Genomic DNA, 234,313 nt, shown 5'->3' on the forward strand with positions numbered 1-234,313 from the left:
GTCAAACTATGACGATATACGATCGTCAGGCATCCCAACAGGATCACTCATGCCAAGTTTGGTGCAGCTCGGTCAAAACATGTGGAATCTAGAGGCAAACATATGGCAACGGCGATACAGGTCACTTCGCCATGCCGCCACGCCCACCTGCTCTGTCAAAGCCGGTCGGGGTTGGAGTCCACAGCACACCAACATGTCTTCTGTCTCTGGACACAGTTTCATGTTGATTAGGTCAAAGGGGTAAGATAGCGACCGTTCACAGTAAAACATGACACTTCCTGTTTTCAGGGGGCGTGGCCTAAGTAATGTCATCATTTGACCATTGGGTATTGTAGTACACCCGATGATCAATCACTGAAAGTTTGGCGACTCGGTGAGTTTCTGTATAGGAGATACAAATGTTTATTTTTTCCTGGTGAGTAGGTGAACTTTGACCCCTGGTAACGCCCCTTCAGCATAAAGAACTTTTCTAGCAGAACCTTAGCAACTGTAGTAGCTCTTTGGTTGCTGGTGGGTATGGCCTGAGCATACCGAGTAAAATGGTCGGTAATAATGAGAACATTGGCCACCCCACGAGAATCTGGCTTGATTGACAGGAAGTCTATACAGACCAAGTCTAAGGGGCTTCGACTTGTGATCTGGTGTAGGGGACTCGTTTTGCGAGGCAAGGTCTTGTGAGCCACACATACCCCAAAGGTCTTGATATAATGCTCAATGTCGTTTGCCATTTTTGGCCAATAGAACCGATCCAGCACCAACTCGGTTGTTTTTTCAATACCGAGGTGCCCAAAGTCATCATGCAACTGCTTTAATACTTGAAGCCGATGTTTTGGTGGAAGCACCAACTGGAACACTTCCTTCCCTGTAGGCCTTAAACTTCTCCTATACATCAGTCCATTCTTTATCTGCAACCTTTCCTTTTCTCGCTGTAGCAGAATGGCCTCCTGATGGTCAGTCTGGAAGCTACAGGGCCAGTTTCTTCGTCTGAGTCTTGTTCATTTTGTAGTTCTGTCATACTGAACTGTTGCACTGGATTCTCACCAAGAGAGATGGGGTACACATACAGATCTGGAATGGCAAATGGAGATACACCCAGCTGATCCACACACCGCATGTTTGCAGAGAGCCTAGCAACACTTACAGTTTTTCATAGGGCTTTCACTCCAGATGGGGGTCTCCACCCCTCCTCTTCAGCGTTTGCATTTCTGGAGAGCAGGTCCGCATCAATATTCTCCCTGCCTGGCCTGTACTGTATGCCAAAACCACAGGTGGACAGTGCAGCCAACCATCTATGACAGGCATGTCCAAAGTCCGGCCCGAGGGCCAATCACGGCCCGCGGTCAGATTTCATACGGCCCGCAGCTTCGGTCTTATAATGTATTATTTATGGCCCGCCTCCACTGTCAAACAGAATAAATAAATCATAAAACTTGAAACTGTAATCCCTCCTTTCACCAAATGGTGGCAGCACCACTTTAATACTATCAGTCTCTGCCTCCGTGCAGCGAACCGCTCTCCGTTCATTTCTGCCATGGCCACTGCAAAGAAAAGTTTACAGTGAGGGCCGCCGCTTTCAAGAGAGATGGGAATTATAACACTTATTCACTGAAAATCAAGGCAATTGTGCTTGTCTAATTTGTGAGACGGTTGCCTTGTTTAAGGATTTCAACGTAAAGAGACACTACCAGACTAAACATGCTAACACATACAACAAGCTAACAGGAAGTGACAGTGCTGAAAAAGTGAAGCAGCTCCAAGCTGCACTGGCATCACAACAGCGATTCTTCACGCGGGCCTGTGAGTCAAAAGAAAATACCACCAAAGCAAGCTACGAAGTTAATGTTAATAGCTAAACATGGCAAACCTTTTACTGAAGATACATTTATCAAAGACTGTGTTATGAAAATGGTGGAGAACATTTTGCCCTGAGAAGAAGCAAGAATTTGCGAATGTTTGCCTGGCACGTAACAGTGTGGCACTGAGAGCTGAGGACATGAAACTGAGTGTTTTGAACGGCAACGTCTGTCACTATCAGCAGTGAAGAGCGAATCGAACATTTATGGCACTTAATTTTATTAAACTCTTGAGTAAGATTTGGTTATTACTGTTGATGTTATGAACCTGTAGATGTGACAAACTATTACTTTCTGAAAGATATTGTAAATGACAAGAGCAAAATTCACTTGTTTTAAGATTTAATAATAACAGGCAACTTTCCATTACTTATAACTCCTGTTTAAAATGTTCTTGAGGCAAAGATATTTTTAAACTCATGTAAATTTAAGGTATTTCATACAGTTTGTTCAATGTTATCTGACTCTCCAGATATGAATGAAAGGCAGAATTTGGGTTTTTAGAGTTATTCTCATCTGCCTGAGTGGCTTATATTTGGTTATTTTGTCATTTGAAAAATAAAGATAATTGTGACAATGAAAATTGTTTTATAACGGTGTGTATTTGCATGAAACTTTTGTAGTTAAAAAATGTCCGAACAAACTATTGGCCCCCGGGCATCTTCACTTTATCAAATCTGGCCCTCTTTGCAAAAAGTTTGGACACCCCTGATCTATGACCTGTAGCACTAAGTTTGGCCATAGTAAGGACATAGGTCAATGGGTTGTTGTCGGTTCTCATGGTGAACTTGGCTCCGTACAAGTAATCATGAAACTTATCGACAACAGCCCACTTGAGGGCAAGAAACTCGAGTCGGTCCAAGACTTTGAGGAGACGTTCCTCGTGTTCTTCTAGTGTCCGGCCAAACACTATTAGGTCATCCAGGTATACTAAACATTGCAGGAGGTTCATGTCTCTGACAGCCTTTTCCATTAACCGTTGAAAGGTAGCCGGGGCTCCTGTAATGCCTTGGGGCATACGCTCAAACTGGAAGAACAGTAGGGGGCAGATAAAAGCTGTTTTCTCCTTGTCTTGGTCAGTCATACCAATCTGGTAATAGCCATTTCGAAGATCCAATACAGAAAGCCAGCGGCTTCCAGTCATGCAATCCAAGGCTTCATCAATCCTAGGAACTGAGTATTGATCAGGGATTGTTCGTGCATTCAGGGTGCGGTAATCAATACACATCCTGATGGAGCCATTTTTTTTCTTGCAATCACAATGGGTGAAGCATAAGGACTACGTGACTCCTTTATTATTCCAGCTGCCAGCAGTCTTTGCAGATGGCTTCGCACGTCATCGATATCCGCAAGATGTCTTGATCTTTCTCGAAAAGGTGGTGAGTCACTAAGGCAGATGGTATGTTCGACTCCTCTGGCCAGTCCAACATCCCATTCCTCAAGGGAAAACACTCCTGCTTTCTCTGATAACTTACGAGCAATGTATATCGTCTGTTTCTGCACATCTCAGATCTAGTTGAATAAAAGAATGTAAGGCACAGCGCAAATTATTTCTCCTCTGAAAACCAGGTTTCCGCAATCATCTCAACAAAACCACAAACATCAAGCTGATCTTACTCGAAAACACACTTATGCACCCCACACAAAGGAATACCTAAAAAAATTCTTCTAGCCCAACAAAGAAAATAGTCCAGTTGTGAATATATATTTTTAGGAGTTTTCAGCTTTTGTTCCTTTTTCCTTGTAGTTTGTGAGCTTCTGTCATGTGAGGCTGAGTCACCTGGGAGCCTTGAACTTCAGTGGACAGAGGGAGACAAACAGAGGCCATGATCAACACGATCTTTATTAAAAAGTATAAAGTCTCTAGTGTGCTGGTAGCATCATGCTGCAAGGCTCTTTGCACCAACACCTCTTGCAAGGCAAGAGGTGTTGGTGCATTGCACAAAGTGAGTCGAACGATTAAGATAGAGGATTGGTTTTAAAAGTGGTTTTATGGTCTCTCAAATTAATAGGTAGGTGGTTAAAACGTGAGCGCAGTTGGATGTTCCAGACTCTCAAAGCTCCAAGCCAAACTGGTTTCGCATAGATAAAGTCAGCTAACGCTAAGCTCGGAGCTAAAGCATACTGAAAATCAATGGACCAACCTTCAAGGCGCAGTGTAACGTAAAACAGACTTTTTTGTTTCCCTTTCCATCATGTTATGTTATCCTTTCATCAAAAACATACCTGTAATCCTTTAGTCACCATGGCAACCAGTCAGCTGAGCAAAATGTCTGGGTGGGCCTAGCGCCGTCTTGGAGGCGCAGCTCCTCCTTTCTAATCTTCCGCTTCACAGAGCAGCCCTCCCCCGTGACTCCCCAACTCAGTTCCTTCAGACTAGCCAGCAGCCATTAGCATATCGTATAATGCTGAACTCATTATGTGAGCTACTTCTCAGTAAAAATGTTGTTGATATTAATAGAGGAGCCATGTTGTGATGACTTCCTGAAGGTGGAGTTTCAGGATGAACAGGAGTCTTTAAAGAGACAGGAGCCCATTTAACAAGGCGTTAAATTGCAAAGTCAGGTTTCTTTTAAGTGATATTTACGGTGGCCGACAGGTGCAAATGCGCAGCAAAAGAGAAACATGCAAACAAAACAAAAAACACGCGCACAAATTAAATGCGGCAAGCAAAAAGCGAATAAAATGCAGCAAACAAAAAGTGAGACGCAAACAAAAAAGAAGACACCCCCGAATGAAATGCAGCAAACAAAAAGAGAGACGCAAACAAAAAAGAAGACACCCCCGAATGAAATGCAGCAAACAAAAAGTGTTGAAAACGGAAGTGCTCCAGACCACTAGGGGGAGTCAAAGAAAATAGTATTCATTTCTATGGGACCAGATGCAAGATTCAGAGAGATACCTTTACTTTCTTTCAATTTTTTTTCTCTGAATCTTGCATCTGGTCCCATAGAAATGAATACTATTTTCTTTGACTCCCCCTAGTGGTCTGGAGCACTTCCGTTTTCAACACTTTTTGTTTGCTGCATTTCATTCGGGGGTGTCTTCTTTTTTGTTTGCGTCTCACTTTTTGTTTGCTGCATTTTATTCGCTTTTTGCTTGCCGCATTTAATTTGTGCGCGTGTTTTTTTTTTTGTTTGCATGTTTCTCTTTTGCTGCGCATTTGCACCTGTCGGCCACCGTAGATATTTGATATATACAGCATTTTTAGAACAACTGAAGGTCACATATTACTTGACTACACTATAAAATAATACTATCTGGCTGCAAAACACGTCATACTTCCCCTTTAAAAGCAGTTTAAGATACGAACCAATTTAAATGAGCTGTTTCGCTTTTAGCAAGAAAAGTGATCAAATAACTGCTGAAATGACTTTGGTGGTTTCAGGTTGTTTTTTTATGTTTTTTAAAGTGTGATGCAAATACAAACAGAAAAGGATGTAGCGCACAGACAGTCAGGAAGTAGTCTGTTTATTTCACATTTTTTAAATGAACATTTTCTAAGAATATTGGTAGATTTCTGCAGCACTAATAAAATCTGTCTTTAAGGCAACAACCAGGGCAAAAACAAACGACCCAAGAAATTTGTCAAAACAGAGAAGACAAATAACCCTCAGGGATCGCATCAAGTAAGAAAATTGGGAACAAATCTTACATAATCATAAAAACTTTTAGATCAGAACACTTTTTGACCAGAGGAAAAAATCAAAAACCTAAGATGACATTAAAATTCATCTCTGGTTTGAAAACGAGGCTGGTCTTCTGGTCTGAAGTCTTTGTTGGGGCTTCCGTCCGCGTTGAGAAGACGTGCTGCGGTGTAACCCACGATGGGATACTTGGCTTTGTACGTTCCTTCAAACACGCTGTCCAAAGCCTGGAGCTGCTCCTCCGTGAGTCCTGCCTGTACACGGAGAGATAAAAAAACAAACACATTTTTACAGCGCTTTGCAAAGCTATTCATACTAGCTGAACGTTTTTGTTGTTTTGTTTTTACATTTGATCACATTTCAACCTCAAACTTCATCGAATTTCATTTGCATTTTTGTGAAAGACCAATAAAACGTGTCGCTTATCTGTGAAAGGAAGTGGAATGAATATCAATATTGTTATAAAGAAAAAATATCTGAAAAGTGTGGTGTGCATGTCTACTCATGCTATTTACTCTGATACCCACGTCATCCTGAACATCAACCACACAGTGAAGCATGGTGGTGGCAGCATGATGCTGTGACGACGCCTTTCTACCAGCGGTGCAACAACGCATCAATCGATATCGATCAATGATTAACGATCCAATTACACAGATGCAAAATGTAAATACTGATCCATATCGTCAAGTTTAAGATGGATTTGTTTTGAAATGTTCAAACGTTTATTTCAATGCCTGATGCCTCAAAGAGCTTCGAAAGAAAATGGCCAAATAATATATTAGTTGGTCTTTGTAATGATCTTGATGCAGATGGTTCTGTTAGATTAGCAAATCATATGGTATCATATTGGTCACAGACTTGTGAACTGAAACCCAAAAGGTTTGACCCAAGTCACACAAAAGGCAATTCTATCAAAAACCCATTTTGAAGACATTCATAAACAAATTTCTGACGTGTTCTTCCTCTCATTATTGTGGCATTTAGCAAATAGAAATAACTGTAGCAATTCTAACTGGCCTAAAACAGGAGAGGTTTGGCCCGATGTAACGTCAGGTGTGTGTCTTTTGACCAGGTGTACAAAAGCTTCTGGTTTCCGCTGCATGTCGGCTCCACGGAGCGCCGACCTTCACCGCTTCACCGAGTAACGTCTGATCGCTGTTGACGAGGACAAACGCGAGGGTCGTCTTTGCTCCAGAGAAATCTGAATGAATACGATGAGTCACAGAATGATGATGCTGTTCTGGTGACAACAGCAGGAAAGTTTGGTTGTATGGACTTTGTGAAGCCAAAGCGATGAACAATACCAACTGTCTTCTTGACAATAAAGCTGACGTCATTTATTTCTGCGGAGCAAAGCTGAGATCGCTGCGATTTAAGCAAATCTGAGAGTTTTCATTTAAATCGTGGCAAAGAAGGACTTACCTAAAAAAAGAAAAAACACTTTCTTTGAAATTATTTCCCCTGAGATTTCTTCTGTTTTTGCTTCTTCATTTTTTTTTTTTTTTGTCACGCATTACTTCAGTTTTCAGATGATATTTCCATTCATTTAGTGGGAAAAATTATTCAAACATACAAAACACAGTGTGAAAATACAATAACTCTGCTTGGCTTGCATAAAATTACCTGTGATTAATCACCTTTGAGTAAATTACATTAGCCACACTCAGAAAAATTACTGCCTGACTTATAGAATAGAAAAATTCTTTCATTGCCGTGACACATTTAACAACAACAACAACAAAAAAGATGCCTGATATTCTGAGGATTAATAAGACACAACAGGTAGAAAATTGGCATACTTGAGAAAAAAACCTCACACTGATGGCTAAGCATGGCAGTGGTAGTGTGATGGTGAGGGGCTGCTTTGCTTCTTTGGAAACTGGACCACTTGATGTAAATGATGGAACCATGAATTCTGTCATCAAAATGAAGGTTTTTCTGTGTCCTAGTCAAAGCATGCACTTATAGTCAAATATGGTAAAATTATGCCTAAAACCTTTAAGTGTAGCTGAAATAAAACCATCTTTGAATCGCGAAGAGAAACGAGAATGTAATCAATGAAATTACTATTTGAAGACTGCTTACATTTTACTAAAGTTTTTTTTGTCGTCTGATATAAAAAAATGCTTGGGGTCGATATGATCACGTGAAAGCAGAGTTCGGGATGGTGTGTGTAATGAGTTTTAGTCTGGTTACGCTTTGGTGGTCATTACTCTTGAAAAATGAAAAGCCCCATTGTGAAAAACAAACTGTTTCAAACCCATATTATGGAGTGGTGCGTTCATGTGAACTGAAAGTGGATGAAAATGCAGATTTGTTTTCGAAACAAAAGAAGGCTTGGATATCCTTCTGTGTGTGGACGCATATCAACCTGAAAACGGTTTGGAGACTTAAGACGGTGGCACCTCCGGTCCTTCTGCGTTACTCACAGTGTCTGATGTCAGGTCTGCTGGGTTCAGGGACATCTTGGCCACGGCTCGGGTGGAGTCCTTCCCAACTAGAGCGTTATATGAAGCATCTTTACCATAAAACTCTGCAACGAGCCAAACAAACGACACGTTATTGACAGTAAATATTGTAATGTGGGCTGACAGAAAACTGGTCTGGGCTCAACTATTTAGAAGGTTTTGACGTTTCTTTTTCTTTCAGCTTGCTCCATTTAAAAAAAAAAAAAAAAACCTTTTCCTTTGGAGACATCAAACACAACACCTTTTATTGCCATGTAAATGGGCTGGCCTTCCTGAAACAGACAGGTGAACACAAAGGACAGCAAGTCCTTCCTTATCACGATTGAACAGAGCGCTCATAAACACATATTGAGAAACCGAGGAGTTATTACGGTAGGAGTTTACCTCACTGCCGTCGTATCTCTGGAGCTCCTCCTCAGTAAAAAGTCGCACAGGTTTTGTGGCTGGTTTGTAATTTAACTTAACCTCTTCGGCTAAACTCACAGAAAGAAGCACGAACAGGACCCAAACCTGCGTCGTTGCCATGGCAGGGACGTTGTTTGGAGACACCTCGTGCGGAAACTCATCCAGCAGCTTCCCCTTCGTCACACTTTTGGTGTTGCGTTTGTGAACTGTCGGAAATGTGACAATTCATGTCAGAAAAGGTTTGTATTCAATCAACTACATAATGTGAGTTCTTATTTTTTTTACCCCCCCAGGGGGTCTTTTTTGTGGGCTCTAGTGTCCCTTATGTGATAGTGGGCTGACAGGAAACGGGGAAAGATGTCGGCAAATGTCGTCGGGTCCGGGAGTCGAACCCGCGACGGGCGCGTCGAGGACTCAAGGCCTCCAAGCATGGGTCGCGCTACGCCCTACGCCACCACCGAACGCCCTATTTTATTTTTTTGATTCTTTTAAAACTAAACGTATGGATTCCTCTGATTGAATGTCGATGTTTATTGTAAACGTAAACGTTTATGTTGCCAGGTCCCTCTTGAAAAAGAGATTTAAGATCTCAACGAGGCTTTTAAGGGTTATTATTATTGTTGTTGTTGTTGCTGTAGTTATGTTTTATATTTTTACACTTACACAGTTATTTGACTGTAAAACTAGTAAACTTAAGGTGTTTAAATGTGTCGCATAAATAATAAATTTGACATTGACTTACATTTACCTCGTTTCTCTTTGGATATCATTTTACATTTTAGAGGTTGATATTTGTGGAAGACTGACGACAAATAAATAAATAAATGAGGAAATAAATCTGTAAATAAAAATGACCGAGTAAGGATTTATACCTTGTTGCAGCAAGATAACTTTACTTTTTTTTTCACAGCAATAAATATATCTACCATGGACCTGCTGGGGACGCAATAGGGCTGATCCCCGGTGGATGACCTGCTCCATAGCCCTTCCCAGGGCCTTGGAGCAGAGGAGGGACACAGGGAGCCAGTTCTTGATGTCCTGCAGGTTCCCCTTTTTTGGCAGCAGGGCAATAACTGCCCTGCGACAGGACAAGAGGAGTGAACCAGTGTGCAGACTCTCATTGTTCCTTCTGTCATTCTGCCCACCTACCTCCACCTCTCCCTATTCCCTCCCTAATCTCCACACACTAAATGCTCCTCATTACCCTTCACCTTCTCCTGCTCTCCCTACACAACGTCTCTCTCTCCCTCTACACTTTCACCCTCACCACCACACACACTACCGTGCACCTATCCTTTCCCTCACACACACTCATCCCACTGTCCACCACTGACACCTCAACAATACCGTCTGCAGCGGGTTCCTCCGCAGCCACCGCGGGTTCCACCAGGTGGGGCCCCCGCCTGCTCAGCAGCAGCGGGCTGTCCCTGTCAGGACACATTTTTATGATGTGGCCCTCCTGACCGCAACCAAAGCACCTCATATTAGAGGACGTGGCAAACAGAACATAATCAAAATCATCAACCCTCACGTGAAACCGCAAATCGAGCTCCTCATCTCTACGATTTAGAATCATAAACATTTGTCTCCTACGAGACACAACGTGTTTCAGCAAAGGTGAATTGCACCCCGTCGGAACCTTTTTAAGTGGTGACACCACCTTACCGTGCCTTGACAGTTCTTTAATCAAAAAAATAAATAAAATAAAAATCATCGCTGATGAACGGTGGCATGTTTGACAAAGTTACTTTAGTTGTCGGTAGTGATAGCGGCGACACCTGCAAAAACAAATCCCCCACGGAAACGCCCACCTCCACCAACTGTTGAGCCTGCTCCACTATATACAAACAACACCACCGCTCCATTCATCCGTGCTGCCGACCTTATATTCCCGTGCCCAATCACCTCACCCACAGCCAAACAAACGTCCTCCACGCTGCACGGAGCACCAGCACCCACCTTGATGCCGTTCTTCCGTGTCAGCGTGGAGGAAGACCCACCACCAGCCACCACGGAGTCCTGAGACGCCCGCCTGACGGCCACACCCTAACCCAAAAAACCCCTTAAAAAGTGACAAAAACTAACACAAAATCACAATTAAACAAGTAACACAAACACCCAGTGAAAAACTATGGAAGCCCGTTTCCGCCACTCTGTTAAAAAAAATAAAAATAAATTATCTCAAAATAATGAGATACTATCTCATTATTTTGAGATAGTATCTCATTATTTTGTACTATTATAATGAGATACTATCTCGTTATAATGAGGTATTATCTCATTATATTGAGATACTATCTTATTATAATGAGATATTACCTCATTATAATGAGATAGTATCTCATTATTTTGTATTATAATGAGATAATTTTTTTACAGAGTGGCGGAAACGGGCTTCCATAAAAAACAGTAAGAAAAAACAAAGATAGAAAAGATACAAACACTCACACTCTCTCACTCTTCTTCTGCACACACCCTCCTCTCACACGAAGAAGAAGAAGAAGAACTTTGAACATTCCCGTGAGGATGTGAACACAGCGATAGGTTCCACCAGACTTAGGATAGGATGGAGGAAACAAGAAAAGCACGTCAAGGAAACAGCAACCTTTAAAGTGTACCGCAGCCTGGTTATCACGGGATGGGCCGCTGTTATCATCACCAAGGCCGGTTGACGTGGGGCTGGATTCAGCTCTGGAAGCGTGGGGCTGGGTGAGTGGGGCTGGGTGAGTGGGGCTGGGTGAGTGGGGGGTCTGGGTTGGAGTGGACACCGGTGAACTGGAGCGCGCGCGCGCCAGGGTTGGGAAGTTGTACTTCCTTAAACATGCCTGCGTTACTTAAAGACAGACCTGTGAACAATTAGAAACAGCTTCCAGGACTTTACGTCAGCTCCAGTTAGAGGGGAGGAAGAGCGGAGGAATGCCCGGGACGGGAAGCAGGAGTTCCTACCAACAGGTAACGTTATAACGTCCTTTTATTTGCCTTTCACGTTTGTCCAAATACTCCACAAACAACTCTCGTCGAGTCATGTGACTGAGCTGCCGACGACTGGAGCTGAAAGCGGCGTGCAGCTTCATAAGTCATGTAGTACCACGCTACAGAGCGAACAGGTCGTTGTTTAGCTGTTGCCATTTTGGACGGATTTTGTTCAAACTCAAAGGGCAAAAACATTCGGCGCCGTGATGAATTTTACAGTTATAATGTTTTCTGCTGTAGTTTTAGCTTTAGCTTCATTAACGGTGTGAGAATAAGTAAAGCTGCTGTAACAGCGTAACAAACTGGCGGAGTTTATATATAGTGTTGCTTCAGTTCAATAAAATTCAAACTTTAATGACAGTCTTTACGTCCCTAACACGAATAACGAAAACCCCCCAACAACATATAAACCAAAGCAAACAATTTAAAATATTTCTAAAATATAAAACCACAATGTAAATACATTCCAGAACTACTTTAAAAAGAAATCAAGTACTTATTTAGTTGTGGCAAAACTAATACTGGTAAAATAATACTGCATTAAAGTAACAGTAAAAAAAAGAAAAAAAGCTCATCCATCGGTACATTTTTGACATTGTGAAACATGCTGGGTCAAAACAGTCCAACTGAATGAACAAATCCAACCCTGAGTTGACTAAACATCGCCCCAGCTTGTTTGGTTAAATGTTTAGCCTAAAAAAAAAGGTTTTAGGAATCGGTTGAAAATAATAAATCAAAAATGAACACTGATTAGCCCATGCATGTTTTTGTGCTGTGGCAGACCTAATCATTCATCTCTGTTTACCTCTGCTGATTTCATCAGATAACAAGTCCGGTCTGGTATCTGCAGCAATATAAAGCTGCAGATACAATTAGGATTTAGTCTTAAACTTGCTGAAGATGTTTCACCCAGAGACGGGCCTTCAGAGTTATTCGTATAAACTGTTTAGTGACTCGGCATATTTAAAGCTGCGCCAAGATCAGAGCGCTTTCCCGTTTCTTGTAAATAAACAGTTCAACGATGAAGACGACGACGACGACAAAATCAGCGGTCCTTTGTCTCAAGACTCTTTCGACGATGCTGACGAGGAGACGGTGCCCGAGGAGTCCAACGGCAACGTCGGACAAGGCAAGCGGCTGTTTCTTGGTTTAATCTGTTTCCGTTAGGAAAGTAGACACACTTATAGCATCATGGAGTATATTCCTTCTGAAGCAGGTCGTCTCAAAGCGTCGCTTCGTGCTCTTTCTTATTCTACTTCAGAGAATGACATGGGAGGGAACAGTCCACCGCGGAGATTCAGCAAAACCTGCGTGAAGAACGTCTTCACCGTGCTGCTCATCTTCATCTACCTGGTGCTGACCGCCGTGGCGATTTTCCTGGCCTACCAGACCATCTCCGACTTTCTGGACAAACTCAGTCAGCCTGTCATGTCGGTCAGCTACAAGGAAGTGGACTCCTTCTCTCCTCCTGGTTTGTATGAGAACAGCACAAACAAAAAATATTAGGAGAGCCGTGGTAGTTTTGGAGCACTGGGACAAATTGGTGATAGAATCAGTGGTGCTGCCAAGGGAGGATCACAGGGGGCCATGGCCCGTTTGAAAAATGTTGGGCCACCCCATTCGTCCTTCCAGAAAATCATGTTCATGTCACTGAAAGGCATACAGAGACATCCTCTTCAATGGAGACATACATGCAAAGTCCAAGAGATAAATAAATGCAAAATAAATTAATTGATTAAAATTTTTACTGGCCGATTTCAGTGGAGCAGAACATGGATGGAGCTGAGTACGATGTGATCCTTGAAGAAAGCTGAAAAAAACCCATCCAAATGCTAAACACTAACGCCAGATATACAAAGGAATGGTTTAGGTCACACAATGTAGTGGCCCACTCAAAGTTCAGGTCAGATTAAGACTGATTAAGAGTCTGTGACAAGATTTGGTAGCAGCTCTTCACAGATTGATTGGCAAACTGTCTGAGCTTGAGCTATTTTGTGACGACGACAATGAATAAAACACTCTCCAGATGTGTGGAGACACTCAACCAATAACACTTACGGTTGTAACTGTATAGGCTTATCCTTAATTATACTCAGCTTCGTGTTGATTTATCACCTAAAATGCTTATAAAATACTCTGAGAATTGTGTTTGTGATATGACAACAGAAACAACCATTATCCAGGCTGATAATTATGTCTCCACCTGTGGAGAAAGCGTTTTTCCTTTGGGTAAATCTTGTCGAGGTAAAATGAACAGTTTGTGAGACGTGTTTACATAGTAGAGACGGAGAGTATTTGGCACTTCAAGGCTTTACTTCACACCTACTTTTTAGCACCACCGGCAATCAAGTCGGTGTAAATGATAACGAGCAAGGGAAGGTGTTAAACATGGATATAACACATTTTTATTGCATCGCGTCACTTTACATACCATCAGCGCTGAAACGCACAACGCCAGACAACTGCAGCGTCTGAAAAAAAGAAATAAATAAGACGAATTCAAACAGAAAGTAAAAGATCAAATGAAATTAAGTAAGTCCGCTCTAAAGCTGCTGCAGTATGTGTCCTATCCGAGTGTCTGAACTGTAAAAAATTCAAAGCATTTTTTAAATTTTTTTTCTGTCTCTGAGCAGGTATCGCTCTGTTTCCTGACGATGCTCAGCTGCTGAGCTGCAAACATCACTACCATGACAACATCCCACCTCTAGTGGACCCTGGTACGCCTCAGGAAAGGGACTGTGAGATCACTGAGGTGACTTACTTTGGGCCGTTCACAGAGCACAAACAGGTATGGTGTGAACGCAATGATTCTGTGGAACGTATGTGACCCGAAAATTTATTCATACCCCTTGAAACTTTTAACATGAATTTTCAAATCTTCGATGACGATGCAATACTTTTTTTGAGGGACTGTCAAATAAAATCCCCCCAAAATACTTTGAAGTTTGTGGCTTTAATAGGAAAAAATGTGGGAAAACATTTAAAGGGGCAGAATTAGATTTACATCATGTTATAATGTTGTTCCCTCATCAAAAACATACCTGGAGTGTTGCTTTGATTCTTTCATGCATGTTTGAGAAATCCCTTAGTCTCCATTCAGCTGTTCAAAACGCCTAGGTGGACCTAGCCCCGCCTTCAAGGAGCTGCAGTTTTCACCCTTCTGAGTTTCCACCTCCCCCACTCAGCTCCTCCAAACTAGTCAGCACCAATTAGCAGATGCCTGGTGGAAATTCATATCTACTGAACTCAGAGAGGTGCTGGTAAAAACATTGTTGCAGGGTTAAAAGAGGAGCCATGTTGTGATGACTTCCTGAAGGCGGAGTTCCAGAAAGAACAGCAGCTTCTTAAAGAGACAGAGGCCCTGTTTCAAGGCGTTAAATTCACATTTCTTTTAAGTCATATTTGAAATATGCAGCATTTTTATAAAAACTGAAGGTAGCAAAATGACTTGACTGTGCTATGAAAACACATAATTCTGTCCCTTTAAGTGGTTTGAATTCTTTTTATGTGAACCGCAGCCGCTGATTTACAGCCATACGTCCTCTCTCCTGCTGTGTCACAGAAACGGGCCGTGGTGGTCCGTGGCCCGTCGGACGTGAAAAACAAAGAGCTGATCTTCGTGCAGTTCAGCCAGAATGAAACCCGGGAGGACTTCAGTGCCATTTCATACATGCTCTTTGCGAAGTTCAGTGACTTGATTGAAAGGTAAGCACGAATCCTAAAGTATTGATCCTGCTTTGTTTGCCGTGGGAGATAATCAAGTGTTTGCCGATGGTGGCTCGTTTTCAGGCCATCTGTTCATTGTATTGCAATACAATGTTGAACTTGAAGCAATCAGCTTTTTCTTCAATCGGTTAGCTTAAGCTTTTGTATGTTAGGTAGAAAAATGTCAATGTCTTTGACACAAGATCCGACTGCGTTAATTCTTGCACATTTTATCACCACAAAGTAAACCTTTGGCTGAACAGTGCGTCTCACAAACTGTCCCTTATCACTGCATTGACGTCGAAATGTTTGTACCTCTGTAAAAGAACAGGCACAGATAATAAAATGTCAGCTGGATATTGCAGGGAAGTGATCGTGTTAGGTAAAAATTGACTTAAAAGTTAGTTAAACCTTTAGGTTGTTGGGAGTACATCTTTATCTTCTGAAACGTGTGATCAAAGAGCTGCACAGCCTCTAAAAGTATTCATACCCTTTGAATCTCCTCACATTATGTCACACTAGCTAACACACAAAAACCGAAAGGCTAAGGAAGGACTAAGAAGCAGCCAAGAGGATAGTGGTAACTTTTTAACAAAAACGAATACGCAAAAAGCTTCGTATCTTTAATTATTCAAAGAATTTATAACATTTGTAGTGTCTTCTGTTTTGTGATATGTTCAATAAAGTCTTTTCTTAAAGCAATAAAAGAGAAAGGACTTTGGAAATGAGGCGCCAATCCTCACCGTAAAGTTGTTCACGATAACATCCAGGGAACCATCCAGCCTGTCGCCTGGCTAGAGTAGATCCACTAAAGGTCTTCCTCGAGAATTTCAGCTATTTTTGCCACAAATATTTGTCACCTTACGCGTAGTTTTTATCCTGAAAGTCTTCCACCGAAAGGAAGTTCTTCAAAGTTCAGACAACGAAACACAGTAAAGTTTGTAGTTGCAATGAAACGTGAAAATGCTTAAATACTTTCTCAAGGCGTCTGAAGCTGAACAAGTCTGAATCCGGCAGCTCATGTCACCTCTCTTTCCTGGCACCTCAAGTGCGAACAAGTCAGCGTTCATGAGTGACTGCGAGCGGAATTACTCCATGTGGACCTTCTCTGGAGGATTCAGAACCTGGGTCAAAATGTCTCTCGTGAAAACGTCCGGCAGACGCAGCGAAGCGGTGGAGTTTCGGCAAGAGGTACTCCCAGCTCACACACAAGAAGACGTCTTTGTCGGAGGCTGCGTTTTCATGATTTTTGTTCGTTCTTCTTCTAGTCGGGAGTGGTGAAATTCAACGACAAGAGGCCCGAATCAGAACAGACGGTTCAGCTCTTCTTTGTTGTCTTTGAGTGGCGAGATCCTTACATTCAGGAAATCAGGCTGGTAAGTTTTCCCAGAGATATTATCACCCTCGCCAGAATAGCCCACACACGTGAGTCTGATGGTGTTCAAGTCAGCCGTGCTTCTTTCTGTGCAGATCGTGACTGCGAATCCCTGGAGCTCCATCGGCATCCTCTGTGTCGTCTTCATGGCTCTCTTCAAGGCTGCAAATTTTGCTAAGCTCACCATAAAGTGGATTATTAAGATGCGCAAGAGGCACCTGAAGCATAAAGCAAGGGAGCTAAACCCGATAAACTAAAACGCAACGCAGGAAAACTCTGCTCGCACGTGCTGGCATGAAGAGAAACGTTCAAATGAATGATTTTTTTATCACACATGCTGCTTTTTTTTTTTAACAATTATTTACATATATTTTTGATAATTGGAGAATAATTTACACTAAGGATTGGAATGTAAAGTTTGTACACACAGAGCTAGCTACGTTTTAGCATTTTAGATTCACCAATTCTCCTTGGCTGTATTTCCTTTATAAAAGTGAAATATTTTGTTGCATTTCTAAACATTCCTGGGAACACAACTTTGCACATACTCAGAAATGTTGCTGAGAAATGAGATTCTTTAAACGTTTTTTTGTATATTTTTTTTTCAGTGAAACTGAGAAACAGTTTTGGACACTAGATAATTCGAGAAGGGAGTAGTGTAGTGATTCTCTTCTATGTTCTTTGTTTTGCAAATAAAATGTCTGAAACATTTCCTAGATAATCTCAAAAGGGATTATCAAAAAATGAACTTAGTGTTTGTTTCTATTTTTTATTTTTAAATGTTCTATTTTCATTCAATTTTTGTTTTCTTTTTCCACTTTTTGTGTTGATGGAAAAAACATCAATGTGGTCATTGTTAGAATTTACTTAAATTATGAATTTGTTAGTTTTTAGCATTCATATAGTTCCATTTTTCTGAAAATAAATTGGATTTCATGCCCAAAATATTGTCTCCAAATGTGATTTAACACTGATATATCAATGTTTATTTAAATACGTAAAAAAAAAAAAAAACATTTAAAAAGCTGTTTTATACGCAAACGTAGATGGCAGCTAAACAAAAATGCAGATAAAATAAATCGAATTGAAGTGATATAAAGTAAGTGCTGACCTACTAGCTTGTTTTGAAGTCGTAATTTTTGATGGTGTTCGTTGCTCCTACACAGACTGTGCTCTTGAACGCGTCACATGATGTGGTTCAAAGGAGGATGTTGTTGTTAGCTTCTGCAGGAAACACACTATTGCACACCTTTGGAGCTTATAAAGGTAAACGACAGCCATATTTCATTACTTACTGCGGTTATAAAAAGTTCGTGTAGCTGCGCTCTTGTTACGATAATATAACAAGGTATCAAGGTGGAGCAGTGGTGAAACTGGTGGGGCTCGTTAAACAAGTTGTTTCCAGCTTGCTAGCTTTAGCTTTAGCTCAGAAGGGAACTTTTTTTTTTTAAAAAAACTTACTGCTCTGCTGAGTATTAATCCCTTTACATGTTGCAGGCAGATACACAATTTATAATTAGCTACACCTGGAGCCGTGGAGTGTATTTTAGAAATTTCCCGGCTCCTTTTCACATTCTTAGAAGCTAAGCTAAGTAGCTTTGCTAGCTAGTTCATACCCTCTGCGACCCTCTACCCAAATCAGTCCATTTCCTTTGGAAACAAAGGTAATAACAGTCTGATAAATGTTTTACTTAAGCACTGGTTACATTTCCTAAATGAATACATAAAATGTTGTAAAGCTAATGTGATATAACTGTGTGCAACTAACTGGTAGTTAGCTATCTCCTCTCTGTTAGCTGCTTGTTTGTGTGCTGTGGTGATATTTAGGGTATATTAATTAAATTGTAATACGCAGTTTAAGTGTTGACTTCTTAGAGTTTTGCTTTTGTAGGATATTGCTAAATGCAAAAAAGTAGAGCGACAATTTAATTCAATCATATTGTATTCTCCTTGAAGCCAAAGTGCATAAATTGATTATGGTGGGTCGTTGTTGCAGTTTTGAAACGGTTGCTTTTTAAAACGTTGGTAAACTATAAAATATAACCGGTGTTTGGCTTTTTAAAAAAAAATGTTTTATTTATTAAAAGTTGTCGAAACATTTTTAGCTATCACTAAGCTTTTCTTTTTTTAGAAATGTATTATTTATTTTGTATAGGTACTTAATTATGAGTTTCAGTTATTACAATTATTTGTTTTTAATTGAAAGGTGAGATGCGACAAAGTTAAATAGAGTTATATCTTCTCAAATTGACAGATTTCAAATGTTACACTAAACTGTCACAGTGAAACTCATTAAAGTTTAGGCTTTTGTTTTGAAAGCCCATGTTTGGTGTCACCTTTATCTCCGGGCCGGTTTTAAATCCTCGCCCCGTTTGGAAGCGGCAGACGAGTCCAGACGTGACCCTCTTTGCCATCTGGCAACAAAGTTGTTCTATCAGCACCCTGGAATGAAACCGGGCCTCGGGCTGAACTCTGCTTCTATTTGGATTGTGGCGGTGATGTTGAGGCATTAAATAGACCGGTGTTGTCTTACCTCACCCATTTGAAGAATCTGAGGCTTCAGCTTGCAGAAAAAAACATCAGATTCTGTGGAGCAACTCTGTAAAAGAACACGGTTCGAAGTTAATATGGTCACTTTGCTTTATATGATATATGTTGTTAATTAGCAGTGCACTGATCGATTTATTGGTCCAGATTTCCTCCATTTTGGGAGATCAGCAATCCACTGGTACGTACATGTAAAACTGATCTTATGTGCCTCCACAAAGGTTCATCTTCAGTCGTATTGATTATTGCAACAGCGTCTTCACAGGTCTGTCCAACAAATCAATCAAACAGCTGCAGCTGATCCAGAATGCTGCTGCTCGCGTTCTCACTAAAACCAGGAAGATAGAGAACATAACACCAGTTTTAAAGTCCCTCCACTGGCTCCCTGTAGCTCAAAGAATAGACTTTAAAATACTGTTGTTAGTTTATAAATCACTGAACGGCTTAGCACCACTATACATTAAAGATCTGCTTTTATTGTATCAACCTTCCAGACCTCTCAGGTCTTCTGGTTCTGGTTCTGCTCTGCATCCCCAGAACCAGAACCAAACGAGGAGAAGCAGCTTTCAGCATCTATGCACCACAAATTTGGAACAAACTTCCAGAAAACTGTAAAACAGCTGAAACACTGACTTTTAAATCTCAGCTAAAAACCCACCTGTTTAGAATTGTATTTGAAATGTAATCAATTACAAATTTAATGATGGAACTTGACTTAATGTCGTGTTTTGATTGTTGATTCTATGTTGCTTTGTGATTCTGTGTTTGTAATGATGTAAAGCACTTTGAAATGCCTTGCTGCTGAAATGGGCTATACAAATAAAATTTGATTGATTGATTGATTGAAAGGTCTAAAAATCAGCCGTGGTCCTGCCAGAGAGCAATGGAAAAATGTGACAAAAGGCTAAAAAAACTTTTTTTTTTTTGGTTTGTTTTAATTAATCTCATAGTTTGGCTCTAAACTTTTCTTTCATATTTAAGTTTGTATTGTTTCACGGGGATTGTTCAGTCCTATAAAATAAAATTGGAACATTGGAAGTGTTTGGTCACCTTTTAATAGAGATGCGAGTCTTTCAGTGCTTAGCGATTCGATTCTGAAACGATTTTTCTATTTAAACCATCTAGGGATTATGTTTTTATGTTATGTGAGTGACGAGAGGAAAAGACTGTAAACAAATGGAACATTTATTTAAAACGACTCTACAAGGTTCCCCACTGTATCAAATTACATATATTTTTATTTAAATAAAAACAAAGTTTGCACATAAAATTCTGTAACTTAAACTACCAGCACAGGGTTAGGGTGGCTGCCTGTTTCTTATTAAATGAAAATATTTAATAATGAGTGTTTAATATTTAAAATATATTAATAAAATTAAGAATTATTCAAAATATAATTTTACAAAAAAAAACAAAAAGCAGACTGAAACAGATTTTTGAGCGTTTTAAATTGACTCTGAATTCCGAGGACAAGAAATTGCGATTTTTTAAATTTTATTTCTTCACCTCTACTTTATAACACTAAGCAGTGTCAGTCATAAAAAAAAAAAATCTTCCAGTCAATATTGTCTTTTTAAAGGTCTGTGATCGGCCAGAAAACTGCAATCAGTTCACCTCTTTTATTCAAGCTTCTCAAATTTGAATCGGTTTCTCCCTTTGGACAGTGATGGGCTGAAATCCACCTGCATTCAAGATGACGAGACACAGACAGTGCATCCTGTGTGAAACCGTCTGCGCTTCCAAGCAGGTAATTACCAACGACGTGTGATTTACTGCATGACCGTGTCAGTGCTACGACCCTTCCGTGACCTTTTATAAGTTAGAAAACACGCAATATATGAGTGTCTCCTCGTGTACAGATTACGGAAAGCCTTTTTTCTGTAAAACAAACAAAAAAAAGAGACATTTTTATGCAGTCCTGCGCTCTTTTTTTTGTATTCTCTCAATAAATTCATATAAAATTAAAGTTAACGCCTTTACTAAAAAAATGTTTAAATCTTATGAGAACAACTTGAGATTTCTAAATCAACGGCGTCTCATTGTTTCATGTGCAGGAGATGGATGAGCACATGAGGAGCATGCTTCACCACCGGGAGCTGGAGAAGCTTAAGGGCCGGTGAGCTCACTTCCTGTCGAAACTGTGATAAAGTTTAAGTTCAGTCTTAAGGAGTCGTTGAAAGCTGTTTGCACGTGTGCTCATGAGCACATGTCGGTAGGCGCTGGCAGCTGTTTGAGCCGCGGCGCGTATATTTAGACACAATCTGTCCGGAACAACAGGCGTGACCGCCAGAAGTCAAGGGCCATCTTGTGACTAGATGACCGAAAGAATGTGGCCTGCTGCTGAGATTTAGTGTCGATATTAAGCTTTCAAAGAGTTGTGTGTTCAGGTGTAGCTTTTAGGCTGCTGAGGGCCCCGTCCCCAAAACTCACACTTCCACGCTCGTGTCCTTCAAATGCGAGTTCCTGCTGAAGGTTTTCGAGTGTGTCCCAATTCTCCTTGATCCACACTGCGGCTGAGTCCTGCGAAGTGTATTAAGCAAGATTCATGGCTGAATGTGACATTTTGAATTAAAAGGCGGAAATATGGCAGTGTTCACCGAGCAAGCTGTGTGCGTTGTGGAAGAATCAGTTTTCAAGTGTAAAGTACTAAAATTCTTGTTTCTACTGTACGTGTGTATGTATGACTGAACTTGCTCTGTATTCAACAAATCACAGCAAAGCAGCCAAATATCTCCTACAATGACTTTGGAACGCAGACACACCTATTTTGTACATTTAAAATCGATTGCTTGTTGTAGTTTTGTTTGTAGTACAAATGCCAAAAGAGAAATGTAAATGTGCCGCCATTTTGGATGTTACATCCATGACATAACCTGTACTGTATCTCCAATTTTGCGTTTGTATCTTGGATACTTGAACCCCGATGTGTACTTTGACTGAGTACACACTTCTTAGAGGAACGTAGGGAGAAGTGCAAGTGTCGGGGCAAGGCCGTTGTCACGCTTTTGATAGTTCGCTTTGTGAGCTGAGCAAGCGGTGTGGCGTTTATGCTTTATGTGTACATCGGTGTCGTATCCTCCGGAAATGATACCTTAAGGAGGGTCCGTGTAAATGCCACCTTGCAAATGGTCCAGTTTGAGTGAAAGGTGATGTGCGCTATCAGTGCTGAATCAAGCCAGGTTTATAGATTTTGTGGTGCATTTCTATCCTAAAGAACAGGATATAGAACGTCAGATATTTCACAACGAGATGTTAACATACATGAAAAAGTCTTACATAACCTTATATTAAAGCAGAAAGTACGGCAGCCACTGTAAGAAAGGCGTACAGTATGCAGTTGTGCCACATGAACTGATCAGTACAATATTGCGAGGGAACGCAAAAGAAAAAAAAAATCCTCCGTGTCCCCTGTGGGGCTCCGTATGTTAGGGCCATTGTAGATGCAGACAAAAGGGCGACAATGTTCAACTTTTGAAACTCAGAAATTTACCATTTCTGAGTTTTTTCTTGCAAATCCAAAGTCACAAATATCCAAGTTTTTTTTAAGAACATTTCCAAAATTAATCTCAAAATCTAAAGATTTTTTCTGGTGAAAAATTACTCTTTTTTTTTTTTTCATCTACAATGACATTAATATGCCGTCACAGAATAAAGATATACATTAATAGTTATTGTTGAAATGTGTCGGTGTGTTTTGATAACATTGTCCTGACCTGACACACTTACAATCAACTTGCTGAAATGTGGCAATCGTGAGCCGAAGCAGAAATATTGTGTCAGAAATGCGTAACTCTATCTCCGTGCTGCACGAGACGCCTCAAAGTGGTAGCGCCCCATGACACAGATCTGCAGAAGAAATTGAGAACGAGCCAGGAAAGCAACTGACCCCGTAGCATTACAGGATGGCATCCCTGGGAGAGGCTTAAAACGGAGGCTGTGAGCAGCTGCACTCGGCTTCGATTTCACAGGCTCCGCATGGCGATTGACGGTCGGGATCTCCAGGCCCTAACACATGCCGTCATCCGGGAGGGGCTCTGGGCTCTGGCATTCGGAGCGCAGAGAGAGGTCAAATAGAGACGGTGCCTTCCTTAAAGCACCAGAGCGCAGCGGACACCATCATGAAGGCGCACTGAGCTGAGGGCGCCGGCCTCTCTTCCACCCACGCGTCCCAGCGCTGTGCCGCGTGGCCGGACCCGAACATCTTAGACTAGCGCGCTGCCTCGGTCCGGCCCGGCTGCTCCGCCACCTACGGCCTGCTGAGAATAGGGGAACACTAAGATCAGGATGATTAAGACTCTACCTATAGAAAATTCTAAGTTAGCTACCTCCTGATCTGCGAGAGACGAATCGGATAATTTATATGAAGGATTGTCGAGTAATCTCCTCTCCTGAGTTTATTAAGACTTCAAAGTTAGAGAAAGTAGAGCCAGGGTGTGCAGCTGCGGGCTCTTCAGGTGGAAATAGCAATCTGTAACCAGACCGGATCAGAGCCATGCCTGCGGGAACGATCGAAGCCCCACTGTCGCCTTCCCTCCCCAGGGACTGTGGACACGAGTGCAGAGTGTGTAAGGTGAAGGTGGTGAGCCTGACCGATTACGCCGGCCACATCTCCAGCGCCACGCACAAACAAAACGTGGAGGCGGCGGACAAACAGCGGGCCGGAAACGACCACGACGAGGAATACTTCGACCAGACGCTGGTGGACTTGATCGAAAAGAGAAAAGAACAGATCAGGTGAGCCGACTGTCCAATCTACTGTAAAATTAGACTCATTGCTTAAAATAAATGTTAGCTAATATGTTATACGTGTGCCAGCGAAACAGCATTATTTAAGGGAAAAATCAATCTAGATTGCTTAGTTTAGGTGAAAACACCACAGACACAATGACTTCTGAACACAAACTTTGTTTCTCAAGTTTTGCGACATAACTAAGATGTAAACAGACGCGAGTCAACAAGCTGTAGTTTGTCAACATATGCCATGTATAGTCATATTCTGCTGTGCGGTGCCTCCAGGCCTGTTTTAGCCACAGCTTCACACTGAGCCGTGGCCGGAGTCATATGTCAGGCCTGCAGGCTAAAAAAGAAAAGGCACGACCGCAAATACAGAGTTCAAACCGATCCAGGCTCGAACCTAATGCCTTCTGGACATATTAACACACACCACATTTTCAGTCTTTTGATGGTCTGGGAAAATAAATGTAATTTTGATGGTAAAAAGCTTCCCCACAACCTAAAGTTTAGATAAAAGTTGGTTCAGACCGCTGCTCCAGTGCTATTTTTACACACGTTGTCCTGATCTCTGTCTTGCATGAAGAATTTGAGAAATGTTTAACTGGAGCTATTAGGAGAATGCAAAATGTAGCTGATATGACCAATAATAAGAAGAATAAAAATAATAAATTCAACAGCTCTGTGCCTCGCAAAAGTATTCATGTCATTGAACTGCTTGTGTAGCGGGTTTACTGAGCAAAATAAAAAAATGTTTAGATTTTCGTGTTTCCAACGGGCTGGTCACCGTTCACAGTTCAAACCAAGCTGAAGATTTGTCCATTTCTTCATTTTTTTATTTTTTAGAAAAGAGAAGGAGGCTGCAGCTGCTAGGCTGGCGAAAGAAGAAGAAGAACGGAAGAGGAAGGAAGAGTTTCAGCAGAGGCTAAACCAACTTAAGGAACGTTACCGCCTGGAGCGTATGTGGCAGGCTCCTCCGCAGGGCTTCGGTGGACCCGGTCACCACAGGTCTTGGCACAGGAGCAGCTATTATGATGACAGCAGAGAGGAGGCGAGACACTGGCATCAAAACCAACAGTGGAGGAGTGCCACGTGGCACGCTCAGGAACCCCCCCGTTTACAGAAATGGGCAACTGTAGAGTTTTCCAATAATAATTCATATCCTGTGAATAGCAACAGGACATGGGGCAATGGCGGTCAGCAAAGTCGACTGCCTTGGCTCAGCAATGGAGGCAGCAGTAATGGGCTCTATGGTCACAACAACATCGCCAGGTATGCCCCAAATGCTAGGCCACACAGTTTCATGGGGTGTAATCCTGTATGTACCAATGCAGCAAATTTTTTAGGCCAGACTTTTACCCACTTTGAAGGTAAAGGAAATGTCAGAAATGCTCAGCGGGATGCCAGGCTTCAACATGGAGAGGCATCACTGGCCGATTCAGACTACCACAGTAAAAACTCTAAAACACTCGGCAGCAATCCAAAGCTAGACAAAAGCTGTCGCTGGTCACCGTACCCCGTTGCGTCCGGATCACACGTAGAGACCCACCAAAATACGTCAGAGAAGCACCAAATGGCTTCGAAGCCTCAGAGACAGCCCCAATGTGAGCGCGCACCTGTGGACTCAAGTCTGCAAAACGTGGAAAAGGACGGGAGTCATCCGATAAAACCCACAACCCAAACCCAGCATGTCGGTGACGGAAGCTGTAGCGGCACTAAAGGTAACGGTTCTCAGAGAGATGGCGACCAAAACGGTGCGTCTGGGTTTTCTGGTGAGAAGGGAAATAAACCACCACTGCAAGTAGATCAGAAAAGTTCCTCAGTTTCTGGGGCTAAAGGTGCCGCTCAACACAGCAAGGCCTCCAGTCAATCAAAACCAGGTGGGAAGCAAAGTGGGACCAAGGTGCCTGATGGGAACCTCACATCGAGGCAGGAGAAGTGCTCCCCGGAGTCTTTTCGCTCAGTCAGGCAGATTGGTTTTGAAAGAAAAGGCTCTTTGGAGAGAACACACCACCTTGGGGAGCAACAGAACCAGGGGGAACCTTTAAAAGAGAGACGTGCGAGTGAAAGTTCTGGTAAAGCGACATCGCCCACTGCGTTCAGGCAAGAAAAAGCTCAGTCGGCTTCTGCAGAAGACGGCACGTTTGTCCAGTCTCTTCACGTGAGCACCTCTACCACAGAAGGAGTAGAGTCTGCTTCTGCAGCCAAAAGGGACGAGGAGAACAGGAACAGAGCGGAGACGCAAAGCCCCACGGCGGTACAGGCTGAGGCCATGCAGGTTTCCGAGGCCGGGCAGAGCTCGGAGAGCGACGCCGGCAGAACCGGTGAGGTGCACGCCGCCTCGGGGTCGGACGCAACCGCTTTGTCCAAACTCGACCTCCCCCCTGTCCTAAAGAGGGACCTCACCAAGCACATGAACTCCAAGAGCAAAGCAGCCGGTCACGAGCCAAACCTGAACATCGCCAGGCGCGTGAGAACCCTAAGCGAGTCAAAGCGAAGCGACACGGAAAAGGATTCTAGCCTCAAGCCGACCGTGAGGCAACTCATCAACTCGGCGAGCGCCCGCCGCTCTGTGAACTGGGAGCAGGTTTATCAGGAGGTCCGAAAGAAGCAGGACAAGGGGAAAGGCATGCCAAGGTGAACGTCGCTTCTCAGAATTTAAGTTTTCGGGTTTTTGTTTTTTTTTGTTAATTTAAATTAACATGTTTAGTTTGTGCTTCAATAGGTTTGGGATTGAGATGGTGCCATATGAGCAGGAGTCCCAAAGCCAGGAGGAGGACGGCCTACCCCTCATTGAGGGTTTCCAGTGGGAGTCGTTGATGGAAATCACTTCCGAGAGCAAATCTCGCAAACGCTCCTTGTCAGAAAGCAGTCTCGCACCTGCGGCGCCTCATTCGTCAGTGTTCGGATCCTCGAAATCAGAGGAGACGGTGGAGAAGGAGGAGTCCGGGTCTACACTTCCTTCTGCTTCAGAAACGCAGGAGCGTCAGCCGGAAGAGGAAGTGAAGAACCAGAAGGACAATCTACACTGCACAACGGCGAAGGTTCTCCAGCGAGTTGATTTGACGCTGGGGGACAGCAGCTCCGGGGCGGAGCAGTACGATGGGACAGGGAAGCGGCGGCGTGCGGCCGGGGTGGGTTTGTGAAGCAGCTTCTCATCCTAAATGTTGCATTTTCCCACCTCCAAACACAACACGTCTCACTTTTTGTCCCCCCCCCTCGTCTCATTCAGGGCTCTACCCAAACAGGATTGTCTTGTTTGGAGCACGACAGTAAAAGAAGAAAAGTCAAATCAAAACGAGGTTTGTCTTCCATCTTCGATCATCAAACTCTTTCGCGCACACACTGAAGTGTGACCGACACCGAGGTGTTTGTCTGTGTTTGGTGCAGAGCGCTTGCAGATCGACCAGCTGCTTGCAGTGTCTCTGCGGGAGGAGGAACTGAGTCAGTCCTTGCAGAATGTGGACACCAACCTAATCCAGGCCCGCGCGGCGCTGGAGGCGGCCTTCGTGGAGGTGCAGCGACTCATGGTGGTTAAACAGCAGGTAATGCCCCGTTGCGCAAGTAACATTCAGTTCTTCTGTTTGTATCATGGTAGTTTTATTATATTTGTTTCAACTTTTTAAGTTATTTAGTGTATTAGTAATGCGTAGTTATGAGTTTGTATATCCCTAACTTGGCCATGTGTTTGTCTTCCCCTTCAGATTACTGTGGAGATGAGCTCACTGAGAAACAAACGGATAGATTTGCTTAAAGGCATGCAAGGTAAAAAAATATGCAATTAAAATTAAATAAAATTAATTAAAACGTTATTATAATTACACCATTGAAAATTAGAATTATTTGTTTATAGTATTTTGAAAGTGAACTGAACAGGCATCACAGGCTGTGGTGCCTTGCAAAAGTATTCATATAACTTTAACTTTTTTTGTTTTGCTGTGTTACATTGTTTGTAAAGTCCAGTACAGAAGTGATTTAATTAGTAAATTAATAATTACAAAAAAAAAGTTTGTCTCTGTGTAAAGGCCCTCAGAGGTTTATGAGAACAGTTGTGAACAAGCAGAATTAATAAGTCCAACAAACACAGCAGACAGTTTACAGGTGAAGCTGTGTTTTAAAGCTTCAGTAGATAACTTTCATGAAAAAAAGTGTTTTTTTTACATATTTGTTAAAACTGCCACAATATCCTGACAGTGTAATATGAGACAAATAAAATGAAAAAAATCGAGCTCATCTCTGTGGTCCCACTGCCATCAGCATAAATACACAGATCAATCAGAAACAACCAATCAGAGCCAAGAGGAGGGTCTTAGTGCTGTCAATCATCCTTATGTAAATGCGCCGCTCACAACTTCCCTTTTTCTCTCTCAACTCAGACATCTTCACTGCATGTAACTCAAGATGGTGACCCACTGCTTAACATATCCTTGCTAGCTAGCTATTTTGCCTCTGTCATGAGTGAGTGCAAATTTATTGCCAGTGTGCTGGACGACGTTTGAACATTTCTGTGGAAACGTAGGCCTTAAATTTCTGTCATAACAATCCTAAAAAGCCTTAAATTTGAGTTGGTGAAACCTGGGCTACTTGCTCAAGGCGCCTCATGTGTAGGAAACAATGGATTGCGTTTTCCGTTTTGTCTCTTTAGGTACTATTGAGGAGGCGCCTGAGGCCAACCCGAAAGAAAAACATTTGGATTCTTTTGGAGCGGAGCCGCTTGAATCGTCCTCCTGCATCAAATATCCCCCAGTTCCTTCCACCGTCGTTTCCAGTCCGAATCGTGCCGCAGAGTGCGCCTCCCCTCCTTCCTCCAGCCTTCCTTTGGATGTCGTCATCAAGGAGGAGCCCCAGTCTCCGGTCTGCGTCACCTCCGAACCGGACCCTGATCACAACGTAACCAACTGCGCTCACAGCACCACCCCGGACAACACAAACCCGTTGGGTAAGACCAGTTAGCGATCAGAGGCTAGATGGTTATTTTAATGAAATCTAATCTGTTTACATGTGGAACTCTGCAGGTGCTGCCTGCGGCTCGGGGTTATCTCTTGACAGAAACCTTGAACCTCCAGACAGAAAAGGGAAGTTACCAGCACCGATCGAAAAATCTCAAAGGCCTTCGGAGGCTCCATGGAAAACCTCGGCGAAGCTCCCCGATGGCGCCGACGTCCAGCCGGCGCAACCCGCGGCGGCGTTTAACCTACCGGCCTCTCCGTCTGAGCTGAGGAGCGGAAAGCGCGTGAGGAAGCTGAAGAAGAGGAAGGTGTTGAACAAGGCTCAGGGAGCGGAGCAGCTCCAGAGTAGCGACACAGAGATGGACGAAGAGGCGTCCAGGCCCCGGTGGCTGCGGCAGCGCAGGAGGCCGAGCGGGGGCTCCCAGGTCAGCACCTCCAGCCTGCCGACGGACGAGGGGAGCAGGGAAACGCTCGGCGCGCCGTGTTTGGCCGTAAAAACCGAAAACGCGGAGTGGAATTTTCCCGCAGAGAACTTTGAGGTCGCCGCGGCGGATCAGCAGCCTCAGAAGGATACGTTCGTCCAAGCTCCGCCCCCTCCACCTCTGCTCCCAGACCAATGTAAATCTGAGCCACGCAGCCTGGCGTGCAACGAGGTTTCCTCCACCAGTGACATCGATCTGTGCAAATCCTCTGAGAGGTGGGTCATACTGGAAAACATCCATTTATTTACACTTTTCCAGAGTTTTCTACTAAATTATTTCAAAGGCTGAACATCTACGACTCATAAAGCAGCAGCAAAGTTAGTACAGTTGGTTTAAGATTGCAGAGTCAGATTTTGTCATGTTGGTAATCGAACAGTTAATCAATTAATCAACTTTATTTATACCATTAGGTAGATGTGGCTACATTGAAGCGAGTCAGGATATTTGATATAAACACATAAATATAAAAATAGGATTAAAAATGGACCAGTGCTCAATACTTGAAAATATTAAAAAAAAACAATAAAATCTAAAAAAAAAACCAACAACACAATATTAAATTTAGTGTTGTAATTACGTCAAGATTAAGATTAAAAAACAATATTGAAGCCTATGCTATATCAAATTTTGGAAATTTATGTCAACAGGAACAAGGCTGATTTTATGCCATTTAGTTTCACATTTGAATTTGAGCTGTATCTGTCTGTAAAGATGTAACGTAAATAAAAATATGAAATGTCTGGAGGCAGACAGCAAGCATCCTTGCTCCTAATAGTTTTTCATAGAGATGAATTTCTCATCATTACCAAGCTACGATCAGTTGCTGATCAGCTCAGAATCATTTCTGCTCATCTCAAGAAAACCACAAAAATATTCATTGTAGGAACAGTCGTTCTCATATGCATGCAGTTTATATTTTCTTCTTTTGTACAAATATCAACTTTAGTTTTTTTTAATTTGATTAGAAAAGTAAAAAAAAAAAAAGTTTAGCAAAAGAAATACTTGTAGAAATGACAAGAAATACTTGGAAATTGAAAATACATTTTTAAAAATGACGTTTTCAAAGTATATCTTGGAGACCAGGGGATTTTTTTCCTCTCTGCCTCAGCAGTGAGTCTGATGCGAGAACCTTTTGTCTCCACAGTGATTTGCCTTTTCCCATCACGTTGCCCAGGACCTCATCAGGTACGTCGTCATACATTTTGAGACATTTATTTGTTGGAAATAATTCATAATTCAGCGTCATTTTCAGTTACTGTGTGAGAAACTGAGTTAGGTTGCAGCTTGTCCAACTGTTTACGCGTCGATTGTTTTGCTCAAAAGCTCTGGGTCACTTTGTTCCTTCACCAGTTCATAATTGTTACCAATGTGTCTCTTACTGCTTCTGTATTGTACCTGCAAAGGAATCAACACCTTAAATAAGTCTTTGCATTTAAATACTTGTATGATTTATGGTTATTAATGGTTATTTTATTAAAATGCTCAAATCTCAACAATTATTTGATTTATTTGAACACAATTTAAAAGAAAATGTTATTACACCCTGTTGACATTTCTTTTGTTCTCCTCTTGAGATATTAAATGAGGGGACGTCGGTGTTGTGTCACCTCTTTTCTTTACGTCAGTCTTTGAGCACATCATAGTACAGAAGGCCCATCAATCCAAAATATTGATAATGCCAATATCGGATCAATGCTAAAGTAGCAAGAGATGCTGGTGCTGTATCGAATCGCCACCAAAATAGGAAGTATAACATACGTACCTCTACATCATGGAAAATAAAAACCAATTAAATAATTATAAAATAAATTAATTAAATAAATGATTAAGTTTTAAATAAAATTTAAAACAATACCCCCAGTGATACAAACTTATAAACAACCATTAAAAAAGTCGACGACTCAATTTTTTTTAACATAAAAAGTTTGTCGTGAAGCAACCAAAACTGCAAAGGTATGAAAAGGCAAAGAGGTGAAATAAGATCCTCCCCCCCCCCCCCCCCCCCCCCCAGCCTGTGTCACGTATGTATTTTTGTATCATATTTGTATTTTTAGACGCATTCTCTGACCACGGGGAGGACGAGGTCCCCACTGAAGGAACGTTCTCCGGCCACAAGGAGGCGGTGAATGCCCTCCAGGTCCACAACGGGCTGCTGTACACTTGCTCCGGAGACCGAACCATCCAGGCCTTCGACCTGGTGGTGGGTGACCGTTCACTCATACACTTCCCATCATCTCTTTCTGGAGTCCCAGGAGTTGAATGGAGTTCTATTGTTGCAGAGCCATAAATGCGTAGGTGTGTTTGAGGGTCACAGCTCCAAAGTGACCTGCCTGCTGGTGTCCGCGGCTCCATCCCTGCACCGTCGCCTCTACTCCGGTTCCAGTGACCAGACCATCCGCTGCTACAGTCTCAAGGTCAAATCTGCTCTCATCTGACTTTCTCGTTTGGAGCCGCACTTAGAGGCTGATGTTTCCCTGATGCTCAATGTTTTCTACAGACGCGAGAATTCGAGCAACAGTTCGCTTTGTCCGACCGAGTCCTCTGCCTTCACAGCCGGTGGAAGACTTTATACGCCGGTCTGGCAAACGGTACCGTGGTGACCTTTAACCTTAAGGTGAGGAAGACAAAGTGTCACATGTATTTAACTCCTTGAATCTCTCTATTGGTTCTGATCTGCTTCCATCTAATGCTGATATTTCAGATTTTTTTTGGGGGGGGGAAGAAAATTAAAGTCACCACTTCACAGTTATGTAAAGCTGCAACTAACAATTATTTTAGTAATCAATTACTCTCAATTATTTTGATGATTAATTAAAAAGTTGGTACATTCTACAGATTTTTCATTTAACCACTTTCACCATTTTTGTACAACACTAGAAATACATTTTAAAAATGCAATCAAACAATTCAATTCCTTATTAATTAAGAAAATAAACATGGTATTGCCTAAAATGTAATAGCAGCATTCCTTTAGTAAATCCGAACCGGGTGAAGCTAAAACTTTGCCTTTGAGGAGTTTTTGCCAAAACATATTTACAGACAAAGGTGTTTTTATCTTAAATGCAAAACTTATATATCTTTTTCCATGGTTTTGGTTAAATTGTAACCAAATATAATATCTTTTTCTTCAGCAAATAGCCTTTCCTGAGTCTGTATAATCAAGAAATCTACGATTAATCAATTACTTAGCGTTACTTCCTATAATTGATTAATCACAATTAATCCAACTAATTACAATCGATTAATACAGTACTTACTGATTAGTCATAATTAATTTGATTAATCACAATTAATACAATGAATCGTTCCAGCCCTACAATTACGCACCACCTTTTTTTGCCCGGTCAAACAAAAGACATTCAAGTTTTCCCTCTGACCACTTGATTGCATTTTCATCCCGCCGAAGCTCGTCTGTGTGTGAAATTGATCGAGGCGCCTCTCGGCCAGCTCGAGTTGACCGGGTTCACGTCTCGCTGCTCACTGTTTAGACAAACAAGCAGATGGACGTGTTCGAGTGCCACGGGCCGCGCGCCGTGAGCTGTCTGGCCTCGTCGCAGGAGGGGGCCCGGAGGATCCTGCTGGTCGGCTCCTACGACAACACGATCAGCGTGAGAGCGGCCCACAACGGGCTGCTGCTGCGCACGCTGAAGGGCCACACCAAGAGCGTTCTCTGCATGAAGGTGGGTTCAGGGCCGCAACGGGGAGAAACGCGCCACAAGAGAGGAAAAAGCAAAACAAAAAACACAAGTATGCTGCTCAGCTAAACGTTTTAACAGCCTTCTCCATCTTCTCTCCCCTTTCAGGTGGTGAATGATCTGGTGATTAGTGGATCCAGTGATCACTCTGTGTATGGTCACAACATCCATGTGAGTTCATGTCATGGTTCTTATGTCATTTAAGATCTTTTTTGGGGAGGAACAGACGGAAAGATTATCAGCTAGTTTAAATATTTGATTTTTATTCTCTATGTAAAAAAAAAAAAAAAAAGACAGGGGAGCTTCTGCGCTCATTTAAGGGTCATAGCCATGCTGTTACCGTGGTGACCGTTCTTGGGAAAGTGATGGTCACGGCCTGCCTGGACAAAGTGGTCAGAGTTTACGACCTGCAGGTGTGTACGCCCTAAAAACCACGCTAAAACATTGCTCTGATGAACTGAAGGAATTGCCTCTACTTCAAATCTACATTCAGCTGACAGGAAACGCCGATTGTCTCCACAGACTCAGGACCAGCTGCAGGTCTATGGTGGATACAGTGACATGGTGTTGTGCATGGCCATCCATAAGAACATGGTGAGAAAACAAACATTCCTTATTTGGAACGAAAGTATCTCATTTTAATCTGGGATATCTTTGCAAATGTATTCATACCACTTGGAATTCTTCAAATTTGGTCTCATGTCCTCTAAGAGTTCAATGTTTGTTTTAGGGATTTCATGTGCCAGAGGAACAGAAATGACTGCATGACTTTTAAATGGAAGGGATTTATGATTTCCAAAACTGTTTTCAAATCACCATCTCAAAATGGTGGCATGCAGTTGAAGCGTTTTGAAAAATATGTGAGGAAATGAAAGTGATTTTGTGAAATATTGAGTCCAACCATATTTTTGATGGATTGCTATAGATAGACAGACAGATATATATTCATCTGTAGATAGATGTATAGATAAGATAGACTTGTTTAGCAGGCCTCAATGTTAAAAACACATACATTTTTTATAAAGACACATTAAGTACTAATAAAACCCACATTAGACTATAGTGCATGTAAACTGGGATCAGTAGTGTGCCATTCAGCGTTTTTCTGTGTTTTGTGTTTTATCTGACCATATATATGACTTTTATTGTGTATTATAGAATGAAATTCCAATGCTCTGAAGTGGCCTAATAATTATTAGCTTCGTTCATCATAGACAGACACTTATTTATTTGACTTGCAGATTATATAGCAGGGGAGCAAATGTTGGTTTATCATGTTAAATCCCATTGAAATGCATTGGAGTCACTGCTGTTTTATATATGTATCTTGATCTCTGTGTTTGTTTCAGATCTACACAGGATGCTATGACGGCAGCACGAAGGCCGTGAAGCTGAACCTGACGCAGAACCACCGTTGCTGGGTAAGATACGGCGACACCTTTTAGAAGCGTCACTAAGATGTGTACATTTCACTTTCCTCTCTGAGCTTATTGATCATCCTGTGAGTAGTTGGATGTTATAATCGGTTGGTGTACAGTCAATGACTGCTGTGTTGACAGTGGCACGGCTGCCCGCTGGTGTTCGGGATGATGAAGCATCTCCAGCAGCACCTGATCAACAACCACACCAGCGGCAACTTCCAGACCTTTAAGTGCCGCTGGAAAAACTGTGAAGAGTTCTTCAGTGCACGCAACAGCTCCAAGCAGGTAGAGAAACCATCAGCAGGTTTCTGATACTTTTTTAGTTCTTGCTAGAATTGCATTTAAAATGAGCATTCCCCTCAAACAGGAAAAACATTTGACTGAAGTGAATAAAGGGCTATTTCTCGGTTCTTCTTTTAACATTTGCACAAATTTAAGTCAGATACAAGCTCTAACAAAAATCTGGACGGTAATATTTTTGAATAAATGCAGATTTAAATCTTCAGCGACATCTTCATTTTATCATCATTTATCATTTTATGATTGATCTAGAACCATCTTAGCAACAACAGAGTCGAGACGGTAACATCCTTGCCTGGTCCGTAACAGGTTTCATTGTTTCTAGGCTAAACTGGAGAAAACTATTGCCTTACCTGTAAGGCTGAAACTAACAATTATTTTAGTAATAAATAATTAAATTCCTTTTTAAAAAGAAATATATTAATTTCATAGCCTAAAATGGAAGCATGTCTCTAGTGGATTTGAACCGGGAGAAAGCTAAAGCTAGGCCCTTGAGGAGTTTTGGCTAGAACATATTTACATACAAAGGTGATTTTATTGTAAATGTGTATATATCTTTTTGGCTTAATTATGGCTCTGAATATTGTTTTGAGTCCGTTTACTCAAAACATTTCAAAACTCGATTCATCATGATTTCTTTCTTCGACATTGATTGACGCCTTGTGATTCAACGAAATTAGCTTCGAGTGACCATCTTAGCTTTTCATCACGTTTTTCTTCTCGCAGATGGTGACGCTGCACATGCAGAAACATGCTGAGGAAGAGGCTGCAGCGGAGCCGTAAGGGGCCGGTGGTGGGAGCGTATTTTCACTATTAGCCCCCCTCTCCCTCTCTTCCCGTCTCATCTTAACCCCTCCCTCATTTAGCCTCCCATATTGGGCGGGGTATTTGTTCTCGGGACCTTCTACACCTAACCGCGCTCCCTCGGAGCCCGACGAGCGTTTGACGACTCCATCCTTTATGTCCGGCGTTGGAATCCAGCCCGAGGTTCCGCCGCGAAAAGGAAGGGCGGGTTGTGTTGTTTTTAAAATACATTCTCAGAAACACTCCTTCCTGTCCTTTTGTACGACTGTCACTGACCAAAGCGAGAGAAAGAAACATGTAACTTTTTTATTATTGTTATTGATGAAGAAACTCCAGCGATGTCCAGGTCGGTGGGATCTGTTGCACTTTTTTTTTTTCCTTCTTTTTTTTTTTGCAACTTTAACAAAAAAATCTAGAATTATCACTCAGATTCACTGTAATGCGGCATGGTTTGAGATGTTTTTACAAGTGTGCAGCTGTTATGTGTTACATCGAGCGACGTGACGTTACATTTTTTTTCTTTATATTAAGTTGCCATAAGCTCAGATTTACGACAGGACTGAGTGCGTTGTTACTGTGTAATCCCCTCGGGCCGTATCTAAGAGTGTGGTTGGAGTTGATCAAGAAGTTTTTGTTTGCTACAGTGACTTTTTTTTATTTATTATTATTTGTCTCTCACCCAGATGTCCAACGATCGTCTGATTTGAGAACCGAGACACGAATGCGGTGGCGTTTCCTACTACACGTTTTAATCTGCGTGGAGTCACTCCTCGTTTTTTCTTTTGAAGGAATGTGTTAAATCACACTGTTACGTGAACCTTGTTTATCAAGAGTGAAGTGAGGTTGTGTTTTTTTTGTGTTTTTTATTTTTATTTTGGTTTTGAATCGCAGCATTGAGCAGAAGGCACTGGAGCTTTATTTTCCACACCGGTGGTAGTTTTCTCATGGAGTGTGGATCTGAAGGGTGTTAAGAGGAGGTGTTGGACGGAAGAACAAAGAATAAAGTTTCATCTCACATGCCGATAGCCAAGTGACCGATAGCATAAATCAGCATTTTTAAAAGCAGTTTCCACCCATTTTTACCAGCACGATGTTCTATTTATATAAGTGTTCAGTTCACCTCTTACCTGGCATTCCTGAGTTTCTTCAAGTATTTTCATTTGGTATCAAGGTTTTGAAGAACTTTTCTTTTTTTTCAAAGAAGTGCAATCTAAGATGTTAATAATAAAAAATGTGTGCAACATAAAAAAAGGTCTGTTTTCATTTAAAGATATTTTCAAATCAGACATGGTGGAAAGCAGTCAAACCAACAACTACATATTTATTTATTGGGTTAAAATGATTAAAAATGTAGTACACTCAATTGACCAAAGCCTTTATAAGTAGGGGGGGGGATGAATCACAAAAAGCTGCAGTTCAACCCTTTTGCCATAATGTTTCAAATCCATATTTCTGATTTTTAATCGAGCTCAAAAACTGAAAGACAGTTGGCGGGAGCGAAGTCCTGCTGAGGTGGATCGGAGGAGGCCTGAGTTTCTCTGACACGGAGAGAGCTGTATGCAACGTGGATCATAAAAATGTTTTACTGACAAAACTAAGTGATTAAAAAGCACTTGATTAAAATTGAATATGAGAAATATTAATCCCAGGTCAGAGGGATGAATGGTATAAGAAGAAAACATGATGCATGAGAAGGGCTCTGTGAGGTATTGTGACAGTAAAAAGAGGTTGGTTGTGTTGGCTGCCTGAGAAAAAGAACAGTACAACAGGTGATGATGTCCAAAAAAAAGAAAATGTAACTAAAAAGAGTCCGATGTGATGGTGGCAGGACGAGGGCAGAGGAAACAGAACGGTGGAGGTGAAGACGTCCTTTGGAGCTTCTGGAGGTTGATGTGGATGAAAGCCAACGGCGGTCGGGCATGATGAATACTGAGGTAACGGCTGGCAGGTCTGGTCCTCATGTGGAGTGGAGTTCACCTGGGAGAAGGTGGGCCTGTCTAGGCGTACATGGTCAACTGGAGCCACTTCAGACGGAGGGGGAAAAAAAACATTTATTTTTTGTTTGTTTGTAGAATTTAAAAAAAAAATCTTTCATGGTTCAATTTGCAGTGCTGGAATACTTTTTCTATTTTTTTTCTTACCTAAGTATATATGCACTACAGATAGAGAAGAATGTCAGTTTAAGTTAATTAAAAATGTGAAAATATAAAATGATTTCTGTGTTAGAGATGCTGGTAAACGGACCCGGGTGTTGCACAACATCTTGAACGACAGTTTGTATGTATTGTCAAAATGATATGAACACTCCCACTAAAAATATCTTGTGTTTAGTCACCAGCAAGATTCTGGCATTGCTGGATATTTTTGACCGATGTCCTGGTTGCTGTTAAAGGTTCAGCCTGTGGAATGATATTTTTGTGGTCAAGAATGGGACAAATTTAGCTAGATAACACAGGCAACTGACGTAAAGAAACACTTTCTTTTTCTTTTACAAATTTTAGAATGAAAAAAATTAGGCGAGCACTTTGTTCTTCTTTCATTCTAGATTTGTAGTAAGAAGGAACACAACGTACAGGGATTTTTACTCCATGGTAAAAATGGAGTAAGCTAGTAAGTAACTAGCTTACTAAGCTAGTTACGCTTAGCTTAGTAACTTAGCTTAACTAAGCTAAGCTAGGTTACGCTTAGCTTAGTTAGCTAAGCGTAACTAGCCCCGTTGAGCTAAAGCTAGCTAAGCTAAGCTAAATACAGCAAGCGTTTTCAAAGAGTGACCTATATTCCGTTTATGGGCTATTTCTAGTTTATATTTTAATGTACAATTATATGATTTATACCGTACAGAGCCCGTCTGGTGTCATAGGAGAAAATAAAATCATGGTAGCGACTTAATATCTCATACTTTTCCCCACCTGTCGTGTCACCAGATGCGCTCTGTAGTTTTAGGTATGACAACTTCGTTTTTTAAAAAAAATATTGAATGTTTTTGGTGAGCAGGTAAAAAAAACAATATATATTCTCATTTTTTAATATAATTTTTTAAGCCAACTCGTGTTTTTAATATTGTAATTTTGACCCAGGAGGCATAACCATTGGCATAGTCTGTTCATTTTCAACATGGTGGAGCTCTGAGTGGTTCTCCAAACTTATAATGTTAGCCACCTTCGTCCACTCCAAACCATTTGCTGCTTGAACATCCAACTATCTCCAAGCTTAAACTAGCTTGTTGCTGTTTTGATAGAAAGTTGTAGAATTTGAAGATTGTCCTCCATTATTCCACTTTGGCAGTGAAACGCTCATAATAGTATTGTATTGTGTTCTGAGATTTGAACATCTCCAGCTAAATCAATCAGTTGAAAGCTTAATGATGGCAAGAAAAAGTTTGCAGTTTCTCTGCAACCTGCTCGTGTATGTATATATTTGAGGCTGGATGCTGGAACAATTGAAATCCATTAAGACAAACCTAAATGTCTCTCATGATGAAGACGATTTGTGCATGTTGGGGGCAGATAAATGTGTTAGGAGCTGTGTTATTACATTTGTCTCATGCTTAATGTGGGTGTTATGCTATAGTGTGTATGCAGGCGTGATGATGGCTTCGTACCTCCAGGACGCTGAGTCTGATGGTTCCATCTCCATCCTGGTCAAATGCTTGGAAGGCCCCTGAGAAGGAAAACATTCAACTGTAAGTGCTGTTAAACATTTGTTAAAGCTGCAGTATATAACTTTTTATAAGCAACATATTTTTTCACATATTTGTGAAAACTGTCACTTTGTTGTGACTGTGTGACATCAGACAAATAATAGGTGAAAAGAAGAAAAAAAATCAAGCTTCTCCGTCTCCCTCCTGTGGTCCTACTGCCATCTGCAGGAACAACCAATCAGAGCCTGACTTACTGAACATGGCTTCGAGCCGAACCAGGCAGCTGATGAAGCTGTCGAAGTCGATGTTCATGTTCTCGTTCGCGTAGCGCATAGTGATGATGTCATACAGCTGGTTGTTGAGACGGAAGCCTGGACAGGACATAAGACACATGGCTGTACAGTGACAAGAACATTTAGAGGATGAGTTCAGGCTGCAGGTGAAGAAGAATCTCACAATCAGTTTTTAAAAAATTTTTTATTCATAACAAAAATGTGACGCGACAATAACAACGGAGCACTTTAAGAGTCAAATTATGCAGTTTTCCGTCACCTCTGGCTTCTGCCCGAGTCATAAAATATTAGACATCATGCTCATGTTGTCACTATAAAATGAGATCCATTGGCCCGTGTTGAATAACTGAAACCTGTTTACCGTTTTTTTTTTTTTACATAATTTTCCACAAATATCAACACCCTACAGAAGACAATGTACTGTATAAATTTTCTGTTAGCAAGTGTGTTATTACTGTCTTCATAAAATAACAGCCTATTTCATTTTTTGCCAAAAGATAATTTAGATAAAAAAAAAAAAATCTCCTTTGACAAAAAAAATGACTTAAGCCGTTGTTTAGGAAGGTGACGTTAGGTTGGTTTTTGTTTTCCTTTAAATACTTAAGAAAATAAATACATTTCTTAAAGTGGATGTCCAACAAAAATGAGAATTTGCCTTTTTCAAAAGACAACTCTAGGTCTTGTTTAAATATTCCAGTTTATTTTTCCCCCCTTCTAGTTGGACCATCACATGAAATTCTACTAAAAGATTGAAGCAATGTGGACACAATATGAAAAGGTTGTGCCTCTCTTAACTTCGGCAAACTAAACTTGATTTTTTTTCCCGGTGCATCGTTCGCAACGACCCAAATTACTTCCTGTCTGTTCTTACCTGCATCGTTGACGGCGTTCCTCATCTCGTAGCTGTTGATGCTGCCGGTTTGATCGGCGTTATAATGTTTGAAGATTCCCTGGAAAACAGGAAGAACAGATGAATTTGTCGCATGAACCACTGAAAATCACCCCAACCCAACTGGTTGTAATGAAAAATACTAGCTAAAAAATGAATGTTTCTAGACGCCAACACTACAAAACACTGCTATTGCATTTGATTCAGCTATTTATTAGAACTGCATAGGAACGTTTCCCACCTGCCACTGCTTGATCTTATTCCACAGATGTATAAACTCCTGCAGGTTGAGTCTACCTGTCCCGTCCATCTTGAATGGACACGGTTAAGACCAAACTCCACACCATTGCGCGCTTTTAATTTGAAATGCAAGTCTTTCCTCTTTTCATTTTACCCTGTTGACTATCCATGAATGACGAACATCATGTGAGGTATTTAATAGGGAAGGTGGTGGAACATTTTCTCAAAATAGGGTGACAGCGGTTCAGCAGGTATAGTAGTCTCCTTGCAGTCGGAAGGTTGTGGGTTCGATTTCAGCTTCCCTTTATCCCATGCCAATGGGCAAGGCACTAAACCCCAAGTTCCCTTCCAGTCTGTTCTTCCCACAATGGTATTTTATCAGTTTTCCTTAATAGGGTTGAAACAATTAATCGTGATTAATTGATAATGGAAATACTCGCCAACTAGTAATCAATTAATCGTTAACTGGAGTAGACAGACTTAAAAAAAAGGCCATTTGTTGAAAGAAAAAGTGGTAATTAAACCAAAACTGTGCAAAAACATATACGCTTTGAATTTAAGATAATAATTTAAAAAAACTCAAGTAGTTTTAGCTTCACCAGGCTCAACTTTTGTAAAGAAGAAAAGAAACAAACTTCTATTTAGCACCTTTTACTATCCAGTTATCTGTTGGTTAATCCAAAAATGAATCAACACTGTGGTGACATTAAGTCAAGCAGAAAGGCCTGAGCTTTTCACATGTTGATCTTAGAAGTATTATTTTAGCTGGAGATGCATCCTTTGCTACAAATGGTCAAGGGTTCACTAAGGGAATGCTACATTATTGTATTTTAGGCAATAAAACATTTATTTTCTTATTTAATAAAGGAATTAAATTGTTTGGATTTGTAGTGCATTTCTAATATCACATAAAAAATTGCTTAAATGGTTAAATAAAATAATCTGCAGAATGTGACCATTTTTACCCAATTACTCGATTAATTGTCAGAACAATCGATAGAGTAATCTATCAGTATATTCAGTATTACTGAAATAATTGGTAGTTGCAGCCCTGTGTTGATTGTATCAAACAACTCCTCCAGGCTAAGTAGAGCTTTTGGTTAAATCCAGACGTTGCCCAAGCGCCGTGAGCGTCCATCACCGACCCGACCCGACCAAAGGGTCTCGGCAGGTTGCGTCTCCTGTTCACAACACAGCCTGCCTGATGCGCTCGATACAAAGGATACGTCCATCAGAGCAATCATGCTCCTGCAGCTTTCCAGGCTGAAGCCCTCCGTGTTCAGGTCCTTATCTGGAGGAACAACAAGATGGGGGGGTAAAGAAATGTTTGAAAAGACGCCACATTTCTCGCAAAAGTAGAGCTACTTCTTGAACTTTGTCACTATAACGACGACCACAAACTTCAGTGTTACCTATTGGAAAATCGCAACTATTTTAGGAGTAAACCTAAGCCTGTGTGACATGGCATTGCATCTAGATTTTAATGTAACTATAGACGGGACTCATTTATAAAGACGTTCCCTTCCTTTAAGGGTTTCATTAAAATGGTGCATGTTTACTGTAAAAAAACAATTTTACTGAAAAAAAACAACGTGGCAAAACATTACATACCCGTGTTTAGATGAAAGCAAAATTCATGTGTTAGCATGGCCTAGTCAAAGTCCAGACCTAAATCTGATACTCAAAAAACTGCTGTTGGCAGAAAAACCCCATGAAATCCGAGCTAGCTCGAGCTGTTCTGCTAAACAAGAACGAATAAATATTTCCGAGAGCTGCAAAATACGAGGCGACGAACACAAAAGCACGCCACACTTTTCAGATTTTGATTTTCTAAAAGAAACGCACAAACGTAGATTCTTTTGCATTCTTCTTTCAAATAGTCCCTACTTTCTGATGAGGCATCACGTGAAATTCCAATAGCACACAGAGTTTTGCAGTTGTGATGTGTCAAACATGTTGGACTTACGCGTGGTGATCACCCTGTTGAGAACGTTTCTCAGTTCATTAGCTGTGATCTCCATGTCCTGAGAGGGAGAGAACGAGCGCAGGACTGATGCACAAATACACTTTCGCCGCCAACATAGCTGATCCTAATAACAAATCATGCGAGTTTCTGCTTCCCGTTTCTGCGAGTCTGCACTCACGTCGCCGGCTATCTCCTGAAAAATAGTCCGGAACTGCTGGTCCTCCTCGCTCTCTTCCCCCGCCGAGGCCGGAGCCGGCTGCCGGGGTAAAACGAGGTGCAATAAGAAAAAAAAACAACAACAAAAAAACATGTTGTCGTTCCAACCCAAAACGGTGCGAAGCGAACTCGGACTTACCACAGGACGGTCCGCTTCGATCCTGTTCTCTATCTCCCTGGGTGAAAACGGACAAACAGCAGGTCACCACATCTCACCTAGACCTGAAGCTACATGTTGGTACCTGGTGCTTCCTACAGCCAGCAGCTGTAGCTCACCCTGTAGCATCCTCTCATCATTTTAAGCCTTTAATGATTCATTTGAACAGTTCTTTTTCCAAGATGGAATGATTACACAACTTACAACTTCTTCAGTGAGTTTTAAAAACTCAAATTGGGAAAACATGTTTGATTTTTTTTTTTTGTGTGTGTGTGGACACAAAATCCTACAAAGTATTTTTGGTCTAGTTTCTTGTGCAAATATCTTAGTACACTTAAAATAAAATAAAAGTAGCTTTTCAGTGAGATATAGAGAGCTTGTTTTAAGTCAATCATTTCTTAACATTGGCAGATTATTTATTGTTTAGTTGTAACATTGGAAAAAATGTCTTGTTACAGTGGCTTGCAAAAGTATTCATACCCCATGAATGTTTCCATACATATTGACTCTATTCAGTCATTAGCCGTCAGACAACTTCTGAAGGCAATTGGTCCCACTTCTCGGTTTTTTATTTGCAAAAAATGTTTTGAATCATGTATAATTTTCTTTCTGCTTCACAATTGTATTCTACTTAAACATTAATATTCAAGGGAACATACTTATGTCTCTGGTTGCAATGTGACAAAATATGGGAAGGTTCAAGGGGTGTGAATACTTTTGCAAGCCTCTGAATAAGTGAAGAGAGGAACTAGTACTTTTTCATCAATATTCAGGAATTATTGACTTAAAACAGGCTCCTTTATGTTGCTGAAAAGCTACTTGTAAGTTAGTTTTGTCTTGACCAAAAATTCTTTGTAAAATGTTGTGTTTTTGCAGTGTTACCCTAATCTAAGGGTCAAAATTAACAAATACTTGGACAAACTTCGTCCATCAAATGCCAATCGATGCCATGCTTAACAGTTTTGCACTTTTCTTTTTTAGCTTTAACAAACTCAGGTGCTTCTAAACATACTTCTGAGCATTGTGCCCAAATAGCTACATGTTTGGCCTCATCTTCAGAATGAAACTATCATCTGTCAGTACAGGTTCATGAGTTCTATCCTATTTCTTTATATGAGTATGAAAGTTTGGGTCTGGTGCTTAAAATTTTGACACACAATGTGTTTGACCACAAAACTGCATCCAAATTGGATTTGGAAATTTTCTGAAGTTCTAGCTTCGTTCCTGGTTTAAAAATAAAGAAAAAAGATTTTGAGCTCTACCAATTTAGCCAAACTTTGGCCAGAATGATGCCAGAAGTTTCTGGTTTGGTGACACTAAATCAGATTTTGGGGTGTAGAATTAGGCCTGTCGCGATAAACAATAAATCAATTAATTGCACGATAAATTAAAACTATCGACGCCATTTTAATTATCGGCATTATCGTCTCTTCTGGCCTTTTTCTCTTTCTATTGATGACACTGAATGAAAAAAGACTCAACTCCGGTGCTCTCCACTAACATCTCCCTTCCTCATTTTCTTAGTGTAAAGCCCAGCGCACACGACACGATCTTAGAGCTGTCGGCCGATTGTCGGCCCATTTTCAAAACCTGACAGACCACACATGAGCCGACAGAAATCCTAGGTATAACGGTTCGATCGGGTTAGATCGTGCCATGTGGTGTCCAACAATGGGCACAAAATAATGGCTACAAGTCCAGTTAACTAATTTTAAAACCAGACATTAATCAATGCTTTACTACAATCTACCTGCAATGTATGTGGCTAGTGTCAGCGTAAAGTCCTGACTGAATGAAAATCATTAGAACCCATTTACGTCACGTTAACGAAGAACAGCTGAAAAGTTACCGGGTTTATCAACTGCGGTAGCAATTTCACTCCAACTCCTCCCTTTGTCATTTCTATATTCTTTGCATGTTAAATAAACATTAACGTTGTTTCCGCGTATCATCTCCAATGTCCGCTGGATTTCAAGTTGCGCCTCAGCTGTTTGGGATTCCACTCTGTAATTTCCCCTCAGAAAGCATGGAGGAGAATCCACGCTGCGTTAAGCTCCCAGTCGGGGAAAACCCCTTATTTAGATGGGAGCGTCCACGACGATCTACCGTAACACAACACACACTACAGGATGATCGGTTATAAAATCGCAAGCGACAATCTTAGAATGGCCAACGATCTAAGATTGTAATAAGGGGAAAATCGGAGCAGAAAATCGTGTAGTGTGAACTATTGCATCAGGTGTGAAGATAGAGAAGATGTGCCCATCTTCTCTATTTAAATCTAATTATTACTGAAGGGCAACATAATATACAGACTTCATAATCTGCACTCTTTTGGTTAAATGCAATATTTATTTCCACTTTATCTTTATGTTGTTTAGTTTTTATTCAAGTACATTTTTTGTTAATGGAGACTGAGAATCCATTTTGTTGTTGTTTTTGGTTTTGTTTATTTTGTTTATCAGTTACAGTGTTAAATATTCTTTTGAAAATAAAGTGCATCTATCTTTGACAGGAAATCGCATGCATTATTACATCATTTCCATTAAATCAGTGTAAAAAGGTCTTCAAACAATATTATTGTTTATCGCAATAATTTTTGAGACAATTAGTCGCGCAGCAAAATTTGTTATCGTGACAGGCCTATGTAGAATTATTTTTGAGTCTGAATGTTTGATTTGATCATGTACGGATTATAGAAAATCCGCGGTAAAGTCAAACTTGTTCACCTGTTTCTTGCTTCTAAAAACTAAAAAGAGTTGGAATGAGACGTTCCAAATTAACGTGTCAACTTTTGACCAGAGATTTACACCAGTATTACTGATAGGAACTGTGCACATCTATCCCTCCTGTTTGCCGCTTCGTCCTCCGGTGGTTCACGCCAGCGGCTCGATCTTCCAGCACGAAGTCGTTTGAACGTTTACCGGATCACGCCCATATCGGAAGCCGCTTGTCCTAAAAAAGATTCCATAACAGCTTCGAACTCGGGCCGATTTCTTCCAGTTCTACAAATCAAACTGCCGTTAAAATCGTTTGCTCTTGGGGCTTTTTTTTTTTTTTTTCTTTCCCACCCAGACATGTGGTCACAACCCAACAACACAAAGCAGCAGCAGCAGCCAGAAATCAAAACCGAGTGACATGCAGTAAGTAGGGCTGGGTACTGCTGGAAATGCTTAATTTATTTTCAAAACCTCTCTGATGAAGGTTGGCTTAGGATTTAACTTAACAAAGATTTACAGAATGTAAATAATTCACTATAAACATGGCTACTTTACCAGAGATGCACCAATCAGTCAGCCAAAGACAGGAATCTGCCCTGATTTCTTTCTAGTTCCTAAATGCATCAAACCGAACAGCTGCAGTCATTTTCTCACTTTAAACTAACAGCACATAATTTGATTCCCAATTTTAATATGTTCTCTAATGTATTATTTTCTAATATATTAAAAAAAAGGCCTGTAGCAACATTTCAGGAAGACTTTGGGGAAAAAATCCTGAAGTCTGACACATTTTTAGTTCTGACACCTCCAGCAATATCCAGTCCTCTTCTGAAACATGTAAAGAAACATCAGAAATAACAAAAAGTATATGGCCTTTACCACAAAAAAAAAAGTATTTGCCCTCCGTTTGTCCTTTACCACGACAGCATGTGATGGCCATTGTAGACAGAAAAAAAAACTTAATTCATTTCCCCAAAATACTCTGAAATATTGAGACTAAATTTTGAGATTGATCTCAGAAATTTTGCAACAAAAAAAAAAAAATCTTAATTTAAAAATAACAAAGTTAACATTTTCAACTTTTGACACTCCGAGGCATCTGAAATTCCTGAGGATGATCGCAAACTTTCAGAGCTTCTTTTTAGTCACAAATCTTTGACTTTTGGAGTTCACAAATTTCCATGGTTTTTCCTAGGGTTTTTTTTGTTTGTTTTGTTGGAAATGTATTCCTCTTTTTTTTCTATCTACAGTAACCCTAACTCACCGTCATACTTTACAGACCTGTCTTTTGACTACATCACAACCCCTGGGTCGCTCACTCACTCTGAGGTGTTCCTCTTTTCAGAGAAGACTCTCAGGATGAACTCCCCCTCCTGGTGCGGCTCGTACGTGGAAGGCACGATGACGTACTCGCCGGGGCTCAGGCGGAAGCGCTGCGTCACCTCCCGCAGGTTGATGTAGGACCTGGAGCGGGCCTTGGAGGAGTTGACCAAGAAGAAGTCCTTCTGCATGTGCTGCTTGTTTCCATGCATCTGCAAAGATGAGCCGCAGCGACAGGTAAAAGCACGGATACTGAACAAAGATCAGGTTTAGACAATAATCCCTTTGATAATCGATAAAAACGAATGCAGGATACAATTGACGAATGTTTTGTTGACACCTTCCTCACCTCCTTTGGCACCTGTGGAGCGATACAAGCAGCAGTGGAAACAAATAGAACATTTATTATTTCCAACAATCAAATTCCATCTGTTCATATTCAAACAAAAGTAGGCTAGCGTAAAATCCGTCACCTCGTAAATGGCGAATCCGATGGTGAAGAGGTTGGCCCCCATCTTTCGCTCTTTTCGTCTGTTCTTCTGCATCAGGGACACCACGAAGGTGCAGACCACCTCGTTGTCGTCCGGGTCGTCGTCCTCCTCCAGCAGGCGGAGGCGGTACTGAGGGTTGGTCCAGAAGGTGTCTGCAGAACATGTGGAACGATCAAATGTTCTCACATTTACATGAAATAAACCTTCATGTTTGACCTTTTATGATATTGCACTGATTTGCAAAAGCCATTCAGTTAAGCTCTTTATGTTTTTTTGTGTTATTGTTTTTGTTTTAATCAACTGGACAGACATTTTTGATTAATAAAAAGCTTTATTGGACCTGGATAGTTTCTGCAGCCTCCGGCGGAGCAGCCTCTCACCCAGCGGCCCTCGTTCACAGAAACCGTCCACTTGTGGATCTTGTCGTCCTCGAGGGCGTCGGGTGTCATGTTACAGATCTCAATCTTAGTGTAATTCTTCTTGAAGTCCTCAAATGACATCCTGAAGGACACCAGAAAGTGCAATAGTCACCATAGTCCTACGTTACCAATTCCCCAAATATTTTGTAATTTTGCCCGACAAGATTGCCTGTAATAAATCTCACACCAGCCAGCCGGTGGTCCCATGTAACTCACAAGGTGCCCTTGTATTTTCCCACTTGAGTACCTGCCCCCAAAAATGTCTGCGCACACCAATGCACCGATGCTTCTAAATAAAAGAAGCATTGGTAGGCGTGACCCTTCACTAGTCCCGTCACTGTCAAAAGATCTGTGCACCAGTAGAAAAATTCAAGTTTTGGAGAATCAAATCTGACAGAAATACAGTAGGATCATCTGCATATGGCTGTGGACAACAGATAACTGATTGGCAAAGTTATCTTAGCGACGAAGACTGGGTGCTAAAATTGAACTGAAAGGTGTTATCAACCAAGAATTAGTTTTTAGTCTTCAGCAGTTCATTTATTGGACATTTAAACATTTTTAAATCAATCTAAAAATCTTAACGGCAGTCGCGTGTTCAATAACCCGACACTCACCAGAACTCTCCATCCTCTGCGCTTTGGTGCTGCAGTTTGTCTTTGTCAGCCTTAGAGAGATTCGCCCACTCTTTGGAGCTGTTGGAAATAACAAACAAGAAGATGTAAGTTCCTTAACAAGCAACATATACCTGAGACAGAGGATAAAACCTTTAAGGAAAGTGTTAAACAAGCAAAAGAAATCCCTCACTTGTCACTCCAGGGGCCGTTCCATTCCACCTGACCCCATGGGTTCCTGAGACGCACCAGACGAACTTTGTTGTCCTTGTGCTGAGAGGGTTTGCACTGTTGTGATGCAGAGAAATGGAAATAGTGAATCACATGCTGTGGAACCAAACACGTTAACGTGCTCCAGTTGAGCCGCCGGTTTTACCTCGTCCACCGCTGTCACGGAGTAGGCGTGACCCTTCACTAGTCCCGTCACTGTGCGGGTCTCAAAGCGAGCAGGAACCAGAGACTAAAGCCAAACATTGAGCAAAGAACAAGAAGAAACCAAGAACAGAGGAAGAGAAAATATGAGAAAACATATAAGCAACACACAGACTACACTTCTAACTAACAAAAACTCCTGGATCATACTCCATAAAAGTCTTATCTTATGTAGTCAAAGTAAGATAACCAATCTCTCACATCAATGGAGCAGCCCATGAGTGAGCCTCTCTCCAGGGCTTTCTTCATGATCTTATAAAGCTCTTTTGGAGCATCCTTCATCTCGTAAAACTCGGTGACGCCTCCCGTGAAATCCTCCATGGCTTCCGTGGTGTTCCCGCCTTTCAGGGCCTCGTAAGAGCCGTGAAGCCTAGACAAAGCAACAGGCGACAGAGATTCTTATGTCACTTTTTCTCCTTTCAGTTTAATTGTGTTTATTTAAAAAGGAGCAACGTACATTGATCAATAAATAAGGCTAAATGCAAAAAAAGCTAGTTGCCTTTTGGGCGATTGACTTGGTGCTACACATGTAGGACTGGGTATCAAGAACTTTCAAGTTCCGGCTGAACACCCCTCTAATTAGGCCTTTAAGCAATAACATCAGATGCCATACGGACATAAAGGTCATTGTCTCCTTTAGTCACAAACTCTTACACGCTTCACCTTGCTAACAACATCTCCTCAGTGCTACCCAGACTGAGTTGGAACGCTGGACCAAACAACTTAATTTTGTGTAGCGAAGCATCTAGAAATCAGAATATTTTTTCGGTTTCTAGGGTTGTTGCTTGCTCCCCAACGTTAGTTCCCCTCAGAGACAAGTTTTCGCATTCTTCCTTTCTCTGTAGGAGTGAACTTTGATAATTCTAATGCTTATTCAGACTTTGAGCTCATTCCTGAATATCCAGGCAAGTATCTGAACTCCAAAACAAAATTGTGTGACTAGGGCTTGATAATTGCTCACTTTTACGTTGAGTACGCCAATCGGAGCAGCTTGCGGCATTGCGTTAGGCCACTGCCTTACTAAGTTTCATCTGGTATGTAAATTGCATTTCCAAATAGTTTTACGTTTCTAGGGTTGTTGCAAATAATTTTACGTCTTATTCAATGATAGCCACAGTTCCTATTGGCTTACTAAAACTGAAGCATTTTCAGCAATGGTCTGCCTCACTTCACTAGTTTGTTCTGAAGAACCAAGATGTACAATAACCACAACTTGGACATCACTTCTCCTTCCATGTGTCCAGCTTACTGAGACAAGGTTCACCAATCAGGAGGTTGTCTAAGCAAGTTGGCTTCCACAGACTCTTCCTTAGTGGGCCAGACAGCCAGTAGGGTGGGAAGATCGTAAGAAGAGTTTGTAAGGAAGTGCACCCCTAACTCCTGGAGATACTAGCAACCCTATTACGCCTGAAACCTTTGTGTTAGAGAAGAGTAAGATCTGACAAAAGCTGACCACACCACAAAGATCCCCGCTCAGGTTTTCTAAAACAAAATAACATTCCAAATGTCTTTTTTGAGCAATTTAGCCATTAGCAACATTTGGTAAGCCAGCATGTAGCCTTTGCTGTAAGATCTGTAAATCTGCCTGTAACTTCTTCTGCACTTTATCCAAGAGTTTAAAGTAACAATTAATGGTGAGACACGATTAAAAAACATTGATCTAGTTAATTAGAAGCTTTCACAGCCCCGACAATCCCGTCTTTATCCATTGAACCTTTCCAGGGCTGTTCCAATACCTTTGACATAAGAGGCAACATACAAATATGTCCATAGACTAAGTTAATAAAGGTTCATAATCTTACAGGTATTACATCAGCATAGTTTCTATTAATAAAAAAAAAATTCCTGACACACTGCATGATAACTACTAGATGTAACCACTTCATAAACAAAACACAACCAAACTCACATCCGTAGAAACAAAAGAAATCAGTAAATGGAGACTATATGCAATAATGAAAAGTGCTCAACGCAGTACAGCAGCTGAAAGCACCTCATAATGCCTCTGCTCTTTTATACTAAGGTATTACGACTTACTTTGCGTAGGCCTTCTCCAGCAGGGCACTCCAGAACTCGTTTCTCTCGGCGGACTTAGTGAAGACCAGCTGGTTGTTGAAAGTCGGGACGCGGTCGTCAATGACGACGTCGACCCAGTCACCGTAACGCCAGAACTGAAATATAGAGAATCCAAAAACATGAGCTAGATGACAATGTCTAGATATGCATGGTGATCCCTTCGTTCCTGGTTCTTCTTTTGTTCATTATTGGACTTTGTGATCACGGTACCTTACTAAAGTACTTGTAGCTCCCACGCATTTGTATTTTGTTACATTACAAACTATAAAGTTAATTATATTTCATTTGGATTGACAGACCAAGACAAAGAAAAAAGAAACGCGATTTTCAAGCGTCTGAAAAGTGTGGCATGCATCAGAGTCAAAACCTTGTAGAACCACGTCTTGTTGCGATTACAGCTTTTAGCCTTTCTGTCCCGGCTTTGCACATATAATAACTTAAATTCTTTTTCTCAATAAAATAGTTCAAGATGAGTCAAAATAGATGGAGAACATCCACAAGCATAGATTTCCACATCTTGCAGGAGATTCTGATCTGAATTGAGATCTGGAGACTTTGACTGGACCACTGAACACACAGAACAGTGTATGCTTGGGACTGTTGTCCTGCTGGAAAGCTGGGCACCATATAATTTTTTTCTTACCACTTTTTTAAAATTCCTGGTCTGTGGCTTTTTTAAGTGTTAAATTTTCTCTAACAAACTTTTCATAGAGCAACTAGGTTTTGACTAAAATGGAATTATACACACTTATAAATAGACTTCTGAATGCAGCTGTTATACCAGAGTTTATTGAATGGGATCAAAGTAAAACAGGCTAAATGCAAGACAAATATTTCAGATATTGATCATAGAAAAACAATCTAAACAATGTATTACTGTCTGTCCGATTCAGAATCTTTCACCACTTGCTGCTGGTCTATCATGGAAAAACCCAGGAAGATGCAAGATATTTATGGCTCAAAAGTAATGAAAGAACATTTAGTATTTATAACAAAATACTAAACGTTCTGTCAGAATAGACATTCAACGTAACATCTGAAATTTTAAATTTTTTTCTTTAGATGTACTTAGTGGCTAGAAAAGTAGATGATCGCACCTGGAAGTGAAAGATGCCGGCATAATTCTCAGAGAAGCTTTGCTCCTGGGGAACAACTCGGTAGAGGAGTTTCTCATTCAGGGTGAGACAAGCAATAGCGGCTAACAACCAGCAGTCACCTAAACAGAGAAAACAAGCGTTGAACAAAGCCCGAAGGTAAAGAACGTTCCAACGTGAGCGCTTCTGAGCCACAACTTCTACCTATGCCAATATTTAGCCCAGGATATATTGATAAGTTTTGTCCTGCAGGAGGGAAGGTTTTCTGCTAAGTGCTGATCGTTGTGTTTTTGTAACTGTCGCACGAGAACAATGTGCATTTTTTTCTTTTACAACAGGGAATGATTAACTGTGTCTGCCAAGACTTTTGTTCCCTTTGGTCCCCTTTATTTGTTGTGTGAACGGACCAACAATGGGAAGTGCTGCCGGTTTGGATTCCCTTGCAAAAGAGTAAGCACAAAACGGGGAGGCTGCTGCAGGCAGAGAGGCCGTACGTAGGGGATACCTGGGATATGAAATAACCGACTTTTTTTGTTGTTGTTACTTCTGAGAATACAGATTGTTGTTGGAAACCGTTGCAGAAATCGTCGCTCGTTTTTATTGAATTTTGTTTCAGCCAAACAAACGGTAACCGTCATAAAAACCTTCCTTCCAGCCGAAACTAGTCGTTAATCATCTATAGAGGCGAAGAGCTGCTGCCCGAGCAAGAGCAGTTGGTGTCAGATTGGCTTTTACTAATGCTTATAAACAAATAAAATAATTGAAATTTTCACATGGCTAGCATCAATTAAAGTTCACTCTGGTTTTGTTTCAGGAGAATTTTGAAATTATTTCTGTGATTCCAAATTTCTGTCCCATTTTCAAACCTAGAAAGCTTTAACGGATAAAATCAAACTTTTTTTGTTGCACGTTTAGCCTCCATGTTATCTGCTTTAAGTCTTGCTCTCGCTCGCTATCGCCCAGCCTGAATAAAATGCAAACATGTCTAAAAAAAACTTTCTTTTTAAATAGCTCCTTATCATTTCTGTGCTTTCTATGCCATCTAAAAAAAATAGAATGTTTAATTTTTCAACCAGCGAGGCAACGTCAAATGTCAATAAGGCAAAAACAATAAAATCAGATTCCCGGCCTTTCAGTTCAACTCTAAAGAATTAAATAAATTCATCTTTTGAAAATATAGGGAGAAGCACAAGATTTTAAGACTGAGTGGTGATCCGCTGATGTTCCAAATGTGTTTTTAAAAATCTAACAAGACAGAGTTTACCAAGATCTCCCTGACAGATGTCTGTCCTACTCGCTCCTCCGACAATGAACTCAGGGTTTTCACTGATTTCCTGCGAAAACAAAACACAAAAGAAAGTTAACCTCAGGTTAAAAATGGACTATAACAGACGGTTTAATATGAAAGACATTCAAAAAACAGGTATAAAGCCTCTTCCTGGATAGCTTCACTTGTTTCTTCTCAGGTTGGACAAAATCCCAACATCATCTTGTAAGTTTGCTGATTGTTTTTTCTTTGTGTATTTAAAAAAAAAAAAAAAATTTTTAATCATGTCCTACCTCCCAAATGAGGTCCACCCCATCTTATTTTCAACTTTGTGAGATTGCCCTTCCGCCTGCCAACCCGACCTACCTTAGGCCTCTTCCAGACGATGTTCTTGACCTTGTTGGACTTGTGTCCGAGCTCCTTGAAGCCCAGAGACTCCACTGTGGCGGGGAAAGCTTCATCCTCAAACAGAGTCTTCCTCTGCAGGTAGTCCTGTCTCAGGGTGTTGTAGTCCTGGCCGTTGAACCGGATGGGCTTGTTCAGGGACCCTTCCCCGTCTCTCCTTTCTCGTTCCCGGATCAACCGGTCGCAGAAAAAGCCAGACGGCGTGTATGGCATCTCCACTCGGCAGACCTTCAATTTTTTTGTGAGGGGGGAGGAAAAAAAACTGGCCCTGGTCACCTGTCCGAAAGTCTTACAAGCCAAAAAGACCCTGGCATAAATCCAAACGGCTGCTCTCCGATTGGTTGTTGCTCTGCGTGACGTTTCCCCCCTACCCCCTTCGTCACACACGGCGTGAAAGAAACGTTCACCTTTGGGCGGCCATTCACCTGGACGCACAAACGCCACAAACTCACGGACCACACCAACGGCTGTTTTGTTGCGTTCCCATTGGCCGACGCTCCCCCTGCCATCATTGTTGGGTGACACAAAGGCCAGAGGGCATGGAAAGAGCGGCTGGTGGATGCCCTGCCTCAGCAGAAGGCATTCAAGCCCTTTAAACCTCTTCTCAATGGAGCTCAGCGTTGAGCAGCCTCAGCACAACCAGAGCAGGCTGACGCTGTGACGGGGAGCAACACCCGTGTTATATTCTCTTCAAAGTTTCGTCACTATACCAGATAACACATGTTGACCATAACGGAAATGTTGGTAAAGTCGTCATAGTAATAACACAAAGCAGATTGATTCATAGGAATATCATTGTTTTATTTTGCGTTCCGACTAGGAAGGAAGTCTGCGACTTGAAGATTGGATTGAAATACAAATGAGATATATTTTACTAAAACGATCACTGGCACTCTGACATTAAGGAGTCATTCATCAATACGAGTTAAAGTGTGGCTGAAGCTTATTGTCCGACATCTCCTCAGTTTGTCAGAATAAGCGTACGCTACCGTACAATTTTCTTTTAATTCTCTTGAAATGGTTCCCTTTTTTGTATGGAAGACATCTAGGGCCACTGAAAAAATTAAGAATTCTGACTTTTTATCTCAGAAGATTAAAGTCAGAAATGTGTGGAAAAAAGTTAGAATTCTGACATTAAAGCCAGAATTATCAGAAAAAACATCTTAATTATGAGCTTAATGTCTTAATTCTTATTCTTTTAACTCATAAAATGGAAAGAAATGGATATAAGGAACAAAGTGACATTGCAATATGAAAAAAGAAAAAAACAATTTTCAACAGATGATGCCTTAAATTTTGCTGCTTTCCTGCCATCTTGTTAACAATTAACCTGGACTGATCTTACCTCTTTTTGTGAATCCTACAAGTATGGTTTTTTAAAATTTTTATTAGAAAGTTATTCTAATTGTAAGAGCTGGAAAATATCAGAAAATCTTGCTAGTAAATATTGCGATGTTCAATATTAGCTGCCATGTTTGCCTATTTCCTTCTTTCCTCTCTTTCTCACCCGTCACTTTCATCACTCTGCAACTGATTCTCAATAAGCTCTATCAGGACTTTGACTGAACCATGATTCAAAACTATATATCATTAATCTTTCTCTTCGCATTATGTGCTACTTTGTGTTCATATTTCACAAAACCTCCTTTACATTTTAGTCAAGTTTGAAATTTTAAACATGAAAACTAGTTAGGATGAGGATTTTTGCAGGAGAGAGTAGATTTAGCTTCTGGACTTCAAAAATAACATTTGATTAAAAATAATCAGCAGTTTAAGGAAAAAACTTTGATAAAAAAATTACTTCACTATCTGAACATGAAAAGAGTTAAAATGATTACAGTAATGTAAAGTCGCTCACACCTCGTTGATATTTGTCTGGAGCTCCATTAGCGACAAAACTGTTCATCAGTCCAAGTCACATTCATTAAGTCAAATATTGCCCCATTCAACCGACCAAATTAGCAACCCTCGTATTCCTGACTATTCCCATTACGGGAATACGCAATCAGTGCCAAAGGAAAAGCAGTCAGGGATTTCTCCAGGATCAGTTGATCTGTATGTCCCAGTCCATCGTCACTCTGACGTTCAGGTTGTTCAGTTTGAGCTTGCAGCAGGCTTCCAGGAACTCAAAGGAAGCAGAGACGGATTTAGCACCTGGTGAGAAAATCGGAACAAGGCTTGCTTAGCTTTGAATTAAAGCAACTTTTAAGGCAAGAAGCTTACAAAACTGACTTAACAATAGCTGTGTTTCCATTGACCATATGACTGCACTAATTGGAATTACGAAAATGAATTTGGTTAATGGAAATGCTGCAATTTAAAAAAAAAGTTCCCCTCTTTCACTAAAATGTTTTTGAGCTGTGATGAGGTGTTTTTAAAAAAAACTGTATCGAAATTGGTGTTTTTTTGCAAAACTGGCCTGGAAGCATTTTTTTTAGCATCACACGAGTCGCGTGATCGACAACCAGATGTTACTACTGGTGGAAACCACAAAGAAGACGACAGGAAGTGGTAGGAGGATGATGGCGCGGCATGTTCTTTAATCACTTATCGCGTGAACAAACTGATCCACGTGTGAGTTTCATTGCATTTCTTATTTAATTGAAACACCACAATTGCGAAATGCGTGTTGTTTAGTGGAATATTGACAAAGTTTTGGCCACATTTGTAATAAAAACACAGTTAATGGCAGGAATGGGAAGGATCAGAGGCCCCACTGGTGGTGTAAGGCCACTGCAGATACACAAAGTCAGCAAGTTATTTATTTATTTACTTTTACTTCAACGTGACTCCAGTTGGTCTGCCTGGGAGGCATCGATCAAAAATATAGGACTCTTGATCACTGATTTAGAGAGCTGATCAATTTTGCAAGAATGTAACAAGTAGAGAGTTTCAAAATTCAAATTGTTTCCAGCCTCAGAAAAAGATCAAATGTTTTTGGTCTAATTTCTAGTGCAAATATTTGAGTACCCTTGAATAAGAAAAAACTAGTTGATATTTCCTTAATATTGATACTTGTTACTTAATAAGTTACTTGTAAGTTAGTATACTTGAAATAAGACAAAACTAAGAAATTTGCACTAGAAACTAACCCAGAAATACTTGGTAAGATTCTGTGTTTTTGCTCTGTCTCTGCTGCAGAAGAGTTGCACAGGAAGCAGCCGAAACAGCCGTCATTAAATTTAACGATGTTCAAAACAAAGGAACCTTATTTTGTTTTGACATCGTTATTTAATTGATCTGTGTGTCCCAGATCCCAGCTGGTTTCATCATGCATTATGATCGGACGTGCTGTAAAACTAAAAGCTCTTCCCTCGGTACGAGTTAAATGTGCTCATTTCGGGGACGTCCTCACCTGGGACGTGGACATTCGCCGTGGTCGGCTTGCTCTTCACTCCCATGATGGAAACAGACTGAACGACGGTGTCACAGTCAAACCTCCCCTCTTCACTGGCCGAACTGGGAGGAGCAACCACAACAGCAAACGTCAAACCAGTCCGCGTTGAGTCAGCAGCAGAAGTTCTTCCCGACCTCAACTTGAGAATTTTCACGCTTTCAGGAGCGTGGCTCACCGGCAGAGCAGACGGCCTGACGCCATGCTGAACCGCCGCAGGGAGAAGGCCTTTTTGTCCCGGTACTGGAAGGAGTGGCCGTCGTCGAGGTACAATTCTCCGTCTGCACTGGCCTGAACATTTAGGAGTAATACAGGTAGAAATGTTCCATGTTGAAGCACAAGAATACTAACAAACTCTCGTAAGATTTAAACACATCTTGTCTGTTTATGGAGGACACTTCTGAAATATAACAAATTGGACACCAAATCGTATTGATCAAAAAGTTTGGCTTTGTTCTGAAAAACACACAGATCAGAAGAGCCACACTCTAACTACACGCACTAAAGCTAATTCAATTCAATTCAGAAATACTTTATTGATCCCAAAGGGAAATTAAATGTTTATATGTTATAATGTTTACATTTTCAAAGGGTTATTGTAGATGGTGCTGTATGCTACATGTAGTGATGAATGCTAAATGTACAGTATTTCCATTTAGGTGCAGAAAAGTGAGAAAATATCCGCAGTTTTAATTTGCGGATATTCATTTGTGGGGTCTCTCAAAATTTTGTTGCTTTTTCACACCGATGTTTCAAAATTTGTCTGATAGTTTTAAAACAAATTCTGACATTCAAGAGCAAGAACTTTAACCATGTAGAGTTTCACTATCCATATCTTCTAGAGGTCTCTTGAGACAAATATGTGGATATTTACTATAGTAAATTTGATATCATAGAGTAGCATTAAAATTTTGGTGTACAGTAAATATGAATATTTACTGTATGTTTACTAATATTTAATGTTTTTGGGAATAGCTGTTTTAAATCTGTTTGGTCTAAGCTGCTATTGTTACATCAGGTTTGAGTTCCAGGTGCTACCTGGGAGTTTAGGGCCACAGTGACATCTAGAGGCAGCTTCTGGTAGTCGGCCGTACACGTGCCGCTTCCCGTTGACCTGCAGACCACCGAGCCGCCCCGCTGAAACACTGGAACCTGTCAAAAGTAAACTTAGCTGTAAACACATTTAATTGGAGCAAGGTTTGATCTTTTGGGGCTCCTAGTACATTCTGTTTCCTGAATTCGACAACAGTGAGAAAACGGTGTATGCCATGTAAACCACAGCAAACGCTTACAGTGTCCAAGTTGACAGGAAGACTCAAACTCTTTCCTCCTTTGTACGTCTTTGCAGAGCTGATGTCGTACCAAATCTACGACAGAAAGAAATCTTTAGTGTCCCATATTCATAAGCGGTTACAGTTATAAACGCCTTTACCTCGTCGTAGCCAGGAAGTAAGACTTTGACTGTCTGAGCGCCTGGTTCCGTCACAGGACAGGCGAGCAGGGCTCCCCCTAAGTGAGACAAAAACAACTAACTTCAGACAAACAAATGTGTAATAAATCAATATGGAGAAGTGAATCGAAGAAGTGTTCATCACCAATCATGTACTGGTTGTCCTCGGTGAACGTGCTCTCCTCTCTTGGGAACTCCACCCAAAGAGGTCTGTAAGAGAATGAATGTTTTAAGTTTTTGTGCAGCACGAATAATAAATCTAATCCTGGTAAAAGTCACCCAAAGAGCCATATTTGCACTCAATTCAGATAAACAATACTTGTTTAGAGACAGAAATTTGACAAAAGACAACTTATAATTGCTGATAAATAGCTACTATGGGAAATTTGTTGTCATTTTTAAAGAACAGTTTTTTAAAAAAAAAATTTTTACTTCCTGGGGGGTGTTTAAATTAATGGAAAACACGTAAAAATTGTAATGACAGAATGAATACTTAATATTTGTGCAAAAAGAAAAAATACAAAAGCACAACTTTTTGAACTGAATGGCAAAAATAAATTTAATGGGACGTGCTGTGGTGGCGCAGGTTCGATTCCCGGACCTGGCGACATTTACCGCATGCCTTCCCCCTTTTCCTGTCAGCCTACTTTCATATAAGGGACACTAGAGCCCACAAAAGACCCCCTGGAGGGGAGAAAAAATAAATTTAAAAAGTGGAGATTCAATGCAGTTACTCCTTGAAAAAACTAAAACCATCTTGTATACTCGACATATTGTATTAGAGTCACTTCTGGCTCTTGAGCTGCAGGTTGCAGACCGCAGACAGAACATAGCACGTTTTTAGCTGTAGTTCTGTAGGTGAACAGCAGAGGGCAGCATCACTAACCTGACTGGAGGCAGACCAGCGGTGTGAGCGAAGTGGAAGAGAGTATACCAGAACGGCAACAAGCAGTACCTGGAAGCAGAGGAGTAACCAAGTAATTCCTCTTTTAATACATTTTTCACTAATTTCAGATTATGTTTTGCCAAATCCTTTGAAGGATATTAAAAATAGCATTTAAGTTTAAAAAAATGTCCAAAAAAAGACTTGCAAATTGTGGAATTTTAAGCATTAAATACATCTCAAAAAAATGCTCAGACGATTTTTTAATTAATTTTTTTATTGTACATACCGTTGTTGGATGGCGGTGCGTATCGCCGCGGTGACCTCTTCCCCAAAAAGCCAAGGCTCCCGCCGCTTTGTGTCGTTTGCGGAGTGGCCGCGGAAGAATGGCTGCAGAGCTCCGGCCTGGTACCAGCGCACCAACAACTCTGGATCTGGATCCTTAACAAACCCACCGACATCAGCTGGAACGCACAAAAAAAAATAAATAAATCAAGAAACTCTAATCATTAATTAGAGTGAAATTATTAAATGATTCTTGCAATGTTAAGTGTATTTATCAACTGACTTCTACTTAAAAACTGATTTTACATAAATCTAATCTACTCTTAATTCATTAACTGAACCTGGCTTAGTATAGCAAACATTTTTAAAGAAAAAGTGAGCCAATTCTTGTTCTTATTGCTGAGAATAGGTTGAATATTTAGTTATTTTCATCCAGGACCAAAAGAATTTTACAACTGTATGCCTTTCTCTTTTTAGGTTTTAGCTCTACAATTATTTAACTTACCTTTCCTGCAAAAAAAAACTGACGTCTTTATTTGTTTAATTAAACTTATTCTAGGCTTTGTTTATTGTTGAGCAGCAAAGAAAAACCATTATATTTGTCTTGTGGTTTTAGTGCGTTTAAAAATGATAGTTTTTCAATCCGGATAACACGGACAGTTTTTTGGGGGATTTAAAACATCATTAATTAAAATTTATAGTGACATTGATAAATCAAAATTTTTATCACGCTAAGAAATTTATCGCTATAAATAATAAGTGATGCAATAAATCTCCACCCACAAAAGAAATGCAACTGATGCGCAAAGTAATGAGATTTCTTTGAAGTAACAGAGCGGCTGCAAAAATGCGCGCTCAGATTTGTCGAAAACTCTTTTTTTTTTTTTTTTACATTAACGTCCACAATTTAAGCAGTAAAACCAAGACTTACCTCCACAAAATGCAATGCCTGTCAGGCTCAGGGTCAAAACCATTGGCAGTGAAATCTTCAGATACTCCCAGGTGGCTACGTTGTCTCCCGTCCATATTGCGCCTGCATCCGACATGAAAGCAAAACAGTCTGGTTCTGGGATCATGCAATTAATTCAGACCCAAACTCTAAAAAAGTGATCCAGTTTGAGTCCCTCACCCAGCCTCTGTGACCCAGCAAAGAAGGAGCGTGTGAGAACAAACGGCCTCTCCGAGCCTCCTGAGCGGGACATCAGACCGTCCGCCGTGGCCATGTGCTGCAAGAGCGCGCGATGACACGATTTAGCTTAAATAGTGAATGGGAATTTAGCTTAGGAGAGAAGACCTGCGGACCTGGTAGAAGCCGTACAGGTTGTGCAGCTCCCGATGCTCCCAGCCTCCGTGGTGCACCGCGTCCTTCGGCATCGTCTGCTCTGGCCCGTTGAAGACGGACGGCTCGTTCATGTCGTTCCACACAAACAGCGACGCCGTCGATCCCTTCATAACACGTACAGGATGTGATCGAGTCAGTGAACATTATTTTTTTTGTTTTTGCTTCTTTCTTGTAATGCTTTGCCTGTTGATAGCATTAAATCTTCTCCAATAATATTTTACATTTTCGGTTGGTGCGTTTCGCTTTCTCACTGCACTGTGACAAACGCTTCAAACCGATTCACCATCTCGCCTGTGGTGGTGTTGCGCCAAGAACCGCTGAAAGAAACGGCACGAAAACTTCCGAAGAAGATCAGCGCAACTTTCCTCTTCACAAAATGTAAACGACAATGGAGTAGCTTCAGATTTTAGCGGTTGTAGGATTTCTCTTTTGCTCTGGTGAAACACCAGCCATTTCTCCCTGTAGTGCGCATTTATTTGGACTCTACTGACCCAGAATGCCCTGCGCTGTAGTCCACTTCCTGCTTTTGGAGCGGTCTCTGGTCCGCTTGCATTCGAACCGCGCCAGAGTTCACTTCAACCAAACCAAGACCAGGGTCTTTAGGCAGACCAGAGTTCGCTTTTTTTTTGGTCCGCATCAGAGTTTGATTGCGTGTTCACACCTCCAAAAACGAACTGGACTTTCTAGACAAACGAACCAGAGTTTGATTAAAGCGGATTAAACATGGCTGGTGTGAATGCACCTCAAGGTTTTGAACCCATTTCTGTGTGGAATTGCCTTGATATTTGAATCAACATGCTGAGAAACCCAATCATGCATTTTGAAATAAAAATCTATATATTTTTTATTTTCTGGCTTGTAAAGAACTCAGGATGCTGTGAACTCCAACAACGTTCTTAGGGAATTTTCTAAAAATCAGAAGCCCATAGCATCACCGATCCTCCTCTATGCAGTCATATTCAATAAATACACGTCCGGGTTTGTTTAGTTTGTCAGATTACAAGTACCTTTGAAAAAAACAATCTTTAAGCAGGTATTAAACACACCCACCATTAAAGGGCCAGTCTTATGTATTTCTCCTGATCATGAGCCAAACTTTCTCTCTTGATCATCACCTTGTATTTATCGAAGCTGTGGCACCTGGAGTACCACGCTCGGGTTTCAGGACAACTGAAGTCAAGATACGATGACTCGCCTGTGAGAAAGGTGAAGACAATCTGCAGTTAGAAGAAAAAGCACTGAAAAAGTCCTTTCTTCAAAGTGTTCAGAGGTTGGTGCAGTTTCTGGTCAGGCATCACCTGGCCAGCATGTGCCCCGAAAGATCTGCCCCTCTCTGTCCTTAACAAAATGCCCTCCATCTCTGGCCTCACGGTAGAGCGGCCAATCAGGGTCGACCTTAATATGCGGATCACTTATCACAACCATCTGAAATTAAAACACACAAAAAAGGTTCAAAACAACAAAAAAATTCAGTAAATTGTGTGAATTTTTGCAACCGACCTTCCGCTTCTTCTTCTCCAGATGCTGCTGCAGAGCCGCCGGTTTGGGAAACAGAGCGGGGTCCCAGGTGAAATAGCGCTTCCCGTCCGTGTGCTCGATGTCCAGCCAGATGACGTCGTACGGGATCTCGTGGCGATCGAACCCGGCGTCCACGGCCTTCACGTCGGCCTCGTCGTTGTAGTTCCAGCGGCACTGGTGGTAACCGAGGGAAAACAGCGGCGGCATGGCTTGGTATCCTAAATGGCAAGATAACAAAAAGTGTTTTTTTTTTTTTTTTTTTTATAGAAGCTCAAGTGGTTCCAATAAATTTGCAACCACTTGCGCACCTGTGAGCTCAGCGTACTGCCTGAAGAGCTGCTGCGGCGCGGGCCCGAGCAGAATCGTGCAGTCAATCACCCCGCTCTCCGAGAGCCAGTGGACGTCGGTCTGGGCGTCGGTCTGAGGCCGCAGCCGCCTCCTCTTCACCGGAGGTGTTTCGCCGTCCTGCGAGACGGAGAGTTTGGCGCCGGAAATCATTTTGCACATCAAAATGTTGCTGTGGATTGCGAAAAGTTTAATAAAACCAGTCACCGCCTTTTTGTTTTGGGGAAAATGTTCAACTTTTAACCAGATGGCATTCAGAAAGATTGGTATACTTAACTAAAATGAGCAAAATGAAATAAATAAAAAACAGTAATTAATTAGGAAACATTATAACTGGAACTATAATGTGCACTAGTAAAACTAACAAAGACTTATTGAAATTACAGACATATATACGTAAAAAAAAAAAAAAAAACATAATTATGGGCTACTTTGTCTCATATATAAAATTTTATTACATTTGGGCACAGGTGGATAGATTTGCCAAAAAAATGTACTTAAGAGTAGAACTACTAGAGAACTACTACTACTAGAACTACTTCAACGTACTTTCAGGTAAAAACTAGCCATCCACGAACTTGCTCAAGCAAGAGCAAAAACGTATTTGGTACAAAGGCTACTCAAGAACAGAGTAACTAATCAAAACTTCAGGCATTCAATATTTAAAAATTACATCATCAGATGGACCAAAATGTATGTGGAAATTTTAGTATTTTAAAGACCAAAATGAAAATAACTTGCAAAAAAAAAAAATTCAGGCAAAAAACATTTTTCCATATAAAACGTGTGAAACTTTACCAGAAACAGTAGGTGTGTGTCCCTCTGGTGAGCGACACACACCTACAAATTTATTCTTTATCCAGTGAAGTTACTCTCAGTGGGTTGAGAATCCAGACGTTTTACTCAAGTAAGAGTAGCAATATTTAATAATAAAATGACTCAAGTAAAAAGTGCATCATAGGAAAGATACTCCTAAAAGTAATCTGTTTTTCCAAAAAGTTACTCATGGAAATGTAACTAGTTACTACCAAACTCTGCGTGTGGGGCAATAACATGACAAAATGTGTATAGTAGTACAAAGCAGGGTAAGTGTGTAATTACTCTTGAACGTGAAAGCTGTATAATATTGCTTCTCCTTTTTTTTTTTTAACCAGTTATTTGTTATTTCTTACATTGTGTGTGAATTGTGACACAGTTATTTTTTTGTTTTTAAGCATATGCACTGACTGACGGCACTTCTTAAATTTCGTTGTTCTCGTGACAATGACAATAAAGATTTATCTTATCTTATCTATCTTGAAAAATAAGCAATTATAGAAAAAAAAAAGCATTCTCATCTCACTGAAAAAAAGCTTACCCGAGGGTCAGAAGGGGAGTACTGGATGTTTATAAATGTGTCCGACGCGTTCAGCCAGAACACGCCAACGGTCCTGTCTGGTTTGTGAGCCACTATCAGTGGCACGGATCCGTACAAACCGAGCCGGCAGTACAAGTCGGCGGCGAACACGTCCAGGTTGTATAACCGGTAAGGTTCGCCATCGCTGCGGGAGGAAAACGTTGCTGATGTTACAGTTGAAGTGACGACCACTGACGATGTGAAACGTGATCACCTGGTGTCTCTGAGCCGCAGCCTGTCTGCGTGCTGCGGCAGACCGTAGACGTGCTGGAACCCGTGAAGGCAGAAGTCGGCGCCGAGGCTGCTGGGACCTGGAGGAAATAAAAATAAAAATACAGCGCTTCAATAACTAAATCAACGTTCAGGATTTGTCGTCGTAATAAAGATGAAACCCCAAAAGCAAGCAGTTGGTTACCAAAGGGCTACAAGCTCAAGAATCAAGTCAATGACTTGAAGTTTTTTCACATTTGTTGAGTTTTAGCCTCAAACGTTTATTTACTTTGAGGGGATTTTATATGATAGATCAACACAAAGTAGAACGTAACTTTGAAGGAGAAGTGAAATCTTACATGGTCTTAGTTTTTTAAAATAAAAATCCCCCCCAAAGTTGGGAGTGCATTTGTATTCCCTTTACTTTAGGTCAGCTATGCTAGCTTGACTTTGACAACCTTGACATGTAGATGTGCTGTGGAATTTGGTGCATATCGGTTCAGTTAAAAACAATAAAGGCGACACTCACTCCAACTCTCTGACAGATCGTCAGTGGAGTTTAAATTAGCTAATTTGGTAGATTAGTACAATAGTGATTAATTATTAATAATCACATTAATAACCACAAAATAAACATCAATCCTGAAAACATAAAACTGTAGCTGAGTGAATGTTCTGTTTTTTGCGCGGGAAACGTTTGCGTGTTTTTTGGTGTTGAATCCTGATGCACTAGTAACATTGTTGTCGATCAGTTGCTATAGCAACGGGTTCGCATGTTGCGCAGAGGAGAACAACGTACAGCTGTAACTGCAGTACCCTGCTATGTTTCGGTCACTAGCACAATAAATGTTTGTGGTTGCAGCGCAACAACCGTGAAAAGATTGAAGGCTTAGTCAAAGTTTCGGAATACAAATAGAGAAGAAAACAAAAAAGATAGAATGAAATAAAACCCAAAGCAGGTGCAAACCGTTTGCTTTGATGTCCTCAAAGTTCCTAAAAGTTTCCCTCCACAGTGAATTCTTGTCGTCTTCAAGCTGAAACAGAAGCAGAAAGCAACCAAGAGGCCAAATGAAGTTTTTCATAAAGAGCAGCCTAAATTTGCAGTTTGAGTTTTCTTATTTCCTCACCTTACTACATAGTGATGAAGCCAGGTAAAAAAAACAAAAACAAACACAAAAGATACATTTTATGTTATTATTGGACCACCAACTTTGTTGGAATGAAAAGATTGTCTTACAACTTCACCTGGGTTTATTCTGCAAGCTTTCAAACCACAGTTTGTCCTTGGAGTTGAAGGTGACGATCACTTCCTGATCACACAGAACCTCCAGCCGGAAAGGGAAGTGCCACATTCGGACCTGGTGTCGCCCCGAAGACCAGGAGAGGGTGACGGAGTCCTTAGTCTTGCTCTCCACTCTCAACCTGCAAAAAAAAGAAAAAGGTGAGTTTCCAGTGATGCAGAAATGCTGAACATAATGGGAACAAGGAGTTATTGGAAGTTCAGTAGCTCTTACTGTTCACTAGGAGGTTCCCCAGTCAACACATCTGGAACTCTGTAACGGGTTTTAATGGGCCGGATCTCGTCTATTACGATCCGTACGGTGTCGCTTTTGCAAGGTGTCAAAGAAAGAAGCAGTCTGGTCTGTGGATAAAAAATTTTAAAAAGTGCATGAAGAAAATTGTTTATTTGGATTGTATGGTAAGGATCTTCTGATAAAGACCAAAGAGGCAGAGAGAAATTATATTAAAGAGCTACAACTGTATAAAAGTCATAAAAAATATATACATCTACATGACATCACGAAGAATGAGTGAAATTTCAAGAATTTCCACCAAGAAATTTATAAAATTTCTTCCAAGAATTTCCTTCCTTCTTGAATTTCTTTAACAGAAACACAGAAATTCAAGACCAGATGAGAAACGGATGAAAGCCGGTGACAACCTGCTTTGAAAAATTCAAATATCTTCGGCATAGAGAGTCATTTTGTGCTCTCTGTCTGTTCAGCCTTGACGCCTGATGTGAAATGATGCAAACGAAAAACATCTCAAAGTCTTTTCATGCAATTGTAGAAGTTTTAAACATTAATATTTTCACAAGCTTGTGGTTATTTTTAAAGCAACCTTTAGTCTCAGTTAGGAAGTGCCATAAATTTTTATGAAGTACAAAAATAACTTTTCCTTATCAGACAAACATTGGCTTCCCTCAGCCAGAGGATTATGTTTTCTAACGAATGATTAAACATAAACAGCACAGTACATGTACAACATTGAAAATATCCTGGTACAATTGTCAACAACCACTTGACCGTTGATGCTAATGCGGACGCAGTCTGTGCTAGGGCTCATCGGCTTTTGTATTTTCAATCGAAAACGTAAAAGTTTTAATGTTGACACCCTTTTTATGAAAACGTTTTATCCCTCAGGTTTATCACTGGACTAATCCTGGCTCTGTTTTGTAAATTGAGTAAATTACTCCCAATATAAAGTATATGTAATGTGGAAAAAAAACAAAAAACATGGCTATGTTTTTCCCTGTTGAGTTTCAGTAAACCAACCTTTGTGCCGTCTTCCAAAAGCTCAAGACGTGCGCCCTTCTCCGCGAGGACAAGGGAATCCAAAAGAAGTCGGTATTCCAGGTTTGGACCCTGGATCTGTCGCCTCAAAAGCAGAGAGATATTTATAAGGGCATGGATCTTTCTCAATCAAAAAAAAATCACATAAAAAATGTTCTATTACATTACAGTGTCATTTAACATACCTGTAAAAAGCAGCATTCTCACTATTTTTGAATTTCTCCTTCCCCTCATCATTAGGGACAACACTGAAACCCAGTTATAAAATAAAAGATTACACTCATTATTCAGCTATTTAAAAAAAAAAGGTGAATAAAAAAAGTTTAAAAAACCTACAATCTAGTGAATTAGTAGAGCCATATACTTTTCATCTGATAGAAAGGCATTAAATGTGCAAGTCTAAACTTTCTCCATTCAGTTTTATTCATCAACATATACCAAAGGTCAAGTTGCAGGACAGACATAACATGAAGCAACATGCAAATACCTAATAATAGGTTCGCTCTTTGCCGCCATTTCAACCAAACTCAGACAGAAACAGTTTCCTGTCGTCCTTTCTCCTTCAGCGAAACACAATGACTGGTTTTTTGTTGAGTTAAGGTGTTCCTCCTATTGACAGCTGAAGGCTGAGCGTGTAGAAGAAGGAAGTGAGTGCGTCAAATCCGCAACAAAAATCAAACGTACGTGAGGATTTTCAAAATAAAACGAAATCCTAGGTCGTATCAGTGGATGCGTGGCGACTCCGCCATATTGTGAGTGGTAAGCTTGGCAGTAAAAACACATAATAATAATAATAACGCAAGGAATTTTTTTTTATTTAGTAAGAAAAAATATATAGATTTAATACAAATATAAGTACATAAATTGACACCGGAAACTATTCTACGTCTATTAAATTTCATTAACTCTTAAGTTCCGCTATTTTGTAAAGAAAAAAAAAATTATTCGAGGGTTACGTGTTTCAAATTCGCATTAATGTCTCTTAATATCTTTTCTTTTCTGTTTTTAATCATCACTTAAACACATAATTATATATTAACTAACATACATACTCCAGAGAATAATATTTCCATACTTGTTCCAAAAATGTTTTGGTTTGAATATCTCTTGTTTGTTATTATTGAAATCAAACCAGCTCGCTACAAAAGGCGCAGATGATCCACCATAGGACCAACATCGAATCGTTTAATGACCTCTGTCTCCCTCTTGTGGCGGTTCCGTAAGTTACAGGGAAAAATCGGCCAGCCGGACCTGGAGGCGGATGCGAGTCCACCTTACCTGCAGTGCATTCCTGCAAGATGCTAGATGTCCAGTTTCGTCGCTTGTGTTTGGTGGCCTTAGCGCTCGGTTTCCACCTCGGAAGGGCGGCGGAGGTCTCAGTATGGAGCGTAAACATCAACTCGGTCAGTGTTTTACCGTCGGTGTGAGCGTTTCTGCGGAGGAAGCCCGGGCTCCTGCTAAATGTTCACCAGCTGGCAGCTAAGGAAGCTAACTAGCCACTAGCAAAGCTCTCCTCCGGATGAGAGGTCCAGCTGCTGCCAGCCAGGCTAATGATGACTGCTGATGTTCTTGTCATTCTTTAAATACCCGGCGTTTTCCTGCGACAGAATCCAAAATGTCTAACAAACTAAAGGCAGGCTTTCTCCTGGACTGTTATGGCAGCTTTTAATGAAAAATGTATTTTTTTAAAGATGTACGCCTGCCAGCAATAATAACTGCTGTTAAGGTATTCTTAAATTCAGGGATGCTAAACGTTGTGCTATAGGCGAAATCAATAGATGTAGAGATAAACTTGAATTCCAAGAACTTGATTGCGTATCTGATCTGTTCATTCATCTTTTCTCATTCACCAAGAAATTGATCCAGTTATCCATAATGTCAGGGATGGGCTACATGGACTAAAATCTTGTCATGATATTTAGTTGTGTTTATGTAAATAATAATAATAAAGGTCCCAAAGGAGAATTTAAGAACCATCAAATCTACTTCATCCCAACTCCAGTTCCGTTACGTGTGGCAGCTGCATCTCTTAAAAAAAATACAATAATTGTACTAATTAGTAATTTCAAATATTTGTTTTTTAATATTTGTTGCGCTGTCATGGAAACGACAGTGGAAAAAGTAACTCCAACAGCAAAAGCAACAATCCCGACCCTTGTGTCAGTTTTGGGAATTTGCAAGTATTACATATAATTTAGCGTTATCACAAAAAAAATATTTTTTATGAAGATAATCTATTTTCACTATGACAAAAAAAAGAAGGAAGGAAGGCTTATTTCCTTCCTTCCTTGCACCAGTCCATGCACCCTCTGTTCCTTAATTAATTTCATCCTCCTTTTCTCCTTTCCTTCCTTTGTTCCTTTCATCCTTCCTCACATCTTTCTTTCTTGATTCCTCTCCTTATTTCTTCTTTCTTTCCGTCGATCCACAAATGAACAGTTTGCATCAATAAGCATCTGGAAAGTTGTGTCTGTACATTTGTAAATAATCCTGTGTACAAAAACCTTGACTTTCACAATTGACATTAGAAAATGATGCATTTATGGTGGGAATCCATAATCGGCAAAACCGGACGCTGCCGGGCGGTTCGGCGCCGGACTGTCTCTTGCTTCCTGGTAGAGGTCTGAGGACCAGAAAAGACGAGTTGCTGCGTCAGATAAAGTCTCATCAGTCGCTGTCTGCGTTGTGCTTTCAGACACAGGACGCTGTGTTTCGGAAGACGCTGTACGCCAACACCACCATCTTCATGAGGTGTAAGTACTCGCGCTTTACTCTTGCATCATGGCCACTTTTCTTTGCGCCTGGGCATTTTTCCACTGAGAAAAACAGCGCGCTCAGGGTCGTTGTGTAACCTCACCCCACCCTGCTTCCCTCTTGATAACATAATCTGTGAAAGTTGTTATAAAACTGTGATCTTTTGCTCCCTATTGTGTCTGATAATCCTGTTTGCTCTCCTCTGTGCAGTTCTGAATGACGTGGGGTCATGTGAAAAATATCTGGCCTTTAACATCAGCTGGTACCTGCGCTCGTCCGTGTGCTATAATGAGGTCTTCAACACGCCAGTGAGCTGTGCTTCTGTTTGTTGGTGTTTGGTCTTTCTACTCGGCGTAGCGGCTAGACTTCGTAGCCATCACTCCTCCCAACAAACCCAGTAACTGTTTTGATGTCATTTGCAGCTTTTCTTGGTTCAAATATTCCTGCAGTTATTTTTTTATTATGCTTTCGATGCACAAACCAGCACAAATAGGTCACGATCATTTTTGCTGGACGCAGTTATTGCAATAAACGACAACATTGTCATTTTGAGACCATTTCCAAGTAATATATTGATAATGGCGTAATGATGCAGGTTCGCCCTCTCACACTGGAAGTGGCCGATATTTTCAATATGCAAAATAGAGATGCACGGTATAATGGTACTAGCATCGCTATCGAATTACGTTAGTCATTTTTTAACATGTTGGGATCGGTCTGATGAATAAAACGGGGCCGATATGAACGACCGATATTTATTTTCATCTTGCTGAAAATAAATATCAGTTTTATTGTTTCTGCTCGCTCTGGTGATGAAACAGGAGAGATATTAACAGCAATGCTAATATCGGATATCGATGTCAGTCCGAATTGTTACATCGGTGCATCGCTAATCCAAAATAAAACACGACAGCCAAACACAATCAATTAAACTGATATAAGAAGCGCACAACTAAAACCGTAAAGGAAATGGATTATGATGTCTGCGTAAACGAGATTTCCCTTCAAAGAATATTGAACATCAGAATGGAAATTATTGAGCTCATTTCAGTTTGACATGCGATTAATAGGCAAATGTGCAAATATATGGATCTGAGCATGTTTTCTGAAAGTGTCAGCCTGTTTAGGAAATCATAACCGCAGACGAAATCCAGTTGTGTTTTTGTTTTTGTTTGTTTTTTGGAGGACAACAAGGCAATGAACATGTTCGGCATGGACCACATGTTGAAAGACGGCTGGAGCGGCTTCTACAGTCAAGGCTACATGTACTTTGAGAACTGCTCCTACCTCTTCACCCCGAAGGTAAAAGATGACAAAACCTATTCGCTTTCAGTAACGCCTACAGTACCTGAACACGTTTGAAAACATTTTTTTGCTTTTGCAGGTTTATTTCCCAGACTTCAACCCTTATCAGCCACTGTCCAGTCCGAAGGTGGGTGATTGATTTCATCGACCACGCCGTCTGAAAGCTCCGACGTCGTTTAACACGGCTGCTCGGGTTCGTTGGTATGCTTTGTTCACTGTAACTTTGTCTTTCAGAGTGACCCATCAAATCAGACCTTTACTTGGCCTGACAAACCGGTGAGGAATACTTCTATTACATTTAGCTAAATTGCACAAAGTAACTTTGTTTAACCATATTTTCAAATTTACTGATACTTATTGATCCTCTTGTGGCATAAATAGTTGAGAAAATAAAAATAAGGTCAAATTTTTTTCTTTAACATCACTAGTTGAAATTTATCGAGACAACAATACATCACATTTCTTATCATAATAATAATAATAATACATTTTTCACAATAAATGATAAATGACAAGCGATACGATAAATGCCCAACCAAATATCAAACCAAAATTTAGTAGTTGAAAACTTGGGGATGCACAATATATTGGCATCGATGTCTGTATTGGTCGATGTTAGTCTTTTTTTTCTTATGTCTTTATTGGTCTAATCAGTAGCACTGGGCCGATGTTAACAACCGATGTTTATTTCCATTTTGTTGCCGTTTGTGTTTCAGTAAAGGGACAATGATAGTGACGCAGCACAGGATAATAGGAAGCAATGTAGGCTGTCATCACCTTTATATGGTGCAGAATGTGTAGGGAAATGTATATATTGGTGAATATAAAAATACTACCGGTATTTTTATACCGATTTAGTAGCAGCACAATATCGGATATCGATATCGGCATCGACCCAAATGTTCAAAGTGGTGCATCCGTTAATAAGCTGAACTTTTTTTTTTTTTTTTTCCAAAATTAAAATCTTGCCCTTGTGTTTCAAAATTCTCAAATCTGGATGTGACTGGAAAGTTCTTTGCTCGTTTTCACTGAAGAGGCTAAGTGATGTTTTCCAGGAAATCAGCGCGGTGGCCAAAGCTTGGGTGGACGGCCCCTACCTGTTCATAGTGAAGGTGCAGCCTGCGGTCCGCGGCTTGGAGATAGAAGACATCTTAGCAGAGCAGCTCAACTTTGCTTTCACAAGTGAGGGTCAAACTATTTGTTTAGAAAATTCAGCTTTCGAATATCACCAGTGACAGATTTCCTTTTAACTCCTCAGTGAAAGTGGAGATGAAAGGACCACATGACTACTCGTCCCCAGCAGACTGGCCTCTGATGATCGTACGCATCTTTGTTTCCTGAAGGATAACTGACCTTTTCTTTCTTTATTAGCGCTGCACCTCATTCGGTTGCTGTTTGAATCGCCTCAAAGTGAAGCTGCGTGTGTTTCTCTCCCAGTTCTTCATGGTGATGTGCATCGTGTACGTTCTGTTCGGGGCGCTCTGGCTCTTCTGGTGCGCCTGTTACTGGAGGGATCTGCTGCGGATCCAGTTCTGGATCGGCGCCGTCATCATCCTCGGCATGCTGGAGAAAGCCGTCTTCTACTCCGAATACCAGAGCATCCGTTACAAAGGAGACTACGGTCGGACATGTTTGCTCGGGTTCTGGCCGTATTTGTTTTTCCGAGTCCGTCTCGTTGCATTTTGGTTTCTGTTTTCACAGTCCTGGGAGCTGTGATTTTTGCCGAGCTGCTCTCCGCGCTCAAAAGATCCCTGGCTCGAATCCTGGTGCTCATAGTCAGTCTTGGTTACGGCATAGTCAGGTGTGTCAGCTGCTGTGAAAGATAAAAATCGAGGAGTCCGGCGCTTGAACTGCGGCTTAATAATCCCTGTTTCTCCCTGCGGTGCAGACCGCGGCTCGGTACCACGGTGCACCGACTGGTGGCCGTCGGACTCCTCTACCTCCTCTTCTCCTCTGTGGACGGAGTTCTCAGAGTGACAGGCGTAAGTAACAACCTTTCTATACGAGACATTTTTAAACAAGCAGGTCATCGTGACAGTACTCATAATCCCCAGAACCTTTCCAAAATGTGCCACTTTACAACCACAGAGTGCGAAAAATGAAATGTACATATACATTTTTAAGTTATATACTCCTAAATATAACTTAGTGTAATCAACTACCTTCAGAACTCACCTAATTAATAGTCAATATTTATTTTATTCTCAGTAAAAATCCAGGTATGAAGACATTAGTGACCAAAGAAGCAAGCTAAGCCTCTGCTTGATGTTAAACGTGTCGACCAATCACATCTAATCACTACAACCTGTTCAGAAAAGCCAGCATAGAAAGTAACATAAACTCTTTTACAGTGGTGGGACTTGATAATAAAAAACAATTAATTGTGGAGTGTATAGTCAGTTAGTCAAAAACTATATATTGACAAAATGAGCAACATTTCAAAGTCTTTTTTAAAATTTTTTAAATGTATTTATTTATTAAATAAGTAGAAATATGAGCACAACAACAAAGATATTGATTCTTTTCAATCTGTTAATTAGGTTATTCCACCATCAGATTGGGGCCAAGAGTTGTTAGACCCATTCAGCTTTCATTCATTCATGAAACGTCTTTGAAAAAAAAAAATCCTTCTTTAAAGAAGTGGAGTGTGACGCCAGCATTAGAGTTGACAATGCGGCTTGTTTAGCATTCAGATGCTACTTTTTCTACTGAATAGATTCGCTGATACACTAACCTTTTTTTTTTTTTGTTTAGCACAACCTGAACACAACAACAGTCTTTTTCAGTTCCCATCAAATCGTTATTTTGAGGCAATAGTTAACCCTCAGTTTGCTAAGAGAAGCAGCTTTGTCGTCCGTCGATGTTGTTTGCAGATGTTGTTTGTGCGTCAGATTTAAAGTGCTGTACCAGAACTGCGTAAGTGCAAAGGTTCTGGCCCGAAAAATGGATTAAAAAATTTTAACGAGTAAAAATCTGTGATATTTTAACTCAAAACTAATGAGCTCAATTCCCAGTCCTACTCTTTTATGAAGAAAACTTTACATTTAAAACCACAAGTATAAGATCCAATCCCCCTCCATTATATGTGCATAAAGGACCATAAATAAAGCCTGAATACAATCAACAGTACATGTTAAAAAATGTAAACATTTTCTAATGTTTAAATTTCAATGTTAAAGAAACATTTAAAAGTAACTTAGTCTCATGTTGAGTAACTTATCAAGGTCTCCGCCTCTAGGTGGCAGAGTAACCTGTTCAATACGACAAAACCGCAGTGAGGAAGTATAATGAGGATCTTTAAAGTTCACCTCGACTGGACAGTCTGGATCATTTCTGACAGATAAAAAGTGGCCGTTTTTGGCTAATTTTGACATTTTTACATTTGTTTTTTTTAAATTAGAATGCCCTGTTCCTTTTAATTAAAGAAAAAACGAGAATATTAATGATAAATCTTGTTCTTCTGAGGATGGAAGAAATGAATACCAATATAAATGCAAACCCCCTTTAAAATTTTTATTTGTGAAACTTTCCTTCTAATTTTTAACTTATGCACTACTTTGTCACACAAAATCCTTTTGAAATACATTAAGAGTTGTGGAGGGAATGTTTGAAAATGTAAAAAGTTATGAATACATGAATACTTTTGCTATGACTAATCTGTAAGCTAAAGTATTTAGCACTTTTCTCCTGTTCAGACAAGCGCTCCGTTGATCTGGTTGATCATCTTTACTGTCATCTCGTTCCTCCAGGGTTTCTATGGAACCGTCGCCCTGGTGGCTAATCTCAGCCTCTCCCTCATCGACTCGTGTGTCATGTGGTGGATATCCTTTTTTATTTTTGTTTGTTTCACTTAAGTGGGCTTGCTCGAGTCCAATCAGGGGCTCCCAGCGGTATTTCGTACCCTGTATAAGTATTGTCTTTTCATGTGTACTCAAAAGGTTCTCCTTAATCAGCATCTACATTTTCATCAGCTTGTCACAAACCACTCGCCTCCTGAAGCTCCGCAGAAATGTGGTCAAGCTGTCTTTGTATCAGCACTTTACCAACACGCTCGTCTTCTTTGTTGTCGGTGAGTTGAAGCCGGTCTGGAACAAGGGAACTAAACCCAAAAGCTAGCTTTGTACTCGAGTTCACAGAACACATCCATGAGTTAATAGCAAAATGATCCATCCTTAGCTCCTGTTTATGTATCTGGATGAGTGAAATTGGTGAAATTTAGCTGATGGTGTAACATTTTGTATTTATATATTTTTTTATTTAGTGAAAGAGATATCTCACAATCCAGTGGCTTAACATATGACAATGACTCATCAGCAAGATTCACCATCACAATAAAATCCCTCCCTTCCACATCTGGGCTGTCTGTTTATGACCCAAAGCACAAATGATAATTAGCTTTCTACAGTGATAAGATGATTATTTTATTTTATTTTTTTACTGCCAATAATTCTTTTAAGAGTTACGCCAAGCATCTTTCACAAACTCCAGGAAGTTCCTGCTTCTGACATACAAACAGGAATTGTAGGGAAAGCAGTTGTCATAAAAAGTCGTGTTTCTCTACACGTCCTTAAAAAGTACGAAAACAGGCCTTTTTTTTTTTTTTTAACATTTCCCAGTTCTGGATAAGTATTTAAAAAAGAAAACAGAATTTAGAAAAATAATAGATTTTTCTAGACTTTTTGCTGTCTTGCTAACAAGCTACCTGGCTAGCTACTTAGCTTGCTGTAAATCCCTCTAACTATCTTTCTTGCTATCTACATATATAGCTTGACATCAAGCTAGCTAGCTTTCTAGCTTGCTAGCTAAATCAATACAGTTAGAGCCAGACTGATAGATCTAACTCCATATAGATAACTTTATTTAGATAGCTAGGTCGGAGTAAATATAGATAGACTGATCTTGAGCTATATATCTGGACACCTAGATCTAGATTGATAGATCTAGACAGATAGTTTTAGATAGATCCATTGTTGTTCTGACTGCTGTTACTCTGTAGGCAGGCTGCCATTACGCTGGCGCTGTAGATATGTGGTTATTTAAGGCACAGCAGAGGGAAGTAATGAGGTAGAGGTGGAAATGTAGGTTGGTCAGGCTCAGACAGTCCCATAATTCAGTTAGAAAACCTAAACAGCAGCTCAGAAATGCTGTTGAAGGGTTTTAACCTCACCAGCCATTTTGAACTTTTTAATCCTGTAATTCTAATTCAAGCCATATTTCATCCATCATAATCAAACTCTATATGAGTGCAAACCCTTCAGCATAATGAGCTCTGATGTGAGCTGGTCTTTAGGTTTCTGCAGCACTCTGGTAAAACAGCAACAGGTCAGACCAGATCATGCCTCTGCCATTATGTCCATCACCGTCTTTTACAGCAGTGCAGCTGTCATGGAGTGGATGGTAATAAAAAGAAAGCTACACAGGCTAAAACTGTGAATAATGGAAGAAATGAAAAGCTCATGTTTCAAATTGTGTCCACAGTTTCCATCATATTCATCATCTGGACCACCAAGGTGTTCAGGCTGGTCGACTGTCAGCGGGTCTGTTTCTGTTTCTGTTTTCTTCTGACTCGGATAAATTCTGTGTAGTTTGCGGAGAGGAGAACGTGAACCCACTTTCCTTTGCGTTCTGTGTCGACTCTCTCCCTCGTAGGGCTGGCGGGACTTGTGGGTAGACGATGCGTTCTGGCGCCTCCTGTTTTCCACTATGCTGCTGGTCATCATGGTGCTGCTGCGGCCCTCTGTTAACAGCCAGAGGTTAGAGAGACTGGGGCAAAACGAAAGTTAATTGTAATTACTGAGCTGACAACTGAATTTAGCCTGGGTTGTGTTTTTACCCCCAGGTTCTCTCATTCCCCTCTTATTGACGAAGATGACGAAGAAGATGAAGCCAAGGAGCCGATGATGAACGAAGCTTTTGGTAAGAAGTACTTGTGTTTTTATCAGGATGATAAAAACAGCCAGTGTTAAAGAAAACCGCAGAAGGATGGTGTCGCTGTGAAAGTACTCCCCCGCCCCGACTTGAACATTTTTATCACTAATTTAAACACCTGCTCTACTGATGGGTTGCCATTTTTGAAAATGAATCGAACACACTGAATTCTGCAGCACATCTACATGTTCAGATTGTCAAAGTCATGCTAGCATATATGACCTACTTCACTCTTGCTATTTTATGAAATTCAAACTTTTCACTGACCTGTGAAATGTGATGCCCTTTGACCTTATTTTGTAGTTGTCATAGTGTCAGCAGCAAAGCACTGCGTCCCTTTTTCTTTTATATACATATACTGTATATCACGTGTACATTTCAGATTTAGCGCGTCGTGATGACAACTTGACGGCTAAAACCAATGGTCGTCATCATCGGCGAGGCCTTGAGCATGTGATGTCACGTTGCAACGTGTCTATAGCATTAACATACATCCGGTGTTGTAGTTATAATGTAAAGTAAATCATTTCTGTCTGAGTGTGACCTCAGCTTTTCTTATTTTTACATCCAGTAGGAATGAAGATGAGGGGCTCGAAACCTGACGCTAACGGCTCCCAGAAACTTCTGAATAAAGAGGTAGACTCTGTTCTTCTGATACTTTTATGTCTTCAGTCGTGTTCTTCAAGCGTTAGTTTGTTTCAAATGTTGGATTTTTTTTTTTTTGTCAGGATGAGGACCTGAAATGGGTAGAAGAGAACATTCCTACCTCCGTTGCTGATGTGTAAGTCATTTTAGTCGCCTCAAAATATTTAATATTTTCATTTTGGCATGAATCCCACAGATAGTGCATGGCCATTCAAACAGTTGCGAAATATTGCTAGGACGCTTAACTAGCAATATGCTAACACTCTCGTCTTCTTTCCCCTTCATTCAGAGCTCTCCCTGTTATGCTGGATGAGGAAGAGGTAAAGTCTTCTTCTTTCCCCCCTCGTGCCAATCCCATGATTCTAGTCACAGTTTGCACTATTTATAGACCTCCACTATTTAAAGACCTTTAATTTGCCCTTTATCTCGCAGTCACGCTGACGCTTGCGCATAAATCTCTGTGCTTTTCTTCTAGGAAATCCTGAAAACTAAGATGGAGCGATCTAAAATGGAGTAGAGGGGAAGGCAGGAAGAAAAAGAAGCAGCAATGAATGAGATTATAGAAATTTCATCACCAAAAAGAACATGGAAGAAAATTTTCTTTGATTGATTTATTTATTTTTTTCTTTTTACACAAGTTGTGTTAAGCTGTGTTAAGTGTAAATAGTGTGTTAGAACAAGGAGGCGATGTATAGCAGAACATTTCTGTTTGTTTCACCTCAGTGTCTTCACTGTCGGGTAAGCTCAAGCACATAATTTCCACGTTAAATAAGATTCTGAAACCTATACCCGTGATATTTGAATTGGTACCGTGTGTAACTGAGGTGGATATGACTGTTGATAAAATCCTCTGGGAGTAGTTCCATCCAACGACTTCTTACTAACAGAGTTGGGTCGACCAGAACATGCTGACGTATGAAAATGTCATACAGTGCTGAAAACAGGAGGGTATTGTTGTTGAAGTCTAACACTTAAACAGAACGTGCCGACCCTTATTTGAAATCGTTTTCAGAATGTGTTTCATAATTGATCACATGATAATGGGGAAAATATTAGATTGGTATATCAAAGAAAACGGTGCGTAACTAAAAAAAGACAAAACAGGTTTTTAAAAAAAAATTTGTACGTGGAAAAATATGGCATGTGGTTGCTTTCAACCCCACTGAGTCAGTGCCGTGTGACTTTAGCTGCAGCTAAAGCTACAGGTCTTTTCTGGTGCGTCTTTTACAGGTAAATAACAAAACTATCACTCCGTCAGGTGGGTTGGACAGCCCAAACGTTCAAGTCCTCTGCATTGATTTAAACCCGTGGCGTTCAAACTTTATGTCCTGAGGGCCAAAACCGGCAAATGTAAGCTACAGGAGGGCCACAAAATCCATTAACTTAAAATGATTTCCTTTGCTGCTGCTGTTTTTAGTTTTACTTGCTCAACAATGATATTTTATTTTTTCAAATCTGTATATGTTTAAAGATCCGAAACATGAAAAGGGGCTCCAAACGATTGCGTTATTAAAAGAAAAACTAACATTTTCCAAATTTCTTGGGTCATCAATTGCTTTTACCACTCTTGACTTGTAGTGAGGGGCCGAAGAAAATCGTTATCAAGGGCAGCAAATGGCCCCCGGCCCACACATTGGACAACCCTGATTTAAAAACATTTTGCAAAGAGCTCAAAAGTTCAGTTTTGGTCTCATCTGACCAGATCACCTCGTTCCACGTGTTTCCTCTCTTCCATGCACAGACCTACGGCAAACTGCAAGCAGAAGCTCTTATGACTTCCTTTCAACGCTGGCTTTCTTCTTGCCTTAAAGGTCACTCTTGCAGAGTTCATGACTAATTGTCACCCTGCCGACACATTCTGCCTGCTGTTCTCTAGGTCGCCATCGTTCTGTTTGCTCACTTATGTGTTTTAATCCCTGAGGCCTCCACAGAACAACTGGAATTATATTGAGATTAATTACATTTACTGCATAGGTGATTTCGGATGACGGTCGGATTTTATTTAGGGATGTACGAGTAAAGGGGGCAGACTACAAATGCATGCCATACTTTCGGAAATCTATCATCTGTCATCTATGTTGGAGGGGTACAGACACTTTGTCCAGGCAGTGTATTTAAACAGTGTATGTTTTCTCAGATTATTTTTATCCAGATTAGCTCAAGGAGCTGCAATTTATTATTATTATTATTATTACTATTATTATTTTTATTTTTATTTTTTTTTTTTTTTTACATTTCCTTTATTACTCACATGTGTAAAGTTATGTACGGATATATTTTATGGAAGGCCAAATTCTGTTGCTGTTGACATTAAACAAGTGTTGCGTTCAATATGGCAGCCAGTAAATCTCACCCCTCATATGGATGTGGTGTGGGCCTACGTTTATGACACACAAGATTTGCAGCGTGTATATTAGAGGCTAATTTCACTAATTGGATAAATGCTGAATTTAGCACCTCACTCCAATTCAGGCATTAATTTAAAAAAATAAATCAGAAAATGAGTGAATAGTTAGCTGCTGTTAGAATCGTTTAAGGCTTTTCCTGTCACACTGCAAATATAGTTTTATCTCTTCCTCAATTTATGAAAATATGTGTAGATATGCTGGAATCCTTGCTTTCTGGTTTTATAAAGATTTAAGTCTTGTTAAGAATATTTTAGTTGTTTGGAAATATTTGACAGTCTTTAAGGACTTGAATCTGTTGTGAAGCTTTTTTGCATATGTTCTGCAGAGAAACTTTGTATTAAACAACTATGAAAATATGATTTAGTTTTTTTGTTTATTTTTTGCACTTCATGAACGGTAAAGTAATATCTGTATTTCCGGACTTTATTTACTATAGTCTAAGATGTACATCCATTATTAAATATATCCACAGACGTGTCCGTTTGGTTGTCTCTCCATCCATTAATTTATTTGTCCATCCATTAATTGGTCCGTTTTTCACGCATGCGTACTGACGTCTTCTATACTATTATAATCTTGTCATAATTGTCCAGTTGTTTGTTCAATCAACCAAATATCTTTTTAATCTATTAATCTTTTTCCTTTTTTTTTGTAGAATCCAGATATTTAAGCCTGGAAACGTCTTGAGAGCCCTGAGTCCACATGCGCCATTTCGATGATTTTGTTTTCTAATTGCAGGGTTAATTAAGGTCAAAATATGTTTTCTTTATTGTTTTTTTTACAGTGTATAAAGAAGACAAGATTTTTCATTCCTACAAGTATCAGATTTAAAATGTCAATAACTGAATGTAATGCAGAACCTTCTGGATAACTTTCCTGCTGTTTGTGGTTTAGGAGGAAATAAAAGCCGCTGCACCTTTAATTCGCTCCGCGTGAGTTCAGTCACGTGCCTGTCAAACGCTCGCGCAGCTGTCAACAGTGAGGAAGCAGCGAGAAGCAACAGAGGAAGTAAAAACTAAAGCTGCTACTCGCAGTGTTTTTGCGTCTACTATTGAGTGTATGCTGTCACCTACGGCTACGTTGGGACTTATAGAAAGATGGCGGCCTCGACTCGCTTTTCAGTAGACCGCCAGTGAAAGAAAACAATGTTTACCACTAGCTGTTGCTTGCTAACTTCTAAGCTAGCTCGCTAACAGTCAGCTGTTGTTATGGTGTGGTTGGGGCGATAGCTGGCTGTTACCCCAAGTGTTCAGTTGTCATATTTGTCCAGAATACCAGGATTTACCAGACTGCAATTTCTACGGTCACTCTGGACGCATGGAACTGGTCGGCCGGCGTTTAATGGCGACTTAAAAAGCTGCATCACCCTGACAGACTCGTCAGCTGTTGTTTGGCAGTTTATCCAGCAGAAACATTGTGTAATAGAATCAGCGAAACTGCTTCAAGATGCATGACGCGTATGAGCCAGTGCCTATTTTACAGAAGCTTCCTCTTCAGATCGACTGTCTTGCGGCTTGGGGTGAGTCTCTTCCAGAGGGTTATTGTCCCTCTGTGTGTTTGCTGTCCTGCTGTCCCGAGTGTCTCAGCTAACATCTCTAAGGCTGGGATGGATGGCACAGTGTGGATACAAAATCTGGGAAAGGAGTCAGAAATATAAATAACCTCTAATAACATTCTTTATAATTAAAAAAGATGTATATTATGCCATATACTTTTTTGTTGTTGATATAAAGCAAAAGTTGGAAAAGTTCCAAAAAAACAGTTTTAAACTACTACAGCAGCTACATAACAAATGTAAATATATAAAAATAATAATAATTTTCACTCAAAAAGAAAAGGGGGGAAATGAATTTTCCCTGTGTGCCTGCATACTCGACTTTGGATAAGAAGATTGTTCCAGAATAATATGTGACCCTGCAATTGTAAAACTCTTTCTCTGTCCTTGCTAATAAAAGACGAAACACAAAACATTTTTGGCGCAAAATAAAAATCAAAAAGTTGGCGCTGATTTTAAACGCTGTTGTAAAGTTGGTTCCCTATTAAACTGTTATGCTTAATATTGTTGTTTTGCATTATGATATACGTTTTATTTGAAGATATTTTCACCAACAGTTTAACTTTGTTTTAGTCCTGTTTCCGTCACACAGATCAACTTACGGTTGCACTCAAAATGTCTTGCAAGCCGCTTCCAATTTCATTCTGCTCTAAACCCTGCAACTGTTGCATGAAAAAAAAGCAAAACAGGTCATGTTTTTTGCTCTATAACTAAAAAAAAACACATAAAAAAAAAAAAACATGGATCCACGTTTTGTAGACTGACTTTCTGTATTAAAAGGGTAACTCATTATATTTCAAACTTCATCCCTGTGTTTGTCCCTGCAGAGGATTGGCTGCTTGTTGGAACAAAACCAGGACATCTTCTCCTGTACAGAATCAAGAAGGATGCAGGTAAAACAGACTGAGTGTTGGAGGTTTACTTCTGATATACATTTTTCAAAGTGTTGGTGGAAAATTTGCGTAATTTGTTTTCTCCTCAGCCACCAACCGGTTTGAGGTGACTTTGGAAAAGTCTAATAAGAACTTCTCCAAGAAAATTCAACAGGTAGGATAAAACTGGGAACAATACCAGAACCAGTCAGTTGTTTTGTTTGTTTTTTTGTTTGTGAGGAAGCATTAGACGTCTTCCTGCTTGGGTGTATTATTCTAAATAAATCTTTTTTTGAAATAACCTCTGGTTTGTTGAGTTCAGTTTAACAAGCATTTTAACATAATTATTGTGTTTCTTCTCTTTCTTCAGCTATACGTCGTCTCTCAGTATAAAATTCTCGTCAGTCTTTTGGGTAAGTTTTAGCGTCCTATTTATCTACTATTTATTCATCATAAATGTGTAGTTCATCCGTTTTCTTGTTTAATTGCTTATTGGCTTAAAAATAGTCTCTAAATACTTGAGATTAAAACCGGTGTTCCAGACCTAACTTTTCTTTATTTAGCTTCACTGCCACAACTTTAAGGTGCAACAATATGTTTTTACAGTTTCTTTACCACCAACAACATTACATATCTAATGGTAATATTGTTAATTTCCAACACAAACATGAAAATTATTATTAAAGGTTGGGGGTACCAGTGCAACCAAAAAAAAAAAGTTTTTCTTTTTGCATTTTTCTTTGGACATGCAACAACACTGTTTGCACTTTTTAAGTCAAGACAAGTCGATTAAGTTGTTCTCCTTCGTGTCTTCTAGAGAACAACATCCACGTCCATGACCTCCTGACCTTTCAGCAGATCACTGTGGTGTCTAAAGCCAAAGGAGCCACGCTGTTTGCATGTGACCTGCAGGTCAGTTAAAGTCTCTCTGGCTTCAACTCTTAACTGCAAATTTTAGCTCTGTCTGTCGCTTTTTAATACCACTACTATTATCAACTAATGATAATAATGAATAAAAATCCTTTGGCCTCAAAAATCATTTTTATAGTCTAAATATAACTTGATTACAGGATAAAAATCTCTTAGGTTGAAGCCTGTCTGCAAAATATTTTTCTCTATATTTGAATATTTGGGGTGACAATATAAGATATTTGACCTTCTTCCTGAGTTTCCTCTTGAGTATTTCTTATTAGCCATGTAGCTAATCAAATTCATGACTTGAGGATCTAAACTCTTGTCCAAGTCTTGTGCAGCTTAGTTCTTGTTATTATCCAAGTACTTCACATTTTGTCTTCTTTCAAGAAGTTGGTTTACTGTAACACATTATGTAGCTGGTCGGAGATAAAATGTTGTCAAAAGCAGCTGCATACCAGAAACTTTGCTTCTAAACTTCTTTTTTTTTTGTGCTTGTGCCACTAAAAACACAACTTCTCTGTGTTTTGTTGGGATTTTATGTGTTTTTGTTTCTTTGTTTTTTTTTTTAGAGAACATTACTAAACAAACAGCATCATGATCATCAATTAACGCACATCGGCCAAAGACGAAGTTATGCAAAAGCTCAAAGCAGCGTTTGGTTATAAAACATTATAACTACCGTAGTTTTGAACATTTTTCAGGAGTGCTGTCAGAAATTAGAGTGTAGAAACTATTGCACACCTGAACACACCACCTCCATAGTCAACATGGTGGTGGCAGCGCCATGCTGTAGAGGCAGGGACATGAAAGCAAACCAGAGCTGAATGGAGGTAAATACAGAGAAATGCTAAATAAAATCCATTTGGAGGCTCTAAAATATTCGAGACTGGAAAGGAGGTTCACTTACGGCAGCTAACTCTAAACTCAGATGCGAGAATGTAACTGTGACTTGAAATCCTAATAACATGCAGTGCATTGTGTCAATCAGTTTGAAGTCTGAGTGCTTTTTCAATGAATACAAATGATTTTTTATTTGTTGGTTGTTTTAATTTTTGCTTCAATTTGAAGTTTTTCTTAAGGATTATTAGTTCATGGATGTCGGTGGTCAAAATGTTCTCGGTTGTGTGTAGAAAAGGAAGTTTGAACACAGTAAACCGCGAATCTTTTGTGCCAAGTGGGAATCTGAAAGCAGAACCATTAGTGAGACACAAAATATGTGAGGGAGAAAAAAAAAAGCCATGTAACATTTATAACACATTTCATAATTTGCTGAAATGAACTAATCCGCTGTACTCCATCCAAAAAATTTAACTGTTTATATAAAGTGACCATCATTTTTGACTTTTCTAGTGTCAAATTAAACATTATGTACTGTATATTTTTTTTTAATCTTCAGCAAACGAGCTCCGGAGAGGAAAGCCTCAGAATGTGTGTGGCGGTGAAAAGGAAACTCCAGCTGTATTACTGGAAAGATAGAGAGTTCCATGAGCTGCAGGTAAATTAAATTACATCAAAACCACGTGAGTCGCCAGTGTGTGTGTAAGTTTAAATTTTCCACACAGCCCGTTTCGACTTCACTGCATTCTGCGTTCTCTGTGTTTTTGTTTCCATTTGTCAGGGCGACTTGGGTGTGCCAGATGTTCCTAAGTCCATGGCTTGGTGTGAAAACTCCATCTGTGTTGGCTTCAAACGGGACTATTACCTCATTCGGGTATGTTTTGGTGAAAAGCACCTCCGCAATTTGTCTTGTAAGTGAAAGTAGTTCTCAGGAGAGTTGAAGACTCTAGAAAACACTTTAATCTAAGCCAAGACATATGAAAAACCACAGCACTTCACCGAATATGTTTGTATTTGAGGTGTTTAGCAACGGATAAGCTGATATATGTCTTTCTTTCTCATCATATTTTTTGGGTTTTATGGTAATTTTTGTAAGATCTCTCATAGGTTATGTTTATATTTGAATGAAATCAGTTGCTTGTTTGTCTAATCACACATTTGGACTCTGTTTGCTGCGAACCAGCTGGATGGCCGCGGCTCCATCAAGGAGCTCTTCCCCACTGGGAAACAGTTGGAGCCTCTAGTTGCCCCGCTGGCTGATGGGAAGGTGGCTGTTGGGCAGGACGACCTCACCGTGGTGCTTAACGAAGAGGGAGTTTGCACCCAGAAGTGCGCCCTGAACTGGACCGATATCCCTATCGCCATGGGTAAGGAGTTATTCCCCAGCATTGACATATGTTTGACTTTAATCAGAAGAGACAGCAAAAGGCGAAGTGAGGCACAAGCGACAACCACACAGATCTCTGAGAAGAGATCTGTGTGGGTTAAATAAGAAATGAAAACTACAAAAAAAGCTATACATACAGTAAATGGACTGCAACTACCAAACAGCAGCTACTAAATAAATAGTGGGTGAATACAAATGTATACCTCACTTTTCAGGTTTTGATTTGCAAAAATATTTGAAAGCCATGCAGAGGCCTGTCACAATAACAAGTTTTGCTGGACAATAAATTGTCCCAGAGGTTATTGCGATAAACGATAATATTGTTGTTTTTGAGGCCAGTTTCACGTAACATGAAGGTAATGACATCATAATGCAAGAACACATCCTCAAACGTCAACAAGCTCTAAATTCGTACCAAGATTTTACGCTGAAACATGAAGGCATTTTAAATATCCCAAGTAATTAAACAAAAATAACAGAAATAACAAATATAATGAATTATGAAGTCGGTGTAAACACAATTGTTCTTTGAAACAAGGATTAGTTGAAATCACACTACATGTAGTTAGAACTGCTAGCTAAAGAAGGTGTCCTAAAGAAGTGATTTACAAATGGAAATGTTTTTCAAGAGCAGTATTTGTGTTTGTGGGACCATAATTGCTGTGGCACAGAGTTGCAGTCACACTTCCCTAAAAAAGAAGCAATAGACAGTTCTACCACTTTTATTGTTATCTCAATATTAACACAAAATATCGTGACAAAACTTTAAGTCCATTTTGCCCAGACTTAAATTCCTGCTGTTAAACTTTATTCAGCTCATAATAATGATTTTAAAAATCCCTGCATTTTTAATAATACTTAATGCTTTTTCAGCAATTTTCTACAAGGTAACTTTATTTTTTAGCTCATCCAATGGCAGGTTTGATGAGTTGTTCTTTATAGTCAAGTAATACTTAAACCCAAGTCAAGTATTTGCTCAAGTTTTACCGTTTTCTCTCTCTGCTGTAATCCAGCTGTCTTTTATCTGTCACAACCATTTTTTGACTTTCATGTGTCGGAAAATGAAGCGTTTACATCATGACTAGTTCACCAACGGTCCATGATGAGCTCTGTAGTTGTTTAAGAAGTTGTGCGTTTCTGTTCTCACCGGAATACAGAAGGGAAAATCAACAAGAGGAAATGAAGCCTCCAAGCACTGGTTTTATGCAGCTTTCAATTTCCTCATCCTCATCCTGCGAACAGAGTGGAGCTGGAAGGCAGAGGCGGACGTGAGCGGCACCGTTTCAGATCTGTTTAAACGGACCGTCCTCAACCGCTCGACTATCCAGGGTCTATAAAGAACAACCTGGAGTTTTTTTTGTTGTTGTTTTTTTTCCTCCCAGGGTGAATTATGTGCCACATATCTACAAAAACTGTTGCCTATTAGCTGGATTTGCAGCAGATGAAATAACCTTAGTGATTATGAATTTCTATAAAGATTTTTCTTTTGTTTTTGTTGTTCCAACTAGAGATGCGCTGATCCGTTTCAGGGCAATAAAATCGAGAACAAACAGTTTCTACCCAGAAGCTGTTGTTGCTCTGAACACAGCAAATCCATCTGAAACCTGATCTTTGTTTATTTTATTTAGTCTTAACATCCCTGCTGTTCTGTGTTTCTTTGAGAGTTTTTAGTTTTTTTAATTTCGTTGTGACATTAAAAGAAATTCTAGTTCTGATTCTGATATTGTCTACTCAGTTCAATTCAACGCTTTGTGTTTTTAGCGACGTCATGATTTATATATTTTACGTTATATTTTGAGTTCTTGTTTGCACGTTCTGACCATTTCAAAAGTTTGTTGCAGTTCATTTTTACATGTTTGACCAACGTAGTCAAGCTATTGTTTTTGTCAGCTTATTATTTATTTTACACTAGTTGCTATACTCCTAACTGCACTGACTGAACAAATAAAAGTTGTGTTGTAAAGCTATTAAGTTTGCTTTATAATTTAGTAGACCTAGTAAATTTAGGTTTGGGTTTAAAAAAACAAACATTTTGAGTCAGTCCAGGACTGTTTTTCTGTATCGGATCGGTATCGGCCGACACGTAACCTTAGACATCGGTATCGGAAGTGAAGAAAGTGGATCGGTGTGTCCTTAGTTCCTGGCCCATTAAATTCAGTTTCATTTAGTTCTGGTCACAAACTTTCTCATAATACCCCTGTCTTTCCTTTTAAGCTGGAAAAAAAAACGGTTTAACGCAAACAAATAAATATAAAAAACGTTTTCTTTTTTATCTCCGCAGAGCACCAGCCTCCCTACATCATTGCGGTCCTCCCTCGGTACGTGGAGATACGGACCTTAGAGCCACGGCTGCTGGTGCAGAATGTGGAGCTGCAGAGGCCGCGCTTCATCACCTCAGCAGGGTGAGACGGACTTCACAGCCATAAACGAAGATGAGAAAAAAAAAGTGGAAAACCCCCCCGATGTTGTCTACTTTGACATAGAAGACTGACCTTTTTGTAACAATCTCTTTTCAAGTAAAGCGTCTGACTTTTATTTGTGTTTCTCCGCTATGGAAGATAAATTTGTTTTGCTAGCTTCTCATAATAGCTTTAAAATCGACCGCATTTTAAGCATTTCAATTTGGAGGCTGCAATTATTAGAAACAAAAAGGACTGAGTCGGTTTGTTTTGGGGGGTTTTTTCTCCCTCTTCACCAATTTGTTGCCCCATTCCAGACATATGTGTTACCATTTCATCCCGTGCTACTCCCGTTTTGTACCTGCATGTTAAATTTATTTGTATATCACCGTTCAAATGCAGAGTAATATCAAGATTTATACAGAAAAAAGAACAAGAAGGCACTAAAACAAAAAGGAACAATGCATCAAAAAGTCAAGAAAAGCATAAACAAATAAGACGTAATGACATGAAAGAAAGAAACATTCCAAGTATTTAAGTAAACTTTGGCCCTTCCAGGTAAACAGTCATGTTTTTCAGTCCTGATTAAAAGGAATCAAAAGTTTCTGCACATCTCAGGTTTTGAGGCGCTCGCTTCCAGAGATGAGCGCTGCAGAAACGACATGTTGCCTCATATTTACTTCTCATGCTGGTAACACTGAGCAGGCAGATCTCCGATGAGCTGAGGCTGCTTCTGCACATGGTTCCTACCCGATTACCACCTATGAAATGCACATAAACCCAAAACTATTCAGCAATCCAGCCCTATTCAGATACAGTGCAGTTTGATTGTACAGTTTCTAAAAAAAAAAAAAAAAATTTGTTGATATTGTATCTTTCTGAGTTTTTATTTATTCTGTCCCTCGACCACACCGAAAATTTTTATAATTGACTTCTGCATGTAGGATTTGTCTATTGGAGTCGTCTAATTTAATTCCCCCTCCGAGTATAAATGGGACACAACTTTAAATTCTTCAGGGTACATAATGTCCTGTAGGGTGTATACAATTTTTTTTCTTTCATGGTCAGTTAGAAATACAATCGAGAGCTCAAAGTACATAAATGAAGGATTATATATTAAAAAAACAAACAAACTGCAAAGGTAGGTGGTGGGGAAAAGGACATGCAGCCCCAAAAACTAACAAAATAAAACGGTCAAAAGTAGATTTTGATAACTATTGGTCTGCAATGTGTTTCTTCTTTATATAATGTGAGAACAGTTTCATTTTGAGGGCTTTTCTCATCTTCGCTGCTGATGTTCTGTGCTTGTATCTAAAATGCTTTCTCTTCCCTCGCAGGCCGAACATCGTGTACGTCGCCAGCAACCACTTCGTCTGGCGCCTGGTGCCGGTGTCGATAGCCAGCCAGATCCAGCAGCTTCTCCAGGACAAGCAGTTCGAGCTCGCTCTTCAGCTGGCGGTAAGCACGAGCTGCAGAGCTCGCGTTTTATTCCCCCGAGAATTCAGCCTACCTGTGGCTTAAATGCAATATAAAATTAGACTAGAAATCCAATTTTGATGAGGTGCAGCTATAAAAAAACGTTTCCTAAAGTAGTCTTCTTGCATGCCAGTGCTCTTTACGCAACAAAATAACTAAAACTTTAGGGTGGATCACATTTCCCTTTTATATTGTTATTTTTTTTCTTTTTCAGAAAATGAAGGACGATTCAGATGGCGAAAAGAAGCAGCAGATACATCACATCCAGAATCTTTACGCCTTCAACCTGTTTTGCCAGAAGAAGTTCGATGACTCCATGCAGGTGTTTGCTAAACTTGGTACAGGTACGACTTCTCTGGCACGAACGGGACACACACGGGTCAAATCTACGCAAAATACTGCAGCTGTACTCATGTTCTGTCCAATTTTATTTACGCAACAACCTCAGCCGACCAAATGGCACAATCATTACAACAGCATAGATATTTAAATGATAAAATAGGAAATAAAAATAAGTTTGACAAAAATAATATAAAAAAAAAACGATAATAAAATTGTCAGTAAAATATCCACAAATAATAGAAACTAAGACATACTTAGTTTCAGTTGTGGCAATTTCCCCAAAACTCGAATCAATAAGGACTCGGTCTTTTCCTTTTATTTTTTATTTATTTTAGGTCGTGGTTTTTTTTCTGTCACAAATTGGCCTTGAAAATGAACAAACAGACTGGAAATTTTAAAGGATTGTTTTTGGTTTTGCTGGATCAATTCTCGGTGCATATTTATAATTATTTCGTCACTGTTTCATATTTCCTATTGAAACAGAATTTTATGAGCTCATATGTAAGCGTCACATCTCTGTAAAAATGTAACTAAAAAATTAAAAACGCTCTAAATGGCTGATGAAACATGATTCTTGCCGCCTTCTTTTTTTCCCATTGCGTTAATGTGCTGTAAATTTTTTAGAATACTTATTAAAATCTTGTCATTTTACATATTTGTTCTGTGGCCGGCAGATCCCACGCATGTGATCGGACTTTACCCGGACCTGCTCCCATCAGACTACCGCAAACAGCTGCATTACCCCAACCCTCTGCCCAGCTTGTCTGGGGCCGAACTGGAGAAAGCTCATCTGGCTCTTATTGATTACCTCACCCAGGTGTGTGTTTATGACAAAAGGCGTTAAATAAAATACTCTGCCTGTGTGAAAATGCTTAGATATTGGGATAACATAAATTGTGGTAAATTAAAAAAAAACCCTCTTTCGTTTGTTTGGTTCTCACAGAAACGCAGCCATCTTGTCAAACAGCTGAATGACACGGGCCCGTCCACAACGTCTCCGCTCATGGAGGGAACGCCGACTATTAAGAGCCGCAAAAAACTCCTGCAGATCATCGACACCACGTTGCTCAAATGTTATCTGCACGTAAGACCAAAGTGACATTTGTTAATTATTCGCTCACATCTGGTTTATTTATTACACAGGGTTTTGAAAAACTCTTCGCACCCTTTAGAATTATTTCACGTTTTGTCACATTATGACCACAAACTTCAGCGTCTGGTTTGTGCATTTATATTAACAAATAAAAGTATAAAAAGTGTTGCGTACATTTGCACTCGGCGCCTTTGAGTCGCAAATTAATAGAACAATCATCAATCACTGTTGATTTTATCATTTTTTTTGGAGATGTCCTGATCAGCTTTATATCCACTGATAGAGATTTGTTTCTATTCTTTGTAAAATATCATAAAGTCAGTCAGATCAAATGGAGGTACTGTTTTCAAGATTGGCTACAGATTCTGTATTGGGCTTAGGTCTGGACTTTGACTGGGTCATTAATCTTTAACTCTGGCTGCATGTTAAAGGTCGCTTTGCTGATAGAAGATGCACGTCCACTCCAGTCTCGCGTTTGCAGCCCCCTCAAAACAAATGTACCCCCACACCATGATGCTGCCAACACCATGTTTCACTACGGTTATGTGTTCAGTGTGATGTGCAGTGTCAATTTCTTATTCACGTGTCACTTAAAAGCAGATGCAGCTTCTAATTTTATTATTACTAAGTAACGCTGATTTCAGTTTCCACTGATAATCTGCCTGAAAACTACTTATTGAAGTCTTGACATACAGATAAGAAAACCTTATGTACAACAAAACACAACCTCACTTTTAGATGCGCTAAAATTGGAAGATACATCCTGAAGATGACAACAAAACAACTTTTTTGTGTTTTGATTGTTTAACTGTTACATATCTGATGAGGCAGAGGTCGTGCTGGGGTTCTGTACTGGGAGTGATGGACTCAAGTTTTTAAACGTTGTTTTTTGTTCGTCTGTTCCTTGCAGACCAATGTGGCCCTCGTCTCTCCCCTCCTTCGACTGGAGAACAACCACTGCCACATCGAGGAGAGCGAGTACGTTCTGAAGAAGTCTCAGAAGTACAGCGAGCTCATCATTCTCTACGAAAAGAAGGGCTTGCACCAAAAAGGTAAGCAGCTCTCGATGGAAACACCTTAACAGGTCGGATTGTCACAAAAATTCGACTTTTTACATTTTGCACGTCACTGTTAAATAAAGTATTCCTTTATTTTATTTTTATCTCTGTTTAAGATGTTTTGCTGATGCTAGGAGGTCACCTAAAATATTATACGTTGAATGATAGGATACATGTAGCGTATGTCTCTGCAAAATTAAAAGATACAAATTTCTTTCTTGTGGCCATTTGACTTCTTATAACTTCTTTCAGCAATGGGTTTCTGCTCACCACTACTTCGCCTAGTCCACGTCTAATAGTTTCCCAGAGAACAGATTCTCCCACGCAAACTTATATCTTTTTTACACAAGATTGTGATTGACAGCGCTAAGCCCCGCCTCCTTGCCCTGATTGGTTGTTTCTAGTTGGCACTGGGAGAAGTCAGATCATCTCAATGTTTTCACAGATTAACTGAATCATACCGTATTGTCACGACATGGTGACAGTTTCAACAAACGCATAAAAAACACTTTCTATAGAAAATTACATAATGCAGCTTTAACAAGTCTATCCCAGAACAGTCTGGTTCTGGTTGAGAGCGAACATGTATTTGTCAGAAAAAATACTGAAATGCTTGACAGATTGCCATCACTGCAAAAACACAAAATTTGACCAAGTATTTTTGGTCTAGTTTCTAGAGAAAATATGTTAATACACTTGAAATGACACTAAACTAGCTTAAAAGTAAATTTTCAGCAAGATGAAAAAGTTGTTGAAAAAGTTCCAGCTCCATTGGCAGATTATTTAACTTGTAACAAGAGGTTTTCCTATGTTGTAAGTGGAAAAATCCACCAATAGAACAAGTGGGGTTTTTTTTGGTCAATATTAAAGAATTATTTACTTAAAATAAGCTCTTACTTCTTGCTAAAAAGTTACTTATGAGTTAGTTTTGTCTCATTCTAAGTATACTAAGATATTTGCACAATAAACTAGGCCAAAATTACTTTGTAAAATATTTTGTTTTTGCAGTAATAAAATATTTTAACAGCAACCAAATGACTGTCTAGAAAGAACAAAGATGGGACAATGAATACGGCTCTATTGTTTTCTTTTGGCTGGTTAAAGTCCAGCTCTTTGATAAGTGTGCAGATCGAAATCACCATTTATGATTTACGCATTTAAAACATCGACTTTTTACAGTCCTCATTTGCTTTGTCATTGTCTAATTACGGAAATAAAATGTTTTATTCGAATGTGAAAGTTACTATGAGTCAGCTGAAATATAGCTGTTGTCACAGTCTGAGTTGTTTGTGTTGTTTATTTGCCGCAGGCCTCGGCTTGACAGTAGAAAGCAGAGCAAGTGATCCGCTTCATCATCTGCTTTTTTTCTTTGAAACTCGGGTTTTAAATTAGCGGTTTAAATGTCAGCCCTGCTCCATATTTGTCAGCTGTCGTCTCATTTCGCTCCAGCTCCGATCATTTCTTCGAATATCTTCGGTCAGAGTTGCACAATGCGGCCATTATAAGCCCAGTTGGTCCATTACGGAGAACATCGCCGGGCACTGGTTGACTGCTCGTAACAAAGCCGAATCCTTCGGGGTTTGGGAGTCAGCTCTGTGAGGCTACGCAGTCAGAGGAGCTTTCCTCCATAAATCACAGCGGTTTGCTCTTTGTGGTCTCGGCCCATTCTGGACGCCGCGGGCGCAGCTGGTCCTAGTAGGCCTGCCCTGATTTATGCCTGTGATGTCACGCTTCTCAAGTTTACCTCTGAATTAAAAGCAGCTGTTTGTAGCCACCAGCTAATGCTGTGGATGTGCTGGGTTATGTCATGTGGCGTGCGACAAACACGACCTCCTGCTCTGCCGTATAAACCGCTAATCACGCGTTCCCTCCCGCTGTGTCGTCACCCGCCGCCATGTTGTTGTTCTCACTTTGTTTGCTCTGTTTCAGCCTTGCAGGTCCTGCTGGACCAGTCCACCAAGGCCAACTCTCCTCTGAAAGGTCATGAGCGAACCGTCCAGTACCTCCAACGACTGGGTGAGACTCAGCCGAGTTGACTGATTTAAAGGATTTGTGCCTCTTGAACTTTTCCAAGTGTTTTTTCCATGTTGCTCCCGCAATCTTGGATGCATTTTATTGGGATTTTATGTGATGAACATGAAGTATGGCAATGTCAAGAAGTGGAAGAAAAATAACATTTATATCCAGATATTTTAGCCTGTTTTTCTTTGAACAGCTAAACCTCAGTCTGACGGAGGGTGGACATGAATTTTCAAGTGGATTTAAGTTTTGTGAAAATGAATTTCTTCCACACCACCTTGTTTTTCCATTTTGTTTTTAGGCAGCATGCAGGTCAAAAAGTTTCATTTTGGTCCGCATGTTGATTGTGTGATTCTTACGATTTTCCTTTTTTTAAAACAGTGGTTGTTTCTTGCCACACTTTTCATAAAAGCCAGGTTTGTGTGGTGAAACTAATTGTTTCTATTAGCTGATTCTTACTAATTAGGTGACTTCAGAGCACAATCAGTTGCTCCGCTCATTTATTTAGGGCTGTGAGAGTAAAAGGGGCACAAAGTACATTTGGGATCAGATGAAATCTCAATAAATGCTTTACTTGCAGTTGTAACGAGACAAAATGTTCAAAATATTTTTGCAAGGCATGTGGGTTTTTTTTTAATGTTTGCACTGAATAGATTTTAGTTTTTAGTTCAGCAATATTCGTATTGCTGGACATAATACTCATATAAATATCTGAATATTACTGGACATATTATCTAATATGATTCACTTATTGTTGGTGTTTTTGTTATTGCTGTTAGTTTTGTTTTGGTTTTATTGGTGAGATTTGAAGACAGAAATATTGTTAATCTACCGTAATTAAAATTAAATGCACTAAAATCAAGCACATGTTATAACGCATGTATTTAATTAATATTAAATACATACAATATTGGTGGAGTAACTATTAAATACAGGTTTATTTGTTGTTTGTGTGTAATAAAAGTAAGATTATGTAGGCGAACAAAGAGCAGGAATATTGATACATTTAACTTCCTTGAATGTGTAAAGCAAATTTTTGACCTTATGCTTTGTGCAGTAAGTATTTTTGTATAAATTTAAAAAAATAAAATGAACAAAAATCAACTGTTTGTAATTCCCCACCTTGTGAACTTTTCTCACTCACAGGATCAGAGAATCTGGGGATAATCTTGGAGTTTTCTCCCTGGGTGCTTAAAATCTGTCCTGAGGATGGCCTGAAGGTGAGCAAACATATTTTAAAGGTAATTGCATAAAAATGTTTATTTATTCTCCACTTTGTGTCCCAGCTACAGTAGCAAATAGGAAATTCAAGTTACGGAAATATCTTGTTTTGTTTTTTTATATTGGCTTGTTTTGAAAATGTCTCCTCCTCTTTAGATCTTCACTGAGGATCTGCCTGAGGTGGAGACTTTGCCCAGAGACAAAGTGCTGCAGTTCCTGAAGGAAGGCTTCGTGGAGCTGGCCGTCCCGTATTTGGAGCACATCATTTATGTGTGGGACGAGAAGGGCCCCGAGTTTCACAACGTGCTTATTCAGCTGTATCTGAGCAGGGTTCAAGGCCTGATGAAGCAGTACCTCAACTCGCTGCCAGAAGGTTTGTTGAGCAGAAGCTCCCGGCACTGAAAGGTTTTCCTTTTTTTTGAGGGGGGGGACAGAAGTGGGTATGTTTTTGCAATCCGAGGAATTTTACTTTTAACCAAAGATGGTGTCATTCTTTCTAATGGTAGGATGACACAAACCGACATTCAAAGTTGAGTTACTTGTCCTGTCATCTAAGCATTGTTAAATGGAAAGACCGTGTATTTAGAGAGCGAGTATCCATCGTCTCACGATCAGTGCTAATGAGATTGTTTTCGTTTTGCGTAGGGGTTTCTGCCGTTCCTGCCGGCCAGGAGCAAGGTGAACTGGGAGAGTTCAGGAACAAGCTGCTGTCTTTTCTGGATATTTCCACCAGCTATGAACCTGCCAGACTCATCAGCGACTTCCCATTTGATGGTAGGAAATGTTCCTGACGCTCTGCTGCTTCTGCAAATGTGTTAATAACTTTGTAAAGATGTTTAAAGAACCTGGAAAACCTTATTGATTTCAGTTGCTTAATCTCTGAGCGAAGAGAATCCACCAGATTTCTATTTGAGATGTCCTTAACAGTTAACTTGAGTCATTTTCATTTATTCTACGTATTGATGCTTTGTTTCCAGGGATGGAAACCACAGGAAAAAACTTTGAGTTTATCTTTTTTCTGTTTAACATTTCCCTTGGTGACGAACCCCACCAGTACAATCGTCTATTTGTGCTTCATATACCACCAAAAATAAATAAATAATCTGCGTCGGCCAAAATCAGAATTGGCATGTTAGACTTTTTAAAGATCGTGAATCGGCCAGAAAACTGCAGTCGGTTCACCTGTAGCTTAACAATTGATCTTTGGAGATCTTAAACATATCCACACAATCGACAGAACATTCCAAAGTGGAAAAAAAACAAACTTGAAAATGATTCTTATGCATCTTGTATGTGCTGTCTTTGTTTAGATCTTATCATTTATATGAATATCTCATCTGTTTCTCTCCATCTTTTAATCAAATATCTATTGTATCTTTCACTCTCCCTCTCGCTATCGTATATATTTCCTTACCAAGCAAGAGGGAGTCATAATGCCATAAGAGACGGCATTACACATATAAACACATAAGTTATATTTATAAACGAGAATATAAATTACATATTTAACAGCAGTAAAGTATCAAGTGTTTCCCATTGTTTCTGCTCGATGTAACTTAGAAAAATGTGGCACTCCAGCCCAGCGGTTTTCGGCTGCCTCGCTGACCTTGTTCTCCTTGTTTTGCATCTCTAAGGGCTGCTGGAGGAACGGGCTCTGCTCCTGGGTCGCATGGGAAAACACGAGCAGGCGCTTTTCATATACGTTCATGTTCTGAGCGACACCCGCATGGCCGAAGAGTGAGTACCTGTGCAAACGCCTCGCCTCAAATAACAGCAGCCTTCTGAGCGCTCACTGGAATTAAGATGAGCAAATATTGTCTGATTCTGAATCACTTTGTTGCCAAAAGTCATATTTTAAAGGGAATTTCTTTCTGTAAATTATAAGAGCAGATGACTCATTTGAACTGTTATGACTATATAAAACTCTACGAGCGTTTTTTTGTGGCTTTGAGTCCTTGATTATGATTTTCTCTTCTTTTATCATATAGATACTGCCACCGGCATTATAACAGTTCAGTGGAAGGAAATAAAGATGTAAGTACTTTTGTTTTTTCTCCTGTTTTTATCACATTCTGCAATAAAAGCCATCATCACAGCAGAGAAACTACAGCACATCTTTCTAACCAGGAGAAATCTAGTAAATAAACTAAAGCTCACAAATAATTATATTTATAACTTGGCTGTTGGCGTTCAGTTCAATTGTTAGGAAAGTTGGAGGAGAGATGGTGAGTCAGGGAGTGAAGGAAATTAGAGAGGAGGAAGACAGCGGTGAGGTGTGCTGTGGGAGTCGCAGATGGGTTTGAAGTACATCAGGGATCTGCTCTGAGACCCTTCCACTTTCAGAGGTTGAGAAATCAGGCAGGTTGTAATGTTTGCAGATGACGTTGCACTACGTGGTGTGTAGAGGAGAACTTGGGGAGCATCATTTTTCTTTTCTTTTTTCAGAGATAAAAAGAAAAACATCTTAATTACAGGCAAAAAATGGATGAGTTTCTCTACAGGCTGGGGGGAAAAAAAGGAAACTTGTGTTTATAAATGGTGTTTCAGTAAAGTAGAGCTTAAATACTTTATATTACAGTGATAAACATTTTCTTCAGTCACTTTTTTGGTGTTTTCTTTTTTTTGTCCCACTAATTACTGAATATAAATATAGATGCAGAAATTAATTCTCAGGGTAACTTCTGATGAAGTTTTAACCTGCTGATGTTGATTTTAGCTGACTTTTTAAAATATCTTATCATTAAAATAAAACTTCACATTTTTTCTGGTTTTCCTGGTTGTTATGTATTTATTACATGGAGCAGAAATAACATCACTCAGCATGTTTTAGAGAAAGTAGTCTCTAAAACCTAACAAAACCAGTCCAATATTTTCAGATGAAGCATCCTCTGACAGACACAGGCTGAAAATCATAAAGCAGAGCAACTCTGCCTTCCTGTTATCTTCTAAAAGTCCTCTCACTTTCTCTATCTCGTCTGCTGCTTGAATGATCTAAAAGTAAAACCTCAGTGTCTGCCTCCGTAGCTCGTTCATTCTGATTGAATTTAGCTAAAACAAGATAGAGCTTGAATGTAGGGAAGATTGAAGTGCTGTGACTCTGCCTCGCAGGTTTATCTGTCTCTGCTGCGGATGTACCTGTCCCCCCCTGACGCCCACTGCCTGGGGCCCATTAAGATGGAGCTCACTGAGCCTCAGGCCAACCTGCAGGCGGCCCTGCATGTCCTGGAGCTGCACCACAGCAAGCTCAACACCACCAAGGTAATCACTTCTTGTACACTTTGCACTTTTAAAGTTTGCACTTCAGTTCGGAACTTTTGCCATGAATAAAAGATGGAGGCTTGAGTAACAAACTTGAGTTGCAGCCTTGTTGTTTTTTTTTCTCTCATTCTTCAGAAAAAGGTGTACCTGCAGCAACAATGCTAATTTATTCAGAATTTTCCAGAATACTTTATATTACAGTGATAAGCATTTTCTTCAGTCTTTTAAGTAATATGTCTTTTAAATCATTAAGAAGTCATGACCCCGTGGATTCAGAAACAACTTGGGCACTGCAAAAACACCACATTTTATCAAGTTTTTTTGCTGTAGTTGTAAACATCTTGGTACACTTGAAATTAGACAAACTAGCTTACTAGCTAACTTTTCAGTAAGCTAGCTTCTTTTAAAGTCAATAAATTCCTTAATGTTGATGAAAAACAAGCTGCAGATTATTTCACTTAACAAAAATGTTTCCCATGTTTTATTTGAAATAATCTGCCAGTGGAACTTGTAGTTTTTCATCGATATTAAGGAATTATTCACTTAAAACAAGCTAGCTTGCTGAAAAGTTAGCTAGTAATTAGTTTTGTCTCATTTCAAGTGTATTAAGATATTTGCACTAGAAACTCGACCAAAAATACTTGGTGAGATTTGCAGTGCGTCTCTTTTTCTATGTCACGTTTTGAATCGTTGACCTGTTTTTTTTTTTTTAAACCCATATTTTTGTGGCCGCCGTTTCTCCAGGCTATGAATCTGCTCCCAGCAAACACTCAGATCCAGGAGATAAAGGTCTTCCTGGAGAGCGTCCTGGAGGAGAAGGCCCAAATGAAACGCTGCAACCAGGTGTTGAAGAGTCTGCTGCAGGCCGAGTTCCTCAGGGTGAGATCTGGGAAATGTCTTTATGGTAGATCCGATTGATAGTGCGATGCCTAAGTGGAGAGATTTTGTTCAGGCATATTCCTGGGGGCCTTTTTAGAACATAATCTGATACACTGTTAAAGAAAATCCTAAAGGGATTGGACATTTACACAATACTTGAAAACTTTCTGGTGTAGATCATTCAGGGGATTCTTCATGATGCTGAAACATCGGTGTTGCTCAGTATGATCTCATCTGATGGATGGATGTTCTTTTCTCTTTTTTTTTTTTTGTCTGTCTTGCTGATGTCTAGTTCGGGGAAAAGATGTTGAAGCTGATTTTGTGTCTGTTCTCAGGTGCAGGAAGAACGAATCTTCCACCAGCAGGTTAAATGCGTCATAACAGAAGAAAAAACCTGCAGAGTCTGTAAGAAGAAGATAGGAAACAGGTAACATGATCTCATATAAGAGATGACTCAAAATGTGAAACGAATAGGGGAAAATAATTACTATGTTTTATGAGTTGTACTTTTTCAAATTTACTGTTTTCTAATTTGATGAAATGGGATAGAGTGCCTTGCATGAGCCTTGAAACATTACAACACATTTCAAACTCAAGGCCCGGGGGCCAAACCCGGCCCTCCAACGCTTTTCATGTGACCCTCTTGACTCTAGCGGGACACATGAATTGGGACCCATTCTTAAATATTATTTCATTAGGCAGTTTTTCACTAAATTGAGTTTTGTGGTTGTAATATTAGAAAATGTGGGAAAGGTCGAGGGCTCCGATTTCCCTCCAGGATGTTGCGACGTATTTTTTTGTTGATGTTGCGGCCTAAAATTTACTGATCTTGTGGCAACTTTTTGGAATGGACGATGGTGTGGGAGTGTCAGATGAAAGAAGGGTTGTCTTATTCCATGTATCATTAAAAAACAGCGACAGTTTCATCAATCGATGAAATTCCTCCCGGATTCCCCAGAAAATGCGTTAAAAGCGGCCATGTTGGAGGACGTTGGTCAGATTTGCGGAAAAATTGCAATGACCAGTGAAAATTTAAAGTCTGTAGAAAAATTGCGAAGGATGAGTGAATTTGAATTAAATGTGACCTATTGTGCTTCCTTGAACTAGTCTATACGAAACATGCTCATTACATTTCTTTTTTTTTTTTGCACAAAATAATTCTTAGTGAGATTTTAATCTGCTCCTTTTAGAATGAGCTGTTTTAAGGCCTGTTTACACTCACTCGTGAAAATTGGAAGTAGAAAACAATGAGTTGTGCATAATACGTTCCCTTTAATAGTTCTAATAGTCGCAACTTCCTGCAGGAACTGACTTTAACTAAGCACAGCAGTATTCCTTTCAGGTTGCATTCATAGTTTTTGCAGTTTTGGTGACGCTTCGTAGTACGTCACGTGGAATGGAAGGATAATAATAAATCCTCTGGTTGTCTTTCAGTGCGTTTGCCAGGTATCCCAACGGCGTGGTGGTTCACTATTTCTGCTGCAGAGATCGCAGCGTGTGTCCCACTGAGCAGTAAAATCCTCTTCTCACACTGACAAATAAAACCCCCCCACCCTCCACCTCCCTGCTGCGGCCTTCGCCGCTCGGCCATGTTGGAATTAGAAACATATTTGAAGGACTGCGGCGTTGGTTTATTATGCCCTTCTGCTGCCACAGAGCAGAACAGGAGCAGTGCTGAAGTTGTTCCCCTCTCAGCATACATGAAGAAACAGGAAAACGTCGGGAGACGCTCAACGGGAACGCAGAGAGGAAGAAGGAAAGAAAGAAAGAAAGGAAGATCAAGACAATCCAGAAGCAGGTGCCGCTGTAACCACATAAAGGATTTGCTGCCTTACAGGCACAGCGCCCTGGAAGATTATTGACAGCTGGGATTGCAGAAGTAAGCGTGTCATCTCTGATTACTACAGTTTATTATTTATGTTTTGTTTTTGTTTTGCTTTCACGTTCCCTCCACTACTGTAACTCATCGCAGGCCTCAAACACGCCTCGATATGCCATACTGAGTGCTGCAGTACTGTTAAATGCCTTCTGTGACTCTGAAGATTGTACAATGAAATGAGATGTCACTCATAACGTTTTGTTGTGACTATAACAGACTATAGTGTTTTCTATTGAATAGTGTCCATTTAATATTATTCATAGGTCAATCCTCAGTTCTTACCCAACTACATCCACTGTTATTTTTAAACATTTGTCTTTTTTTGTGGCTTACAGGTGCATTAATCAAAATCCAAATGTTTATTCGGTAACGCTTTATTTGAAGGGGTGTGCATAAGACCAACATTACACTGTCATACACATGATGTAACAGCTTTCATGAACATGAAGGAGTCTTTATGAATATTTATGACTGTTGTCATAAAGTGCCGTTCGGTAAATAATGAAACTTTTAATGCAAACTTGCATTAAAAGTACTTTAAAAGTGTCAACTTGGTATTTATTTGGTAAATAATTACATTTTTATACAAAATTGGATTAAAACTTACATTAAAAGTCAATTGAAAGTGTAAAATTTGCATTAAAAGTCTCATTATTTACCAAATGACGCTTCATGACAACAGTCATAAACATTCATGAAGACTGCTTCATGTTCATGACAGCTGTTATATCGTGTTTATTACAGTGTTATATCAGTCTTAAGACTGACATGACATAATACTTCAAATAAAGCGTTACCGTTTATTCCTGCTTCTGCAATCTGAACAGTAGCCGTCTTTTTATCATTAATTGTGATCTGTTACAGTGAATGCAACATATTTAGGTCTGGACTGTTTCTATAAAACAAAAAAAAACAAAAAAAGACTCTTCTTCACTAACACCAGTGGTTATTAATCGGTTTTCAAACTGTAGCAGTATTCACTCCAAACTTCTTTTGTTATCAGAAGCCTTCAATTGGAAGCTGGACGCTTGTGTCGACTCTTAATGAACGACCTGCACTTTAGTTCTTTTTGATTCTGTTTTTGCAATACTGGAATTATACTAAACTTTTAAGAGGAATGGTGGATGTCTGCGTTTTGAAGGCGACGTTGTTCTGGGACGTGTCTGTTTACTGTTTGTTCAGTGAGCAGAACAGTTTTGTTTACTAAAAAATAAAAAGCATGCAAATGGATGTTTTGCTGGGTCTTTGTTCAAAGGCTGTTTTTCCCTTTAGGGGAGTGTGCATGAAATATGTTTTGTTGGCATGAAAATCAATACTTTCAACTTCTGGTGATGCATTTGAATTGTTTTATTTGTCGGGTCGGTATCAAGCTGCAACATACAACTTCAATTACATTTAAAAATAGGAGCGGAGTGCTTAAATTTCAATTTATGCTCATTTTTCTCAAACCGCACAAATTGAAAAGGTGACCTTTCACTTTTCCTGGCATAATTCTGACAGAATATTTGACATTTCTTCATTTAAATTCACTGTTCCCATGGCGATAACACCCACTTTTAAACCTAGTCCATCAACTTTCGTTCTTTTTATCCAATCCAGACCAAATTTGGACGTTTGTTTGGGTTCCTCAGCTGGTTATGATAATCATCTTTTTTTATTTGCACGTTGCGCCACTTTGACGGTGGAAACCGAGACTGCTCATCGTTCCGACAAGATAATGGTCTCGTGTATAAAAATGTGGATAAAACATAGAAATATTAAGCTTCTATAATGAGTCGGACATCAACCCTATTAAAAAATGTGGCCGGTGCTGAGAAGTCGGGTCTGCGAACCGACCAACACAAATGAGCTTTTTTTTAATAAGTAGTGAAATATTCACAGAATTGAGCCAGAAGCCTGTCGACAGCTACATTACTGTGACTGCATGTTTATATTTGAGCTTTTTGCCCATCATTTTGAACAACTCAAAAAAAAAAAACACAAAATGGTTCAAATTCATCGTAAGCATAAATTAAAAATATAATCATCTGGAGGATGAGTGTGTGTCCACTTCTGGTTGGCATTATAAAAAAGAAAAAAGATTTCTAGTTATTTCTATGCACTGAGGTTATGGCCTATTGTGCTTTTAATAAAATCACCAAGGCAACAAATTGCTCATGTAGCACAACTTTAGCAAATTCTGCTATAATAAATATAATAACATGTTAGGCTTAAGCACAAAGAAACAATTCCTTAATTTATTGGAGATTCCTGATTGATTTTTTGGACTCTGAGCACCAGGCCTTTTCGCCTGTGCTTTTGTTCTGCTCTCGACAAATTCAGTGGGTGTGAATCCTTTCGCAGTCCCCTCTACTTTATTTCATCCTTCCTTATGCCCCCACGACAAGAGGAGAGCCATTTCTGCCTCGTCTTTTCTTCCTTCCTGGGAATTTCTTCACCGTCCTCGGGGCTCTTGCGTCCCACAAACTAACTCTCTTCCACTCGGGCGAGACGGCAGAAGCAACAAAATCACAACAGTCCGACTGCTCGGCAACGCAGCGCAACCGAACGAGACGCCCCCGACGCTTTCTCCGTCTGGGTCTCTCCGGAGGACCCTAATGACTCTTTCATCTGGGGAGGGAGGCACGGTGAAGCCTGGGAACAGCCAGAGCGAGCGCCGCGTGCTTGGCTGTTTTATCTGGAGCTAAAGCGGAGTTGCAGCATTATTGCGAGAGGGTCTCGGGAGACTTTCAAAAATAAAAGCAATGTCCGCTGGACTGGAAGAAACACTGAATAATTCACCTCTCCTCCAGGTTTGTGGAGTTCTCACACCGTCTTTGTTTTTTTTTGTTTTTTTTTACCGCGCTGAGATGCTGTCATGTCTTGGAAGAGTGGGCCGATGTAGAAATGGAAAAGATCTTCCAACTGGAAGCTGCCCAACCAATGGGAGTTTGCCCACATTAAGCCTGGCAACTTCTGCTCTATGGTCTGCACCAGAATGAAAAGGAAAACCCCTGGTCACGATGGGGTGTCTGTCTGATAGATCCAGATAGATAGATTGAGCCACTAAGATAGAACTAGACAGACAGATCCAGATTGAAAGATACATGGGTCTAGTTCTGTACAGATGGCTTGTTCTGGATAGCTAATTTTATTTTGGTCTAGATTGATAGATCTAGACAGATAGTTTTAGATAGATCCATTGTTCTGACTGCTGTTACTCTGTAGGCAGGCTGCCATTACGCTGGCGCTGTAGATATGTGGTTATTTAAGGCACAGCAGAGGGAAGTAATGAGGTAGAGGTGGAAATGTAGGTTGGTCAGGCTCAGACAGTCCCATAATTCAGTTAGAAAACCTAAACAGCAGCTCAGAAATGCTGTTGAAGGGTTTTAACCTCACCAGCCATTTTGAACTCTTTAATCCTGTAATTCTAATTCAAGCCATATTTCATCCATCATAATCAAACTCTATATGAGTGCAAAAATGAGCTCTGATGTGAGCTGGTCTTTAGGTTTCTGCAGCACTCTGGTAAAACAGCAACAGATCAAACCAGATCATAATAAACAGAAAGCTACACAGGGTAAAAATTGAAGGCCTTTGGGTCACAAATCTATTACAGCCCTTAAAACATTCATGTTTCATGCAGACACTAGTAAGGGCCATTAAACGGTAAATGGGCTGAACCGGTTAGCTCCCCTCTCTTCCTGCCGACCTCCCAAGACATGCTGCAGCAAAGCGCCGTGATGTACAGTTGTTGGCAGATGTCTGTGTCTAAATCCCTGAGGTATAATTAGAGGAAGATTTGAAGCATCCAAATATTTGAATACTATTTATCCTCCTGGGAAACATCTGTATGTGATCTGCCTTTTCCCATTTGTGCTGTAGACGCCGTCATCTAACAAGTTCCTTACCAGATCCAGCCCAAGGCGTTGGTGAACCATCCCTACAGGCTGCCGAGAGTCCCCACACTAACTACGACACCTGTTTGTCTGTACACTTATGAATTACGAGCTACAACGGAGATGTTCGGTTCAAAGCATATTTGTTAGCTTGGCTTGGTTATTGCTGTACAAAATTTATTTTTATGAAATCTGACTGACCTGGAGTGTTGGGGTCATTTTAGATCAAGGAAAATAAATGATGCAGCCATAGAGGAGTAAATTTCTGTCAAAAATGCAGAGACCTTTAGATTCATTTCACAGCTTTACAAGAAAAAACTTGGATGTTCTCTGATGTCGAAAAGTAGCGAATTCTCAAGAGAACAAAAAAATGCTTTTCTATGATTAAAGGCAAACATTTTTTTATTTTAAAACTAGGATATTTCAGATATTTTAAAGTCTAAGATTTGTAAAAACACCCAAAAGTGATCAGGAACAAAAATAGCTGTTTTCGAAGATTATAAAGACAAACATTTTTGGCGAGAAACTGCAGAAGTCCTCTGAGATAGAGGAGGTACATTTAGGAGGTGGAGATCTGGATATTTTCTCACAAATCTTGAATTCTTGGGCATCAGAAAAATTCCACATTTTTCTTGTAAATATGTGAAAATGGTGTCAATTTTTATGCTGCGGAAATGTGCTCTTCTCTGACCACATTTATTCTTGCCTCGTCTACCACAGCCTTAACACTTCGATGTAAAAAAAAACAAAACAAAAACAAACGCACACGGCACTTTTCAATTCTTGATTTGGAGAACATTTTTAAAACCGTTTTCCTTCCCGGCTCACAATTACGCTCAATTTTATGCTCCTCTATTTAAAATCCCAACAAAATACAGTGATGTTCGTGGTTGTAGAAACATGAAGACAGAAAAGATAAGAATGAAAACGGTAAGAATTAAACATTGTACAGAAAGATAGCATAATAATAAGAAAGATTAAAATTGTTACGGAGATTAAAAAAAAAAAACAACCTAACAAAATGTATTAATTCAAAATCCTTTCGTGTTTCATATTTGCCTCACATGTTCCTGTGTGAGCCTGCGATGCGTCCTCTCTTATCTCTGTGCTTCCTGTTGCAGCGAGGCGTGTTGTTGCTCCAGGTTGCCCCAGTTGGCTCATCTCCAGCAGGATGCGATGGCCTTTCTGTCAGCAGTTATCTTGTGCAACAAAGCAACAGTCTGCCACACACACCTTGTGTACTTTCCGCCTGACTGGAGCTCCGTATCCTGGAGCTCCACCCATCTGCTCGGAATCACTTCAGGGAAACAGGAGGTGATGGATTGCATTATGATCACCATGTGGGAAATCGCTGTGTGACAGAATGATGGAGGAAAAATAAAAATATTTGAGCATGACTGGGCTGATGGCTAATTAATGGGTATATTTCATCAGGAATCATGCGAGCGATCAATGAAATCAGTGCTTATTGTGAGGAGTAAGGAAAATAATGAGTGGTGGGACTAGATTTAAAAAAAAATGTCATCCAGTTTAATTTTTATTAAACTATATATCAACAAAAGAGCAACATTTTCAATTCAAAACTATTAAATAAAAAGACGTATATAAGCTCAACAAATATTTGTATTGTTTTAAGTCTGTTATGTATGTTATTCAGTCATCAGATCGGTGCAGAGTGTTACTACACCCCGTCTGCTTTCAGCGTTTCAGGAACGGCTGGCGCCAACGCCGGACACGTTTGTGCTGCTGCTACATGTTTAGCATTGAGATGCTATTTTAAACCCGATAGCGTCGCTGTTAGGCGAACTCCTTTCAGCGTAACTTGAACACAACAATAGTCTTGTCCAGCGTCCCATGAGATAACGTTTTGAAGCACAAGTTATAACCCCCCCAGCGGGCCTGAACAGAAGCGGCTTTTTGTCGTCCGTCGCTTGTGCGTCAGATTTAGCGACGTACCGGAAACACCCATATATGTTCCGGCCAGAACTATTCTCCTAAAACAAAAATAATACGGTAATATTATCAGAATCATATTCAATAAATTAGAACATATCCTCTTAGACATTATTTTAGCATTTAGGCAATAGAAATATAATCTTAACTGACCTAAAACAGGAAACCTTTATTATTATTATTATTGGATTCAAGAGTAAAAATAATCATATTTCCCCTTCCAGCTGGGATCCAGGCGTTGCTTGATAAGAACGTGCTTACTGTTTGTTGTTGTTGACTCTTGAGCATCTTGTTTTTGTTAGCAGGGCTGATGTGAGTCAAGCTCTGCCTCATCACCTTCACACTGGGCCCAGAGGTTCTGATGAATTCCTCACAGTCAGTATCTTGCACAGCAGACTCTTACAACATGTACTAGACTAAACTTGCACACATCAAAAGCTGAGGATTATCGGCTCCTGCAAGATGTAGGATAAACTTTCCCCGATCATCACTCTGGTATTCCACCGAGTCCCGCGACGGTGAGTGTGTGTGCGACTGGAAGTGTGTCTGGGATCTCTGTAGGTGTCTTTGCTTCATGGTCTAACCATCGCGATGAGATTTGAAATGTCGGGTGTTGTTCTTCCCCGAACAACCGGATCCGTACGAAGCTTTAGGAAGTAAAATCTGCAGGTGTAAATTTGAAAGTGTGCCACGTTTTTCACACTTTGTAGAATCACCATTCGCTGCTCCAAGTCTTTGGAGATGTGATTCTACCAACTTTTGACATCTACAGAACAAAAGATTACTTTCTACATGCGTCGTCCTCACTGTACATTTGATTTGCTTTCATTTTGTCTGCGCCTTCTTGTCCAGGAAACGCACAGAGTTCATGAAAAATGGTGAACAGCTTCAGATTTCTGCTACATTTTACAAACAAAATCCAGTTATTTCTTCTTTCTGCACGATCTAGCAGTTGCTGTGCAACACTTTTCCCTTCAACCCACTTAAAGACAGAGGTCGGGGGGGTTATGGTCAAAACAGAAGGCCTCTGTCTTGTGATGATCTCTGCTCGAGTGTACGCAGCAAAGTGCTCACACACCCACCTACACACAGATATCTGCAAACCATTTAAACATCCCTGTGTGCAGACTGGATGCTCTTTTTGGGTGTTTCTGGGCAAAGATTCTCTACTAGAGGTTTGCACTGTTTTGTGTTGGTGTAGAAGGAATACCGTATATATGTAATAGATAGATAGATATTTATTACATGTTCACAAGTTGCACAACTGTTGTTAGAGCTAGCTAACAACTGAAATATGTCTATCAGAGGACCTGCTTTCATGTTGTCAGCACACAGTGAGCACTAAGGTAGAGGAAGTAAACAAAAAATCTCAGAATCTCAATGTTAGCAAAGCATATCCTCTTAGCATCACTGCGTGTCCATAGCAACCATCAGCTGCTATCTACTGTACACTCCCAACCATTTGGTTTTGGATGTGATGTGAGCCAAAACAATAAAAATCCTGTTCTGTTCTACCATCACAAACGTAACCATGCGGAGTTTACTACACTTATGGCTGTTACTCTAAATCTGTGTGATCTGGTCAGATGAGATCAAGATTAAACTTTTCAGCTTCAGGTGGGATTGGTGTGAAAATTCACCTCATGCATTGTTAAAAGATTGGGATCATGTAAAATCAACCTTTTGAGCTTTACATCATGTTGTAACGTTATTCCCTCACCAAAAACATACCTGGAGTGTTGCTTTGATTCTTTCATGCACGTTTGAGAAATCCTTGAATCTCTCTTAGCAACCATTGAGCTGTGGAAAACGCCTGGGTGGACCTAGCTCCGCCTTCAAGGACGAAGCTCCTCCTCTGAGCTGCAGTTTATAAGCTTCCGAGCTTCCATTCGCCCCACTCTCAGCTCCTTCAGGCTCTCCAGCAGCAATTAGCAAACGCCTGGTGGAAACGGCACGTCATTGTATAAACGTTGACTTTAGTCCAATCCCTGTTTCTTTGCAGCTGAAACCAGGAACGTCGAGGTTTGTCTCCCTCCACGTTGACAGAAATCTCTGGAAACTCCCCCACCGAAGCATCCTCACACCTCCCCACACACACTCGTCCTGTCATCCCCTCGGCCAGTAAGGAAGCCTCCGTGGCCAGGTCCGGAGGAGAGAAATGAGGCTGCACCGCACAGCGTCCAGAGTTCCCAACAAAGCTGCCAGCGCTGGACGCCTCACTGCAACTGCTGTGCGCTTTTCCTCTTCGCCTTGTCGGCGCGTGTTGAGACTTTCTCCTGCTTTGGGGTGTCACTGTCTTCCCCAAAGACCACAGCGGAGCTGCGAGAGGCGCAGGCCTGTCCATACGGATGAAGACGAATGTCTGCCAGCCTTGGGGCCAGATGTGGCTCTGACCCCCTCACGCTTCTTCCTCTTTGTACGCGCACACAAGATGGATTCGGGGCAGATCTCGTCAGCTGACGGTCTCTCTGTGACAGGACCGAGAATAGATGTTCTCATCGTCGGCGCAGTGGGATTCACCTCCGAGCTACGGAGATAAAAGGTGCCTGAAGCCTGCTAGACTTTTTTTTTTAAATGTTTTTTTTTTTTTATTTACAAAGGTTATTTTCATGCCTATGATTAAATGAACAATGACAAGAACATGCTCGTGAGGAACAGAGGGCAGCGCACTGCGAACCGGTTCCCACCCCTTGAGCCTTTCTCTATTTGTCACGCTGCAGAATAAAATGTCAAAGTATTTCATTGGGATTTAATTGGAGAAGCAACCAATTAAATCCCAATGATGTTGGGATTTAATGCAACTCCTCCAGAGTTGTGTTGCAACTCTGGAGGAGCTGCAACACCAAATCCAGTCAGATTTCTACTTACAATCGTGAATTTTCTTTTCCCATCTGCTATATATTGATGCACTACTTTTGAAAAAAATGAACGTTGTTCTTTTATTCTATGAAATACTGACAACATGTCTCCGACATTCCAAACAAAAATGTAGTATTTATTTGCAGAAAGTGAGAAATGGTCAAAATAAAGAAACGGATGCAGAGCTTTCAGACCTCAAATAATGCAAAGAAAACAAGTTCATATTCATTTAGAAACCACAATACTGATGTTTTAACTCGGGAAGAGTTCAGGAATCCATATTTGATGGAAAAACCAGGAGGTTTTCAATGGTGCAGTGGCCTCTTCACTTTTTCCAGAGCTGTATACACTTTTATTTTTGTCTTGATTGAAGATGAATAGTTTACCTTTCTATGCCCTTATGGAAGTCCAGGGCGGTGGCCAACATATTTTAGGAATGGGCCACGGCCCCCTCCGGCCCTCCTCTTGGGGTCGCCACTGATTTGTGATTGTAAAGACATAAAACATGGCTTGTTGAAATATATCACCACCTAGAAAAACAGATTAAAATAAACATTAAGTCATTTTTGAACAGGACACAGCTGGGGATTTCATTTCTTTCTTTTTTTTTTTTTTTACAGTCAATGATTTCATTTTACTCCACGTTTCTTTCCCCCTGCTGCCTCTGGATCATGTTTCTTCTTCTTTGCGCCTGTGACGATGAGAACTTGGCCCTCCTGACCCGTGATGCTGTGGCGGTGGGCCCAGCTGTGGGGAAGCTTCTCACACAGTGTTTTTGCTCTTAGCTGGGTTTGGATGAGCTCACACTGTTAACATGTTTCTTGTTGCAGAGGGAGAGAGAGAGAGGGGGGGGGAGATAGCGGGATGAGAAACTGCAGCTTTCTCGGTTCTGCCATGACCCCGGGGCGTTATCACGCCTCTTCTGTTGTCTCTACTGGTGAGCAGGTTCACATTTAAAGGTGGGGAGACTTTTTTTTTTTTCTTTCTTTCTTTTTTTTAAAGACAGACTATTTCAGAGGTTGTAGTTCAAAATAAACTAACGGGTTAACGGTTCTCTTTTTTTTTTCCTTGTCATTTTAGTCACTGTTTAATTTTCGCAGAGAGCTGGAAGCTGTTAATTAAAACGCATAATTTAAAACGCACAAGCGGGATAATGAGGAGCAACACGTCCACGGAAGGAAAGGCGCAGATTATATTTAGATTCTGGGCTGCCGGATTAACGGCTCGCGACCAGGATGAGGGCTTTTGCCTTGCTTTTCCCCCAGATAATTTGGTGTTTATTTGAGAGGGGAAACAAATGACATAATTGAAATAAGATTCAGTGGATCTGCCTGTAAATTAAAGGAAAGGTGAAGTTAAAATCTTCCTCTCCCAGCACAGTTTCTCTGGTTTCCCAGCGCGGCTCCTCAAGGCACACCGGCCTGCATGCTTCAGATGTTTCCCTGCTTTAAGCACACCTGATTCCAGCTGATGGCTGATTAACGGGCTTTTGCTGAAGTGCAATCATGTGAATCAGGCGTGTTAAAGCAGGGAAACGCCTAAAACATGCTGAGCGCCAGGGGTGAGAAACAGATGCTCTCCGATGCTCCACATTTAGGTCTGAAGACTGAGAGGTTCGTCTGTGTTGATTTAGCGATATGTTATCCTGTTGAAAACCTCATCAGAGCTCACTTAAAATGTCATTTTATTACAAGTTAACGATGCCGTGCTCTCTAACCGTTCTCTGACGCTTCAAGAAACTCCTTTTTCTGAAAGCCTGCCCTCAGGAAGTCGCCACAACGTCTTCAACAACGTTTCCACCAGCGCTGACCTGAGAAGCAGCTCCTGCAATGAGCTCTGCAGATGCGCCGTTCCACCAGGCGTTTGCTGACTGCTGCCGGCTAGTCTGAAGGAGCCGAGTGGCGGAAGCTTGTAAACTGCAGCTCAGAGGAGTAGCTTCGTCCTTGAAGGCGGGGCTAGGTCCACCCAGGCGTTTTCCACAGCTCAATGGTTGCTATGAGAGATTCAAGGATTTCTCAAACGTGCATGAAAGAATCAAAGCAACACTCCAGGTATGTTTTTGGTGAGGGAATAACGTTACAACATGATGTAAAGCTCAAAAGGTTGGTTTTACACGATCCCAATCTTTTAACAATGCATGAGGTGAATTTTCACACCAATCCCACCTGAAGCTGAAAAGTTTAATCTTGATCTCATCTGACCAGATCACACAGATTTAGAGTAACAGCCATAAGTGTAGTAAACTCCGCATGGTTACGTTTGTGATGGTAGAACAGAACAGGATTTTTTTTTTTTGGCTCTCATCACGTCCAAAACCAAATGGTTGGGAGTGTACAGTAGATAGCAGCTGATGGTTGCTATGGACACGCAGTGATGCTAAGAGGATATGCTTTGCTAACATTGAGATTCTGAGATTTTTTGTTTACTTCCTCTACCTTAGTGCTCACTGTGTGCTGACAACATGAAAGCAGGTCCTCTGATAGACATATTTCAGTTGTTAGCTAGCTCTAACAACAGTTGTGCAACTTGTGAGTTTTCACTAAATAAACTTACTTCAACTACGAGTTGGGCTTTCAGTGTGAGACTGCTGTAATAAATTCAGCTGACATGCCTTTAGTTTGAGCCTTTAAGGCATTTTTACTGGTTACATCAGTGAAGATGCCCAGTAAGCTTTCAGTGGCCTTGATAAATAAACACAATTTCCCTTTAAATGTGTCACGCTAATTCAAGTGAATACGATGGATGTTATTTTTGTTTCTTGTTAACCATTTTGCAAGATTTTACAAAATAAAGGTAAGTACATTCACCCGAACGTGAACATAAATTTACCTTAGAATAAAGGTGTTTGAAATCAAAATAAAATAGAAAATAACGTCTTCTATTGGTTACCTCATGTGAAATAACAGAAAAAAACAAACAAAAAAACCCAACTAAATTGCATGTCACCAGCATTATGCTGCCACTTCCATTCTCCACAGTGTGTGTGTGTGTGTGTGTGTGTGTGTGTGTTCTGGGAGTGTCAGACTTACCTTTTTCATTATTATTTTAAAATTCAGATTCATTGTAGTAATTTGGCTCCATCTGCAATGTGATCACAGAAACAGAGACAGAGGAAAACCTGTGAAACGGCAACAACAAAAACGTTGTTTCCTGAGTTCTCTGGTTGATCTGATGATCTTCAGTGACTTTCCACTTGAACTTTTTCCACATTGTGTCGCATCACAACCACAAACATAAATAGATTTCATTAGAATTTAATGTGAAAGACCAACACACAGTGGCATTCGATTAAAATGAGACGCGATTCAAAGCATTTTTGTGCAAATAAAGAACTGAAAAGTGTGGTGTGGTAAAATATTCAGCCCCATTTTTCTCTGAGTGCAAACCAATTGTCTGATGACTGCTAATGGCAAGCAGGAGTCCACCAGTTTAGTGTGTGGTCTCCGTGATGCCTCAGAGGCTGGGAGAGACGGTGTTGGGGAGCAAACGGCACCGTGAGGAGCACAGCGGACGGGACGGAGAGAAAGTTGTGAAGCTTAAAGCTACAAAAAGATTTCCCAAGCTGTGAACGTCCGGAGCACCGTTCAGTCCATCATCTGGAAACGGAAAGAGCGTGGCACCAACACAAGACCGTCCACCTAAACTGGGAAAGTTTGAGATTAATCTCAGAAATTTTTTAGGAAAATGTTGGGGGTTTTTTATTATTATTTTCTGAGTTTCAAAAGTACTTTTTTTTTTTTTTTTTACCTTTGGAAATTTTCTGAGTTTGATTTTTTTTACATTTGAAACTAAGAAGTCTTTACATTTTCTTTTTCAACAAAATCTCACAGATTAATCTCAATTATTCTTTTGTGTGGACATTGACTCAAAGGATGATTGGCCTGTTCTCATCTGTGCATTGACTCTCTGTTTGTGTTTTGGCTCCACAATGTAACCAAGGCGGTTTACACCATTCATCGCTCCTGGTGGCCTGATTAATAGAAAAAGGTTCATTTTATGATTAATCTCAAGAATTTACTAAAAAAAACAACCTTGGAATTAAAAAAAAAAAAATCTTTAGGCGAAACTTTACCAAAAAATTAAATTTTCTGAGTTTTTCTGAACATTTTGAGATTAATCTATAATTTTCTGAGTTTGGGGGCGGTAACGTACTCCCCACTCCCTTTCTTTTCATTTCTCTGTCTATAATGGCCCTAATGCGCCGTCGTGAAGCAGGCGGTTTCGCTTCTACGATTTTTTTCCTCCGATAAAGAAGAGAAGAGGAGCAGACTTCCTCCCCTTTATTGTTGCAGCCCGTGGCAGTGCGCGCGCGACAGTGTTGCGTGTATACAGGGTGTTTGCGCGTGCGCGGCTCGGCGCTAGGACCGTGCGCTCCAGTCGGTGCGCAAATCCCAGCAGAGAGGCAGCGTCTCCGGCAGACAGGAGCGACAGAGGCAGAGGCTGCGCGTCTCCTCTGCAGGTTCAACCCATCACCGGCGGGGGCGGCGGGCTGCACCTTCCGCCAGGCGGACCTGAACCAGCCGCGGGCTCGCCTCCGGTGCCCTCCTTATGGGCTCACCATGCGCAGGATACGGGCCAACGCCATCGCCATACTGACCGTCGCCTGGATCCTCGGCACGTTTTATTACCTGTGGCAGGACAGCAAGCCCGCGTCGACGCCGTCGTCGTCCGCGTCGCAGGCTCGCGGCAGGGGCCACGGGCAGAAGCTGGTCCCCGGCCGGCTGGAGATCCACCGGGACGACAGAACCATCCCGCTGATTGTGAGTGAACGCGGCTCAGGGAGGAGGAAGGGAGGGGGGGTGCCTGTCATGAAACGATAAGGAACGGCGCTGTGGCTGGAGGCGACGGGGCTGCAGGGGAGTGTGTGCTGCATGTTGATGTGTGCGTGTGCGTGTGCGTGTGCGTGTGTGTGTGTGTGTGTGTGTGTGTGTGTGTGTGTGTGTGCGTGCGAAACTTGGACTGATGGTGCGGCTCTCAGCAGGAATAATGCTCAGCTCGGCTGACGTGCATGTGGAGCGGGAACGGCGTCCTCCTCCAGTGCAGACATGTCTTTGTTCCAGAGGCTGCGCGGCGCTTTCTGCGGTTTCTCTCCCGTTTGTTCGCCAGCCGCGGAGCGCTACACAGGAGAACCCGTGTAGAACCTCGGTCCTAAGCCCAATGCGTCACGAGCAAATGGCTGGTAAACAAATCGCCTTGGGAACTTTCCCCAAACACCTCCAGAAAGTTTTATGCGGGGCGCACAGATGGGGCCCACTAATGATCATTGTGGGACACTAAAAAAACGAACAATCCAGAAACCAAGAACAGGATGTCAGGAGGTTATTGTATAAAATCGGAGTCATTATTAGGGCTGGAACGAATGAATATTTTATTAATCGATCATTCCGACGATTAATCGGATTGAAAAATTGCCACGTTTTGCAGATTTTTCTTTCAACCCCTTAAGCTTAATTTATAAAATATTAGATATACGACAAAATAACAAATAACTCAGTTCATTTGTTTAAATAAGAAAATAAACACCATATGACCTACAATGCAAGAACAGGATTACTTTAGTTTGATCTTTTGTAGCATCGAATGCGTACAACTAAAAATCCTTCTAACTTTAGGGATGCAACAAACTCTTGTTTTAATAATCGATTATTCTGACAATCGATTAATCAGATGTAGACATTGTCACATTCTGCAGATTTTAAATTAGACTAATGAAGTAATGATTCAACTCCTTTTGTAAAATACGAGAATGACATTATTTTAATTAGACAGCAAACGGTGCTTCATATGATGTATTTTTTTATTTTACAGAATTTGAACCAGCTGAAGCTGAACCAAAGCCACTTGAGGAATTCTGGGTGTAGAACATATGTATAGTCAAATATTTTTTCACTTCTAATGCAAAATTCATGTATTATTTTTTGTACAGTTTTGCCTTAATTACTGCTTTTTGAGTCTATATAATGCAGTTGACGATTAATCGGCAATTCTTCAAGTAATCGATTAATCACGATTCATCGTTTCAGCCCTACAGCATTAGCGTGACTTCTGGGGTCATTTGAAGGTGGGGGTCAAAGGTGAGAGGCAGGCATTCAAACAGGGTCTGTAGAAATCAATACAACAGACTTCGTTAGCCAGTGGACGAAGGACCAACTAGCTAACGACAGTTTTTCATACGCTGTGAGGTTAGAAAAGCTCTGTGTTGAAATGCTTGTGTCCAGGCGGTCCAGCAGCCTCCTGTTTGCAGCCACAGACTCACCCTGGACTCTGAGGTTCTGCCAGCTCACATTAGACCGTGTGGTCTAACAGGCATTCTGCTGCATTCGGCGTAAAGAGATACCAGCATGCATTTGGAGCTGCAGCAGGAAACTCAGAGTAATCGTGTAATGAAATATCCACCTGTTTACCTCGTCCACCGTTCAGAGTTGTAAATGCAAGCTTGGTTTACGTAGACACAGAGTTCCTCTGTGTCCCCTGCCCAGTCTACTCCCGTTTGCTTTTTGCATCAGAGTTTCAGAGCCGAGGTTGCCGTGGCGAGTCGGAGGATGCACAAAGCAATCCCCTCGTCCCTCCGGCGGACTTTCCGGGACTCGTGCCGTACTCTGGCAGTTCTTATCAGATCGTTCTTCGACCTGAAAGTGAAGCTCCCTCTTTTGTAATAGCTGTTTTTTTTTTGTGAGTGGGGTCGTTGGCCTGTCACCACAATGAGACGTCCCTGCTGTTTGTTTTGGTAATCTGACCTGACGGCTGCCTGCTGCCAGCTCTGGCCAGCTCTCTGGAGCAGAGCGGAGGCCTGCTGGGTGGCTCTGTCATAATTGATTCCTTGTTTTGTTTGTGGATTTTTAAATTGACGCCTCCCTCCTTCTCTCTCTCTCTCTGTACCTTGGTGGTCCCGGGAGCACCTTGCAAAAGTGAACAGCATTTTTCTCGTTTTCTCGTGCTCCAACCTAAAACTTCATCGCATTCTATAGGACAAAAGGAGGGCTGCAACGTGTCACGATAAGTGTTTCACATCAGTCGACACCGATAATTATTGATTCATTTTTTGTTTTAAATATCTGAAATTCTGCCAAACTGGTGACCTTTCCTCTTGTACCCACAGTTTTCACTCTGCGCTGTTTGTGAAAAGGTTATTTTTCAGGACTTGTGAGGCATGACGGCGAAACATGAAACTGCTCCTGCGCAAGTTACTCATCATGTTGTTGCTAGGCAACCAAAGAATGAATGAGTTACTTGACGCCACCCACTTTTCTTAGCCGGCTGTGAGAGGTTGAGCGGCTAAAGCGTTTCCTCTGCCTACATCGCCCAGAATGCTGTGCGGTGCTGGATCAAAGTTCAGCGAAATCATCGAACATTTCTGTCGAACGCATTTCGACGCAATATATATATTCCATTCCTAGCTGCATTTTTTTTTTTTTACAGTAATCAGCTATTCGATCGATTATCCTGACAATTGATCGGAGAAAAATGGGCACATTCTGCCAATTTTTCATTTGATCTCTTAAGGCTTTTTTTTTTAAATACAGTTTTAGGAACATGTAGAAGAAGTGATTTGGTTACATGAGGTCAAACTTGAACTTTTTTCATTTTAGCCAACGAGCAGAACTCTGAACACACACTGTCCACCACGGTGAGATAGGGTGGTGGCAGCATCAGGCTGTGGGAAGGCCTCTGATCAAGATGGTTGGAGCTAAAGATGGCGAAACCCTTAAAAAAGAACAATAAAAGTAATGTCAGAACTGCCGTGTCCTGGGTTTAATTAATGCATATTTGTGTGGTGGAACGGCACGGATCTAAATTCAACTCAGAGTACAACGCAAGACTTGGAAATTGATGTTCGCCGATGGTCGATATTCGATCTGACTGAGCCATTTTGCAAAAAAGAATCGGCAAAATGTACCTGCTTGACGCTCAAAGCAGGTAAAAACATCATGAAACAGAACAGTTTTGTGTGAGGGCAAAGGGCATCGAGGCTTTGCCCTCACACAAACTCTTCAGGTTTCATAAGCGTCACAATAATGGAACATGTAGTTGATCCCGGCTCAGGCTCCGTTAACGGCACATTTAACCCACTTCTGTCATTACGTTTCTACACAGTCACATGCCAACTGGAAAAAAAAAAGCACAACTTCTTGCCCAGCGTCTCAATGCAACTACTGTACATAACCCAGCAGCTTCATCCGAGCCTATGCACAGGAACGCATGTGGAATATTAGATTAAAACCTAAGGAACCTAAACCTCACTGACACACATGAGGCATATGGCAGCGGCGACATCATCGAAGGCCCGAGGCCCGAAGGCGAGCTGAGGTCGGACGTTTGCGACGTGCCCGGCGTTGACAACGAGGCAACAGATGTGCGGGTCAGCGAGGCCGGTGATTACGGGGAACGCTGCAAATTTAATCAGAGGAAGTTCACATGCAACGTGTTACTCTAAACTGAAGCGCGGCGTCGGGGAAATGACGAGGAAAGTGGGGGAGGAGAGTGGAGCCAGCTTTCACAAAGTGATATCATTACCTGTGATGAATGCAGCTAATGAACGTGCTCAAGAGAGCGAGAGAGGGGAAGAAAGGCCACGCAGAGCATTGCAGTGGAAATGAATCCTCCGCACATTTTTCACATCGCAAAAAAATAAATAAATAAAAAGGCAAACCTTTGTGTGTTTTACTGGGATTAGAGGTAATATGGCCTCAAATCCCAGTAACCTTAGATCAACATTTGGCTACTTTTATAAACTGTGGAGCAGTTATTACTTTAAACCAACATTTAATTTTATACGTCTAATTTCAGAGCAAGACTTAGAGAAACTCCTGTTAGTATACAGATCTAGAACAAACTTGAAAAAAGTACCGTCTACTATATAGAATCAAACATGGAGAACCAACATTTAGAAATCTAGAACTCAACCCAGAACGACTGAAACCAACGTTTAGTTTTATACCTCACTAATCTTACCAAACATGGAGAACCAACGTCTACTAATCTGGAGAAACACCCACTATTTTATATGGACTACTTATTCTTAATCTTAATAAACATGAGGAACCAATATGTAGTTTTATATTTAGTTTTTCCTTTGGTAAAGTTGTCTTGTTAAATATTTCCTTCTAATTCATGTAAATCACTTTGAACTCCCTTGTTCCTGAAAATGTGCTATATAAATAAAATTACCGTACCTTCCCTAAGAGACCAACACAATGTGCATAATTGGAATGATGTGGTTTTCTGACCTTATTAAGGAGAACAAAAAAACAAACAAAAAACAATTGACTTTTCTAGTTTTTTTTGAACAATTTATACAGAATCAGAGTCTGTATGTGTTTCAGCTGCACTCTAAAAATGGTTGGGTTGTTTTTTGGCCAATCATTGAGTTTTAAAAAGCCTGGCCTGCTGATTCCGACTTTGGCCAATACCGATTTGTTTTTCTGAAAAATCGCTAAATACAGCAACAAATCTGCTAAGTCGGCAACGTTGGGGTGACGACCGTTCACATGTGGAGACGTGACCTGGCTGGCAGGACAGTGGCTGATTTTCAGACCTTTGTGGATAATATCAGGTTAGCGTATAAGTATTGGTCGAGTGAATCAAATTTAAGGAATTGTGCACCACAAGTTGAAAACAATAATAATTTGCGGTAGTTTGAACACAGAACAGCCTCGGTCCAATCATGAAGGATTTCTTGGAAGTTTCATAGTTTAATTCTGCCATTAAAAAAAAAAATCCATCCATCCGTTGTCTGAACCCGCTCCTCCTTGTAGCGTGATTCAGGAACCGCTTCCCATCTCCAGTGGTCATCAGGCGAAAAGCCGTTCATTCCCTGGACCGATCGATCAATCAAATCAATCAAAGGACGACCCCTTAAAAAAAAAAAGAAGCCTAAACTAAGGGTGGGCATTTATCGTATAGTTTATTATTTATCTTGATAAATATCTTATTATGACAATTTCAATTTATTGTTGTCACGATAAACTGCAGTTAAACGACGTTTATAAAAACCAGAATCTGTCCGCGTTGACATTATTGCTATTCTTGCTCGTTTCTCCACCGTTTGCTCCAAGAAAGCATCAGTACATTTGAAAATACGATTCAGTGCAGTTACAATTTGTATTTTGAAAATACAAATCTCACTTCTTTTTTTTTTTATGTGACCGGTGACCTACAGAAGCCCATCATCACATTTGGGAATGTTTTTCAAGAGCAGTATTGGTGTTTGTGGGGCTGATATTGCAGGCATACAGTTGCCTAAAGGAAAGTAATTAATAGTTACTCAGATACTCAGTTACTCAGATATACATTTTCTGGCTTTAGCAGAACATTAGCATCTAGTTGGCGGTAAGGGAACAGCGCAATGTTACAGCGTCCGTTCGGTTTTATAAGTGACCTGCGACAGAATCATCTCCTAATTGCCACGAACGTTAGTAAAATACAACTGAAAATAACTAAAAGATAAAGAATGCAGTCTGAATATCTTCAGTGTCCTCCCATCTGGCATGTGAAGAATGAAAACTAAACACACCGCAGCGAGATAATCTGAGGGACTGTGGAATATCTGAAATCCTCCGAGTGTCTGAACTCGGCCCGTAGGAGCAGAGCTGCTCATCTTCCAGACAAAGCTCATTCTTAATTCACGAGACTGAGCCTCAAAACGTCTACCGTTTCCTTCTTTTTTCTGTCATCTGCCTTCAGTTTTAGACCAGTTTCTTAAGGCAGATAAAGAAAGAGAGCAAATGTTTGAATATGCACGTTTCACATCACTTGCTTCTGTGATTAGCTTTGGTAGTGAAACACGGTTCTTCAGGCTCTGGCTCAAAGAGTATCGATGCACAGATTGACAGGTGATCGTTTTTACAATTTTCTCTTTCTATTTGAACAGCTGAAGAAGCGGCCATTTAAAAAAAACAAAAAAAACATTTGCCTTGTCAATTCTTGGTACCTGTTCCTGAGGGGTGATGGTGACATCACCACTCCACTTCATGTTTTGGTCATTTTGTAACGTAGTACAAAATGAAGTTTTGTGCGTTTCACACGGGCCGTGCGTCCATTTGTACTCAGTTTTACGATGTTTCGTACCAACCAGCTCACACCCAGCTTGTTTTTTTTTTTTTAAAGGAACAAACAGCAAATCATACATTGTTGGACATTTTGTACCAACAATACTTAAAGGGGAAGTGTTATGTAAAGTCAGCTTACTTTTAGCTTTACATCTTAACGTTATTTCCTAATCAAAAACATTGTCTTGATTCTTTCATATATATTTGAGAAATCCTTTAATCTCCCATGGCAACCATTCAGCTTTGTAAAACACTTGGTGGGACAACGTTCCTCCTTACACGCCCAGTTGCAGTTTCCAAGCAGAGCTTTCGCATTACAAATCGCTCCCCTCTCCTTCGACTCCCCCTCACTCCGCTCCTTCAGACTAGCCAGCAGCAATTAGCAAACGCCTGGCGGATCTGATCATCTGCTGAGCTCGTTATACGAGCCTCTTCTCAGTGCAGCTCTTCAACCAACGTTTGTGAACGTTTGATGGAGGAATGTTGGTGTGATGACGTGCTGGAGGCAGAGTTTCAGAAAGCTTCTTAAAGGGACAGAGGCCCAGTTTCAAGGCATTAATCGCAAAGTCATGTTTCCTTTAAGCCACGTTTGATACATGCAGCAATTTTATAACAACTGAAGGTGACATAATTACTTGATTGTGCTATAAAATGATACTAAGGGGCTGGAAACCACACAGTCGACGGTTTCTGCTTACCATGTGTCCATGCGATGCTCCTTGTCCACCATGTGCTAATTGGCATGCAGTTTGGGAATGTTCTACAACAACCGTGTGACAATTCAAGGTTGGTGTCGGTACAAATCTTTTACAGACTCAGCTCGTGCCCTCCAACGCTCCACGCTTCATTTTTTACCCTCTTTTTGGACATTTTGTACTCGCCGTGCATCAGTTTGTTCCGTACTGCCGTTGTGTCCTTGGGCAAATTCCTCTTCTTCCACAACATTCATCAATTCTTACCTGCTTTGGGAATCTTTTGTACCAAAGACATATCCGTTCGTACCCACCTCGGGGGCATTTCTTATCGACAACGCCTCCGGTCGCTCCTAGCTTGGTAGGTTATTTCCAGCCGTGGTTCACTTTGCTACCTGTCTTGGGGGAAGCTCTGTATCGGCCGCGCGCCGATTCTCTCCCGCTTCAGAGACGTTTTAACGGCCCATGCATCAATTCGTACCGACCATGTGCCTATCTGCACCTGTTTAGACAACTTTTCATACCAAGCAGACGTCAGTTTCATCCCTGTGGTGACGTTTCATTGACCACGCGTCAATCTACACCTGGATTTGGATCGCTTTATAACAACCAGGTCAAAATTTGAACCCAACATGAACACTGGTGCCCACTTTAGGGAAGTTTAGCATTTATTCTCACCCATCTTGGAGGTTGCTGTACCTTCCACGTGTGTCAATCTCTTCCTGCTTTGAGGGTGTCTTCATGTGGATCAGAACACAAATAAATGGATACAAAACCTTCAAAAAATAATATAAAGTTACAACTTAGTCATATGTGAGATTAGAGCATTTCCATGAATATCACTGTAATTAATAAAGATATCTAACTGCAAAAAAGCCCCTCCTGATACGCAATGATTTAAATATATAGATTGACGAAATGCTTTGTCGACGGTATGAAGATGAAGATAGAAAACAGGACTTTAGTAAATCAGGGCAAATTTCTGATCAACAACAGCAAACGATTTATGCTCAGAAGTTGCGTCACTTTGTTTTGGAACGTCAACGAGGCACGAATGGCTGGAATAGGAAGATTGAGAAACGAAGCTTATTTCTGCAAATTTTACTGAATAATGTTTTGGGTAAAATTTTAAATTGGCTAAAATCCACAATTACTTTGTTTTAACATCATCACTAACCCTCTATTTCACGGCAACACAGAGTCTCGACGCACCTAATATGAACAATTACCGTATTAGTGTAAATGATGGAGAAATCAACACAGAGGCTGGAGAATTTCTTTTCTATCATGTTATAGTCATCAAAGATGGATTTTAATTTGCAAAAAGAAAGGTGCAATTAACCACAAATTCTGATCTGTGCATCTTTTTTTTTTCTCCAGTTTTGGTTGTTTTATGTAAATGGCTACCATGTTACATCTTCAGGTTGGGTTCGGTGAGAAAAATAAAATCTGATTTCAGTCGGCGTACATTTTCCCCACTTTCCAGTACAAGTGGAAAACAGCTACAGTTTCACCAGAAGAGTCGATTCTACATATGTGGGCTGTACGGAAAGCAGCACACGGACGGACGTCCTTCTCACTTTCTCACTCAATAGGATGTCCTGAAAATATGTTGACTGGAATGCATGAAGTCCTAAAGAGTGGCAGCAAAAAAAAAACAAAAAAGACAAATAAAACTCTACAACCACTCCAGGTCCAGCCTCATTTGGCTGCCCTAATGCAATAAAACAATAATTGGATGTGATTATAAATCCCACTGCAGACAACAAGACCCAAAAGCAATAAAAGCCACTGAGTTTACTTGATGTTACCTCATCCTGCTGACGTCAGCAGGTGATTTAATTTAATCTGTCCGTTGGTTACAATAACGGTAATGAATTAAGACGTTAACTGTACCACCTCATCACCTCTGCACAGTTGGGAAATAAACTTTTTTACAGTCGTTAAATGGGCAAATGGAAAACAGTATTACAACTGTTCCTGTTAAAGTTAGTTAGACTTACAGTATGTATGTATTTGTTCAGTGGTTAAAAACTATTGGTGCTCTGATTGATCGGCCGGCCGACGCATCGGCCTCGGTTTTCTTAATTTTGGGAGATTGTTGATCCGCCGGTACTTAGATGTGAATCTGCCGCAAGTCCTGTTGCTGTAACGTGGCAAAGAGATGGAAAAAAAACATTTTAAATGTGAAAAATGAAGGACTGAAGGAGCTGATTTTTTGTTTTGTTTAGCTTAATTAATTGGGATAACAAAGCTCTGAACTATTTATTTATATTTGAGAGCACTACCTCATGTTCGGTTGAAACAGGTTTGTATTGTTTCAGTCGTATTGTTTATAGTTTTTCAACAGAATAAGATTGGAAAATTTAAGTTGTATTGTAACCGTCTAACACCCGACAGCAGCTGCGTAGTTACCATTTATGGTAACTACGAAGACAAATTAGCGTAACGGAAACAGGCTAATTTCGAAAAAAAAAATAAAAACAACTTACATTTTTGGGCTAATAGTTTGTCAGGTGTTTCCTCAGACGTTATCAAAACACTTTTTTCGCACCACAAGAGACACGTGATAAACAGCCGGATGTTACTACAGGCGGAAACCACAAAGAAGACGACGACGGGAAGTGGTAGCAGGATGATGGTTTGTTTTTGTTTCAGTGTGCAGCTAGCTCCACTACAGCTCTCACAGCACCGGACAGTTCATGAAAGGTTTTGTAATTCCAACATGTTGAATCCATAACTCTTCTGTAAAATCGCCAACTACAATTTTCACAAAATGCAGGCGGGGCTTGTCACGCCAACGCCTAACTAGAATGCTGACGTCTCCTCTAATTGGCTGATGGAGAATGATGCTAGCGCTATGGCTGAATTATGAATATATTCCATGTTTACATCCATCGCTGCCATGATTTTTGATAACTTATCACGTGAACAAATGTATTTATGTGTGATTTTAACCTAATTTCTTATTTAATGGAAACGCCACAATTATGAAATTGTGGTTTTTTTAGACATTAGCAGGATGTCGACAGAGATTTGTGCACATCCGTAGTGGAAACGCAGCCAGCGGCGGTTATTTAAAAAAATCAATATCGGCCAAAATCAGAATTGGCAAGTCAGGTTTTTTAGATATCGGTGATCGCACACCGAATATGGCAATCGGTGCAGCCTGAGTAAACACACAATAAGTGTTCAGCAGCTACTAGTTGGTCTATATTCACACAACCTCTGTTGATCAGATAAATAACATTCATTTCTAGCAACCTGCAAGTCTAATAATGTCACTGTCAACGGTTCACTTTCCTCCAGCTGAGTTCTTTTTTATTTTTCTTGCTCTTTTGGGGTCACGCTGCTTCCCTGGGGAGGCTGGAAATGAGGTCAGTCTCACCTCAGCCTGTTCAGGCGCTTTTCCTACCCCCCTCCAGCCGAACTGAAGCAGCAGCCTCGTTCCCTCCGCGTGTCCGTCATGCATCTGAACCTCTTTGACGAGAGCGTCTCTCGTCTTCCTTTAAGGATCCGTCAGCTGGTGAAGCTCCTTGAGGGGAAAATCCATTTATTACCGAGGATTTATGGACTGTATTCTGATCTGATGGGGGCTCGGATCGTTCTGCCTGGTTAGAATCGACACGGCCGCCCTAATGGGAGGCTAACATTTACATTTTTGGCCGATGATGGTATTCATAATGAATTAAAAGTCAACCCGATCGATTTATTTGTTGGCATCTCGCATGGAGACAGTGCGCATAAATAATCATAGCTGCAAATGTGCCAGGAGTTTGCCAAGAGGCTGCCTCCTGGGAGAACTTCAGCAAAGTCACCCAGAAGAAACGACAAACCCGTTTTGATGAGAGAAGTTCTGATGCTGAGGGACAGCGCTGTTGACGCTTTTTCTTTTTTCTTAATTCACCCTCCAGGATGGGTGACTTCAAAATAAACTTCAGGAAGAGCAGAGACAGTGACTGAAAATCTGTTATTCTGTTTCCGGTCCAGTGTTTTATTCTTGTTGAAGTTTTTGTTTTTCACAGTTTAAAAAAAAAAAAAAATGTATCCATCAAAAACAAGACTAAATGCAGGGTCATGAACGCAGTTTTGATCGGCTGCGTCTGATGAGGCTGCTTCCTGTGGCTCAGCTGCTCCCAGTTTTCAGAAACACAAAGAACTGGAGCTCATAAAAACCATTAACACCAGTCAGGTACTCGGACCGGCTTGGTGAAAAAAAGCCCCAAGCAAGTTTCCTTCCAGAATTTTCACACCAAATCCAAGTTCCGATTTTAATCATTAATTTATTTTTTTTTTCATTTCTTTTCTTACAAAGAAATTTCAAATGACAGAAAATTTTCAAAAGTTGGTTTTATTTCAATCACTTTTTTTTAATTGATCTGGATTCAAAGTCCAAATAAATAGAAGCTGTAAAACAAGAAGGCAGACGCTGGGCGCGACGAAAGCACTCTGAACTATTTAAAATCAAGAGCGGGGAAACATCCCAGTATAAAAAATTATTTAAATCTTTGGAACAGAAAACGTGATTAATCGATACTATCGATTAAATATTGAGCCACCTGAGCTATGGATCTCTGCAGCTCTTCCAGACTCTCTAGGTTGCTTCTCTGATTCAGGTTTCATACTTGAGTTGTATTTATACTACTGCTGTTAATTGATTTAAAAATGTAATCAGATTACTGTCATTCTAGTGTTGTGATTAATCACTATGCTTAACATATTGTTGTTAAGCATAGTGTTGTTGATCGCAGTACAAGACCGTGTTAAAGGCGAGACACACGGGAGGTGACGCCGCTCCCTCTCCGTCCATTTCCTGTGGAACCGGTACGATGAGGCGACAGTCGCTCGTCCTCATCCTGCCAAGCCGCCGCCGTGATTCGTGCGTGTGAGTTTTGGAGCTCATACACAGAGACGCGCGGCCTAGCAACACAAGAAATTTGAAAAGCGTTGAACCGTTTGTCGCCGTCTGCTGTCGCTCTTCATGTGTCCAGTTCATGACGTGCTGCTGTGAAGGAGGTAACCCTCCGGTTGAGAGAGGCTTTTAGGTCAAAATGATTTGAATTATGTTATATTAACGCGTTACACTTTTCAGATGAGTCGCATGCGTTTACGTTTACAGCCTTAGTTCAGTCACTACACCGATGGACTCCAGTTCCTGATTAAGTAACTTCTGAAGGCAGTCGGTTGAACTGAACAAATGCGTGCCGCACTTTTCAGATTTTTATTTCTGAAAACTTTAGATGTGTGTCCCTCCTCTTCACAGTTTTACACCAATGTGTGCTGGTTTATCACACATAATCCCAATAAAATACACTGTGGCTTGCGCCTGTAGCAAACTGAACAGCTAAAGGAGTACTGCCTCCGCTCTCCATCGTCTGTCTGCTCATGGACTCCGTTTTACCTCCTGTGCAGGTGACTCAGCCCCCCAGAGGCGAGCAGCAGAACCAGCTGCTGGGCGGATTCGACGAGAAGGCTTACCTGGCCACCAAGCAGCTCAAACCGGGGGACGATCCGTACAGGGAGCATGCCTTTAATCTGCAGGAGAGCGACCGTCTGGGCAGCGAGCGAGCCATCCGAGACACAAGACACTACAGGTGAGTGTCGGAGCGGCTGAAGTTTTGATCACCATCATTTGTGGTGCAGCAGTGCTGAGAGCGAAAGTGACGATATGAGCGATTCCTTTTTTTTTCTTTAGGTGACTGTGTCGGCTGTGTGAATCATAGCACCGCAAACACAGACGCTGCTCTAAGAAAATGTTCCCGTTGTTAAATTATAACGCACTTCTTTAAGACGTCACGTAAAGACGTGTCATTTATGTCACTAAGACGCACACAGTAAGTGTATTTAATCATGTTTTTGAATTTATTGATGCAAATTTACTGAACAAATGGTGGAGAAAAATACAAAAAATTATTATGAAGAAAATTATTTTTAAAAAAAATATTGTAATCCCAACAATACAGACGATTTTATGTTTAGGGACAATATCATTTAAAAATCATATTTTCTAAAGCTTTACATCATTTTATAATGTTATTCCATCATCAAAAACAAACCTGGAGTGTTGCCTTCATTCTTTCATGCATGTTAATCTCCCATGGCAACCATTTGACTGCAAAACGCCTGGGTGGACCTAGCCCCGCCTCCGAAGACGAAGCTCCTCCTCTGAGCCTCCGCCTCACAGAGCATTAATCCAACTAATCGTCTCAGCCCTGCTGAACAGCCGGGCGTTTCTTCATGATCTAACTCCTTATTTCAACATTCTTCAGTTTAAGCTTTTTTTTTTCTTTTTTTTACGTGAAAACTTTGATTAAAATCGTTTAGCGACTGAAACTGTTTAGGGTTAGAGTTATTCAATAACATGAATGAGTATGGATAGCTAGATGCACTATGGGGAGCACACCGCACGTTTCAAATTTGTATTTGTAAAAACTATGTCATTGTCCTTCTACTTCATCATTGTGCACTCTCTTGATGTTCAGCTAGATGTGCTGAAGAACATGTTATAAAGTGACGAGGCTGGGAAAAGTAAAAAACTTTTGAATACTTTTGCAAGGCAGTGCAAGCCAAGTGTTAGAGGCCTATGATAGCAGCTTACTGACGTTAGCCTGACGGCTGGCTAAATCCAAACATCTACCCTTTAGCTAAGGAAGGTGTAAGGAAAGCTTTCTGATTGGTTAATCACTCCTATGAGCTGTTTACGGCGAGCCTGACGGGAGAAACTGGACCCACGGTAGCTCAAATTAATGACTCACTTATTCCAAAACATTCAGACTGATGTGTGCCTTTGAGCAACGCGCTGGATCTTTGTGGTTGTTTTTTCAGGACTAAATGGGCCTGGGAGTTTTCTTCGTTTTTCTGGCAGCACATCTAATTTCTCAGACATTCTTTCTGTTCTGTGAACAATTTGCACTCGATTTCTGCCGGGCGTGTTTATCGCTTTTTCCCGTGTCAAGTTTGAGTTGGGTGTCTCGTCCCGTTCCAGGTTCCCCTGGCCCCTGGATTTTTAATGACCAAATAAAAGTCGTCCGCCGTAATCTCGCTAAGAATCGCAACAATTACGGCTTAGTGGAGAGTCGCAGGAATCGATTTGAGTCATTTCTGAGCAAATGGTTCCGTTGGGTGAAATGTCAGCCCTCGCTGTGAATGAACAGGATGTTTTTGGGGCGGCTTGACATTTTAAGGAAGAGATTGTTTACAAAAATTATAGGAAATTTTTAGATTGTCATCTTTTTTTTTTGTACCCCTCCAGGGGGTCTTTTGTGGGCTCTAGTGTCCCTTATATCACAGTGGGCTGACAGGAAACAGGAAACAGAGGGGGGAAGACATGCGGCAAATATCGTTGGGTCCGGGAGTCGAACCCGCGACGGCCGCGTCGAGGACTCAAGGCCTCCAAATACGGGTCACTAGATTGTCATCTTTACTAAGATTTTCTGCATTTTTTTTTTTTTAAATAAGAAGTTGTAGGAGCTATCAAATCAAAAAATTCAAATTTTATTTGTATAGCACATTTCAGCAGCAAGGCATTTCAAAGTGCTTTACATCATATCAAACACAGAAACACAAAGCAACATAAAATCAACAATCAAAACACAACATTAAGTCAGGTTCCATCAATAAATTTGTAATTGATTACGTTTCAAATACAATCCTAAACAGGTGGGTTTTTAGTGGAGTTTGCATCCATAGAAGGTTTTACCTGTTACACTCCTACTGTGTTATATGGAACAAAATACCTGTTGCTACTTTTATTTCCACTCAAACTCACAATCACACACGTGAAAAAAAAATAGAAAACCTTTTGCCAGTTGCTTTCCTGGCATCTTTTCTCTTTTGCATTCTGTTTTTCACACACACTAGAATCAGACGTTTTTATATATACATTGAATTTATAACAGATTTTTTTTTTTTTTTTTCCAAACGTGCTATAAAATTATAGCACATTTTATAGTGTGTAAATATAGTGTTTCTACCTTAAATTTTTTTAAGGTAAAAATTTACCTTCAGTTTTTACCTTAAAGTTGCTTCACCTTCAATTTTAAGGTTGAAGCAAAACTTCCCTTTTAAAATGTCACCCGCATCAAAATGTTCTTGCTATGGTGATGACCCAATCATCAAGCAGTTAGCTGGTTGGCTAGCGCAGCGAACCGTTAACAGACACGCATCCGGTCCCGCCCAAACACAGCGCCGTCACGTGGTCAAAGCAGCGTACGTCATGAAGTGGCGGTGAAAGATGGTCAGAATAAAGCGGAGGACCCAGATAGTTGAGTGGTGATGGTGGTTTAATGATGAAAAAAAGGACAAAAATCCAGGCAGCACAGAGGAACTAAAGCTAGGAGCTAGTCTCTGGTAGCAGCTGGTAAACAGTAATCAACTACCAGGAGACAACTAGACAGCTTAGACAAGGACCTGATGGAGAACAAGAACCACAGGTGGGTATAAATACACAGGGGGTAATCAAGGGAACTAGACACAGCTGGGATCAATCGAGTGTAGACGGGACAACACCGAGACTCAACTGACGCAGAATCCTAAATACATACACAGAAAAACTCAAATCCTTACAGCAAAATCTGATTGGCTGAAAGCTGCTGCGCTCCATCTAGTGAAATTTTTGCAGGTGAAATTTTGAAACCAAAAGGGAAATTTAAAGTACAGATACAGAATGGCGCAAGATAAAAATTCAGTGTTATAAATTAAATTCAACGTCTAAAAAATAAAATGAAATCTGATTCTCCTGAGGCCATACAAGGAAAGCAAGCTTAAGCTATTCTGTGCTGAAGAAATTGTTTTAGTTTTTTATTGGTTTAGTACAGTACTAATTCTCAGGTCCAAAAGTGTTGATTGGTGAAAATGTTTGCACATTCTGATGATTTTCTGAAAAGAATAAAACTCGTACCTTCATAAAATTGCTTATTCAGGTTTTCTGACCCATCAGGCATGACTCTCACTCCTCGCCGGCCCATAACTTCCCCTTTCGACCCTAAATTAAAACACAATTGATACAAAGGGGCTCATAAACATTTAGACACATTTCAAAGGTGCTAATTGAGCTTCCAGTTAATTAATAAAGATCATGCTCCATATGTAATGGATAACATATTTATCATAATGAGTAAAAAGATGCTTATTTTGCTGCAAAGGTTTTGAAAAAGTTAATATTTCAGCTTCGTGTCTTCTGATTTGAACTTGAATGGTCCCAAACCTGTGTGATTGTTGCCGGGCAACTGGATATTTTCATGTCACTAATGGCAACGATGAGGCCACTTCTGCTAATCACACTCTGCTCTGCTCAATATGCGTCTGCTTTGTGGTTGCATGGGAATCCAATCGGATGGACTGAGCGCACGGATCTAATCTCTTCTTTTCATTTTACCGCTGTAGATGCGCGTCTTTGACCTACGACGCCGAGCTGCCCTCCACAAGCATCATCATCACGTTCCACAATGAAGCTCGCTCCACTCTGCTTCGCACCATCAAAAGGTAACGAGGCCGAACGCAAACGCCCCCCCCCCCCGCCGCGTAAGACTGGTGCATCGACACGAGCCTGGTGTTTTCACTTTGACCTCACGTCTCTTTGTGTTCTGTTTCAGTGTCCTGATGCGAAGCCCCACGTCTCTCATTCAGGAAATAATCCTCATAGATGACTTTAGCACTGACCGTAAGCTTTGTCTTTTTTGTTGTTGTTGTTGTTGCTACTACTAGGGACGCACTGCTCCATTTCGTCACTTCCGTTACTGATATCTGAGGCTTAGTATCGGCCGATATCGATCCGATACACAAAACCAGACCTGAATTCACTGAAATTGTTCCTTTTTTTAAAACCCAGAAATAAATGTGCGGAATTACACATTCTTGTAACTCTGGACCACTGAAATACACCAGCAGCTTCACAGTCTTGGTCAAACATGTTGGAACAACTTTCGTTTGTTCAGTCGGTGCGATCAGGAGTAGAACAGCTAATGTAAAATAAGTAATAAAGGAAATGAAACTGACAAAAACAATAGGTTGACTGCAGCGGTCAAACGTGTGACGATAAACTGCAACAAACCTTTCAAATGTTTCAGAAAGTGCAACCAGGAAATCTAAATGTTATGTAATATAAATAACAAAGCATGACATCAGAGCTGCATAGAATTAGACTGCATAGATATGCCCTTATGGATCATGCACACTGTCACTAGATTTTGTTTTGTCAATATCTCTAGTTATTACTACAGTGATTTTGGCAACGCAACCATTTATTCTATTTTTACGTTGCATCTATTTACAGCAGCAATAATCAATAGTTTTACAATAACAGTGCACTGCTGAGCTATTACATGATGGGTTTCAGTAATTCTTCATTTAGTTTGTCGTTTTGTGTCATTCAAACGCACCATCCTCCTCCCACTGCTTCGTGTCGTCGTCTTCTTCGTGGTTTGCGCCAGCGGCAACGTCAGGTTGTTGATCACGTGACTCCAGTGATGCGAAGAAGTTGGTGTCAAAACTTTTTATCAGAAAATGATGATGGTATTTCAGCTTCATGTTTTCCGAAGCCGAGTTATTAGGGTTACGTTTTTTTCTATATTTTTTAGAAATTTTTTTTTTTTTCTAAATTGGCCTGTTTCCATTAAGCAAATTTATTTTCTGCAATTATATGTCCAGCGGATACGCAGCAACTGTTGGTGAAATAAACAAACAGCTCTGACATCTACATATGAGACGTGCTGTAAAAAGAATAAGTAGCATTTGCGTTTAGAGGGTGACAAGTCTTCTTTTTTTTTTGCGTTCAGTAGCTCCACAAGCTGTGGAAATAAAGGAAAACCACGTCTTAGCAATTATTCCCCTTTGACGGCATTAGGTAGATGAATTACATGAGCTCATGCTTCACACCGTCTGCTGTGCTTTCTGTAATTTCCACCACATGCATCTTGTGTCTCTGGGAACCGCACGTTGACCTAAATTCCCAGTGTGCTCAGACCCACAGAAGGACACTCTTGAAAGTGCCAGAGCTGGCCAGACATCTAAACAGTGGTGTCTCAGCGGATGTAGCAGCAGGAGCACTTTAAGCTCCCTAATGCCGCGATTTATTCTCCCTACCTGCGCCCGTCATGCGCATTACTCTCCGAACCGCCCAAAAGACTTCCAAACTTTAAACCCCCTCCCTGTTTTTAATTACAATTCCCAGTGTTGGGTATCACATGAAACGCTTTCCTGTAGTCCTTGGTTACAGTTTGAGGTTTTTAGTTTTGCCCCGGTCTGACTTTAAGCCAGTGAGCCTCTTTGAGGCACTCCTTTTTTTCTTTCTTTTTTTTAATAATGGGTTTAACTGGAAAGATGGGCAAGCTCACTGAAAGTTTTAGAGTTAAAGCAGTTGTGGCCGTATCAGGATTAAGCTGCAATAAACTACAGAAACGATCACAATCAGCCTCAATAACTACCAAAGATCAATCAATGATCGTCTCAAAATTAAACCAATGTTGTTGTTTTTTTTTTTCGATTGAGCGGTCTTTGCACTGTATCCCTTAAACTTTTGTGATCTAATAATCTTAAAAACAGACAGAATGTTTTTGAGGATTTTCATATTACTTTCTTAAGTAGTTTGCATACATTTCCTTTATATCCGGGTTTGCGGATCGATTCAAAAATATTGATAACATCGATACCAAGTCTGTATCGGTATCGCATCGATACTAGAGTGGTAAGATTCATACTTGAGTTCAGTTTTGTGTTGGAATTTTTCTGTATGTTCATATTGTATTTTCTCAACTCTGCCTCAAACAATGTTTGGCTTTGATTTGCTCTCAGATGATCGTTTTTCAAACTTAAATACAAATTATCGGCATCTGTGATACTGGCGCTGTTATTAACTTGGGATCGAATCTAATCTAGTAAAGTGTTTCTTATTGCCTTATATACCGTTTGAATTAATTTTAACTCAACCTTAAAGATGCACGTGAAAATGCATAGTGACCTGTTGGCCCCGTCAAAACACACACAGTAATTCTAATTAACTGTCTCATATTGAAAGTCGAGGTATGCATCTTTTTTACCATAAAATTCAAATGTTTTCCATGTGACCTCCATACAGGCTTCAGGGGGTTAGCGAGCCCCTCGGTCACCAGAGAGCATCTGAGGTTTTCAGCTCTGGCAGTGAGAGTGTGAGCTTGTTGGTCAATAGATGGGACCTGGCAGTCAGACAGGCGAAGAAGGTGGCGGAGCACGAAAACAGTCAGCAGTAGCATTACGGCCTGTCCCGGCTCAGGGTAATCCCATCAAGGCTCGCCTTAACTATATGCACTTTGTCCTCAGTGAAGGACGCTGATCTTTACTCTGCGTGCAGACAAGCTCAATTGTGTCCAGTTTCACTGGGACAGGAATAGATTGCTCAAAGGTTACTTAGTAAAAATAATAATTTACAGATCAAGCTAGAATATAAAACTGTACGACTATTAGATACTTAGATCAAAGTTGAGAGAGTTGTTGTTGAATTTGACAAGAAATGATTTTTACCCAGGTGAGGAAGACCTCATGTTAACTTGGTTTGAGGTAAAATAATTATAAATCTATAACAATTTGTGGATGATACCTGAGGAAGGAGATTTATGACAGAACCTTGAGGAACGTCGCCAGTGATGGGAAATAATTAAAATAGCGCCTAATTTGGTATAGACGTAATAAATAGAACAGATGTTTTGTACAATCCGAATTAAAATGACTACTTCTCTCTTGAGTGCAATCAAAATATTCTGTGGTGACTTTTCCAAGTAGTGAAAATTTCATCTGCAAATCAACTTAATTCAGTTTATTTATATTGCGCCAATTCACAGCAGGCAAAAACAATTTTAAAAAGTTGTTTCACCTCCATCACAAATATATAGAATATTAGCAGAAACTAATGCTAAACCGCTAAACACATTTGAAAAATTACGGAAACTAGCACCACACTTCTAAACACATAATAAAAGTATAGCAGAGGCTAACGTTAACCATTAAGACGACCGTCTCTCAGTCTGTGTAACACATCTTCGTCTCCTTCTCTTGGTGTGAGACTCGCAAACAGCAAAGTCAGTTCAGTTTTGCTAACTTTGCTAGGAAAGGTAGCAAAGCTTTCTTAGCAAAGTTTTTCAACTTTGGATGACCAAAGTCAAAAGCATATGACATATCACGTGACATTTAGTTCATTGAAGTCATGGAAATGGATAGCATCTTATGACAAGAATTGGCTTAAAAGGCCACCTTTCAAAATGGCCGTCGACCTGAAATTCAAGTGGCAAATGGGAAAAACGACAAACATATGACTTGAGGGGTTAGCATGCTAATTTCTTTGCTTCTTTCCACGCTTGAAATATTTTACAGTAAGATGCTGCACTGTAAGTGTCCTCACATTGCATGATAGGGAAGAATTGGCTTTGCTAAATGTTGTACGTGCTAACTGCTATCACTGTGAACGTGACTAATCCGATTAGAAATAAACCATAAGAAGTGCTAATAAATTGTAGATATTCCTACATTGACCTCCATGTTGGATTTTAATGAGGCCCCTCAGAATATCTAATTAATTTAGGAAAAACATATATGTCTTTAATTACATGTGATAGTTACAGGTTGAAAGGTGTTACCTAACAACCTGATTTTGTCTCGTTTCCGCAGAAAATTGTATTTTTGTCCGGCTTGTAATAGATTTTAATTCCGAAAACCTTTAAAAACACACATTTATTTCTTTACATTCCACTATCCTGCACCATTTTTAGCGTAAAATCATCAAAAATGTGGAATGCAGTTGCAACATGGCAATGTGTGAAAAGGTATAATTTGTATGCTGAAACAGACGCAAGCACTCAAAAATGGACGCTCACACACACTCACGCTCACACACACTTAATCTGTCTGAAATTCAACATCTGCTCTGTGGGTATAACCCACGGCTTTCCTCTCATCTTCCCTGAGTGATTAGTCCCCCATATAGACATGTTTACACACACACACACACACCTGCTGTCCCACGCTCAATCTCTCACATACACTCCCGTCCCCTGCGACACGACCGTGTCCCGTAAATACAAACAAACATGTTTGTACGAGAGACGTTGTTTTAATCAAAGAGGATTACAAGTTGTCGAGCTTCAGTCTGCGACCATAAGGCTGAGATGGGAGGGGGAGGGGGCTGCTAGATCTACCCACAATCCCTCAGTGAGATCACACTCACTCTCTGCTCCTGATACTAATCCTCCAAAGGGCAGGAGTGTGCGTCGGCGCCCGTGTTTGCAAAGCCACTCGTCCCGCAGCAACAAAAAGGTCATCGGCGGCGGCTTCTGGCCGGTCAGAGACGAGTTGAATTTGTTTATGGAAAACAGCACAGCGAGGTGAATGATGCAGCAGAACCAAACACTTTTGTTTGTGCACACGTTCATGTCTTTCTGGGCATCGCATTTTCACCAAGAATGGATGCTTTGCTGGTCGCGTGGCTTTGTGTGCTGTGCTTGTGGGTCCGAGTGACTGACAGAGGCAATAAAGGGAGATGTGTTTTTCTGTGTGTGTGTGTGTGTGTGTGTCTGTTTGGCCTCCAAACATAACATGTCATCTCCTCTGCTCTCCTCCTCCAGCTGAGGACTGCCAGCTGCTCTCCCAGATCCCCAAAGTGCGCTGCCTGAGGAACAGCAGGAGAGAGGGTGAGTGGGAAGACTGGGACGAGACTCCAAACTCTGCGAAAGGGTCCAGTGGGGAATGTACACTGCAAAAACACGAAATATTACCAAATAAATTCTGTCTAGTTTCTAGTGCAAATATCGTAGCACGCTTGAAATAAAGCGCTGCTGTATAGAAACACTGGGTCGGATTAAATCCTGGAGCGGAACACTGGAATGCTTCTATTGCTTTGCTTAAATCAGACCATCATACTCGTCTTTCGGTTGATATCAGACCAATATCGGATATTGATTTTTGATTGGCACACCCCTAAGGATTAAATAACTACCAAAAAAAAACTGTCTTTATTATGGACTAAGGAATGGTACTTAGTTATAAAACAATTGGTAAAATAAACACACTCAAAAAGAGAAATAAAGTAAGTTCTAAAAAAAAAAACCAGCTCATAAAATTGTTCACTGACTCACAAATAAATGGTGCTGATGGCGTTTCCTCAATAAAGCACTCCACGCCAAAGAAATGCAGAGGAGCTTTAAAGTTCCTTGTTTTTCATCAGCAGTGTGGAAAATGTTTCTGTTGATCTATGACAGCAGGGCACATATGACTGGTGGTCACATGGAAAACCTGAATTATTTCCTGAGGCTGAAACCACATTAACCAAACTGTCCATGACAGGATGAGTACCTTTTAATTTTGGACGTAATCAACCCTTTTGTTAAAAGGAACAAAATAAAAGGACAATAGCGTTCTTTGTATGTTTCCCATGTTGAGGCTGAAGCTACCAGTAGTGACATCATGTTGTTGTACAGCCTACTTTCTGTTTAAATAAGTGAAAAGCAACCTGGCTTTTGGTGTCAGATGTACAGTACTGAGAGGTTCCAGGTCTCCTCTTACGTGTCCTGCTACATTATGGGAATCACTCGGGTGAATTAGTTGAGGTTAAACGTTAAAACCACTGGAGTTGGGAGCCAGAAGGGAAGTTTCTGTTTTTCTGCCTGCGCTGCCGCTCACGGCAAACTAAGCATTTGTTTGGGCTTATGAAGCACATGCTGACGAAGCAGGATTCAGGCCAGCACCGTCCGACCGGCGGCCACAGTCGACCAGATCAAGCTTATCTTAAAGATTTCCTATTCCGCCAGCTTTAAAAATCCGGGGCAGAGAGCTAAAGCTTCGAGCATGAGCTAAATCTTTCACAGCTTTTCTCCGATAAAAATGTTGAAGGCAGATTACTGTTTTCACTTTTTTTCTTCTTTTTTTTATTTATTTATTTTTTACCACAACAGCAGAAGAAGAAAAAAAAAAAAAACATGGTCACTTCATCTGTCAGTGAATTGATTTGAGCTTTAAATAGCTTCACAGCTTCAGGCATCATTGAGTTTCTCCCATTTAATGCTGTGCTGGAGGTTAGCGAGCGCTAACACAACAAGACAGGCTTTTCTCAATGAGTTACAAACCAGCTGGTGAGCACAAAATGAGTTTCATTTTTGGTGTTAGAGCTAAAAAATGCTTTGATTTTGTTTCCATTTCAGCTCTTAAACTGTTAAGGCTGCTCTAGCGTGATTTAACTCACGCTAACGTAGCTCTTGCTGCGTGTTTTAGTCGTGGTAAGCAGAGGTTTCCTCCAGTAAGGCCCTGTTTAGCTACATTCATCTTCCCCTCAACTCTGACTACGGCTCGGCGTTTATTGTATCGTTTAAAATTTATTGTAATACATTTTTTTTTATCATGATAATAATTTCGATTTAATTCCAGTTAATTGTGTTTAAAAACCCACAAACTGTCGGGATCGTTCACTTTACTATTTTTTCCACTTTTTGTTCAAAGAAAGCGTCGACAAATTAAAACATACGATTAAATGAAGTTACGATTTTCATTTTAATAATACAAATTACACTTCTTTGTGTGACTGGTGACCCAAAGCAGCACATGTTTACAAATGTTTTTCAAGCAGTATTTGTGTTTATGGGGCTATAAATGCTGTGTGATGCATTCGCAGCCATACAGCCACCTAAAAAAGTGGTAATCAATAGTTCTTATCGTCACTTTTATCGTTATCATAACAGCACCACAAAATATTGTGATAAAACTTTAAGTCCATATCGCCCTAACCAGCTTCCCTGTCTCTGCTGCAGAAAAGTTATCCCCACAGCATGATACCGTCACCGCCATCTCTCATTATGGGAATGTTCAGAGAGCATTTTGCTTGTAGGCCAGAAGGTTTCACTGCGCAGTCATGTCCTTGTTCATGTCTGACTGCCTGATAAAATCTAAAAGCACCAATAACTCCACGGGGCAGAGAATCTGGTTAAGCAGCAGTTTTAACTCTGCACCACTGGACCAAGATGGGACTCATTATTTTGTAAAACCCTCATTAGTTTCAGTAAAAACAAATCTGCCAGCCTGGTGCGAGCCATGCTGAGCAAAGCTCTCTTTCAGAATCTTGTTTTTTTTCTTTTGCTTAAATGATAGAAAAAATAAAACTATATGTGTCATTAGGAATAGTTAAAGAATTTTTTGTTTTACTCTATAAATATTCTGCTTTGTATGTCTTTCTCTTAACTTGATAATGCAGGAAAACTGCGTAAGCGCTGACAACAATACACATTTATTCGACGAGTTCCAAGATTTTATGAGCTTACAAAAGGATCACTAGTGAACTACATGTGTGAGACACACAGGAAGCGTGGAGCATGTAAAGCGGGGGTGTCGAGCTCATTTTCATTTTGGGCCATATGAAGATCACGAATGTTCTTAAAGGGCCGGTTGTGCCTGAATGTATAATGCATGTAAAATCCTTTTTTAAAAGAACTGTAAAGATATTAATAAGCAGCTGTATCTGCATTCAATAAGTACGTCTTAAAATTAAATAATATTGAACAAGTTTTCACATTGATCACAATTGTTTTTGCGATTTTTTTTTCTTTTTCTCCCCCCCCCCCCAAAGTAGCACAAATTTAGAAATATTTGCCAGAAACCTTGTAATATTTGCGCCTGTCTATGATGGCAAAAGTGTCTTTTAGCTACTTGCCGAACTGATCACGGACTACAAATTGACAAGTAAGGTTGAGAAAGAAGTACTGCCACCTGCAGGTGGGAGTTAGCAGTCACTTTGACCATTCTTGCTTAAAAATTTGCAATGAACTGTTGATTTAGTGGAAATTTCTCCAATGGGAAAAAAAAAGCCAGAGCGACCTATTAACATAATTCACCACTAAACAGATAAAAACGGCTTTGATTTGATTGATGAAATAATATTTAAGCATACAGTTGTTCTTGAAGGTTTTATTTATGTGTCTCTCGGGGCCACATAAAAAGTTTTGGTGGTCCGGATTTGGCCCGCGGGCCCCGAGTTTGATGTAAAGTGTTTCTGTGTAGAGTAACTACCTTATGTTTCAGTACACAGGGAAGATGATTAGTGGCGCACCGCCTCCAGCCTCTCATGTAAATAATCATTCTCTTTACTGTAAATAACCAGTCAATGTAAACATGACATGTGGTTTAAAGGGTCACAAAGGTCGCGCAGGTGTTGGCCTCTCTCACACTTCCTGTTAGTTCTATCAACCGGGACTAATCTAATCTGGATTTACTCTAAAAGTAGAGGACAAGAGAGTTTTCTTATTGATAAGATATCAACTATTTACAAACTTTTTACAAAACCTAAGTTTAGTGTTCTGCAGGGAATTGCACGTTAAAATAAATTACCATAATTGAAGATGCAGCTTTATTAATGTCTTGTTTTTAACATGACATCTTTTGAAATACACTTCCCCCCGCCAGCTTAAATGACATCTTGTTAACAATTCATTTATTTCACCAGCGTGGAAAAAAGGGGAGACATTCTGGTATTTAGCTCGGGCTAATCCAGTTAATCGCTTTCATGCCTAAAGGCTGTTTGATCTTCAGAGCCTGTGCCAGCTTATGTAATGCGTAAATATCACAGAAATGTTTTCATTTTTATTTTTTTTCCCTGAAAGTCAATTAGGTTTAATAGGAACCGACATGAGGTTTTTTTTTTTTGTTTTTTTTTTATAAGACGTGGTGGAGATGGTTGATTTGGAGTTCAGTAGTTCGCAAAAACTGTTTAGTGAGAAAAATCATCTATTATTATCATTCCTGGCAACCCAAAGCTGCCGGGCGGCTTGAGTGGAGGACGTATGGAAAGAGAGAAAGGTCAAACTTTGTGCACTTGGCAAACAAAGTGCCATCCGGAGGATTAAAAGAACAGTTTGTAGCTAGGTGAGGGTTTTGCTTATTCCGTATTTTGTCATGCAGATACTTTCCCTATGCTCTAGTGTCACTCATAAAATATTCTCTGTGGGATTTCTGAAAAATACATTTTGACCAGAGGGAGGAACTGAGTTCCTGTCAGCTTCTTTAGTGTGAAGCCATCTGGACATCCCTTAACTAGGCATCCATTTTTGATCAACTAAACATAAGATCCATTCCTGCAACAATGAGTTGACACTGGAGAGAAAGTGAAAAGATGGGAAGAATTAATGGTTTTATTTATTTTTTTCGTAATAGGGAATTTGTACCAAACATCTCAAAGCTGACCCATGGAGATCCTCTGAAGACACTCGTCTAATTAACAAGCAAAGTTGCAGGCTTTGTGACAAATTCGCTGACAACAACATGATTAATTAGTTTGGCTCAACTTTATTTGCGAGCCAAAAGATACTGATTCGTACAGCCAAGTACCAGTTTCTTATTTTTCTCTGACCTGCTGTTAATGATCATAATTACTGCTCCAAATCCATTTTGTTCTACCCTTCATGCCTCGAGTGCATATTAATCATGGATATTTGGAGCAGAGGTGATGTCAGCTCCTTCTGGTTTGTATATTTAGCCTTTCTTATGTTGGCTTAAGTTTTATTTTGGGCTATGAAATTTTCAAAAATGCTGCTAAATTCATAAGAAGCGTTCTACAAACACAAGCTGGTGTAACATTCACATGGGACCGGGTGGGAATGTTTTCGCTTTTGAAAGGAAGGAACAAAATAATAGCCCTTAACAGTGTGCCACTCTGGCTCATTTGTGCTAAATGATTCATCTAATATGCTAAGCTAATGAGACGGTTTAAGTGAAGCAGTCGAGTTGCTTTGGAGATCAGTAATGACACGATAAAACCAGGCGTTAGCACGTTTGCATTTGCTTCTCGAGACGCCACATGCGAAACCTCAGTTCCTAGAGGATCATGGCTACTTACGGTAGCTATTGACATTAATTAGCAACAGCTAGCATTGCTGGCTATAAACAAGGGTTCCTGTGTGTGTCCCCTAGGTCACACACACAGGAACCTGAGCTCTGAAACCCCTAAAAGGCTGCTAACATTTCCAACTTCTTTTTGATTCATTACAGAAAAGATTTAAAAGTTTAAAGAATAAATAAATTAGCTTTGCTAGCTTAATAACTCAATCATCATTGGGATGATTGTTTTTTCTCTTGGCTCTCTCTCTTTCTTAAAAAGGTTTGATGATAAAAAATCTTCAGTCTGGTGGGTTTGTCTCGACTAGCTCCTTTTTGACCGACAGTCTGTTTACAAAGACTTCAAAATTCATTTAGTTTGTTTGTTTCTGTTGTTTTGTTTATTTATTTTGGATATTTAAAACGTCTTCAACTTCCAGTGCTAAATGTCTGTTAGAGTTTGTTGATCTTTGAGAGACTTGCATTATTATACCATTACTATTACTTGAAGATGCTCTCAGATAAATGATAATATCACAATGACGATATTATCATTTATCTCAATCATTTCTGGGACACGTTATCGTCCGGCAAAATTTGGTATTGTGACAGCCCTGTGTGTGTGTGTGTGTGTGTGTGTGTGTGTGTGTGTGTGTGTGTGTGTGTGTGTGTGTGTGTGCGTGTGTGTGTGTGTGTGTGTTCATGTTTGCTCGCCATGTTTTCTTCTGTGTTAATTATTAGTAACCTGCTTTAGAGTTTTTAACCTTTAAGTTGTTTCATGTGTTTTCCGGCAGGCTTGATCCGATCGCGAGTGAGAGGAGCCAACACGGCCTCTGCCACCATTCTGACCTTCTTGGACAGCCACTGTGAGGTCAACGCCGACTGGCTGCAGCCGATGATCCAGAGAGTCAAGGAGGTACAAAACCAGATTCATTCGCTTCTGTTAGACGTTCTTTACACGCGGGATGAATTCACCGTCACTCGTACTTTAGCTGCTTTTCAGGATAGATTTTAACGGTCAAAATGTAACGGCCTGATCTGGGGCATAGATCTCAATTTGTTTCACAAAGTTTTAATTCATACCATATTTTTCCGCTGCTACCTATTTATTTACTATAGGTGTATTCACACCAGTCATGTTTAGTCCGCTTTAGTCAAACTCTAGTTTGTTTCCAAAGAAAGTCCGGTTCGTTTGGGGAGGTATGAACGCTGATGCGGACCAAAAAAGCGAACTCTGGTCCGCCTACATGCCTAGCGCTCGGGTCAGATAAAGTCAGTTCTGGTGCGGTTGGATGTAAGCGGACGGGAGAACTCTCCAAAAGCAGGAAGCGGACTACAGCGCAGGGCATTCTGGGTAAATGCAACATAAACAAACCCAAGTCTAATGCCAGCATGAGAAATCCTACCACCGCTTCAATCTGATTACATTTCTGTTTACATTTTTTAAAAAAGAAAGTTGTGCTTATATCTTGTTCCGAGGTTTTTGTGTCGTTTCCTTCAGTAGTTTTTGGTATAGCGCCTCCACAGGTGAGGAGGGAAACAGGTTTTTCACCGTTCGTTTGACAAGGTGCAGCGAGAAAGTATATCCCACCAGCTGAAAATGTAACAAATGTTGCAACTTTGGTCCCCAGTCGAACACGGTCCACCAGAGTATCAGGAGTGAAAACCCCCCCAGGTGCAGTAAACTGATGCATATCACAGACTTGCTAATGCGGCTTGAACGTTCCCTTTTGGAAGCTAACACATGAGAAAAAGAAGCTAAATGTTAGAAATCTGGAAGCAAAAACCTGCAGGTTTTGCCAACGTCTGCTTACTGTTTGTGCCGTGTTGCACTGCGCTCAGTCGGTGTTTACTCTTGCTCCTGGCAGCTCGCCGGCTCATTTTGTGATCAAAACCAGCCTTTGTTTATGCAGCCGACAGATTCTTCCAATTCAGTGCATCCTGCAAATTAAGTTATGCCCACCAGGGACACAACCGTCGCATCCAAAGTAGAATACCCAGATTATACATTGAAATGCAAGGCCAGCCACTTTTCATTAGTAGTTGCTTTTTATTTTCTCTGTAATTTTAAATGTGACCCCTCAAGGACATTTTGTCTGCGAGTCGTCCCTGTTTCTGAGGAGCGCGAAGCTGCAGCACAGAGAACTGACTTCCTCTTCTACGCTCAGAAGAGGAAGTCATTTTGTCGTCTTGATGGAGAGCGGTGTAACCGTGGAGTGAGAACATCATCGCTTGCGTATGAGCTAGCTAATTTAATATTTCCTTCGATTCTTTTCTCTCTGTCCATGGGTTATTACATCTCCATATATGGTCAGGGGAGATTGCTTCTCATATCCATCTCATAAGGCAATAAAAAACACTTACTTTTTACAATACAATGACAGAGAAATTCAAAAAACTGTATTTATTCGCCCTTCTTTGTGCCAAAATGTGTTTTTTTTCCAGAGCTCCTTAAGAGATATTTACCTCACAAAAGTAGTGCGTCCTTACGCAATACTTGGCGCTACCTCACAATAGATTTAGCATTTTTTCTCATTAATGTATTTACCAGTCGGTTCTTGCGTCATCTTCAATACTGAAAGGGTTTCTGCTGCAATGTAAGTTCTTTCTACGGTGTTTACATGTGTGTTAATGTCTCGATTGTGAGTTATCTGAATTTTTTTCTCTCTTTTTCTTGAGGATACAAATGCACCAGAAACATACGTGCAAAATGCCAAACAGGTCAAACATGGGCTTTCCATCCCTTCTCTAAGGTATAAACGGAAAATTTCTGAATGGAGGAAAGAAAAATGGAATTCATCAGAACTATTTCGATTATTTACCACCATATTTCACAAGGAATTTCACCACCACCACATATTTCACCACCATATTTCACAAGGAAATATGGTGGTGCTTTGGTTGTGTCTTTTTTGTGTTAATGACGGGCCGTTTTCATGTGCCGTCCCATCTCCGCCTTACACAAACAAACATGAACAAGCATGGATCCGTTTTCAACCAGTACCAGAGAGCCTCGCACAAACACGTTTTCACTGAGACTCTGTATAGTTGAACATATGTGCAATTTTAAATTGACATTTGTTTTCACTGTGGCTGTAGACAAAATAGACCAGTGTGTATTTGCCAGTTTTATTGCGAGGCAACACGATATTTATTGTAAGGTAACGCAAAGGAGTCCATGTTTTTCATCATCTCTAAGCAACTTATAAGACTGTTTTCTACACCAGCTGAAATACAGTATGTCACTTTAGAGAAATTCTCAACCTAACACATCCACTTATTGCAAACCTTCGTGTGCCGTAGAAGCGCTTTTAAAAACAACGCTCCTTTTGTTTTAAGTCACAGCATGGGTGCGTTTACATCGTTTGCTTTCGGCGAGCTCGACTTGTGCTCTGAGCTGCTCTGACTCATTCAGCTTCGTTACGGCCTCTCAGCTTGGCATTCATGAGAGCTCAGTGATAATTCACTACATCCTCATATTGACTCCATCTGGTCCTGAAGCCGTTTGTTCCCCTGAAATTCCAGCTTCGGGCTCAGAGTGGGAGCCAAAAGACGCTGTTTGTCTCCACATGGTGACCACTGCTGATTAATAATTCACCGCAATGACTCAAACGGCTTTAATTTAATTAAATGTCAGGAATTAATAATTGCCCACTTAAGTTATGAAATTGTGGCGGTCTCCGAAGTTTGCGCTGCTTTCCGAAAGATGAAGAGACTTAAGGCAGTAAAGAATCATTTTGAAGCTTAGTAGTAAATTTGCAGGCAGAGTAGTTTTCATTAACGGGTTTCTTTGACCGTGTGTTTTGCAAAGATTAAAAACAGTTCTGATAAATTACACAGCTTATATAATTTCATTTTTGATCCACTTATCTTCCATACAACGGTTTTCTGAACCCGGTTTGGGGACAACTTGTAAAACAAGTCCAGATATTTGCATTTTTGCTTAAAAACAAAACTAGCAAGGACATTATTAGACGGAATTTGATAATAAAGAGGAAGAATTGTAATATTTACACTTCAAATGTCCTGTTGTAATTATAAAATCTGTTCACAAACAGGGCTATGGTTTTGTGTGGACTTATTAGGGTAGCGACAGTTCACGTCTTCGTACAGAAAATATCCAGCTACAGCCCTGTTGGTAGCTTTCAGATCTCTTTTCCCCTCCCTTACCTCGTCATCCGTCCTGTCGCCTAGCAACTGTGACAGAGCTAAACACAAGCTGGCAAAAATGGAGCTTGAAAGCTATGCTAACAAAAGCCTAGCAACGCTAGCGATACCTTCGTTGAATTGCTGTGACGTAATCAGTCTTCGATGAATTCAGCCACTGAAGATTTTTGACACGCCCTTTGTTCGATTCTGTCAACACAGCAAAAACAACTGTGGAACTGCTTCCTCTTTAACTTCAAAATAAAAGTCTCAAACATAAAAAAAGATCGGAGTTTCAAGCTTGAATCACTCAACTTTCACAAATTACAGCTTAGACTAATTTACTTCAAGAGACAGAGATCAATTTGACAAGGAAATACTGTTGTATATTTTAATATCATTTTTAATATTATTTATTTTTATAGGAAGCAAATTTCACAAAACATATAGTCACAGTGTCATATCAATACTTGAGAAGAAAAGTTAAGTTTTGACCCGTGCCTTTTCTTACAGCTTTAAGTATACACAAAAGGATCAAATAAAAGAAAAGAAGCATAAAAAAATAAATAGTAAGACGCAAAGAAACAAATAAAAATACACAAACTAAAAATTACAGCTGTAAACGCAATTAATCTGAACATTTTAATGTGTTAGTATTACTACAGACTCGAAATGAAAAAAAAATCTGATAATTGCTTAACTTTTAATTGGTAGGAGTGCAGCAGGAGGCGGGCACCATTCCTACACGAACCGCATCCGCATGCATGTTTATATTTCAAGGTTACAAAGTTAGGCATAACACTGCTAGAGTGTGATTAATAATCTGATTAAATTTTTTTTATTGATTGAGAACACTACTAAAAGCTTCTATTATAAGAGAGTGGACAATCAGGGTGGTTTTAACAAGCGCGGCCTGTAAAATTAAAGTCGGGTCTACTGAGTTTCACATAACCTACCAAACTTTGCCGCCATAAAATGAATTGTTTGGTCTTGTAATTGAGAAAGACTCAACCGATCCTTATGCTAACTACAGGTGGTTTCAGCAAAAGAAAAAAACATCAGCACTCCTTACTACCAAGCAGTCCACTTCATGCACCGGGTTGCTTGTAACAGAACGAGGCGGACAGCTCAAATTGAGAGCAGCTGTTTGTTCGGAGCGGACTGTTCAGTCAAACACACCGACATGGCCGACGTCTGCACAAACAACAGCGTGTGCGCGTCGCTTTCGCAAAGACTCGCAGAACCAGCGGGAGCCAACGGTTCCCTCATCTGGCGTATTTACTTTGGGGATCGGGTTGCCTTTGCAGCGGGAGGTGGTTTAACGCTTCACAGATGTGACTCGCTAATAATAATAATAATTTAAAAAAGCTTCAGTTTTGTTAACAAATTGCTGTGAAAACCGGTAAAAAAAAAAAAAAAAAAAACTCGACCTAATCCATTCCTGCTGTCCTCCTGGTACAGATTGTTGCCTCATAAGTTGGAAAATGAAAGCTGTGAGAATGTGACGTTTGTGTTTTGCTTTCAAAAGTAACATCTCTCTGATTTCTGAGTCATCTCAGGACCTCTCTGTATTATTTCTGCTGTTTCTTCCAGGATCATACGCGAGTGGTCAGCCCCATTATCGACGTGATCAGCTTGGATAACTTTGCTTACTTGGCTGCATCTGCTGACCTTAGAGGAGGTCAGAACCCAAAGCAAGGCAACACACACACGAGACGGCAGCACGTCTTTTACCCTATTTATGCCATATTACCAAAATGATTAAATCAGCCCTCTAAGTTGCAGAAATCAGGTGTTCCAGTCTGTTCCGTGACCACTTGCTTAAAATCCAGAAAGACATTATGGACAGTTAGATGGTCTAGTCTGGAATTGGCCCAAAACAAGGTCAACATGGTTAAGAGTGAGTAATGTTGGTATGCTGACCACAATCCTGATAAGAGCTCTTTTGGGATACATTAGACCCCAAGCCAAGCCGTCTCGTCCAACATCAGTGTCTGACCTTACAAATACTCTACTGGAAGAATTGTTAAATACACCCAGAAAACACACTTCCAAACTTTCTAGGTCCTTACCAGATTTGGTGCATAAACATTTGGCTTTGATAGACATGGCTGTAAAAACACAATTTATCAGGTTAGACCAATTTGCTTCAGTTGTTATAATTGGTTGACCTGGATGCAGTAGCTAAAACACTGATTATTTTTATCCCTAACTTGTTTATTCTTTACTTCCCACTCCATTCATGCTGTCTCTTTCATGTCAGGATTCGATTGGAGTCTCCACTTCAAATGGGAGCAGATTCCCATCGAGCAGAAAATGGCGAGAAGCGACCCGACGCAGCCCATAAGGTACCGCCGTCTCCGATGTCTGCCTCTACGTTTTTAACTGATTCAAACCCTGAGATGCGCTATGCGCGCATACCATCATTTAAAAGGATTTACGTTTTTAAACTTTAGGTTTTTAAATATCAGAACTTTTTTTATTATTATTATTATTTAAGTTTGCTCATTTTGGTCTTTAAATTTAATGCAGAAAAACCTCACATTACAGGGGCGGTGTTATGTAAAATCGACTTTTTTGAGCTTTACATCATGTTTTAATGTTATCCTCTCATCAAATACATGTCTGAAGTGAAGCTTGGATTCTTTCATACATCTTTGAGAAATTCTTGAATCTCCACGGCAACCATTCAGCTGGGCAAAAAACGCCTGGGTGCACCGAGCCTCGCCTTCGAGACGCAGCTCCTCCTCAGAGCTGCAGTTTACAAGCTGCTCCCTCATGCAGCTCCTTCAGACTAGCCACCAGCTATCAGCAAACACCTGGTGGAACTGCACATCTACCTGAGCTCATTATAGGAGCTACTTCTCAGTGCAGTGCTGGTTAAAATGTCGTCAGAGGGTTAATAGAGGAGTCATGTTGTGATGACTTCCTGAAAATGGAGTTTCTGAAAGAGCAGGAGTTTTTAAAGAGACAGAGGCCCAATTTTAAGGCAATAAATTCCAAAGTAAAAAATTTTTCAGTCATATTTGATATAGATATTTTTATAACAACTGAAGGTAGTTACTTGATTGTGCTACGATCACAATCAAGTAACTGTGATTGTGTTAGATTTATGATTAAATGCCCCTTCAGTCATTTTGTCCTCCTCTGGTCAAGCAGGAAATTCTTATTAAAATTTCAGTAAAGGGGTGCCGTGGTGGCACAGGGGCAAAGCACGACCCACGTATTGAGGCCTTAGTCCTCGTGGCAGTGGTCACAGGTTCGATTCCCAGCCTGGCAACATTTGCCGCTTGTCTTCCCCCTTCTCTCATTACCCTATTTCCTGTCGAACTACTTTCAAATAAAGGCCACTAGAGCCAACAAAACCTTTAAAAAAAAAAAAAAGTTGCAGTAATCAGCAGGTTAATTATTAAATCTCTATTTAATGGAAATGACAAAACAAAAACATGTTTCAGCACTAAAAGTATAAAACGAAGAGAAATTCATTATTACTTTGGATTGGTCATAGTAGTTTGCGTCAAAAAGAAAAAAATAAATAATTGGCTAATAATTGACTGGTTTTCCGATTTTCAATCAGAACCCATTTAACGTGAGTGTGACAACATTCCCAGATCTAATGTCTGACTCTTGACACAAATCAAACGCTGCATTGAATCCGCCTTTGATAAACAACTTGTTTATTTTTAACTTGATCAAAGTTGAAGGGCGCAGCCAGTTTGTCAGAAGCTGAGAAGCTTTTTGTTTTTTTTAAGGGTTAACTCGTATCAAGCTGCTGCTGCTGCTGCTGCCAGTCAAATTTAGCAGGTTGCTGCTCTGGAGCGTTCAGCAGGGAGTTAACGCACTAGCAGGAAGGGAAGACCTCAGCAATTATGTTCGTGAAGAAAATGTCACCGTGCTTCAGTTTAGCCATTTTGAGTCGCTCCTTTCACAGTGAGAGAAGAAAATTATATATTCTACAGTGGATAACTATTCCAGGCGCCTGCCGATCTTTCCAGTAATTCCTACCCCAGTTGCTATGAGGTCACACTGTGCAACGCTCAGCAAAGTATATATATATTAAAAAAATACAAAAATTAAAAATTCCCACTAAAAACCCAAACATACATCTGAGAGTCTGAGGGTCGTTAAACATGTAAATTTGATTGGAACAAGCCTGAGTGAAGCAGACCGTTTGTGGAAAGAGGTGATGCTTTAATAGCCCCGTGTTTGGTCAGCGGCAGTTTGGCAGCAGTCGTTTAATTTCTCACACCCAGGAAGACGCTGATGATTAGGGCGAGTTTCTTTTTGTTTTCTTTCTTTCTTTTTTGAAGCAGTCAAATGCTAACAAACCGTAGAGAACGAAAGCAGCAGCGTGTCAAGGTGTGGGCCAAAATCCCAAATCCTCCACGATGATGCAGCAGACTAGTAAGATCCTGCAGAGAGCGGCCACTTCAAGGTGTTGCTACTAGAAGGGCTGCATTGTGGGTTCTTTACTGTAATTTAAATGCAAAAAAATTACAATAATACACTTTTTTAAGTGTTTTTTTTTTTTTTGCCTAAAACATTTTTTAGACGCAAGTATCGTTAATATTTTTGTGAAGTTTTGTTTTGGTAGCGCTTAAATGTGCATTCCTAAAGCTCTTTGTTAACATTAATAAAGGTGGAAACTTTTCTTTGTCCTTCCGTCTCCACAGAACTCCTGTCATTGCCGGTGGGATCTTCGTCATGGACAAGAGCTGGTTCAACCATCTGGGCCAGTACGACACTCATATGGACATCTGGGGCGGGGAGAACTTTGGTGAGCATTGCTTTTGCCGTTGTTTGTTTTTGGGTTGTTGTTTTTTTTAATGGGAGTCTTTCCAGTAAGCTGACTTTAATTTTAGTGGATCTTTTTCATTGATCTTGAGCATTCAAAGAAATAGTTGAGACCAAAGCACCAGACACAAGATTTTTACCATCCAGTTTTTCGTAGAAAAGAGAAAAACGCTAAATCACCCAAATATAAATTTATGAAGTCATTTTATTATAATGCAATTAATTGATTTATGACTTATTGCGACAGACCTACCAATATACACTGAGATATTATAGGCAGGAATAGGATGCTACATTTAAAGTAGGAGAAAAAATCATTACTTCAAAAGCATTACGTTGACATGTATATAAATCAATAGTTTGTTGCACAGTCATTATTTTAAGTAGAACAGATTACAACTCAGTGACATGTGTGCAGAAAGGTCAAGTTTCTGTTGGGTTTATTTCTACATATAGGCTGCCACAATAACTAATGTTGCTGGACGATAAATTGTAATGAAGCATGCCTATAACGCATGAAATGATGAAAGAAAGAAAAAAGTGAAAATACCTTTCAGTCTGGACTCATTTGGAAGCTGCGCACATTTATAGCCCACCATCCGTGGAACTAGGAAAAGAGAAAAGTATCAACTGCGATAAACTTCACAACGGTAAAAATCTGTTTTGCGTCTGCTCTCCATGAGCCCCAGCTGGGGGAATTCAGCCAGAGGGATTTTATGATGACGCAGTCTTTTGGTTGTTGGTTTAACATAAATCAGATTGATAAAACCGTGCCCGTCCTCGCGCAGAGCTGTCGTTCCGAGTCTGGATGTGCGGAGGAAGTCTGGAGATCCTTCCCTGTAGCCGCGTGGGTCACGTGTTCAGGAAACGCCACCCGTACGACTTCCCAGAGGGCAACGCTCTTACCTACATCAAGTGAGTGAGTGGGCTGGCTGTTTACCTGCAGCATCGTTTGAGAACCGCCAACGCGCTTAATTCTGTGATTCTCTCCCATAGTATTACACGACACATGGAGTTAGATGTGAATAAACACGTCAGCTGACACATTTGAATACTTTTGACACATTTTACATGTGTTTTCATGATGAATGAGCTGTAAAACCTGTTTATTCCTCATCTTGAATGTGCTGGGGGGGGGGGGGGGGGTTGTTAGCAATTGAAGGCAAAGAGGGAAAGACAGTAAGTCTTTTAAAAGAAAACTGGTCTTTAAAAGGATAACTAAGTAAGATGAGAATGTTTTGATCTTTGAATGTTTTGTGTCTAATTATTGGTTTTATTTGACTCTGAGTGCTTATGTAGTTTTGTGTAGTGTTGTTCTGTGCAATGCAGTCAATCTAATGCAGTCAGACAATTTTCATTTGGACAAATCCTGAACCTTCACTAGCCAGTTGAAAATCAAAAAATCCAATCTTTTTGTGTTCAGTAAAAGCAACATACATAACCGCTAGTGGATCAAGCTGACGGCTAACAGCTTCTTTTTGGTGTTGACATTTTTACAGAGTGAAATAGACTCAAACTTTGATTATATTGTGTCAGTGAAGTATTTAAAAATAAAGCCAAAGAAATCTTAGTGATGTCAAAAACTTTTTAAAAACAAAATTGTTTTCTAAAACGTGTCGAGATGCGTCTGCGGTTTATTCAATCTACAAGAGAGAGCAAAACTTTAAGCATTCACAAAGAGGCTAAAATGGAAACAAAAAGGTTAGATGGAATATCGACTAAGAGCAATGGACAATCATTTCTGGAGTAAACACACAGAGAGCTCTGTTTGTGTGATGCTAGTCATGCTAACGATGCTAATCGCCAATTAAAAAACAACCGGTTAAAAGAGTGAACACCAAAATTGAGTTGACAGAAAGCTATGTCTTATATTTACTAAAATTTGATTTTTTTTACCCCCAGGGAATACACACATAGAGTTGTGTTTCTTGTTTTGGTCATGCTAGCTATGCTAACTGTGATAAAAACAATTTTAAAAAATTCTACAGACTTCACATTTTAAACAGCAAACTGTTTTTTTTTGTTATTAAATGAAATAATAAAATAAAATAAGAAACTCGTAAATAAATAAATATAATCAGGAAAACTGCTATACATTTGCTGACCTATCATACATAATACGACGTCACTTCCACTCCTATCCTAAATAATTAATGGCCGGTCACAGCAGGAACACTAGAAAATGTATTTTGCATTTTGTTTTTACATATATCATCCATATAAATATAATATTAACTCTTTAAACCAGAAACTTTAATAATCTAAAATCGGTTTTGGCAAAATTTGACATATGTCAGAAAATGGCCACCTGACTCTGATTGGTGCATTTCTACTTCTGTTCTTCCTCCTAATTTCTCATCTGTCGCTAATATAAACTAAAAATCTAAATTCTCAAAGTGAAATGGAGCAGATGACATCAACAGTCAAGTCTACATGGAGGATTCTTATTTTTTCACCATTTAGAGTTAATGTAGGCATGAAACATGGATCATCTCTGAACGCCCAAATCCACATGTTGGAAATCGACCATAAAAATGTTTGTTCTGGAAGCTTTTTCCAAATTAAATCACTTGTTCTAAGTTGCTAAAATACCCACAAATCTAACATTGTACGTACAGCAAGATTTTCTCTCTGATGGAGCCGGGGGGGTTATTTATTTATTTTCTATGTCCGGAGGCTCCCCTGTCCTACACTGTCATTAGAGCTGACTGCAGGAATCCCAGCAGCACTCTAATCATGGCATCTAAGCAGGTGTTGTGTCTGTGCCGACGCAGGAACACCCGACGGGCCGCCGAGGTGTGGATGGACGAGTATAAACAGTACTACTACTCGGCACGGCCGTCTGCTCAGGGCAAAGCCTTTGGCAGGTTTGTCTCTTGGAATTTTTCCCCCTCAGTGTGTCTGCGTGTGTGTGTGTGTGTGTGTGTGTGTGTGTGTGTGTGTGTGTGTGTGTGTGTGTGTGTGTGTGTGTGTGTGTGTGTGGGTGTGTGCGTGTGTGTGTGGGTGTGTGCGTGTGTGTGTGTGTGTGTGTGTGTGTGTGCGTGTGTGTGTGTGTGTGTGTGTGTGTGTGTGTATGGCACAGCGTGAAGACAGCCGCCCAAAAATAGGACTGGTAATGTTTCACACAAGTCGGACTCGTTTTAGTCAGGCGATCTACACTTTAAAAAAAAATGCTAACAGTCATGCTTTTGGAAAGGACTGACCTAAATCTGATGTGTGATGAGCAATTATTTACTATTTATATGTATGTATGTGTATACGCACATTTTTCAGAGTAGTTTTACCAACCTCAGCTGTTTCTAAAGACAGACTGACGAAAATCGGTTTCTCCATATTTGAGCATAAACGTTTGATAATGTTAAGTCGTCTTGGTGGTTGATTTGCATTTTTCTGTTTTCTAATGCTTTCCATTATGTATCCCTGTCATTGTCCATGATTTTCCTTGTTTCTTTTCTCTCTCTCTCTCTCTGTTTTTGTTTTGTTTTTCATCTTGAAGCATTGCAGACCGCTTGACGCTGCGCCGGAAACTGAACTGCAAACCTTTCCGTTGGTACATGGAGAACGTCTACCCCGAGCTGAGGTGGGATGGTTTAGTAAAGGAAAGATTTCGTGTCGTCTCGTCTGCATTTGGTTTTGTAGGTGGAAAATAAAAACAGAGTTGAAAGTCTGTGAGCTAAGTAAGAGTAAATTCAGTTATTTTTTTTAAGGCGTTTTCTGTGCTATGAGGAAAAACCCACATGGGACTCACAATCTTAGGTTTTTCTCTGCTGAGAGACGTGAAACAAAAGAGGAAGGGAGAGGCTTTCCTGATTTATTTAAGATGTTATGTTTCTTCTCAGTGTTTTATGCTTTTACTTTTAGATATTTCTTTAAATATATTAAGAACTCCAGCTAATGTCAACAAACATGCACCACAGCTCTGGAAAAAAATGAAGAGCCCACTGCACTGAACCCCATTGAAAACCTCGTGGTTATTCCACCAAATCAGGATTTCTGAACTCTTCCTGCGTTAAAACATTTCTAAATGTCTAAATGTTTCTAAATGAATATGAACCTGTTTTCTTTGCATTATTTGAGATCTGAAAGCACCGCATCTTTTTTCGTATTTAGACCATTTCTCATTCTATGCAAATAAATATTAAATCTTTGCTTGGAATTTCGGAGACATGTCGTCAGAAGTTCATAGGATAAAAGAACGATCTTCATTTTACTCAAACATGTACCTATAAAAAGTAAAATGACAGAAACCGATCATTTTAAATGGTCTCTTAATTTTCTCCAGAGCTGTATATCATATTTATGACAGTTTTGAGCAGTTCTGCCTCCACATGAATATAAATGGTTTCCTTTTTGCGGTTATGAATCAACATTTACACTTCCTTGCAAACACATTCACTTTTTGTCACATTAGAACTACAAATTTCAATGTATTTTGTTGTGATTTTATGGTGTATCCAAGAATAAACATACTTAATTTTGAAAAACATAAGATATTTTAAAAAAAATTCTAATCTGAAAAGTGTGTCTGGCATTTATATCTAGGCTTTGAAATCCTTTCGAAGTTTTTTTCAGATTGTCGCTGAAGCCTAAGAGATGGAGTGAGCCAAATCAACCCTTTATTTAGTTTTTGGAGAAAAAACCAATACAGACGTAGCTGAATTTCCCTTGACATAACTTTATTTCTGAGCCTTTATTTTTACTGCCTGGTATATTCAAAATAATTGAATTAGCCTGGAAAAAGTAATCGTGTAACTCCAAAGAGGTTAGCAACCCACCAAGCTCAGAATCAGTCACCCAGATTTAACCAATTTCAGATGGGAACTTTTGAATTGATTCATGTCGGGATCTCAGGAGCTTATGCTGTTGACCTCTTCCCCACTGCATGTGCTCCAAATAACTGGACTCTTACAGAGTAACTGTATATGTCCAGAAGAGCTGGCTGTAACAAGACACCGTACTTGTGGAGCGAAGCAATTACTCTGTACAGCTATCCATCACCGGAGTCGAGCTGCTCTTTATTGTTTGTAATAAGATCGTTTCATCAGCCTCCCTCCTCGCCGTCTCCGGTTCCCGCAGGGTCCCTGAGCAGGAAGCCGTGTCCAGTGTGCTGAAACAAGCTGGCATGTGTCTGGAGACCCGTGGGAGGGACGGCCTCGGACTGGCGGAGTGCCGCGGCGCCGGAACCAACAGGCCGCAGTCGCAGGTCAGGAGACCGGAGATGCTTTCTAAAAGTACTTTGTAGTTTTAGTTTCAGCTTCAATGGGATAGTATAATTGACTTCTGTTCGTTCATCAAAAACAGACCTGGAGTGTTGCCGTGGTTCTTTCATGCATGTTTGAGAAATACTTTAATCTCCCACGGCAACCATTCAACTGTGCAAAACGCCTGGGTGGACCTAGCTCCCCCTTCGAGGACGTAGCTCCTCCTCAGAGCTGAATTTTATTAGCTTCCGCCTTACAGATCAGCTCTCCCACGCAACTCACCAACTCAGCTCCTTCAGACTAGCCAGCAGCAATTAGCAAACACCTGGTGGAACTGCACACCTGTTGAACTCTTGATACTTCTCAGTTCAACACTGGTAAAAATGCTGTTAAAGGGTTAATAGAGAAGCCATGTTGTGATGACTTCCTAAAGGCAGAGTTTCAGAAAGAGCCTTTAGGAGACAGCAACCCAGTTTCGATATGTTAAATTACAAAGTCAAATTTCTTTGAAGTCATGTTTGATATGTACAGCATTTTTATAACAACTGGAGCAAAAATAGTTACTTTTTTGTGCAATAAAATGGCACTGTGTCTGGAAAATACATAATACTGCCTGTTTAAAATATAACATATGGTTCCAGTGAAATTATTTTCATTTAGATTATTTTTTTATACATTTTCAGGTCAAAATATGGCGAAACGATTTCATTTCAATTCAGTTTAATTTGCCTGAGAGAAACAAAACTGCTGTTTTGTCAGGGGGGAAGAAAAAGGACAGTAGCAGCACTGAACCGTATTCATGTCGGTTCAGTTCAGCTGATTGATTGAAGGAACCTGCTGTGGTCAGAGTCAATATTTCCAGGACATTTCTGACACTTCATATTTGTCATAGGTCAGCTTTGGGAGTGAGTCGGCTAAATCAACCTTCCACAGATCACTAACGAAAGCTCTGGACCAAGAAACGTCCTCACGGTTCCTTCACAATAAAAGATTCGATCCTATACATGTGACACTGTAGCATACACAGCTTTACCAGCAGCTAAACTCTGCTATCATGCAGGTTATGGAAAATATGTAGAGCAACACATGTTATTTACCACAAGTCAATAACAATAGACATGTGATCAATATCATTGGATTATGTGGGTGATAGAATATTTATTAATTTCACTGAACTCCGATCCAGAACCACACGGCATTCTGGGGGATGGAGGCAGAGTACAGGTTGCAGCTGTTCAACCTCTCACGGCTGGCTCATGGTGGCATCTACTAATTCACTTTAGTGAGTTAGTTGAGGCTAACTCACTGATGTTAGTTGTTGCCACGTAACTCTTTGGTTACCAAGCAACAACCTGTTGAGTAACATGCGCAGCAGCTGTTTCAGGTTTTGCCACTGTGCCTCATAATTGCTTGAAAATACAAAAGCAAAGGTGGGGAGTATAAACTGTGGATGAAATAATATTTCAGATATTTAAAATCATATTTCAGATATTTGAAACAAAAAACCGAATCACTAATTATTGATATCAATAAATATATCCTGATACATTTTTCTGTCATATCGTCTAGCCAGATGGAAAATTTCGTGACATAAACGTTTAAACGCTGATATACCCCATATTCCACACATAGGCACCCCTGCTGTGGAAGTGAGACAAGGGCAATTGAAAAGTCACAACAGTCTCATGCTACTCCATGCAACTGCTCTGTCTGCGCTGATGAAGAATTACTCACTTCTGCATGCTGAATGCTTAGAGTGGCTCCAGCTGACGGCTGCTGAACCTGTTCTGTGATGAATTTAGCTAATCATTTGAAAACTTTTAAAAGCATTCAACTTTCATTCTCAGATGTTTAGTTGATCGTTAATGATGTAACAGAACTTGAGCTAATTTCTTAGCATTTAGATGCACACAACATGCTATGTTTATATATGCCAATATACATGGAAGGATAGGAAACTGTGACAGCAGCTTTAACTTCATAGAAAGTCTCTACAGTACACTGGGAAATTATTTTTCTTTAAAACTTCAATTATTATTGGAACTTGTAACGTTTTACTTTAAGCGAGCCGTTAGTGAGAAAAATATATATTCCCCTCTGAACTCAAGCTGACATTGCCTGGTGTCCACATCCTCAACTGGTTTCTGGGTTTTGCAGAAGTGGGAGCTGGTGGAGCCGCTGATTCGGCAGCAGGACCTGTGCCTGGCTATTTCTGCCTTCACAGCAGGGTCAAAGGTCAAGATGGAACTCTGTAACTCCAAAGAGCCCAGACAGGTAAGGCAAAGAAACACGTTTTAGTTGAGGATCTAAGTACTACATGTGGCAATTAATCACTTTATCCTACATTCCAACATGCATGCACCTCCCAGAAACAGGTTTTTATTGATACCAAAGGTATTTTTTGTGAAATGGTTTCAGAAAGTGAAGTCGTTCAGAAAACAAAACTGCCAATATTGGGTCAAAGATAATCTGCTAAACACAGCAGCTGTGTTAAAATGACTATTTCAAAGACCTACGTTGTTAAGTCGTGAATTAGCAATGATAACCCAGGTCCGGTTACTGGAAAGCGTGTAAAATCAAAGAATTACTTCGATATGGTACATGTCTAATGACGCGAAGTGGGCCACGCTGTTTCTTAAAAATGACCTTGTAAGAACAACTTTTTTGCATTGACTCAACTTAAACAGATCAACTCATCAATCTTTTTTTTATCCAAAAGTCACACTGCTTGTGTAAGACGACTACAAACAAGTAGATGAGAATTGGCTTTTATTTAACAGAATGTTCTGTTATACAGTGCAAACCACGGGAAAGTGGTGATCAACTTTCACAGGTGTTGAATTGCTCCATTACAATACATATAGGCCGTCACAAAGGAAGCCAGAACAAAATTTAAAGCCAGTTGCCAAAACCGTTCATGACTAACAAGAACACCAAGTCCAGCCAATGGTACAGAAATCAATTGTTCAACAGATATTTTTTGCCAAATGGATCAACTAAACAAAAAGAAAAAAGAGAATTTTCTGACTATTTTGTAATCACCAGTGAGTTAAATCATGAAGGGATTGTAGAAAAGAGGTAGTTTGACATCAGACGCTGAGCTGCCAAAAGACCCGTGTTGGACCCAGTGACCTTAGTTTGCTAATTCAGATCCTGGCAGAGTGATTTTATAAATACGGCAGATGAACAAGAGCTCTTGAAAAGTCCAGCCCCTCCTTGCTCATTCCTTGCTCTCATTTTCCTTCTTTTTTTTTTTTTTTTTTTAATGTTGAATGCGAACTTCCTACACGGACAGAGAGTTTGCTCTGTTTGTGATCGATGGACAACCTAACCGTGTGTGAGTGTGGACGTCTCCGGACTCCCGCCAGGTCTTCTTCCTTGGCCCGTCTCGATCCTTTCAGAGTTTTTTGGGAACATTTCCCCATCAGCAATCAACCACTCAATGCTGATGGAGACATTTGGCATCTTTGTCTCTTATTCCCTGGAAAGAAAGAAAAAGAAAGGGGGGAGGGAGAATTCTCCTCTCGACTGCGCTGATCTTTTTTCTGCGCGCCAGCGGCCATGTCATCCATCACCGGCATTACTCGGGCTTTTCGTAATCTCTCTCCTGGAAAACGGTCTGGAACGTTTATGGCTTTTCTTTCTTGCTGTTAATAGTTTGTAGCCACTTTCTGTTGTTTTTTGGTTGTTTATTTTTAAATACCGGTCCAATCTGGGTGGTTTTCAGAAAATACTGTTTCTTTCTGCTTTGCAAAATTAAAGGCTGTGCATAAATGAAATTATTATAATTAAATCCAGTGCTGTGTAAAAGTCAGTAGATGCCGTCCCCTCCCTCCTCGTCTCTCTGCGTTTTGCTTCCAAGAAGCCACATTCTCTTGTAATCTTTTAAAGTGGTTTTCGTCAATAGATTTCTGGGCTGTCTGAAGGTCAGTTCAAGTTTTTCCTTTCAGATTTTTCACTACTCCTCCCCTGCATCTGACCCATTTCTTAGGAATATGCTTTTGTCTGTTAACCCTCCTAACACCGACCAATGAAGTAAACAAAGTAACTTGATAAAGTATTCATAACCCTTGAACTTTTTCACATTTTGTCATGTTAAACCAAAACTTGAATCTTTTTCTATTTTTTTTTCTGAGGATTTTTGACAGACTAGCTCAAAGGAGAGCGCAGTCGTAAAGTAGAAGCAAAATGAATTTCTGGGGTTTTTTTCTTAAAGTTTTTTTGCCCTTTAAGGCTCAGAAATGGTCTTACTGGTTTTTATGGTTTTTTTAGAACATTTCTGAGATGAATCTCAAACGTAGGTTTGAGTTAAGTTGTTTGTCGGAATATTGCCTTTTTTTGGACTCTATGCGCTCTGGTTAACGGTCAACCAATGACTAAATTAGTCAGTGATGATTTAAATAAAACCTATTCTCGATTAATTCGCGTCATCGTGGCTAATATGACTAATTGTATTAAGCAAGATTAGTCATGATTAATACGATTAATCGTTTCAGCCCTACTCATATCAGTTGTAACTAACTGAAGTCAAATCATCAAATTATTCAATGATAGACTTTTAAAAATATATATTAGTATTGGTTTTGGTATCGGCAATACTAGCTGTGTCTTTACTCTGTATTGGGTCGATACCAAATTTCCCAGTATTGCTCACCTCTATTACATAACACGTTATCCTACATGCAGCTTCCCCAGACCTGCACTGCATGTTCCATCATGTCACCAGCAGTCACAGCAGTGTCCCAGTTAAAGTTCATTTCTGTCTCTGGTTCTGCTGTCCAAACATGCCCGCTCCTCCAAACCCACCCCCCCACGCACCCGCCCCTGCAGCACTGCATATTTACTCTGACTGACACCCATCCACGGAGACACTTTCTCTGGGATTTTAAGATTAACCCCTTGCTCGGCTGCAGACGTCCTCCATGTGACTCCATAAATCTGTACTTAACACTCGTGCCTCCAGTTCAGCGCCTCTATCCACTTATCGATTGAGCTAAAAAAAGGAGGCAGACGCAGCGTCCTTTGTGGTCTGTGGTTCATGAGGAACAAACTGTCTCACTGTCTGCAGCTTCTGGCTCATTTTTCCCCGTCCAACCTGCTTCGCCGCTTTACGTGCCGAAGCTTTAAGGGGGGAAAACAGATTTGTGAAAAACTGAATCGTGTGGAGTCGAAGGAAAGTAATCACTCAGGAGTCATTTTTAATGCATTGGTTGGAGCTACTGTGAGTATTATCAAAAAAAGGTCTGGTAGTGGTGAAACAATGGCTTTGAGTCCCTTGTAAAGACGAGTAAAAACCTTAAAATAAATACATCTTTTATTGAATTATTTCACACATTTAAAAAAATACAGACCATGTTGAGAAACAAATGTTGATGGGAGTGAAAAAAAATCACCAGTGGGAAAAGTACTAATAACCCTGCTGGCACGTCTGCACACTATGTGCCTCTCAGTATGCACTGTTGCTGCTGAATACACATTGTTAAATGAAATGAGTTTATATCATTCTTTTCTGGTTACAATTAGGTACGATTTGTACCACATTCACCCAGTCACGTTCATACACCGATACGCAGACCAACGGGAAGTTTCAGGTCCACATTTAACAGGAGGAAGCAGGAATTGAACCCTGAACGTTCGGATTGCATGACACTTTGACTTCTACTCTACCCACTGACACAAGAGTTGCCACTAAAGCAATAAACAGTCAATAACGGCCCACTGTGGATTGCTGTCAGGCACCGTGGCAGCATCAAGCTAAAGTAGACCGTTGAAATTACTGGTGTATTACACAAAGTGGGTGGAATAATTTAGAATACCGACTATCTTCAAATTCTTTTACCAAATCAGTGAAGAAGATTTATATAAATTTGTATGGAGGCTTGGCACTGTAACTAATTTTGCTGGATAATAAATTGTCCCAGAAGTTATTATAATGAATAATAATGTTGTTTTGAGACCATTTTCAAGTTAACATCATGGCTAATGGCATAATAATGGAAGAACGCCTTCTTAAAGATCAATAAACTTTAAATTCTAATGAACGTTTAACACTGGAACTGGAAGACATTTTAAATATCCAGAATTGTTATTTATTGGGTTTTACACATACCGTATTTTCCGCACTATAAGGCACACCACATTATAAGGCGCATCTTCAATGAATGGCCTATATTAAAACTTTTTTTCATATATAAGGTGCGCCGCATTATAAGGCGCATAGAATAGACGCTACAGTAGAGGCTGGGGTTACGTTATGCATCCATTAGATGGAGCTGTGATAAAGGGAATGTCAACAAAACAGTCAGATAGGTCAGTCAAACTTTATTAATAGATTACAAACCAGCGTTCTGAAAACTCGGTTCATTCCCAAAATGAATAAGCAGCTGTTGCTTCCTCCACTTCAGCACCATTGATTCGTTCTTGTTAAATTCTCTCGCTGCTGCTCTATTCCCGTGTTCCACTGCGTCACTGATCGCCTTGAGCTTAAACTCTGCGTCGTCAGCGTGTCTCTTAATAGGAGCCATTTTGGGGTCTTTACACAAAACCCAGCGTGCACCGCTGGCTGCATCGGCGGCTGCTTTCCTCCGTTTCTTCTTCTACGGGGGAAAATGAAGTCGGCGTCTGCTTACCGTAGTTGTGAGACCTGCTGTGGCTCAATATTGGTCCATATATAAGGCGCACCGGATTATAAGGCGCACTGTCGGCTTTTGAGAAAATTGAAGGTTTTTAGGTGCGCCTTATAGTGCGGAAAATACGGTAAATATTGATTGGGGTGGCCAACAATTTTTCCAGGGTTGGCCGTGACCCCCCTAGGCCCACCCAGTTGGGTCGCCACTGCCTCCATAAAAATAAAAACATGGCTGAAACAAGGACACAGTTTGATCCCAAACACACACAAACACTAGTTTTTGGAATAAAATATGCAGGCTAACATTAACCTTTTGGAACAATTCAGATTTTAAGCTTGTTGAAAACCTTAGAATAATGCTTAAGAGCTGAGCCTGTACCAGTTAACCAACAAATTTAAATGAGTTTGTTCAATTCTGCTAAGAAAAATGCAGCCAGAATTATCCCAAAAGCTTATTGATGGCCCCTAAAAACGGTTTGCTCGGGAACATTTAGCCAGATATTGATCGTGGTATCTATAATTAAGCCTGCTTGTATATTTTAGGCACACTATGGATGGAATAGTGAGAAGAGGGGCGAAACAAATAAATCCCACTACTTCCCAAAATGACAATTAGTATCCACAGATGCCATCCAAAACAAACTGTCCCCTTCCTGCTGCTGCTGGGCGGCACAGCTGGATGCTCTGTGACTTTTCCACTCCGCAAACTGTTAGTCAGTAATTCACGCGATTACTCTAATCCAAGTCTGAGTCAGGCTACATTACTCACTACTAACATGAACCTTCTGTGCTTACACACACATGTGCACCCCCCCACACACACACACGCCCACACACACACCATGGAACACAAACCGGAAAAGCTCGCCAGGGTGTGTGTGCAGACTGAAACAGCATCTTTTTTTTCTTTTTTTTTTGGTTTGTTTTTGTTTTGTTTTTTCTCTCGTCTTTGCAGAAGTGGAAGCCAAAAGGCCCGGCTCTTCAGCACGTGGTGAGCGGCCTCTGCCTGGACAGCCAGAGCACCAGCGGACCCCTGGTCATCGCACAGTGTCGCCCCCAGGTGGCCGGACAGTCGTGGGAGCCGCAAGTTCTCGTCTGAATGAGGAAGATCTGGAGTTGCTGAGGGACGGAAGAAGTAAAAAGAAGAACAAGAAGAAGAAAAAAACTTAACTTTTCTGATGTCAACCTCTGGCTGCTCATTTTTAAAGCCTTGTTGAGGGGAAAAAAGAAAAAACCACCAGAGGTCTTGTGTGTACAGTGCTCTCCGTCCTTTCCGGGATGCTGCAGATCTATGTATTCTTATATTTCCACTGAAAACGTTGCACATTTCACTTCTTCGTTTAAGTTTCTACGATCTGCTTTCGTTGGAAGCGATTTGACGAGTGCAAGCCGTTACTGTAGCAAGCGCGCCGAGCTGCACCTTCGATCATAGTCGCTGCTTTCGTAAAGCGGGGCAGTTTTAGCTGTGTACATAGGCTCTAAAAAAATAAAATAAAAATAAAAAAAAAACAAGGAAGAAAAATGGGAGCTTTTTATCGCTGATTAGCAAAGCACTGTCAGGACATTATTTATTGTTTTGCACGGTCACACCCAAAGAATGTTTTATTTTTATTATTTCTTTCCCCTTTTGGTTCTCTATTAAAAAAAAAAATTCTGTAAATATCTGAAACAGGTTATTGTTTTTTTTGTGTAAAGTAATCTATATGTGCTTTTAAAATTAAAACGTGGCTAAAGAGACAGTAGCATTGGAGCCGTTTGTAAAATAAGTTCCTTTGCTGCATAATTATACTGTTAATATTAAAAAAAAAAACAAAATCACAATTGTGTGCTGTATTTTTCTTTTTTTTTTTTTGCAAGTACCACATCTAACATATTCTCTCTTTCCTCCATGTCTCTGTTCAAGACCGGCATCCCCGCAGCACAATACTGCCACCGCCATGTTTCACTGTGCGCCTGCCGTCTTCAGTTTTCTTCCACACATAAGCCGGAAATTTCTGTTTTTGTCTAATATTTGCAGTGTCCTGTTATACCAGTACAATTCAAAAAACAAAAATGTTGCACAAAAGTGCAATATTTCTTCCCAGTCATTTCAGAAAGTGAAAAACACTAAATGAGGCACGGCTATTCTAAAATTTAAAAAAAGAATATTTGAGGTGCTCCTGACTAGTAGGAGGAGCTGTGGATCAATGCAGCTCCTCCAGAGTCACCTTTGACCCCCTCCTTCCCCCTGGTTATTTTTCCAATTAATTCTCTCCTTTCCTGACAATTTGGGCGACCATGTCTTGGTAGATTTCTACTGAGATCAAGTCACACAAAACTTTGTGTGACTTCTGGAGGCGATTGATTAGATTTTATTCAGGGGTGCTATAGTAGAGTGGGCTTGATACAGAGAAACCCTCCAAACCATTTTAATTGGTGAAAACTTTCTAAAAAAAAACATGGAGAGGAGCAAAGACTTTTTCAAGGTAACACTCGATAAGGACGTAAAGACAAAGACTAGCTTTGTGTTTACTTAGCTAGTCTGAACAAGGCTAATTAGCCTCAACAATTAGCTAGTTTGTTCCAAATTAGCCAATAGTTTATTTTTCTCAAGATCCTAAAACAATTTTTTTTTTGTGCTTTTATTGAGTTTGGGGGTTAATCTACTTTTTTTTTCTTTTTACTCAGTTGTTAAATATCAGAGCTTCTCAGATAATTAATGGAGTTATGTTTCCATTTTTTTTGGTTCTACCAGGAGCAATGGCTGCCTCACTCATTCATCTCCTGTTTGTAATTTCAAACCTCCTGCCATCGATAGTCAGAAGAATTGAGACACAGAAGGAGTTGAGGGTGGGCTTCAGAAGCACATATTGGTCCCATGGCGCTTTATACACATTACTTCAGCTGCGATGCCCTGCTGACTTGGTAGGGAATCTATTCTGTCACCGTCTAATTCCTGGTGCTATAAGAAATTAGCTGAAGCGAGTCCCAGACCAGTTCGAGCGCAGTTCCTGGAGACAAGATGGCTGAAGTCCTGGAGACGTTTCCTGACAAAACTACCATTGTTAATAAATAAATAAATACAAGTGAAATTGTGAAGATGAAACTGCTGGTGAAGCGGGCGGCTCGTTAAAATGACGAATGGCTGAGTTTATGAATTTGATTGCACTCTTAATAACCGCTGTACCGCGATCTGCTGTCTGGATGAGTTATGGCGCCAAGGTCAGACTGAATCCATGGGAAGTTTGCCAGCTCCCAAGACAAAAACGTGTCTGTTTTTAGGGGGAACCAATACCAGATGATTTATTTGTTTATTTAGCATATTTCATTAAAGTGACGTGTGCTTCCATTATAACGAAAAAAAAAAGGCGAGCAAGCGTGAGGCCGAGACTCACTGAAAATTTCCCCTGGAGGCAATTAATCACCTCTGACACATTTCTATTTAAAAACCTAGATCGAATCTTCTCTACATTTTATGTATGAACAAATGACAGATCAAAAATGATTTACTCTCTTCGATAATCAATGGAAACATCGTTATCAACTTTACAGAAAACAAAATGAAAATTGTTGACCGAACTTCCAGTATTTTGACAATTTTATGTCCTTACCGCCGCAAAAAAAAAAAAAAAAAAGTCTTGGTTCTCATAACTGTGAGGTATCATCTCACAGTTATGAGATGTTATCTTGAGTTAGCTTTGGAAGAATTATGTCAAATTAAGCCTCTGGACATTAAAGAAGTCTACAAAAGCAATTCATCGTCTTTGGTGGAGAAAAACACAGCGGCTTCTTTCGTTGAGCAACAGCTACAAGGATCCGAATCTGAATAAACTCTAAATATGTTATCATAGACTTACGGGTTATTGGCACATTTAAAGCAGAAGAACAGGATGGTTGACTCTAATAATACCTCGTTATCTCATTAAGTTGTAATTGTGAGAAACAAGTTTTGTTTTTGTTATTTTCATCAGAGTAGCGGTGATAAGCTCCAAGTCTTTGAGGTTGGAAGTCCTCCGTGCCATCACCTTAATCTCCCTCCAGCGATTCAAGTCAGAACCGCTACAGAACGATGACATCACTTCCAGTCAGAAAACCCATTATAACAGATGTAAACAAAGTAATAATAAAACACCGACAAGAAAACTAATTAAAGGATTTTTATTTTATTTTTAAGTTGGACCTTTCCAGGATTCTTTCTATAGCTATATACAGTTGAGAAACCATTCTGGATTTAATTTGTTGTGGCTCATCTGTTACCACTGAACGGTGGTATCCCAGATTGTGGCATCTGTCTAGTTAAAGTATCCATGAACCTTTTTTTTTATATGTATATTATGTTCACTCATAAAAACAAACGTTGATGGTTTTTTCTCAGTGATTTCTTGCTGAATCGTTAGGCTTATTTTTACAGTAAACTTACACCTTGTTGTTGAACTTACCATTGTTGACCACAAGAGGGCGGAATATCCTAATAAATAAAAGAAATGGCACGGCGCCTCTCTTTTTCTTTCTCTCTCTCACACACGCACAAACTACTGTATGTTAACACTTTGAAAGCTTGGTGGATGGATTTTTTGCGGTGTACTTTTTTATACAAACCAAAATGTATATATTTTATTGAGATTAATACAATAATAAGGCAATAAAAATAAGAGACAGTGCAGAATGAGAAGTAGGATTTGCCGTTGAGGTATTTCGACACACATTTGCATCGAAAGTCAACATAACAGGCTTGACAACTTTGTTGCCTTGGTTTGTGTGTGTTTGTGTGTCTCTCTCTGTGTGTGTGTGTGTGTGTGTGTGTCCTTTGTTCACTTTGTAACCTTTGCAGCCGCCAAATATGCTACACTGCAGCTTTGTAGACTTCAAAACTATGTGAGGAATGCTGATAAACTTGTGGCCTTTTCGAGGGGCCAATGTGTCACCATCATCAGCATCAGGCTGGAGGGGTTGCACGCACACTGGGGTAGGAGATGAGGACAATGCATGTGGGGGAAAAGGGGAGAGTTTCAAACCGCTTGAGAAATTAGGAACAAGAAAAAAATATAAAGTAAATAAAATAATAATAATAATTTAAATCCTCTGTCTGGAATTTGGAAGACTTGAGGGGACGGTTCCTGAAGTTTTGCGAATAAACTCACAATTTATATCCGGTAGATAAATTTCATGTCGCATTTTCTTCTGCTTTGATTAGCCTGCATTGCAGCATAGAAATGTACCAATGTCATATGTCATCAATGAGTAATGATTGGTCTATTTAGAGCCTTAAACTAATGCTATTTGTGAAATATGAATCAAGATCCAATAAAAAAAAAGAAGCGTTGCATAAACATTTACAGTACATCTGGAAAGTATAATCACAGTGATTAGTAATCACATATTTGGCTGTTTTCCATATTTGGTCATGTTGTAGTCCTCAAAAATGGACTACATTATTTTTTTTTCCTATCATAAATGTATAATATTTTAGACTTATGTAAAAAAAAAAAAAAAAAAGTCTAAAAGGTTGTGTGACTATTTTTTTCTCTAAAACTAAAAGCAAAAACAAAAATGTATTCACAGGTTTTGCTGCACACCGCACTGAACAAACGTGCCTGTTCTGGGGTATTTTCTACCATTCTCATATTCTGATACTTTCAGATTCAGTCAGGGTTATGAGGGATGAACGTTCAAGTTCTAGCTGGCTGTTTCAATGTTCTGCTTACGTTTTATTACAGTAGATGACTGTGTTTCTCCAGGTGCTGCTTTTTTTTCAGAATTCAAATGTTCGTAATGCCTATCTTGGCACTATATCATAAAGCTCTGATTGGTGGTGTATATTAGCAAGTGTTGACCTTCCAGGCGGATCTTACATCTCCTCATGGAAACAATGGAGGCACCATGGTAACAGTTTTTTTTTTGTCATCTCTCTGACAGAGGAATGCTGATTACTCTTTGATTACTCCGGTTGGTTGGATGTTCAGTTCTGGTGATTATTCCGGTGCTCTTTGTCAGCTTTGTGCTTTGACACAACTTCTTGGAAGTCTTGGAAATCTATAGACAGTTTCGCTTAACTTTGTTGTTTGGTTTCTGCTCTCATAACTATGCGCTTTGATCTTTATCTTGCTGGAAGACGCAACGAAGATCCATTTTCAGTTGACCTGGGAGAGCCTGTGTGATTTTTAGAGGTGGGGGGGAGAAAAAAAAAGAAGAAATATGCACTGTAACAAGGTTCTCCAGGTGTTTGAGAGAGAAACAAAGCAATACCATCACAGATCTTTTATCACACTCAAAATGGGGAATGAAGTGGGGTTTATTCAGCATGTTCTTCCTAGCCACATGGAGGGCTTGTTGCTGTAAAGTTACATTTTTGCCTCATCTAGACAAACAACATGGTTCCAGTATAACTCCCAGAAAATTTCATTTTTGCGTTTGAACCCTCACCTACAGGCATGAAATATGAAAAAGCCTTATCAGCAAGACAATGGGATTGTCAGGTTTAAGGTTGTGAATTCCCAAACATATAAGTGGATTTAGCTGTTGCTATGACGACTTTAAGAAGCTGCACTTATTTTTTGCTATGTTTATACTACTTTACCTACTACTAGGTGCTATACCGTCCGACTTTCAATGGTCCGTTTTTTTATATTTCTAACATGCCATGTTAAATAAAAACTTCTATTTCCAAAGTTGAAAGTTTACGTTGCTGTATTGTCTTTTGAGACATCCTTGTCTCAAAAGATAAATATCAGAAATGCCTTGGTTTTATGAAAGATCATTTTAAAACTATTATATAAAACAGCAATGGCTGAATGTGTGATTGTGTTTTTCGTTAAACTCAACATTTTGTATTTCAAAGCCCGGTCCACGCCCCGACTTTGTGCAGGAAGAACCGAATCAGCCACACAAACGGATGACACCGTCAGGAGGACGCATTAGTCACCTGAAGTACCGGTACTTCTGTCTATAAACAGTAGTTTTCCAGTGTCTCCATCCTCATTGCACCACCGAGAGTGTGACCCTGCCTACAGTACCGTCAACTTTCGATCACCTCGGAGCTGCGCGAGCGGCCCAATGAGGTCACGCGGAGGAGGGCCGTTGCTAAGGAGGAGGTTTGGTTGAGTCTCTGCGTAGCACCCATTCAGCGGCGGTGGCTGAAGCGATTGGACTGCGAGGGCTTCTCCGAGACTTTTTGTGGAATTTGAATTATTTTTGACTCGGCACGGCTCGCAGTTCATAGGTGACGGCTTCAGGGGGGACAGCTTGTGGGTCGCAGAGGTGGTCACAGGTAAGTTAAAGTCAAACACGCAGAGTCCTGCTGGGACTATCATGCCCGGTGAAGCTTGTGTTAGCTCGCCTAGCTAAGCACCACTAGCCTCTCTGAATGCGGCACACGCAGCTACGTTAGCTCCCATTTTCAAGGCATTTACTTCCCTTGCTCACTCGAGTGTTTGACAGAATGGGGGGGGGGAAGAAGCTGAAAATATTTCCACTACTCTTCAAACGTGTTGAAAACATCCCATGTCGCCTGAAAGTGACCGGTGAAGGCGGCAGGTTTTTCGGTTAGTTCCATCCTCATTCTGGTAATTAGCCGACGACACTCAAGTTACCTGAATAACTTTGAGAGGAGGAGGAGGGGGGTCTGTCAGTGCAACTAATGGCTGCATCTCCGACTAAAATATGCAGTCACTCAGCACATGAGCTGTCACGACTTGTTTTCACACACTGTCACTCGGCTCGCTTGTGTAACGCCGTCGTCCCAAATGTTGACCGCCGTAGAAAAACGGGGGATTTATGCGCTGCGAAGTTTGTAGAGACGAGGTGTTGCAGTCTGGCTCCTTCTCATCGAAACGTACGTTTTTGAAAACGACACCAGCTAACCCACCGGGCAGGGAGGCAGGCAGGCAGCCTGCTTTAAGTCGTGACTCACAGTCTTAACACGCGGAATATATATATATTTTTGTAAAGTGTGATAATGCGTCTGAGTATATTGTGCATGATATCTTGTTTTTGTGGGACGTCTTGCTCGTATTGTGGTTTCCTCAGAGCAAGTGGGTGAGATTTTCACTCTAGTATCGGTGATCAGATGAGCATCGGTGGTCATATTACTTTCCGTCGGCTCACTTGATCAAGGTAAACACAGGAAGACAGCCATACTGCTTTAAACGTCTTGTTTGCTAAATGAACCCAGCTGGCGTTCTCTTAGTTTTTAGTCTTTAAATGTCATGCCAGGCAGTTTTGTGGCAGTGAAATTATTATATTGTTGCTTGTTGATCATAGAAACGCACCGATCAGATATTCTGTTGCCGATATCTGATACGGTCCTGAGGGTTTAAACCGCATATAAGGATCTCAGTTCCCATTTTTAAAAATCTCTGGATTCAATAAAAGTTCAACTGTTTTAATAATAGAATTGCAGGAATAGAAAAAAAAAATAGAATTTCTATAGAAAATTAAAATAGATTTTTCAAAATTTAAAAAAAAAAACAACCAAACTGAATAAAACTGTTGCATATCTTTATAATATTGCAGGTAATGAATGAAGTGAATATAGGTAGGCCTGTCTCCGTAACAAATTTAGCAGGACAATAAATTGTCCCAGAAGTTATTGCGATAAACGATAATATTGTTGTGTTTGAGGCCGTTTTCAAGTAATATAAAGATAACAGCATAACAGTACAAGAACACATTCTCAAAGATCAATAAACTTTAAATTCTAGTGAATATTTCACACTGGAACTAGACGACATTTACACAGAAACGATAAATAAAATGAATTATGAAGTCTCTGTATGTAAAATTGTCCTTCAAAAAAAGTTGCTAGTTGAGACCGAAGCACCAGACTGAAGAGTTTTATCATCCAGTTTTTGTTAGAAAGAGAGGGAAAGAAAAGAGAAAAACAACAAATCAAGCAAATGGAAATGATTGAGTTTGTTTCAATCTGTCATACAATTAGAAAAAAAATAATTTAGTGTCAGATCATGTCTGACCTCTGAAGGTTTAAACGGCGCATCATAAGCCTGGGCGATAAATCAGTTTTGATGATTAATTTTACTTTTTGTTTTTGAATATACAATTTTAGGAAAGTCAGATTTCTTTTTTCACTTATGCACTTTTTGGGTTTTAACTTTAAAAAGAACCACCATGTTGCTTGAAAAGCTTGTTTTCTGGGTTCTGTTTATGTTTTTGCTTTAAATTTAGATCAGCTCCGGTTATTATTGAGATAACCAGCTTTTTTCACAATGTCTTCAGTCGTTTGTAAAAAAAATTTTAAATGAGGAAAAAAAGTGAGAAGATTTTTGAAATCGAATTCAGTTTAAAAATAATTGGGGATTTTATTTGCCCACCCGATCGCCCAGCCTTAGTGCATCTCCCATCAGTAAACTAGTTTATTCCTGCTGAGGCTAGGAGGTAAAGAGTGCTGGTAGTTTTCAAACATCTTGAAAGTAGCTCACGGCTTAGCTCATCCCAAAGAATGAGGGAGTTGAGCTTGGCTGCCTGCCACTAAACCCACTGTCTAAGTATGTCAGCTGTTCGAGGGAGAAGGAGAAGTCTCTCTGTCCGCAGCTTTGTTTCACTCTGCGGGAGAAACTCATCATCAAAAGAGAAGCTTTTTCTTGGCAGCGAGTTACGCATGTGAACTATGAGAAGTGACGCAATACAGGTAGATAAACCTGTGTAGTGATGACACAGTCAGAAGGCTTCTCTGGCTCCATGTTCCCGGTAGCTGGCCAGATTGTCGAGCCTCTGGCTGCATGTGTTGAAATCACTGTTGGCGTCAGCTTAGCTTCGGCGTTCGGCTCCGTGTTAGCTAAAATTATCATAAGCAGGACACCAGAATAGTGCTTTTTCTTAAATTCTCTCTGCCTCTTCTATGCTCATCATAACCTGAATAAAGAACATTCTTTTCCTGGTGAATTTTTGCTTCAGACAAAAATGTAAATAGTAGGAAGCTTTTTAAAAGTATCTGGATCTCTTTAGATTGTCTTGTGTTACAACCAGACCTGTCCCAATAAACCAATCGCGTAATAAATTAACACAAGCTCAATAATCTCCATTTGTATGAGTTATTGTTTCTTTCTCTCTTTCTACCAAAAAAAGTGTTATGATTTAGATTTCAGACAACAGTGGAAGTTGCATGTGTTTTGCATGCACAGAATCTGGAACAGTCCATTCTACCAAATATTGGTTCTTCTAAGCAGTCCTTTGCAGCTTCAATATATTGTGCATCTGTAATTTAAACCAAACTCAGAATAGACACAGATGAACTCTGTTGACAAAAAGTTGAAGTGGCTGAAAACAAAAACTATTTTTTTCCATTTCGTGATTCTGCATTATTTATATGCATGTATAGTATACACATTTGAAGGGTGTGAATATTTTTTCAGGGCTCTTTTGCATGTTATGTTAACATGAGTAATAATTTATCAGATGATGCTACTGCTGAAAAGTTTAAAATTAAGTTAATACTTTGATCCACCCCTTTATTTATTCTCGTGTCACGTTCAATAAATTCAAACTTTTTAGTCCTAAACTTACTTTAAATTTTATTTTAAGTAGGTCTAAAACAAAGCACAAATAAAACCCTCTGAATTATTTAAGCAAAGAAAAGATTACTCAAGAGCAACTTATAAAATTTGTAGCACTTAGAAAAACTTTAAAAAACCCAAATAACTACTTCCTTCAAAAGACCAACTAGCGCTTTAAAATCTCTGCATCCTCTACAAAGCCTCCGTCCCGTCCACACATGCGAGGTGTGTGCGTCTCCTCGGTCTTTCTTAGCTGGCCTGGGACCACGTCCAGCAGAGACACTCTCTGGTAAGTTTCTACCAGAGGGCAGCTTTCAGAGCCGCAATCTCAAATGTGCAGCTGACCCCATTTCAAAAGAAGTGTCTGAAAATAGGTTCTGGAGCAGCTTTAATGCGTTTTGGTGATGAGTACTGTTGTGTCCTGTCACAGATGAAAGATTATTTATTCCCCCCGCACCCCTGAAAAATCAGTCTCCATAAAGTAGATCTATTTTTTGGGCAAACTGCGAATAAATCTAAATAAGCGTGAGTTATGATTGCCTTGGATGATTTTCAGCATTAGGACTGGTAAAGGAAGATGTCGTAAAACAGAAGCTAAATGATGGGTTCTCTCTTTACAACGTTATTATTACTGTCAACCATAGAGATTATGAGAAGGCAGATCAGTACACCAACGGTTATGTCATATATCATGTGTGGTAATACTTTGGACTGCATCAATGGCCAAAGGTAGCTAGCTGTACCTTTTTTCCCCCCCTTTATTCTCCCCCTCTCTCCTGTTAAATAACTTTCAGATCTTTATCTTAATTGCACAATTGCATACAAGCATAAAGTCTCTGCAATCATTTTCCTGTTAATCAGATGTACAACTTCAGCTGCCTGATTGTTTTACTCCTATGATTGCAGTTTCTTTGAGTGTGCCGTTTGGGATAATAATTTTAGCTTTTAATTGGCACCAAAGGGGCTGTATCTTCTCCTTTTGCCCTGCCTGTATCATCTCTGTATTAGCTAGAGCGAGCCGGGGGTGGAGGGGGGTTATCACTGTATACGAGGAGTTGCCTTTCAGGTTTGTGCCAGTGCGACTCCTCCCTGGTTACACTGTAATGCTCAGGGACTCCTTTTGTCTTTGAAGGCCCCTATATAATGTGATACCCGAGCCTCCCGGACTGGAACAGCTCATGCTTTATTCAGCTCTCTGATCTCTGCCTTAATTATGGCCGACCCAGGATGAAATGGCCACTGGTTGGATCTCCTAGGGTGGGAACTTTGTGCCCAGCTTCCAGTTGGAGTCGGGACCGTAGATGTTTCTTTTAAAGTTGCGGCTCAGGTGGCCGCTCACCACACACGAACATCTGTGTGAATGTGAAACAACTTTTCTGTGACAAAAATATAACTAAATATTAGGAGTTTTGCCGTTCCAAACGTTTCCACATATTCAAATTTATTTATATGTATTAGGCCTGTCACGATAACAAATTTTGCTGAGCGATTAATTGTCTCAAAAATTATTGCGATAAACAATAATATTGTTTGAAGACCTTTTTACACTGATTTAATGGAACTGACGTAATAACGCATGCAAGCTAGATAAACTTTATTTTCAAAAGAACACTTAACACTGGAACTGATAAACAAAATAAACAAAACCAAAAACAAAATCTAATGTTTTCTCAGTCTCCATTAACAAAAAATGTACTCAAATAAAACCTAAACAACATAAAGCCAAAGTGGAAATAAATACTGCATTTAACCAAAAAAGTGCAGATTATGAAGTCTGTATATTCCCCTTATTACAATCTTAGAACCGTTCTAATATTGTCGCTTACTACGGTAGATTGTCGTGGCCCAGCGTTAACGCAATCTGTTGAATGTGACAGTCAGCCAGTCAGAAAGCACGGATTCTCCTCCATGTTTTCTGAGGGGAAATTACGGAGGGGAATCCCAAACAGCTGACACGCGCAACCCGAAGTCCAGCGGATATTGGAGATGATATGTGGAAACAACATTAATGTTTATTCAACATTTTGTGCAAAGAATATAGAAATGACAAGGGGAGGAGTTGGAGCGAAATTGCTACCGCAGTTGATAAAACCGGTCACTTTTCAGCTGTTCTTCGTTAACGTGACGTAAATAGGTTATAATGATTTTCATTCAGTCAGGACTTTACGCTGACACTAGCCACATGCATTGCAGGTAGATTGTAGTAAAGCATTGATTAATGTCGGGTTTTAAAATTAGTTCACTGGACTTGTAGCCATTATTTTGTGCCCATTGTTGGACACCACACGGCAGGAACGAACCGATCGAACCGTTATAGCTAGGATTTCTGTCGGCTCATGTGTGGTCTGTCAGGTTTTGAAAATGGGCCGACAATCGGCCGACAGCTCTAAGATCGTGTCCTGTGCGCTGGGCTTTACACTAAGAAAATGAGGAAGGGAGGGTCAGTGGAGAGCACCGGAGTTGAGCCTTTTTTTATTCAGTGTTATCAACAGAAAGAGAAAAAGGCCAGAAGAGACGATAATGCCGATAATTAAAATGAGGTTGATAGTTTTAATTTATCGTACGATTAATTGATTTATCGTTTATCGTGGCAAGCCTAACATATATATATATATATATTCTGCAGATTTTGTTTAAACAGAAAAACATACACACAGCTGGACTTTATTCACTAGTTGGGTGACTGTAGAAGACAATTGGTTGCACTAAGGACTTAACGTTTTGTCACAATATTTTGTGGTAATATTGTGATAACAATAAAAAGTGGTGATGAGAAATATTTATTACTACTTTTTAAGATAACTGTATGGGTGCATAACACAGCAAAAGTGTCAGTACACAAATGCTGCTTTTGGAAAACGTGCACATTTATAATACGCTTCTTTAGGACACCAGCCACATAAAGAAGAGTGATTTGTATTACAAAACTCCCTGCATGAACTGCATTTAATCATACTTTCAAATTTATTGATAATATCTTTGAGCAAATAGTGGAGAAAATGGTAAATCTAAACTAACAATAAATCAAAATTCTTATAAGGAATTTATCACCATAACATAACCGTAGGAAAAATGCCCACCCCTTGGTTGCACTGGATTTTCCCCCCCTGCAATCTTAGAGTAAAGGGCTGAATACAAGAGCATTCCACACTTTTAAGTTACCATGTGTTTGTATTTGCAAAAAAAAAAGAAAGAAAAGCCATCTATCATTTAAGACTGGTCATTCATTGTATTGCTTATCATTTATTGTGATAAATTTCTCATAAGAATTTTGATTTATTGCTGTCGCATTAAAATTCTTTTAATGATGTTTAAGCATGTTTGTTTAATGAAAGCATCAATAAATTTGAGAATACAGTTACCGTGTGCAGTTTAGTGATACAAAGCACACTTCTTAGTGTGTCTGATGCCCTAAAGAAGCGTGTAACAAATATGAATGTTTTTCAAGAGCAGTGTTTGTATTTGTGGGACTATAATTGCTGTGACTCACAGGCATACATTTCCTTAAGTTTTATTATTACAGTATTATCACAAAATAATGTGATAAAACTTTCAGCTTATAGCTTTATGGCGACATGGACCTCAAGTCCATATCGCCCACTAATATAATTTTTGTTCCATTTAATTTTTTTAAATGTAGATTTGCATCATAAAATCCACTCTTTTGGGAAATTAATTAATTTATATATACTGTATATCTATATATAGATATAGATATATATATGTTTGGCTTTTTTTTGAAGAACATTGTACTTAAAACCTTTCATTTTGTACCAGAAGTAATCTGTTTCTTCTGGTAATCCGTTGGCTTGACCTAAATGCTATATAGAATATATGAGGTATTGTCAAGAGATGAGACACCATAAGCAACAATGCAGAAGAGCTGAAGGCTGCTGTTGCCTTTGAACCTCAGCTGATTGCCTCCATGCTACGCCACATGGATGCAGTAATTCCTGCAGAAGGAACCCTGACCTAGGCCTGTCTCAATAAATCAATACATTAATAAATATATTAATTGCATAATAAGTTAAAACAAGCTCAATAATTGCATAATTCATTGCCCCCCCCCCCCCCCCTTTTTATTTTTTCTCTGTTTTTCTACCAAAACCTGGACGATAAAAGTCTTCAGTCTGGTGCTTTGGTATCAGCTAGCCTCCTTTTTGTGAATGACAATTTTGTTTACATAAACCTCAAAATTCATTTTATTTATTGTTTCTGTTTGTATTTATTTTGGATATTTAAAATGTCTTAAATTCCAGTGTTAAATACTCATTAGAAATGAAAGTTTATTGATTGTTCTTACATTTCAAGAGGGTGTTCTTACATTATTATGCCATTATCATCATATTACTTGAAAATGGTCTCAAAATAACAATATTATTGTTTATCCCAATAACTTCTGGGACAATTTTATAGCAAAATGTGTTATTTTGCTAGACCCTGACCAATAGAGCATAGTCGGTACATGAACATACTTTTCAGTAGGCTTACAAAAATGTATTTAAAATTATATTTTTTAGATCTCTTATAACATCTTATTTGTGATTTGAGTTACAGAAAATAGACACCTCTGTAATATATAAAATATTGAGATGCACCTTGACTTGTACATAATGGACGAGAAGGTGTAATATATGGCCAATAAAAAATAAGGAAATTTCTGCATTCTGCTATTTACATTTTTTTCACTTAGTGTTGGCAGTAGTGAGGTGGGTGTAATTGCTTGCTGTGAAAGTAATTGTCATGCACAGACATGTTTTGACAGAATCTCTGTCCAGAGCATGAGCGGCAGCGGTACCGTTCCCCAACACAGTGTGTGCGTCTGCACTCCAGCTACTTCCTGTTCGGCTACGTGTGATGTGTCGTATCTTGAGGCCACCTGCTGTCGTCATGCTAGACAAATGTCATGGTTACCTTGGCACCAGTTTCCACCACAGAGGTGTCTAGACAGTTTAGAGATGAACAACAACAAAAAAATATAAGGAACAAGTGACACATCAGTACGTTCAGTTTGCAGTGTCCAAAATCGAAGTAAAAAGACACGATGGCGACTTAAAGGTAATTACAGAAATAACAAAGTTATGATGTTTTATTGATTTGTGGTGCAAACACACTTATTGTTTTTAATGTGTAATAAGTCCACAATTTTATAAATTTAATCTTCGATCTCAATGTGTTTTTTCGAGGTGCAGTTTCAATGCGTTTTATTTGGATTTCATTTGATAGACCTCTGTTAAGTTGTGCATAGTCCAGAAGTGTGAGGGGAAAATTTTTGAGGGGAAAAAGTTTGTTGCAAACATGAGGAAGAAGACGATCTTGCTTGTGACAAACATATCACATGCAAAAGCATGCAAAAAACTATGTGAGGCTGAACAGATCATGCTCGCAGTGGGACATGGTGGCATCATGTTTGGGAACAGGGAGGCTAGTCAATGTTAATGGGAAGATTCATGGAGCTGAATAAGGGAGAAAATGTGCAGAGCCTCATGATGGAAATCTGAGTGAGAATCTGTAGCAAGAAAACACAGTTCAGATGCACCTCATCCACTCCTGCTGTGGTTGAGCTTTTTTGTGTTGGATTATTACATTAAGGGTGCCTTCACACCAGCGATGCTTATTCTGCTTTTATCAAACTTTGACTAGAAAGTCTGGTTCTAATGCCAAAAAAACTCAATTTCTCAATTGTGGTGTTCCCATTAAATAAGAAATGCAATTAAAATCACACTTGAATAATTTTGTTCATGTAGTCAGCCATTGAAAAACATGCCGCGGCGACATCCTTCTACACTGAAAAAATTCATCTATAGAATTTACCTAATAAATCTGAGGTAACAATTTGCATCGACTCTTTTGGGGTAAATTCAATTCCATATATTGAGTATAAAGTAACTGAACAAAAAATATATGAAATACTTAAAGAAATTGGGTAAACTTTACCTCATATTTATGTATATATTCAACAGCTACTTACTCAGTTAAATTAGGTAAAACTATGTCTTGTTTGCTAGTAGGTAATACCTGATAATTACAAATCAAAGTTAATTAAAATCAGTTAATAACCATTAGTTATTCAGAGAAGGTAACATGTACCCCCAAAAAAGACATTCAGATCGTACACCTTCTCAATGTTTTTAATCCATAAAGTCATCAAAAACACAGAATAAACTGCAGCACAACAGTGTCACACAACATTTCAAATAATGAACTTGCGTTATAACCTAACAACTTCAACTGTTGTTTCAGTAATGTTGGACAATAAAACATATCCCTGCTTTAGAACATCCAGACTGCTCAATAAGAAAGGAGTTGATCAGAGAAAAGGAGAAGTGAGGTGATCAGAGCAGAGGTGCAAGGGATGTCCAATCACATGAAGATTTTCTTGTATCTAAACTCTTACTTGTGTTTCTTCGGCCTCACACAACAGTGACTGAGCAAATCTGAAATCTGCAGGTGTATTTATACACAACAAAAAACTGAGAGAGGCTGCAACATACTTATGTATCCATCTGTACATATATTTCTGTGTCTGTATGTGGAGCAGAGGAGGGAAGATAACAAAAATATAAAACTATACTCCATTACAACTCTCTGTCCAGACAAAAGATCCTCTTGGAACAAGAGGGGAAATGTATGTCTATTGCATGAGCTTGTTTTTGAGGCTGTGGACCTTCTTCAGTAGTTTTGCCCCATCAAGTTCCAAAAAAAGTTTTTGAAAAGCTTCAAATGTGTTCTTGAGCTGCTTTGGATAGTCGAGGTTGAGGGCATATATCAGTCCCATCAGCAGTACACATGCCTTTGTTCGGCTTCCACATCCTTCCATCACTTGGTTTCCCTCAATCACAATCGACACATCTGATGGATCCTCCTCAGCCATGATGTTGTGCATCACGATCACCTTCATTGTTTTGTCTGTGTAGTCGTCACATTCCTACATTTTAAAAAGAAAGAAACAAAAAAGATACACATTTTTAATTTTATTGAAGATGCTGTTTCAATACATTTCAACTTATCTAAAGGAGAGCAGAGGGGAGTGGTCAAAAGGGGAGAGAGGGAAAAGGAGTGGAGAGGAGAGGATCCCTTGAGTTAATCAATCATCTGTTATCAATGACATACCTGGCAGTCATGGAAAAGATCTTCTTGTCTTTCACCAAGGTAGTTAATGAGGCAGCAGACAACTGCATCCCTTTTTTTCTCAATGCTCTGTGTCTGTAGGGAGATACAATTTAGTGAAAAGACTGTTAGTGGAGAGTGGGGAGAGAATTACATACACTAACACCAAATTGCTTAAAAACCAAAAGGTAGTTTAAGTTGGTAAGGAGCTCAACTTTGTGCAGAACAAAGCAATTCTTTACAAATTAATTCACTTTTAATTCACGTATATCAATAATGACATATTTGTGAAAAAAAGGTAAATAACATACGTCATTTAAAGTGTCCAACAGAGGGTGCATCTTGGAACCAGCAGCCCCTCCTTTAGCACGCATAAGCTGCATAAGACTTGGTGTGTATTCATCAAGCTTTAGCATGAATGTCTCCTCCAAGGAAACTGTCGTGATACGTCTGAACTCTTCCTTGATCTAGGAAATAAAAGGACACAAATAAAATTTTAAATGACAGACCAGATCTCATAGTAATCACATGAATGTTTCTTGATGGGAAGGAAAAATTATAAATACATTCTCACCTGAGCCTCAGTGAATAATGCTGGCCACCTTTCTTTAAGCACAATCACAGAGGGGCATAGGCTGACTACTTCAACTCTTCGGCTAGAGAAAGTTTTATTCATTTTATCTGTAATTATCTTTGCATTGTTTTTCTTTGTTATTTCACAAATTAATTCAAGCCTCTCTTTCTCCAGTGTCTCTTGGCTTTCACCAGTAGGGTGCGCAGGGAGGTAATTAACCTCTGCTTTTTTGGGCTTTTTTACATTTTTTGATGGCACTGCATCAGCTGGATGCTTCCTTTTTAAGGTGTTGATTTCAATTTCCGGGTAAGAATATTTTCGAGATCTTAGCTTGGCCCGGTAATTGTGCATCTTGTATTTTATGCGCTGCTGCCAGCCATATAAGCCTGCAAATGATCCCGGTTCCCTAAGACATGGAAACTTGGAAACCAAGGCTTCAGCCACTGAAAGGATCTGCTGATTGGTTGGGTAAGCAGTGTACGAAAAAATGACTTTTGCAAGGTCTTGCATTATTGCTGATTTAACACTGGCATCCATGAAGTGTCTTCCAGTGGCATGATATGAGTTGTTTGCCTCTGCAAGAATTAGTTGTATGTCTCGGGAAAACTCAGGTACTTGAAAGGGCACTGGCCATGCAGCAAGGCGACATGAATCAGGCAGAATAATGGTGTCACTGGAACCTGATGATGTGGAGTCGGACACCTGTGAGGATGCATCATGATCTTCAGGGCAGATGTCTGTTTCAGGAGTACTTGCAGGACGGGTGCTCACAGAACTCAAAGAGCTCAATGTAGATGATGGTCCTGATTCAAATATTGGGTGTAGGTCAAGGGTGATGTCAGGCTCTTTTAGGATCATTTTAACAGTGGCCTTGTCATACAAGTCAGCAGTTGAGGTGACACTGAAAAACTGATTGTCAAAGTCTTTGTCTTGATATAGTAGTCCATATTCCCCATTCAACTGGAAAGTTTCAGTAATTATGGAAACAAGATCGTCTACTGTATTGGGAATTCCTGTTGGAAGTGTCAACTTCTTAATGCTGTGTTCTTGTAAAATGACTCTTAACTGGACCGCCATTGCTGTTTGGTGTGTGCTTCCTCAGCTGTAGAGACAGAGAAAGAAAAGAAGTTGAGACTGGTTGTTAACAGTTTATGAGATTATTTGAATAGGTTTGCTTCAATATTCTTCTGCCAAAGAAATAAATGGAGATTTAGTTCAGTAGATTTGAATAAGTAATCTTTGATTGTCATTATTACTTTAAGAAGAGGGAGATGAGGGAAGATGGAGAGGAGAGAAGAGTAAATATGCATCACATTTTCCCATCTTTTGTGGCAATGTCGTATGTATCATGTTAAATAAATATTACAATAAATAAATAAGACAGGATGCCTGGCCACATAGTTGTTGGTGAAGTAATTTTCTTTTTAAATAACTGTACTTGAAAAGTGCAAACACATTTGATATGATAACATGTTGTATGATAACACTGATATAACAACACATATGATAACAGAAATAATCAACCTATTACACTTACTCTGATGCAATGAAGTGTTTAAGGGACACCATACGGCCATCTGCTGTATTGTATGCAGCCAAGGGGTATGTATCTTTAAATTCAGAATGTTTAAGGATTTCTGTCTCTCCTGTGGGCTCTACTTTGAAACTCCTCAGGTGTTCACAGTAACAGCCACTAAGCAACTTCAGAACAAAGACAGGAGTTTCGTGCAAAATTATTATTTGCTGGATTTCTCCAAAGTCAGGTAGGCCTCCTGTTGAGCCAAATGGCAGGATCATGCCAATATTATAGACTGTGCCTAAAATGGTTGCTTTATTTGTCATGTTCACAAACTCTTCCCCAGGGAACTTCATTGCAAAGGACTCCTTAATGCTGTCTTTTAAAACATCGACTACCACTTGGGTCCTTTGTGACACTGTCAGTGCTGGCCTTTGGTTGTTGCAATTGTGGGCATGATACGCAATCATCGATTGGTGTTTTCTTGCCATTGTCATGAGAATGTTTCTAAAACATCCAGTCTGCCTAACAATCCTTTTAAAGAATCGATGTTTGGCTTCAAACCGCATAGTCCAGAAATGTACAAGTGGCCCGTAAACAGTTGTAAGCAAAGGATAATGCTCAAGAAAGTGATGTTTTGGTCTCATTTTCTCGTCTGGGAACACTTCAAAATATCTGTAACGGTGTTCTGAGATCTTACTCTGCATGTATCCTATTGTCTCAGCTGTGTGGAGAGGAGCCATGACAAGCTCAACAACATCTTTCAGGGTCATCAAAACCTCCCAAGCAGGCTCATCTTCTGGGACTTTGTCACCAATCATGAGTGGTATCATTCTCAACAAACACCAGTTTTCGTGTGCGTTACCTCCTACACTTTTTCGTGATTTGAAATTTGGGGCAATGGGTTGTGGGCAGTTTGTTTTGTCACTCCATTTGTAAGGAAAGCAAAGGATGAAATGGTTAAGATCCTGAAGAGAGATGTATTTCTTCCTGATTAACACATCAAGACAGAGTGATATTTCCACAGGTACAATCCCTTCAAGCAAATCATGCAAAGCATCAGGGGGATAACCTGATGTAGCATGAAAGTGACTGAGTCTGTCTGAGATGGGACACTGTCTTTTAACTCCACAGTGGTGAGCTTCTGCAGGATTAGACAGTGCTGCTTTGACGTGCATGGCATAGTTAGACTTAGTACGTAGAGGAAATAGTCCTTCTCCTACTTCATGCTTCTGAATCTCTGACCGTTCTCCAATGCAAAAGCGACAGAAATGTGAAGCTGAAAAGCTTTCAACAAACCCACCTATTGAATGAGCGCCAAGATTGTCAGCAACAACAGCAAGTACAGTGCCCTTGACCACTTTGCCCAGACTTGAAACAAAAATACCATTATCTTCAAAGGACTTCAAATCTTTGAGCAGTGGGTCCAAAACCTTTGTGTAGCCATACTGGTTGACATCATTTGCCTTGCACAAAATGGTTAAGTAAATGGAAGTCAGTGGAGATCTCAATGTGGCAGGTATGTCTGCAAACACACAGTACACTGCTGTGACTTTATGCTTCTTGCGCGATGTTCCCAGAGGGTTGCATATCTCAAAATCATCTATATAAAGGATGAGTGGGATTTTAAGGTCATCTTCACATAAAAATCTGTTTTCTCTTAGTAAAGATCCATCATGAAATGATTTGTAACCAGAAGAGACATCAGATGACCTTTTGTTTTGTAATATTGTATTTTGAATGTGTCTGTTGTCCATAAGTTGAGATAATAATGGGAGGATTGGTATATACTGAAATGTTTTTTTCTCTGTACTATCAAGTATGTACTCAACTGGTTCAGTTGATGAGAGATGTTCCTTTCTAAATTGCTCTCTCCTGAACTGACTGCTTAAAGGCCCATCCACTCGTAAAGCAGCACAGACAGGGCTTAGAAGGCAAAGGTCTTTGACCAGTTCTGATATCACTGAGTCTTCTAATGTACAGTCATGTTTTCTCAAAGTGCTCAGAATTATCGCTTTAATGACGGGGCCTGATGCAGATGCTGTAAGGAAATGAAATTCCTCTACTAGTTCATCAATGCACGAATTGGAGACATTGAAAATGCTCTCCATTTTTATGAGGAGCAACCCCACTCTCTTAGTAATAATTTTGTTTAAGTCCTCATCCTCCTCAAGAACCGAGCCACAGTCATTTTCATCCTCAACAAAATCACTTTCTTCATCCGGGTTGTTTTGGTGTTGATGAAGAACATCAATCTTGAAATCTTCCGATGAATGTGGGTTGTGTTTTCTACTCTTGTGGCTGTGGAACGTTGTATATTTGTTGGCTTTATAATCACAACCCTCAAAAACACATGGCACAGTTTCAAACTTTTTTAGATGGACACCAAGATGTTCAAAAAATTGTCTCTCATTGTCAAAACAGCATGAATTACAGACAATGCATGTGAACGAAAGGACGTTGCCTGGCTGGGTTGACTGAGAATGATGCCTTGATAAATGTGTCCTTAATGCACCCCATGTCTTGACGGTGCAAGGACAATCTGCATAGAGGCAGGGTATGGTGTGGACTCGACCAAAATGCCCATGCATTAGCCTGCTGTGTTTCAGCAGGTCTAATCTTTTTGATGTTGTGAAGTTGCACAACTTGCATTTCCAGTTCATTTTCCCATAACTGAGGTCTTTGGTTAAGGTAACTACACCTTTAAGGTCAATATTATTTATTTTATTTAGCAAACTTGCATACCTGTACAGGATACACTGGGTGTGGGGACGTGGGAGAGTGTGTCAGCCCCAGAACTGGAAGCAGAGTGGTCTATCAGTGAGTCCCTGCTTGTGGGGAACAGACAAGAGGAACTGAAGAGAGGGCAAATACTGAGTGTCCACATATGACTCTGGCTGCAAAAGAAATAAGAGAAAAAGAAATGATCAGACATGTACCTGGGAGAAGAAATATATAAGGGCTAATGTATAGTTCAGAGGTTATTATCTTCATGTTAACCTCATGAATAACCTCATAAACAAGAAATTATGCTTTACGGGGCCCAGAATTGTGATGCTGCAGAGACGAGAGCTGTGACACCGGGTCCAAGGTTCTGATTATGCAGGTTTGGTTTTAAACCATGATGTGGAATTGAGCCTCCACTCTCCCTTTAACAACCAACAAGTTACAAGTCATTTATCTAACATCACAATTAGTCTGAGGCTCTTTAATGAAGGTAGAAACTAAACATAAAGTAAATATAGTTTCTCTGTGCTCCTCTGATCAGAGCGGTCTGTCTGTCTGACAGGGTCTGTTGTGCAGAAATAACTGTACTTACCTCACTAAAATAAAGGCAATGCAATTGCATAGATTAATATTCATTCTTCATAGAATTAGTTTCATAGATCATATTCATAGATGTAATATGCTTCATAAAAATATTACAAGATTCTGAAAACATATATTAAGCACTGACATTTTAACAATACCCAATATAATATAAAATCAATTCTAAAATGTTTTACTTGAACACAAAATTCCTTTAAAAAAATTAGGTGCAGCAACAGTGGGTGTTTACACACATAAAGCTTGGATACAGTGGTACTTTGTTTTCATTTTACAACATGTTTGTTTCCACTCTGGTCCACATCAGCACGCTGTTTCCATGACGACTGACCGGAAAAGACGTGCGACACGTCATCTTTACATGAGTCTTCAATCTGGAGAGCGGATCATTTTGTTTTTAAACAGACCGCGGCGGACACCGACTCTAGCAGCCATGCTAACGGAGCTAACGTGCAAACAACATAAAACACGTCAGTCATTTCATATGTTGGCGACATGTTAGTATAGTAGTATTTTAAGACGGGACTTAAATGAATTGTTCCTCATTGACAGCAGTGTATTTACTGGCTGTGTCTCAGTGCAGAGTGATGTGGGAGCAGAGGCCTGCAGATACTTACTGACCATTATACCTTAACCACTCGGCAAAAGCTGAACTATCCCCTTTACAGTCTATGTGTTGCCTAAACAGCCGCACATTCAATATATTAGAAAAAGCTGGCGTTGACTAGTTTCTAACCTTAAAACCAGCGGTCAGACAGTCATGCATGCTGGCTAATCTTGTAAAAAGCAATTTACCTGCAGTTGCCATGGTGGCGCCAGGGACAGATTCAAACGTTGATTTCGAGTAACGGCATGTTACACAGATGCACATGGAATATAAGTGAAGTGTAATATCTCATCATTTCAAATATTACTATTTGCCTTCGCGCTATTATTCACAGCACCCCTATGTAAATAGCTTACCTTTAGCTCCCGGTTCGATGGCAGAGAGGATGCAGACTTCTCTGTCCCGCTCGTTCAAAAACGCGGTCTGACGCATGCGCAACTTTGGAGCACCGTACTTAAGATTCGGGGGTATATTTGACTGTATTTTCCTATGTAATGGTTTTTAATGTTAACGAATGGGTAGCATGTGTATAATTTACCCATTATTTTATAATTCCTTGGCTGACTGAAAAAATTAATTAAATGTTATATGATTTGTATAGATCATATTTACCACTCTCCAAAATCACTTTTTTCAGTGTACCACTTCCTGTTGTCTTCTTCGTCTTTTCCACCAGTAGTACCATCATCCAGGTTGTTGATCACGACTCATGTGATGCGGGGAAAAAAAGTGTATCCATTGCAGTTTTGCAAAATACGCAAATTTCAATACAGCTAAAAAAAACATCTCCTCTGGCGCAAAAACGTTTCATCAAAAAAAAAAATTAGTTTAAAATTTTTTTTTAAATTGGCTTGTTTCTATTAAGTGAATTTATTTTCGTAATTTCAGTTTTGCGCAATTTTATTGTGAATGGAAACACTTGGCAAAGCTTTTGATGTGAACCAAAAAGCAAAAAAAACAACGTGTATGTGAATGCCTAGCGGACCAGAGACCGCTCCAAAAGCTGGAATTGGGTTATGGTGCAGGGCATTCTGGGTAAATGCAACCAAAACAAAGGCATCAGTTTAGCACTAGTGGGAGAAGTGGCTCGTGGTCATTTACCAACAACAAAAGAGAAATCCTACAATCACCAAAACCTGACACTACTCCATTTTTGTTTACATTTTGTGAAGTAGGAAGTTGCTCTTTTGTGTTGAGAGGTTTTCGTGTCGTTTCCTTCAGTCGTTTATGGTGCAGTGCCACTACAGGAGAGGAAGGGAACAGGTTTTTCAATTAGTTTAGTTTGTTTGAGCAGTCCAAACAAGTTTATTGGATTATCAGATGTGAAAACACTCTACATTTCAACAATAAACTCTCAGGTTTTTTGTGGTATTGTAACAAGGTGTTGGGGTGTCGCTTTAGACTGATTTCTGCAGATATAGGTGAGAGGAATAAGAATTAACATTTAAAAGTACATATTTTTATTACTATTCTTGGTGTCGCATCAGGTTTAATGTCGGCGTCCAATAAGTTCACTGTTCCAGCAGCCCCTCACATTGTGAGTTTCAAACAGAATTAATATTTTGCAGTGCATTTGTATCTCTACAGACTCCTCTGCCTTTTAAAAATGAATTCTTTATCCCACTAGTGGCTTCCAGGGAAGCTCCTTCTCGCTCTCGTGGGCCAACATTTACCGGCGCTCGTTGCATAACTGACACGAGTCTGATTCGTATTCCTTTGGCTGCAGTTTATCTGTTAGATAACCGGGTCATGAGTAGGCAAGGGGACCCAACGACGAGAATATCAAGTTTGAAGGTTTTAATGAAGTCATTTTCTGACTACGACTGTAGATTTGCAGTGGTGAGATGGAGCACTCCGGGTTACGGCGGAGGGAGGACCTGCACGGCAACTGGCGCTGAAGCTTTGCCCAATCGATGATGAAAGTTCCCCTCTGCCAGAAAGAGTCAATTATTAATGAGCTAAATATCATGTTCTGCCTTGAGTAAGAGGGGCGTTTTTTTTGTTGTTGTTGTTTATGAATCACTGCTGCTCCTTTTGCATTTGGACAAACGCCAAGATGAGAGTAGATGAAATGGGGTATGTCTGCTTCAGTTTAGATTCCTCTCTGAACATAAAGCAAATCAAGAAAAGTGAATTTGACTTTTCATAAGATATTAGGAAGGATATAAAAAAAAGTTTTCTGTTTGCATCAATAAGCAACTAGTTTAGACGTTTGGTGACAGGTGTCTGCTTGTGTTGTTACAATCCGAGACATGTCAAGCAGCAAGTTCACACACGGCACAGCCTCGCACCGTTCCTCAACAGCTTGCGGCCTGCAGAGAGGGGACGTCTGGCTCGAGAGATGGCCACTGTGCTGAGTCGACAGGAGGGGGACAATGCCGCCGCTGTGCCGGCTTGTCGGCTCGGCCGCCTTTGTGCCGCATTTCAGACAGGCCCACCATCGGCTTTTGGCTCCGCCGACATGTTGACTGGGCCCTCGCCCGGTGGTTGCTGACCCATTGTGCCTGCGGTGCCTGCAGCTCGTCAGGGCTCCGAAGGCCGCAGATTATCCCGCAGTAATTGGTGCCTGGGCCCCGACTGATCAAAGGTGTCCAGCTGATTGTGGGGCCCTGGTAATTTTCCATTCTCTGATGCTCTGCAGTCGTTGCCTATTTACCTGTTCAGCTGACCCACTTACTTGCCTGGCTGCGCGTACTGTATCTGGACAAAGAGGGTTGATGCTTGCCAGGATAATTATGCCTCTTTTTATTTTTTTTTACTAAAAAAATAACTGTCATTAGCCAGCAAGAAGACAGATGGAGTTTAAGAACAGTAAAAATGTCAAGTCTTGTTTCAGTTAGGCTTAAGCACTAGAGCCTTGGAGAGAGCCCAGCAGCCATGTGACTTGGCAAAGTTTTTATTCAACTTGTCCACCTCAGTCATGTGCTTTTTAGGCGTTTTTATTAGTCAGGACTTTGCTCTTTGTCTTTGTCTGGAACAAGTATATCTTTTTCATATTTTGGCGTGAATGTAAAATTAAAAAGTTTAAAATAAAACGATGTTTCAGAAAAACAGCACTAAGTTTCAAAGTTTTCTTTTTTTTTCTGCATCAACTAAAATATACAAAAACAAAAAAAGCATTAGGTTATAAGACAGCGATATTTATCCAAATAAAACGCAACAAAAGAAAATGTTTTTTATCTAAATTGTTTATGGGGTATCAAATAATTTATGAAAGAGAGCAGTTGATATTATGCGGCTCTGCACTTAACCAGAACTTTAGTATGTCAAAACAAAGCGACATTTTAAATTGTCTTTAGCGTCTCATATTAGCATTTAGCATGATTTGCAAAATTAAATCGGCTAGCATTTCTGTTTATAACCATCACTCATCTGTAGATTTAGCAGACCATACCTTTCTCATTTTTTAACCTTGTCATCTCAGCTGTAACGTGTTTAGCTTTATTTGAATTCTCAACACGTTGTGGCAGCCAACATGCGTCTCTAGAAGCCTGCTTGATTTCTAGAAGCTTCTTACGGCTTCTGTCTTGCTCAATTCATTTCACAACGGCGTACCAACACTGAAACTAGCTGAGTCTTCCTCACCGAGTTAACAGCAGCCACATCAAAGAGATTTGTTGTCAGTGCAACCGAGATATGGTGCATTCACTGGTATGTGCAGGCCAAACACTGATCATTAAATGCATCAGTGTTTACGTCTATGATAGCATCAACAAACTGCATATATAATGATGTATTTTGTCTCTGAGTTAAATACAAATCAATGTTTTCTTTTATTGGGATAGCTACAGTACATTGTTTTCTTCCATGACCAGTGTTTGCTACGTTTGACTGTTGGAGTGGCGCTAACACACTTTCTTCAGCAAGTAGCTTGAGTTTTCTGGGTAATACAAGAGACAGGGTTCATTTGGGTGCTTGAAATTCTTGAAAATCCTTAAATTTCAATTAGTTGTTTTAAAGGTTTGGGAAGTGCTTGTGTCAAGTCCTTGAAAGTGCTTGATATTCAAACTGTACAGTTTTAGAATAAAATGCAGTCTAGCGTTTGTTGGATTAAAGGACTAAATTTGGAAAGCGTTTTTCACAGTTCAAAGCCAGATATTTTCATACACGTAATACACTGTCTGAAGTTAAATCAGACTTAACTTCTCTGTTTTTCAGGTCATTTAGAAATAATTTTGGGAATTCTATTTGCTAAAAGCCAGAAAACTTGGCGAGAATATTTGTTAGAGATTCTTTTTTGTAACTTTCATTGTATATTGTGCTTTAAGGATTTAATTGGAGCAGGAAGATCATTTACCTTGACCCAATTTGTGAATTGAAACTGTCTTTTTAAGTTTATTTGTATTGTTTTTAGTTTCAAAGTGTGGTTTGAAAACATACCCGGAAAATGCTTGAAAAGTGTTTGAATTTTGCTGTGGGAAAAGTATGCGAACCCCGCTAAGTAAGGCTCACCACCACCATCAGTTTCTGAAAGCGTCCTCTTTGCTTCACACTTGCTTTAGCTTTACCAGAGAAATCTACTGGGTAAATAACTTGACAATTTTGCTCAGTCCACTGTGCATCTTGGTATTCAGCAGCCATGTCTTGACAAATATCCCAGCCAGAGCACAGAGGGAGCTAGACTCAGGTATGTGCAAAGAATCCCTGATGTGTGCAGCTCAACAACTGTGCTGAATTTTACATTCGACCCTTTTCAGTTGGCTTCTTGACATCAATGTAACCTGCTTTTTATTGTGGGGATTCCTGCTGCTTTTGTGGCTATCTCTTCCTTCCTTCTTTTCAGCAGACCATGACGGGCAGCTTATATTTTAAGCTGCCTGTGATGAAAGGTTACTGTGGGATTTTAATTGTACTTTCTCAGCCAGGTTAGAGGGCAGGTGCATGGAGCAGAAAGGTATTTGGCCTTGACGCATGTACTTGGAGCACGCGTGTGTTTCTGTGAGTCGCAGTCTTGTCGGACAGCCAATGTGCCAACTGCATGTCTGTTCGCTCAGCAGGAAGTTCCTGTTCCACTCCGTCCTCTAGTCACTCATGCTGCTAGACTAAATCTGCCACTGATACACAAACACACACGCACACACACAAGGTGAGTGCCACTAACCCGTGGTACGGTGTTGCTGTTTAGACAAAAAACTCCATCACTATCAGCGCTCTGATGCAGTTGTTTCTATGTGGCATTTATCTTTTTCCTTCCCCCAATTTTGTAGTTGTAATTTGTCTTTATACAATAATGCAGTGCTTTACATAAGTGTGAATACTTGTGCTTTTATACATTTCAAACAAAAACATTGACATGTTTTATTGGAATTTGGTGCCAAAGACCAACACATCATAAATAGCTGCAAAGCAGAAGGAAAAGAAAATTTTCTGCCCATGATCAGGTAAAGGTAGTCAGAATCCATTCAACTGGCCTAATATGTTTTTGCCAAACAAAATTTGAATTCAAAATACTTAAAATATCCTGGCTGAAATTACCGTCATGCTAGCACTGAAATTGCAGCGACGATTGCAATCTGATATTTTGTGCAGCTCTAGAACATCAGAGGAAACTAAGGTTATGGATAAAGTAGTGGCATTGTTTAAAGCATGGTTAGGTTCTGCAGCAATACCCCAAGCTTTGAACATCTCACTTTGGTTTTTGGCAAAACTGTGTGGCAGAAAAACTAACGCTAACACCGTCCTCCCAGTAAAACATGATGGTGGCAGAAGCATGGTGTGGGCATAGTACAGCTGGTCATGGTTAATGAGAAAGTGGATTGAGCTAAATGCTGGATGAGAGCATTTTAGTTGAAACTGATTCGTTAAATGTTAATTCATACTGGCCGACATGAACCAAGGATTAAATATTTACCATCTCAAGCCACGAGGAAAGCTAAACCTGGGCTGAAGGAAGATGGCCAGAACTGGAGGAATGACTCCACTGTTGAGTGCTTAAATATCGCTGTCAGGCTTTTGAACAGCACAGTTATGTCTCTTCTTCCTGGTACTTACCAAGGAGGTGAATATATGTCTTTGCAGGTGGGCATTCTTGGTGCCGCCTCTTTATCCTCCTGGACTTACTGCAGGCGTCTCCGCTTCACTGCACACTTCATCGACTACGGTAGAAAAATTTGATGAAGTAGCAAATATTGTCAGAACACCAGCGGAGCAGAAGCATTCCTGACAAAGCTGATGAAGCTCGGACATCGGTGTGTCAGAAACCGCCAGCAGACTAAACACAACGTGTCACCGGAACCTTCCATCAACATGGACGAGGTCAACCTATCGTTTGACAATTTCTAAAATAAAGTTGACCAATACTCCGGAGCAACTTATAGTCCGGAAAAATATGTTAATTAAGTGTTTAATAGCAATGATTGAGAATGAACCAGGACTCACATTTTTCCTTCTGCTCTCTAGATTCACTGACTATCAAATTATTTTAACTCTATCATCTCTATTGATTCCCTTTCTTCTTTCATGCTTCACTTTGTGTGTGTTGTGTCTTTTCCTCCTCTGCATCTGTGTGTGTACAAACTTATCTGAATCTCATTTCAACATTAGGATGTTTATCTGATTTATTAAAACAAGTCAAAATGCACGGGGAAAAAAGGTTCCCAGCAGAGTTTTGAAGGATACATCCCCCCCTCCCCAGCAATCTCTAGATGGTGATGGGGAAGTCACTGAAGAGTGACAGGCCTTTTTCACAACGTGAAGACCATTAACCTGCACACTGACACCATTCCTCACTTTGATGCTTCCAGCACCTGACGTATGCTCAGCCAGCTCAAATTATCTTTCTTGACACACAAATTAACACGCGGAAACAAATCCAGAATGCAAATGTTTATCTCGATCAATAATAAAAAAAAAGAAAATGTATTGACCTGTTCTTTTTTTTTTCCTTTTCCCCCTCTGCTTTGCAAATGCGATGTAAATTATTATAATGAAATAAATTATGCTGCCTGGTCAGAGGAACCACATAAACGCTACATTTTTAATGGCTTTTGTAGAAGTCACAGCCACAGCAATTCTGCTTTTCAGTTGAAACCATCGCAGGCAAGATCGACCAGTCATATCTGTGCAGTGAAATTCCCCTCGGTTTGGTTCAGGGGATCATTTGGGGAATGCATTAATAAGTCTCTAATCACTGAATCATTTCTTTTTCTTTGTAGTTTTGCTTTGATGCCCAAATGAACGCGTCTTTATGATCTTTTATCTGCAGTCGATGGGCAATTCATTTCACTTTAAACAATAGGGCTAACCTTTCCTTACCCTCTCCAGGAAGTTTTCAATAGATGCATTTTCATAGGAAATTAGTTTGAAAATGAATCTACCAAGAGCTTAGTTTCAACTCAAATTCAAACAGTTTTATTTTGGCTGAGGAATCTGTTATTCATTATGGTACCTTATTTTATCTGTACCTCCACTGTTTCTCTGTAGCTTTGATGAGTTGTTTAACAATCTGGACGCTCGTTATGTGACCGTTACATTCAGATGCAGGGGGTTTATGGTTGCCTGACTGTCAGCGGTAATGAGTGATGTTTCAAACAAACTGGTCTCTGCGGTGTCACCCACCCAGCAGGCTTTAAGTCAGAAACGACGGGGCTGCTGTCGGTGGCTGGAAGGTAACCGTGAGGGCTTTGATGAAGGATCGCTAAAGCGCAATGCAACATCTGTGTAAAATTTACCACAGATTGCTTTAATCGTGTTGTTATCGCTGATCATCCTGTGCAGTTTATGATTTTTGTGAATTAGTGGCTTGGCAGGGGTGTACTTAGTTTTCATGGTTAAGGAGGCCTTTCACTGTCAAAGTTAGACATTTTGGGATGGAACCCAAATGTCTAACTTTGTATTTCTAAATACAAATATTTTTATTTGTATTTTAACAACAAATATGTTGTAATTTTCCTCTCAACTTAGAAAGTTTGCAATACATAAAAACTCAACTACTTCAAAAATTCAGTCTCTTATATTTTTCTTCTTCTGCGATTGTTATTTTTTCCACCTGTGCAATGTTATCCGAGCCGATGACACAGGTAGGTTATAGCAGACATTAGCCTATAAACAAAACAGGCATTAAGTCTGAATAGCAGCCCACAAAACATTTGGTTTGAGGCAAAGTTTTCATGTGCCATTGTACACAAGTTATTTGCTGAAACAAACCTGATTGACTCGCAATTTACTGTGTACTGTGTCAGCTGGAGCTAACATTATTAGCAGCAACTAACGCAAAACCAAAAGAACATGGAAGATAATGACTGAATGTTAGACCGTCACAATCACAAATTTCAGCGGACGATTAATTGTCCCAGAAATGATTGCAGTAAACCCTAACGTTTTAGAGACTGTTTTTAAGTAACATATTGAGAATGGAATAATAATACAATTTTGTCCTCTTAAAGATGAATAAACTTTAGTTTTGTAAAAACACATTACACTTGTACTGGAAGATATTTTAAATATCCAAAAATAAACAGGAATAAAATGAAACGATAAATAAAACAGAAGTAAAAAACACATGCAACTGAAACTATAAATAAAATGGATTATGAAGTTTCTGTAATCGAAATAGCCCTTCGAAAAATATTAATCAGAAAGGAAGTTATTGAGCTTATTTTAAATCATCATAAAATGAACTGATTCATTGCGACAGGCTTAATGGATGTTTCAAGTGACAATGAAGCATCTAAGAGTCTTTGTAAAATTTGAGAAAATGTTTTCATGCCAAGGCTTTTCATAAACAGCTTGACTTAGAAACTAGAACTTTATTTCAATGACGTCCAGGTGAAATTGAAACGGCTGACTGTTACTTATGATGGCACCTAGCTTATGCCATCGACCTAGAATGTATTGCAGTGTGAACAACATGGCGACATCCTTGAGACAATACTTTACTTAAATTTATAACAACTAAACCGCCGACAGTATTTTTGCTTTGTTGTTCTTACAACAGAATTAAATATTTCTCAAATAAAAGTTTTTGTTACAGGTAATTGTGAATTCCTTTAACACCTTACTACTATTAAAAATGGCTAACTTTGCGTGTTTCTACAGTAATAACTTCCACACGAAAGAGTGTTGTCAATAACCACCTAGCACTTAGACATAGTGCATTCACAGGTCAGAAAAGATAGTCAATAACTTGAGTTGTTGCAGTTCAGAAGCAGTAGGAAGTAGCTTCATGTTATTAAATGTGAGCAAAAATGTCTAACCACATAATATGACAAAAGAAAGTAATGAAATAACGTCACATTAACTTGATGTCTAAGTGTTTGTAAGGGAAGGCTTGGCATTATGAAGTTGATATAGAATAAGTATGTTTGTGTTCAATTGCTCACTGTATTTGAGCATGGCAGCAGTTTAGCTTGTTTTAAGGATTGGCTTGTAAGGGAATGTTGACATTTATGACTTTGACCAAAGTTCTGATAATACTAGAGTCCCCGCCTCCTCACGTGCGGTGTCAGCTTGCATCAGCTGTTTTGACCCAGATGGGGTATTTTCCATTTTTTTGTTTGCTACTGATTGGACTGGATTAGTTTATTTAACATCTTAGGCCACAACGCTTCCTCTGAAACTTGTATAAATATCTTTAAGCCTGTACTCTCGTAGCAAGGCTGCCATATGTAGGAGTAATGGATCACGCATTAACAGCACCTGGTGAATATGTAACGTTGGCGGTGTTTCTTCAGGTCACTGCTGTGTACAGAGGAAATACTCTGTGTGCACAATTCAGCCTGGTTTTTTCCGAGTCTCTCTCTTTCTTGGCTGTTTTTAGAAAGCTTGTGTCTGGTGCTTCCTCTGCTTGCTAATGCTGCTGCTTTAATTTATATGGGAAATACAACTCATTTGGAGAGGAAAATGAAAATATGGTCTTTGTGAGATGCCTTTTCACTCACATTCTTTTTAAATTCCCATAAAAATTTTAAAATTTTTTACATTTGGGAGAAAACAATGCTGTCAGCGTTTCCAGTCCAGGTATTGTCTAGTTGCAAGGCGGTCATAGTGCCAGTAAAGCAAAAACATTTTCAAGATCCCTTGATTGGTACTGATTTTTTTTCATTGGCATGTCAATTTTGTTTCTTTTTTCTCTTCAGTTATTACATCAATAAATATCTTCCTATTTCTGTCTGTAAACTCATCCACCAATAATGTGCACTTTGAACATCAGATAAAGGTTACGGCCATTTGCTTTTATGCATAGTTAAGGGTCACCATGGAGCATCTTTATTTCCTTTTGGATTCAAAATGACTGTCTCTAATTAAATAATGGTGGTAAATATAGCTACTAAATGTACAATAGTTTTTAAATCAATTGAAATCAGCCCAGATTTCCTTAATTTTGGGAAATTGGCAATCAGCCAATACACGTATGAAAAACTGTTTTTATCCACTCCCAGGAAGGCTAGAAGGCGAGCCACCGTTCCCTTTGCTCCGCTGTGTGATACTGACTTCACTTTCACAAGGTTCTTTTTTTTTTCCAAGATCTTCTGCTTCCTATCATAACTGCGTTTCTATTGCAAACTTTGTTGATATTTTCCTAATTTACTCGATAAGTCATTAAAAAACATCCCACATTAACAACATCAACATCTGGTTGTTGATCGCATGCCTTGTGATGCGTAAAAAGTATTTCCATTTCAGTTTTACAAAATACAGCAATTTTAATACGTCTGAAAAAGCACCTCACACCCAGCGCAAAAAATTGTTACTGTGAAACGTGAGTTATCATCAAAATTGTCATGTTTCCATTACTAACATTTATGTTTGTAATTCCAATTTGTGCCTTTATACGGTCAATGGGAACACGGCTAATAGAAAGGATTAAAGAAAAGGATATCTGTTTCCATTCAACCAGCAAAGAAAGTAAGATCCATCTGGTTGGGTACGGCACTGAGGCATGGATCACACAATTACCTTTCGGCTCCATGAAGATATTTTCCCACGGCTGCCACATGAGTTAGTCCCTATTGTATTTCCAGCAGCAGCTTCCAATAAATAGAAAGGAGAATTGATGGAGTCGGACGCTGGGAACACTACATCAAACCGCTCCTGGCTGACCGTTGCTTTTAGTCCCCTACTTCTCCGAACGGCACAACGGCAGTGTTTACACCTTCTTCTAGTGATTAAAACGCCTCTCCATTTGAGGTCTCCTCTGGCGAGATTCTTTGGATCTATTGGGTGAAAATAAGGATTAGAAATCTTGAGGGTGACTTGTTGACATCCTGTGTGGGGAAGCATCACAGATCGTGATTGATTTTAGTCTGTGAATCATAACCGGGGTACGCCTGTCGGGAGACGATTCAGTGACAAATGATTTGTGAGGATTCTACCCTGGATGCTTAAATGTGGCCTCTGCTGCTAACTTTAAGTGAAGAGTTAAATGGTGTGCTAGCTGGTCAAGTTGCTCGTTGTCCGGACATAATCACCACACCTAGAGAGAGACAGTATGGATGGAACAACACATTGATGTGCAACTGTAAGATCTGGTCCATATGTTTTATTCGTTTTTCTGCCAGTCTTTAGCTTAGGAAATAAGGGTCACTGTGTCATTCTGAGGGCAGAGAGAGGGCCTGTAATTATTTAGTGGCGGACAGGGAGCTTGTCAGCAGGTCAAACAGTGGCTAACACTCCTATTCCCTCCATTTCCTTCCTCTGTAGCATTCCATCCATCTACACCATGGCCTTATCACTTGCTCTCTTGTAGTTGAGGATTTAGCTTGGCCTGGTTCAAAGAATAGATGTTCTACCCGGCCTGGGTCAGTACGATAGGTATTAGAACGAAGAATAGGAAATGATTACATTTAATTAAAAGCACTGTCTATTTGAGGTGATTCTGATACATCATCTTAAGCCAAAATATTGAATAAACTTGGTCCAAATGGATAAATTGTGCAGACGTTTTACACCTTTTGTCATTCTGTTCTACATAGAGCGATACAAATTAAACAAGATTCGATTAGCTGATTGGGTACAACCTGGAGTCAACTGTATAAGACATGCTGCTTGTAGTTTTAAAACGACTGTTTTAAATTAAATAAATCCACTTATCTAAAATTAAGGCCTTATAATGACTTAATTTCAATTCAGAAAAGTAAGTTGGCCTTAAATACAATGATCACTGGTCTTAAACTTTGTCTTGGCAGGACAGCTTAATTGTATTTTCTACGTATTCTCTTTCTATCAGCTGGAGTCACACAGACATCTTCATTGCATTCTGTTACGCAATGCTAATACCCTTGCTAGCTAGCTCGCTAGCTTTTTGCGTCTGTCAAGGGTAAATGCATATCGCCGGTTGACTGGATGAAGTTTGTATATATATCATTTGAAATACAGATATTAAATTCAATTGATAACCGTTGTAGAAAGATTGTATAAAGTTTTATTTTTGAGTTGCTGAAATAGCGTAGCGTTGAACTGCTGAGGGTGTCTGCTGAACCCTGCAGACACACTATGATTATTTTATCGATTAGTCCAATAATCGGATAAATAAAATAGCACTTTCTGCAGATTTTTCATTTAACCACTTAAACTTATTTTCTACATTAAAAATATGCCAAAAATGCAAATAAACAATTCAATACATTTGTCTAAATAAGAAAATAAACATTTTATTGCCTAATATGGCGTAAGATAGCAAAGGATGCATCTGCAGCTAAATAAATAAACTTTTAAGTATTTATTTTTTTCTGCTGCACTTAACATCAGTAAAGTGTAGTGCTAATCTGACAATTTCAATAAACTAATTAATAACTGGATCACAAAAACTCCTTAATAGGTGAATTTTACAGAATTTGAATCAGGTGAAAATCAAACTATGACACTTGAAGAGTTCTGTGTAGAACATATTCAAAGGCAAAGAAGTTTTTTGTTTTTTTTTAATCTAAAATACAAAATATATTTTTTGTTCAGTTTTGGCTTAATTGCTTGCCTGACGTTTTTTTTTTTATTTCAGCAAATGGCCTTTTTTGAGCCACAATGTAGTTACCAATTAATTCATTACTAAATTACTTGATGATTATTTCAATAATTGATTAATCGCAGTCACCTCAGCCCTAACATCTTGATGTACCGTAATCAACCCATATCTACATTTTACAGTTAATAATACTAACATCTTTTCGCTCACGTGTTTATCTGGCCTTCAGAGGGTGCGATTGTTTCCGTTAGCATTCAGCCGGTTGAACCAGCCTGCAGACGCGCTCTGTACCTGACAAAAGTGATTCAGCCTGCTTTGCAGAGTGCGGCGAGAAGTGTGCTGATCATCAAAGCAGAGCGCGAGTGTGCTGAGCCTGGAGCTCAGTGATCGGCTGCTGATGACTTCCAATTATTTCCTCACAGTCTGCAATAAATGGTGAGATGTTATAATTTAGCATTTTTCTACTGATTAGTTTACAGCGGGGAAAATAAGCATTTAAACTGGGAATCTTTCATGTTTCCCACTTGAGTACACCTCAACTATGAAAGACAGAATCTTAAAACAAAATCGGGAAATCAATCTAAAATAAATAATTAGCATTTTGTTGCATGAAATGAGTATCTAAGACAATACAAAAACAGAACTTAACATGTACGGTTGCAAAAATCAGACAAATTCCCCACTGCTTATTGGACTGTTGGTAAATTGAATGAAGAAGGTTCCAGAATGCGAAGATATTTAGGCTTTAAAAATGGCTTTGAATTGCATAACACCGACACCGCATGATCTCCTTACATGCATTAGCATAAATGCATTATGTTTGTAGAAATGTCTTCAAATGCCTAAAAAGATGTCTTTGCTCGCGCCCACATATTAGAATGCATTTTCAAATATGCGTTGTATAAACATTCAATAAGATGCAAAGGAAGAATTAATTTAACTGGCACAGTGCCTGCATGGCAGATCTATTCCTGAGCAAGCGTTCAGTTATTTTGGCATCTAGTCATGCCGCTATTGCCATTTCTTTCTACACTGTCAGAACAAATGTGGCACTTTTTGATTTTATTCAGATTATTCCAATATTGGGGATCTCACTGTGTTAAAAAAACCCCAAAAAACCCCCCCAAAAAACGACCCAAATATTTGAAGTCTAGCTTTAGCAGCAAATGCTTTTGTTTCACAGTAATATCTGTTTACTTCTCATGAAGACATCATGTCATCTCTGGGGTATTGAATGGCCTCAATTTAGGTCGGTCTTCCCCCGAGTGTCGATGTGTATGACTGTAATTAATTTTGTGGTTTGATGCCACCCAGAACATTTCATTTTGAGGAGTGACTTTGCTAATTGAGTGAGCCATTGGATCACTCATGTCTGTACCCAGAATCTCAATACTGGACTATTTATAAGTCAGTATAGAGCAGTGTCGTTTTTGTGTATCTGCTTCCCTAATTCGTCATGTTTTGTCACCATAGACTTATCGAACCAAAACCACACTGTTCTTTCTAGAGCTGCAGCTAATGATTTTGCTTGCTGACTAATTTGTAAATATTTTTCAAAGTAGCTGATTAGTCAATGGTTATTTTTAATCAACTTCTGCTTCGTGTGGGTGCATCCTCTGTTACTAAATATGTTTGTCAGGTCAAAAAAATCCCCTGCTAAGAATAGCTGTTTAGTGCTGGATAATTCAGGTTTGACCAGTTTGATTCTAACATTTTAAATTAGAGCTCTATTGGGTCGGTCCAGACTTTTTAACCTTTTTAATTCAAGTTCTGAATCACATGGCAACTTTATTAGGGTCTTAATCACATATTAGGGTTGCTGTAAACAGCATTAACATGAGTAACTGGAATGGTGTGTACTTAGCTGCTCTTATTCATTAGCTTTTGTTTCGTAAAACTCCTGAAACATGACTGAAACATGAGGGTAAACCATCTTACTAGTGTTTTGAGATGGTCATCGGAAACTAGGTTTTATTTCTATGCCTGTCGCAGTAAGCAATAAAGCAATTATTATTATTATCGCAGGATTAATTAAAACAAATTCAGGAATTTCCATTTGCATGATTTTATGCTTTTTCTTTTTTTTTTTCCTTTCCCTCTTTCTACCAAAGGCTGGATGTCAAAAGCAGTCTGATGCTTTGGTCTGAGCTAGACCCTTTTCTTGAAGGACAATTTTGTTTACAGAGATTTCATAATTCATTTTATTTATTGTTTTGTTTATTTATTTTGGTTATTTAAATTGACTTGCAGTTCCACTGATAAATGTTCATTAGAGTTTGAAGTTTATTGATATTCGATCTTGCCATTATCATTATATTACTTCAAAATGGTTTCAAAACGACAATATTATCATTTAACCCAAAAACTGGTGGGGAAATTTATCGTCCTGCAAAATTTATTATTGTGACAGACCTAGTTATTTCATGTCACAATAAACAGATTTTGTTTTGGGAATGTGACTGCTGAGCACCGCTCCACAACCCGGCGCCAAGTTCTCCATCTCGGTTTTGTTCCATTTTCCGCCCCTTCAGAGGACACTTCCCAGAGGAGACATCCGTTGATCAGTTTTGGTTTGATGCATTTTTAGCGCAACAGGCACAAGCCATGTTTATAGCAAGGAATAACTTACTGCTCCTGTCAAATTAAGCTGCTGTCCATGCGGGTTGTCACCTTTTTTTCACCCATCCACAGCTGGAACACACTGTGATATGAGATGCTTTATTAGTTTTTGGTCCCAAATGGTGGGATTCTCATTACCCTTTCCCTTATGTGTCCCTTGTTAGCTTTGTGAAGCCGACATTCAACATATCCCCCTTACCCACCTCCAGCTCTTCCTTCTTCTACATTACAAAACTCAAAGCACACAGGGCGTCCAGACAAATTGGAGCTCCACAGTACCGGCAACATCCAGGGTCAGTCTACCCTATGATTTGAGGATGTACAATATTACTGTTGATCTTTAGGCTATAAACACACACAGAACAGAATTTCCTGAATTTCCAAAATGGGATAAACGGTATCGGCTGGCAAAGCGGTGGGACAAGTGGCAAAAGGAGATTGTTGGAATGTTTTGTCTTGAACTGTCCCTCTTTCTCTCACGCTCACGCTCACTCCCACTTTTAGCCTCTTACTCCCTCCTTACTTTGAAGCCCAACTGCTTTACTCATCCCTGGGATCCTTCTGTGGGGATTAATCAGTTTTCCTGGAGAGATTATTCAAATACTATTACATCTGCAGCCTGCTGCACCACAGCCCTCCCTCCTTCGCTCCTTCCTTCCTGGCACATCACAGACGAACGGGAGTCGACAACAGTCTTACTCCAGCTATTTTATTTGTATATTCTGTTAGTTCTCTTTCTCTGTGTTTCTCTCTCTTTTTTTAAGTATGGTAATAATTTTCTGGTTTCAAAAAGCATTGCACAAGGTGAGACTTAGGACTTTCCACCTTCTCCCGTTTACTCTGGAGTTGTGTATGTTCCCATGATTACAGAGTGGGTATAAATGGTTCTTATGTAATTGTTCTCATTAGTGGTAAATGTGGAGAAGCCAAGGGTTCTCACAGCACCAGCGTACTGGAGCTCTGACAGATCCAGCAGGGTACCGATCCCTGCCTTTACCTCCCCACACGACCGCTTGACTCCAGCCCGATGCCTTTTAACCTTTCTATTAGCCCTTTGTTGTATTTTGCTTTTCAAGTTTTAAAATGTGACTTTTGATGCTTGAGATCATTTATTTTGGGAAACAAACTCCAACCGATTGTCCCAAATTTACAATGGTCACAATGAGACTGAAAACAGAATTTTAAACAGACACGTTTAAGCAATTCATTTTATAATAAGCAATTAATTGATTGATCTTGTGATGAATATTTTTGAAGGGCAATTTTGTTTAGAGACTTCATAATCCATTTTGTTTGTTGGGTTTGGTTGTGTTTTATTTTGGATATTTAAAGTGATTTCCAATTCCAATGTGGAGTTTTCTGCAGAAAATTAAAGTTCATTAGCGTTTGAGAGGGTGAACTTACATGCAATATGTTGGTTGAAAATGCTCTCAAAATAACAATATTATGATTTATCCCAGTCATTTCTGGACAATTTATTGTCTGGCAAATTTATCATGACAGACCTATTGTCAGTGTTTGGTCTATTGTTGGGAACAAAACAATTTAGGACAGTTAAAAATAAAAAAGCATTTTGTCTTACGAAAATCTTCATAAATCTCCAACTTTTTCAAGTTTTACTCATAATTTCACCGACAAATTTGATGTATGCAAATGACGGACAGGCAGAAAGTAGAGCGTAATTTAAGTAGAAGAGCTGATGTATTTTCTGGACCAGCTATCGGAAAAACTGCTGCATACAAACTTATTCATAAACTTGACACATTTGAACTGTTTTTCTTTGAGAGAGAAGTCGATTGCGCATCATGTTATAGTTGACCAACCTCTCTATATTCTGTTGAAGCCGTTTTTATTTCGCTGCACTTGCTGATCGCTTTAGTGTCTGGTGAGTTCTCCTTGTGGTTTGTATCTTTTGCAACGCCACGACACTTCTCAGAAATGCTACTTAACACACAAGACGAGCTGATTTCTTGTATTTCTCCACTTCAAGCTGCAAATGGTCCGTGGAGGACGCATCAATGGTTGTTTCAGTGCTGTTTCTGTGTAGTGATAACAGAAACTACACAGTTTTTGTGTGGTATGGTACATTTTTGGTTTGTGTATTTAATAACAGATCACAGTAGGTGAAAAAAACTAAACATAACTACTTTTCTAGCTCTTGGTGGTTTCATTCATCAGTTTCCATTTTTGTAATCTGCATTTATTAACTACATCTTGCCTCATTTCTCTTCTCTTTATATTTGTATTGTGCTGATTTTCCTGCCATTTTGTTTTTCTTTTAAGCTCTCGCCTGCTTTCCCATTTTCATACACCATGTTGCTTTTTTTTTTTTAGTTATTTAGGTAATCAAGGAACCAAATGTGCCAAACATGATTCACACCTGCTATTGTGCAGCACTAACACACACTATACTCCACTTCTTTGTGGCTTGTGCTTTTGGTTTTCTCTTCATTTAACAAAAAACACTATTTTCTGTCAGTCTTTCATATAAAATCCTGATAGAATGCAACAGCTTTTAACCATAAAACTGTACCTCATACTGGAAAATCCCTGGAGTAACGATAAAGATGGGGTAAGTCACCACCTGACAGAGTGACACAGTAATGCAGATTTATTACACAATGCCACTGTTTGACATTAGACTGTGAACATATGTTGCACCTTGTTGACCTGCTGGTTTGTTTTCACAGTTGAATCCCCGACTCTTTAGTGTTGACACAGATGTCAGATTCAGTCGTTGCTAAGCACTATGGACCAAAACTGTATATGCCTCTGTATAATATTTTGTAGAAAAAAAGTAATGCAAAGCTATTCAACTCCCTTTGTAATTATTGTAGAACAGATATTTTTAAGTTTTTGACTTTCCTCCCCTAGCCTGTGTATTTATATACTGTGTTGTTATGGTTACATCCTCTAAAAAGCTCATGTTTTTTTCAAGTGAAGAAAAAGAATCACTCAATAGAACGACACCATATTGGGGCCGTTGTAGATCGGGGAGAGGGGAAAAAAGAACTACATATCCGCCCCAAAACTCATGAAATTTCAGAATAATCTCTTTTTTTTTTTTAAAGAAAAACCGAGGAAAGTTCTGAGCTCCACCTTTAAAAAAAAAAAAAGACTCAGAAATTTCCATGTATTTTTTTTTATTATTATTATAGAAAATGTCTGAGATTAATCTCAAAATCTCTGAGACCAGTTTTATTCTCATATGTTTTTAGATTTGGTATATTTAGGGTTTCATATCATTTAGGTCACCCTAAAGTCTGTTTTAGAATTGATTAGTATGGTACTGAAACAATTAATCGTGATTAGTTGCGATTAATTGATTATTTAAATAATCGTCAACTAATATAGTAATTGAATTAAGTGCTGAGCCTTTCACATGTTGTCAGAAATATTGTTGTAGCTGCAGATGCATCCTTTGCTACAATTGTTAAAGTGCACACTGAAGGAATTTTTGAATACATTTTAAGCAAAAAAAAAAAAAGAGCTTATTTTGTTATTCAAAAATTTTCTAAATTATTTATTTTTATGCATTTCTTTACATGTAGCATTATATAAAATAAAATAAAAATCTGCAGAATGTGCCAGTTTTTTAAAACTCATTAATTGACAGACTAATTAATTACTGAAATAGTCATTAGCTGTAGCCCTAGTTTTCTGTTTCTTTGTTAATTACGCGTTTATTATCTGGGCTCACTGGAAGAAGAAATGCTGACTCTCAACATTTAAATATAGACTTTAAATACTTTTCAAGTTTATAATTCTCAATCATAGGATTAACTCTTGAGCTGCGTTTGTGTGTAAAACATTGAGCACTAGTGCAGTATGAAAGGTTCATTATCAGAGGCTTGAATTGAAGCCCTTTGTTGCGTTTCGCTCCTCGCTGTGTGTCAGAAGCTTCTGGCTCAGATCACTGGCGAATGTGGATCCTTTACGGCTCAGTGCTCACTTTGTGCCCTTACCCTCTTGACCTCTTTCATGGAACAGTAGGATCGTCGAGTTGGATTAAGAGTAGCAAGTCATAAAACTCTGCAGCCTGAGTCGGATTTTGCCCTTTCCAGACACGTAGCATTCTGATATCGCAAGGTGTATGCAAACGCATGTTGAGTTCTAGTTTCTTATTTGCATAGGCTAGGCTAGGTCAAGCACCAGCGTTCTTCGCAGATCCATACTTTGCAAAAGAATGCGGTCTTTTCCCACGCACATGAACAAACAGCCTGTTTTCACCCAGATTCCCTCCCTATCTTTTATCTCTTTTGCAGACAGGATCCTTAGGAGTGTGTGTGTGTGTGTGTGTGTGTGTGTGTGTGTGTGTGTGTGTGTGTGTGTGTGTGTGTGTGTGTGTGTGTGTGTGTGTGTGCGTGTGCGTGTGCATGTGTAGGATGGAAACTGGCAGTAAGGTGCTAAGAAATCTGGAAGATGAGTCAGGTCAGTAGCTCTGTTTTACCACATCATAATTCTGGGGAATTAATAAGCAAATATGTTTGGGTTTTTTTCCATGCGTTTTAGTCTTTCTTTGACTGTCTGGTTGATTTCTCTTTTGTATTGTATTAATATTGGCTGATACCAATATAGAGCCGATACCATCTCGGCCAGAATCATGCATATTTCTATTACTTATTTTGTAGTGTGGAATGTTGGAAAAGGCTTTACTCTGTTGGATTACTCTAACAGAGAAAAATAGTCAACAATAAGTATGAAAACAACTGACCCATTTATTATTAACCAATGGGTCAGCATGTGGGATACAAGCGCTGCTGGATGGAAAACCTGGACTGGACTACATACTGGAGCGGAATGCTTCTATAGACATGCTTATATCAGAGATTTTAGATGAGGACTGATATAATACTCATTTTTTGACAGAAATCGGACTGGGACTCCTGTATTCTTTGAACGAGACATTAATTTTTAATCCATCAAAAAATGAAAGATTTACAAGAAAATATCTGTGAGTCAAAGCATATATTTCTAAGCCTTATTTGATCAAACAAAGTGTTTCAAAGTACATACTGCTGGTTAATTCGTTGTACGCTGGAAGTACTTCATTTTGATATTTTTAATCGATACGAGGGTGGAAAAATCACATTTTTGATATTTCACCTGCCAATTACTGAACAGTCGATTAGGGAAATATTCATGGTTTAGCATTGAGGCCACTACTTATAGCTAACCCAAGTTTTGTATCTTTATAACTGAGTTAAAGCAACAATCAGTCAGAACATAATTTCCCAGAGCTTGCTCTGCGTAATATTTCATTTGGTTTTCAGATGACTCCGAGTGTTTTCGTGTCTTCATGGTAACAGATGCATTAATTTTGTTGAGCCAGAGACTCAACGCAGACGGATTTGTTTTCCTCCAGTCCGCAGTGTGGAATCATGCAGTCTGTCACAGGCACTGCAGTGAGCCCAAACATGATATGACCTAAATAAATGAGTTTAATAGAGGAGAGCAGGAGTGAGCCATGGAGCAATATTTATCCCCCTTGTGTGTCGTCTTGTTTTCAAACGCAATACCCGTCTGCAGGCTACCACTTTTCCTATATGCTCATTGAAGGTTAAGTGTTTGTATGACACTTGGAGCTGTACTTTCACTCCATTTTTCCTTCTAAGCACCTGCTTTGGTGTCCATTTTCCTACCTAATTTTCGGGTTCATGCTTAGAACATTTTCGCTTTTGTCATGTTGCCACTTCAAATTTTTATGTACTTTGGGGGGATTTTGTTTGTTATACCAACACAAAGTATACATACTATGGTGAAAGAGTTGGAATATATAGTTGACCTCTTTTTTGTTTTTGTTTTTCCAAATTAAAATTAGAAAAACGTGTTGTGCATTTATATTTAGCTGCCCTAAGTCAACTTCTCTGTCCTGGCAGAAGAAAAGCTTCCCCACTCTGTGAACTACTGACACCACATTTCACACCATTTCTGGGTTTTTTTTGGTTTTTGTTTTTCTAAAATGACCTCTTATAAATCCTTTCTAAAGGCCAAAGTTGTGGAATGAACTGATAATAGACAAATCTATAAATTTTTGCAGTTCCTATAGTTACCATAGGTTACCTTGTGTGTCATTTTAGACGGTTGGCCATATTTTGGTCGGTTGCAGTTGTGCCAAATTCTCTCCGTTTTGTGATGATGGATTGAACAGCGCTCTGAGATGTTTGAAATTGCATTGTTGTTTTTAAAAAATATCCAAACATTACTTTTAACTTCTTTACAACCTCATCCCTTATTTATCTGCTGCATTGTTTGGTTTCTAAGTGGTCCAAGAAGGGAGCCTTGAGGAACCACATAGTAAATTTTTTTTTTACTGTTTTTAAGGAAGAAAAATAAACTTTTATGAGCTTTACATCTTGTTGTAATGTTATCCTCCCATTAAATACACATGTGGAGTGTGGGTTTGATTTCTTTTTTTTGTTTTTCTCTATGCATGTTTGAGAACTCCTTGAACCCCCTGACTCCGCCATGTGGCTCCTTCAGACTAGCCATCAGCAATTAGCAAACACCTGGTGGAACTGCACATCTGCTGATCTCATTGTGTGAAATATTTCTCAGTCCAGTGCTCCAACAAACTTAGTAGAGGAATCTTGATGTGATGACATGCTGAAGGCAAAGCGTTGGAAAGAGCGGGAACTTCTTAAAGAGACAGAGGCCCAATTTGAAGGCATTAAATTGCGAAGTCAAATTTCTTTTAAGTCATGTTTAATATAAACAGCATTTCTTTCTAACAACTAAAGGTGACATAACTAATTGATTGTGTTCTAAAATGATACAATTAGATTAGGAAACACACAATATCGGCGCTTTACATTTGTATAGAAACGTTTCACATAGAATCCAAATTAAATTCGCTGAACTTTGTCATTGTGTAGCGACTAGATGTTCAGAAAAAGTTTCAACTAGAGTAATTTCACAAAATCAAAATTTTTGCTTCACAGGACAAAAAGTAACCCTGATAGTCAGAAAACAATATTTATGAAACAAATATGCTTTTATAAAATTAGGAGCTTCAGCAGTACACTTACTACTTGAACTCATAGTAGTTAATAGTTTTTTTCCCTTCCTCCCAATGCCTCCTGGGTGTTATCACAAAATCTTAGATTACACATTTCAAATGAATTAACTGCGTTGCATTTGACTCAAGTTGTACGTGAATCATGCGTGTGACTCACTTACAGAGCAACTCCGACTCTGCGTTCTCTGTCACAACTACTCTCTTCCTGTCACAACAAGAGGTTTTGTGGCGTCGAGGTGTGCTTTGGCGTGATCGAACCCGGAAAGCTTTGTTTGTGTCCCGCCTGCAGAACTGGAGCCTGGCATGGACAGATAAGAAGAAAACCTCAACCTGAAGCTCACTGTCTGCTCCCAGTCACTGCAGGACACATTTCATTATGCAAGCAGTCAACCCGAGGGTGTGTGGGCTTGTGCGTGTGTGTGCAGGTGTAATTCTGCTGCTCATTCTTGCTGGTGTGTGTTCGTGGACGGTCGGCTCTCCTGGATTACAGACCTTAAATCCCGACAGATCCTCATCAGTTCAGAAGTCAGCGGGTACAACTCGTTAGTCCAGCAGTTTGCTGTACTCGTGTGTTGGAAGGGGGATTTCACTGCCGAGGGACTTTTGGTCCCCCCAGTTTTCTCGTTGATCTGGGAGATTTGAGCCAGGCTTGATGGACGGACCTCTCACTTCTAATTTGGATCAACAACTTTTAATTGGGGCTCTGCTTTTCTTGTGTAACTTAATCCGTGCTCAAAGAAGAGAAGAACTCCACATGGCAGTACTGCCACTTTAATTAAATGTGCTGTTTTTTCCCCCCATTTATTTCCTTGTTTGAATCTTATTGAAGATCATAAAGTTATTCTCAGAGAACATTCCTTATTTTGCTTATTTATTCATGTAATTATGAAGTAGAACAAAATTAAGAATGCATTAATTTTTTTTTACACTCCATTGTTGAGCAGGAGAACTAACAAAGGTCAAAGTGAAACCAGGATGTGAGCTCACAAACTGTGTTCAGGTAGTAAATGTGCTCTGCTCTTCTCTGTAGGCGTATTGTCTTCCAAATAAATGTGTTGACCTATAGACTTATATTTAAACTATTTTTTAAACTGCTTCTTGAATCATATTTTCTGTATCTGCTGAAGTAAAGAGTAAACAGGTCTGCAGCTGATGCATGATTAATTTCAGTTGTCTGAATTCTCATTGTTTTTTCTCGATTACTTCGGTAGTCAGAGATCTCGGTAAATAAAAACATGACTTTGAAAATATATTTTCTTCTCCTATTTGATAAGAACTGAAATTTAAGATCTAAAATACTGAGTTTGAACCCGAAGTATTTTTGTTCTTTTCTTGCTAGAGATCTTTCCCCTCCACCCCCAGTTTGAATAACCAAGACAAATTGTTTTAAACAGGCTTCACTTTGTAAAATAAAGTATGCAAACTGCAGCTTACCTCAACTATTTCCTATGAAAAGACAGTTATTTGTTTTTTTTTAAGTCAGAAAAGTTATATCAAAGGCTGTGTTCAATAATTTGGTTCAAATAGTTTAGATTTTGAACTGTGTTAAACAAATATGTTTTACATTACCTAAAACATGGCATAAAACCATTTATTTAATCTTATTATATAAATATTCCTGGAACTTGTCATGTATTTCACATGCGTCTGATATTTTATAGAATTTTTGTTTCAGTATAAACTGATGGAATTTGATAGAATATGGAACCTTATTGAATTATTCTAAATAAATGTTCTGTTTGTTTATGGACTTTTGCTCTTGTCAGTCACATAATCTGTAGACCACTTTTAAAAGATGGATTGGTTTCTGAATCGAATCGTGCCCCTAAAACGCCAGCTTCTTTAAATGAATTCCCTTTCTGCCCTTCACAGGGAGCGCCGCGATGAATAAGCTACGGCAGAGCTTCCGGCGCAAGAAAGACATCTATGTGCCGGAGTCGAGCCGGCCTCACCAGTGGCAGACGGATGAGGAGGCGGTCCGCAGCGGCAGATGCAGCTTCGCAGTCAAGGTGACTACTACCCCGTTTTGTAGCCGGAGTACAAACACGCCTGAAATCACTTATTTTGCAAACACAACTTGGCTGACCTTAAACTGTGAAACAACCGAACCTCAGAACTTCTCCTCGGTATCGGACTCCGCTGCGATTAATCAAAAGCTCTCAGAGGACGTGAGCGCAACTTTAATCTAGCTTACAGCTCTGTTAAAGATAAACACAATGCTTCCTGATCTTTACAGCTTTCTATCATAACTTGAATGAAGGTACACTACGATATAAAAATTACATTTGATCAATATTGGCAACAGCGGAAGGCCGGTCTGTGCGAAAAAGGGGTTAGTCCAGGGGTCCCCAAACTTTCTCCTGTGAGGGCCACATAACTTGTCCCTTCTCTGATGGGGGGCCGGGGTCAGTTTGTAACAGAAAAAGTGTGACGATTGTAAGAGTGCTAAACATAAAAATGTATTGTTTTTCAGAAAGCACAATCAAATAACCTTTTCTGGATTCTTCAGAGAACAAAAGTCAGGAAATAACACTATTTATGAAATAAATAATAACCAAATAACACTGGGTTCTCCACATAAAAAAAAAGGGTTAGGGTCAATTATATGCATGTATAAAATAGTTACTAACTAGTAGTTAATAATAAATAAAGTTCATTACTAAGGAACATTTATTTTATTGCAAAAGTCCAACTTATCAAATAAAAATGCACATATATGAAAATACTCTGGTATTGTTCAGGGGGCCGGACCAAATGTGGAGGCGGGCCGCATCTGGCCCGCGGGCCGTAGTTTGGGGACCACTGGGTTAGTCCATGTAGCAGCACTCTGACCTGCTCTTCTGCAATTGATGAAGTGGAGAGTTGGTCTTATTTTGGCAACACAGTCTTCCACTTTTGCAAACAGAAGTGCAACGGTACGCTTCCTCTCATCACATGGGGCCGAATGGTCACCTCATCTCAAGAAAAGGGAGAACTGAAGACCTGGGTTTTGTGAGAAGGAAGTTTTTGTTTTTTTCTTCACACAATACTGACATTTGTAAGTCTTTATTTGATGGAGATCTCCCCGTTTTACTGCAGGGTTGAATTAATGATGAAATCTAAGGCTTTAAGGTTACAGTAAGACAATGTAGAGATTTGTGTAGCCGCAAATTTGCATTTAGATCGTTTAAATCAGACATGCTGAGTCGGTTCCTTTTTTTTTTTTTTTTTTTTTTTGAGGTTCAGCAAAATTGTGGTAATTAAATCTGGCTTCAGCAGCCACAAGATTCTACGTATATTTTCAGCTTTAAAATCAAGGATTCATTTTTTCCCACAAAGTACATAAGGCAGGATTTATCCATGAGGAATTAGTGATGCACCAATCACGCTTCTCCAGGCCGATATTTGCAGTTTTACTTGACTGGACACAGAAAATGTTTGCAAGTCCTTTAATAAAGGTAATAGTTTTAAATCCAACAGAAAACAAAAGATAATTGCAACATTATCACAAGTTCTGCGTCGTAGAATGCATCTCAACATCCAATCCTTGTTTAATTTGTGGATTGTTTTCAGTTATTAACAATCTTGAACAGACATTATACAGTGCAGTTTTCTGGTTTAGTTGAGACGCTTACATAAATAGAAAAGATTAAACAAGAACATTTCCTTTCCTCTGCTCTTCCTCTCATTATGGGACAATGCAACCTACCATGCTGCTCCTCTGTGTCCCTCCTCCCCTTCCTGTTTCCAGACTCCCTCTCTAGGTGCCTCAGAACGAGGCAAGTTGTGTGCAAGTTGTTGCTGTGAAATTATCACCAACATTGGTGCAACTATGTTGTGTAGCACATCGAGAGCAGGAGAGGATGGATGACTGCATGTAATTTTATTTAGGTAAAGGATTACGGAGACAAATTCATTCCACCTTTTTAATAACTGTATTAGTAAAGAGGTTAAAAGTATGTTTAGCTTTATTTTTAACAAATTTGAACTTTTTTCGAGTGGGTCTGTTTCATAAAATCCCTGAAAGTTGTGTAAAGCTCGTGATTTTAATAAGACAAAATGTGAAAAAGTTCAAGTATGAGTACTTCTATAAGGCACTGTGGTCCATTCTTTATGGTCCTTTTTAAGGTGTTGGTGGAATTATGGTCAAATCAAATTGGCGGAGTAATTTGCAGCAGCTCTCTGTGAAACATGTAAAACCAGAGTGTCCACGCATCCTTAAAAAGTCTTAAATTCAAGCATGTCTCAGATTCACTTGATAAAATGCATGTTGGACTTAAAGACATTAATTACAGGTCTTTAAATTCCAAATTTAGTCTCAATTTTTGTTTTTTCTTTGGGCTTTTCTGCTTCATTGCATTGTATGACTCGAGGCAGTTGAGGCTGCTAGTAACTAGCTAGTAATGTACCCTCGCTAGCTTGCTAGCATTTTTATGTCCATCATGGGAAAGTGCAAATATATTGCCAATTTGTTGTGTTTTGTACATTTCTTCCACAACAGAAGATAACGTTCTTAAAAAATCTTAAAAGTGTAGAATTATGTAAATTTAACTTTTTTGAGCTTTACATCCTGTTATAATATTTCCTCATCCTCAAAAACATACGTGAAATGTTGCTTTGATTCTTTCATGCATCCCCAAGGCAACCATTCAGCTGTCCAAAGCGCCTTGGTGGACCTAGTGCTGCCTTCGAGGACAAAGCTCCTCGTCGAATTTCCAAGCTTCCGCGTCACAGAGCAGCTTTCTCCCACCCCTTCAGACTAGCCAGCAGCAATTATCAAACACCTGATGGTACTGTGCATTTGCTGAGCTCATCTACTAGTGCAACACTGTTAAAAACCTTGTTAAAGAGTTAATAGAGGAGCCATGCTGTGATGATTTCCTAAAGGCGGAGTTCAAAAAGAGCAGAAGCTTCTTAAAGAGACAGAGGCCTAATTTCAAGGCTTTGAATTAGGAAGTCAAAATGTGTTTTTAGTCATATTTGATGAATACAGCATTTTTATAACAAGTGAAGATAACATAGTTTCTTGATTGTGCTATATCAAATAACTGCGACTTTAAAATACACAATGCTGCCCCTTTAAATTAAAAGAAAGCCTGAGAAAATTCTGTTTATGCCATTTAATATTTTTAAAAACCCTAATATACGGCGTAGCATTTACTGCGACTCCTTGAGCCGTCTCTGTGTTTTCTCATATCCTCTCCTCTCTCATCTCCCGGCTGATCCAAGTTTGGAGACACTACAGTGCTTTCATGGTCCTGGCTACCCACGGCCACCTCCTCGCATCAGCATTGTCCCAACATCCTACGTTTGTAGTCTGCATCCGCATAGATCCGATGCATGTGTAAAGGCACACGCGTGTTCTAATACGCTTGACAGGGTGACTCACAGCTGTTACGTCACATTCTTAAAATAGCAGAGCCGGAGGGTGGGGTGACAGGCATGGGGCAGCGACACTTGCTTTGTGTGTGTGTGTGTGTGTGTGTGTAAGGAAAGGGTAAGGACTTCCTCTCTTGCCCAGCACGTACAATAGCTTCTGAAGAGGTCAGGGTTGTGAGTGGAGAGACACATAATGATGCTGTTTGGAGTCCAGGAGGAAGGAGGGAGAGAGAAGGAGAGATATTCAGGCTAGAGGCAATATTTGTTCTGTGTTCAGTTGCACTTTAACCCAGATTTGTGAATACATATGCATATACTGTTGACAGAAACACAAAGGCTCTCCTGCTTAGTCTTCATCTCATGGCGTTGTTTTTGCACACTTGTCTCCAATGCATGCAATTAGAAGGGCCTTTTACTTTTTAGTGTGTGTGAATGCACAAATACTGTGTTACTTTCAATTCTGTGTAAAACTCAGCTCATGTGCGAAAGCTTCAGTGTCACTAGAGATGGGTTTATTATATTTGAAGCAACCCTCTTGGGTATCATGAGTCTGGGAGTGAAATATAGCTTTATGACTTGCCACATCATGCCTGAAGGATTATAGGATGACCAAAATCCTTTGGAAAGGTTTGCAAGCATTACTCTTGTGGGGGTTTTTTTAATGAGCTTCTGTGGTCACACAGTCCAGAATTACTAAAAAAAAAAAGTTTGTTGCAATAGATTTTCACTCCGTTTTTTGAGATTTCGGAGAAATCGGACTCTGATTTTTTTCAGTTTGGTCAACTAGCCAATCAAAAATAAACATCAATAAACACAACTCTTGTCCCTATATTAAGAAACAATCCCTATATTAAGAAAAATACTTGAGACCATTTTTGGTACAATGGAAACAATTTTGGAAGGTAAGAGGTTCTATCTAGTCAAGATCAAAATCTATAATTAAGACTGCAGTAGAGAGTCGTGAGAAAACTGTGGACTTGGTCTGAAAATTTTAACTAGGAATGCAAACAATTAATTGACTTACAATTCATTGTCAATTAATAGTTTATTAGCTTAAAGTAGGTGGTAATTAACTAAGAACATTCGCTTAGAGATCTTCTTTTAGTGTTGTAGTTTGGCCCCCATGCAGCAGAGGGCATCCCTGGTCATCCTTAAGCAGAGCCAATTAATTGAGAAACAAAGATGGCGGGGGCATCCCAGAACAGGAAAGGGAAACAGTCCAAACAGATTCCGGTGTGGGATGCAAAATGCTCTTTATGTGGTTCTGCTTTGAAATGTAAACACTCGACTAGTTTCTTAAATTTAGTTTCAACTTCATAGCTCTCATTCAGCTGAGCCGCATGACGGAGCAACGTCAACGTCTCATTGAAAAGTGACTGTGAATGCGAGGATGGTGTGACGGCAGAAATGGAAAGGGCAACGCAGAAAAATTATAACACAATTGACAAAGACATGTTGCCAATAAGCACGGTTGATTTTTTTTTCCTGTTTTATTATGTTTTACAAATATGGTTCAACAATTTTTGTTTATTCAGTCAGTATTTAATACAGCAAACACAAAATAACGTTAACATTTTTGCATTTTATTTAACGTATTATGAAAAATGTAGCCCTTTATATTATGAAATGATGATCGGTCCACTTGATGCAAGAGTAAAAATGGCTGCTTATCAATTAATCGTTACAGTCTATCAATAAGATCAATCAGCTTTAATTTAACTCATTAATTGATAACTTGCATTCCTAATTTGAACATATCTAAACATTGATTATTTGGAAATTTCATTATCTTCGGGAACATTTGACCCAAATAAGATTTCTGAAATAATCATATTTTTACCATTTACTGCCTCCCTTATGTACACTAGTTTATGAATCTGAAAGAAAAAGCTGAAAATGATGGCACCAATGCATCTGAGCGAGAGCATAGAATGACTAATAGACAACGCCTCAGTCAATCTGCTTTAACACATCAACAAAACGGTCTAATCTTTTCACAATCTGGTTTGGTCTTACTGCCCACTCTGATGTCAGACTTATGGTATTAAGTTTTCTTGGAAATACACCTGAGACTGCTGTTTGGCAATGCAATATGGATTAACTGTGGTTATTGCTAAACACAGTTGTAATCGTCAAGTGTGTTTCTTTTTATTTATTTTTAGAATAATAGTAAATCCGTTTATAAAAGCCGTTTCCTCCAATAATCTAAAAACATAAGTAATTGACTGCTCATAAGTGGGAAAATAATTTCTCAATTCTGCTTTTGCAATCCTTCATTTTCTTGAAGCGAAATCTGACCTGCCAAAACATTCACACCAGCCCTGTGTAGTCCGCTTCAATCGGACTCTAGTCCGTTTGCCTGGAAAGTTTGGGGAGGCGTGAATTCGCAATCGCAAAAATATCGAGGGTGGAATAAAAACTGATAAGCCTAGCGCTAACTGGTCTTTTACCAAAGAGAAAGAGAAATCCTACAACTGCTAAAAGCTGACAACACTCCATTTTTGTTCACATTTCATGAAGAAGGAAGTTGATATTAGTTTTGTTTTGCTGTCGTTTCCTTCAGTAGTTCTTGGTGAGGCATCACCACAGGCGAAGAGGGAAACGTGTTTTTCAATTAGTTTGGTTTGTTTGACGCAATGCGCTGTGAACGCGAACCACAGCAGCGGAAAAGGTTACAAATGTTGCAATGGTGGTCCTCAATAGTAAGGAGTCTACCGAACAATCAGGTGGGAAAATTGGCCACAAAAGTCAAGTTGACTGGTGCATCACTTCATTCACTTTTCTCAAGAAACTTTAGAGGTTAGTCAATTTCTAAATGTAATAAATTAGAGATCAAGTGAAGGAGCGATCAAACCTCAAAGTGGTGGGTTGTTGGATTTCTTATTTTTTTAATCAGCAGCACAAGGGTGGAATATAAAAATGAATGTTCGTCACTAATAGAAAAGGTTGTTACAGTCCAAGTGAGCCTCTTTCCATCTCTTTCTGCAGTACTTGGGACATGTGGAAGTGGAGGAATCGAGAGGCATGCACATCTGTGAGGACGCAGTGAAGCGGCTTAAGACGGTAGGTATTACAACACGACCTCTCTGTACCTCCAGGAATGTGGCTACTAAACACCAGATATTCCACCTTCTCTCTTTTACTCTCTCCTCAAACTATTTCAACCTTTTATGGCAACTCTCTCTCTCACTCTCTCTCTCTCTCTCTCTCCTATCAGTGTGTTTGTTCTTCCATTGTTTTATCTTGCTTAGTTTTTTCCCCTATTCTTAAGAGGTTGAATCAACTTCTCCACCCTTGCCGGCCGACCCTTAAGCGCTCCTCCTCCTCCCCTCGGCCTCTCGATACGCTCGGCCTCGGCCGGAGCAGCGAGGTCGGCGTGTACTTCCTGCTCCCGTAGGATCCGGCAGAGTTGCGCAAAAAAAGGGAACAAATTCCAGAGAGGAGGGGGAAGAGGGAAGCAATTTCTTTTGCATGTCGTCAGTTGTTTGCCAGAGCTCCACCCAGGTCATAAACTCCCAGCCGGTGGATGAGACTGATTCTCTGAAGTCAGGGCCAAACCTGAGTCGGCAGGTTTGGCGGAGCTCTCCGTCTCCCGTCTGCGCGATCGGGTCCCACCTAGACGCATTAATGGATTGTGTCTGAGTTTAAGCACCGGCCGGGAAAAAAATTGTTCGCCACATGTGCCGTCAAAGTTTCGGTTTTGATTGAGCTCACTTCAGATAATGTATACCTGTCATCCAGTTTGCTCTCCATCAGTACAGACTTAATTTATCCTGCAGCTGCATGAAGAGTCTTTGAGTCCTGCTGCATTTTCTACTCAAACTGTTGAAGACTTACTTGATCCTTGACTCTTTTGCTAGTGTAATTACGCTGAAGAGCATGTTCATTCAGCAAACTGCCAAACACCAAACATTCTTAGTCTATTCAAATGAGATAGATGCTAGTTAAACATGCATGTAAAAGCGACCTTTATTAATATTTAAGCACCATTCTCCTTAAACTAAAGTTTCCCCTTTTAGTCAGCGCCTCAAACTCGACATCGTCACTAGCTCTATTTTAGGGGGGCTAAAACCCCTTAAATATTTTAAAGCCTTGCCAAATAATTTGATGTTTTTTTTGTTGTTATTATTGGTTTCTTTTGTTTTTGGTTTTACAAATAATACAGATATGACCATTTAGTGAGTTTATATAATCACATAAAATATCAGTTTTAACTCAAATATGAGGCCGAATACTCCATGAAATGTTCTCAACTCCCACTAAATAACTTGGTGGTTTTTATTATTTACCAAAAAAAAACAAAAAAAAAACGCAACATAATGTCACCAGAATGAGTTTAAATAATTACATAGAATATCAATGTAACTCAAATATGATCATAAGTCTGAGTTACAATAGTCTGGGCGATCTGTGTAGCACCACAGGAAAATTATAATTATCTTACCAACGTTTGCTTGCAAGTTATTTTATTACATTGATTAACTGTTTGCAGTCTTTTTTTTTAGAAGTAGAGTTTTCTTTTACCCTTAACATTATTTCAAATATGGAACAGCAACTTCTCCATTTTCACTGCTGTATGAGATATTTTCTACTTGCCCACTACGTTTGTTCACATCCTGTGTGTCTCCTCTGTGCTGGTTATTGGCACAAATAAACACACTACTAAGAGTTGCAGAATTTCTTTGTTGCTTTTTTTTTTTACAAGACTAATTTATAGCTCACCAACGTTTTTGGGGCATTTCTCCAAATATGGAAGTACACCATAAATTATCTTTTTTTTTCCTCTAAAAGTTCCATTTGTATAATAATATTTGAAAGAAAAAAAAGCTCTAAATTAGATTCATATTATTATAAGTATACAGTCCGCAATCATTAATTACAATCATGCCTAAAATTATTCCTACACGCCTCCAACAAATGTAGATTTACAGTAGTCATTTAATTTTACCAACATGTTATTGCTGACAGGAAGTACTATTACTGTTCAGGAATGAACCTGCAAAACTCCTGACTTAAATCTGATGAGCCTGTTTGTTCGCTCATCAAAATTACAATGGATCAATTTCAGCTACACCTGATTTATTTCTTTTTTTATTTTATTTTTATTCCTTTTGTGGTCAGATCTGAGTAGCTGCTTAAAGTTAAGCATAAACCAAAAAACAGGAGTTGTGTTTTTAGCACGACTACAGAAAGAATATTTGTCTGAGTTAAAGCGGGTCACTTTGCTCTTAACCTCACATAGATATTTTTAAATCACTTTTAGATGGGTCATCCTCACTCCGACTCCTTATGCCAGACGGTATTGTTAAAGCGCGGCTGTCAGACCAAAGCCAGCCTTGAACAAATACAATTAGCAAAGCCTTCTTCGTCTTCACTAAGTCTTTAATAAACTGACGGTTGCCAGGCGACAAACGCAGTCGCTCCGTTTCCTCTGAACTAACATTAATGTTGGACAGGAAGCTGGTTTCTTTTTTTTTATTGTTATTTTCATTCATTTTAGATTTGTTACAATGCAAAGAACAAAGAAGAAACCTGTGCCGCCACACACATACACACATAAAAACAAACAACAACAAAAATAAACTACAACAAAATACCCCACATGCACGAGAAACAGGGTGTCAATCCTCTCCTCCAGTCCACGTCACCCCTCAGCCATCAAGAGAGGAAAAACAAAAGCAGGCAAGAATAAATAGAGCTATCAAACAAAATAATAATAATAATTTAAAAAAACAACTAAAATCCTAGGGACCAAGCAGAAAATACTCAAGGGGACCCCAAAGTGTCAAAAATGTGTCTGATTTGTGGTTAAGATCATAGGAAGCTGGTTTCTAAACCAGCCTTTTCTGTGGGTGAGCCGTGCTCGGTCCTAAACTTGCAGCTTGAAGCAGGCCAAGGCGAGCCGCAGGATCGCCTTCATTCTGGCAGCTTCACTGCTGCCAGTGAGGAAGAACAGTAGCGGTGAACCGAAGCACGCATGAATAAGTAGAAGGCGAAGCTGGAGCGGATGTGCCCGAATGTTGAACGGAGTCGGCCGGGGAGCTGTCAGCTCGGCGGTGTCGTCAGCAGCCTTCGGGAGCGTAATAAGGAGTTTTCTCACAGCTCTGTGATCCGTGACTCAGAGGGGAGGAGGAGGGGGAGGTGGAGGCTGCACTGCGGCACCATCAACCTCCAAGCTGCCCTCTTGTGCTGTCATTATGACATCACTTCCTTTTGTTTGCCGACTGGGGCTGTGAGTTTCATCAGTTACTCAGCTCACAGTGACATGGATTTCGTTTCTCTTCCTTTTTGTCTGCGTGTGCTGCTTGTACACCTTGAAGATGCCGACATAGCGAAAGAGTCTTTCTATTCATTCAGTCAGTAAATCGAGGTCTGTGCGCTTTTAATGAAAAGTCGGTGTGTAAGGCTGAAAAGATGTCCGCCGTTTCTGAATTGAACGCTAAATTTGAAGAGGAATGAAAGCAGAGTCCTCATCTGCTCTGATGTTAAAACATGTCCTGTGGTCAGGAACACTCTGTCTTGTATGTTTTTTTCCTAATGCTTGAGGAAAATGTTGTAAAGCGTAAAATGGTTTCACAAAGATCTTGCACAACAGGTGTGCAGCGGTTCTGCGTGTCCTGACAGAGTTTGTGACTCTTTAGATGGGAGAATTTCTCCCACTCAGCATTAGACCCGATCTGGGATGATAACCTTCCATAAAACATTCAAAACTGAAACGTAGCAATTATTTCTACTGCTGTCAACATAATAAGCATTGATTGCCACAGTTGTAACATTACAAATAAAATGCATTTGTTATTTTTCATTGTGAAAAAATATCTAATAAATTGAATTTTATGGCAATTGATTTTGTGGAAATGAAAAATAATTTTGCCATTCTACTCTTTAGCAAACCCTGTACACACTTAGCTGTGGCTTATAAAAATCTGTGTCTCTTCCACAGTTTTAAAAGTAACATTGAGACAACAGGATGGTTTGAGAAAAGTTTTCATCCACATGAACCTACATAAATACGCCCTTGAGCGTTGTTTTGGACATGCCAAACACATAGGGGGCAGTGTAGCTCAGAGCTAAAACCTGTCAGCCAATCAGATTGTTTCAAAACAACAACAACTTTCTGTTAAGAATTAAACATGGCGCCCGGAGGTTCATTTGTGTGGACAGATATATATTTTGAACTACTTCTTAAATATTGTCTTAGGATATAAAGTTATTAAAACACAAAATGTTGTCGATTGGGAATTGTGTCAAGTGTGTGGATATATTGGCGCGTTATTTGTCACAGAATGTAATTCACTGGAGCCTAAATCTGCATTTTGCCATGTACACATGCAAATGGAATTACGGAGTTTTCTCAAATCTCCACTTTGGTCAGAGTTTTTATAAATAATCGTTTTTTGTGTGGATGAAAGACCAAAATGCAAAAAAAATAAATAAAAAATTCTTTGTTTTCCCAGACGTGGACTAGGCCTGATATTAGCTTTTAATTATGCTGCTTCTGTAGCCAACCTTCTGTGTACCTGTCAGAGTTGACCTACTGCGGTTTGACATTGGTTTAAACTGCTCTGTTTAAACATCATGGTGATTCATATCATTGATGTGTATTGGATGGATTTCTCTTTCTTGTAGACTGTTAAAAAGTGCAGCCAGCTGACCAACAGTGTGCAGCCGCAGGTGCGAGAGGGGCCACACTGCCTTACTTTCCGCAAGCAGTTGTATAACAGATTTGTACTGTTTTGAAACTGTAGCTTCCTAAAACTTTGCTTCACTTTATCAGTAAACGGCCCACTCCTGCTCACCAGGTGGTTTTGTACATTGATGTCTACAAAGTGGCTTTCCTGTCTGGGTCATCTCATTTTTTCAGACACTATTGACTTCATTTTGACCTTCTTCAAAGCCTCTTACCTCTTCCGCTTGGAAATGTTTTTGCTTTTTATGAATTTATGAATGCTGAATGACCTTTTTCCGTGTGTTATACTTTCTGTCCTTCTCAAGCAGGTTTAAATTGCAGAGAAATGCCTCCAGATCCAACTTCCTCCTTTTCTCGAGTTGTAGCGCTCTCTTTATTCTAGACTCTCTTCCCCTAACCGTATCCTACTAATACAATCACTGCTCGTCTTTGTGGCTCCCACAGAAACACCACATGCACTAGCAAGAACTCAACTCACAACCAAATGAACGTCCATTTCTGGTTGACATGTTTAATCATGCGTTAACGTGAGGCGTCTGCACCGCGGCCGTGTAACAGGAGCCGAACGGCACTCCTTTTCAGAGTTTATGGGACGGAGAACAACTCGCAGCAAGCATGTGAACGCAGAGAAGGGATTAAGACATGGTCTGGTCTGGTTGGGGTGTTTTTGTGTGTGTTTTGTTTCTTGTTTAAAGTGGTTGCTGCAGTTTGAACTCGAACCGCCTGACTCAGCGAACAGTCACAGGCTTGAGCCAGAGGTCAGTCTTCCGTCTGCAGCAGTCTGTTTCTGTCTGCTGAGCAACCGCGGACGGATCGGATCTCTGTCTGAACATCAGACGAGAAAGAATAAAATGGGACTTGAGGTTATCCTTTCCCGAAAGACTAAGAGGTAGAGATGGACGACATGGGCTGCTGACAGGAATACGTTTTTCCAGCTTGACAGGCTCTGACCAGAATTATTTGACAATGTTTTGTTTTTGATCTGTGTTGCAAGATCTTTCGCTTAAATGCGGTTTTAGAATCGTTTAGATATACTTTGATTTTGTGGGGAACCTCAAGATCCCGTTGATGATCATTAATAAACACCCATCGGGGGTCTTTACCCCAACTTTGGAAACCAGAACTTTAGGAAACGCATACATTTCTGTGTATATTTAGTAAAGCTAAATATTCCAAATTTCTAATATAACATGCTACGTTAAGTTTAAAATCTACACTCTGTAACTATATTCTTTTTAAAATAATGAGTCTTTTCAATGTGGAAGTTGTATCTACATTAAAGTTTGCTCTTTTCCCCCCACTTTAAGTAAGACATTTAAAAATAAAATCAGATAAACACAAAAATGTATGAAGCAATTTAACTGTAAACTGCATTTATGTGACATGTCGGCGGATTATTCAGGCTAGAAGAGAGAGCAAGACTTTCAGCAGATAATTACAGCAAATAGCTCAGTTTGATCCTGTTTAGTATCTATCTGTTATAAATTCAGCCTTCTGGAAACCACAGTGATGCGGTAGGCTCTAAATTTTCAAGGGAACGTACAGAGAAAACTGTTTCTGTAAGTCCAACAACATCAATTATTGGTACATTAATTGCAGATTTTTGGCCAATCACCAACATTTAAAAACCCTGACCTGTTTTGGCCGATACCAATTATTCTTCTTTTTCTCTGGTTAAGTTGCTAAATATTGCAGCCAAGTGTCTAAGTTGGCAAGAGTGGGGCACCTATTGGTTTGACATGTGTCAGCCGGTCGCCGATCTCACAAAATTAGGGAAATTGGGGCAGATTTATTGGTCTGTTAATTCATCGTTGAATCCCAACGTCAATGTCTTTGTCTTCAGAATAGTAAAACTGTGTTTTAAAGCAACCGCTCTCACCCAAAGAGTACGTCTTCTCTCATACCAATACAAATGAATATGCAAATATTTTTATTACTGTTATATTTGAGTTCTTAAGTGATAATATGCTTTAAAAAACCGCCAGCAAGATATCTGTTTCTGTACTAAGCGGTGTCACTTCCTGCTGTCAGAAGGGTTCTGTGGTGAGCATTAACTCTTTTCGGGATTTTCCTTTACGGTTCTACTAACTCCAACAAAGTGTCCCTCTTCCCCCCCAGCAATCCATCCATAGATAACTTTGAAGTGAATTCATGCGGCGCTAACTCAATAAAAGCATCACTCACCTCACTCATAACCTCGGCTTCAACTTCACCAAACAAGCTTCGAATCAAACCCCATCCTGTTGGCTCTAGTCAATTCTTAGATGACTTAGGTAACATTTTCATTCCTTGTTCTCCCCCCGACCCCGTCTCCTCCAACCCTTTCACCCACCCTCCACCCTCTTTTTTTGGGTTTTTTTTTTTGTTTGCCACATCCACTTCCAGGACAAGAAATTCTTCAAAGGATTCTTTGTGAAAGTAAGTTATTGCTTTGTGACTCTAAGTGTTTTTTCTCCTTTCCTTCTCACTGGCTTTATCTTTTTTTTTTGCACTTCACTGTTTGATCACACCTGATGGCTGGAAGAAGCACATGGACACATGGGGGAAATGAGGGGTGGTTAGTGAGTCTGGACAAACACAACGATGCATGTGTCTGAGCAGGTGGGGTGGTTTAGGCTGGGGCAGGGTATCTTTAAGTCACCCATGTGTTTGTGTTTTTGGTATTAACAGGCTTCTCTTCCTTCAGCCCTTCTTCCATGAAGCAGCAATGGAACAGCGGATATTTCCCTTTTCATTGTTGCTATTCTAACCAATAGGGATCATCACTACCTGCTGCATCAATCCACAGAATCTCACACCAATCCCTCTTTGGTTTCTTGATCAAATTTATCTCCTCCTGCGTGGCACAGATCTTTGAAAACACTTCTTGACATTTTTTTTTGTTGCTTTTTTTACTAGTTGCTATCTCTTTTATTCACAGGTGTGCTCTGTTTGTGTGCGTGTGTGTTTGTCCTAATATTTTTCATGAATAGGTGCAGAGGAATGTATAAAAATAAAGTAATCCTGTGGGATGTTGGAGAAGCTCTTGTTTTGTAACGCATTGCTTTGTGTGTGTGTGTGTGTGTGTGTGTGTGTGTGTGTGTGTGTGTGTGTGTGTGTGTGTGTGTGTGTGTGTGTGTGTGTGTGTGTGTGTGTGTGTGTGTGTGTGTGTGTGTGTGTGTGTTTGCGTGTTTGCAGGCTGGGAAGAAGGCAGTGCGAGCTGTGTTGTGGGTGTCGGCTGATGGTCTTCGGGTTGTTGATGACAAAACAAAGGTAAGCCAATAGAAAACCCGGTAGGAGAAGCCTGGAGAAGCAACTCTAGACTTAAATCCAGTCAGAAATCTCAGTCAATGTTCTTCTTCCATATAATGAAGAATCTGTAAACATTTGAGAACGTTAAAGTACAAAACCTCCTAGAGACAAACCCTCCAAAGATTCTGCAGCTGTAATTGCAGTGGAACGTTTTTCTGGATTTCATTGGCTCTGAGGGACTGAATGCAAATCCTCAATTTGCAAAAGATTTAGCAAAATGCTTAAAGGACATATATGATTTCACTTAAATCAAGTCTGAAATTCAAGTATGTAAAATTGAGGCCTTAAATTGTCTTAAATTCATTTTTAAAAAGTGGTAGTTGGCCTTAAATACATTAATCATAGGGCTACATTTTGTGGTAGCCATTTAATTTCTTATATTCTATGTAGCTTTTTTTTCTCATGGGACTTTTTCTGTCGGGCTAAAGTTTGAGACATATTCATTGCGTTCTGTGACTCAAGGCGGTTGAGGTTACCAGTAACTAGCTGCTAAAATACCCTTGATAGCTGGCTAGCTATTTTTTTACATCTGTCATGGGTAAGTGCAAGTTTATTGTCAATTTGTATATTATCCTTTGTACATTTCTGTCAAGATGCAGGTCTTAAATTTCATTCATATTGGTCTTAAAACGTATTAAAATTGATTTGGTGAAACTTTCAAAAACCCTATTAATTGTATTCTACCGTGTTTTGGTTTGTCATGTAAAACATTGGTAAAATATAGGAATATCTGACATTTAAATGCTGTGAAAAAGTTCAATATTTTTTAAGCTGGTCATCTTGTATAGAGTCATTACTCAATCTGGATCAGTAGCTTACAGAACCAGATTTTAGCCTAGACTGGTCAGCTTAGTTGGTCTTATGTAATGTTTACATTTTCTGAAACACTGAATTTAGTGTTTTCCTTACCTGTAAGCCATAATCAACACTGCAAGAGATAAAGTCTTGAAATATGTAACTCAATGTGGAAAGAAAATGTATTTTATGACTTTCGCCTTTTTCCTAATTTTCACATTTGTTTGTAAACAAAACTTCCTTGTAAGTGGTAAAGTAACAAAATGTGAAAATATTCTATGTGTATGTTTAAGCTGTAAATATTCAATATACTGACCTTACATATTAATTATAATTTTAAAAATCTACGGTAAAAAGGCTCAAATGACCTACAAAATGTAATTCTTTGTCATTATGTACCCTGTTCACACTTATGTGGTACTAATGACTTGTTTATATGGAATTAAATAAGAAGTCATACTGACATCTGCTGGAAGTATCTGGTAATGACATTAAAAAAAATCTCCGTTTTTGGGGTCAGCTGTCTGACCCCCAAAACTTATATATATTATTTATATATAACTATATAAATAATATATAGTTATTTATAACTATTATTTGAGGGAAAAATGTGAATGAAAGAATAAAAAGATAAAAATAAACTATATTCAATGTATAAATAATGTATTATAGAGTTACAGTAAATCAGAATTTTAACAGCTGCCGACTTTGCTGGTCCAACTTGGTTTTTCAGAGAAAGTTGATCTTTCAAACATGTCAAGTATTAACATGCATGTTTAATATAAGATGTCTATTTTTGAAAATACATTTTTGAATTTTGTTTTGGAATCAGAAATTGTTTCATCTAGTTGATGAGAAAACACTGATTTAAAGACCAACATGAATAAAACTGAGCTCACGTTTTGATATCATTCTATTTCCCAGCTCTCAGCTTTGACCATGCTAACGATAGAAACTGCTTTCCGCAGGACCTGATCCTGGATCAGACGATAGAGAAGGTTTCGTTCTGCGCTCCTGACAGGAACTTTGAGAGGGCGTTCTCTTACATCTGCAGGGACGGCACCACGCGACGCTGGATCTGCCACTGTTTCATGGCCATTAAAGACTCAGTAAGAACTAGCTCAGTTACCGCTGATTCTATGCTCATGGCGCTTTATAGGAAGACCTGCTCAAACATCTCTGAGGACGAGTTTGAGCTGTCGCCTTCAGTGTTTTTGACTTTTTGCGGCGCTGCGGTGAGAATCTTCATCCTTTGTGTCGTCAGGGAGAGCGGCTCAGCCACGCTGTGGGCTGTGCGTTTGCCGCTTGTCTGGAGCGAAAACAGAAGCGGGAGAAGGAGTGCGGCGTCACGGCAACCTTTGATGCTAACAGAACCACTTTTACTCGGGAAGGCTCATTTCGTGTTACCACAGCAACGGAGGCTGCAGAGAGGGAAGAAGTCATGAGACAATTGCAGGATGCTAAGAAAGGTGCGTACTTTAATGGTTGGAGAGTTCGACTTTAGAACTCGTTATGAATCTCTAAGTAGTTGGTGCGAGAGCTGTGTTTGTAGTTTTCTGTCTTTATCTTCCTGTATCTGTCTCTTTTTGTCTTTTCCTTTCTATTCTTTTTTCTTTTGGTCTTTCTTTTGTCATTATGCCACTACTTTCTTCCATTTTTATTTCTATCTTTTTCTCTCTTCTTTTTTCTCTGTCTTTTTGTGTCTTTCTTTGTCGTCTTTTTTTAAATTTTCTCATCTATCTTTTCTTTCCTTCTTTTGTTGCTTTGTTTTATTTCTTTCTCACCTCAGCAGGGGTTGAGCAGATATAGAAAATAGATGGATTCATAAAGTTTTTTTTCTATATATTTTATTGAATTTTCTCTTTTAGGACACAACAAACTTACAAACAACAAACTTAACTATGTAAATGGAAACTGTAGTCAAGACATCCATCCAAGACACCCATAAATAAGCTCCACCTTAGTCTCTATGATCCTCATATATGGCTCCCAGAGGTTCTCAAAGTCTCGCTGTTTACTAACATACATTGGCAATGTATGTTAGTTTTTCCAGTCTGAGCAAATTTGCAATTTCTTTCTTCCAGAGTCCCAGGGAGGGGGCGTCCATGCTCCTCCAGCATAATGCAATAGATCTTCTGGCTTGAAGAAGTCTGTAATCTATCAATTTAGTTTTAGTCTGTGATTGTTTAAATTCCACTGGGTATATTCCTAGAACACAGATTTTAACCTTTAATGGGACTTTAAAGGTCCCTATCTAAACAATTCAGATAGACACCTAATAACATCCTTCCAAATCTTCTGGATTTCAAGACATTCCCACAAACAATGGATTCATAAAGTTGATTTCAATAGCAGTCTCTTGAAACTAATAACTTTCCAGAAACTTGCCTCCTAGCTGCACCATATGTAAAAGTCTCAGCTCTTCAGCAGGTTATCACCTCATTGTCTCCTTCTCTTTACCAGCAGAGACAGACGTGAATGTTGTCGGGAACTCTGCCAACAGTGTGACAAACTCCTCGGTGCTCCAGTCAGGAAGCTCCCCGTCCCCCTCGTCCTCTCCGCCTCTCTCCGTAGGCACGCTGGGGCCTCAGGTGATACCCCGCAGACACGCGCCGGCCGAGGCCCTCGCCCGCCAGGGCTCCTTCAGGGGCTTTCCGGCCCTCAGCCAGAAGACCTCCCCCTTCAAACGACAGCTATCCCTGCGCATGAACGAGCTGCCCTCCACCATGCAGCGAAAATCTGACTTCCCTATTAAAAACACAGGTGATGATTTAAACACATTACTGAAAAACGTTTGGAAAGAAATCTGAGTATTATAAAGTCTGTGCATTGTTTCCCTCTAGTGTTGGGTAAAAGGATTCGCTATGGAGCAAAGATACTTTAAAACCTTTGAAAGTCCTGAAATGGCTGGAATACACTGGCTGATTAGGTTTATTAGTGGTTGGGAATTTAATTTGTAGCCTAAGACTTCTGGTCTCTCTGAGGTTTTAGTAGCAGCTCTTCAAAATGGGAAAGACATGAAAACATTCCCTTGAAGTAAGGCAGTTATGGGTCAGACTGCGTCAGAAGAATTCCTACAAGCAGCTACTTAAATATGAAAATTTGACCTTAACTCCAGTGAGGGCAATAATTAAATTTCATCTTTGCCATCAGGCACGCAGTGGGGGAAATGTTAGTAAAGTAAAAAAGCGCGCCACATTGAGGTCACCAAGTTTCCATAGCAACTATCCTATTTACAGGGAGGTATGAAGAAAAGGTAGAAAACGGCATCATGAACTCCTGGAGATTTTGATGAATAACTTCCTGGATGCCTCGTTAATTCCTGTTAATCAATTAAGAAGGACTCACTAAACTACAAAGAATTATGTATTTATTAGCTTCTGATTTACATTTGAATAATAGATAAACGTCTTTTTTTTTTTTTTAAGAAAAGGGAGACAGTTGATCCGTCTATAATAGGTCAGGTGTCAAAATTCATTGCACAGCATTAAACCCTTTTATGGATTGTTTTTATATTTAAGAAAGGACAAAAATACAGTATTTTTTCCTGTTTTTTATAAGCAGATGCCTCCTTAAAAATCAACAATGTGTGAAAAGCACAATTCACATCTAGACAAATGTGACACTCTTGTGTACTGGGATGAATTCTGTGCATGTATTTGAACTCTCTGCATCCTTGTCCCTGCAGTCCCTGAGGTGGAAGGAGAAAACGACAGCATCAGTTCGCTGTGCACACAGATCGCCACGGCGTTCAGCGGGCCCCCTGAGGACCCCTTCTCTTCTGCTCCGATGCCCAAACCGGCATCCTCTCCTCAGTCCCCTGTGGCACCAGGTAAAACCTGTTCCTATCTGCTCTGTGACACACACTCTGGCCACACACTCCCTTTTCAGTGCGATTAGTTCAAATTATGTCAGATATAGACATTTTGTTTTGATATCAGATTATAAACAACTTTTAATTTGTTCCACACTTCTACACTCTATTTTGCATCTACCTTTATATTTTAATGCCTGCCTCTCTGTTTGTTCGCTTTAAAGTTTCTAACACTTGTGTTAAAGAAGCAATTAGCACCTCAAGCTCCCTATTAACAGCATGGCAGCTTTGCACGTCCAAGGAAAGATCGCCTCCATCTTTCAGAGCTTGCGTCAGCTTTTGTCTCTTATTGGCTTTAGTGAATGGCACCATGCCTGCCTTCTCCATTGCTGCCACTGCCACTGCTGCTGCCTCCAATCCCGCCGTCCTGCACCCCGCTCTGCCTACACGAGAGACTAACCCCTGGGCCGCAAACCCAGCGGGGCCCGCCGCTCCAGTCCTCCCAGGTAAGTGGCTCTGCAGGGGAGACTGAGATTTCTGTTCGCTCGGAGAGTGAAGTCCACGTCTATCATGGATGTTTCGTCACTCTTTTGATTTGTAAAAGAAAAAAGTATTTTAAAAAGCACCCTGTTTCTTAGTTTCACTCGCTTGACTCAGCCAACCATCTCATTCACCGCCCAGTCTGTGCCTTACCAGAGGCATGAAACGTGAAAAAATGTCTAAATCGATCAAGTTTATTTTTATAGAACACTCCAGCAACAGGGCAGTTTAAAGTGCTTTACATCATGAAAACACAAAAACATCATAAACACGTCTTGCAGTCAACAGCTGTGAAAGCCAGTAACAGGCCGTTACATTTTGTCAAGTCCAAACCTCCAACTGGGAAGTCTGGCTGTCAGCCTGGAATGACCGCCTGGAGGCACTCCAAGCTGGGATTGGAGGGATGGAGCTCTCCCATCCTCTGGTGGTGGTGGAAGACTCTAAAAATAAAAATAAAAACTTTTTGTTTTTCTTTTTTGCCAAATTTTAAACATTTGCTGGATATTTGCATGACAGTTGGATGGAAACACAGCTACTGAATAGGATTGTTATGTAGAGCACAGCTTAACCACCAGTATCAGGATATTTAGTGAGAAAAGAAGCTTCTGCACTAAAAACATTTCCAGCATCTTTCACTTCTTAAATTCTTTTGCAGTTTCCTCAAACATAAATAGGTTTGGGGGATTTTAAGTAAACCACATGCATAATTGTGAAATGGCTGGAAAATTGTGCATGGTTTTGAAAAATTTAAAAATATTTTAGAAAATATGGTATTCAGACCCCATAAATAAATTCCTGTGCAACCAATTGCCTTTTTCTTTTTCTGGAGTTTTACTGCGGCATGGTCTATTATTATTGCCACCAACTGGTAAGAAGTTTGGATCAGGACAAAAACCAGCTGGGTTATTCTCCATCAGCTCAGTTACTTAAAAATAACATCAAAGTGCCTTCAGAATCTGTTTATAGAAGACTGAGTTCAAAACCAGAGGAAAACTTTTCTTGGTTTTTGTGGAAAGCACTTTATTTGGGGTATGTAAATATGGATGAAGGCAAATGCAGGGAGAGAACACAGTTTCAAAAACCTAGTGTCATTTTTTCCTCCTTCTTCACATTTTTGCACTAATTTGTGTTGTTTTATTAAAGGGGCAGTATTATGTACATTATGTATGTATTTATCCCCTCATCAAAAACATATCTGAAGTGTTGCCTTGATTCTTTCATGCATGTTTGAGAAATTCTTTAATCTCCCGTGGCAACCATACAGCTATGCAAAATACATGGGACCTACAAGCAGGTCCTCCTCAGAGCTGCAGTTTCCCAGTTTCAGTTCTTCCATCTCTCAGAGCAACCTTTCCCTGCAACTCCAACACTCAGCTCCTTCAGACTAGCCAGCAGCAATTACCTGGTGGAACTGTTCACCTGCAGAGTTCATTATAGGAGCTACATCTCAGTGCAACACTGGTAAAAACTTTGTTAAAGGGTTAATAGAGGAACCATGTTGTGATGACTTCCTGAAGGCAGAGTTTCAGAAAGAGCAGGAGTTTTTAAAGAGACAGAGGCCCATTTTTAAGGTGTTACATTCTGAAGTTAATTTTGTTTTAAGTCATATTTGATATATAAAGCGTTTTTATAACGACTGAAGGAAACAGTTAATTGATTGTGCTTGAAAAATACATTATATTGCCTCTTTAAATAAAAGAAATTGTCTAGTGACAAAATTTGGAAAGACAGCATGTGGTCAAGCTCTATTGCAGGGCATTGTTGATCTGCTAGCATCATTTTTGTGTCTTTGTTTTTTCTTTCTTACATCAGGAGGAGACTGGACATCAGCGACACCAGCGATGGTTGCCCCTCCCACTGCCTCTCCAGCCATGTCCGCCCACAAACGCACGCCATCAGAAGCCGACCGCTGGTTGGAAGAAGTCACCAAATCAGTCCGCGCGCCGCAGTCTAAACCACTCGCAGCGGGAGGCACGCCTCCCCCACAGCCATTCGCTGCCCCGGTGCATATGCCCGTGGCTCCAGTCCCCGTCGTTCCCGCAGTGCCCTTTATGCCTTCCCTGGCCCCTTCCGTCCCCATGGTGCCCCCCCGCCAAACTGCTTTCCACCCCCCAGCGGCGGCCTCTTACCCGGTGTCCAACGGTCTGCCGTTCCCCCAGTCCAGTGTTCCCGTGTTTGGCATAACTCCCTCGCAGATGGTGGCCAACGTGTTCGGCTCCGCCACCCAACCGCAGCCGTTTCCCATCCCGGCCGCCGCCACCATGCCACAGACTGGTGACGCTCAGGTCTTCAATAACGTCTCACCGTACGTCAAACCCCCGGCGCCCACCGAGGTTCACATCCAGCCCCCAAACGGCAGGGCCGCCTTCAACGGCCCCGAAGGCTGGGCGGCCTCGTCTTCCCAGTATGGCCAGCCTGCACCGGCACAGCAAGAAGACGCGTTCGAAGCCCAGTGGGCGGCGCTGGAGAACCGCCCGCACCAGCGCACCACCCCGTCCCCCACAAACCCCTTCTCCACCGAGCTGCACAAGACTTTTGAGATCCAACTGTGATCGCAGTGCCATCAGAAAGCACCGGGTAGCTGGGGGCGGACTCGACGGAGTCGCCCCGCCCTTTCCCGCTGGCGTTTTATTGGACACCCACTGCAGGGGTGGTCGGAGCGAAAAAGCAAAACAAACCCCGTGCAGCGTCAAGGGGGAAAAAAAAAAAAAGTAAAACAAAACAGGTTGTTGTGAAGACATTCACGGCTCCTCAGGCATTTCCTTTGTATTGTTTTGTTTGTGCTTGTGGAGCGCAAGGTTATCATTACCCTGTGGAGCGCCACTCCCTTTTGCCAGCTAGCTTCGCTCACCGAGGCCCTCTGCTGGCGGGCGAGAGACGCAGCACTGAGAGAACTCAACTTCCAGATGAGAAGACGAGAGCCAGACAATGCCAAAATCTTTATTTTTATGCATCAAGTATATTTGAAATAGCTTTGGAATCTAACAGAAAAGTTGTAAGTAATCTTGCCAAAGGCACGGGATAGTTACAATGTTCATGTACACAAGAAAAGATCATGTATATTATACATAAATATATATATATATATATCTAAAGAATCTATACTGTACACAGAGCTCACAGCAGTGCAAATTTTTAATGTGATGTAAAGAGATTTTTTTTGTGGAGGGATAGCTGCTTTTTTGAGTGTACATTTTTTCCCCCTAATTTTTAACAAAAAATCTTGATGCTGTTTGTTGCATCGTCTAACTGAATGGGGAAAAAAAAAACAATATCTCACCGTGAAATAGGGTATCTTTGCAGCAACAATCATCTTGAACTCGGCCATGGTGGTGGTGCCTATATGGTCTCTTACTTGTCCTTAATTTTTAACGGTTTAGAACAAATTTGTACTTTTATTTTGTAGCACCAATCTTGTTTTATATTATTATTTAACAATCTGGTTTTACCACCTCCTCCTGGGGGATTTTTTTTAATATAGTTGATTTTTTTTGTTTGTTTTATCATTTTTTTTCTGCACATGCACTAAACCGGATCATTTGTGAGCTTGATTGACATGGGCTGGTCAAACATGGTGCTGCGGTAGCTGATCCGGCCCGGTTTCCGTTAGCATACTGTTAGCTCTGACGGGCAGCAGAACCCCCACTGGGAGGAGAAGATTTTTTTTTCCCGATCCGCTCTATTTGATTTTTCTCCTTTTTTTCTTTAATCAAACCTGCGAATACGATCAATTCTCTGATCTACTTTTCCATTTTGTAAGTATTTCATTTCTTTATTCCAGCTCTTTGGAGGAAAAACCTGAAGCTAATGGGGTTGAATAAATTTATGGTGATAGAAGAAAAAGCAGTCTGTGTTCCTGATTTGTTCTCATTCAATGCCTGGATAAAAGTATTTCTGCAAATGATTATTATTTTTCTTTTAATTTCTTTTTTTTTTTTTTTACATTTTGCTACACGATGACCAACACAGAGTGGAGAAACAGGATACAAGTTTTTTGTTTTGTTTTTTTACTAATAAAAGTTTGAAAAGTGTGAATATGTTGCTGTGACTTTCAGTTTCCACTGTTTTTGTTTTTTTGGGGCAGGTTCTACCATTTTGCTCTTCTGGAGTCTGTTTCTTAATTTTATTTTGGAACATTTCACCGTGTTCAGGGTGATGTCTGGTGTTTAGTTTTTGTACAACCATTGCCACAGATTTTTAAATATTTTTACCTGTATGCTTCCATTTGCATGCGGAAGGGGAGTTCTGCTGACTAGAAATATGAAGGTACGGCTGTCTATCAGTTGATTATCTCTGCTGGCTTGTTGTAGAGCAACACTCGCTAACTGTATGATTAGGGGTAATAGCCTCCTTTGACGTGAACATTTTGAACGATTTTAATTTTGAAGTTATCAGGGGAAAAAAACTCTATTCTGTAGTTAGTCTTTTTTTC

At 40.0% G+C, this 234,313-nt stretch overlaps 9 protein-coding genes across 21 annotated transcripts; 6 read left to right on the plus strand and 3 right to left on the minus strand.

The window, feature by feature from the left end:
* Positions 1–5,303: 5,303 nt before the first annotated feature.
* On the minus strand, positions 5,304–11,092 carry nenf (neudesin neurotrophic factor). 4 transcript variants are annotated; one of them, XM_005810660.2, is made up of 5 exons: positions 10,825–11,092; positions 8,356–8,582; positions 8,183–8,243; positions 7,933–8,036; positions 5,304–5,754 (listed from the first exon to the last, which is right to left on the minus strand). In XM_005810660.2, the coding sequence occupies exons 2-5, from the start codon at positions 8,494–8,496 to the stop codon at positions 5,578–5,580; spliced, it is 483 nt and encodes a 160-aa protein (XP_005810717.1). In that variant the 5' UTR covers positions 8,497–8,582; positions 10,825–11,092; the 3' UTR covers positions 5,304–5,577. The 4 variants fall into 4 exon arrangements, with proteins under 4 accessions (XP_005810717.1, XP_023208410.1, XP_023208409.1 ...); XM_023352642.1 differs by having other exon boundaries at positions 8,213–8,243; positions 10,825–11,091; XM_023352641.1 differs by having other exon boundaries at positions 10,982–11,080.
* Positions 11,093–11,120: 28 nt separating this feature from the next.
* On the plus strand, positions 11,121–17,370 carry tmem206 (transmembrane protein 206). The gene is made up of 8 exons (XM_005810674.3): positions 11,121–11,328; positions 12,364–12,478; positions 12,611–12,820; positions 13,983–14,137; positions 14,912–15,054; positions 16,104–16,245; positions 16,323–16,430; positions 16,525–17,370. The coding sequence occupies exons 1-8, from the start codon at positions 11,293–11,295 to the stop codon at positions 16,684–16,686; spliced, it is 1,071 nt and encodes a 356-aa protein (XP_005810731.2). The 5' UTR covers positions 11,121–11,292; the 3' UTR covers positions 16,687–17,370.
* Positions 17,371–17,598: 228 nt separating this feature from the next.
* On the plus strand, positions 17,599–36,601 carry znf106 (zinc finger protein 106). 2 transcript variants are annotated; one of them, XR_002754467.1, is made up of 22 exons: positions 17,599–17,695; positions 20,641–20,723; positions 21,031–21,092; positions 23,516–23,710; positions 24,554–26,344; positions 26,433–26,841; positions 26,940–27,009; positions 27,098–27,252; positions 27,412–27,472; positions 28,353–28,646; positions 28,723–29,353; positions 30,283–30,323; positions 31,193–31,338; positions 31,418–31,552; positions 31,636–31,752; positions 32,627–32,818; positions 32,942–33,004; positions 33,127–33,246; positions 33,356–33,427; positions 34,183–34,254; positions 34,371–34,539; positions 35,281–36,601. XR_002754467.1 is itself a non-coding variant. In XM_005810673.3 (22 exons), exons 2-22 carry the CDS (start codon positions 20,670–20,672, stop codon positions 35,335–35,337), a joined length of 4,884 nt encoding a protein of 1,627 aa, XP_005810730.1. In that variant the 5' UTR covers positions 17,599–17,695; positions 20,641–20,669; the 3' UTR covers positions 35,338–36,601. The 2 variants fall into 2 exon arrangements, 1 of the variants encoding a protein (XP_005810730.1); XM_005810673.3 differs by having other exon boundaries at positions 34,393–34,539.
* Positions 36,602–37,113: 512 nt separating this feature from the next.
* capn3 (calpain 3) lies at positions 37,114–53,954 on the minus strand. Of its 2 annotated transcripts, XM_014473161.2 has the most exons (21): positions 53,559–53,953; positions 53,190–53,259; positions 51,929–52,047; positions 50,793–50,926; positions 48,957–49,125; positions 48,700–48,783; positions 48,517–48,611; positions 48,327–48,404; positions 47,631–47,791; positions 47,273–47,442; positions 47,149–47,160; positions 46,803–47,011; positions 42,742–42,778; positions 42,565–42,642; positions 42,387–42,444; positions 41,647–41,711; positions 40,422–40,490; positions 40,163–40,241; positions 39,253–39,369; positions 38,960–39,018; positions 37,114–37,382 (listed from the first exon to the last, which is right to left on the minus strand). In XM_014473161.2, exons 1-21 carry the CDS (start codon positions 53,808–53,810, stop codon positions 37,356–37,358), a joined length of 2,142 nt encoding a protein of 713 aa, XP_014328647.1. In that variant the 5' UTR covers positions 53,811–53,953; the 3' UTR covers positions 37,114–37,355. The 2 variants fall into 2 exon arrangements, with proteins under 2 accessions (XP_014328647.1, XP_023208378.1); XM_023352610.1 differs by having other exon boundaries at positions 42,565–42,778; positions 53,559–53,954.
* A 429-nt stretch (positions 53,955–54,383) lies between these two features.
* On the minus strand, positions 54,384–67,629 carry LOC102225304 (neutral alpha-glucosidase C). The gene is made up of 25 exons (XM_023352607.1): positions 67,481–67,629; positions 67,179–67,241; positions 66,976–67,078; positions 65,935–66,062; positions 65,666–65,842; positions 65,548–65,551; positions 65,388–65,454; positions 64,425–64,521; positions 64,172–64,355; positions 62,778–62,934; positions 62,452–62,687; positions 62,250–62,376; positions 62,067–62,146; positions 60,912–61,055; positions 60,739–60,835; positions 60,541–60,642; positions 59,614–59,788; positions 59,328–59,396; positions 58,587–58,651; positions 58,424–58,500; positions 58,284–58,358; positions 58,030–58,143; positions 57,170–57,282; positions 56,953–57,056; positions 54,384–55,751 (listed from the first exon to the last, which is right to left on the minus strand). The coding sequence occupies exons 1-25, from the start codon at positions 67,507–67,509 to the stop codon at positions 55,642–55,644; spliced, it is 2,697 nt and encodes an 898-aa protein (XP_023208375.1). The 5' UTR covers positions 67,510–67,629; the 3' UTR covers positions 54,384–55,641.
* A 593-nt stretch (positions 67,630–68,222) lies between these two features.
* tmem87a (transmembrane protein 87A) lies at positions 68,223–80,506 on the plus strand. Of its 3 annotated transcripts, none has more exons than XM_023352621.1 (20): positions 68,223–68,396; positions 69,689–69,746; positions 69,958–70,055; positions 70,930–71,049; positions 71,132–71,179; positions 71,287–71,328; positions 72,108–72,234; positions 72,311–72,372; positions 72,490–72,673; positions 72,754–72,853; positions 72,941–73,034; positions 74,802–74,873; positions 75,013–75,121; positions 76,531–76,589; positions 76,702–76,805; positions 76,892–76,968; positions 77,552–77,616; positions 77,709–77,761; positions 77,915–77,945; positions 78,101–80,506. In XM_023352621.1, the coding sequence occupies exons 1-20, from the start codon at positions 68,292–68,294 to the stop codon at positions 78,140–78,142; spliced, it is 1,650 nt and encodes a 549-aa protein (XP_023208389.1). In that variant the 5' UTR covers positions 68,223–68,291; the 3' UTR covers positions 78,143–80,506. The 3 variants fall into 3 exon arrangements, with proteins under 3 accessions (XP_023208389.1, XP_023208390.1, XP_005810715.1); XM_023352622.1 differs by having other exon boundaries at positions 77,555–77,616; XM_005810658.2 differs by having other exon boundaries at positions 70,933–71,049.
* Positions 80,507–80,994: 488 nt separating this feature from the next.
* Positions 80,995–101,326, plus strand: vps39 (VPS39, HOPS complex subunit). The gene is made up of 24 exons (XM_005810657.3): positions 80,995–81,552; positions 82,416–82,481; positions 82,571–82,635; positions 82,831–82,873; positions 83,278–83,372; positions 84,772–84,870; positions 84,994–85,086; positions 85,396–85,579; positions 87,881–88,001; positions 89,336–89,456; positions 89,689–89,818; positions 90,491–90,633; positions 90,760–90,900; positions 91,820–91,961; positions 93,897–93,983; positions 95,133–95,206; positions 95,364–95,580; positions 95,853–95,981; positions 96,842–96,944; positions 97,196–97,241; positions 98,316–98,465; positions 99,210–99,344; positions 99,680–99,771; positions 100,779–101,326. Exons 1-24 carry the CDS (start codon positions 81,480–81,482, stop codon positions 100,858–100,860), a joined length of 2,631 nt encoding a protein of 876 aa, XP_005810714.2. The 5' UTR covers positions 80,995–81,479; the 3' UTR covers positions 100,861–101,326.
* A 12,824-nt stretch (positions 101,327–114,150) lies between these two features.
* galnt16 (polypeptide N-acetylgalactosaminyltransferase 16) lies at positions 114,151–163,746 on the plus strand. Its single transcript, XM_023352620.1, has 15 exons — positions 114,151–114,673; positions 127,066–127,247; positions 131,038–131,136; positions 131,247–131,314; positions 136,242–136,307; positions 142,263–142,384; positions 147,208–147,295; positions 147,878–147,962; positions 150,288–150,391; positions 151,197–151,323; positions 153,183–153,275; positions 153,905–153,988; positions 155,485–155,611; positions 157,767–157,883; positions 163,193–163,746. The coding sequence occupies exons 1-15, from the start codon at positions 114,473–114,475 to the stop codon at positions 163,334–163,336; spliced, it is 1,707 nt and encodes a 568-aa protein (XP_023208388.1). The 5' UTR covers positions 114,151–114,472; the 3' UTR covers positions 163,337–163,746.
* Positions 163,747–169,319: 5,573 nt separating this feature from the next.
* Positions 169,320–233,150, plus strand: numb (NUMB, endocytic adaptor protein). Of its 6 annotated transcripts, none has more exons than XM_023352611.1 (11): positions 169,320–169,483; positions 210,266–210,402; positions 216,740–216,814; positions 223,827–223,859; positions 224,619–224,693; positions 226,496–226,636; positions 226,792–226,996; positions 227,991–228,290; positions 229,216–229,359; positions 229,701–229,847; positions 231,694–233,150. In XM_023352611.1, the coding sequence occupies exons 2-11, from the start codon at positions 210,277–210,279 to the stop codon at positions 232,431–232,433; spliced, it is 1,986 nt and encodes a 661-aa protein (XP_023208379.1). In that variant the 5' UTR covers positions 169,320–169,483; positions 210,266–210,276; the 3' UTR covers positions 232,434–233,150. The 6 variants fall into 6 exon arrangements, with proteins under 6 accessions (XP_023208379.1, XP_023208381.1, XP_023208383.1 ...); XM_023352613.1 differs by having other exon boundaries at positions 227,994–228,290; XM_023352612.1 differs by lacking the exon at positions 169,320–169,483 and adding an exon at positions 208,701–209,393.
* The last annotated feature ends 1,163 nt before the right edge of the window (positions 233,151–234,313 follow it).

This window comes from Xiphophorus maculatus, chromosome 19 (genome assembly GCF_002775205.1).
Source record: "Xiphophorus maculatus strain JP 163 A chromosome 19, X_maculatus-5.0-male, whole genome shotgun sequence".
Taxonomy (NCBI): Eukaryota; Metazoa; Chordata; class Actinopteri; order Cyprinodontiformes; family Poeciliidae; genus Xiphophorus; species Xiphophorus maculatus.

Excerpts from the sequence above, each read along its gene's own strand:
- vps39 (XM_005810657.3), top strand. The coding sequence starts at position 81,480 with ATGCATGACGCGTATGAGCCAGTGCCTATTTTACAGAAGCTTCCTCTT. Across the intron at positions 84,871-84,993 it reads GAGAGTTCCATGAGCTGCAG|GGCGACTTGGGTGTGCCAGA; the intron begins GTAAATTAAATT and ends TCCATTTGTCAG. Across the intron at positions 90,901-91,819 it reads TGCTCAAATGTTATCTGCAC|ACCAATGTGGCCCTCGTCTC; the intron begins GTAAGACCAAAG and ends TGTTCCTTGCAG.
- LOC102225304 (XM_023352607.1), bottom strand. The coding sequence starts at position 67,509 with ATGGCGGCAAAGAGCGAACCTATTATTAG. Across the intron at positions 67,242-67,480 it reads AAGAGCGAACCTATTATTAG|TGTTGTCCCTAATGATGAGG; the intron begins GTATTTGCATGT and ends ACTGGGTTTCAG. Across the intron at positions 59,397-59,613 it reads CGCACCGCCATCCAACAACG|GTACTGCTTGTTGCCGTTCT; the intron begins GTATGTACAATA and ends CTCTGCTTCCAG.
- tmem87a (XM_023352621.1), top strand. The coding sequence starts at position 68,292 with ATGCTAGATGTCCAGTTTCGTCGCTTGTGTTTGGTGGCCTTAGCGCTC. Across the intron at positions 72,373-72,489 it reads CAGACTGGCCTCTGATGATC|TTCTTCATGGTGATGTGCAT; the intron begins GTACGCATCTTT and ends TTTCTCTCCCAG. Across the intron at positions 76,969-77,551 it reads GATGATGAACGAAGCTTTTG|TAGGAATGAAGATGAGGGGC; the intron begins GTAAGAAGTACT and ends TTTTACATCCAG.
- numb (XM_023352611.1), top strand. The coding sequence starts at position 210,277 with ATGAATAAGCTACGGCAGAGCTTCCGGCGCAAGAAAGACATCTATGTG. Across the intron at positions 228,291-229,215 it reads CTTCCCTATTAAAAACACAG|TCCCTGAGGTGGAAGGAGAA; the intron begins GTGATGATTTAA and ends TTGTCCCTGCAG. Across the intron at positions 229,360-229,700 it reads TCAGTCCCCTGTGGCACCAG|TGAATGGCACCATGCCTGCC; the intron begins GTAAAACCTGTT and ends TATTGGCTTTAG.
- galnt16 (XM_023352620.1), top strand. The coding sequence starts at position 114,473 with ATGCGCAGGATACGGGCCAACGCCATCGCCATACTGACCGTCGCCTGG. Across the intron at positions 142,385-147,207 it reads TGATCCAGAGAGTCAAGGAG|GATCATACGCGAGTGGTCAG; the intron begins GTACAAAACCAG and ends TGTTTCTTCCAG. Across the intron at positions 147,296-147,877 it reads ATCTGCTGACCTTAGAGGAG|GATTCGATTGGAGTCTCCAC; the intron begins GTCAGAACCCAA and ends CTTTCATGTCAG.
- capn3 (XM_023352610.1), bottom strand. The coding sequence starts at position 53,810 with ATGCCATACACGCCGTCTGGCTTTTTCTGCGACCGGTTGATCCGGGAA. Across the intron at positions 48,784-48,956 it reads TCATGGGCTGCTCCATTGAT|TCTCTGGTTCCTGCTCGCTT; the intron begins GTGAGAGATTGG and ends GTTTGGCTTTAG. Across the intron at positions 40,242-40,421 it reads ATAAGATCAAGCAGTGGCAG|GGAATCTTCAAACATTATAA; the intron begins GTGGGAAACGTT and ends CCTGTTTTCCAG.
- tmem206 (XM_005810674.3), top strand. The coding sequence starts at position 11,293 with ATGCCCGGGACGGGAAGCAGGAGTTCCTACCAACAG. Across the intron at positions 12,479-12,610 it reads CAACGGCAACGTCGGACAAG|AGAATGACATGGGAGGGAAC; the intron begins GCAAGCGGCTGT and ends ATTCTACTTCAG. Across the intron at positions 16,431-16,524 it reads ACATTCAGGAAATCAGGCTG|ATCGTGACTGCGAATCCCTG; the intron begins GTAAGTTTTCCC and ends CTTTCTGTGCAG.
- nenf (XM_005810660.2), bottom strand. The coding sequence starts at position 8,496 with ATGGCAACGACGCAGGTTTGGGTCCTGTTCGTGCTTCTTTCTGTGAGT. Across the intron at positions 8,244-8,355 it reads AGAGATACGACGGCAGTGAG|GAAGGCCAGCCCATTTACAT; the intron begins GTAAACTCCTAC and ends TGTCTGTTTCAG. Across the intron at positions 8,037-8,182 it reads TGATGTCTCCAAAGGAAAAG|AGTTTTATGGTAAAGATGCT; the intron begins GTTTTTTTTTTT and ends GGCTCGTTGCAG.
- znf106 (XM_005810673.3), top strand. The coding sequence starts at position 20,670 with ATGACGAGACACAGACAGTGCATCCTGTGTGAAACCGTCTGCGCTTCC. Across the intron at positions 20,724-21,030 it reads CCGTCTGCGCTTCCAAGCAG|GAGATGGATGAGCACATGAG; the intron begins GTAATTACCAAC and ends TTTCATGTGCAG. Across the intron at positions 26,345-26,432 it reads AAGGGGAAAGGCATGCCAAG|GTTTGGGATTGAGATGGTGC; the intron begins GTGAACGTCGCT and ends GTGCTTCAATAG.